This window comes from Heloderma suspectum, chromosome 12, assembly GCF_057233095.1.
Source record: "Heloderma suspectum isolate Gila_16-S chromosome 12, 16-S_ref, whole genome shotgun sequence".
In the NCBI taxonomy this organism is placed as follows: Eukaryota; Metazoa; Chordata; class Lepidosauria; order Squamata; family Helodermatidae; genus Heloderma; species Heloderma suspectum.
The window spans coordinates 33,568,929-33,852,670 of record NC_139469.1 but is presented as its reverse complement, the minus strand read 5'-3'; the positions used below and the strand labels follow the sequence as shown (position 1 = coordinate 33,852,670).

Sequence of the window (283,742 nt, the reverse complement as noted above, 5' to 3'; positions counted from 1 at the left end):
ATAAGTAAAATAAAATCTTCTTTGTCCTGCAAAGCTGCATCATGTGTTATCAGGAATAATTCTATTAAACCATGACATGCTCCTCTAAGCCTTGAGCCCCCGCTCCTGGAGATATTTGGCTGTGTCTTTGGATCAGTCATCCACACCCCACCCTAGAGCTGCTGCAAAATTATTCGCCCTCAGAGGAGGCTCCTCTGTAGAAGTCACAGCTCTGGCTCCTTCCAATCCAGCCACTGGCAGTGAGTAATTCTGCCCTGTCTTTGCCCTGGTTGGATCCGTCCCAGGATTGCAGCTTCACCCCACTCTTTTCCAAGGAACAGGCACAGCAGGGTGAGGGCTGTGGACCAAGCAGGCAGGCGCATGGCAAGAGCTCGGGGTCCAGCAAGGCCAAGCAGAGTCGAGCAAGGCCTGGTTTCTGGCGGTGGAGAGCGCCCTGGACAGCTCCACAAGGAGCGCCAACCGGAGACTGGGAGGAGCAAGGCTCAAAGGCGGCTTGGCAAGAGGCGGCCGGGACTGAGCCTTTGCTAAGCTGCAGCTCCGCCTGGGTGGCTCCCTCTGCCTCCGCTGAGAGAAGCCTCTTCAGTTCAAGGGGCCTAGCCTGCTTCAACAGCCGCTGACCCAACAGCACAGGTGAGATGGTGCTTCTGCTGGGGCTTCTGGGTAGAGCCCTCGGAGTCAGAAGACCGCAGCAAAAACAGAGCAGATTGGCCTTCTCCTGCACCAGATTATCTAGGGCAGTGAAGACACCCTGGGTTGGCCCTGAGGGCAGTTTTCTCTCCATCTCGGACACCTCCTCCCTGTCTCCCGAAGATGGCTGGGGGGGTTGGACTCTAAGGTCATGACATAATCACTGCCAAAGCAGAGATGCTGCAGGATTACCTGGCCTGGGAGGAAGCTGCCCATCGCAGTTGCGTGTGAGTCCCTGTTCTGGGTGTACATCCCTCCTATCACAGCACAGATCGCTACCTCATGCAGGAACAAATGTTGTAAGCTCCACTGAGGGCAGATAATTTTTGTATTCTGAAAGTACTCCTTGGGGGGGGGGAAATGAAATGCACCCCAATTATAATTCATAAAAGAAGTGTTCCTTAGCTATTTGGAATTTGAAAACAACCACAAAACACTCCAGAAGAGCTGCTTTTCAGTCCCTGCCCCCTTGATCTTTGGGGAGGGGGGAAGGGGTGTACTATTTTGCATATTAGTGCACATGTATGTAGCCTTTTTTACAAGAACCAGCAGTTGCTACAATTAAAACTATCACTGAAAGAAAGTCCTGCTTGTTACGATGTGCATACCTATTCTGTTGAAGGACATATAATTAATAAAGTCTAAGATAAATGTTTTGTATAATTATATTTTTCTCCGTAGAAAACAAAACATAAGTAAGTGTTATGTTTTATTCCAATGCAAATTGCATTTGGAAACATATTTTTAATGAGATTTGCATCTGTGCTTTAGACATGGTCACACCACCATGGTACTAACTGAAAGCACTAAATCTATTTCTAGCTGTAGACAGTTCCTGTGTCTCCTTTTTATAGCTACCATAGCAGAGAACCCCTTTTCACATAGGGAGGCATATCTGAATGGCAGCAGGGCAGTTATGATTTTATTTCCAACTTGGGGATATTTTGTCCTTCACCTAATATTAGCTAACGTCTTTATAAAATACTTGGACGAAAGAGTAGAGCAGATGCTCATCAAATTTTCAGATGACTGTGTGAGGTAGCTAATACCACAGAAGACAGAAACAGGATTCAAGATCATCTTGACAGGATGGAGAACTGAGCCAAAACAAACAAAATGAATTTCAACAGACATAAATATACAGCTCTGCATTTAGGTAGAATGAATTGCACAATTAGAGAATGCCTGATGCCTGGCTTGACAGCAGTACATGTGAAAAGGATCTATGGGTTTTAGTAGACCACAAGCTAAACATGCGCCAGCACTGTGATGCAGAGGCCAAAAAGGCTAATGCAATTCTGGGTTGCCTCAATAGACCTAAAAGTGTCAAGATCATCAGAAGTAATGGTACCACTCTATGCTGCTTTGGTCAGACCTCACCTGGAATACTGTGTCCAGTTCTGGGCACTGCAATTTAAGAAGGATATTAACAAACTGGAACATGTTCAAAGGAGGCCAAAGATTCTGAGGGACCTGGAAACCAAATCCTATGAGGAAAAGTTGAAGACATTGGGTATGTTTAGCCTGGACAAAAGATTATTGAGAAGCAATATGATCGCCATCTTCAAATATCTGAAGCTCTGTCACACAGATTATGGGACAAATTTGTTTTCCATTGCTCCAGAAGGTAGGACCCAAATCACTGGTTCAAATTACAATGGACTGCCTCTGACAAACTGTCCTTGGTTGGAAGTTTTGAGGCAGAGGCTGGGAAGCCACCTGATAGGGATGCTGCAGTAGCAGATTTCCCAGAGGGCTGGACTAGAAGACATTTGAGGTGTCCTCCAGCTCTATGACTCTTCTGATATCCATCCAAAACTGAGTTTGTGATTTCTCCTTATTAAGAATAAAAACCCTTTGAAAATGAGACCACCTAAACATACCATGAAGGAGCCCATAGTGGTATGCACACCACTGGTTGAAAAGCATGGTACTAGAGTTGTTGTTGTTGTTCAGTTGTTCAGTTGTGTCCGACTCTTTGTGACCCCATGGACCATAGCACGCCAGGCCTTCCTGTCCTGCGCTCTCTCCTGGAGCGTGCTCAACTCCATATTCATTGCATCGGTGATGCTATCTAGCCATCTCGTCCTCTGCCATCCCCTTCTCCTTTTGCCTTCAATCTTTCCCAGCATCAGGGTCTTTTCCAGGAAGTTTTCTCTTCACATTAGGTGGCCAAAATATTTGAGCTTCAGCTTCAGTATCTGTCCTTCCAATGAGCACTCAGGGGTGATTTCCTTTAGGATGGACTGATTTGACCTCCTTGCAGTCCAGGGGACTCGTAAGAGTCTTCTCCAGCACCACAGTTCAAAAGCATCAATTCTTCGGCGCTCAGCCTTCCTTATAGTCCAGCTCTCACAGCCATACGTTACTACTGGGAAAACCATAGCTTTGATTAGACGGACCTTTGTTGGCAAGGTGATGTCTCTGCTTCTTACTATGCTGTCTAGGTTTGCCATAGCTTTCCTCCCAAGGAGCAAGCGTCTTTGAATTTCATGGCTACAGTCACCGTCTGCAGTGATCTTGGAGCCCAAGAAAGTAAAATCTGTCACTGCTTTCATTTCTTCCCCTTCTATATGCCAGGAAGTGATGGGGCCAGATGCCATGATCTTTGTTTTTTTAATGTTGAGTTTTGAGCAATAACCTTGCTGGCATGTGAAATGAGCGCAATTGTACGGTAGTTTGAGCACTCTTTGGCATTGCCCTTCTTTGGAATTGGAATGTAAACTGACCTTTTCCAGTCTTGCGGCCATTGTTGAGTGTTCCAAATGTGTTGGCATATTGAGTGCAGCACTTTAACAGCATCATCTTTTAGGATTTTAAATAGCTCAGCTGGAATACTGTCATCACCACTAGCTTTGTTGTTAGTAATGCGGTACTAGAGTTAGGCCTGAGGAAACAAGCTCGGGAAAAGCTGCCCAGGCTGATATCAAGTTAGTTGTAGGCCACTCCGTTAGGGAGCCGTCCCTTACTGACACTGTGAGAAGGCAGGGCCAGTGCCAGACTCCAGTGTGCCCTTGGCATAGTGCCGCCAATGGGTGCCAAGCAGAAGCCACCCACCACCAAAGTGGTGGCACAGGAGTGAAGTACAGACTGCCCTGTGCTCTCATTGTCCATGCCCTCCCCCAGCCCCACAAATGCAGCATCTGATTAGTTCAGATTGCTGCTACCCAAGCTGTGAATTTTTTAAAAAGTTAAATGGGGTGCTTTCTTTTGCCAGCTGGCCGGCTGGGTGAAAAGGAAGAGGAGGAAGATGGCAGTGGCAGCTACAGCAGGATGGGCCCTTCACAGCCTCTGGGCCCTTGGCAGCTGCCCACCCATGCCAACCCTTGACACTGGGCCGGTGAGAAGGTTCCAAGTGCGTATTTTAGAGGGGGGGAACAGACCATGGATCTGCCCAATTTGCTCAACAGAGTGATCACTCTGACAAATAGCGGTGTGTGTGCATGTGTGTGTGAATGAGAGAGAGAGAGAGAGAGAGAAGATTCATTATAATGGTATATTTACAATCCCCCATTCAGTGGGTGACATCATTTGAGTTCTTGCGTAGTTTCACAGACAAGTGACACTTAAGATGGCCCATTATAGTCAGCCGCTGCTGTCTCATTTCATGCTAATTGCTCTTCCAAATGGGACTGGTGCGCTTTTGACATGAAAAACAGTTGCAAAAGTATAATTAATCTAGGGTGGAGATATTGGGGTGGGGGGTAATTACAACCATGGAGTGCTTTATGGAGTAATTACAACTAGCACATCCAGTCATTCATAATCACCGCCCCCGAACGCCATCCTCTTCACTCCAATTACCCCCAAAGCCCTGGACTGCCTTTCCTCTAGCTAGACACAGATATATAGGGGCCTCTGGAAGCATTTTCAAAGAGGGCAAATCTTATTTCGTATTTTGAAAATTTTTGAGTTGCTAAACTATTTGATATTTCCACACGGTGAGAAGAACTTTGTATCACGACCCCCTCATGTTCCTTAAAGCTGTCACTGATTGATCTTCACTTACTTAACACATTTATATCTACCTCCAAGAAATTCTGGAAAGCAGAGCTGCAGCGTCGTCATATTTTAGCCTCATAAGTCTATCCGGTAGAGCAGGCTAAGAGACAGTGAAGTACCCCCAAATGACCTTCATTGCTAAGCTAGGATTTGAACCCAGGACTATCTGGTCTAAACCCAACATTTTGCACAGCACTTAGTGATAATAATAAAATAATAATAGGAAGCCACACAGGTTCTACCCACTAGGCTAAATAATAGCAATGTGTTACATAACAAAATCTGTACAGAGAGACTGAGTTATAGAGCATTCAATAACTTTCCAGACCCATCTTTCCTATTTTACAGAGTGATGCCATTACATTAACACCAGTATCTTACCTAACAGCACACTCTTATACATGTCTTCTCAGAAGTAAGTCTAATCAAGTTCAAAGAGACGTGCTTACAACTAAGGGCGTATAGGATTGCAGCCTAAAAGACATTACCACCCTATATACTCCAATATACTTTTAGGCAGTTTAACCTCGTCTGGTTTTGATTCTCTCCTAGCTGCAGTTTTCTTATGCAACAATTTCATTTGCATGTATTGTATGTTGTTTCATATGGATGTTGACTTTCTATTAGTGTGTTTGATTGCATTTATTTGAATAAATTGACAGGTACTAATGAGTTTTGACAGTAGAGCTTCATTTGAACTGCAGTTCTACTCATGATTAGTCCTGGAGATTATTTGTAATGCCCTAGCTTCACCTTGGGTCATGAGATATAAAACTAAGAGCACCTCTGAGAATCTGCAGAATCAAACCCCTTTCTGATACGACCATCAACAATTTAAGCGCCACTTGCTTTCTAGGCTGGAAGCCTGAAGTCTTTTGTTCAGCAGCTTCTGTCTGCTGCACGTACATCTCTCTTGTCTCCTGGCTGCTTTTCATCATTTTCTTTTTTAAAACCTAGTCTCAGTTTGCCTTTGTGTGAAATGGATTTTTGCTGAAGCAAAAAATAAAAATGTGGATTCAAAAGAGTGCTTTTCTCTGTTGTTGTATAGAACAGTCCCCCACCCCCACCCCTCTTGCTTTATATTCATATCTTGAATTTTATTGCCTCAGTTTGCCTTTTCTGTGTAATGGGTTGCTGCTGAAGCAGAAAAATGTGGGTTCAAGGGAGTGCTTTTCTGTATTGTGTGTTTCATACAACACCTCGCCCCCTGACAACCCTCTGCTTTGCACACATGCTCTTAAACAGCAAGAAAAGAAAGCAAAGGGTAGGAATAAATGTTCACAGTTTCCACAATGGAGGGATGTAAACAGAGGGGTCCCCCAAGGATCTGTATTGGGATCAGTGCTTTTTAAAATGCTCATAAATAATAAGGGATTAGGGATGAGCAGTGAGATGACGAGATTTGCAGATACAAAATTATTTAAGGGCACAATCCTAAGGCCGCTAAACAGCGTCTAGACAGCCATAGGATTTTTCGGTTTATGGGAACTGAGCTTGGAGCTAGCGCTCCGAGCTTGGTTCCCAGAAATCTGACTGCCCTCCCCCTCCTCCAAGTAGGAGGCGTGGTTCATCCCTGGCTCTGCGGTTAGAAGAGCTGTGCGGAGCAGCCAAAAAGGAGGTGTTCCTGGGGCCGGGGTGGGGACTGTGGAAATCCTGGTACAACGCTTCCTATGCGCTGTCCGACCTCTCCTCCCCCCACTCCGAGGCGCCCTGGTTAGACAGCCGAAGTTGGCCATTGAACCACAAATGCAGGGTGGCCAGAGCGCGGAGGAGAAGATCCGCCTGGCTAAACCAAAAAGGGACAGTGCAAAGCTCCAAAAGGATCTCTTCAAACTGGAGGAATATAGTTAATTGTAAGCAAGTGTAAAGTGATGGCAAAAATTCCTAACTTCATATATATTGATATGGGGTATGAGCTGGTGGTGACTGACCAGGAAAGGGATCTTGGGGTTGTGGTGGATAGCTCGAAAAAAGCATTGATCCGGTGTGGTTGACTGTGAAAAAGGCAAAGTCCATGTTAGGCATAATTAGGAAAGGAATAAAAAATAGAACTGGTAATATTATAATGCCATATACAAATCTATGGTGTGAGCACACTTGAGATTACTGTGTATAGTTCTGGTCACTGCATCTCAAAAAGGATATTGTAGAGTTGGAACAGGTGCAGAAAAGGGCAACCAAAATAATCAAGGGGCTGGAGCAACTCCCCTATGAGGAAAGGTTACAACATCTGGGGATTTTTAGCTTAGAAAAATGGTGAGTAAGGACATGAAAGAGGTCTACAAAAGTATGTATGGTGTGGAGAATGTGGATAGGGAGACATTTTCCTCCCTCTCTCATAATACCAGCACCCAGTAGGGTCATCCCATGAAGCTGATTGGTGGGAGACTCAGGACAGACCAAAGGATGCCCTTCTTCACACAGCGCACAGTGAAACTGTGGAATTCACTTCCACAGGATGTAGCGATGGCCACCAACTTGGATGGCTTTAAAAGAGGGTTAGATAAATTCCTGGAGGAGAAGGCTATCAGTGGCTGCTAGTCCTGATGGCTATATGCCCCCTCCAGTATCAGAGGCAGTAAGCTTGTGTGCAACACTTGCTGGGGAACATGGGTGCGAGGGTGCTGTGGCACTCATGTCCTGCTTGTGGGCTTCCCATGAGCAGCTGGTCGGCCACTGTAGTTGTGGGAACAGAATGGTGAACTAGATGGCCCTTTGGCCTGATCCAGTACGACTCTTCCTGCGTCCTTCTGTTGAAGGTACTCCCCCTATTATGATCCCCCTCTTTGCACTGGTTTCCTGGGAGGAACAAATCGCGGTAAAACGACTTGACGCCTGCGATTCAGATACAGCTCAGTGCCTGAAGCGGGCGCTCTACGTAATTTCGAGTTCGCCGCTGGTCCACTCTGCCTCGCGAGCTCTATGGGCATAGCGAGGGGTCGCTCTAGGCTAGAATGAAAGAGACCCGAGCAGTCCCAGAGCGGTCCAGAGAAAATTCAATGGAATATAGAGATAAGAGATTTAAACGAACCCATAATCTGGATAGAGAACTTCCGGGTATGCACTAAAAGACATTTTAAAATTAGGAGTGAGGATCCCAAGTCTGAATTTGAAATCCGGCATTTTGGGGCCACTCTGCGTGTGGCCCTGAAAGAAAAGGAAGCAGAAAAGACAGGAGTCCACGCTTTTCCCCGTTTTTTCTGACGGAGGTCTTATTCCAAGTGGCTTTTTAAACATTTCAAAAACAGCAGATGCAAATTCCAGGGCTAAAAGGGTCCACTCCCCGCCCCCCCCCCTTGGCTTGGGTGGGCGGCGACTGAGAGAGGCCTGCAGAAACCTCGTCTGCTGGGGAAGCTGCAGGTGGGGGCTTAGGGCAGCCCTGCGGTGCTTTCTTTGCCCTTTTAGTTATTTTTATTTCACTATGTTGTTACATTTCTACCCCGGAGCCCAAGGTGGCGTACATGATCCCCCTCCTCTCCATTGTCCTCACAACAACCCTGTGAGGTAGGTTAGGCTGAGAGTCAAGGGCCTGGCCTGAAGTCGCCCAGTGAATGTCACGGCTGAGTGGGGACTTGATCTTCCAAATCCTAATCCAACACTCTAACCACTATGAAACTCTGCCTTCCTTGCTTTTAAGGGCACAATCCCATGCATATTTAGACAGGGAAAGTCCTACAACCCCCAGCATTCCCCCCTGGCTGGAGGGGGAATGCTGGGAGAGGCCTACAACCCCCAGCATTCCCCCCTGGCTGGAGGGGGAATGCTGGGAGTTGTAGGGCTTTTTTGGCACAAAAACATGCTTAGGATTGCGCCCTTAAGAGCAATGCACTGTTCACTTCGCAGGCAAGGAGTGGGGCTGCCCCCCATTTTTTCTACCCCCTCCTTTTTTTGACAAATGATTAAAGGACAGTGTACAATTTTGCCTTCATAAGGCCTGCAACCCAGGTGAACTGTCCCCCGACTGTTTCGGCGGCCCCGCAGACCTTGTAGGCGGGCTACGGGCCTGCCCAGGGCACGACACCAACCCCCCCCCCCTTCTTCATCGACGTTCTCTGCGGGCGGGCAAAGCAGCAGTTCAGAACCCGGAAGTGCCCCCCATGAGTCAGTCTACCGGTGAGGTCTATAGCGCGCCGGCGCCGGCCGCCCAGGCTCGGCCCCGCCCGGCGAGCGGCGGCGGCGGCGGCGCTCTAGGCCGCAGTCTTTGTGCGGGCGAGGGCGGTTGCTAGGCTGCGCTCGTGGCCTAGCAGGCCGCAGGGGCGGCGCGGCCGTCCAGCCCAGCCGAGCGAGCGGGCGCCATGGCGGCGTCCCCTCCGTCGGAGCCGCGCAGCGCGGACGGGCCGTGCAGCTGCGTGCTGTGCTGCGGCGAGCTGGAGGTGGTGGCGCTGGGCCGCTGCGAGCACCCCATCTGCTACCGCTGCTCCGTGCGGATGCGGGCGCTCTGCGGGGTGCGCTACTGCGCCGTCTGCCGGGAGGAGCTCGCCCAGGTGAGCGGCGGCCGGGCCGGGCCGGGCCGGGCCGCAGCCCGGAGGACGGGGCGGCGGGCCCGCGGCGCCGCCCGGAGCGGCCTTCCGGGCGCAGGGGCGCGGATCCATGCCCCCTGCGCGCCCGCCTCGCCTCGCGAGGCGGCCCTGCTGTCAGCGCCGCCAGGCTGCCCGCGCTCGAGCCGGCCTGCGCCCCTTTTGCTTATGCCCTTCCGCTTTGTTGTAACCCCGGCGTCGCTCCCGGCAGCTCAGGGCTGAGGGGACGTGGCGCTGCTTCTCTTTCTCTCCCCCCCGCCCTTTTACCCTTTTACCAACAGCCCTGTCAGGTCGGCCAAGGCGCAAAACAGCGGCTGACTGGGCCGCAAGGGCATCCGGACGGCTTCGTGGCTGTGTGGGAATTTAAGAGAGCCAAGGGCCTGGCCCCAAGTCACCCAGTGGATTTCATGGCCGAGTGGGGACCCAGATCCCCAGCGTGGTGTAGTGGCAGGAGCGTTGGACTAGGAGCTGGGAGATCCGGGTTCTAGTCCCCACTTGGCCATGGAAGCTCACTGGGTGACTTTGGGCCAGTCACAGACTCTCAGCCCAACCTACCTCACAGGGTTGTTGTTGTGGGGATAAAAGGGAGAGGAGGAGGATAATGTAAGCCGCCTTGAGTTCCTTGCAAGAGGAAAAAAGGCGGGGTATAAATGCAATAAATAAATAAATAATCCTAATCCGGCACTCTAACCGCTACGTAACTCCGCCTTCCTCGCTTCTTGGCCTTCTTAAATTCCGGTGTGGGAATTTAAGAAGCTGCGGCCTCTCAGCCCTTTCAGCGGTCTCTGGGCTGCTGTTAGCCATGACAGATGAGTGGAGCTTCCCAGGTTGAGGGCGCAAGCCTAGTTATGCTTAGACAGAAAAAAGCCCTGCAACTCCCAGCGTTCCCCAGCCGGCATGGGTGCATGAGGAATGCTGGGAGCTGTGGGACTTTTCTCTGTCTGAGCATGTCGAGGGTTGTGCTCTTAGCGGCCGTCTACTCCAGGGCGGCAGACCCCACCAACAAGGGGTGGGGCCTGCTTGCGACCTTCCTGGAGATACCTGCTGCTGTTGGAAATGGGTGGGTGGGTGAGATGGGATGGGCTCTCCTTTCGATCCAGGAAGGGGACTTCTCACAAGTGGTCAGGCTGCTTGTGGTAATAACTAGGTGCAACCTCCATGTTCAGACGCAGTCTATCTTTGAGTACCACTTTCTGGAGGAGGGAAACAGCAGGGAAGGACTTTGCTGGTGTGTTTTCTGGAAGCATCCAACTGGCCACAGGCCAGGGTGGATGAAAATGGATTATTATTTTTAATGGAATGTCTGGTTTTTAAGAAATGAAATCAGATTTTGTTCAAATAGGATTTTTATTGTTTTCCCACAAAAATCATAAAATACTAATTTTTCTCATTTAAAAATATTGTTACAATTAACTCTCATTATAAACATTCTGAAGCTATTCTTCCTGGACAGTTCTATACATGTCTACTCAGATATAAGTCCAATTGAATTCAGTAAAGCTTACTTCCAGGTAAATGGGCATAGGATTGCAGCCTCAGTCTCATAAAAATGAATTAGGGTGAAAAAGTCCTGGCTGAGGAATGCTGAGACTTATAGGATTTTTCTGTCTAAATTTGCATAGTATTGTGCCTTTAATGGCTCTGTCACAGTCACACACATCGGTAGGAAATTCAGTCAAACATGGACATTGGTTTTAGTTTTCCATCTCATGAAAATGGCTCTTCTACCCTAACCAGCAGCTCTTGTTTCTTGACAATTCTGGGGTTTTGGTTTCTGTTTCTCTGACAGGGGTGGAAAAAACACCACCAGCTGGATAGGGCTGTTGTTCTCCTGTCCTTATTTGGTGATAGAATTGGACCAAGTGAGGCCATTAAGACAAAGACAATATAGCAGGGTGGATAACAATCTGTGATTTTTTGAAAAAATCAGAAAAAATGAGTCTTAAAATTTAAATGGGATGTTCTTAAAATTTAAATGGTACTACATTTCTCTTAAATAATAACTAGGTTAACATAATCTGGATATAAGCATAATCTGGATAGAAGTCTTTTTTCTTTCTCTCTTTCTTTCCTCTCTTTCTTTCTCCTCTCTCCTGTACTTTTTCTCTCCTTAATAAAACCTCACCAAATAGTTGTGTTCCTGGGAACACAACTATTTGGACTTAGCAGTTGAAAATCAACAGAGACAGTGAGTTTTATAATGACAGAAACACTCTAATATATGTTGTTTGGTGAGCCCTGTTACCCTCATGACACAATCTAAGGGGCTATAGGCAAAATGCCATTCCTTTGCCTTCACTAGCTGAAAACAGTGTATTGGCCATTGCATAAGATTCATGGATTGATCCATGTACTGGAAAGAGAAAAGACCCATCCTTATAAATCCTGAGGGAAATTGGAGCGGCTCTCTTCCCCCGCCCTCCCACACATTTTGGAGAGGTCAGAGGGGCATATTGCTATGTTTTAACGTCTCATCTGTTTTAATGTTCACATTAAACTATGTGCTATGGTACTCTGGTTTGGAATTAAGTGCAGCTTATTCTTGTAAGAATCTTGTATTCTTCACCAACTGTTTTCCCTTCATTGGTTTGAAATGAGAGGTGATAAAGGCCAGTTAATTCAATTAAATAGAGTATTTGCTATACATACAGAGGTGGAGGTGCAGACTCATCCTGTTTGCTTAATCAACACCTTTTCATTCAAGACAAACTTCTCTGTGCAGTAAAGCCTGTTTGTTTTCTCATTCTTCTGGTGATGGTAACACCATAATTTTGAGTTTTAGTATGTCATGTCAGAGAAGGCTATGGAGTCTTAATGTATTGTCAGTTCCTCGCTTGCTGATGGAGATTTGGGGCAAGGTGGAGAGAGTGATCCCAGACTCCTGGGTACCTCAAAAGGGAAAGTTTTGTTGCCTTAGTGTTCCCCTGAATGCTTCCAGTAGACTTCAATAATATCTGGTGCCACATTTTGGTCAATCAAATTCAGCATTGGTTATGCCATGACAGTGGTTATCTTGATAGTGTACTGAGCCTTTTGGCGCCAGTAATCTTACTATGGAGCTGAATATTTGCACAGTTTGAACACTGAAATAAGATTGGTCTTCAAAAGAGATTCACTGTAGCCTTCCTCCAATATGCTCTGGTGAAAAGTTGGAAATCGTTTCACTTTCCAAGTACTTCTGCACAACAGCTCCCATCATCCATGACCATTGGTTATGCTAGCTGGGGCTGATGGGAATTGGAGTGCAACAATGTCTGGAGGGTCAAAAGTTCCTCCCTCTCTTGCTCTAGTGATAAGCAAATATATTAAGGATCTTTTGTATGGAAAATCACCTGTACAAATATTACTTGGAATCCTGAAATATCGGAACTGCCCCTTTAATCCTGGTGTCTCTGGGTTTCTTGGGTCTCCCAATGACAATGAATTTAATACAGAAGTGTGAACACAGGGGTGGTAAAAGCATCCAGTGGGTGTTCCAGCCAGAAACATCTTCTCTGAACACACCCATCAGGTGCATTGCTATTATTCAAACTCTTTAGAAACAAATGGCTGTTTTATTTGTCCTCCCTGGCTTCAGTCCAGTGACAAGTGACATCACTTCTGTTCAGAGTACAAGTGTGTTCAGAGTGTGTTTACTTGAAGATCAAAGTCCAATGAGATATGTTCTTGTTCTTCTTCTTGGAGTAAATCTGTTGTCACAGCCTGAGAAGGTGTTTACAAATTTCCATTCCCAAAATGAGATGCGCAACACAAAAGATATTGGCATGGCAAGACAGTTTGATATTATTAATATGTGCTGAGGAAGCAGATCCATAAAGCTGTTGATCAGGGAGAGTTGAGAGAGAGACCTGGTTCGCACATAACGCTAATCCATGGTTTATTTAACCTATAGGTTGTTGAATCCTGGGTTGTCATGATGTGCAAATGCAGCCATGCTAACAACCCATAATTTATTAAACACAAACAACCTAGAAAAAGAACCCATGGTTTATTGTTGGGTTGTGAACTCTGGGTTGTTAAACCATGGGTGGTTGTTGCATGTGAACCCAGAACTGTGGGTTGTTCATGGGTTGTTTCCCCAGGCTATGGAGGCAGCAGGCAAGAGTGGTCAAAATAACCAGCAGCTCTACATGCCAGTACTGCAGTGCCGCAATGGCTTTTGGGATACAGGTTGGGAGCAGGCAAAGGATGACGGAAACAACCCATGGATTGAGAAAACAAACCATGGTTTTTTCAATCATTGCCAGACAAACCCTGGGTAGGGCAACAAACCATGGGGTAAATAAACCATTAGTTTGCGTTAATGTGCAAACCAGGTCAGAGAGAGCACTCCACCCAGAGTATCCTTGCACACCACTGTTAAGCATTGACTTTCTTCATGTGTCCATTCATGAGTAGTGGCAGGGAGCTTCAGCATGTAAGACATCTGGGAGTGGGAAGAGAATGATACTATGTTTAGTCACAGAGTAAGAGTAAATCAATAAAATGCACCACAGTACTCACAATCTCTCTGGATCGGACAGTTTCCCATCTCTGCTACTGATGGGGGTACTCATTTTTAGCATCCATTTGTGGCTGTTGACAGAAACATAATAGCCCCGTCAAAACCTTTTTTTAAAGGAGCCATGGTAGATAGAGGTAAAGAGAACTAACAAGGAACAAGCAGGGGAAGGACAGAAATATATTTGGGCGCCTTTTAAAGGTGAAGTGGAAGGAACAGGATGCATGGATGGAACAGAGGCTGAAACCCCTTGCAGCGCTCTTTCCTAGAAGTAGTTGTGCCTCTGCTGTGCTTAATTCAAAGTCATCCTTATGAGATTTCATGCTCTAGTTTGCTTGCCTCCTTTTTGTTTGCACTGCAGTGTTATGCCACACCTGATGGTCTGACATGTTGGAAAGGCAGCTCCTGTCATCTCTCGGCTTCCTCTTTATTCAGGCTTATTAGTTGTTTTCTCTCCTGCCCTTTCTTAAGAGAGCGGAGAATGGCTCCCAGCTATCACAGGCATGCACTGACAAGTAGGGATGTACGAAAGTCACTTACCTTTTCGACGAGGTGACTTGCGGTGGGGGGGAGGTGCTCCGCACCTCCCCCCAAAATCCTTCTTCGGCTGGCTCCGCTCCGCGGAGATTCCGTGGAGCCACCGGCCGGGGCTGCCCACAGCCAGAAATCCGGCCGCTGGGCAACTTCCTTCCAGAAGAAGAAGAAAAAAAACGCATACGCAAATGGCAGCGGCTACGGTGGCCGCCATTTGCATTCTCTATTTTTCACCGATTTATCTTATGTAAATATTTAGATAAGATAAAACGGCGAAAAAAAGGGGAACGCAAATAGCATAGTGGGTGCTATTTGTCTTCCTTTATTTTTTGCCGTTCTAGCCTACGTAAATATTTACGTAAGCTAAATCGGCGAAAAATAGGGAATGCAAATGGCGGCTGCCGTAGCTGCCACCATTTGTGTACGCCATTTTTTGTTTTGATTGGCTTGCCGTGATAGGATACGTAAATACATACGTAGCCTATCACGGCAAAGACCAGGACGACAATGGTGGCCACAGCAGCCGGTCAAAAGACCACCTGCCGGACCCGCCGCCATCCGGAACATCCGCCCCACGTAAGCCTCGTCCTGGGGGGAATCCACGGGGGGGCAGGCCGTTCCGCCACGGATTTTGGGGGATCGAATGCCAGTGCATTCGGCCTCACTGAAATCTGTGGCGGAATTCTCTGCCATCCCTACTGACAAGTCTACTTGCCATGGAGAGTGTGGCACCATCCTCTGGCGAGTGTGATGAGTGGCTCTGCCTGGCTGGCCAAACAGCCCCCCACCCCGTTCAGCCTTTCCTGCTCTGGCTGCTGTCCTGCTGAAGCAGGAAAGCTCCAGCTATTCTCTTGCCAGTTTTTTTTTTATCAGGGAGGGAGGGAAGCTGGCAGGGGTGTGTGTTGCCTGATGCTGGGCAGGGGTGCGTGGGGCCAACCAAAGAATTGAAGGCCCCTCAACATAGGAGGCTGTTTTAGTCAGATGGTTTGACCTGATATACCTAGCCCATCCTTGTCTAGTCCGACTGGCAGTGGTTCTCCTGAGTGTTTCAGGCTGATGGTTAAATCCCATCCTTTTAATTGGACATGCCAGGGACTGAACCTTGTATTTGCAAAGCATGGCCTCTGCCACTGAACTACGCTCCCTGTCGTGGTGGCAGGCTGAGAGAGAGAGAGAGAGAGAGAGTGGCCTGCGGCCATTCAGTGACAGTGAATGGGGGTTTGAACCTGTAGGTTTCCCATATCTAGACCCAGCAATTTAGCCTCTGCATTGCATTGGCTTGGACTGGTGAGTCAGAAGGAGCAGAGTTCCCTAACTGGCACAGTTATTCTCTATATGCATGCAGCCCTGGTGCAGAGCTGGTGTGGTTCAGGTGGTACATAATGCTGATGATGAGATGGAAAGAAAGAATGGCTTTAGAAATATGTAAACCAGCTGAAACAAATCCAGGGACTTCATTAAAAGCTGAGATTTTGAAGATTCAGTATTTTTAGAGAAATGTCTGGCCTTCGTGTTTATGAAGGAAATCTGTGGACAGATTCTTTCATTGACTCTGAAACCAGTCCTTTGCATCTGTATCCCTGGGTTAGTGTACGTAACCATACATCTTGTTAATTCTTCTGGTCTTTTGACTGCTCTCCCCTCAGTAGCTGGGTTTGTTCCTGGGAGTTTCTCTCCCAGGAAGGCATTTCCACAGTCCTGTTGCATGACTGCTTTCTTTGGATTTTCCTCATGTCTGGTTAGGTGATGCATTCCATTTATTCTCGGAACAGTTTGTCACTAGCCAGAGGCACTTCCTTTTACATAACATTTAAATTACGGGGAAACAAAAGCTCTACTGAATGTGCTGGTCTCTAAGGGACCATGCAGAGGTTTTGGAAACCTCCTATGAAGTCCAGCTGGAATTGCTAGATCGTAACCTTGGTTTCTATCCTGTGAGCTCTTCAGTCCTTTAATATAGTGGAAGTGCGCTTGTGGTGGGTGAACAGCTTTGGCCAGAACGGTGGGGCGAGGAAGAACTCTGCTCTTGCTAATCCAGGTCACGCAGTGAGGTTGAAGAGAACGAGACTTTAAAGAGTGCCGTCTCTTTGGGACGGACTTGATTTATGTTTTGGTTTGAGCCTTTTCAATATGCTACTGTCCCACTGCAGTCATAAGGATAACATTCTGCTTGCTTTTAAAATAAAAGCTGAGCTTCTCAGAGTGCACATGGCTTAAATTACTCCTCTGGGTAGAACTGTTGTCTATATTTTACCTAGGTTTCTTTCCCACCCTATTCCAATAAGTCTTCTGTGTTTCCCTCTCTCTTACAAAATGTGAAGTAGGCTAGGCTGAGGAGGAGTGCATTAATCTGGGATTTGAATCTGGGTCCTCCACATCCAAACCCAACACTGTGTGTGTCTGTGTCCCCTGACCAGGACCCATCCCGTGGATGTTAGTTGTTCTGTCCATGGCACATCTCTGTATGCAGTTTCAGTCCTGGACGTGCCATGTCCTCTAACTCTCCTTCTTGTCCTGTATAGGTGGTCTTTGGGAGGAAGTTGGCATCCTTTTCTACGATACCCCTCAGCCAGTTACAGCATGAGAAGAAATATGACATCTATTTTACTGATGGAAAAGTTTATGCTCTCTATAGGTAACCCTTCTTTAGCTTACTCTCCTTGGGTAAATTGGCAGAGTGTCTGGTCAGAAAAGGAATCATGAATATGCTTTTAGTTATCTCATGCTTTTGGTTATCTCAGGATTAACAGTGGCGATATGGGGCTGCCTGAGCTATTTCCCGGAAGTATCAGCCTATGTGCTGAATGAATCAAGCCAGTGTTTACAAGCGGCCCTGTGAAAAAAAATCCATGGCAATACCTGATGAAATCTCAGAAACCAGAGTGGGAGTAAAGCAAGATTTCTGTGGTCAGGAGGCAGGTTTTCGGTTCCCACCCAGTAAGCAAGCAGATGCAGGATGACTTAGATAAAATAAGCATTTTAGCTCTTCTTTATGCAGAATTGTGTGTCTTTTTAAAAAAAGTGCAAAGTGTGCAGAGCATTGATACATTAGGGCGCAGTCCTCTTGATTGCGCCCTTGATGATAGGAAGCCCCCGAACTTGGAGGCTCTGATCATCCAATGCGGGGCGGGAGGAGCAGCAGAGGTGATCTTTGCCCCCTGTCCTCCCACCCTGCATTTTGCAGTACATGGACTTTTTTGCCCATCTAGCAACGGGGCTTTGGAGGGGGAAGGAAGGAGGCTAGAAGAGACTTGGGATAGCTGTTATTCGTATCCTGGCTTCTCTTGTCTACTCCCCTTCCTGCCCACCAAAACACCCCCTTTCCCCCCTGTCCAAGGTCACTTTTACTTGGTGGCTATGAGGGGGCAGGGGGGCAGATCTCCAATTCCCCCTTCCGAGGTTGCAGACTGTCTCTGACAGGTGGAGGGAATCCCTAATATCCAGTGGCCCCTCAGACAATGTCTAGGGGCCATAGGATTGCTCCCTTAACCTGTATAGTGCCTGTCTCCTCAAGCTAATGTTTTATTTATATTTATTTAATTTATTTCCTACCTTTCTACAAAAAAATTGGCACTCAAGACGGCTAATAATAAAAATCAAAATAAAATACAGCTCACACTCCAGGCACTTAGACAGTATAACAACATGCCTTAAAATCACTATGAAAGATTACAGTGCTTCCAAGGGGACAGAGGAACTAATATTGGGGAAGATACCCTACAGTGTGTGAACATTGTCCTCTGGCATCTCTTCCTCCCTAGGAAACTCTTGCAGCACGAATGCCCAGTATGCCTGGAGGCCAGGCCCTTTGCCACCATTGTGGACTTGGAGCAGCACATGAGGAAGCAGCATGAGCTTTTCTGCTGCAAACTCTGTGTGAAACATCTCAAGGCAAGTGGCTGGGAGTTCTCCAGGGCAAGGGAGTTGGGGCAGACTGGCGTCTTGGGAGCCCTCCTAAGCCAAGATGGTACATGACAGAAGTTAAGGACATGCTTTCTTGTGTTCCAGATCTTTACATATGAGCGCAAATGGTATTCACGTAAGGACCTTGCCCGGCACAGAATCCATGGGGATCCTGATGACACCTCTCACCGCGGCCATCCCCTGTGTAAATTTTGTGATGAGCGATATTTGGATAATGATGAGTTACTGAAACATCTGCGAAGAGACCACTATTTCTGTCACTTCTGCGATTCTGATGGAGCACAGGAATACTATAGGTTTGTGAACATGACAATCTGAGCCTGTGATGGGAATTTCCCTGTTGTTACTTGGTCTGGCTTGGTGCAATTGGCTTACCAAGAGGGTGAGACTCTATTCTCTTAGTAGACGGCCCACAGGATTCTCTTTTGGCTGTCCAAGCCTTGGGCACCTCTCCTATCATCGTGGTCCAATCACTTGTTTCTGCTGCTCACCTTGGGTGCTTGCACTCTGGCCCTGACATGATTTCCTCTGGTGGTGTATGTGCATCTGCTTGGGTTCATAAGAAAACACAGGTGTTCAGGACAGGAGTGTGGCAGTCTCTTGAGGCAGAAAGGGTGGAGGGGCAGAGCCAGCCCACCTCACTCCCATAGAAGAACCAGACAATGAAAAAAAAATCTGGTGTACATGTTACCCTCTTGATGAAGAGCCATGCGTAATCACACTTGTGCCTGTAGTCAGCTCCAGCTCCCCATATGAAAATATAGTCAGAAAGAGCCATAAGGTCCTTTCCAAGCATTTGCACTCTTCACAGCCAGCAGGGGTGGGTGAGGGAGAGCTGCCACATTGGGCACCTTCAGTGGCAGCAGCTAACTCGATTAGGTAGTAGTATCAGTGGCAACCAGGTAGAAAGTAATGTTGGTTTAGAGCAGGGATGGGCTGGCTTCAGTCTTGCACTGTCTGCCAATTTCTTACTAGAGTCTCCATGACTTGGCAAAATTACAGAGCAGGAGTGCTTGGTATCTCTGAGTAGTTACAGCATGACTGATCTGTGTTAAGTGATCCTGTGTATGTATTCTTGAAACGTCTTGTGGGTCAGACCCAGGTCCCCCTAGTTCTCTGCAAGAATCTCAGCAGCCAGCTGATGTTAGATGGTCTCTCAGAGACTGGCCAGGGGTCCACCTTCTGCCCACCCCAAATTTTGCAGTGTCTCTTTTCCTCTTCCTTTTTGCCGCCACAAACGCTTATGTATCAAACGGGATTCGCCAATGAGCGAATGTGCTCCCTCTCTGCTCCCACTGCAGCGATTATGAGTACCTCCGGGAACACTTCCGTGAGAAGCACTTCCTCTGTGAAGAAGGCCGGTGCAGCACCGAGCAGTTTACTCATGCGTTCCGCACTGAAATAGACTACAAAGCACACAAGACGGCTTGTCACAGCAAAAACCGGGCGGAGGCCAGGCAGAACCGGCAGATTGACCTTCAGTTCAATTACGCACCAAGGCATCAGCGGAGGAACGAGGGTGTGTTTGGGCTGGAAAGAACTGAGGACGGGAGGCAGGTTACTCTTCTGGCCGTGGGCTAGCTATTTTGTCTCTTAACCCCCCCCCCCCCAAAAAAAAAGCATTGCTTGAGGATAGGTTCCTTCTCAGCTGTAGGATTTTCATGTGACTTGAAAGGCACAGGCTGTGTATATTTTCTGGTAGCATAGGAGAAGCACAGAATGCAATGCTGGATGCAAAACGCAACCTTTTGAGCATCTTGGCTTTCTTTTTTAAAAGCTCAAGTTTAGAGCCCTTGACGGGCTTGATTAGTTTGGGAGATTTGCCTGATGAAATCCTGGAAGCTAGAGGCGTGACTGAAAAACATTTGGAGTAGTTGAAGTATGGGATTTCACTGCGCTCCCCAGAAAAAGCATGCAGATTGTCTTATTACAGGTGACAGAATTTAGCTTTCCTTTGTGAGGAACTTTTAAGAACTTTTTGACAGCACCACCATCGGTCTGTTTGGCCTTTCCTTGAGAGCCTTCAAGGGACCTGATGAGGCAGTTCACCGTGAGGAATGTGCAGTTCACCTCTGCCTTACCCTATGATATCCAATCCAACCCTGGTAGTGGTTGTTACTATACAGGGGAGAAAAGAACCATTTGAGGCTGACTGACCATGTGTCTTCATGTCCCAGGTGTTGTGAGTGGCGAAGACTATGAAGAGGTCGACAGATATCACAGGCAGGTGAGAGGAGGCAGGTCAGGTCTACGAGGAGGGCAACAAAACAGAAGAGGCAGCTGGAGATACAAGAGGTAAGGGACACGGCTTGCCTTTGGGTCTCTGTCTTGAGGGGCAGGAAGCTGGGAAACGGCACCTCACATGTGCTTAGCTTCAGAGTGCAATTAGAACTTCCTGCCATAATTAGGCCACTGCCACACCTAGAAAAAAACAAAGACTCAGACAGGAGAGTTCAGTGTAAAGGGGGCATGCTGAGAAAACTTTTCAGTTTATTGCTTGCAGAATCTATATTCTGCTTTCAAAGCAGCTTACAGCAAAAGTAGTTAAAGACTAATATACAAAATCATATCTTCTATAACCAATTCCATACATTAAACAACTTATTAATGTGCTTGCTTAAAAAGAAAACTTGTTTTAGCATGAAACCCTCTTCAAGCCATGGTTTCACATGCTGGTTTGTGGCCAATCCTCAGGCATGGTTTAGGTATGAAGGCAAATGATCCATGCCGAGTGTTATGGCTGTATGCGGCTTCTGCATTATGCAGTCTTTATCAGCAGGTGGCAGCACAAGGCCACTTTAGGTTTCCTTCTAGAGTAGGGATGGGTGAAAAATGCATTGGGTCTGCATTTTAGTGTGACCTAACCAAATTTGCACTTTCCAAACCAGAATGCACGATATTTGCAGTTTCCTGAATTTTGTGGTGTAGTTCACAAATTTAAAAATGCAGACAAAAATGCATATACTAAGGAAATGTGCTTGCAAAAAATGCATAGATTTAGAAAAGTGCATACCAAAATGCGTATTTTTAGATAAATTTGCATAAAAATATGCATTTTCGTGCACATTTTTAAAAAATGAATTTTCAGACTGATGCGGAAATGGGATGGAACAAACATGATGTAGGGAACATGTCAAAGAATCTTGTGGGTCCTTTAAGACAAACAAAGTTATTCTGACATAAGTGTTCATGGATTGTGGCCCGCTTCATCAGATGCATGGAATATTATGGAGAGTTTCAGGTTTTGATATGGTACGTGAGGGGGCGGGGGGAGAATTGCAAACAGTGAGGTCAGAAGGAAATTAAATGCAGAAAGTACTGACAGTGACAATCACATAGTGAACAGTAGCCTTTCTCAAAACAGTTGCTGCTGATAACATGAACCTGCTGGCATTAGATAAGCCAGTTAACAAACATCGCATGATAAAAATTATTTATCCTGATTCAAGCCTCTGGCAATAGAATTGAACCTGTTGACTTCTGTTGAACTCCACAGTCTCCCTCCCTCCCCTGCACTGGATATGTACTGAATGTAAACCTGAAACTATATGTAACACTCCATGTATCTAAGGAAGTGGACTATAGTCTGTGAAAACGCATGCTGGAATAAATTTGTTAGTCTTTAAGGTGCCACAGTACTGTGTTTTTTTCTGCAATAGACTAACAGGGCTCCCCTCTGGAAATAGGAAAAATGACAAACCGAGCAGAAGCAAATGTGGCAGATTAGCCCATCCCTTCACTAGAGATGCTGCATGTGCAGTCCAGACTTTGGCTAACACTTCCTTTTTCAACCTTCTGCATATTGTCTTAAAATTCAACAGAACTTGTTGCATGTCATCTACAAGAACAGTGTAGCATAATACTTCTTTGGTGGAGGATTAAGTGCAGGTTTCTACTGATGTTTCTACTGATGATACTTAAAGTACAAATAAGTGAGGTTGTTGGTAGCATAAGAACAGACCACTGACTAGGCACTGGTTGCTTTATGCTTTTTGGACCAATGACATGGTGGTGGATTTCAAATGTACATAGAACTGCAGAAATAACATTCCTAGTAAGTTGTTCCATATTTCTTTGGCCGCTGAGTTCTAGATATAAGACATCATAATAAACTTCCCCTTGGCTGAAGCACTGTTTGGCAGGAGGGTGTTGCAGAGGCTGTTACCACGTTGTTTGCAATGTTCTGGTTATGGGACACAAGGGCACCACTGCTTTTGTATGTTCTAGGGGTGACAACTGCCTCATCCTGGCACCTCAGGAGAAATAGACATTTTGCTTACCTTCAGATTCCTATTCTGGGTGGCGGCAGTCACTGTGCTGTGCTTTTTGGATCTCACAAATAAGTTGTATGCTTCAGAAAGCTAGACTCCCAGGGAAGTCTTCCTTAATTATTTCTCCTGAGTATTTGTGTTCCACTGTTTGTCATTTTAGTGAAGTCTAGTCCTTGGTGTCCTAGCAATTTACCAGTAGTGAAAAGGGGGTGCTGCCTCAGACTCCCTGCCCTCGGAGAATGACCCTCTTGCTCTCTCTGACTTGCCTTTGCTGTGCTGTTCAAAAACCCTGCAGGGAAGAAGAGGACCGAGACGTTGCTGCAGCTGTCAGGGCATCCATAGCTGCCAAAAGGCAAGAAGAGAAGAAACGAGGGGAGGACAAAGAGGACGGCACCCGTGCAAAAAAGGAAGACGTGAAAGACCCAGACTTGAATATCTCTAAGCGAGGACCAAAACCTCCCGGTGACGCACCAGGTGAGCTGCCTCTTTGCCTGGAAAGGCTGCAGTGGGCCTCAGTATAAGGCAGGTGGGCTCTCTGTGGGGACTTCTGCATAGGTGAAGAATGCTTGAGGAGTTCCAAAAGGGCCCTCTTAGTTAGTCCTACCTCTCTCTCCTTCCCAAGTTCCCAAGGAAGCCGTTCCAAAGGCTGTGTTAAGCCAAGATGACTTTCCTTCCATTGGCTCGCCAGCGATGGGCTCTGCGCAGAGGTGAGTATCTGATCTTCTAGAATGACAGAGTAGGAAAGTGGCAAAAGGCCACTTCAGAGCTGATGTGAGGCAAGTCTGTCCACCCAGTGGCCCTACGCAGAGGTGTGGCCAGGGCCCATCCACGCAGCCACCTCAAGGAAAAGGCCTTTGAGGTAGTTCTAGGCCATCCATCGAATCTCTAGTTGTGGGCATCCCTGATGAATCCACCCCTCCTCCTGGTTCCTCTGTCCAAAACAAAACCTGTTTCCACACTCAAATGGGCCATCCCTGAAGCATCAGAGAAAGCATTGGAAGGTAACTTTTGTGATGGTATTCTCTGTGCTTACTAAAGGGAAACGCCCTTATCTTCCGCCTGTAGCATTGTGGCTTTGGAGTTGACAGGTAAGTGGATTTTCAGCACTTGACCAATGCTGCTGCTTCCTCTTGCTGACAAGGAAAGAGCTCAGCCCCCTGGTTCTCAGGGTCGCCCTCAGGGACCTCAGTTGTTCCCACTCATCATCAAGATGTCTCCCAAACCTTCCTGCCCTCTTCCTCTAAGCCACCCCTCGCACTGGCCTTGGGCCCCTCCAGCAGTCGTCCTTGCACTTTGGTCTAGATTGCCTTCTCCCTTTAAAGCAGTCCCGTGTCCTCTTCCTCCCTTTTGGCTTGAGTTGCAGCTAAAAAAGCCTCTCCTCCCCACTGCCCTACTAGCAGCACAGGGTCCAGCATGAATTCCCCCCTCTCCCTTAGGACTCCCTGCATCTCCATCCATCACATTCAGTGAGGCATAAATGAAATGTTAAGAACCCATCAGTAGTTTGTGCTGTGAGTTGCTCTACATGGCATTCCTCTTGCAGCTTGTCCCAGCCGGTGTCAGTAAAACTCGATGAAGAGGACTTTCCCAGCCTCTCCTCCGCTCCCCCCGTGGTCAATTCTGCGATGTCCTTGGCATACACAGCCACAGCAAAAAAGTCAGCCTTTCAGGAGGAGGACTTCCCTGCCTTGGTGTCCAATGTCCGGCCAAACAGTAAGACGGTCTCGACCCTCACATCCGCATGGAGCTTCAGCTCCAGTAAAAACGTGGCCAGAGCCATTGCAGCCAGTAACCCCAATGCCAGCCAGCCAGCCAGGAAAGCAGCCCCCGCCCACAGCAGTAAAGGAAGCAAGAAGAACAGGGCCGTGCTTCCCAGCGATGAGCAGGACAGCGGTGGCGGCATGACCTCCCAGGAGATCCGCAGCACTCCAACGATGGTCGATGTGTCCTCTTTGCTGGCAGCCTCGAACTCTCAAACGTTTATTAAAGTGGGGAAGAAGAAGAAGGTTGGCGCTGATAAACACAGAGCGGCATCACCGCCGGCGCTGCAGGACCTCCCCCTCCCTGCCCCTTCTGTAGAGAAGGCACCAGACGCTGAGCACTCATCAGATGCCCTTGCCAGCGCTGCCGTGCCAGACAGAGCTGCAGCTGCTGTGAATGGTCACTCGGACAAATGCGATGCTTCCAAAGAACCACCTGGCCTTAAGAAGCCCCCGGTGGCTAGCCAGTCCCTGTTGCCTCAGGAAGACTTCCCAGCCCTCGGAAATTCCGGGCCAGCTCGAATGCCCCCACCCCCAGGTAAAAGCTGCAGACTTTCTTCTGGTGCTTAGTTCTTGAAAGACCCAGGTGGCAAAGGTATGTGTGAGAGCACTTGAGTGATGGCTGGTCAAATCTCTGAGGTTCTGGAGGAAGTTGAATAAGATCCAGGTGCAGGAAGTCGAGTTTCTCTGGGTTAGAGTCAGTTTTCTAGTGTGCCTCTGAGCATATGCAAAGGGCCCTACTATCTACAGTGGTTGGGGGACTTTTCTGGAAGGCCTGAATTTGACTGTTACTTTCTGCTAAAATATATTCAGATTCTGTGACCTGTATAAATTAAACGAATTGGGCAAATTTGCTGTTTCTTTTAATTAGCACTATTTATTTGGGTTTGGGTAGCAAAGGGGGAGGCAGTGTAGGAGCTATGCACAGTGGTTGAAGCCCTTCTCCCAATCTCTGGAAAATGGGGTTTTTCTTCCTGACACCGGCTCCAAGTAAGCATTGAAACTGGCGCTTGCGTAGCCTGGGTTTTGGACTCTGCAGCCCTGACTGAAGGGGGTTTTATTTTATGGTCATGTTTTTCTCCTACCCTCATGGCAGTTTTGGCCCCCGCTCCGAGTGGGCTCGCCACAGTCACTTCTGCCCATTTCTTGCCCTCTCTCGGCCCTGTCTGCACAGCTGCCTTGCGGGAGAGCCAAGACAAGTGGGCAGTACTGGTCCACCTCTCCCCTCTTGTTGCGGCTTCCATGCTCAGAGAAGGCTGGCAAGCTGGGAGCGGCACAGGGAGGAAGAGGTGCAGGGCAAGGAGAACAGCAAGGTCTCCGTGCAGGGGCCTCAGCAGACGCCTGGCAATTCTGATCCTGGGTCCGCAGGGTCATTCCAGTTCTGTCTGTGCAACAGCCCTGTGAGGCTTGTGACACCGAGAGATGGTGATTTGCCTAAGACCACCCATGTGCTTCGTGGCCGGGTCTAGATTTGGACCCAGGCCTTGCAAATCAAATGAAGCTTCCCTTAACACTGAGTCAGACCTTTGGCTCATCCAGCCAAGTGCCATCTACTCTGAGAACAGCTCTCCAAGATTTTTCCTGGCCCTGCTGCATGAGATCCTTTAGCTCGGATCAAACTGGGGCCCTTGCACATGGAAAGCCAGTGATCTACCTCTGAGCTGTGGGTCCCCTCACCTGACTCATTTTTACCACGTTGGTTAGTAAAAGTGAACTAGGCTCGCCTTGGGCATAGAAGGAGAGAGGTGGGGTGCCTGCGCCTTGCAAGGGAGCCATGACTGCGTGTAGCATTGATGTAGGATCTGACTTTTTGTTTCTCTCTCTCCATGGTTCAGGCTTCAATTCTGTGGCACTGCTAAATAGCCCCCCGCCTCCTCCAGGGCTGTCGGTGCCTCTAAGTAAGCCACCCCCTGGCTTCACTCCTATTCCACCCACCAGTATCTCCGAACCTGCCCCTGCTCCTGCGAAAGAGTAAGTGGATGACACTCTACGGTAGCTCTCGTGTGTGTATTGCTGTCTGTATTCTTTATGTCCGCCTTCCCCAACCTGGTGCCCTCCAGAAGTGTTGGACTGCAATTCCCATCAACTCCAGCCAGCCTGAGTGTGCTGGTTGGAGGTGACTGGGGGCTGTAATCCGACACATCTGGAGGGCACCAGGTTGGGGAAGGTTGTTCAAGAGTATGTAAGGGTAGGAGTTAGTCCCCACCCTACCTCCTATGTTTCTGCCCTCTGAAGAATGTGGGATTGAATGATCCAGGCATACCTGATACCCCACAGCAGAGGCTGGATAGAAAGAGGCAAGGCCAGAGCAGTGAATCATGCAGGGATGCAGCAGGTGGCCTTCTCTGTGAGTTGAATTAATTTGGTTCACTGGAGAAATTTTTTAAAATTGTAATTCTTTTCCCCCCCAGTAGAATAGCTGTTTCCCCATAGATTGCTAGTGTGCTCTGGGGCCAAGTTTAGGAATTACTGTGTTTGCGGCTAGCTGAATTAATGACAGTTTCAAAAGAGGCTCAAGGTGGCATCAGAGTGGTAGCCTTAGATAATCATCTGATGCCTCTTTGTGAGTATCCTCAACAGACACCTTTTCTTGAACACATCATTCAGGTATTTTTCCTCCCCGCTCAAAATAGGCCAAAACCTTATCAGGGACCCTACTTGATACTAGAAAATTTCCAGCAGCGGAACATCCAGCTAATCCAGTCAATCAAGGAATTTCTTCAAGATGATGAATCCCAATTCAACAAATTCAAGACATACTCGGGGCAGTTCAGGCAGGTGAGTAGCAGGGGGACTCCTTTGAAATGCTTGCCAGGTGGTCTTACTGGAACAGCCAATGGCTAAGGGCATGTCTTTTTATTAATTTCAGTCTGAAACTGTAGAACAAATGGTGGTTCTTCATGGTTGGGAAAAGTGAAGCTGAAAAGCAGTGACTTGTAACCACTGAAACCCCAAGTTTGAACATTCTCTCTGCTAGATGACACAGACCCTGTTAGGATGTAATAGCAGCATCTGGCAGCAATTTGTGGATTAATTAACCCATGATTTGCAGGGATGTGCACTGCACCGGAGCCGCTTCCTGTTTCCACTAACAACCCTCGAATGTTGCATTGGAGGGTTTTTAACTGTGACAACCAAGCCAAGGAACTTTGGGTTGTTTGTGGGTTAAGCAGCTCCATGTTAACCCAAGAACAAACCATGGGTTAATTTGGGGTTGCTTAACTCAAGAATAACCCCAAGTTCCTGGGTTGGGACATCACAGTAACAACCCTCCAACGTGGCATTCGAGGGCTGTTACTGGAAACAGGAAGTGGCTTGGGCAAAGTGGATGTCCCCACAATTCATGGATTAATTAACCAACTATTTGCCGCCAGACGCTGCCATTACATCCAAACAGGGCAACTGAGTCTAGCACAAGCTTTCTCCTATCTCTGTTCAAATTCAGCACAAAGTAAGCCCAGGTTCTGTGGTGAACTCTCTAAATCACATAGACAGGGGTAGGGGCCATAATTCAGTGGTTGAGCCCCTGCTTTGCATGCAGAAGGATCTGGGTTTGATCCCTGGCGTCTCCAGGTAGAGTCAAGAAAGACTCCTGCCTGAAACCCTGGAGAGCTGCTGCTGCCAGTCAGTGTCAACAGTACTGGGCTAGATGGATCTATGGTCTGACTCAATAGAAGGCAGCTTCCTGTGTTCCTATGATATGTTTTCTTATCTGGAGTGGGTTGGCCTAGTCAAGCTCAGATAGACGCCCTTATCACTAGCAAAATAAAACTGAGGGGGCAGTTGAATCCTCCCTTCCCCAAAGTGGCCTGAACTAGCACGTGTCCAACTATTCCAGCACCTGAGGAACAACAGGACCTGTGCAGTGGACACAAGGGATCGGGGGAGGGGGGGAATTCACGACTTCGCATCCCCACTCCCAACCCCTCCCCATTCTCTAGAGGGACACCCCTGGAAATCCCCCGCTATGTTTGTGCAGCAAATCCACAGGCCTGCGGAGTAGTCTCAGCAGGTGTGCGATGGGAGGAACATGGGATTCCAACCTTACGTTTGTCTCCTGATGCTAATGAGGGGATATGCAGAGGAGCCCTTTCGCTGCTGATCAGTGAAAGGGGGCCATGCTCGGGAGTGGCCCCCTGCCATTTTTTAACACACACACACACACACACCGGTTCCAAGACCATAACTAAGCCTGGCTGGTGGAAAACAGCCTGCGGGCATTTGTGGGGAGAATCAATGGGTGTGGGAAGCATCGATCCCTTCAGCCTGCCAATTCCGCCTTACAGATTCCTACACACGCACACACATTGCTGTTGCAAATGTGGGCTTGACAACACGTTTGCCAAGGGAATGTGTAGTTCCACCTCCATAAGCACCCCCAAAATAGAGTCTCATAGCTGTGTAGGAGTAAATTCTCCTAGGAAGGAGTTGACTGGCCTCCCACTGAGTCCTTGGGGATTTGACATTTTGCACCAGGAGCCTCAGCCTCATACTCCCCAGCGGCTCCTCGCCAGCACAGGCAGCACACAAGGCAGGAGCTGACGGAGAGACCAGGAGCCTCCCGCTCTACAGCTCTCTGCGTCTGGAAGACGGCAGAGCCTGGGCGGGGGGCTCTGTCCCAAAAGGGATAAAAGGCCCCTCAGTTGAGCTCAGGCCTTCTTGGAGCAAGCTCCTTGCTCCGACTCTCCAAGGGCCTGCAGCTCCAGTCTGACACCACCTCACTCTCTAAGCCAGCCTCCCCCAACCTGGTACCCCCCCAGATGTTTTGGACTTCCATCAGCCCCTGCCAGCATGGCCAATGGTCAGGAGTGCTGGGAGTTGTAGTCCAAAACATCTGGAGGGCACCAGGTTGGGGGAGGCTGGACTAAGCCAACCTGGGGTGTCTGTCACGCCTTGTGGTTGGGACAGTTCACAGTTGGACTTGCCTGGGCCAAGGATGGGTTTCTCTTTGGAATGCCGGGCCACTGTGTTCTCCTTCAGCGCGGGAGGTTATCCAGGAGTGGGTTCCTCCTCCCACTTCCTTTGCGGCAGGGCGATGCAAATGACTTCGTGCTTGGTCCCCCTCACTAGGAGGAGCTGTCGGTCCTGCCTGCCATGGAGCAACAGAGCTCTCGCTCCGAGTTTTGCTTTGTTGTTTGGGACATGGCAGTAGCTCAGCTGGAACATTTTAGGGGCTGCTGCCTCCCCCTTGTACCTGACTGTGCCGAAAAGCCCCTCTCGCCAATAATTGCCACACACCTAACCAGATGGCGCCTGGAGGAGGGCAGCCTTCATACCATGGTTGCCCCATTTGTGGAATGCCCAGTGCCTACTCCCTCCTTATTTTTAAAATACTATTTTAAAAAATTAGATGAGCTTGGTTTTAATCTGCTGTGCTTTATACCTTTTGCTGTTTTAATGTTGATTGTTTTGTTGCTTTAATGTTAGCTGCCTTGAGTACATTCCTGTTGAAGGGTGGGATGTAGTTTCTGAAATAACTCCATTTTCCTTTCCCTTCCTCCTATGGCTTAGTCTGTGAGCACAGGAAGGGAACTGGAGCAATAACTGTTTACCTGGGAGTTTAATCAGTCATGCCAGCCTCCCACTTGAAGGCCCCACCTGAACAGTGAGGGAGGCTTCTACCCCGTGCAAGTTCCATAAATTGGGGCCGGGGGGGTTCTTCATTTCTTTCCACTCCTCTACAATGGGGAAAGGTTTCAAGGGCATTCTGGCTAGGCAGGTCAAAGCCTGCATGCAAGGCTTTCATTGCCTGGTCTTATCTGAGCTCCCTGCCTTTTTCCCAGAGGGAAGCACAGCCTCTTGGGTGTCCACCTCTGCTTTTGTTCTGCAGTATAGCCAGGATACGTTCGCCTCTTCTAATGCTTTCTTCCTAAGGCATGTGCTTCAAGGAGTTGCTCACTTGTTGCAGCAAGCCACCCCGTCCAAAATGGCCATGCTGCTGACTTGCATCCCGCTTCTGAGCAGCCTCCATCCCTGAAGGAGAAAAAAAACAATGGCTGTATCATGAATGTTTATTTTCTCCAGTGCATTGAGATTATCCAGACCCACTCAATGCTTCTCTTGCTGCTGCAGTATAGATTGGGAGTTAATTGCTCAAGTTCTGGGAATGATCCTCTGTCTTATCTTTTCTCTCTCTTTCGCGTGCGTGCGTGTGTCAGGAGGGGCATGCTTATAATTCACAGAAGTTAAAAGTTAATGGTTTCTTTGGTTCCAAGTTCTGTTTTTGTTGTTCAGTTGCATTTTGTCTCCAAACGGGGGGGGGGGGGCTCCTCCCACTGGAAGGGGCTGAGCATGAGGCCCTTGCATAGCTCTGTCCCTGAAGCAGGGTGGCGGGGAGCGGCCTGCTCTGGGATGACATTCATTTATTCTCGAGAATTGAGCTTTCACGGGAAGTCCAGTGTTGGTTTTCTACAAGAGAAGTCCCTTCTTTGTACTAGGAGGTGGTTTGTGATCGAATACATCCGTGCCACTCTGCAAGGCTAATTGTTTTGCACTTTGGCTCGTTGTCTTGGTTTCGGTCTCCATCCCAGACCGTCAGCTTTGTGCGTGTGCATGGGTGAGCCTTCGTGCCGTCTCCCCAGTCTTCCATTTCTGACGGACCAATCTTCCTTCCTCGCCCCAGGGTCTGATTTCTGCGGCTCAGTATTACAGATGGTGCCAGGAGCTCCTGGGCGAGAACTTCGAGAGGATCTTCAGTGAGCTCCTGGCGCTGTTACCAGACACAGCCAAGCAGCAGGAACTGCTTGCTGCTCACCGTGACTTGAGGACCAAGTCAAGTCCCTCCCCTCCCTCCTCGGGCAAATCCAGGAAGAACAGGAAGATCGTCTGGCAGACAGAGTTGGGTTCTGCCTTTGACTGCCGCGTCTGCCCCACGTGCCAGCAGGTGCTGACGCAGCAGGACCTAGTTTCCCACAACGCCCTGCACCTGGAGGAGGACGAGTTCCCATCCTTGCAGGCCATTAGCCGGATCATCAGCTAGCTAGCTCTTCCAGGCGACCAATAAAGCCAGTCTCCATCTTAAAAATGTGCGCTTCTTGGACGGCAGGCTCTCTGCAGAGAGGAGAGCAGCTCGCTCTGCATGTGTGGGCCGAAGGGGGTCTCTGGAGGCTGGGGATGGAAGGTGTTGGCGGGTTAAGAGGTTACTGGATGATGGCAGCTGTGGCTCCTGTGAAAACCCGACAGTGTTTCAAAACAGGCCGGACTTGAAGGTTCACAGGAGATGCAGCTTAAGTTTACCACCACAGTCGGGGAATTGCCTAGTTTCTGATACTGACTAACACATTGTGGAAATGGGGTGGGGGTGGGTTGTTGGTTTTTAAATGGGAGGGCCACCATTCGACTGCCGAGAAACCATTGGACATGGCTCAAAAGCAAGCACCGTTAAGATGCCATTTGTATAGAGTGCAAAAGGTGGAAGGGAGCTGGGAATGCAGAGCTTGGCAAAGAAATGCTGTGGCAAGGGAGGGCCTTACTGTCTCCTCCCTGACCCAGCTCTTTGTGGTGCGGAGTTAGTTCCTTCTGTCAGCAGGAATGGGACCTCCTGAAGAACTGCACCTAGAATTCAAAGCTGCTCTTAAGCCTTTTTTGGCTCAGCTTATGTTTCTTGAAAGAAATCCCAGATGTTTTCTTCTGTTAGAACCGCATGTAGAAAAAAATAACATTCAGCACTTTTTCTTCTCACTGTAAATGTGCATTTCTACCCCAGTGGTGCGAGTTCAGTTATTTCCAGTGTTTTTGAGGAGTTTGTGTTGGCTTAGATCCACCAGCAGTTGGCTCATTAAATGCTGCTCCACGTTGACCATCCTATGCTGCCATCTGATGCCTCGAAGCGCAGACTCCTGCAGGTTTTACTGGAGGGGAGCAATAGGTGTGCTTGTCCTGGGCCCTTGTGGCAGCAATTTTGCAAGTGCTGTGGTATTGCCTGTTGGTATCAATAAACTATCCCCTGTTGCTGGGGGCAAGTTCCTTCTTCAAATTTTCTTGAGCAGAGTGAGTTTCCTCAGCAGCTCCACATGGAGCTCTCTGGGTGGGCACTTTGGTTCTGGCAAACTCTCACCGAGATCAGAGATGGTGCATAGCTTTTTTGTTAACGTGCAGGAGCAGAAGTTACAAATACTTCTGTCCTTTGGCAGCAAGTATTTCCAGTGCCTCCCTGTGCCCAAACACCCCCCACCCCACCCCCCGCATATAGGAATCTAACACATTGGGGGACAGATAGCTTAAAGCCCTTCTCATTTTGCAGGAAGTCCTATTTTGTAGGGTTGGGTATCTGTAAATCAGTCATACAGTTCCCCCTGCCTGTAGTCTGAACTGGAAGAGTACAGAAACCATTTGACCATTTGTGTAGAACTGGGTCTAAGTTAAGCTATTTACTTCCCTGGTTCCTTTAGACTACTATAATTGCTCAAGCCTTGATAGCAATGGTCCTTCAATTCCACCTTTCCAGCTAATCTAAAAATAACAAATGTCAACCTTTTAGACACTAAATAGCAGGGTTCTTTACTAATATCTACCTGCCCTTAAGTACAAAAATAATGTGCTCAGTTCAGCAGGAATTCTTGTGTATAAGCCCTGTTGAAATAAGGAGTTCTTGCACTATGATCCATCTCAGTGAGGCTTATGCAGGAGAACTTCCCAGAAGATTGTACCCACCAATCTTTCAGAAAAAGTTGCCTTACTTTTAGCCATGCATGCAGACATGACAAAGGATGTTTTAAATTATTGTTTCTAGATCTTCAGGTCTGTATTTCTCAGCAAAGCACGTGTTGAAGTTTTTTTGTCTTTAACGAAGTGCTTCTTGATTTAGAGCACTTCAGGGCTCTTCAGGCATTCCCCTCCATGCGTCGAGTGAATGCATGGAAGAGGAAGCAAGTCCTCGTCTGCTGGCCCTGCCCCTGCAGTTTGGGCTCCCACTGGCCCAAAGATACGAAAGCCTGTGCATACCCAGACCTTCCATGCCCCTGAGAATCCTGCAGGGTTGTGCATGGAGGCCCTTTCGCAGTTTCATCTACACAGTGGGCGCGGGGCTGGTGGGCTGTGGGGCAGCGCTCGCTGGCAGGCCCTGCTGCTGGGTGGGAATGTCCACCCCTCTTGTGTGGGTTCTCGTATGGCCAAAACCAGAATGCGCCACCAGATTTCCATACTGGTTCTGTGGGACATCTGCTGTGCCCAAGGCTCCCGTTTATTTTATTCATGGGCTTGTGAGTCCTTCTGTTGAAAATATTAGGGAGGCCTGTGAAGTGGAATGGCTGAGCACAACCAGCTGTACCCTGGAACTCCTCTGCACTCGTTTCTGCGTGAGCCTCCGCAGGCTTCCTGCCCAGGTCCCATCAGCGTGAATGAAAAAAAACAGGCAGCTGCCGTTTTGCAATGTCTTCCCGTTTTTGGTTGTTTAACGAGCAGTTACTGGTCCTCATGGAACATACAATTGACTCAGCCTTGCAAATAAGTTAGTGGCCCATGATACATGGGGCTGGTTTGCCTGGCACACTTGCATGTCTTGGCCACTTGTGGCTTAAAAGCGCCGACAGCTGTCATGCTTCCATGCCTGGTTGAGATTCCTAATTGCTACAGGTGAGCAGCTATTTATAAGCCTGCATTAGCTCTCAAATTACTTGGTGGTCTCCCTCCTAGCCCACCCCCTAATCATTTAGTAGAATATTAACAGGTTTCACACTATTCATTTTAAAATCTTTATTGGAAAATAAGTTGCAGTTGGTACACAGACAATTAAAGTAACACAATCACAGATTGGTGATTTGTCTTCCCAAAAGGTACATTTGTCTATAATTATATACATACAAAAGAACTGTAAACATTTAGAAAACTTATTTTCACACGGTCCACTTTTCAACCACAGTGCACACTGGATCACTAACAACTGCAACTTTTTGTTTTTGTAGCAGTCTGCTTTTTGAAGAGAGGTATATGCATGTTTGGTATCTTATTAAAAACTGTGAAAACAAAGTGAGGTTGAAATGCATATTGCAGCAAACTGCAGGTAGCCGGAAGGGAGGTTCTCTGTGCTAAAAGGAGCTCTCTGGCCGCTTTCTCCTCCTCCTCCTCCTCCTCGAAAGCTTTTCTCCCTCTTAGGTGGAAGCCTCTCTGCCTAGCCTTCCCTAACTTGATACTCTCCAGATGTGGGCTGGACATGATGGGAATTGTAGTTCAGCATATCTGGAGGGTACCAAGTTGGGGAAGGCTGCTCTATGCAGTTTATTAAAGGCTACTGAGTGAACCTTTAAGCAATATGAAGACCGGTTTCCCTGCCTATATGTTGCAGGAAAAGTTAAAAGGCAAAGGGGCTTTCATAAAGCAGCTCTGTATTGGAATGAAAGGGCGAAGGTGGAGTTGAGTTAACCTGTTTCTACTCCTGCAGCATAAAGAGTTGGCAAACATTAAATGATCAGCCTTGGCATTCTAGTTGGCAGTTTGAGGGTAGGGGTTGGCTGGGGCATGAGGAATAATCTCCTGGTAGAAAATAGCAGACTCATTGATGCAGGGAGATAGGAGGAGGTGCCCTTAATGCAGTTTAGTTCCAGCAGCTCTAAAGGAGAAGGGGCAAAATTGGATTAAACTGGACTGTTACTCCCTTGAGGTTATGATGGTAGCTACTGCATCAATCTCAACAAGCTCTGTACAAAGCTGAGAATGTATTTTATTTGGGGTGAGACTGGAGGGAATCCTGGTCGGGCTTTCCAGGCCACATCTCAGTGGCGGCTTTCTGTGTTTCTTGCAGAGCTCTGACATGCAGCCAGGAGCCAAGGACACATGTGCTGCTGCTAAGGCAGTACTGTGCCTCTGCCTGGCAACACAGTAAACCCACAGTGGGCTCCTTACAGGCTGAAGCAGGTGCGTGTTTGTCCTTCAATGACTGGGAGCACCTGGTCCTCAAGATCATGACTGCTGCCATTTATTTGTCTATACTGGGCAGTGTAGCTCTTTCTTCCTCAAGAGGGAGCCCCATTTTAGGCTCCTGGGATAAAACACGAAGCCAGAACCAGAGTGCTCTGCCTGTGTGCCGAGGGGCATTTCCATGGCTATACCAAAGTATCTGGTGCAGCAGGACTTAATGTACATCGGTTTGCATGACAAGGTGCTTGAGAAAACTAACCCAAACCAAGCCTCTTTTTTACATCAGTGATTTCCACACTGGCACTAGCCAGACCTCTTAGCAAGAACCGCATAGGTGCAATAGTGTTTTGCCAGGGTGCACACCTGTACAAAAGCAGCCGGCCCCACATTGTAACAATGGCTAATCACACCATCTAGCTTATGATGGTAGAAAGCAAAATGGGAGATGGAAATTAAGCACCATTGTCAAGAATGGGAAGGGTGTTGATACAAGCTAACAGGATAATACATGACTCATCAACAGCTCCTACCAATTACCTACCCCTAATCGGTAAGAATCTATTTGGCTTAGAGGCCCTAGCTCAGCGCATACTATTCCACCTGACAAGTTACCATTACATGATTAACTGCTGCCATAATGAACACACACAAACACTACTGAGAACACTTTATTAGAACCTCAAGCAATGGCTTTTTATTGCATGTTGGCGGCAGTGGGCCAAATCCAGTAAGCTGTTTTCCTAACTTGGCAAGTCTTTGCTACTGTTCAGGATGAATGCTTAAACACATTTTGTGTCCCTCCAAGCCAGCTGCAGTCCCCCAGCCACGACATGTGGCCAGCCAGATGCTCAAGAGATCTCCCCTTGCCATATCTGTGGCTGTAGAAAACAGGTCATTGTTTCTGAGTGAAGTGGCTTGCAGGACTCAGATTCCCTTCAACCAGCTCTCTGAATGGCTGCCAGATTGCCACACCATCACCAGGGCGCACTCACCTTTCTCCATTGCTTGTGACAGCCACTGTTTCCTTGTGAGGCTGTGCATAAGAACATGGCTGATGGGCCTTGTCGCCAGCAACTACTGCAAGCAATAGGATAGCTGATGGTTGTCAGGGCAACAACAGGGGTAGCCTGTCCATTGCTCACATTAACACTTCTTAGTACCATTTTTTTCTGAAGCAGGCAACCCCAGCTGCTCCTCCTTTTCACTGGATAAATGGCTGACTTAGGGTGCACTCGTATTGGGGTAGGTGGCCACCTCCAAACTCAAAGGAAACTGTCTATCCAATGCAGGGCAGGAGAAGGGTGGAGGGGATCATCCCCTCTGCATTTCAGCCACCCGGCATTTGCGGCTAGACAGTCGATTTCAGCTGTCTAGCTGCAGGAAGTTGGAGCAGGGGAAGCAGCTGCCAGACAACACCTTGGATGTGTCGTACCAGCACTTCCGAGTTCCTTGCCCTGGCACCCCCCCCCCCGGAACACCCCGTTTTTGCCGCTCCACAATCCTCTTCTGAGTGCGGGGCTGTTCCACGCTGCCTACGAGGCAGCGTGGGAGGAAATGGAGGTCGCTTCCCAGGAACCAACCTATCCTATGGCCATCTAGCCGCTGACTAGCGGCCATAGGAGTGCTCCCTCCCTCTCTCAAACGTGATGTGGGCCTTGTGAGATAGGCATATAAGCACTACGTCACAAAGGACCTTGAGAGGGGCTGTCCCCGGCCCCACTGTTCTGACACCTTGGACAGACGCGCCAAAGCCGAGGTGACGACTGCTGTTCCATGTGAAAAGGAAACGCTCATCGAGGTGCTGCTGTAAAACTACCTCTCCCGGTGCTACGGGGAAATGCAAGGTGAAGCCTGGGTGCGGGAGGTTCTGGTGGAGACATAAGATGGATACGTGGGCCTATTTTTGCTCAGAAAGAGGAGACAGTTCCCTGTAATTCTTCTGTGGTTATTCATTTTGACACCTGTGACCTCATCCCCGTCCGCGTGACCAAAATGAGCTTGAGTTACAAAAGAAGCACCATCAGTGTTCAGTTGATAACTCTCAGTTGTTGCCACATCTCATTTTGTTCGAAAATTGAAGCAACCACATGAGAATCAAGGGGGAAGTGTGGCTTCCCAAACTTGCGTATACATTATTGATTGTGTTCAAGACAGCGTGACACTTCTGGCCATACAAATTTGGCTTGACTGAAATGGCCTATATTTCTGCCAGCTGACAATATTACCTTCTTCCTTATCTAGCCCTAGCTGAGTTCATAGAGTGACCATATACATTTGCACAAAATGCCAGTCCCCCTTTGTATTAACAAAGCTGGTGTCTTTTCCCACTTTGAATAAACAGTGCATTCATAGAATAGAATCATAGAATAGTAGTAGGGTTGGAAGGGGGCTACAAGGCCATCGAGGCCAACCCCCTGCTCAGTGCAGGAATCCAAGTCAGAGCATCCCTGATAGGGCATTCTAAAAAGGTTTAGCTTTAGAGCATATAAGAATGAAATCCCTCATCAGAACAGCTGATATTTCTGCAGGAGTCCCTGACCTGGCCATGGAGGCAAATCCAGAGCAGTCCCTGAAGGCGAAGACTTCAAGGCTGGCTAATGCCCTGTGTTGTGACTGAACCAGAGATACGTCGCAATTGCCCATCCTGGTATAGGCTGGTTAGAACTAAGACTGCAAGCGGCTTCTTCTATGGGATAAGGGGACACTCTGCATTCCCAGAAGCCTTTCAATATTTAATTAATAGCTCTCTCACCAGGCACACCATTCGGGAATTGCTGATCTAGTCTGGAAAAGGAATTTGAGATAAGGGCCCTATGTTCTCTGTTGATAAAAATCCAGCCTTCCATGTTCCATCACTGCAGACTCCACTGAAAAATCTTTTATTTGACGGCTGTCAAGAAAGAGGCTGAATCCAGCGCTCAAGTATCCATCCGTGCTCAAATAATGGGGGAGGGGAGGTCTCTACCACTGATGAAATCCACAAGTCCTATCCCCTGTTTCCTCACATTTTACCCACATCACATTCTGCCCACAGCTGTCTAAAAACAGTAGCTAAGGAAAGGAGTCTCACAAAATGTAAGGTGGCTGGGCCACCCCATATAATATTTCATAGAATCATAGAACAGTAGGGTTGGAAGGGGCCTCTAAGACCACCGAGTCCAACCCCCTGCTCAATGCAGGAATCCAAGTCAGAGCATCCCTGACATATGGCTGTCCAGCCTCGTCTTGAATGCTTCCAGTGGGGGAGAGCCCCAATTCCTCCCTAGGGAATTGGTTCCATTGTCGTCTTGCTCTAACAGTGAAGAAGTTATTCTTGATGTTCAGCCGGAACCCGGCTTCCTGTAACATCAGCCCATTATTCCGTGTCCTGCACTGTGGGATGATGGAGAAGAGATCCTGGCCTTCCTCTCTGTGACAACCTTTCAAGTACTTGAAGAGCGCTATCCTATCTCCCCTCACTCTTCTCAAGCCTAAAGATGCCCAGTTCTTTCCGTCTCTCCTCACAGGGCTTTGTTTCCAGGCCCCTGATCATCTTTGTTTCCCTCTGAACCCTCTCCAGTTTGTCTGCATCCCTCTTAAAGCATGGTGCCCAAAACTGGACACAGTACTCCAGATGAGGCCTAACCAGGGCTGAGTAGAGGGGAACTAGTACTTCATGGGATTTGGAAGCTATACTTCTATTAATGCAGCCCAAAAGAGCATTTTCCTTTTTTGCAGCCACATCACATTGTTGGCTCATATTCAGCTTGTAATCTACAACAATTCCAAGATCCTTCTCGTTTACAGGATTGTTGAGCCAAGTATCCGCCATCTTGTAACTGCATTTGGTTTCTTTTTCCTAGGTGCAGAACTTGGCATTTATCCCTACTAAATTTCATTCTGTTGTTTTCTACCCAGTGCTCTAGCCTCTCAAGATCACTCTGAATTTTGTTTCTGACTTCCAGGGTATTAGCTATTCCACCCAATGTTGTGTCATCTGCACATTTGATAAGCATTCCCTGCACCTCCTCCTCCAAGTCATTCATAAAAATGTTGAAGAGCACTGGGCCCAGGACTGAGCCCTGCGGTATCCTGCTTGTTACCGCTCCCCAGTTTGAGAAGATCCCATTGATACACCCATTTCTCACATCCCATTTCTCACATTTGCTATGGTTTTGTACTGAATTGGTGTAACTTTTGTGCTACTGATTTGTTAGCCATCTTGAGCATGCCAATGAAAAGGTGTGCTATATAAATCAAATGGACTAACACACGCTTCCAACGTGAAGACCACAACGGAGGGAGGGCTGTCTGCCAAAGCTCTCTGGTTCTTGCTTACTACATCCTGTTAGAAACAAGATGTAAAGAAAACCTAACAGCTGACCCTAAGACTGAACTGAGTGAGCAATCCGGATAATCAGCTGTCATGCCTGTGCCGCTGGCAGAAGCAACTGCTGTGGGCAGCAGCTTCAGGTCCTCCTCAGGAACAAGGCAGATTTGGCCGTTGTGGCACAGTCAAGCAACTGTTGTGCCGTTCCGTTCATTTCAATGGGGCCTGTGCAGAAGAACGTCTCACTGAGCCATGTGAGGCTGCCGTTTTGCATTTTCTGCCTCAGGCGTCAAAGTGTCGGGTCAGTCCTGAGTTCTGGTTGACACAGCTTTGCACAAACCATTAAGCCAATTCCTTCGGTGTCCCTTCAAATTTGGGAAGGTTGGAAATGGGTTGAAAAGGAAGAGAATACATATGTAGGCATCAGGTGCATACATTCAAAATTGTAATATACAGCACATTAACACTACTGACCAAGACAGTTCTACCAGTCAGACAGAACATAATCTCTCTTCTTTTTTTTCCTTTTTACAGTTAATACAAGGATATTTTGGAATGGATTTTTTATAGTTAGAAAAAATACACTGTACTGAACAAACATTTATTTCACACGTACAATCAATTTAAAGGAACATTTAAACGTATTATCATTTTGTTTTTGTTTTGTTTTCTAAAATATTTAAACACAATTTTGTGTGCTGCTAAAATTCCAGTGTTCTCTCTAAGGAAAATATTGCTACAGTTCTACTTGTACCCTGTATTAAAATCATCGTCTATACAGGTGTAGACCCTTGCAGGTTTTTGGCCACAAGTCTGACCTGACCACATTGCACTATAAAATCTGAAACACTTGAGGCTGAAGTATGACAGCACCCAATTTAGCTGTCTCTGTGAAAATACTGTATATCAAACCACCAAATTTTGATGGTTTGCATATTGGATTGGGGCCCCTCTCTCTTGAGTGGGATTTCTGAGACCAAATCTCCCCAGAATTGCAGCTGAATGAGAGTTGGAGATTATCAATAGCCACTTAATTTGCTGTTAAGATCAACTGAAAAGGCAGCATAATTTCCACTCTCCGTTTTATATGAAGTCACCTACCCATCTTTCACAATTTAAATCATATTTAATTCTGTTCTCTACATAACCCTTAAGCAGCTCAGGTTCTTCAGGGGCACGCAGCCTTTTCCAACCGTTTCTGAGCTTTAATAGTCTTTCTGCTTCTGTTGCCTGCCACTATGAAACTTCTGTCTAAACTAGTAAAGTGGGGCAGGTCCCAGATATTATGATGCATGTTATGCCAGCGTGAATCACTTGAGAGTTTAAAAGGAAAAGCCTCACAACTAGACCCAGCAACTTAAAAGGGGGAGCAGGAGTAATAGTTGGTATCAATGACCAATAGTTGGTCATTGGTATCAAAAGAGGCCGCCAAATGGCTGCACACAAGTTAGTGGGCGCCATTTTGAGGAGGCAGCACTGTTGGAAATGGCCTGGCATTGAAGCCTCCACTCCTGCCTGTCACTTCAGCTGCTGCTTTCCAAATGGGCACATTTATTCCCTTCTCCTTCCCTCTTCCTGAAAGGTCCTTTTCTTGTGTGAGGGACGTGGAGGAACACCCCTCACAAGGATATGGCCAAGGGCTCACCAGCTACCAAGCCGTATTTTACATGGCACCTGAACTACCCCAGTGCTACATTTCCCACTGCTTGGAGGCTCTTACTGGTTGTCATCCTGATTGTTTTTCTGAAAGCAATGCTTTTGTTTAACCCTAAAGGCGTATAAAAACGGTTACGTACTGAAGCCATCTGCAAAACTCCACCTGTCATACCACAATTACCACAAAAGCTAATGTGTGCAGCATATATTCACTTATTTAGTACAGGAACTATATATGTACACACAAACACACGCTAAGGAAAACAACACAACCATGATTTTTGGCTTTAAATTTTGGCACATTCGTTTAAAACTAAGTTTTCTAGGGCAGTAAAGGAAAATAATACGCAGGATGAAGCGGAAGTTCCCTTGACTGAAGACCATGGGAACAATTTTCTGAGTTAGCCCTGGAAGCACGAGATAAAGCATCTACTTGTCAGGAGAGGGGTGGGGGGGTCTCTAACAGGCTGCCCTACTGCCAGCATTCATGTGCGCTTTCAGCAAAATGCCACATGAGCAAACATTCCTGGGGCCACTCACAAGATAAGAGTAGCAACCGTCCTGGAGTTTCATGCTTAGAGGGAACACTGTTGTTGCTTTAAATATAAAAAATATCCTTGGACAGGTAAGACGAGAACCAATACCACTGTATAGAATTCACTGCACCATTAGCTAAGAGTAAGTTTAACCCAGCACGTAACTTGCCACATTTAAAAAAAAGGTACTTTTGAATACATTTGCAACCAACCAGTTGAATATACTGTACTATAGAAGGGAAGCTGGCCCATTTCTCTGGGTTTTGTTCCCATTTGCTATACAACCTCACGGGGGCCGCCTGCCCTTCAATACGCCGGCACCTGGTAGCCTTTGGGACTGGTGTCCAAGGTCTCGGAGAATGGTGGGCTCTGATAGGTTTCTGTGCTCTCGACGCCGCTGCCCGTAGGGTAGCCTGGGTAGCCTGCATTGGGGTCGGTGGGAAACTGATCCGTGGCAAAGAGAGACATGTCAGTCCCCATTCGGTATCTTTGGAGGGCCTTTACAGTCAGAGCAACCTTTAATGGAAAAGAAAAGTTTCAGCGAATTTCCACCCTGGCAGCTGGAAATGAGAGGCTCAATAGAACCAGCCCACCAACCAAACTGATCAAAACAAAGGATCCATCTAGCCCAGGGGCAGGCAAATACGTTGGGCTGTGGCCACATTTGGCAATTTGAGAAACTATGCTGGGCACCATGACAAAATGGTTGCTGTGGGAAGCGTGGCAAAGAACTGAGTGCAAGGCAGAGGTGGAGTCAGCACCAGCACACTAAACAATTCTTTTGAACCCTCAGTTTTCAGCACCAACAGAAACCATTTTCACAGCAATCCCAACGGCTGGTAAGAAAATGTGTTATTATGTTTTAAGTGAGAGGGGTCAAGCACCCTGGTGGTGCCAAGAAACGGGTCTGGGGGAACATTGGTGCCTATAGGCATCATGTTGCCTACCCCTGATCTAGCCAGTATCTTATTCCTAACTGGTCAACCAGATGCTTCTAGGAAGTTTGTAAGTTAATGTAAGTAAGTTTGTAAGTCTGTAAGTTAATGGACTGGTATGAAGAACTCTCAGGAGTAAGATGCACATGGCTTGGATCTGACACACTGCTTTAGTGGAGAAGTGGCTGTCTTTACAGGCTTAGAAATCCCATTCACCACCTAACGATGACTGGCATCTCAAGAGCACGTTACAGGTGTACTAAGGAATACCTTCCACAAATGTAATAGCCTTTCTGGTTTTGATCGCTACCTTGCCCCAAACCAACAATTGCTATGACCTGGTTATCTTGCCCAGCTGACCCACAAAAAAGTAACCACCATTTCTCCTTCCCATCTCATTTCCTTTTTACCTTATTCTATCTGGTTCCTTATCTTTCCGCTTATCATCAGAACCAAAAATGCAGTAATTCCACAGGGGCCCATGACTGTAACAACAGGATGTGATTCAATTATTAGAAGCTTCTTCCTGATACTTATATACCATCCCAAAGGGATGTTATGTCTGTCAGAACTTTTAAAGCTTGTGTTCTGATTTCAGTCATAATTTTTCTCCATTTCTAATTGCTGAAGATCAGGCGTGGGCAGAAAGTAGATCAGGATCTACCAGTAGATCAATGGGTGATTTGCAGGAGATCAGCAAGGACTGACTCCTAACTGTCTAACAATGGCAACAACAACAAAACTTTGCCCGCTAAATTAGGTTGCTGAAAGAAACATTTGTGAGGAAATCAAGAGTGTGGATTTTTGCATGGAAGGCCTTGTGAGCTTGGTTCTGGTAATGCTCCCAAATTCCTGGGCTGCCCTGCATATGTGTACAGAGGCACCCCGTTCCTTCATTCTTAGCAGATGTCTGCCCGCCTGAGCCACTATTTCGCACCTGGCTCCTGTTGGTGAATCTCAGGGCTATGGTAAAAAACAAAGTAAATCTCCAAACCTGAGGTCTACCCACCCGGTTTAGTTAAAGAAAAATCTTAATAAAATCACTGATTTTTTTAAAGTGCTAAAAAGAAGTTCCTTCTCCTATCTTTCCTCAGCCGTTCAATGTCATTACATGACCCCAAATTCTGTTATTGTGAGAAAGGGAGGGAAATGTTATCCACTCTGTCATGCCAACCATAATTCTATAGGCCTCTATCAAGTCCCTGCTTAGTTGTCTCCCCCCGCACCCCCCGCAGCAACCATCCCAAATGTTTTAGGACTAACTTGGAAGGAACAAGGGGATGAGTCTACTGACCACCACCACCCCCTCGACACAAACCCTTTAGGGGTGGCAGAATCAGTGGGGGTCGAGGTTCTGTGAGTTCTACCTCAAAGATTGGTCTACCTTGTCCCCGTATGCAAGCTATCCCCTTTCTTTCCCAAATGGGAAAAGCGTGCATCTAAGTGTGCATTTTTAAAGTGCACGCCCGAATGCGTACTTCCCTCCATTGACACATAAAAATACCTATTATCTTTTTCAAAAAGTGCACTTCCAAAGTGCACATTTTCTTAACCAACACATTTTACGAATGCCGCTGCAAGCTTGGAATATGCATGCCTTACCTGGAATAAGCATGTTTTGCCCGAAATATCTGCTCATATTTAGGGGTGTGAACAGGGCAGGTTTTGACGTTAAACAAACTGAAACGAAATTCTCATAAAACCCTATCCCTGCCCTGCATAGGCCATATCCTGTAGCACAGTGGGACTCAGATCTCCGTCCTAGAACTGGTCCCAAAGAAATCCAGCTATTGTTGTTGTGTTTCTGTTTCTGTTGTTGTTGTGTTTTGTTTTTCTTTAAAAAAATGGGGGGGAGAACACCTGGGTTAAAATAAATGGAGCAAAGAATAAAAGGAACCTGGTGGTTGGAGTCTACTACCAGCCACCCAATCAAGGAGAAGACGAGGATGAAACTTTTGAAAAGCAAATAGCCAATGTTTCAAGGAAGCATGATGTAGTAGTAATGGGGGACTTCAATTTCCTCGATATTTGTTGGGAGACAAATTCTGCAAAACATGGCTCCTCCAAGAAATTCCTCACTTGCGTTGCTGATAACTTCCTCCTACAGAAAATGGAGGAAGGAACTAGAGGATCGGCTATCCTGGACTTGATCCGAACCAACAGAGATGACTTAGTGGGTAAAGTAGCAGTTACGGAACTCTGGGGGAAAGTGATCATGTTATACTGGAATTCTTGGTTCTAAAGGAAGCCAAAGCCGAGTGTAGCCAAACGCGTACCCTGGATTGTAGGAAAGCTGATTTTAATAAACTCAAAACAATGATAAGTAAGGTCCCATGGCAAGCGATGCTAACGAGAAAAGGAGTCCAAGATGGATGGGAGTTTTTAAAAAAGGAAATTCTCAAGGCACAATTACAAACAATTCCAACAAGAAAAAATGGTGGAAGACAACAGAAGAAGCCAATGTGGCTTCACAAAAAGCTTAGAGATGACCTGAAAACAAAAAAAAGGACACATATAAGAAGTGGAAGGAAGGCCAAGCTACAAAGGAAGAGTACGGGCAGGTAGCACAGGATTGCAGGGATGGCATCAGGAAGGCTAAAGCTGAGAACGAGCTGAGGTTAGCGAGGGATGCTAAAAGCAACAAAAAGATACGTGCATAGTAAAAGACAGAGGAAAGAAATGGTGATTCAACTATTAAATGAGGATGGCAAAATGGTAGCAGAAGACAAAGAAAAGGCAGAAGTGCTCAATTCCTACTTCGGCTCAGTCTCCTCCTGAAAGAGGGTCTATGATCCCCCTGGCAAAGGCGAAGTGTAGGCTGAAGGGGCAGGAATACAGCTTGAGATTGATAGGCATATGGTCAAGGAACACCTCATTACTTTGAAAGAGTTCAAATCTCCAGGGCCAGATGAACTACATCCTAGAGTCATAAAGGAACTGGCAGAAGATCTCTCAGAACCACTGTCTATTCTCTTTGAGAAATCATGGAGGACAGGGGAAGTGCCAGATGACTGGAGGAGGGCTAACGCTGTCCCTATCTTCAAAAAGGGCAAAAAGGAGGCATGTGGGAACTATGGAGCAGATGATAAAGCAATCCATCTGTAAGCACCTTGAAAACAATGCAGTGATGACTCAAAGTCAACATGGATCTGTCAAGAACAAATCCTGCCAGATGAATCTGATCTCAGTTTTTGATCAGGTCTCATTGATCAGCCCTTGTGGACTGTGGGAATGCTGTGGACATAATATACCTCGACTTTAGCAAAGCTTTCGACAAAGTGCCCCATGGTATCCTGATGAGCAAACTAGCTAAACGTGGGCTAGATGAAACAACGATCCGGTGGATCCACAGTTGCCTACAGAATCGGACTCCAAGAATGCTTCTCAAACTGGGGAGAGGAAATGAGTGGGGTACCGCAGGGCCCAGTCCTGGGCCCAGTGCTCTTCAACATTTTTATTAATGACATGGAGGAGGAGGTGCAGGGAATGCTGATCAAATTTGCAGAGGACACAAAATGGGGCGGGATAGCTAATACCTTGGAAGACAAACAAAATTCAAAGTGAACTTGATAGACTGGAGTGCTGGGCAGAAAACAACAGAATGACATTTAATAGGGATCAATGCCAAGTTCTGCACCTAGGAAAAAGAAACCGAATGCACAGTTACAAGACGGGCGATACTTGGCTCAACAATACTACAAGCAAGAAGGATCTTGGAATTGTTGTAGATCACAAGCTGAATATGGCCAAGGAACAGCCTTGGTCGCCTTAGTGGATGATATGAGGAGGGCTTTGGATAAGGGCAAATGCTCCTTCCTTGTTCTCCTCGACTTTTCAGAGGCTTTTGATACCATTGACCTCGGTATCCTCCTGGACCGCCTGGATAGGTTGAGCATTGGAGACACCGTATTATGGTGGTTCCGGTCCTTCCTCTCCGGCAAGTACCAGAGGATAGCACTGGGAGAGGAGGTTTCGGACCCGTGGCCGCTCACTTGTGGAGTGCCACAGGGTTCCATCCTCTCCCCGGTGCTATTTAACAACTGTGTAAAGCCGCTGGGGGTTATCATCAGGAGGTTTGGGGTGCGGTGTCATCAATATGTGGATGACACACAGCTCTACCTCTCATTCAAATTTTCACCAAGGTTGGCTGTAGAATCCCTGTCCAAATGTCTGGAGATGGTGAGTGGCTGGATGGGGAGAAATAAGCTGAAGCTGAACCCTGACAACACCGAGGTACTTTTGGTGGGGGACAAGAGGAGGCTGGGAGATGCTGACCTTGTGTTGAATGGGGTACAGCTACCCTTGAAAGACCAGGTCCACAGCCTGGGGGTCGTTTTGGACTCCCAGCTGTCCATGGAGGCTCAGGTGTCAGCTGTTAGCCGGACAGCACTGTACCAACTCCATCTGATGGAGATCCTTCCCGACCATCTGCTCCCATCGCATGCCCTTGTCTCCTCTCATCTAGACTACTTTAATGTGCTTTATGTGGGGTTACCCTTGAAGACAGTTTGGAAGCTGCAGCTGGTACAGAACACAGTGGCTCGCCTGATTAAAGGCAGCCACTGGCATGATCACATCACTCCGGTGCTGAAGGATTTGCATGGGTCACCAGTTGTTTTCCAGGCCAAATTCAAGGTGTTGGTTTTGACCTTTAAAACCCTATATGGTTCCAGCCCAGCCTATCTTAAGAAGCGCCTCCAGCAACACTAGACAGGCCGCTCAACAAGATCAGCCTTGGATGGCTTTCTCTCTAACCCATCAGCCAGGCTGTTGAGGACGAGGGAGAGGGCCTCTTCTGTGGTGGCCCCCGCTCTGTGGAACTCCCTCCCTAGGGAACTCTGCCATGCTCCCTCTTTAATGAGCTTCTGCCATGCATTAAAAACATGGTTGTTCAGGCAGGCATTTTGGGTGGGTTAGGGTATTTTTAGAAATATGATGTTTTACTGTAGAATTTTATTGTTTTAAAACTGTTGTATTGCTGTACATTGCCCAGAGAGGCCAGGTGACCGGCCAGATGGGCGATTAAGAAATTCATTCAATCAATCAATCAATCAATATGAGCCAACAATGTGATGCGGCTGCAAAAAAAGGCAAATGCTATTTTGGGCTGCATTAATAGAAGCATAGCTTCCAAATCACGTGAAGTATTAGTTCCCCTCTACTCAGCACGGGTTAGGCCTCATCTGGAGTAATGTGTCCAGTTCCAGGCACCGCATCTTAAGAAGGATACAGACAAGCTGGAGAGGGTTCAGAGGAGGGCAACGAAGATGATCAGGGGACTGGAAACAAGCCCTATGAGGACAGACTGAAAGGACTGGGCATGTTTAGCCTTGAGAAGAGAAGACTGAGGGGAGATATGATAGCGCTGTTCAAGTACTTGAAAGCCTGTCGCAGAGAGGAAGGCCAGGATCTCTTCCCGATCATCTCATAGTGCAGGACACGGAATAATGAGCTCAAGTGACAGGAAGCCAGATTTGGCTGAACATCAGGAAAAACTTCCTGACTGTTAGACAATGGAACCAATTACCTAAGGAGGTGGTGGGCTCTCCCACCCTGGAGGCATTCAAGATGAGGCTGGATGGCCATCTGTCAGGGATGCTTTGACTTGGATTCCTGCACTGAGCAGGGGGTTGGACTTGAAGGTTTTAGAGGCCCCTTCCAACCCTACTATTCTATGATTCTAAGGACAACATCTGCACCGAAAATATCTACAAAAGGAACTGTTTTGGATTTATACTTTAAAGACTAAATCTCCAGTTGACTTGAATGAGGATGGATAGTTATGTACTAAAACAAATAACTAACAATCGTGCTACTTTTTACCTTTGGCCATTGTGTAACTTATGAAAACTGGTGAAGTTTCTGTAACAACTGTCAGGTTTCCCAATCCCCTCTGCACACACGCTCAGGCAATCTGACCGGACACCCACATCAGTGAGATTTCTTTATTGCACGAAATCCCACAGCAAAAGCTTAATGGTTACACTCTTCAGAAATCATATAGCTAATGGTCAGTATCTATAGGCTCTATGTAATTCTAGAAAAGTCCAAAGCTAAACACTACTACCGTGACTGAGATCCTCATCAACATGGTTTCCCTGTTTTCATTCTCCATGGTTGTGAACACAAGGGAAGGGACTCTGGATTCCTGGGTACCTAACCCAGGCAATTCTTTCACGGGGTTCTAACGCTGGACATGGAAAGGGAATGATTCCTGGAATGAACCCATCAGGTAATCAAGGGATAACTTCTTGAAGGGCCTAAACAAACCACACCCATAGAGAACCCAACTTTGAATATTTTGTTGATAACTCCAGGCTACATGGTCAAGGCCTATCAAGATCAAAGGAAGGGCAAACCCAGACATGCAGGGAGTTCCGTGTCACTGCTTTTGCATTGGTAACTCCACACTGCATGTGTCCAGGCAGAGGAAAGTCCAAAAGTCGTAGATGAAACCCAGCCTGCCAGTATGCTGAGCTGACGACAAACAGCTGGGTGACCAGCCAGATGGGCGATTAATAAATTTAATAAACAAACAAACAGACATACACAACCCACAGCAATGAGAGTTCAAATCTATAAAAAGCCTCTAAGTACTTTCCATGGCAAGTCCTTAACAATCCAGCATTCCAGTCCATGTGCAGAGTGCCTCCAAAAGCCCAGACCATGATGGATCCAAACAGAGAAGGCTTCGGGCAATAAAGATGAGATGTTCCTAGCAAAGGGTCTTCACCTTTGCATCAGCTTAAAAGGAAAGGCGTGACTGTAGGACACCCCCTCCAGAACCCTTGACAGACAAGGGCCTTCAGCCTTTCAGCAAGGCCCCTGTCTGAACAGGGCGTCACTGCTCAGCCCTCCAGCAGTGTCGTTTCAACCTGGGCGACCCTTCTGCAAACTCCACCCCGCCTCTGTCAGGTTCTCACGGACAGCTTCCAGCCTCCCTGCCTGCCACGGCCAGACCAGCAGGCAGACAGGGGGTCGGGTGACTCCACTCTGGCTCTGTTCTGAGAACACTGACAACAGAGAAGCTCACACAGATTCTGACAGTCCAGAGGCTGAATAGGCCCAAACCCTTCCAGGCTAGTTCTACTCAAATCCCGGCTCTAACCTACACGGCCCCAACAACAACTTTCTGATTACAGGTCTTTCTGGGTGGGTGCCCTTTAAGTAACCAACTGTGGTTCTATCAGGCACCATCCTCCATGCCTGTGATTGCCCTAGCCTTCAAAGAAGGGATCTAAGCTTTCTCAGCTTTTGTGGACAGCTTGTAGGTTCCTGCAAGGGATATTTATATGTAGTTTTTACACATAGGATATTATCTATTTTAATGTTTTTGGAATTGTTGATTTTTCCTTTATGAATCTGCTTTCAGGACTACTGCGGCTCCTTGCCTTTTCCAGAACTAAATATTCATAGTGGAGCCAAAGGGCCCTTTTCAGTTTTTTACTATGCAGATGTAATATGTTCTGGCATGTATATGCACTGAGCCTGTTCAGATGTCGCACTTAAGCCATGATGGTGAGCATTTTTGAGCTAACCATGGTGGCTTAGCATGACATCAGACCCAACCATGGTGGTTTATTAACCACACACAAACCATGCTCTCTAACCACCTGCTGCAGGATGGTTAGCAGTTCTAACCATGGCTTAGCATGATGTCTGAACAGGCCCTGTGGTTAACAGAGCACTTCCATAGAGCTCTGTGGCAAAAGCATCCAAAAACGGCTATTACAGGAGCTGGGCTGCTGATGGCGGCCATTTTCTTCTTTCTTTCTGATTCCGTTACAAAAATAAGTAAAAATTAAATAAAAACATTGAAAAATTGAACAAAAATCACCATATTGCTAAAATGCGCATTTGCACACACCTTTTTACATACTAGACCATTTTTATATACTTTAGGTTGAGGAGCATTTGGTCATTTCTGGCAATGGTTATATTTTGGTATTGCAGGATATTATTGCAAAACTGAATTTTATTCTCTTCTATTGCCTGTGAATGTATGTTTGAAGTCTGTATAGATAAAATAATATCAGATTTTTTGGACATTTTTTATCTTCACCAGTGCTCTCATTCCAACTGGTTTGATATTTCTTGGTTTTGTGTTGGGATATATGTCCTGTCTGGTTGATTGGTAAGTTGGCTGCCCTACTCTCAGGCCTCTCCTTACAGCTCCCAAACCTCTTTCCTCAGGGCCAGACCAGATGCAACTGCCCCATTCACATATGAAGTACGTGCCAGGGTGGTGGAATAATTTTAACACAGAGGGAGGCATGCAGATAAAGAGAGCCCTGCCCTCCTCTCTTAACTCTCTGTGCTTCACTGGTTGAACTCCTTTTTCCTTCATCCTGGCTCTGCTAGAGGGAGCGAGGCAGGCTGGGAGAAAACTGCCTAGGGCATCCCACCGCAGGGAGGCAATGCAGAGGAAGGCTCAGCTCCCCACACCAGTGCCATTTGATGCTAAAAACTAATCCTTCCTCCTCCTACTTTATAAGCAAATGAGGCAGTCATGTGACTAATCAAATGGATGGCTGCTCTCATGCCTAATTTGATCAAGCCGTGACGAAATAAACTTGAGCAAATTCCTCACATTAAAAAAGGAAAATAAAGGGCTTTTCTACATGAGGCTTTTAACCTGCCACTTTACTGAGGCTTCTGCTTCCAGATTCTTTGTGGGATTAAGATCGGCTCCTTTACACGTGTTTTTTTCTGGGGGTTTTCTTTCTCTGACTTCCTATATGTTCCATTACACAACTAAGTGGTGCTGTGGTATAGCAGAATTGTGCAAATACATTGCCATTCACATGCCGCCATTCACAGAAATACCAGACTTTCATTAATGAAACCCCCCCTGCTATAATGGTTGCAAAGCATGGGAGAGGCCCTAGAGGACGTCATCTTCATGTAAAGCCCCTGCAAACTACCATGAGTCACAAGCACACAAGAAATGCCTCGTGTAGAAAGGGTCAAAGTCCCCGGGAAAAGTTGGAAACAGTGGGGCAAGGGTATGGTGGTGCACAGCAGAGAGGCTGAGCCAGGGAATAGGAGCTCCTCACACAATAATCCCAAATTCAGGAAAAATGCCGCATAAGACTGTGCAAGCTTAGAACGACTTGTGGACTTTTGGCTGGTCCTAATAAAAGTATTGCCAAACTGTATTTTGGATGTTTTCCCTGGATTTTGGAGTTCTTACTCATGGAGCAGCGCAGCCATCTTTGTTTTTCACACAGTCCTGTAGCCTATCGTGGCAACTTCCTCCCCTAGAAGCTAGTGGAGCCCTTCATGCATCACAGAGACACCAAACACTGAAACCTACCCAGGAGATGATGGAGAAGAACGAGAAGGCAATGGCTGCCCTGGCGGCATCCCCTCCTTGTCTCGCCCCTTGGCTGGACGGTGTCTGCTGCCACTGGTTGGTCAGGAAGCAGAAGGCTACAAACCACAGGAAGGACCAGAAGCCTGTAAAGCAGAACAACCCATCAGTGCCTTCAGGTTGCTTGTGATGTTGCTCTAACTCACCCTAGGCACGTCCCCAGAGCATCTGGAGTCACTGGGTTCTCCTTTTGCCCACCAGTTTGCCAACTGTTCCCCCCCCCCGGCCCCCGCTCTCTCCTGTGCCTTTAGCAGTGCCTTTTATTTGTATTTGTTACAATTATAATATTCTGTTTGTATCCTTATGTCATAAGTCGCTCTGGGTACAACAGTAAAAGAATGGCATATAATTAATTTTATTTATGATTATTAACAGCTCCATGACCTGCAGAAAATTGAGTAGAGGAAGCTTTTGCTGGCATGGAGATGCGACCCAGCCATCTCTTAAAGGCACAAGAGCCCTGCTAGGAAAAAAATGGCTGCAGCTCAGTGGCAGAACATCCGCTTTGGATACAGAAGGTTCCAGGTTCAATCCCCATCATCTTCAGTTAAGTAGGATCAGGTGGCAGGGTATGAGAAAGGCCTCTTTCTGCCCGAGACTCTGGAGAGTAGACAATACTGAGCTAGATGGATCCACGGCCTGACTCTGTTTACGGCTGTTTCACATTACCTTGCTTGTACAATACCACATCACCCTCCCGGGGACCATTAGCTGTCAAAGCTGCCTTTCCACTGGAAGTACTGGCACTTCATTTGGAGCTGGAGAGAACAAGACTGGATGAATGTGCACTCCAGCTTCAATAAAGCTGTCCAGCAACTTGGCTGTCCTGTGGATCCAGCGCACTGAAGTGACCGCAAAGCTAGGAAGAGCCCTTCGGAGCCAATGCCTCACCTGTTCCCAGCAGCTGCCCCTGCAAAGGATTCCAGCATGGAGGGGTGGGCTTTGCACTTCAGGGCTATACATGTAGGGCAAATGGATGCACTCAGCAAAATCAAATGGAAAATCTTTTTCTAGACATTTACTTCTTCAGGCCTCTGTGTGTGTGTGTGTGGGGGGGGTTGCAATGTCACACTTTGGAATGTTTGCCTCACCTGGCACCAGAACTTCTTAACTGGAGATGATGGGACTGAACCTGAGACCTTCTGCATGCAAAGCAGGCCCTCCGTCCCCATTTTGCAGCCCTTCCCTTAATATCATGTCAGGAAGAAGGCTCGGCTGAACCCTTCTTCCCCCCCTCACCCCACCCCACCCCACTGCACACAGGCTAGTTTCAAATGTACAAAGAATTTTCGTTTGGGTTTTCCTGTTTTCCCCCACGGCAGACTGAAGTGAAGCTGCCTGGAAAACCTTTTAACCAGTTGCTTCTGGTGTATAGCCTAATATACATTACATACAAGATGTTCTAGAATTTTGGCTCCTTAATGTATGAACGAGTCCTCTTTTAGCCCCTGCGCGTGTCAGGCTCAGCACAAAACAGAACAGAGATATCGCTTGTGGCACTTGTGAGGCTGGGCAACGGGGAGTGTCGCTTGGTTCTTTTCCAAAGAGCAGCTTCCCTTCCTACACCCCCCCCCCCCCGCTGCCAAGCGGGGATGGGTGGGTGTCCCAGCCAGATATATGATTTAGGAAGGAGGCTGTTTGGGGGCAAAGAAATTGTAATGTTTTAATGCTTATATTGCATTTGATTTGTGTATGTTAAAAAAAGAAAGAAAAGACATTTTAGGAGCCCCACTGCACATGCACAGGCATGACAGCTGGATCTTGTAGGCAGACAAGCCAGTTTTAATGCTGAGCAAGGGCTCGGCCCCAGAATGCACTATTCAGTGCCTATTCTCAGCCCTGGAAGAGGTTGCCACTGAGCATGTGCAGAGTGGTTTCACTTCACCATGGAATAAGTCTAGCTTGCCCCCCGCTCACATCCCCTGCCTGCTGCCCAAACGCTTCCTGCTCCCAGAAGCAGTTCCACCCACTCCCCCTTGCCTGTCCCCTGTACCTGGAACTCCCATCCAGGATGACCCTGTGATGAAGCCGCAAATCTGCACCTGCAGCTGATCTCGTCATGTCTGCCTTTCCCTTTCCTCTCTCTGTAGGAACCTGGGACCCTCGTATAAGCCAAGGGTCCGTGTTCCTCTCTTCCACTGTCAAAATTTAGAATGCAAGTTCATTGGGGCAGGGACCTGACCTTTTTGCTGATGTTACTCTGGATAGCACATCCATGCACATTGGCAGTGTTCAATAAATACATTGTTTATTGTATCTATACCCCACCTGCCTTCCATTGAACTTGAGTCCCAAGCACCCTCCCAACCAGGCACTGACCATCCAGGCACTGACCTGGCTCCAGCAAGATTGTTCTGTCATGGACAAGCTTCCAGGTTTGAAGCCTATTTAACAATTAACCATGGCAAAAAAGTATGTAACTGGCCATTCCCTTCCATTACTCACATTGCTATCCCTGTTCTCAGATGAGCTGTCCTAGCACCAGATTTCCTGCTATTGCAGGTGAAAAATGAGCATTGTTAAGAAGAGGCAGCAAAGCAGAGAGAATCCAAGGAAATCTTTTTGTGCCAGAAGAAAGTCCCTCTGGCTCAGGTGTAAAAGGACGTGTGATTCAGACTCTCCAGTGACCTTTATTTGGAGGCATTTAAGTAGCCTAACTAGATTTATAGTCTCCCCCAGAGTTGGACACTGTTGCAGGCTTGGTGCCCCAAACCTTGAAGGATATGAAGTCAACTTGACAGACTTTGATCCTGAGACTTGAAGGAGCGCTGCTATAAAACAAGGGTTTATAGGCCACAATTAAAAAAAAAAAACCCTGAAAAAATAGAGGGGTGAGGAAGCAAGCAAGGGAAACCCTTCCCTTATCTCCCATCTCTCCTCAGAATTCAGATGTAACAGAAGGGTTTCCCATGCCATTCCTGGCAAGGAAAACCCCAGAGATCAGAGGTAACGGAAGGGTTTCCATTGCAAGCACTTATCCCCAATCACTGGGGGCCCCCATTGGGAGTGACTGAGAGCTGGAGGTTGTGCACCCTTGGACTAAGGCAAGGCAGCATCATGTATTTCTCAGGAGCAACCATGGCTCAGTAGTACAGGAGATGCTTTGCATGCAGAAGGTCTAATTTCAACTCCTGGCATCTCCATCTAAAACAGGGATGGGCAACCTGTGGCCCTCCAGATGTTTTGGTCTAAGATTACCATGATCCCTCCCCATCGGCGATGCTGGATAGGGAGTTGATGGGAGTTGCAGACCAAAAAATCTGGAGGACCACAAGTTGCCCAGCCCTTATATAAAAGGACTTCAGAGGAAAAAACATTTGAGTCATCACTGAAAGCAGACGATGCTGGGTGGGCTAGCTGAACCAATGATCTGACCCAGAGTAAGACAGCTTGGCAAATGATGGACAGTCCAGGCATTTGCTCCACAGGTGGGGCAAAATAAGTAGATACCCAAGGAACCTTTTGGTACCATGGTATATTACTGGGAATCTAACACACATTATTTTAACAGTTTCAGTTGTTAAGACAGAGATGGAAAGCAGTTCAGTTCTTCTCATAACTACACAACAATTTCAATTTTCGGAACCCATCTAAATGAATCTTATCAAAGATTTGTCAAAACTACTGTCAAAAATGAAGGCTGCACAACACCCCTGGGCACCCGGTTCCAATGCTCCACCACTTCATTCATTATAAAAATTCTCCCAGCTGCCTGGCCTGGATTGTGTTGTTCTAAAGAGTTATAGAAGACAACCAGTCTCCACACTTGTTAAATGAACCCTCCATTTATTTGAAAACCATGTAACAAGAACTTCAAATACCTGCTTTTCCCAGGAGACCACCTGTGCTTCCAGTCAGGCAGTCAACCGGGATTGTGGGCAGCCGTCACACCAGCGTATCCTAAATTAGCCCTTCTGCCCTGCCTCACAGGACCTACCTGAGAAGCCAAGGTCCACAAGCACAACTCGCTTCCTGTCCTTCACGCTGCTGATCTGCTGGAAGTAGAGGTCGATCGCCAAAAAGAAGCCGCAGGCCAAGAATGCTATGAGGCCAACAGCGATTCCATAGTTGCAGGCACCCTCATTGCTGTTGTAGATGCATCGCAGCACCGGGGACTTGTCTGTGTTGACGTAACCCTCGTTGATGATGGAGCCAAACACAACGATGGAGAAGACCTGAGTGACGGATTGGGGGTGGGGGAGAAGGAACAATGTTCCACTGAAAGCCCATGTCTCGCAACAAGGGTCCCGTGTTCTGTGAGATGCCGGTTCCAGTCCTACCTCAAAATAATACACAATAGTTGGCAAAATACCCCCAAAGAGCAAAGAAAGATATGGGGATGGGTTGTCATAACATGAAAGGCTGTCCAAGTTTTTTAGCATAGAAAAAGAACTAGGACTAAAGGCGATAAATATAAGACACAGAAATATACAGAAACCTGCTGGGTACTCTGTCCCCCTGCCTTTGGCCACCATGCTTCTAGGACTAGGTCCTTTTTCTATCCAGTTTTTCATCTGTCAGTCTGCACTGGCTGTGCAGCTGCAATGTCCCAGAACGTTCACAAACTTTCTAAATTTTGAGTGGTAAACTGTTAGTAACAGGAGCCAGGTGCTTTCTCAGTGGGAAGGGCTGGGGAACATGTGGCCCTCTAGATATTCTTGGACTGCAACTCCCATCAGCCCTAGCCAGCATAGCCAATGGTGAGGGATGACAGGAATTGCAGTCCAATAATTTCTTGAGGGGCAACATGTTTCCCATCCCTGGCCTAAAGGTTGGGAGCTAAGGAACTGAGGAGAGATTTCCCGGGGGGGGGGAACCTCCAAAGAGAAAGGTTTCGTGGCGGTGGGAGAGGCTGTAGTGTAGGCTGTTGGCAGGGAGGGGAGGGGAGGGGTCGTAGGTAGAGAGAGTGAGAACAGGGAAGCGATATGGAGCAAGGAGGCCAGCGTCTGTGTGTGGAGAGGGGGATTCTGATTTAACATGCAAGCCTTTAGCTGAAGCTCCCTAACGCTTTGTAGAGCCTACCTTGCAAGCTACAGTTAGCAAGTAGGCAGCCTGGTTTTTCCTGCCCTCCTCCATTATTACTGCTCACAAGAAAATACAATCCGCCTCCGTGCACTTCATGGTTTTCTGCTATCGACTTCTCTGCCCTCCGTCATAATCTTGTTTGAGCAACGTTCTCAGATCCACTGAAGGATGCCCTGCTTGCCCGGCCCCACACAGGCCCCCCACATAGCCAGCTCTTGCCGCTGAATTTCTTGCGCCCAGAGACAACGATGGTGCAAGACAAAAGATCATGCAAAATGAGGAGGTTTCTGCCTAAGCCGTGGTAGCGAGAAGGTGAAACGTCAGCAATTCGCAGCAGGGCTTTCTGTTTTGTTTCAATCCCATTCATAAATACTGTGAAAACAGTTCTTTGCTTGTTGCTGCTGGAAATGCCAACAGCAATGTAAGGAAAACACACACGTTGCCAGAGAGGAGGTGCATTTGGGCAGCATGAGCAACTGAGAAGGGAAAGTGTCATCAGGTTATTCAGGCAATGGGTCAGGAGAGGGAAGGCATCCTTCCTCTCCCCGCCCACACCTCGGCTCCAAACATCCTCATCCTCCTCTCGGTGTTTCCAGGCATACTAAGAACGCAGGGCATCGGAAGCTGCCTTATCCTGAGTCAGCCCAGGAGTCCCCCTTGCCCAGTATTGTCAACACTGACCGGCAGCTGTGGCTCCACAGGGTTTCAGGCAGGACTCCTTCCTTGCCCCACCGGGAGATGCTGCCGGGATTGAATCTGGGGCCTTCTGCATGCCAAGCAGGTGTGCTATCCTTGGAGCTATGGCTCCTCCCTCATGACCTCTCAGAAGCGATTCTGTCGTTGGTGCATCTGCAAAACACTGGCTTATTCATCTGCTTACATTTTATCCCACTCCTCCTCCTCCAAGGAGTTCAGGGCAGCGTATATTCCTCCTGCTCCCATTTATCCTCACAACAGCCCTGCAAGGTAAATTAGGCTGAGAGACAGCGATTGGCACAAGGTCAGTGGAGACTTATGGCGGAGAAGGGTTTGAATCTGACACGTCTACCTGACTGCACAAAGGTCATTCATTCATTTATTTATTTATTTATTTATAATATTTCTTGGCCACCTTTCAGCACAGGAGGCCTTCCAAGGCGGCGTACAACAATGAAACTCACACAATAGAGAGCAGTGTGGCGATAAAAACAGCAACAGCAGCAAACATTCCAAAAACATAGCATCAAATAAAACCTGCAAAAAGCAACTGCAGCTCAAATATTTCGGCCACCTAACGCGAAGAGAAAACTCCCTGGAAAAGACCCTGATGCTGGGAAAGACGGAAGGCAAAAGGAGAAGGGGACGGCAGAGGATGAGATGGCTAGATAGCATCACCGATGCAATGCATATGAACTTGGGCACGCTCCGGGAGAGAGCGCAGGACAGGAAGGCCTGGCGTGCTGTAGTCCATGGGGTCACGAAGAGTCGGACATGACTTAACGACATAGAATTCTGCTAATACAAGGTGCTGTGGAAAACCAGAGGCTGGTTCACACCAACGGGGACATCACTGGATTTCACATCACTGGCAGCTGAATGTGTGAACCGACTCTATTGTGTTCACGGTCATCTCTGAATATTACCATCGTCAAGTGCAGCGCCGGCTCTAGGCTTCTGGGGGCCCTTGGGCAAGACACCCACAACGGGCCCCTTCCCTCCATAAGCCAACTTTCTCACCGCCCTTGTCCCCAGCTGCTACGGCTCCTCCTCATTTTCTCCTCATTGCTCTCACTTGCTTGCCTGACAGACAGAGACCTCTCGCTCAGGAGCAAGCACGCAGAGGCATCTCTTCCTCCTCGTTCTCACCACCTCCATTTTCTGCATCAGAGTGAGAGGCAGGTAAACAAGCAGGTTGCGAGGGTGAAGAGGAGAGATTCCAGGGGGCTCTCGTCAGCGGGCCTCTGCTCGGGTGTGGGCCCTCGGCAGATGCCCAGCTGCGCCAACTTTTGGAGCTGGCCCTGATCAAATGATGATCATTCACGTGCGAAACAGCCCTAAATCCGACATTACTGCTCATTCCTCTCACCCTAGAAAGCAGTATAATTTATTTGTTGTAATTACATCCCACCTTTGCTCCAAGGAGCTCAAGGTGGCTTACATGGGTCTTCCCAGACCTTTTGCCCTCACAACAACCCTTTGAAGTAGGCAGGGTAAGGAAGTGACCGGCCCAAGTTCATCTGGTGAGCTTTGTGGGGGAGTGAGGATTTGAACCCAGGTCTCCTCAGCCCTAGCTAGGCACGTTACACCACACTAGCTCGGTATTTAGATTTTAGCCTTCTCCAAAAGACCCAGTCAGTGCAGGTTACACCATGAAGGAACCTCCTCAACAGGAGATTCTAACCAGATTTGCCAGACTCTAACCTGGAGACTGAATGAGGCCCTGTTCAGACATTACCAGAGCACAACATGTGGTTTCACATACCCCTCACATGATCTCCACATCACGGTGGTTACCAGAGCACTGGGCTAACATCTGAACTAGGCTAGAGTAGAAATGGGTGAAAATTTTGCTTCAGTTTTGATCAGAATTTCCCAAAATTCGCAACATTCACCACAATTGGGACAAAAAGAACTTGCGATTTTAAAAACCTGAATGTGAGAGAAACTGAGACAGACAGATTCATCCAACCGTAGGCCTGAAGGGTGGTGCTTTAACAAGGTGGGAGAAAGGAGGTTATTTGTCTACCTGCTCTGATCTGCTAATGTAATGCTAATTTCTGCAACACTAACACCTTCTCTCCCAGCTGCCTGCATGGGATATAATCAACCCGAAGTTCTCCTGCAGAAGCTTAACTGAAATTAACAGGAGCTGCACAAGAGCGCTACTCTCGTGTTGTCTGTCAATCTGCCATCCTCAATGGTGCCCAAAATCTTCCACCTGATGTGGCCACCCCACTATGTCATGACATGCCCACCCCCTCGAGGTTATGTAGCAGAAAAGCAGGAAAGGAAATGCTCTTCCGTAGTGCTCCATTAATTCCGTGACAAAACCAAAAGTAGATACAGTGGATGTACAGCCGATTAACTGCCTCGTGTAGAAAAGCTCTAGGTGAGAATCCTAGTCTACTGGTGAAGACGAGCAAGGATTCCAGTCTATATCCTGAGTATGGAGCCAAAAAATGGTCATTACTCTGGTGCCAAAGAAAAGGTGGGGTCTATGATGAAAACTGGTGTGGTTGTTAATTCAACAGGAAGAGTTGAATTTGCATATGAATTTGCATGTGACAAGGGTGGAATGGCTGTGACATGGGAAGGTCTCTCACCAGCATCACCATTCAGATACCATGATGGCACGATGTAAATAATAAAATCATTCTAATGTCTGACGCTCTATCCAGACATATCTAAATAGCCAGGGAGGCCAAAAGTGCTCAAACCCCACTCCAAATGTATTTATTACATTTCAGTGCCGCCTAATAACCAAAGCTCTCTGCGTGGTTCACAAGAATTAAAATAATAAGATACAACATAAGATACAATATAAAAGTTTAATACTACAGTATAAAATAAAAATAATATTTATTTTTTACTAGCAGCACTGCAAAGATTTAATAAAACAGTAACAGATTTAAAACAACAGAAACTGATCGTCCTGGGTAAAAGAACAATAAATTACAGCTGGATTGCTTGTTTTAATTTTTAAATGTACTCATATTTATAACTATTCATTATTATAATTATTGCATGTAGAAAAATCAAAACTAATGACAGGACAAAATGACTGAAACCTAATCAAAGCAAATCATTACCATTAGAACTAGCAGGGGTTCATCAGTTGGGGCTTCTAACTGCAGTTAAACATTAAACTACTGCCAGTTAAGGGCATGGCCTACAGCTGAAGAAGCATGCCAAGCAGGAATTATAATAATTATGTTTAACATGTATACAATGCCAAAGTAACCTTTACAACAGTCCTGCCAGATAGGCCAGGTTTACTATCTCCATATTTCAGAGAGGGGCTAAGGCTGAGAGAGTGAATTGCCCCATGTTACGTATTGAGTTCAACACAGAGGTGAAATTAGGACTGGGCAAACCCTGACTCACAGCTCAGGTGCCAACCTTACCCCATCCCATCAGCTCTAGCAGTAAGAAACACTTTAGTGCCTGTGTAATTGCATCCAGCATTTTGTGTAAAAAAAAATATATATATCATACTCATTCTCAAGTGCCTAATATGGAAATGTGATTCCATCCCACGTTCAACAAGAAACACACGAGCAAGAACATAACTCAGTTATTAACTTTAAGTTACAAGATCTGGCGACCGGTTGGCCTCGGCTGAAGATGTTCAAAGACATGAGAGAAAATCAAAATTTGCAGCGCCAACATGATTACATGATAACATTTGATACACCCGGGTTACGATGGGTGCTGCACTTCCAACAATTTTGCAAAGCTTAATTCTTATCCTAAATTCTATATTTAATTTTTTTTAAATACCAATTATATGAATTCTCATTTTCTGCAGCAAAGATACTGCACTGGCTATACAGACAGACAAGGAACATCCATTTTCCCCTTAGAACTGTTGCTATCGAAGGGAAGACTGAGTGGAAACAATGCATGTCAATTTAGTGGCCATTGCACATCATCCATCGTAGGGAAAGGGCCTGGAAATAAAACTACCAATATCATAATGCCTTTATACAAATCTATGGTGCGACCATATAGAATATCGGAAGATTATTAACAATCTCCAGCTACCAATATTAAATGACATAACCTACTTGGAGCAAAACAGGCTATGATCAAGACATCCAGCCATTTCTACCGCTAAAGCTCTTCTAGAAGATGATTTCAATATCCACAACACGTGGAAACAACATTGGCTAGGAAACTGCCCTCCACAATGCCGAAGCTTGCCCTGCATCTTGGAAAAACCACCTGGTTTGACCAGCCCCGTGCAATATGGACAACCTTGAACCGAATTCGCATGGGTCATGGTAGATGTGCAGATGCCCTTTATAAATGGGGCAAAATAACATCATCAAATTGTGATTGTGGGGCTGAAAAACACACTATCCAACACATAGTGACAGAGTGTCAAAACTGAGCCTACAGTGGAGACTTTGCTGATTTCCTGGCTGTGACAACTGAAGTAAAAAACTGTATCTGTAACCTAGACATACGTTTGTAATATTCCTGTCTATATTTTATATTTTACATTTCATATTTATTATGCTCTATGTTTTTATTGTAACGCGATGTGAATCTGCCATACGATCGATCGATCAATCAATCAATAAATAAATATGGTGCGACCACACTTGGAATACTGTGTACAGTTCTGCCCACTGCATCGCAAAAAAGGTGCTGTAGAGCTTAAAAGGGTGCAGAAAGGGGGAACCAAAATGAGCTGGGGGCTGGTGTAACTCCCCCATTAGGGGAAGGTTAAGACATCTGGGGCTTTTTAGTAAAAGGCAAGTGTGGGGGACATGATACAGTATACAACGATGCATGGTGACGGATAGAGTGTTTTTCTTCCTCTCTCACAATACTGGAACCCAGGGTCATCCACTGAAGCTGACTGGCAGGAAATTCAGGGCAGATGAAAGCTAGTCCTTCTCCATGCAGGGCATATGCTGCCAAAATATATGGTAAGGACCACCTTGTCAGGAGCACCCTGGCGGCCTCTTTCAGTCTACTCCAATAGCTAGCTCAAGATACAGACAAAAGGATTCTTTTCAAGGCCTTAATCCTTTTACAACTTAATGACTCTTTCAGATGCTAATCACCAGCGACTAAGCAAGGAACAGCAGAGTAGCCTAAGCTCCAGGTTAGGCAGTTGGTCCCTGTTTGAAGGAGAATCACGGGAAGACCCTGAACTTATGGGCTAAGGAGAGTTCCTCCCTCTGTCCCTTGGGTCCTCGGGACATGGCCATTGCTTGCGCACCAAACAGGCGCTACGCCTCCTTTCCGCGCCCTCCAGCTGTCATCACTCCTGGCATCGGCGTCGAGCGTCCAGCAAGCCCCCCTCCTGCACTCCCTCGCTGCCAGGGACACTATCTCAGGAATGCTGGCAGGAGGAATCTCTGCCAGCTGCTGTGCCTGTGAGAGATGAGCGCTCCTCTCCCACGGATTGCTATTCCTCCTCAGAATCAGAACTGCTCTGGGGTTCTATCGGCTCAGTTTCCACCCTGACACACCTTCTTAGCGGAGGATAGGGCTATCAGTGGCTACAAGTCTGATGGTTATTTGCTGAGGGTTACATTCAGCGTGCCTCTGAATACCAGTTGCTCAGGGTTAGCAGTGGGAGGGGGTTCTTGTCCTCATGTTCTGCTTGGGGGATACCAGGTTGGGAGGCATCCTGATGGCCACTATAGAAAACATGATGCTGGACTACATACATCTCTGGTCTAATCCAGCAGTGTTCTTCTTTCATCCTTATGTTCACGAACCAAGGAGCCTTTGATGTTTTGGTTTGGTTGCCAGTACCAGGAAATACACAAACTGGGTTTTCTCAGGATGTGTAGGTGGCTTCTGGGGAGAGAGGTGGGGAGAGTGAGTTTTTGGACAAGTTGTGTGACATCTTTCTGGAGGCAAAGAAGCCATGTGTTGCAATATGTTAAGTCAGGGCCCCCCAACTTTTCTGAATCAGTGGACAGATTTGAAATCTTGAGATGGGCACTCTCACAAAATGGCTGCCACAGGAGTTCTTGCTCATTCATAAAACGGCTGCCATGGTGGGGATGGCCAGTCACAAAACATTCATTTCCCAGAAAGGAAATTGGGAGGCTAAAAGAAAAGCAACTTGCCCAAGAACCTAACCACAAGGCAGAGGGGTCTGAGCTCCAAAACACACAATCCCTCTGTTGAACCCAAATTAAGATAGCGTTGGAAGGCAGGACTTTGCTTTGCTGTATGGCACCCTCCCTTTTATTATTACTTTTTTTAATCTTAAGGAGGCCCTGCTATTAAATACTGTAGTAGAGACTTATGAAAAGCAGTCCCATGTGGCCACTGCATGCTGGATTCCAGGTCTACCAGCATTTGTGACTTGCACTGCCTGTACTTGCTGCTCTTTCCCTGCTGTTGCTTCTCAGCCAGAAATAAATGGATTTTTACACAGTCACCCTAATGGTGCAATTCCTTGCATGCATCCCTTACTTTCCCAAGCGCATACCCACCCCAAAAACTGGCTCACTCAAATCCAGTTCACTGACATGTAAAGTCCCTTTCCTTCAATGCCCCATTTTTATTCCTTACCTTATTCTCTCCCTCCAATCTGTTCCCACTGCCCATTTGGTTTCCATCACTTTGTCACAGGCAAAACATTGAAAACTAAAAACCTATTTGTTTCAAACTTAAAATTTCAGGAGTCCAATTTGTGCACCAGATTCAAGGATGGATAAACTCTGCCTGGATATAAACATCTGATACAGATGGTGAACAACAGGCCTATTCGTCCCACTCATCCAACCCATCCTATCTACATGGCAAAATGCAGAGGAAAAATAACATGGCTGGCATTTGCCTGATCTTGCTGCCCATCTGTTCACACGCTGGTCCTGCTTTTTTCCCCCACCAAGAAGCATCTTATACCAAACACAAAACCCCCAGAGAGAAACAACACCCGCGATCCTGTTTAAAACACAAAACAAACGCAAGCTGAGAGGGGGCACAGGAAGCATTTCATGTGTGGGGTGAACGGTCCGCTTTCACTATAAGTATTACACAGGACTAAGAAGGCCCAACACCCTCTTCACAAGGCAAACACCTCTGTTGCCCTGCCCAATGAGGGCCCATGGAATGTCCCAACTGCTTGAGACACAGAACACTAACAGAAATTGCAGCTGCTGCGAGCAAAGTGAAAGGCCAGTCTGGCTAAGAAAAACACACCGAGGGCCATAGCTCAGTGGCAAAGCACCAGGTTCGATCCCCAGCATCTCCAGGCAGGGCTAGGAAGGAATCCTGCCTGAAACCCTGGAGCGCTGCTGCCAGTCAGTGTCGACAATACTGGGCTAGATGGAACCATGGTTTGACTTAGTATAAGGCAGCTTCCTCTGTTCTTTGTTGTTCAGTTGTTCAGTCGTGTCCGACTCTTCGTGACCCCATGGACCATAGCACGCCAGGCCTTCCTGTCCTGCGCTCTCTCCCGGAGTGTGCTCAAGTTCATATTCATTGCATCGGTGATGCTATCTAGCCATCTCATCCTCTGTTGTCCCCTTCTCCTTTTGCCTTCAGTCTTTCCCAGCATCAGCGTCTTTTCCAGAGTAATGTCTACATGTTTGGGCAGAAAGGCAGTATGTGGGCAAGACAGGGATGGGGGGACACTCCCCCTGAAGGACCAGGTACGCAGTCCGGGAGCGCTCCTAGACACAGCGCTGTCTGTGGAGGTGCAGGTGGCATCGGCTGCCAGGAGTGCTTTTCACCAGCATAGACTGGTTTGGCAGCTGCGGCATTATTTAGACAAAGCTGACCTAGCCACCGTGACACATGTCTTGGTTACATTCAGGTTAGATTACTGCAATGCACTCTACATGGGGCTGCCCTTGGTGACGATTTGGAAACCGCAACTGGTACTGAATGCGGCAGCTAGAATGCTTGTGGGAATTAAGCATTCGGATCATACTGCTCCTATTCTGTATCATTTACATTAAGTTCCCAGGTCCAATTCAAGGGGCTGGATTTCGCCTGTAAAGCCCCAAATGGTTTGGGACCACGTTATCTGAAGGATCACCTACAACTGTATAAGCCTGCCCAACATCCAGATCAGCATCAGAGGCCCTTCTCTCTGGCCCACCAGCAAGAGCCACGAGGCTGGTACTAGGGAGAGGGCTTTCTCAGTGGTGGCCTCACACTTTTGGAACTCCCTGCCCAGGGAGATAGGTATGGCCTCGTCACTGCTGGCTTAAAAAGAACCCCTGAAGACACATGTATTCCTGTCTGCATTGGGTGCTTTAAAATCATTACCTACTGCTCTGTATGTCTGTGTTTAATTTGTATGCTCTTGTTTTTATAATATTGTAAGCCTCCTTGTGAGGGCAGTGCATGATGAAATAATAAACAAAGAAAGAAAGAAAGAAAGAAGCAAATGCTGGGAGGTCAGGGACCAGAGAGCCCATAATCCTGGGGTGGGGGGACTGGGTTCCATATTTATTTATTTCAAATGTTTTGTCTAGCTTGATGAGGTTCAGCCACATTGTAGCTCCTGTCATTTAAAATAAATTCTTATTTTATTTAAATAGTTAAGATTTAAAAAGGAAATTAGCTAAAATTTCATTTTATTTTGCAAATATGGATTGTAGAAAAAACAAATTGCAAAATGTTACCACCATTGCAAAAAAACAAAAAGCAGCACACCAGTTTGCAGAAGAGAGAATTTGTTGGGACTTTCCAGTTTTATGTCATTCCAGGAGGGCTTGTTATGCATACATTCAGATATCAAATGAACAATATGCTCAGGATACATCACCATCTAAAAAAGAAAAAGAAATCTATTGTGGTTGAAACTAAAGTTAAGGGCTGAATTACATGCTACCTTAAATATGTAACATGCAGCTGATCCTCAACATTTTATTCACCTTAGTGTTAAGGGCGTGGAATCCCAATTGGGACCACTATGTGTGGGTAGGGGAGGATTAAACCTTCACACCCAACTATGTTTTCCCAAAATCCTCCCCAGGGGGACCAAAATAAGGGAAGGAAACCCCTTCACTGGCACCAGTGCAAGATGTAAACCTCTTAATCCTGATTTTGTTGTTCAGTCGTTCAGTCGTGTCCGACTCTTCGTGACCCCATGGACCATAGCACGCCAGGCCTTCCTGTCCTGCGCTCTCTCCCGGAGCGTGCTCAAGTTCATATTCATTGCATCCGTGATGCTATCTAGCCATCTCATCCTCTGCCGTCCCCTTCTCCTTTTGCCTTCAGTCTTTCCCAGCATCAGGGTCTTTTCCAGGGAGTTTTCTCTTCGCATTAGGTGGCCAAAAATCCTGATTACATCCATTTAAACCAGTTCCTAACACAAAGAGAATGAGCTTGCCTCGAGCTAGGAATGACCACATGCTTTTATAGAATTGGCTAGCAGCAAGTATTTGCTTTGTACAAGCAGATTGTCTTAAGCCAGGGAAGCCTGGAGAAAGGGTCTGTTTTGGAAGTGCAATGAATGCACAACTCTATCCTTTCTTTACTAAGGATCTAGCAGTGTGCATTGCCTAGCCACAAACTGTTTGAACTTGCTACCTGCTATTAGGGATGTCAGAGAATTCCGCCACAGATCTCGGTGAGGCCGAATGCCAGTGCATTCGGCCCCCCGAAATCTGTGGCGGAACGGCCTGCCACCCCCCCGCCACCCCCGTGGATCCCCCCCGGGACGAAACTTACCTGGGGCAGATGTTCCGGGCAGCAGCAGCTCCGGCTTCGGCAGCGGTGGCTGGTTTTCCGACCGGCTGCCGCCGCCATTTGCAGTCTGGTCATTTGGGGTTGTTTTTTTTTTAGAGACGTGATAGGCTACGTAAAGACTTACGTAGCCTATCACATCCTGGTTTAAAAAAAATAAACAAAACGCGTATGCAAATGGTGGCGGCTATGGCCGCCGCCATTTGCGTTCCTTATTTTTCGCCATCTTAGCCTACGTATTTACGTAGGCTAAAACGGTGAATCAAAAAGGGACGCAAATAGCGCCCACTATGTTATTTGCGTTCCCCTTTATTTTCGCCGTAATAGTCTATGTAAATATTTACGTAGACTAAGACGGTGAAAAATAAGGAACGCAAATGGCGGTGGCCGTAGCCGCTGCCATTTGTGTATGCTGTTTTTTGTTGTTGTTTTTACCCAGCAGCCACCGCGGACGGAAATCCGGCTGCGGACGGCCCTGGCCTGGCTGGCTGCTCTGCGGAGCCGCCGCAGAGCAGAGCTGGCTGTCGAGGATTCCGGGGGGGAGGACCGGATCGCCTCCCCCCCCATCGAGGATTCTGGGGGGAGGGACGGAACGCCTCCCCCCCATGAACAGAATCCGCGAAAAAGTAAGTCACTTTCGTACATCCCTATCTGCTACTAGTAGCATGCTTTTTTGAGCCCTGTGGTAGAATTTATATTTGTCTAATTTGTGGCAAACAGTCTACAAGCGACTTCAGAAATAATCTACCTGGGTAGAAACTGGATGTGCAAAGTTCTTTGAGCATAATTTTCATCCACAACATCTACAGGCTACTAGAAAAGGAGTTAAACACAAGACAGCGGTAGAAACTGCTCTGGATTACTGAACAGATGAAACCAGCAGATGAAACCAAGAACTTTATACGATGTTTTATTATGTTTTATCTGTGGTTTGTAATTTTTGTGAACTGTTGTGAACTACCAAGAGAGCGTCAGCTATTGGGCAGTATAGAAATGAAAATAACAATAATAATAAATAGTTCCGTGTTTCCACCATCTCTCCTCTATAAGAATAATTCAGCTGTTCCTCCTGGCTCTCCTGGTGCAAGAAACTTGCTCATTTTGGAAAAGAAAACAGAGGGAGAGAAGGAAGGGATTGGTTGTGTGAAGGTCAGTCCTGATGGCTATTGTATACAGGTGACCTTCAAATGTTACATTAGTCACAGGAGAGGCACTTTTCCATGGGTTCATCCCACAGTGCTAGTGTTTTAACACTGATATTGGACAGGGCCCAATATCATGCTAGTCTCTCGCAAGGAATCAATACCTTGGAGTGCCAATACTACAGAAAAGACCTCACCCACATGGTTGCTTAGAAGGTAACATATGATCAGCAGCATCAAGTGGTAGAGCTTTTCCTAGACTGTACCACTTCAGACCACAGGGGTTAGGTGTGAACAATTGCTACATACCAGCAGCCAACAATCACCAGTAAATTGCATTGTTTGTGTGATGCTCTTTTGTCAGGAAAGCCTGAAGAGAAGCTTAACTTTGTTAATACAAACTTGTAGATAGCTACTGGCCTGGTTGCCTGGGGTGAGTAAGATCACCAGCAGGTGACAAGGTGCAGAAACTTCTGCATATTGGAAGGAAGTTCTTGGGTAGCTTTTCTTTCAGGTGATCAACGTGCCACAAATGACTGGCAACAAATAGGCTTGGCTAGACTAGTCAGAATTCGGGTGGTCTTGTTAATTTTTCCTGCACTTATCTCGAAGGTTGTTTTAAAGCCAAGCCAAATATCAAAGAGACATTTGACTGAGTCTTGCCTATAAAGGTCATTTCCTTGTTGCCACTGCTATTATTGAATAAAGTTTCTTAGTTCTGAAATTCATTAATTTATCTATTTAAAATATTTATAACTGCCTTTGCCAAGCTGTGTCTGAGGCACCTTTTCTTAGGAAAGGAAGATCTGGCCACAGAGATTCATGCCTTAATCACCTCTAATTGAATTACCATATTGCTAGGTGGGGTTGCCCTTGGAAAGCATTCAGAAACTACAGCTAGTGCAAAATGCAGCAGCTAGATTTTTGTCAGGTGTGTGTACTTTGTAAACCGCATTACACTAGTCTTAAAACAACTTCACTGGCTTCCAGTTTCGCTCTGGGCGCAATTCAAGGTGCTGGTTTTGACCTACAAAGCCCTAAATGGTTTGGGGCCAGGATATCTGTGGGACTCCCTTCTTTTATATGAACCTGCCTGTAACCGATGGTCATCATTGGAGGTCCTGTTATATATCCCACTACCTGAAGAGGCTAGGTTGGCAGGTACTCAAGACGTGGCCTTTTTGATTGCGGCACTTCTCCCGAAGGAGGCGAGATTGGCTCCCTGCGTGTTCTGCTTTAAATGGGCAGTAAGGGCTGCTCCGTTCTGGCAGGCTTTCAGTGTCTAATGCTTTGCCATTCTTTAATTTTAAGTCCGCTCGTACATTTCATGCTATGCTTTTGTTCCTTTGGTTCTATGTGAAGTTTTAACATCTTTACTGTACATCACCCCGAGTGCCTGCTAGACAGAGGGTGCAATTTTATACATCTAATGAATAAAAAATTAGAGTGAGCCCTCCTGAAACAGCATAAAACAAAACTGCAAAACACAATAAACCAATGAGAACAACGTGAAAGCAAAGATAAAATCAAAATTAAGAGCTAAAACTGAACAGTAATATACACACAACAGCCCCAATAGAATCCAAACTCAGATAAACAAGTGAGTCTTCGGGGCACCCAGAAGGCCTGTAATGCCGGGAGCTGTAACTTTTATATGGCAAACATATGACAAAAGTAAGCTCAAAACTACAATCACCTCCCTATATTATACAACAATCTGCTGAAAATAAATATAAACACCCAGATGCAGTGAAAAATGTATGTGTATTCATTCAAGCATCGTGAGAGACATTTTACACACGGACTATAGCTTGCTGCATGAAAGTTCCTTCTGTGCAAGAATGTAATCGCTCTTTCAACAACTGCCCTCAGGCACTACAGGAGAAGGCTGTCCCCTTCTCTCTTACAGGGTTTATATAAAGAAAGAAAAGCCCAAACCTACTCTAGATGAGAACAGCCTTCCCCAACCTGGTGCCTTCCAGATGTTGTAGACTACCACTTCCAGGATTCCTGGCCATTGGCCATGCAGGCAGGAGCTGACAGGAGTTGAAGTCCAAAACATCTGGGAGCACACCAGGTTGGGGAAAGCTAGATTAGAACTGCCACTTTTTCCTTTCAGCATCCTTTGGAAAGTGGAGAGTCTTCTGTTCCCATTCTTATACGCTGTGACTGCATGAATTAAGGAGCACAAAGGTCTTAAAGGATAAACTAATCTATGATAAGTGGTCTTGTGAATGCTCCCATGCATAGATGTATTTCCTGAAACAGACTGTACATGAGGTTATTCACATGCTTAAAGTGAAGCAGCGGCTTAATTGCTTTTGTTGATTCAGCTGTACATTTATGTTATGTCTTGCTTCATACACATATACACAGTAAGGAGTGAGCAGCTAAGATATGGAAGGAAGAGAAGGCGAGCCCCTCAAATTGGACTGAGTCCCTTGGACCACCTGTGGTCTATTCCTAATCTAATTCAAATGTCTATTTCCTCCTTTCCCACGCTGTTGAAACATAGGTTGTAAATTTCTCCTGGCAGAGACCTCTGGGTGTGTGCACTTATGCTGTAAAGCAGCATGTACGCTGATGATGCTGTATAACTACTAGAAAGCCAATGGTGGCATCGTGGTTAGACTGTTGGACCTAGACCAGGGAGGCCTGGGTTCAAATCTCTGCTCGGCCATCAAGCTCCCTTCATGATCTTGGACCAGGCACTATTTCTCAGCCTAACCTACCTCGCAGAATTGTTGAGGATAAAGGGGAGGGGGAGCAGAGTCCACATACACCATCCTCTGCTCTTGCGGGGGAGGGGGGAGTGGCATAAAAGTATTAAATAAATTATATTGTTAACACTTCACATTCCCTCTGGACTGAGGGAGACTTGCTGTGGCCTTTTGCCCTGGTTCAGAGATTCTCTCAAAATATATTGTCGATATGCTGGCCACCTCTGATTACTGATGGACTGTATTTATATTTAGATTCCTCATGAAATCAAATACCATCATGGAGCAAGCTTGACCCTTCACTCTCAGTATGGGTGATACAGAATTCTTATTTTTAAGAAACACTCAGACACGATTTGTCTTTTTACTACAAAAGTATCAGCCTAACAGCACTAAATGCAAAGGCTGGTGCATGCATAAATTCAAACATATAAAGCATTCAAGATCATTCTAAACAAGGGCTTTCAAGCAGAGTCAAGCACATTTGCTAGTTTGCAATGATGATCAGTATCAAGTTCACCTGGCTGATTCTACACGCAACATCTCGGGGAAGCTGATCCAAGAGGGTCGCTCCCGCTGTTGCGTGTTCCGAGTCTCCTTTACATACTTTCGGATACTATATCTTCAGACTATTTTTATTATAGGGGGTTGGACTCGATGGCCTTGTAGGCCCCTTCCAACCCTACTATTCTATGATTACTTTATGTTGCTTATCTAAACATTCTAAAGATGCATTTCTACCCTAAATCTTTGTACGTCTAAATCCGACTGCTGAATCTGAAAGCTTCTTATAAAGATAAATAACCGTAAAAACAGCTAAACACTTTAGCTGTCCTTGATATGTTATAGGTGTTTGTGACACAAAATATTTCCTTGATTGCATCCTGTCTTGTTTCCTTATTATACATCTGTTGCATTTTACGATCTGGGGTGAGCTGTCTGGTTACTTTATCTGATGGCCTACCTGACTTTGTTATGAAGCTAAGTGTTTCACAGCACCCTCTTTGCAATGCTAAGAGGAAGACTATAAATTTAACATGGGCCCCTCTTTGTTTGGATCCCTTATCAGTAAAGGGTGCCAATGATCCATCTCCGATGGGCTGGCATTGCTGTTTCTCATCTGGCAAACCTCGGAGATGAGACACCTTTATTACTCATGGATCAGGAGGCCAAGCTGTGTTGCATTAGCCACTGGAAACCCATTTTTAATTCCAGAATTCTCTTGCAGCATTTGATTGTAGAATTTCCTAATTGGACAGTGGGGGTTAGATGATGCAGATATGGAAGATCTGCCTGAGCTGTCACACTCCTGATGTGGCACGGGTTCAGCTCAAGATGACTTGGCTCCAGGACCAGCTTTCAGCCCCAGAACACATGAAAGTAGGTCAGAAGACACTTGCGCATGCTCCAAAGATGAACACTCCATTGGCCCCTTTCCAAATCCCATCATTCCTGTTCTTCAAGGATACAAAACAGGATACTTACCTTGCAAGTAAGTCCAGAAAGCTTACTAGCCCACAACAATATTTACTAGCTTAACTGTCCATGAGCAAAGAGCTCAATATGAGCTGTTAAGCCAGCAAAGGTCTGGGAGGAGGAAAGGAAAGGTTCCTCCCGTGCAAGCACCAGGTCATTACTGACCCCCAGAGGGACGCCGCTTGCACTGGCATTTTCATGGCAGACTATAGCGGGGTGGTTTGCCATTGCCTTCCCCAGTCGTGACTACCTTTCCACCAGCAAGCTGGGTCCTCATTTTACCAACCTCGGAAGAATGGAGGGCTGAGTCGACCTAAGCCGGCTACCCGAGACCCAGCTTCCACTGGGATCGAACTCAGGTCGTGGGGAGAGTTTTGGTTGCAGTACTGCCGCCTACCACTCTGCGCCACACGAGGCTCTCTGGGAGGAGACAGAAGGCTTATATATGTGGTCAGCAACTTTTCTCCCTGGGTCAGTGATTGCAGCTGGGGCTTCTCCCTCCTCCTGAGTAGACCCTGGGCAAATGGCTATTCTGGCGGCCAGGCAAGCACTCCCATGATGTCTCCGATTCTTCCCCCTGGTCCACCGTAACCTGGAGAGCCATGAGATGAGGGAGGAGAGTCGGGCAACAAGGCAGGGCATGGGATGGGGTCAAAGGGATTTTTTCGGGGACCAGGCAAGACATCCCTGTTGTGCTAGGGCTCCTCAGGCTGCCCTGCATCTTCTGTGTGAGTGGGGTTTGCTGTGGAATCCCAGTGCTCCTCTGAAGAGGCCAGGAGCCTGACACAGCTATATTAGTCATTTGGTGGTTGGACTCGATGGTCATATAGGCCCCTTCCAACCCTACTGTTCTATGATTTCTGGTACAACACATGGAGGGGGCAGCGGGAAGGACTGAGTCTTTCCCATTTTACAAACCTTGGTCACAAGTCAGACAATTCTTACTTCACCACAGGCAAGCAGGGTAAGTGGCTATTTGCAAGAGAGTCTATCAAACGTACTCCATCCTTCTCCAATGGAGAAATATCATCCATCTCCTCCTCAAGGCAAGCCATTTGCACAGATGGAACATTCCATCCAGCACTGATTTTTGAAAGAAGCTATTTCATTACCAACTATCAGGCCTGCCACCTCTTAATCCTCTGAGCCTCTGCTCTGTTTTAAGGCGGGAGAGCCTCAGAGTCTGACCATGTGCAAAGTGCCCATCTCTCACCACTGAGTCAACCAGTCCACCTTTTCTGGTCTTGGATTAGAAACCCAAGGACAGCCAAGAAATGGAACATACAGTTTGCCATTGTTCAAACGGAGATGTTGTGCCTGGAAGTTATGACCCCAGCTTGGAACTTCAAAGGTGTGGAGGCTGCCTGTAAAGCAAGGACAGGCCAACCATCAGTGATCTACAGCCAATCCTGGACAACGGCATTTCTCTCTCCCAGGCCTTGGTGGTAGACAAGCCCCTAAGCTAACACAGCTACTCACCAACAACAAGAGGATACACAATGGAGACACAAACACAGGGACAAAGGTGGGCAAGTTGTGTCTTTCCAGATGTTTTGGCCTTCAACTCCCAGCCAACAAAGCCAATGGTGAGGGATGATGGGAGCTGTAGGCCAAAACACCTGGAGGACCCCACATTGCCCAGCCCTGCATAACAGGCTCAGATGTCAACTCTGTCTCCATACCCACTGTGGCACTACTTCTTGCAGGACCTAATAATATCCACCACAACATCAGAGGCTCATCTTCCTGCTTCCCTTCCAAGGCAGCATATGCAGTCACCTGCCAAAAATGTCCTTCTGCCTTCTACATAGGTCAGACAGGACAAATCTGACATCAGGAAGGGCAACATTCAAAAACCAGGGGCAAGAGCACATTTCAGTCTCCCAGATCATCAGCTATGACACCTTCTTGCCACCTAAGTTGATGAACCAGTTGCCTTTTTAGTTTAGGACCCTCTTTTCTTGGGGAGGATTGCCAAAGCATGCAGTTGGGTATTTTTTAAAAATGCTGAATTCTTTCCAAGGAGCACCCAAGGGGGCATGCTCCAGGATTAAGGCTCTAAAATTTATTTGTTATGAAATTGTTGTAAACCACCCAGAGAGCTTTGGCTATGGGGAGGTATAGAAATGAAGTTGTTGTTGTTGTTGTTAACACTCTGATGTTGACCTGAAAATAGCCATTCTCCAAAAGCATCTTTTCAAAGGGAGACTCCAGTGTGAAATTGCTGAACTGGAACTTATGAAGAAGTTTTACTCGATCCACTTGGGCTTGAATCAAGATAATGGTAGCTTGTCCCACTACACGTGTTAATTAATTTAGGGTGCAATCCCATGCATATTTAGACAGAAAAAAAATCCTACAACTCCTAGCTTTCCCCAGCCAGCATGCTGGGAGTTGTAGGAATTTTTTCTGTCTAAACATGCATAGGATTGCGCCCTTAGTAATGCTAGGATGACTGTGTTATCATGAAATACTGCTTAAGCTTTGCATAGAATTGCCACAGACTTTTTTTTTTTTTTTTTTTGCATTTCATGACCATTTGACCCCACTGTTACATTTTTTTCCTCCTCACCTGCCAACGGAGGATAACACTTCAGGTATCTGATGAACTGGACACCAGCCCGTGAAAACCCATGCCATAGTAAGTCTCTTAGGCTGCAACGCTGGCTGGGAAATGCTGGGAGTTGTAGGCCTTTTCTCTGTCTAAACATGCATAGGATTGCGCCCTTACTCTTTAAGGTGCCACAAGCCTCTTCACTGTTTTTGTTGCTGCAGCTGGAGCTGGAGCTGTACCTGGGAGGCACTGCTTCAAGGGAGAGATGCTGTTCCAATGAAGGCATTTTTTTTCCTCATCTGCTCTGCCCATCCCCCTGCCTGGGTGGGGTGGGAGGCTGTAGATTATTCTAGCTCGCCTCTGGCACTGTTGCTGATGGGTTTTTGCTTTGGATACGTAGAATGTCTGTTTGGGCGGCGGGGGGGGGGGTTGTTTGTTTAGTTAAATAGTTGTGATATTTCTGCTTTAAACTTGTATTTCATGTATCGTTTGAATATTGTACTTGTATATTTTTGTGAGCAGCTTTGGGGCAGGGGGCTATCTGCTCATGTTATTTATTCTGTACATCAATGGTGCTGTCTAAATAAGGAGTATTAAATTCAAATGGAAGGCTGAATGCCCCACCCAGCAGACACCCTGGAGCCATCTGGGAAGTTATCTGCTCCTTTAAACGTACAGTATGAACATCACAAAAAAATTAGCCATACAAAGATTTGCTTTCCTGAATTGAGGAGACCCCAAGAGCAGCCCCCAACGCTAGCTCTAGTCTACAAACAAGGAATAGGTCAGTACCCGGGATCCCCTTGAAAGGCGTCGGCTGATGACGGCCTGCCACTAGCGCAAAATGTGTGTGGGGGGGTGCCATGTACAGCCACTGGGAACCCCTCCAGGCCCTATCAACACCCCTGATATTATACCAGAAGGGTGCACCCATCCTTTCCGCGCGCCCGCGCGCGCGCACGAGGCCTTGGAGAGATGCCGGGCTGACTTCGCGCCCCGCCCCGGTCCTTGGCCCATCTTTCTGTAGCCTTCCAGCTAGGCAGTTTTCCAACAGCGACCCCCCCCCCCGCTCGCCGTCGAAGCTGCCGTCATTTCTCGTCTCCAGGGACGGAGAAGCGAGGGAGCCAGCACCGCCGTGGTACCGCCCGGCCCTTCCCGGAACCAGGGCAGCGGCGCGGGCGCATCCAGCCGCTGGGGCTTCCACGCAGGCGGCGGCAGAAAACGCCTCCTGGCCCCAGGCTTTCGCCCGCGCGCGCAGCGTTCGTTTGCAAGTCAGAAAGGTCGGGCGGGGGCGAGCGCCCTCCGCCTCTTGCCCGCACGGCCCGGGGCGGGGGCAGGCAGGCAGCCGGGGACGCCCCCGAAGGCTCCCTCGCCCCGCTGGCGGCGGGGCGCGGGAGGGGAGGCCGCCCGGCCCAGGAGAGGGGCTGCTCTGGCCCCGGTCCCCAGCCCCCGCCCTCCCGGCGCGCGGCTTCCCCGCATCGCCATCCCCGCTGCTCCGAAAGCGGGCTTCCGGGGGGCGTCGCGTGGGCCCGGCCTAACGAGCCGGCGAGCGGCAACGGGCCCGTAGCGCGCGGCGCAGAACGGCCCGCCCCGTGCCTGTCCGCCGAGGCGAGGCGAGGCACGGCACGGCACGGCACGGCACGGCCGGCCTCTTGCGCGGCAGGCGGCCCGGCGCGCCCTCCTGCCCGGGCACCTGCGCTCCCCGCGGCGCCCCGCTCGCCCGCAGACCCGTGCCTCCGGGCCGGCCTTCGAAGGCGCCCGGCCCGGCCCGGCCCGCGCGCGAGGCGCCGGCGCCGCTCCTGCCTCACCCCAGCCAGCATCCTCAGGAGGGTCTGAGGCCGCTGGAGGAACTCCAGGGGCTCCACCGCCGCGCCTGCCCTGCCGGCTCCGAAGGAGGCGCCCTCCATCGCTCCTCCGCGGGCGCCCTCTCTGCGCCGCCGCTGCCCCGGCCGCCCGGCGAAGCTGCCGCGCCGCCGCCGCCGCACTGAAGAGCCGCGCCGAGCAGCGGGAGCCGGCGCCTGCCTCCGCTCGCAGCGCGCGCTCGCGCCAGCCTCGCCGGCGGCGGCGGCGGGCGGGGACGGGCAAGCGCGCGCCCCCGCCCGCCCGCCGGCCCGAGCGCCCTGCTCCCCCCCGCCTCGCGCGCAGCCCCGGCGCCCGCGGCCCCGCGCCCTGCTGCGGCCGCGGCCCCCTCACCGCCCCGTCGAGCGTGTGCCCCCCCCGTTCCCTAATGTCATGGACGGCTCCGCGCTTCTGCGAGCCAAGGGGGCGGCCAGAACCATGGGACAGGCAGGGGAGGCGAGCTTGGGAACGATGGCCATGATGGATGGTGGTGACGAGAAGGAAGGCGGCGAGGAGCGCCTTACTCCGGGAGGCGGGGGGGAAAGCAGGAATCGGGGCTCCGGGCGACTTCCCGGGAACGCGAAGGTGATAAGAAACGGGACGGCGCTCTTCGTGGAGTGTTTCTAATTCAAAGGCTGCCCGGCTGCCCTCCTGCCACCGCACCCGCCCAGAGAAAGCGGCCGCCCAAGGCAGCGCACGAAAGTGGCGCATGTTCCTGCCAGGGTGGGGCCTAGCATTAGGCGCAGTGATGGTGCATCGTGCAGATGATCTGGAGAGTCATGACAGAATTATTATTATTATTATTATTATTATTTTAATTGTTGTCCTCTAGGGAGAGGTGCTTGTGCTGTTTCCTGCCTCAGGTGCCAAAATAACTCCACCAGCCTTGGGCAGCATAGACCGTGATGGTGGAGTGCTTTGGCCAGACCCGACTCCACCGCATGCTCGCTTGCACGGCCGGCCCTACCGTTAGGCCAAGTGGTGTGGCTGCCTCAAGCAGCAGATTCCGGCCTCCCTGTCACCAGTGTTGAAGTAAGAGTCAACGGCCAGGCCTGGCGCTTTCTGAATGTGGAATGGGAGGGCGCCATCTTCACCTTCACCTCAGGCAGCAAAACAACTTGGGCTGTCCCTGCTTCACACCGTGGATCGCTCCTTTAGAGTTCTGATTGAAACCCAGAGCAGATTTACCACCCCACGGGTATCGGCGCCACCAGCCTCCACTGGGCAGGGCACAAGGACAATAGCTCTCTCCTGCTAGTGTTGCTCAGCAGCTGCTAACCCTGGAGGTAGCATATAGCCATCATCTGGACTAGTAGCCCTTGACAGCCTTCTCCTCCATGAATGTCTCTAATCTCCCTTTGAAGCCATCCAAGTTGGTGGCCGTCACATCTTGCGGTAGCAAATTCCATAGTTTGACTGTGCCGCTACATGAAGAAGTCTTTCCTTTCGTCTGTCCTCAGTCTCCCACCATTCAGCTTCACTGGATGATTCTGTGTTCATATAAAGCAGGGGAACCTCTGGCCCTCCTGGGGTCACAATCCGGCCCTCCTGGTTTCTCCAGATAGCCACACGCCCACACCCCCTTCCCCAGACCTCACCCCTTTCCCTCCAACTACCAATCCTTTGGTGGTTTGCAGCTTTTGTGCAGTTTTTTTCCTGATTCTAAAAGGTTGAAATGCTTCTCCTAAGGCTTAGCTATTGGCAGTAACAGTTTTAAGCTACAACATGCTAGTCTTTTTGTATTTTTGGCCCCAGCACCCTGAGAGCTTCTCCAAAATCAAATTTGGCCATCTGGCTGAAAGAGGTTCGCCTCCCCCACTCTCTCTCTCTCTCCCCCTCTCTCTCTCACACACACACACAGGCATCACAATATTGGCAGTTTTGTTTTCGATCCCTTTCCTAATGATCCCGAACTTGGAATTCATCTTTTTCACAGCTGCCACACACTGGGTTGATATTTTCATTGACCTACCCATCACAACGTCCACCACAATATCTCTTTCTTGGTCAGACACCATCAGTGCATATGTGAAGGTAGAATCTTTTGTACCTATGTGCATCACTTTACAATTACTTACAGGGTGTGCCATATGTACCTCCCCCCATGGGTGTTTTTGCTCTGAATGTGCCACCACACAGCAGCAGCAGCAGCAAAAAGACACACAGTAAGTGTGTGAGGAAATAAGGGGTGCAGGGAACACGCACCTTGTTTCCCAGCAGAATCATACTCCCAGAAGCCTCCCAGGAGCACAATTCTGCTTGCAAACAAGGCGCACACTCCCCACACATCTTGCTCTCTTGGACATTGCCCACCTCCGACGTACACCAAGCTGCATTTTATTACCCATTCTCCCAGCATGGAGAGATTCTTTTGGATCTCTTTGCAATCCATTCTCGTTTTTACCACCAGAATGATGTGATGTCATGCCTAGCGGGTTTAGCCTAAAACAGTACAACTAGCTAAAGTATAGACTCACTAAAAAGACCATTAAATATGTTTTAAAAGACATACACACAAACCACTCAAAAACACTTGCCAAAAACAGGCGGGTATTTCATCTATGTATATCAAGGGTTCCACAGATACTTCCTTCTTTCTTTTCCGCTGTCTCCAACTTATTTGCATGCTTCAGTTCATGCATTCAGTTGCAAAGTTGCCTCCCACGAAGGGTTTTGGGTTTTTTTTAATTATTATTTTGCATTTCTACATGTCAGTGCCCCTTTTTTTCTTTTCTTCTGCAGACCTTTCATTAGTAGCCTGCTGCTGCTTGCATTGCACTGGGTGGGGGGGGGGCAAGAAAGGTCCCTCAGGCCACTTTTAAGAAATCAGACTAATTTGGGGATATAGATGACAAAAAAGAGGGCAGCTGGACAGGTTCAGTGTAAAGGAGGAAAAGATTTTTTCATGGCATAGATTTCTGTTAAGGACTTTTCTTGCCTTTTGTTTGTTGCACAGAGGGTAGAGTTTCAAGACAGGTCGGAATATAAGAATAGCCCTGGGAAAGGCCCATCTTGTTGAGCAGCCTCTTCTCCATGGTGGCTGGCCAGATGTCCCTGGGAAGCCCACAAGCATGGCCTGAAACCATCCACCCTCTCCTGTTGTCTGTCTCCAGCAGGTGGGATGCCTTTGAACATGGTGGTTCCAACATAGCCATCCCAGCTAGTGGCTGTTGATAGACCTCTCCTCCTCCATGAATGTTGCTAAACCCCTAGGGTGGGATCTACTGGTAGGCAGTTCTGCAGGTGATTTGTAGTAGATCAGCAAGGGTTTCTGACTTTCAGTGTCTTGCCAACAGCAAGTGAAGGTACAAGTAAAAAAATCTGCCATTGCTGATGTTACATCAAGACCTAATGCCCAGGGGTGGTGAAAACAACTTTCAGCCAAACTGAATTTTGGAGAAGCTCTTGGCCACATTCCAGCGGTGGGTGGGACCACAGGCCAAGGGGCCAAAGGGGGAGGAGGGAAAAATACCCCACCCCCCAGCTCTTACTCTTGGTAACTAAGCCTCAAGAGAGGCATTTCAACACTTGAGAATGGGGAAAAAACTGTGCATAACCGCCAAACAAAACCATAAGTCAGGAAACCACCAAATTATTGACAGCCTTCTGGGGAACTTGGGCCTGAGTTCAGCACCCCTGTCTTTTTTTAACCACTTGTCTCTCAGCCTCTGTGATCCTCGCTTGCACAATATTAGCTTTAATTAATTGGCTTTGACCAGGTCCTGGTGCAGCTCTGCTGGCCAGTTTTGAAGTGTGGTGAACTGTAGTAACTCAGATGTAAATTTGAACTTTTATGCACAGTTCATCCCAGTGACTGGGTTTGCACAACATGCTAACCCGCACAAAGTGTTAAACCGTTGTTTGTTTGTTGAACCATGGGTTAGCCAAGGCATTTTCTGCAGGGTGGCTTGTTAACCATGCAGTGTGGCTTATTTTTCTTGAGCAAGCCACCTTGAGAACCCATGGTTTGTTGCTGGGTTGTTCAGGGTGGTTAACAAGCCACCCTGTGGAAAATGCCCTGGGTTCAGGCAACACGCTAACCCACAGTCCAACAAACAGCCCACAGTTCAACAATAATCCACACTCAACAACTGAGTGTGTGTTAGCATGTTGTGTGAACAGCACTGCCGTGAGTGTAGTAGCTAACTGACCACCATTTTGCACCTAGATTCCAGAAGTCCTGTCTTCTGTTATTATTTATTTGTGTCATTTATCTCACATCATAAGGGTGCATGGCGCTTTGCGGAGCACAAGAGGATAGATCCCTGCCCCTAGGGGAAACGACAGGAGAAGGAAACGGAGGCAGGTGTAAACAGATAAATACTTGAGGTTGTTTCAGTTGAATGTGTTACAGGCTGCTAGTTACAGGCTCCGTCACCGTCAGACAAGGAATAAAGTATATCCTGCAAACATGGACAACTGCCCACGTCTGATAAGCTGCTAGCCGCTGCCCTGTCTTGGACTTACATTATGCTGGGACATTCTCCTCATCGTTTATCTCCCGGGCTGAAATTGAGGGGCATGTCTCCATTTAAAAGTAGGATGAGAGAGAGGGGAGAGAATAACTAGGAAGCAAATATACACAGAAATGGCGGGGGGGGGGGAATAAATTCCTGATGGCTGGGCACCAGATATTTTGAGTACCTAGGCAAGCAAACTTGCTCTTGGGACTTACCCTTTACTCTGGTAGTACCAATCACAGACAGGGCACTGTACAAAATCCAGAAGTCATCTGGTCTCCTTCCCAAAGGGCTTACCATTGTGGAGGGCTGGAGCTCACTGGCCAGGCCCCTGCCTTCCATGCATTAGGCCCCAGGTTCAATCCCTGGCAATTCCAGGGAGGGTGTGAAAAAGACCTGCCTGAAAAAAACCCTGCCAATCAATGTCAACGGTACTGGGCTACATGGACCAGGGATCTGACTCAGTGGGCCTATTCACACGCGCACGGGGGAGGGTGGTTAGGGGAATTACGGGAGGGGGATAGCAGAACCGCTACATGTGGGCCCATCAGACAACCGGGAACCATGTGGCACCGCATGGTTCCGCCAACCACCCCCCCTCCGTAGTTACCAGGCGAACTTAACCGAGTGAGTTGCTCGCATCCAGACACCCTCTGGATGCGAACAGGCTCCCGGCAGCCACGCCATTGTCCAGAATGGCTGCACAACCATCGAGAAAGTCGGCAGCAGCTAGACCATCACCCACAGTAGCGGATGCTGTAGGTGGCAGACTCTGTGGTCGCAGCCTGGAGGTCCTCCAGAGCCCGTTTAAGCCACCAGGAAGCCCACCATGCATAACGATAAGCCACCCCAGAGCCCCTTAACCCTTTGCAGGGGGTGGTTACCTGGATGGCTTAGTAACCATGCGAAACGTGGCTTTCTCCCCTCACACAACACGCTAAGCCACTGTGCTTACAGGAAATGCCCCAACCACCATGGCTTAGCGTGACGTCTGAACAGGCCCAGGATAAGGCAACTTCCAATGTTCTGTGATTTGCGTTAGGTGGACAAGGCAAGGGTGGGGTGGAGAAAAAGGCACCAAGGGCTGGCGCATAATCAGTGGGAATGAGGAGAGTAAGGCTGGGAGTGGAGGAGGAGACAGGGAAGGTGGTGTGGAAGAAATAGATGTTTGTTTGCTTCCTAATTTAACTCAAAAGCTGGGCTAGCATAGTGGGTATGAGACTGAGCTGTGACTCAGAGAGTCTTTTGTTCAAATCTCGCCTCTCTCATAGACTATCAGGGCGGCCTTATGTAAGCCACTGCTCCACCCTTTTGTCTCTCTCAGCCACCAGTCCCCAATCTATAATATGAGTTCATAATAGTACTGAACTACCTTGTAGGGTTGTTGTAAGAATCACAACAACTTTGGCTGAAGTGCTTTGCATACTTAAAAAAGCATTATATACATACTAAGAATTAATATTCATTGTTTATATGACACAGCCTCTGCTGTTCACACAGCACTCAGAGCAGCTGACAAAACAGATTTCAAACACCAGCTTATAAACCACTATGAAAATCATGACACATCTACAATGAAACAGCCTGTGGTGAGTTTTTTTTTTTTTAATGCAATTAAAAACAGTGCAGTCATTAAAAATAACAAAGATCAGCTTGTAGGAGAGCTTTCTGGGAAAGCCAGGTTTTATTGTTGGAAAATCAGTCCAGAGGGGGCCTGATGCATCTCACAGGTGAGGGAGAGAATATAAGAGGAGGGATTTAAAGAGGAAAGAAGCAGCTAGGTGGGTGGAGAGGGAGAGTTTATTCCATGGATAGGGAAGAGTAGGGGCAGCAGGAAAAGAGGCTGCAGACTGAAGAGTTTATGCCAGGCAGATGGAGCAAGAAAGGCTGTAAAGTGCCGGTAAGGCCTGGAGGAGCACTAGGGGCTTATGGTCCTAAGCCACCCTACAAAGCAGCAAGGAGGAAGTATCGTAGGGGTCAGCAACTGGCCAGCCCTGGAGGGAAGAAGGATCTCTAGGAGGGAGGGAGCTGTGGCCGTGGCCCTGGGCTGCAGCCCACCAACCTCTCTAGCTCTTGCTTCTCCTGAACAATCTCCCCAAAGCATTTCATTGCTCATGTTATCATGATCCCGGTCACGCTCTCTCACCAAGAATGTAACCCATGACCAAGAAACTATGAAAGATCTAAATGACATCGGCCACAAAATGTCAGGTGTCAACTAGCATTTGTTGAGAGCTTGTGGTAGTGAGGACTTCCCTGTGGAGTGTCGCAATTGGGAAGTGAGAATCTTGTTTGCAGGAAATGAGAACATAGTTTTGCTCCACTCCAGACAGGCAGAGCAACTGCTAGGCTTTTATTGTTCTCTCCACACTACTTGTTCCCCACCACCAAGGGAAGATAATAAAATTGTCTTTTCCATTCATGAGCAACTGCCACCCTTTCTCCTTAGCGGTGTATTCAAGATTGCTAATGGAAATTAGCCGCACGCGCGCGCACCCTATACACAGAGGTTAAGGGTGTATAAGGCAATCCTATACATGTTTAGAGAGAAAAATGTCCTACAATTCCCAGCATCCCCCAGCCAGCCATGCTCACTGGGGCATGCTGGGAGTTGTAGGACTTTTTCCTGTCTAAACGTGCACAGGATTGTGCCCTGATATTGCTAGAAAGGATGGGTAATGGCTGTCCTAAAGTCCTGTCCTCTAATATCATCAGTAGTGAAGGCAAAGCACTTTGCACATGCTCAGAAGGAAGCACACCGAGTCCTGGATAACTTAGCCCTGCTCACCTTTATTTAAGACACATAAGGTGCTACTGTAGGATAGTGGCTTAGAGCCAGAGTTATTAACTAGAAAGTCTCCAGTTTGAATCTCAGCTCTGCCCCCACCCCACACCCTTTCAATGTATGATTATAGAAGGATGCTAATGCACACCAGTGATCTTGAGGACAGAATGAACAGAGGGCAGTTATTCCAGGTGTCTCCTTAACCAGGGATATAGGACATGGCAATGTGGATGTAGCACGAAATGCTGGATGAAAAGGAATCCCCTCCATTTCAAGCTGCCGTTCTGCACCAGTTCTCGCCCCTCCCTTCCCTTGCATGATGATGATTTTCGTTCCATAGATACTGATGCCATGACAACTATGACATCATTTCTCTGCTCAGGACTGGGAGGACAGACAGACACGCACACACGTACACCGTTCCCCAGAATTACGGTTATCAGAGCTCTTTTAAGACTGTCTCCTACTGTTCTCCCGTGCTGTAGATTACCCTTCTGCAACAAAACACATGAGGTGTCTCAACTCACCACATGCACAGCTCATAAATACCACATATTTGGGGACCAGTTGATATACAAGATGTACACCCTGCCCATTTCTATGGAGAAAGGAAATAAATTAGTTCCTCCTCCTCCTCTAATAGTCTGCCCCTTTGGAGTTCTTCTACTGTCTTCCCCTTTTTTCGTGGGGTATGTGTGGACTGGGGAGCTGGAAAAAGGTCACTTTAAAGATTTGCTATGATGCATTTGTGGTTTTTTTTCTCAAATACAGGTGAGTCATAGTCTCACTGCATCTATTTCTGATTTCTAGAGAGAAAGACGGGATTTAAAGTTCCCTTCCTCAGTGTCACCTGACACCCACCAGCATAACGCTAAGAAAGAAAGACAGAAAGAGACAGAAGGATGTAACATCCATCTGCTGCAGTGGTAGGTAACTGGCAGCCCCCAGATTGATCTGGACCCTAAGGGAGCAATCCTGTGGCCGCTAGTCAGCCGCTAGATGGCCATAGAATACGTTGGTTCCCGGAGAACCGACTTCCCCCGCTCCCCCCGCACTGCCTTGTAGGCAGTCCGTAATGGCCCCGCGCTCCATGCTCAGAAGAGGAGCGCAGAGAGGGGGAAACGGGGCGTTACGGGGCAGGGAAGGTGGAAACGCCAGGACGACGCATCCCATGTATCGTCCGTTAGCCGCCTCCCCCACTCTGCCTTCCCACAGCAAGACAGCTGATTTTGCTGACAGGTGACAGCTGTCTAGCTGCAAATGCAGGACGGCTGAAGCGTCTAGGGGACAATCCCTTCCGTGCGTCTCCTGCCCTGCATTGGATGGTTCAGAGAGAGCTGCCTATCCCCATAGGATTGTGCCCTAAAGAAGTTTATTTATCTGTCATTCCCAGCCACCCATTGGCCCTATTAAATTTTAATCAAGAAGTATTTAAAAAATAATAAATTGTGCCAGTTTATAAAATATTATTGGATTGAGCTGATAATCTAAAGCAAAGGGAAGGCCAAATGTAAAGTTTAAAAGTTTGCTAAAGGTGCTCCCAGATTAGAAGACTAGCATAGCCCTTGAGAATACAGATTTCGGCCTTCCCTGGCTGGTCCCATGAATGCAGCATGGAGGAGTCATTCCCAACTCTGGCAAGAAAGGAACAAGATGAAATAAGAAATGTTTTAGGTATCTGTGTGAAAATCAGTTGCCTTCAGCTTGAACTGCATTAGGTTTTGTTTTGAATAGATTGCCAGTTGTGAAAATAATCCTTAAATATCTAGGTGAGACTCAGTTGATGTTTTAAAATGGATGTATGTGAAAAGATTCTGGAAAAACTGGTAGAGAACAATGATGTATGTACAAGTGATTGTGACTGGGAATGCATTTGCCACTGGGTCCCTGTGGCCAGAAGGATCTTTCGCAGCTGAACAGAAGAGAGAATTTTAGCAGGTGCAGCTTCTTCTACCTGTTGCACTGTAATGGGAGAAGCTTCATCTGCTAGTCTCCCTTTTGGACAGCTTTTAAAGAACAAAAAAGCTATGCCCCTTATGGTATCTGGAGACCTAAAGTGGCACAGTTAAACCAAAGAGGGATTGTTTGTACAAGGGTGACACATTTATTGCAATCGGAGAAGTGCTACTTCTTACCTCTGTTCAGAGTGTTGCTAGTTAAATAACAAGAGAATCTGGCCAGATAAGGGGTTTCCCTTGTCAGAGAAACAGGAGCCAAGTGGCTCAGGACTGTCCTGCAAATACCTAAGGCATAGCTTCTCTCTGGCCTTTCTCCTACAGCAGGGGTGAGGAACCTCAGGCCCGGGAGCCAAATGTGGCCTGGGGCCCCCAATCTGGCCTTCCAGGGTTCCAGGATGACCACGCCTCCTTTGCCCCAACTACTGATCATTTGGTGCATTCCTGGCTTGTGTGCATTTTCCCCACATTCTCAATGGTTGAATATAGGTGTGAAGGTTTGAGGCCTACAGAGGCAAGGAAAATGGTCAGGCCTAGAAGCCTGGAATTTTGTGTTGGGAGAGGGTGTCTCTGAGAGTAGTAGCTTCATTTCCCTGGTTAAGTTTCAGTTTGAGTTCCCTGGTTAAGTTTCATTCCCTCAGGTCTGAAACAGTACTTTTGGTTTTGAGGGAGGAGGGTATAAAAAGAGTCAGAAAGACCAGAGCAATAAAAGCAGAGTTAGGGAGACCAGAGCCTGAAAAGGAAGCAGGAAGAAGCAGCCTGGAGAAGTCTAAGTACAGCTAAGGTAAAGGAACTTGCATTTTGCAACTGTTATTTTCTCTTAATGCCTTTTGTATCACTCAGCTCTATTGTGTAAATACCTTTAGTTGTTATTTGCTTCCTTTAATTTACCAGTAAACTGTTGTGGTTAAACCTTGTGTCTAGAGTGTCATTCACCCCACATCTACAATCTAAACCCCACATTATTGGAAAGGGGAAGGTAAAAGAAGGAAGGTGGGATTCTGAAGGAGGCAAGAGATCCTTAAGAAGTTGCTCAGGAGGTCCGAGTCATAAGGGGAACCCTGACAATAGGCGTCTCCAAAGGCCCACTTGCTGGCAGTAAGAGCTGCAAGCTGCAATATGCTGGTATGTTTGGCCCCACCCCTTTTGCCCCACCCCTTTTGCCCCACCCATCACTGCCATGGGGGCCCTGAGAGCATCTCCAAAATTGAATGTAGACTTTGGGCAGAGGTTCCCCATCCCTGTCCTATAGTATGAGGAACCTGTATACTGGTTTAAACCCTACCCAACTTGAACCATTTCTAGTAGGGCCTCCTACCCAGGGAACCAATGCTGTTCCCAAATAAATGTCACCATGCACTGGGGGAAGGTAATGGAGAGCATAGCCGCCATTATTGGTGAACATCTGATATTTTGGTTTCACTTAATGCCACCGCTGGCCAAACACTGGACTGTTTCCTTGCAAGAGCAGACAGAGACAGTGCTCGGTGCAACTCCTTAAACTGGATGGGTGATTGTTGTCCCAGTGGCTATATTATCTCTCCTGGCAAGTGAATCAGGGCCACTACTTAAGAAGCTGCGTTATACTGAGTCAAACCATTGGTCTGACTTCCTCAGCATTGTCTACTAAACTGACTGGCAGCAGTTCTCAAGGGTTTCCGCAAAAACTCTTTCCCAATTCCATCTGGAGATGCCAGAGACTGAACCTGGGACCTTTTGCATATAAACTATGTGCCCTATCATGGCACTAAAGCCCTTCCTCAACTATAGGGGACAGATCATAGCTCCTGATAGAGCACATGCTTTGCATGCAGACAGTCCCAGGTTCAATCCGCAGCCATCTCAAGTCCAAAGGATCAGTGGAGCACCTAGATATACAGGTATTACACCTGTGTTAAAAGAACTGCACTGGCTGCCAATTAGCTACAGAGCCATGTTCAAGGTTTTGCTGTTGACATACAAAGCCCTAAACGCCTCGGGACCAGGATACCTAGTCTACCATCTTCCCTTATACTTACTCAGTTGACCTCTGAGATCTGAGGAGGCCCTGCTGGTCGTTCTGTGGCCAATGCAATGTCACCAGGTAATGACTGAATGTAAGGGGGCCTTCTTAGCAGTGGCACCTACCCTTTGGAACACGTGTGATTCCAGAGGCCAAAATGGTGGCAAGTTTTAAACACCTCTTCCAAACACCTATTCACACAGGCTTTCCCTGGCGTGTGCGGGACTCTGTGACCACACTGTATTATTGTTATAATATGTTTTTAAATGTTATTAATTATTTTAAATTACTTATTATGTTTATCTCATTTCTATATTTTATGTTGTATTTTAATGTAAACCACCTAGGGATTTTAACATGCTAAGCAGTATAAAAGTATTATAAATAATAAATGTGATGTGAAAGACCTCTCTGATGCCAGTCAGAGTGGAGAAAGCCAAGTTAGATAGACAAATAGTCTAGCCTGTATGTGGCAGCTTCCTATGTGAGTAGAGCTGGGGTGTATGAAATGGAGGCAGTGGAGGCTGGTGGCTCCAATGTTAATGGGGCGGTGAATCCGCTCCGGGTTTCAGTCAGAACCAATCAGAACTCTAAAAGAGCCATCCAAGGTGCTCCACAGATGTTGTTCCACTACAACTCCCATCAACCCTAGCCAGCATAGCTAATGTTGAGGAATGATGGGAACTGCTGTGCAACATCTAGAGGAACACAAGTTGACCATCCCTGATCTAGAGGCCTGAGTTCCAGTCCCAATGTCTTATTTTTTCCTTACAGAACTTGTTGCTGCCAAGATTCCCCAAAGGTAAGCACTGCCTTGAAGAGGCCATAGCTAGATTTCCCAGGGGTGAGACTCAAACACAAATCTGATTCCCACTGCTTTATTCTTTCTTGCCAGGCTACCAGGCAGCTTGCAGCATTATTCCGTGAGCTTTTTGTTGCGGTCCATACGGCCCCCTTTCCTCTCCCTCGAAAAACGCTTGTTCTCACAGACACCAATACACATGTACGGTACTGAACATTGGCATGTGCGCTGCTGCAGGACTTGAACCTGTGGGGTCTATACGTGGGTCTCTGAAGTACTGGCACTACGGCATGGGCTGGTAGTTGGGACTGGAATGGCACCCCTCCCTTCTCTGCCTCTGTCAGAATGGTTGTTTACAAGTTGCTGCTGCTAGCTGTGTTCGGGCTGCCAAAGGATTCAAACCCCCGATTGCAGGACGCCCTTCAGCTTGTCGCCACAGGTTGCGATTGCTGTACTCCTTTGTTGTCGTTCAGTCGTTCAGTCATGTCCGACTCTTCGTGACCCCATGGACCATAGCACGCCAGGCCTTCCTGTCCTGCGCTCTCTCCCAGAGTGTGCTCAAGTTCATATTCATTGCATCGGTGATGCTATCTAGCCATCTCATTCTCTGCCGTCCCCTTCTCCTTTTGCCTTCAGTCTTTCCCAGCATCAGAGTCTTTTCCAGAGAGTTTTCTCTTCGCATTAGGTGGCCAAAATATTGGAGCTTCAGCTTCAGTATCTGTCCTTCCAATGAGCAGTCAGGGTTGCTTTCCTTTAGGATGGACTGATTTGACCTCCTTGCAGTCCAGGGCACTCGTAAGAGTCTTCTCCAGCACCACAGTTCGAAAGCATCGATTCTTCGGCGCTCAGCCTTCCTTATAGTCCAGCTCTCACAGCCATACATTACTACTGGGAAAACCATAGCTTTGATTATGCAGACCTTTGTCGGCAAGGTGATGTCTCTACTTCTTACTATGCTGTCTAGGTTGGCCATAGCTTTCCTCCCAAGGAGCAAGCGTCTTTTACTTTCATGGCTACAGTCACCATCTGCGGTGATCTTGGAGCCCAAGAAAATAAAATCTGTCACTGCTTCCATTTCTTCACCTTCTATATGCCAGGAAGTGATGGGGCCAGATGCCATGATCTTCGTTTTTTTAATGTTGAGTTTCAAACCAGCTTTTGCACTCTCCTCTTTCACCCTCAACAAGAGGCTCTTGAGATCCTCTTCGCATTCTGCCATTAGGGTGGTATCATCTGCGTATCTGAGGTTGTTGATCATTCTCCCAGCAATCTTAATTCCGACCTGTGATTCATCCAACCCAGCGTTTCTCATGATATACTCTGCATATAAGTTAAATAAGCAGGGCGACAATATGCAGCCTTGTCATACTCCTTTCCCAATCGGTTGTTCCATGTCTGGTTCTTACTGTTGCTTCTTGACCCTCGTACAGGTTTCTCAGGAGACAGGTAAGGTGGTCTGGTACCCCCATCTTTTTAAGAACAGTTTAAAACAATACAATTCCACCTTAAAGCATCATTTAACCCACCCCAAATGCCTGCCTAAACAACCACGTTTTTAATGCGTGGCAGAAGCTTATTAAAGAGGGGGCATGGCAGAGTTCCCTAGCGAGGGAGTTCCACCTTCTTAATGAGCTTGGACCGGCATTTTAAAATTTACTATTAAGCTCAGAATTGTTTGAGCTTCTGAGCATGCACAGTCTAAATCTAAACATTATTTCTACACATGCACCAAGTTGGTTGGATTAAACCTTTTCTTGCTTACTGTAAGCTGTGATAATGTCACATCTCTCTTTCACTCTCATTGTATCGTATTTGGATCGTCGTTATTCATACAGTACTTTCTTTTATTTTGTTTGCCAAGTAAACATGTACTTTATTTACTGTTACTGGTGGGTGGAATGTTTTTGTGAGAGGCCATACATAAACAACCGATCAACAAAGGGGTACAAAATGTGGTGACACATGATGTCATGAAAACAGGAGGTGAGCATCCAAAGTAAATCACAACGAAGAGAAACAGGTTCTCAGGATGCAAAAACATTTACTGTAGGAAGCTCAACACGTTTCGACCTTTTTCTTATGTTTAGGCCTTCTTCAGAGGGTAGAGAAAAAAGTCTGCAGAATTTTTTCTCTACCCCCTGAAGCCCTAAAAATAAGAAAAAGGCCGAAACTCATTGGGCTTCCTACAGTACTTTTTTTTTTTGCATCCTGAGAACTTGACACATGATGTCATGACACACTACACATTTCCAAACTACAGCTCCCAAGATGCACTTTGATATTGCGCATGCGCAAAAGCTCATTTTCGCACATCAAGAGTTCATTTTAAGGGAGAACTCTTGTCCAAGCTTACACGTGTGAGTTCATTATTATCCTAAGAAATAAGAAATTCATCCAGGGTAAGTTTGCTCGTCACTAATTATAAGTCCCCCTTGCCTGGTGGCTGCAGTGGTGGTGGACTTGCCAGGGACACAGGACTGGTGGCATTTCTACAGTCACTTGTTTCTGCTAGGGTTTTGTGTGTGTGAGGTTGCTGTTTGCTGCTTGGAATGCTAGGGTTAACACTGGTGTAGCAGCTGCTTGTATAGCAGGATCATGGGATTTGCCTGTCTATAGTGGGCTATCACTATGACAATGCTGCCTTGCTCATTCTGTGCATCCCCTCCTACCACCAGCTCCATTTGGTCCCTGGTGCCAGAGTTTAAAAAATTCTGAGCAGCTGAAAAACTCATAACATTCCATAATACAGCCTGCTGCAACTTGCTGCCCTCTAGATGTGTCAGACTACAATTCCCATCATCCCCAGCCAGCATTGGCTAGGGAGGTCTCACCTTAGAAGATCAAAGCCAGAACTTGCACATCCAACAGCGACAGGCTTCAAAGACTGTAACCTGAGCTGACCTCAGGTTCTCTTGTGGCAAGTTCATCGGGGCGGGGGGGGGGGGGGGATTGGCAAAGCTGCTATCTTCCTGGAAACATGTTTTAATCTGATACCTTACTCATCTCTCTACATAAATCATAAAATATTACTGAAGCTGGCTTGCAGATAGATGATATGACTCTCTCAAAGGCTACTGGGACCTGTAACACTGGCAAACAATTTTTTTTAATGGAGGAATGGAGAATGAAATACTTACTTTTATTATTTGGTCATCACACAAGAAATAAATACGTTTTGAGACAGTCTTTACAATTGCCTTCATCTAGCGCATTCAAACGATTCACGTTCTTTACCAATGAAATGCCTAACAAGAGCAACTTGACTTTTTAAAATTCAGGGTACAAAATGTTACGTTGTTCCTTCATCAAAAATCCATTTGGCTTTAGCAATACAGCCATACAGAGCGGCCGGGTCCTTGCCTAGGGACTATGAATGCAAATTTAAAGGCACCAAGCAAGGCTACAGCCGGTGAGCCTCCAGTGTCATTCTCTTGCTAACCTTTTATCCTCCTGCTGTAACTAGCTGGATTGTAAAATTTGACTCATAGTACATGGAGGAGAAAGGCAGTCCACTTAGGAACTGCGCTTTCTCTTGGTGCCTGGGAGTATTTCAAGGTACATGTACCATCTCCAATCCAGGACTTGGCAACCCTAAGCCCATAAGACTTTTAGTCTAGACTTGGCATACTATCTTAGCTTGGAAACAAAAAGACCTAAAACAAAAACACAAGAGCAGCAAGGTGAATTATATGGAGCACAAGAAATTTTCTGCCTGTGCTTATAAGCTTCCTGGTCACTGAAGAGTTAATTATTCGGGCCGGGGGGTGGGGGGGATGCAGTCATGCGCACTGCCTAAGACACTGTTTCTACAAAAATGTACATGTGGGGTATGGGCAAAACCTTATGGCAGAGCTTTGATGTGGGCAGTTTTCCATGGTCCTCTCTGCATTGTAAGGCTGCACACACAATGCATTCACCAATGTTAGTAAATGGGGAAGCCCCTTTGCTTGCACAAAGCTAACTGCATGAATGGATTGGGCCTCAGCAAACCATTAGAAATCTCTGTAAAAATAAATGCAATAAACATACCCATATAAACTCAAGTTTTGCTAGTAAGATGGTCAAGAGCCACATGTTTATTTCCAGTGAGGCAACGCACTCAATCCTCTTTTATATGAGGCTGTTAAAATAACTCATGAAATGAACAAATCAAAAGTGAAAGCGGGAGACAGACCTATGAATCTAGGACCATAGTTAACAAACCAGAGTATCAAACCATGGTTTGATAGTCAACAACTAGTTAATTTGTCTGGTAATTAATTTTTCAAACCAGTTTCCCACATTTGGACAAAATGGAAATTGCTTGTTACAAACTTCAAATGGAAGCGTCATTCTCCCTTCACAGAGGAAGGTGGGGACACACAAGCCCAAAGTTTGCCATAGCTTGTGCATGTAAACAAGAAACCATGGTTACATCTGAATCCGGCCAATGGCTTTATGTAATTACATAAGTGAAAAGTTATCTGAATTGTGCCCAGTTAAACCTAAATTTATACTGATGCAATACAATCTAAAGCTCAGAATTTCCTGTAGCAGTAGGGGAAAGATTTTACCCCATGCATAGTGTATGCATGGCCCAAGATCTTTTCCCATCTATCTCCCAGTTCATCAACCTCCTGCTTTATTGCCAGTGTCACTGCTAATGACTGGCTGCAGCCAGCCTACACCACAAGGATTCTCACTTGACATAAAGGTTCACCTCCAACCCGACATGCTCACAGCACATCTGTTCCCTATTAGACTCTCTCACAGACCTTTGGCACACGAAGTTCTGGTAGGTAAAAGAACAAAACCCTGGTAGGTAAAAAGAAACCCTGCTTGAAAAGGAAGCTCAGTGAACCTTCCAATGCTGTGGGACTAATATAAAGTTCATGAATTCTCATTCCTAGGAGTGATACCTATCATGACCTGCATAATTGAATTTTCCCTGTGCTTATTTCATGCTTTGATTTGCATGGTCCTCTTCTCTGGTCTGGCCAGAGAGAGGGAAATGCTACTGATAACTTCTACTGCCTGCGGCTGAAATGAAAGACCTGAATTTGCACGCTAATGATTTTACCTTCCAAGCTTTGGGAGCATCCTGGGGAGCAAGAGAATCCTGGAGAAATGTCAGCAGGAACAGCTCCAGAGTGGTTAACTTTATGTTGCACTCGCTTTGAAATAATTAAAAGCGCATTCCAGATTACAAGGATAAGGGAAGAAAACAGGTATGAAGAACAGTGTGGTGAACACAGAGAGAAGCAATCAAATGAAAGCAAAAAGATACCAGGGCGGGGGGGAAAGTCACAGGCACCTGCATATACGATATCCAGAAAGTATGTTCAGTCCAATACAGGGGCTAGAGAAATGGTTCTTCCAAAAATTGCCTAGGTTTTCAAGGCAGCACTTGCGCACAACCAGGAGGCAGAAACGTTTCTCACAGTATCACAAGAACTACAGAGACTTGTTCATTATCACATTTTCCAAAACCAGAAACAGACAGGACCCATAAAGTAACTCCCAGACCCTGCCCCTGTCACATCAAATCCAGTACAAAGGCACAGTTGCATGTCTCAGCAAAGGTCCATCCCAGATGTGATTTTGATAGTTTTTTAATCATGTTGGACAACCTTCCTAATCACAGGACCCATCTTTCCAACCATCCCGCCAACGTTCGTCTATAAGAGAACAGTCAAATTCAGGCTTCCCCAGCTTCTTATTCACCTCGTTGTGAATCCGGCAAAACCACTGTGTCAGGTTACGCCTGTTGCTGGCATCAGGTTTATTTCTTTGTATTCTGTGGATGAGGAAAAACCAAAAAGAGCCTGATGCCATTTTGTATTTTCAGCCCATTTCTTCCTATGGCTGGGAAGGCAGGAGAGTTCTTGCTTCTTTTTTCCTCCCTCTTCCCACCCAACCCTGAACCTGCTTTTTGTAATATCTTTGCTGATAGAGAGATCTGGAGATCGCAAACATTTGCACACATTTTCTGTGTCCTTTCAGTGGGCCTAATAAAGGATTAATATATGCTAATATGGATTTTGGAACAGGTGTGAAATTAGTTTTCATTTGTATCGCATATACATTCCTGGGATGTGGGAATGTCTGGCAGCACCACTACACCCAAGAGAGCAGTCTTCAAACTTACTGGGGGCATTGCCAACAAACCAGAGGGGAGAGCTAGTTTAAGGTTAGAGCTTATTTTTCCAATCTTATGCTTAACAGAAATATTCTTGTGAAACTAGACACTACCTTCTACAAGCGAGGCATGTGAGCTATTTGACAAATAGCTCAGAAAAAGATGTATTTGGCTGGTTCACTTTTTATTTGGCTGGGCAAATGTATAAACTACTTGTAGATACAGATCCTGATATAACTAATCAAGTAGTTTTATTCACTGTGGCTGCTAAAAAAACGACTAGAGCAAAGGTCCTTGAGCACATGGTGAATTGATCTAATTGGCTTATTCAACTGGGTTTTTTTTTTCTTTTTTGTATGTGACTGTCTCTCTTTTCTGGTAAAATAGTAAGAACCTATGGTTATATGCAATAAAATCGACTGACTGCTTTTTAAAAAAAAATCTGTGTGACAATCAATTTGCTCTGAAATATACCAGTTTATCATCCAGTGCAACTCTGCTCTCTAGTGGATATGATACAGTAGTGTCTTTTATTTTATACTAGTGAGATGTAAATACATTCCACTATCCTGATGTACCCAAACTTTGACATCTTGATGCTTCTGGCACAGGAACAACTGCTACAACAAGAGGGACCAAGGCCAACCTTTCATTTGTCATTCCTGCTGTGGTCACCCAGCATCAAATATTAGCAGCAGATGGTTGAGGCAGCCCTCCATTTTCTACTGGATCACTAGGATCATCAAAAGACTCTTATGAGCACACTAATGAAAAGGTGGGACAAACAATAAATAATTAAATTAAAGTAGCCAGCTGCTCATACAAGAGCATTCTTGGCCCACTGGAATCTCTCTGCCAATGACAAAACAGGCTGGCAATTGGCTGAATGTGACTCCTGCCCCTAGTATGAACTACATAAATCCATGAGTAGCCAAGTTCTCCACTGTAGGCTGGTTAAAAGTGACCCTCACTCTGTTTGAAGAGTAGGCTCAGTATCTGGGATTCTTTCTGACCTTATAGTTCTATGTTTTCCTTGAACCCAAATCACCCTAAAGGCACAACCCTACGCATGTTTAAAAGAAAAAAACCCTACAGCTCCCAGTATTCTCCAGCTCGCATGGCTGGTTGGGGAATGCTGGGAATTGCAGGACTTTTTCCCATCTAAACAAGCATAGGATTGTTCCCTAACTTACATTAACTTGTGTAGCTACAGCAAAGGGTGAACAGCTATATCAGAAAGCTAACAATTTGGCCAAATATGTTATGGAACAGATATAAATGACAACACCAATAGAAGTTATCATTCCAAAATGTGTAGTTCCATAGAAAGTGGTTTCTATGCAATTCCAAAAGATAGGAGATACAAAGTAGTTAATATTATTTCTTTGACAGGAACAACTCAGGTTGGTGAAGGAGTAGCAAGCTTTTGAGTTTCACAGAATTTGTTATCAACCACAACAAGAAGTTAGCAGAATCTCAGTTACAGATGCCTGCTCATTGTGTGTAGGTAGAAAACAAAACAAAAAAGTGGTACTGGGTATATAATTCAGCTTTCTGAGAATCTCAGGATCAGCACACTTCTAGCCTCATGCATAGGTTTGAAAGCATGTGGGCAAACGCATAATATTTCCGAAGCCAGAGGTGTGGCTGAACAAACTTTTCATAGGACTGAGGACAAAGTTTTAGTAACCTGCATTGCTCCATGTCTCTCCCCTTGAAAAGCAAAACCTGAGTAGATTATGCGGAAGAGTAAGCCTGGCAGAATTATGCAAAGCAAAAGACATTATGGAAATCTGCTTAATTTGCATAATGTAAACCAGTCACAGAACTGGGCTTTTCTTGGTGCTGAATTTGGATCACCTTGTTGCAGAATTTAGATTTCTTTTATTGCAGAATACACACAGTCATGGACATGCTCAACAAACAACTCACCTGTCTCTCATATCTTCTGCACATTCTTCACAAGGGAAAACCTTGGAAAATAAGTGGATGAACTGTATCATTTCTTGTTGCTCGATTTTAGTGGGCCGGTCAGGGTAATATGCTGCCATTGTGTGAAGAAAAGACCACGAATGTCTCCCTAATTGTTCTCTGTCTAGAGGGCAATCTGGAGGAAACTCTTTCTCTTTGATTTCTGTTTCCTGGGTTGGAAAAATGTGAGCTCATGAGCAAGAAGCGAGAGAAAGCATGCAAACCACCTGCACCTTGTGACCCTATACAAAGTAACCGGGCTACTGTACCCTACAGGGCAGAAAATACATCCTTGTTCCTAGATGCCAGTAGGAAGTTCCACAGCTCCCTATGGATACACATAACAGACACACATGCTGCAGCAGCACAGTAAAGAAACAGTTCCCACATGCGCGCGCACACATCCTCCTGCTCCATAAACCTTTATCGCATCTCCAGTGCCCCTAAAAACAGAAATAACTCACTACCTTAAATCTCCATAGACTTCTACAAAAACCTTAGAAGAGAGCCACTGCATCTAAACTCTACATGGCTGCATGGGGGGGAGAATATTTCTGCCCCGCACTGCGCTCAGTGGCGTAACGATTAGACTGTACAGATGTGTCATGAGACCGTACTGAACGGGAGAGGGGGACGGCGCACTTGGCTTGCCCTACACCACCTCCCCCCAACCCTTGTAGCCAGGGCCGACGCTGCTACCCCCCGCCCCCCGCCGCGCTTCACAGGGCCCGCGAGCGAAGTGCGTCTCTCCCTCCCCTTCCTGAACGGACTGTCACCTCCGCCCCACTGAGCCATGTGGGGCAGATATAGCCCCCCTCCCTTTTCAGGCATTGGACAGAGACCTCGCCCCATTCCTGGCCCCACAGGAGGCCTCTTCCCCTGCCCCTTCCCAGCTCCACGCAGCCTTCCCAAGCCGTTTCACCGCCCCTCGCCTCCTCCTGGGCTCCCCGCGGCCACGCCGCTCCTCTCCCCGAAAGGAGAGCCCCGGCCCGCCCCGGCCATCACCGAGCCCGCCTGCTTCTTTTGGTCCCGCATCCAGCTCCTGAAATCCGTACAGGCCCGACAGGGCGGCGGCGGCGGCGGCTTCTTCGTGTCGGCGGCCGGCGGGGGCTGCCCCTCCGCGGACTCCCTGGGCGGTGGGAAGGGGAAGGGGAAAGCGGGGGCCGGCCGGCTCCGGCTCGGGCTCGGGCTGGGCGCCGCCATCTTGGGGGCGCAAGGCATGCTGGGGCCTCCGCGGAGCCCGCCTGGGCCGCCCTAGGCGAGCACGAGGGCCTCGTTGCCATGACAACGGCAGCAGGCCGCTTCAGGGGCCTTTGGCCGCAGTAACTGTGCTACTCTTTAGCTGGCACAAGACTCTCTTGTTTTTAAATAATAAAGGAGTGAATGGAAGTTAGGTGGAAGTTAGAATGGAAGTTAGAACTTGAGATGGAAGACTAGAATGGAACTAGAATGGAAGTTAGAACTTGAGCCAGGGCTCCCAGTGGTTCAGCCCCTGAACCTGGCGTTCAAAAACCAACACGCACACGTAGGCCAAGCTACCTAACAAACAACCTGTCAGGGGTGAATAAAAACAACAAGGGAATCCTGCGAGACCTTCGGAGACTATCCAGTGCTGGCTCCAGGTTCTGAGGAGGGGGCTCAGTGGCTGCCCCTCCCTGAGCGGGCCAGCCCGCTCCTCCATGCTGTCACTGCTGCCCATTCGCTTGCCCGTCTGGAGCCCAGCCCTCACCGCTGGCCAGAAGGAGAGAATGCGGCATGTGGAGGCTGCGGCTTGTACACTTGGGGAGGGCAGGCCCTTGTTCGGACAAGGAGGAGCACAAGCAGGGTGGGGGAGACTTCTGGGGCCCCTGCTGGGGGGCAGCGTGGGCCTGGAGAGGCGGCCCCCGATGCCAGCCTGCGATTTAACACATCTACTATGGCAGAATGTCCATGGGTACAGAGGGGGGGTGTGAGTGTGAAAACAGTGGGGCTGAAAGGCCCTGGAGTGTAAATGGTTGCAGTAACCTTGTGCAAAAATGCTTATTTCAAAGGCCTGTAATTCATTTCTTTTCCACTGCTTGTAATATTTTCACCTGTTCTCGTGATAGATAAAATTAGGTATATTACCCAGAATCCCATACTTATAACCATTAACCCGCCGTCGAACGCTCGCCCCAAGTCCTCTGAATAAACTCTTTTCATTCCCAGAGGACGCTATCTTAATTGCTTTTGAAATTTTAAAATATATCCTGCTTTAATTACTCGGTCATCCTTCTGTCATGTCTGGGGGATGTGAGAGTGTTTGTGTGTGTGGTTTCTCTTACGGGGAAGGCCATAAGGATCGGGAGGGAGATGTGGGAAAATTTCCATCGAGACAGGAAAACATAGCAAGAAAGGATGTGAGATGGGAAGGGGGCTCTGGAAAAAATGGTGCAAAAGATGCTGCTGCAACAACAAGATGCACCATGCATAACAAGATGTGCCATGCGGCCTTGAAAGAGAAGCGCCAGAAAGTTGTCACAACTGCTTGGAACTGCCCTTGGCTAAGTGTGAACACAGGCACCTTCCAAGAGATTGAGTGTGAGACCCAAAGGAAGCCCCCCTTCTCCTGGAAAGTATAAAAGGCTGAGGAACCAGTAGCAACTTGGAGGAACAGCAGACCCTGGGGCCAAGTGCACACTTAGAACTCCCCATTTGCCTGGCCAGCATAGGTAGAGTGTTTGTAAGTATGAATGGGTAGCTAACTGTTGCTAACTGTTGCTACTGCATTTCCCTTCGGGTTTGGGCAGCATCCCATCCCATCTGCTGTCTTGGTAATAAAACTTTAAATTTGTAGCCTTGGTGTGCTCTTTTCATATCCAGCCTTATAAGGTCCCGGGAATCCCAGCCTGATTAACTGAGATGCATCTCACAGGGAAGTCTCTCAGGCGCAGGGGTGTGTCATCTCACCTGGAGTGGTCCAAAACCTATTTTGGGGTATAAATCCTCAGCTTCTTATTCCTCAGTTCAGCCACTACAAGTGGGTTGCACAGAATGCTAGCGCCTCTCAAAGGGGACAATCTCCCAGTCAGGAAGGTGTATATGATATGGGAATCAAAGCTTCTTCTGGATGAAAGGGGGCTGTAAACTTTCATTTACAACGTTGTAATTTACAACTTTGTCTGTAAACTTATTCAGACTGCTCATGCAGCTCTGCATGGTGTTGATCTAGGACCCAACTTCAGTCTTGTCTAAGTCAGGGTACTTCCAGGCAGAGGGCTCGTAGCACTAACAATCCAGAAGCAATTTTTCCGTGATAAGGAAAAAGACAGGCGGGAAAACATGGGAGAGTTACAAGTGGAAGACTAGGACTTTTGGACTCTATGAATTCTGTGAATGAAGCAGGGCAATGGCACAATAAAAGCCTTGTCTCAAAGCAGCCCCAGAGAAAGTTACAGCTGGTGAAATATACCTAAGCCCACTAATTTAAGTAGGCTTAGACATGCTGAACTGCTTAGAGCCAAACTGCTAGTCCTGCTTAAATCTCACTGAAATCAATGGGACAACATGATTAACTTAAGTCCCATTAATTTTCCACTTGCTTTCTCTAGGATAGAACTCAGATAGGATCAGAGTGACCAGTTCAAGAGAGCAGTCCCTGGTGAGAAGCGTTGAAGGGCAATTAACTTACACACACACACACAGGAGGGCTTTGAGGGGTCAAAGGCTGCAGGGTGTGTGTGTGTGGCTTCAGGCGGGTGTCATGACCCTGAGGTCTGGTAGCAACCCATACACAGGCACAGAAGCCAAGGGTCCAGTGGGGCTGACTTAGGAGGCATGAGCTCAAGCCCCATAACTGAGCCAAAGACCCCAGAACCTGAGATGTCTCTACTACCCCCAGGTCTGAGACCTCTGAGCCTGGACCCCCTGAGACTGCGTCCCCCCAAATCCAAGTCCATCAAGAGGCTGGCACACTTGCCTCCAAGGGCCTCGCGCTCCACCAGCTGGAGCAGCAAGCCTAGCATGAGTTCATGGGGAGATGCTGTATTGTTAGGCTTCAAGTCAGGGGGCTTCGTCTTTAAGGCCCTGCAAAGGGACAGAGCCTGTGAGGTGCACTAAGGCTCAGAGAGCATAAAAGGGCTTGGTCAAGACAGAGCACCTGCTGTTGGAACACGTAGTCTGTTCTCTGGGCTTCGTTTGGGGGCAGAGGAGGAGGTGTCCTGAAGGACCTCCTTTATTTCCAGGAATGCTCATTTTGCCTGCATCCTGCTCTTCTACCCCAGACTGCTTGCTGGGTTTGCACCCTGCTGACTTATTTATTTACAATATCTTTACCCTGCTGTTCAGCCAAAAAAGGCTCCCCAGAGCAGTTTTACAAAGATTGATAACGAGACAGTTCGTGGGCTCTGTTTTATTAGGACAGAACAGCAGGTTTGTTTGAGCCAAAGACAACTCTGAGGGGTAGTGGGCATTCCCCCAAAATATTTCCTCTTACCCCATTTGTTCCCCAGTGTTCAATCATAGTATATTAAGGTATCTATAGCATAGATTACATCCGTGCTTGCCTAATAATGGTCTTCACGCACAGTAATTCTCAAGTTGCGCCTGTCTTGGACCCTGGCACAGTACTTGTAAAAAATCAAGCACACGGAGGAAAGAGGCAAAGAAAACTGGTGAAAAGGTGTCAGAGGAGAAAAAAGTGTTGAACGGGATAGTGCATTGGCTTGGACAAGGGAGCCCTGAGTTCAAGTTCCCTCTCAGCCATGAAGCTAACTGGGTGGCCTTAGACAAATCTTTCAGTACAGCCTACCTCACGAAGTTGTGGGAAAGAACACAGTATGGCATCCTGAGCTGCTTGGAGGATGAGAAAGCGTACAGACAAAGGGCTCCTTCACACCGGGCTTTTATCCTGTGATTGAGATGGCTCCTTCACAGAAGTTTGCGGGCTTTTTACATGGCACCGTGACCCTGCTGCACTAAATGCCCTTTGTTCCGTTTTTAAATAAATCACAGATAAGGAGCTATCAAATTACCCCGTTGTGTTCTGCTTCAGTTTCCTCCGTGAAAAGAGTTAAAGTGGCAAGGAGCGAAGTCAATGAAAGATAATGGAAGACCCAGAGATGGGGAGGGGGAGGGGGGGAAGGGGTGGGGGAAAAGGAAGCACGTAAAAAAGGGAGTCGTTCAGATCCTGCATTTAACATGGAAGCAGAAAGCCCCGTTTTAGATGCCGGATTTTAGTCTGGTGTAGAGATGCACATAATAAAGGAATGCCAACAGAAACGAGAAGACAACCAGGGGCCAATCTACATGGATGATTTAGTGCGAAGCACATCACAGTTGCTCATGACACATGACGCTGCTACCAATCCACAGCAACCCCGCAGCTTCCTTCCGGAAGTGGCGCATTTTTGGAAAGTCCTTTTAGTGCGTCTTTTTTCCTTAAATGTGGCCCCAGCATGGTGCTGCTGCAGTTTGCCCTGTCCCCTGCATTAAATCCTGGGCGCGCCCCTGTGACCTGGCAGTGACGTGGTCAAGGGGTGGGGCTGCCCCTTCCCCCCACATTCCCTTTGCGCATTCTGTTTTGCCTATATCATTTCACTCTATATGAAATAAATATTAATTCTGCGCTTCATAGTTTGAATTTCAAACTATAAAAATAGGCAGCTCCTCCACTCAACTAAAAATAAAATTCTTTTAAAAAAGTGTTTTTTTCCCTGTCTCTGCCATTTTCCAATAATAGTAATAATACATCACCAAATGTAAGCAAGGATCTTCTGCTGCTTTTTCTTGTGTATAGCCAAATTTCTCTGTACATCCTGCTGTGCCTTACAGCACTGTCTGCTGGAACAATTATAATACTAGTAATTATTTTAATTCCTGTTTACTATATGACTATATAATCATAAAATAGCAAGCCTAATTAGACCGAGAGTAATGTCCCCTTACTAGTGCTGCAAGCTGCAATCTATTTATTCTGGAGGAAATCCATTAAAATCATTGAACTCTATTTTCATGCACAAACTCCTCTGCCTGCAAGTAATGATGGGATTGGCATGAATGGGTTTATTCTGGAGTACATAATTTCTGGATGGGTTTAATATTAATCAGATTAAAACAATAGCAACAACGACATGATCTCAATCCCTCTGCTGAGTGTTACAAAGTGCCATGGTTCACAGTGAACAAAAGCCTTATTGGGCAGCAAAAACAAAGAGTCTTTGTTGTTTTTGCTGCATCAGGCTAACCCGGGGACCCCTCTGGAAGTGCCCGGGCAGCGCCACGACCCTCCCACTCCTCATCTAATCGAAGGGCAGAGCAATTCATTTTTCCACCTCTGAACTGAAGAAAAAAAGCTTGTGATCCGAAGTATCCAGGCTGTGTCCTGCATGAAAAGCACAGGGGGTTTTCCCTTTTGCAAAACAGAATAACCTGTTAATGATACCTGACAGCCTCTAGCCACAGGGCCCTCCTCAGAGGGCCCATTGCCAATATCTCTGACTCACTGGCTCTGAGGGAGAGCCACTGCTGCCACCCCCACTTGCCTGTGAGTGTCTGGCCTCTCCCTCCCTGCTAAGCCCGATCCCCACCAGCATCCAGAGGGGAGAGGACCGGCACCAGCTGTGACTGCTGCTCCTTCTTGCCCACACAGGGGAACGAGGTGATGGCAGAAAGGCAACGCAGCCGCTGTCTCCTGCTTTCTCTTCCGAGACAGTGGGTTGGACAAGGGGGACGAAGAGGGGAGCCCCCAACACTGTTGAGGAATGCGGGGGGGGCATCAGAACTCATCTTGCCCCTCAAAACAACAGCAGCACCTGGAGCTGGCCCTGCCTCTAGCCCAGCCTGCTCAGTTTTTGTGGTGCCGTTCGGACGTTATGGACTACAACTCCCATCAGCCCCAGTCAGCATGGCCATGGTGGGGGTTGTGGTCCAAAACATCTGGAGGGCATCAGTTTGGGGAAGGCTGGTCTAGCTCAGGGGTGGGCGGAAGGTAGATCTTCAGATATTTTGGACATCAGCTCTCAGCATTCCTGACCATTGGGCCATGCTAGCGGGGGCTTACGGAAGCTGAAGTCAACACATCTGGAGATCTACCTTCTGCCCAACCCTGCTCTCACTTATTGCTTACCTCTCTTTCTGTTTTCTTTGGATGCTTCCTTTTCTTGTAATGCCTGTAGGTTTTTTTCTTGACTAGACTACCAAAGGTAGATGGCGAAAACATTGGATACATTATTTCTGGTGGCGGTACCCTGCGTCTGTAGCTTCTCCTGGGTTTTGCCTTGCTCCTTGTGAAGTAGGGTGAAACGTGAGGGAGTCTGCAAGTGGGTCTAGCCACAGAAGGATTGGGAGGGATGGGAAACAACTTCTTGTCTAAGGCCTTCTTCTTCACCCAATAGAACACCAACATCAAATGCCTCTTTTTCTTCTTGCTTTTGTCTTCTGCTGACATCATCCTACTCTTAGATGGATGGGGCATGGTGAAGGGTTTTGAAGACCTGATGACCAAGAAGGCTTTGAAGTAGAAAACAATTTCCTCTACAGCAATAGAGGAAATTCCCAGTAAGTGACACCAAATCCAAGCAAATATTAAACCTAGTCCTGGGGTGTTAATTGTTCCAGTAATGACCAAACTCTGTTAGGGAAATAATTCTCCAGAGAGTGTAAAATCTTGATGTGGCCCTTATAACAGTCTGGAGCTGCTCTCTGCTCTTGCTGCGGCAACCCAGGGCACCGTCATGCTGAAACGGGCTATGTCATAATGGGTCTCTGAGGCTTAATAAGCAGTCTGTGAGCATGAAAATGCTCTCTGGGTTCAACAATGAAGCCTCAGGCGGAAATATGTTATTTGAAAGTAAGTTTCCACTTATTATGTAAACATAGGAGTGGTTTTTATTTTAAATTTTACTGTATTCAGTTGTAAGCCAATTTGGATACCATAGAAAAGCAGAATATAAATAATTAACAGACGTGAACTGTATAGCTAAGACAGAGAGGGCAAGTGGCATTCCACCACTACAAAACCTGAACATTCTAATCTAAATGTTAATAAAATCCAAAAGATTTCTCCAGCTGTAAAATGGCAACACAGGCTGCAACACGGAGGCACTTGTCTTGATTCTTGAGACCAGGGATCTAGGAAACTCTGTACTTTTCTTAACAAGTCCCTTATCAGGGTGATCCGATTCTGGAGAGACACTATATAATCCAGTTTAGGGTTTGTTTATGGTGGGAAATTTTATTTATGGCCAACTTTCACACCTCTAAAACTGCCTCTCCTTATTTTTCATTGCCCCTCAATATTGTTTAGAGAACAAATACTTTTAATTGGTGGCAAACCAATGATCCTTCCGATGCAAAGGAAGATGAAAATAGGCCACGAGCTTATCGTAGGTCTTGCGAGAGGAGGAGAGGTGAACTTCTGAGAGTGTGGGATCTTGCAATGAGCTAGTGCAGGGCAGTGCTGAAGCTTTTATTTTTCCTCTTTTTCAAACTCTTTCCCCTGCATTGTTTTCCTTATTAAAATCACTTCCCCAAAGCTGCTACTTGCGCCATGGGCAAAACATTCAGCTTTATACCTGCCCTTCTAGGCAAATAGCAGCTTGAAGGGGAAACAGTGAATTTAACTGGGAAAACTGCATGTGGGGGGACAGTTTAATCCCCCTCCTTCCCTCCCATGCTGCAGCCCCAGTCCAATTCAGGCCTTTCCAGAGCTACTATTCACACTCTAAATACTGTGAAAGATCCTATTAGTCCCATGTCACATCTCATTTGGATCTTTATCCAGCTGGTCAATACAGCTCTGGGCCAGACTGCTCTGAGGGCTGTTTCCTAACATTGCTTTTGCTGGATTTGAGAAGACTATACAATGGTAAAGGAATGCTTTATATGTACAGATAGGAGGAGTGTGCACCTCAGTTTGTGCTCTGGAGGACAATGCTTGTAAAACTTGAACAGCGGGGAGGAAGGATCCCAAAGGAAAATCTGTTTCTGTATTGTGTTCTAGAGTAAAACAACTATTTCAAAATGCATGCGGACAACTCATTACAATATCGTTTAAGGTGACTAGACGCAAAGGAGGATGGTGACCGTGTCACTTTAATAACTGTGTAGAAGACAGGGAGTTTTGGCAAGCACAGCGTTTCCCACTCCTGCAGTACAATGACATGAGACTGTGCATCTGTCAACAGCTCCTGCACAACTATGGGCATCTCTCCACCAGCCTAAAATCCTGCATTTCAAAGGGGTCTTTCTGCTTTCATTTTAAGTGCAGGATCATAACGACTCCCTTTTTCACACGCTTCCTTCCCCCCTCCCTTTCCCCCCTCCCTCTCCCCATATCTGAGTATTCTATTGACTTTCTTCACATGGAGCTTTTATCCTGCGATTGAGATGGCTCCTTCACGGAAGTTTGCAGGCTCTTTACATGACACCGTGATCTTCCAAGGCATCTCCTGCACTAAATGCCCTTTGTTCCATTTTTTAAATAGTAACAGATAATGAGCTATCAGATTACCCCATTGTGTTCCGCTTGAATTCCCTCCGTGAAAACAGGACACCCGGGAAGAAGAGGAGCAAGATCAATGAAAGATATGGAAGAGCCAGATACAGGGAGATGGACAGGGAAAGGGGAAAAGGAAGCAAGTGAAAAAGGGAGCCGTTGGATTCCTGCATTTAAAATGGCAGCAGGAGGCCCCATTTTAAATGCAGGATTTTATGCTGGTGTAGAGATGCCCTGAATCTTTCATTGATCTCGCTCCTCTTCTTGCCACTTTTACTTTTTTCACAGAGGAAAAACCCTATGAGCGGTGTAGGAGAGTTGTATCCTCCCATCATCTGGTGGCCCAATAGTGCCGCTGATGAGGAGGGGTGAAGTGCCCATAGATTGCACTCCCTGTGCTGTGCGTCCTCCCCGCACATGGAGGCTGAAGAGAGGGAAAAAACATTGTTGCCAGTGGGGTTTTTCTCTCTTTCTTTAGCCCCATGGGGATGAATTTAAAGAACAAAAGTGGTTGAGTGGAAAGATTTAACACCCCCGCCCCGGTGCCTGGTGAGTCCAGATCCAAACCGAGGCCCTCCAGGCTTGCACTAGAGTAAATGAAAACATTAGGATCACCTACATGCTATGCATGTAACTTAGTGTGTTATTTAGCCTTCAGTGTTTCTTCTTTCACCTATCGGGAGGTCTTTTTGCAGAAGACAAAAATTAAGTACCTCAAAAATTAGATGCATGATTTCTTTTCTCCTCTGATCCAAAACGAACTGAATTGCATCCAGCGGTTCCACTTATCCTTGCCCCCATTTTTCGGCTTTTCTTGCAAATGCTGCTTGTGTTTTTTTTCCAGCTACTGACTATGCGGAAAAGTAATCTAACTGGAAGAAAGGGAATTTCCAGGGGGACTGTAAAGACCAGGCTTACGGTAAGGGTGGCATGTTTGGGTGGTGATGGTGGCCATGGGTGCTCTCCGGTAAGATCTCGTGCTGTGACTCCTCTTCAGGCTTTGCTTCCTGGTGCTAGGATGTTTGACAAGGGTGGGGATGCTTTGAAGTGGAATGACTGAAGACAGGCTGACATGTGAGAGCCGAACTGGATGTGACAGCAGCAGATCTCAGACCTGGATGTGCCCCACCCCCAATTCAGCGGTGGAATTCTAACTCATGAGGGCCTCCCCCACCCCACCCCAATGATAAGAGGCCACCGCTATCCATCAGCCATAATCCAGCCATTGCAATGTGCCCCAACCACAAAACTAGAAATATGTGCCCTGAGCCACGTCTATTTTGGCGCATAATTTGGTCCAGAATGCTGCAGCCAGACTGTTGACTGGGGCCAGTTACAGGGAGCATGCGACTCCCTTGTTATAAGAGCTTCACTGGCTACTAGTTGGTTTCTGGGAGCAATTTGAAGTGCTCCTTATGACCTATAAAGCCCTATACAGCTTGGGACCAGGCAACCTGAAAGACTGCCTTCTCCCATGGGAGCCTGCCAGATATTAAAATCTTTGGGTGGGGCTCTTCTCTCTGTCCTGGTGCCAGGGGCGTCGTTAAAGATGGGCCTACCTGGGCACAGGCCCCAGATCTTTTTGAGCTGTGCCCCAGATCTTTTGAGCTGTCCTATTTGCCATTTTGTTTTTACATTTTCCCATTGATTTGCATTGGAAAACAAAATCGGCCATAACATTTTTAGTTTGTATGATAAATACATGAAATTTGGAGGCTTGGAAGCCCCCATGGAGATGATTGAATATGCCAAATTTCAGGCAGTGAGGTCCTGTGGTAGTCACAGGTAAAATTTCCTATTTTCAAGACACTCTGTCAAAGCAAAGAGCTATAATTTTTTTTGTGCTTCCATGTACGTGCATGGAATTTGGGGACCTGTCAGCCCCCATAGAGATGACTGAGCCTGCCTAATTTCAGACAGTTAGGCCTAGTGACTTTTGTGCTAGCCACAGGTAACATTTGCTTTTTCCAATAAAATCTGTCAAAAGTAAAGAACTATAATTTCTTTGTGCTTCCACATAAATTCATGGAATTTGGGGCCACTATGGAGCTGACTGAACCTACCAAATTTCAGAAAGTTAGGTCCAGTGCCTTTTGTGCTAGCCATGCGTAAATTTTCCTTTTCTCAAAGTCTAAAACAAAAAGTAAAAACTGTCAAATCACCCAGGGGATTAGAGATCCTAATTAGAAGGTGTTGAAGGTGACCATTAGGAGGTCACTATCCCTAATCTCTGGTGTAGGTTTTTGTTTTGTTTTATTTTGAGGTGCAAAAGAACTCTTTCCCCCTACTTTTCTTTTCTGTTCTTACATGCCTACTGTTGGGAGCTTGTCTGCAATGAAATTTTGAAGAGTGAGAAGGAAGGGAAGAAAGTGTTAGGGTTGGATCGAAGCCCATAGAGCCCCAAAGCAGTTCTGATTCTGAGGAAGAGATAGAAACCGTGGGAGAGGAACCTGCGTGCTGTTCAGAGGCGCTGCCGGAGGGAGAGCCCCTCCCTGCTCACATTCCTGAGAGTGGTAGCAACCCTGGCAGGCAGGGGGAGGGACAACTGGTGCTTCGGGACGCTAGGCAATGGTGCAGGGACAAGTGGGAGATGGAGGGTGCCGAGAGAAGGAATCCAAGTCAGAGCATCCCTGACAGATGGCTCATCTTGAACACCTCCAGTGTGGGAGACCCCACCACCTCCCTAGGTCATTGGTTCCATCGTCGTATTGCTCTAACAGTCAGGAATTTTTTCCTGATTTCCAGCTGGAATCTGGCTGCCTGTCACTTGAGCCCATTATTCTATGTCTTGCACTCTGGGATGATCAAGAAGAGATCCTGGCCTTCCTCTCTGTGCCAACCTTTCAAGTACTTGAAGAGCGCTATCATATCTCCCCTCAGTCTTCTCTTCTCAAGGCTAAACATGCCCCGTTCTTTCAGTCTCTCCTCATAGGGCTTTGTTTCCAGTCCTCTGATCATCTTTGTTGCCCTCCTCTGAACCCTCTCCAGTTTGTTTGCATCCTTCTTAAAGTGTGGTGCCCAGAACTGAACACAGTACTCCAGATGAGGCCTAAGCAGTGCTGAGTAGAGGGGAACTAGTACTTCCCGGGATTTGGAAGCTATGCTTCTATTAATGCAGCCCAAAATAGCATTGGCCTTTTTTGCAGCCACATCACATTGTTGGCTCATATTCAGCTTGTGATCGACAACAATTCCAAGATCCTTCTCGCTTGTAGTGTTGTTGAGCCACGTATCCCCCATCTTGTAACTGTGCATTTGGTTTCTTTTTCCTAGGTGCAGAACTTGGCATTGATCCCTATTAAATGTCATTCTGTTGTTTTCTGCCCAGCGTTCCAGTCTATCCAGATCACTTTGAATTTTGTTTCTGTCTTCCAAAGTATTAGCTATCCCGCCCAATTTTGTGTCATCTGCAAATCTGATCAGCATTCCCTCCAACTTCTTTCTCCCCCTCCACTTTAATTTCTCCTAAATAGCTGTAGGACTCAAATTATTCCAAAAGGAGGGTTAGGACTATGTGGCATCATGGTCAAGGAACTGCTAAGGCTTTTAAACAGGTTCTACAGTTTTATAAAAAGCTAGAAAAAGCCCTCCACCACCTCACTTCATAAAGTTACTTTAACTATGTGCAACCTTGCAAACCCTGCACAGCCTCCTAAATTCCTCTGAAGTACCACCTCTCTGAAAGGAGCCACTTGGCTTAGGGAATTCTCTCTAACCCGCACCCCCACGCACATTTCCAATCACCATTCTTCTTTTCTTCTTCCCTCCCCTATCCTGTTCTTTCTTTCTCGTCTTTATTCCACCCAGAGCATATCTTGTGGAATTCTTAAAGAGAATTCTCTTCGGCAGGCAAGAGAAGTTCTGAACAGTATTTGACTTTACACAAACAGACAACAGGGCTGTTTTTTCTCCTTCTCCTCACTCAAGCCTTTGAGAAAAGTGGGTTCACATGGTTGCAGAGAAACAAATCTGCGGCTGTTTTGTTTGTCAGTTGCCATTATCCAGCAATAGGAAGGGCTCTAGCTCAGTGGTCGCGCACATGCTTGGCATGCAGAAAGTCCCAGGTTCAATCCCCAGGATCTCTGGGTAGGGCTACGAAAGAATCCTGCGTGAAACTTTGGAGAGCTGCTGCTGCCAGTCAGTGTCAACAATTCTACATGGACTAGGGTCTGACTCAGTATAAGGCAGCTTCCAATGTTCCTATGATCCAAAAGCTTTAATTTTTTTTTTTAAGGAATCTTTGGTTTGGTTTTTAAGTGGAGGGGAGATAAGTATTGCTAATTTATGCAATCCTATGTATGCCTACTGAGAAGTCCCATTATGTTTAATGAGGCTTCCTCTCAGGAAAGTGTGCATAGGATTCCAACACAAGTTACTTTTGCAGGGAGGTTTGCACCTTGATGTTCTGCATGTTTACTCAGAAATAAGTCCTGAGTTGTGAGCATGGTACTGCAAGCTTAATACAGTCCTTGTTGTTGTTCAGTCATTCAGTCGTGTACGACTCTTCGTGACCCCATGGACCACAGCACGCCAGGCCTTCCTGTCCTGCGCTCTCTCCCGGAGCGTGCTCAAGTCCATATTCATTGCATCAGTGATGCTATCTAGCCATCTCATCCTCTGTTGTCCCTTCTCCTTTTCCCTTCAATCTTTCCCAGCATCAGGGTCTTTTCCAGGAAGTGTTCTCTTCGCATTAGGTGGCCAAAATATTTGAGCTTCAGTATCTGTCCTTCCAATGAGCAGTCAGGGTTGATTTCCTTTAGGATGGACTGACTTGACCTCCTTGCAGTCCAGGGGACTCTTCTCAGTCTTCTCCAGCACCACAGTTCGAAAGCATCAATTCTTTGGCGCTCAGCCTTCCTTATAGTCCAGCTCTCACAGCCATACGTTGCTACTGGGAAAACCATAGCTTTGATTAGACGGACCTTTGTCGGCAAGGTGATGTCTCTGCTTCTTACTATGCTGTCTAGGTGTGCCATAGCTTTCCTCCCCAGGAGCAAGCGTCTTTTAATTTCATGGCTACAGTCACCGTCTGCGGTGATCTTGGAGCCTAAGAAAGTAATATCTGTCACTGCTTCCATTTCTTCCCCTTCCATACGCCAGGAAGTGATGGGGCCAGATGCCATGATCTTCGTTTTTTTAATGTTGAGTTTCAAACCAGCAATACAGTCCTTACCCAACTCCATCTAATGAATTGACCACCCTTTCCACTCAGTCCTATACATGTTTTGTCATTTGTGGGTTTGGGGTTTTTTGCATGAACTCTAGGTTCAGTGGTGAGGGAAAGGCACTTAGTACATGCTCAGAGTTTCTCCATAACTTAGCCCTAGTTTTAAAAATAGACTTATTGGCTGAATCCTGGTGAAGTCTTGGCACAAATGAAGTTATGGGGAGGAAGATACAATGACAGCTTGTGCATAACAAGGAGGAGGTAGAGAGCAGTTGCACAAAACAAGACATGTATTTTTATGAAGAGTTGCTGGAGGATGGTAGGATGAGGGGGGATGGTTGCATGGAGGGGTATAGAATTGGTAGGGGGAGAATGTAAGTGCTCAGTGGTGAAAGAAAAACATTCTGCACATGCTCAGAGGCACTCTATATTTAAAGAACATAAGAAGAGCCATGCTGCATCAGACCAAGGTCCATCTAGTCCAGCATTCTGTTCACACAGTGACCAACCAGATGCACATAGGAAAGCCACAAGCAGGACATGAGTTCAATAGCACCTTCCTACCCATGTCCCCCTGCTGCTGACACTACTGAAATTAAAATAAATTCTAGTAATTCTAAATTAGAATGCATCCTGATGCTGGGAAAGACTGAAGGCAAAAGGAGAAGGGGACGGCAAGGATGAGATGGCTAGATAGCATCACCGATGCATAGCGGAGGACAGGAAGGCCTGGCGTGCTGTGGTCCATGGGGTCACGAAGAGTCAGACATGACTTAACGACTGAACAATACCATATCCTTCAGAAACTTTGCAGGTTTCTTGCCTGGGGGGCACCTCTAATGACCTGTGCATTTCCATACAAGTTTACCCAAAAATATTGGGGAAGGGGTGAGTGGAAGGGAAAGCAAATCACTCCCTACCCCAAATTGGAGAACTCCCCTTCCACATGAACTGCTGCACCTATCTTTCTTAACTTTGCTGGTTTCTTACCTAGGGACAACTGTAGGCTGTCTGTAACTTTCAGAGCAATGGTCCACAAGGAACATAGGGAGATAAGTATGTCCTCTTTTGGAGACCTCAAAATGTCAAGGCCACCCTTGCACAAAACCCTTGTGGCTAGCATTCTGAAATTTGGCAGACATGATCTCCTCTGATGGGGCAATGAATCCTGAAATTTTTATCCAATTCTTCCAAGGAATTAAAACGTTATTGGCAGTTCCTTTTAAAAGAAAATCAAAATATGAACCCTGCACCTAGTTTTCTGACATTGGGCAGGTGTAATCCCCTTCTAGGGGGCTACTATGCCTGGAATTACATCCAGTTCTGACCAAGAGAAAAAAGTTACAGGTTTTTTTCCTAATTTCCCATGGTAGTCAACAGGAAGCATAAAGACTCATTTTTCCAAACCTTGACTCAGGTTTGGTGCTGAGCTGAAATGGTCTGACTACAAATTGGCCCGAGCAGAAGTGGGATGTTTTCCAAAACGCTGAATCGGGGTCTGAGTTGAAGTGGGGTGGGGGGTCAGTGCACGCTTCTTATGTATGTATGTAATCTATACACACATACAAGCACACTGCATGCACACACCACACACACACACACACACATATTAGACATGCGCTTAGACATATATGCAAATTTGTGTTATGGGCCTGTGCCCCGGATCTTGTAAGAACCTAGCAACGCCCCTGCCTGGTGCCATCACAGGCATGTTTGGTGGGAACAGGAAAGAGGGCCTTCTCAGTGGCCGCTTCCAGGCTCTGGAACTCCCTGCCAAGGGAGGCAAGGTTGACTCCTTCTCCGCTGTCCTTCCATTGGCAGGCAAAGGCATTTTTATTCAAGCAGACCTTCAGTATGTAAGCTGGTGTGTTGGGTAGGCTGATATTTTTATTCTATTATTGTGTGTTGTAACTGTGTGTTTAAGGGAATGATCCTATCTAGATAGGCAGCTGCCTCTGAACTCAGAGGCAACCACCTATCCAAAGCAAGGCAGGAGAAGCATAGGGGGATCATTCTCTCTGTGCCTTTCCTGCCCTGCTTTTTCTGTTAGACAGCTGTTTTGGCCAAGTGGGAGAGGAGGCTGCTGTATGTCATACAGGCCGATCCACTCTCCCCAGCCCGGAACACCCCCAGCCCCGCCCCTTTTCAGCCACTCCGTGCTCCTCTTCCGAGCACAGAGGATGGGGCTTCTCCGTGCTCCCTCCGAGGCAGTGCAGATGTGGGGGGAGGTTGGTTTTCTGGGAACTGACCTCGGAGAGTAGACTCCGAGGTCGGTTCCCAGAAAACAGCATATTCTATGGCCATCTAGCCACTGTCTAGCGGCCATAGGATTGCTCCCTTAATGTATTTGTTTTATTGTTTTAACCAAATGTTTATTTTAATCTTTTTAGTTCCTATGATGGTTAGCTGCCTTGAGTGCCATTTTCTTGGTGGAAAGGCAGGGTACAAATCCAATCAATCAGTCAATAGAGAGTTGGAGAACGTAGAGAAACTCAGGAGCTCTGGAAAGACTGACATTGAGAAACCTCCAAGAGCCTGATCAGCAGTGGGTTTTGCCAGAAGTCCATTCTGACAATGGAGAGAGGGGTTGCCAGCCAAGACCTCACACCCCACCTCCCCCAAAGTGACCTGCTGCCAAAACCCAGGGTTTGAGCAACAGCTGGAAGGAAACCTTTTCCAAGAAACTGTGGTGTTTCAAAGGACTTTCCTTTTACTCTTGTGAGTAAACCAAGGAACTCCTAGGGGGCTGACCCCTGGCTTACACGGGGTACTTGGTCCCAGAAAGAACACCTGTCTCCGAGTTGCCACTAACTGAGTGGTAATGAGATTCTACTGGGCCGCGGTGGCTTAGTGGTTAAGACGCTGAACTGCAGACTGGAAGGTCGGCAGGTCAGCAGTTCGAGACCCGAGTGCTGCGTGACGGAGTGAGCTCCCGTCTTCAGTCCCAGCTCCTGCCAACCTAGCAGTTTGAAAGCAAGAAATTGCAAGTAGATAAACAGGCACCGCCTCGGCGGGAAAGGTGACAGCGTTCCGTGCACTCGGTGTTCAGTCCTGCCGGCCACATGACCACGGAAGCGTCTTCGGACAGCGCTGGCTCTTCGGCTTAGAAACGGGGATGAGCACCGCACCCTAGAGTCGGACACGACTGGTTGGGGACACCTTTACCTTTACCTTTTTTAACGAGATTCTGCTTGCCCTTAACTTTCTCTTGGGGTAGCCCCTTCTCCTGGAGTAGAATCAAACAGAAAATTATAAAGTTTAACACTTTTCTTAAAAGACAAAAGATTATCTATCTTAGCATTAATATCATTGAAAAGACCGTATATTAACTGAGCTGTTTTTGAGACCAAACAAAACCGGTCAGCCAAAATATTTCCAAGATCAAGGGCAGAATCCACAACATCAGGTTTACCAGCAGGGCCTCCTAAAAGAGGTGGCCCTGTATGTCAAGCTCATGCAAAGGTGTCTCTTCTATATTTGGGCAATCAAAACTGTTAGACACTGGTATTGCATACTCTCTGGTGCTTGAGCAAGTATTAGTCAGAGCAAAAAAATAATAAATTTTAAGTTGTTTAGGGTCAGGAGATGGGAGCAAAGCTGAAGGGTTTCTGGCTCGCTTTCTGGGACCCACTGTAGAAGACTATAAGTTCCCAGATTCCCTGCCACCACCATCTGGTTGTCTCCACAGTCCGGGCACTCCTAGCCTGGGCGTTGTCTCTGGCTATTACTAACTATGTACTACACGACCACCAGCTTCTTTCTTTCTCCTTTCCTCTCTTCTTGCTGTCCTCCAAAAACTGCCAGCCACCTTCTTATTGTACACCATCTTTAGAGGTTTAGCTTCTTAGTCCCTTCTTTACCTTTACAGACCCTTCATCAAGGCAAGTGCAACAACTGGGCTTGGGTGCAAAGAGATCATAAACAGTTCACTAGATGCTGAAATTCAAAGAGCCACCAAGCCGCAAACAGCGGCAAACAGCAAACAGCTCGCAGAGCTCAGTTAACTCAAGTCCACAATAAGCAGGTGACGGTATCAGCCACAGAAACGCTCAAGGCCTCCTGCTGTTATAATTGCCCTGTTTTCGCATTATCTTCTCAGATAACAGTAATTTCTACCTTCCAAAAAAAAACAACTTGCAAGATCCGAGGCCAAAGCTGAAGACTACGCGTAGGGTTCCTAGAAAAAATTAAAACAATTTAAAACCTGGAAGCACCTGAGCTCTTTGAAACTGCATGGCTGCCGTCTTTCCTCCCTCTCTTAGCCAAAGTGTTTACTCAAATTAACAGTACAGGTATATTCCCAGTCGGTTGGAAACAGAGTACTGTTGTCCCAGTATACAAGAAGGGTGATAAGCAGGATCCTAATAATGATCAACCAATAATTATCAACCGATTGGACAGTGACTCTAAGCTATATTGTAAAATGTTATTAAACAAGCTGGAGGATTGGGAGTCTTCTAACGGTATTATCAATTCTGAACAGGCTGCTTTCTGTTCAGAAAAGAAAGTACTATTGATCATTGCCTGACTCTTTATTTTGTAGCCCAGCAAAGCATTGCAGGACCTACAAAACGTCTTCATGTTGCCTTTGTTGACTTAGCTGCGGCTTTGACTCAATTGATAGAGAGCAGTTGTGGCATAAAGTGGCCAACATTAATACTGATAAATGTTTTTGATTAAGGAACTCTGTTCCAATACACCGCCAGAGTAAGAGTGGGAGTTCATTAACTGAACTCATCCCCACCAACAGAGGGGTTAAACAAGGGTGTCTTTTGGCTCTACTAGTTTTTAATTTATATTTGAAAGATATAGTTTTAAAATTATCTGGGCCGGAATGTTTTCCTCCTGGAATTGGGTCAAAAAAAGTTTATATTCTCTGATATGCTAACAATATGATTTTATGATCACTCACTCGTATAGGTTTAAGTAGGCTATTGTCTAAGCTTAGTGAATATTGCACTAAAGAAAGGTTAAATATTAATTATGCTAAAACAAAGTTGATGGTGTTTGAAAAGAGACGTTCTCACTTCCGATGGTCCACTGATGGCCATCAGATTGGTCTGTGCCAGGAATTTAAATATCTTGGCATTCATTTTACGAAAATCTTTCCTGGAAAGCTGATGCAGAAGCAAACTAAGGTAACAGCCTTAAGAACTATTGGAGCCATACTTAAATTTTATTGTACTGCAGGAGGCGGTTTAGTTGACCCAGCTCTGGATATTTTTCAGAGTTAGGTAATTGCCCAAGTTTTATATGGGGCTGCAGTTTGGGGTTGGGATGACCCAGCGTCCACTTGGAGGCCCTTCAAAATAGATTTCTCTGAAAACTTTTAATTTTGCCTCCTGGCACTCCCACTGCCTTGGTTCAGGCAGAGGTTGGAGCTCATATCCACTGTGCCTTGATTAATTACTGGAGAACTCTAAAAGAATCTTCTGTCTGGGTTTTGCCTAAATTATGTTATGAACAGCTGTTAAATGGTAACTTCTGGAGCTTAAGATAATATAATTTACTACAATCCTGTTTCACCTCCATTGATGAATTTTCTACTTTGAATTCAAAAGAGAGATTTCGTGAATGTATCTTTGGTCACAGTGTTTCCCTGGACAGACAGGCTATTAATAATTCAAAATTTTCAAAATGGTACTGGTTCTACAAATATGACCACCAAAGAGCTGCCTATGTGACAAAGCTTACTTTTCCAAAACTTAGGCAAGCTTTTACTGGTCTTCGTTTTCAAACTATGCCAACAGCAATGATTGACAGCAGATATTCTCAAATTCCTCTGGCTCAACGTTTATGTCTTTGTGATGCTGCAGAGATTGAAGATCTACCACATTATTTGCTGTCCTGCCCTTTATACTCTGAACCAAGGTCTAAATTTCTGGGTTTTATTTTGTCTTATCTGTACTGTAACACTGTTCCAGAGAAGATTTTCTATCTTTTGTCTGATACAGATCCCACCATAATGCACAAGGTCTCTCTCTTTGCTTTGGCAGCATCAAAAATTCGTGTAAAATGCATTTCTGACAATGCAGTTGACTGTTTGGGGGATGCCTTGTTTTAATGGTCTTTTAGCTGTTTCAATTCTCAGATCATAATTATTCATTTAAATGTGGAAGTAGTATATTTTAAATGAATTTAAATGAGTTTTAAATAGTATACTGTGAATATATTTTAGTTTTAACCATTTTAGATTTTGTCCCGATGTTGTATCTGCCCTAATATGTTTTAGTTGTTTACTTGTTTGGTATATGTGAATGGCCTATGGCCCACTACTAAATAAATGGAATGGACTAAGTGATGGGCTGGATGAAGGCTAATAAACTGAAGCTGAATCCTAGCAAGATGGAAGCCCTCTGGGTAGGGCTGTTCATTGCTGGGAAATCTGGTTCTTTTTTGGCTCAACAGAGTTCTGCAACATGCACGACTCACTTTGCGTCTGCGAGCCAAGCTGCGGGCTGTTCCCAAACTCTGGGAACTTTTCTGTACATTGGGGGGGGGGGGTTCCTGCAATTTGACAAAATTATGGCTGAATTTGTGCAAATTACTCAAATTCAGCTGTAATTTGCACAAATCTCAGAACCTCCCCAAATGCTCAAAATTCCCAGAAAATCCAAGAACTGGCCCAACTGCAGATCAAGTTGAGCACTGCAGCAGGAACCGAAACAAAGTCTGGGGGCCAAGCCAAGTAAAACATGTTGAACGCCACCCCCGAAACAGATTTCTCCGACATCCCTAACCTGTTGGTGAGTGTTTCCCAAGTCCGGGAGGTAGGCTCATTGCCCCTTGTAGACAGTGTTGCACTCCCTCTGAAAGATCAGGTTCGTAGCCTGGGGGTGCTCCTAGATTCATCACTGTCACTGGAGGCCCAAGTGGCCATGGTGGCTCAGAGTGCCTTCTACCAGCTTCAGCTGGTTTGCTAGCTACGGCCTCTCCTGGACAGGAATAGCTTGGCCATAGTGATCCAGGTGCTAGTAACCTCAAGACTGGATTACTGCAATGTGCTCTATATGGGGCTGCCCTCAAGGCTGCTCTGGAAGCTGAAGCTAATGCAGAATGCTGTGTTTCAGCACACAGCACTTTTGCTGAAAAAACTGCACTGGCTGCCTATTTGCTACCAGGCCAGGTTCAAGATTTTGGTACTAGTGTATAAAGCCCTAAACAACTTGACACCAGGATACCTGAAAGACCACCTTCTCTCCTATCAACCTGCCCAGTCACTGAGGTCATCAGAGGGCACGCTCCTAGTGGTTCTGCATGGACCTATGGCCTGACTGTAGACCACCCGGAGAATAGCCTTCAGTGTGGTGGCCCCCCTTCTGTGGAACTCCCTGCCACTGGAGGTCAGGCAGGCATCAACACTGTGTTGTTTTCAGCACCTCCTGAAAATATCCTTATTTCAAGAAGCCTTCCTTGATCGACCAGCCAGTTTTAATTAGTATTCTATTTTTAAAAACAAACAACATTTAATATGGTGTTTTATTCTTTTTATTTTTTTTATTGTTCACTGCTTCGGAATCTGTTTAGATGTAGTGCAGACTGAGCAGTATATAAATGTTGTAAATAAGTAAGTATATTAATTATATTAATATTTAATAGTAAATGTAGCGGTTCTCAAATGCTCTGCATACGAGGAATTCTGCATTCACATCTCCCTATCTGCTGAGGAATCTCTGAGATCTGCCAGTGTTTACAGGTGAACTGGGATCTACTCTATCACCCCAATACTGCCAGAGTGTTCAAACAGCATCAAAGCAAACCTGTATGGCAAAGACACGCCAAGCCCCAGTGGAGGCTGGTGGCTCCAATGTCAGTGGAGCAGTAGGTCTGCTCCAGGTTTCAGTAAGAACCAGTCAGAACTCTGAAGGAGCTAACCAAGATGCTGGCTTCACAGGCAACCACCCTTTCCTCACCACTTGCTACTGGGAGGTGTACTTCTTCTGAACATAGAGGCACTGTCTAGTTATCACAACCAATAGCTTTTGTAGGTATTTAAAAATGGCAGTATTGTCAGCAAAGCCCTTTAGGGTCTCATGGAACCTCAAAGCCAACGTAAGAACATACTGGAAGCAGCATCTAGTCATCAGGACTAGTAGCCATCAGTAGCCTTCTCCTCCAGGAATTTGTCTAACCCCCTTTTAAACCTGTCCCAATTGGCGGCTATCACTACATCTTGCGGTAGCGAATTCCATAGTTTATGTGCTGTGTGAAAAAGCAAGAGGCCGTCATTAACTCAGACGCTGGTTCCCTAGATTACAGGGTGAGGTTATAATGCTCAGAAGGGTGTAACGGGAGCCTTTGATGAACCCCCGTAAAGAAAGAAGCCTTATGCCAGTGCCTGCCAAACAGGGGATTCTGCTGTCTTAAATAAAGACCTGGCTTTTCTATTAATTTGGATCACATACATTCTAGCTATTAGGAGCCATTTCTAAACGCAATAGTGCTGGGCTCCAGCTTTCTTCCCTGTCATTCCTTGCAGCCTTTCCCTCCCCCTCTCAGTCCTTAGGTCCACGGCTGGCTGGTTGTGATGATGGAAAGGCACTTTGGACATGCTCAGACAGAGGCATTTTCTATAATTACTCTGCATATTTCACAGCTGAGCCCTGTCTGTAGCCTCTGCTATTCAAATGTATAAAATAATGCATGCAGGAAACAAAGGAAGTTTGCACTCAAGCCTGTGCAGTTCCAACACAACATAAAATAACTGGTGCACGAGGTGTCTTTCTCTTATAGAGTTCTCTAGAATTGCTTTGTTTGGTAGCATTCAGTGCTAGAGCCAAGTCTCTGATGCCCGTGGAGGGGAGAGGGGAAGGTGTGAGCTAAACCTAAAAAAAATAAGGGATTTTCCCTGTAACACCCCAACCCGAGCTGGATGTTGATCAAGGGTGCTCCCGTGCAAGGCTTTTCTTGAGCAATCGCCCTGCCTCATTCACGGAACTTTGTGGGGGGTCCAGACATCTTAATTAGAGCCTCGCGTGGCGCAGAGTGGCAGGCGGCAGTACTGCAACCGAAACTCTCCCCACGACCTGAGTTCGATCCCAGCGGAAGCCGGGTCTCGGGTAGCCAGCTCAGGTCGACTCAGCCCTCCATCCTTCCGAGGTCGGTAAAATGAGGACCCAGCTTGCTGGGGGAAAGGTAGTCACGACTGGGGAAGGCAATGGCAAACCACCCTGCTACAGTTTGCCAGGAAAATGCCAGCGCAAGCGGCGTCCCTCTAGGGGTCAGTAATGACCCGGTGCTTGCACAGGAGGAACCTTTCCTTTCCAGACATCTTAATTAATCTGTAGCCCTCCCATGTTTTCCCACCCCTGCTTCTGTCTTCTTTCCACAAAAGAATCTGCTTAGGGGGAAGAGGTGGATTAGCTGCGCACTGTCTTTTGACTGATAGTGCTAGGAGTTCTCCGTCTGGAAGCACCCCTCGTGTTTGCCAGGCCTCGGAGAAAACTGGCCGGGAGAAGGCTTGCAGGAGAACAGGGCTCATTCCCACTTCTGTTCCTGCTTCTGATCCTTCCCTCTCCCTTATTTTTGCCTTAGGGGCATGCCCTGTGAATTCAGGCTCTCTCAAAGACTCTGAAAATCCAGAGCCCTGTCTTCATGGGTGATTTGCTGTGGATTGGGACCATTTGGAGGTCCTTTGTGGCCCATGACATCATGGCCAGTCTGCAGCCACCCTGGAGTTTACCTGTGGAGAAGCTGCATTTTTGCAGAGTACTTTTACTCCCTTGTTTTTCTTTAATTCGGCTCCCCCGTGGTTCAGCTGCTGTGTGCCTCTCCCTCCCCTTTACATTTGGGATGAATGGGCGTTCCTAGGGGTATGTCTTTCACCTGGCGTCTTTCACCTCAGTAACCTAGGTAATGAGAATACGTTGCCCTCCTTTCCAGCTCGCCAAAGCACTAGAGTGCCCTTCCGTGCCTTCAGAACTGCGCTGGACTTCCTTTTCGCCAGGGGGAGTAACCAGCCCCCATTTCCCATCCCATCCCCCTTGAGAACTGTGATGATGCGCTTCTCTGATGCTTGTGTGACCTTGCCTCTTCTCTGCATGGAGGGAAAGGGTTAGCTGGAGCCGTCTCCCTCTGCTAGCGCTGCTGCCGCCTTTGCTGGCCGCCTCCTCTCCTCCCTCATAGAATAGTATAGAATCATAGAATAGTAGGGTTGGAAGGGGCCTACAAGGCCATCGAGTCCAACCCCTCGCCTGCATTCTTTAGTTTTCACTGTATCGCCTTATCGATACAGCAAAATACAGGGTGTTTCAAAAAGATGGACCCGATTTGAAATCGCTATATGTCTGCAACCATGAACCGCCCATGAATGAAACTCTTACCACTTGAAAGGGTGGGGCATAGAGTTTCAAATGATTACCGCTAGATGCCTCTTTCAGCGCACAAACAACCCCTAGCCACAGTCATTCACAAGATGGCGACCCCGCAACACAAGGCGTTCTGCGTTCTGCAGTTCAGCAAGACTGAATCCGTGATTGAGTCTGTTTCCCGCCTCCCAGCTGAGCAGAGCAGAGCAGAGCAAGCTGCTCCAGCTGGTCCAGGGACTACAGAAGCAGGCAAGCTCCCAGAGAGCGAGCGAACAGAGCGAGCGGACAGGGGGAGCAAACAGGAGTTGGCCAGGGGAGTTGCAGTGGTAGAAGAGACAAAGGAGACAAAGGAGACAGAGTGTCAAGGGCTCCTTGGAGGCCTCTCTCAGTCTAATCCAGTAGCCAAGTCCAGACACAGACAAAGGAATTCCTTTCAAAGCTTTATTCTTCTTTTACAACTTAACAACTATACCGATTGCAACTAGATCTGAGCAGCACAGTACCTATGCCCTAAGTTGGAACAGTTGGTCCCCGTTTGAAAGGGAATTACTGGCAGGTCCCTGAACTTAAGGACTAGGGAGAGTCCCTCCCCGTTTCCCTTGGAGCCTCTGGGCGCAGCCGTTGTTTGCGCGCCAACCTGGCACTACGCCTCCTTTCCGCGCCCTCCATCTGGCGCCGCTCTCTGCGTCTGCGTCGCGCATCCACCAATTCTGCTATCTGTGCTTGGTCACTCCCTGGACTGCTAACTAAACTAGGAATGCTGGTGGGAGGAATCTCCGTCAGCTGTTGGTCCTGGGAAAGAGGAGCGCGCTCCTCTCCCAGGAGCGACTGCTCTTCCTCAGAATCAGAACTACTCTGGGATTCTATGGGCTCAGTGTCCACCCTGACATCGAGGCTAAGAGGTAAGTGGGCTGCAGGAAGCCCAGGGGGCTGCCCTTTATCCTTCTGATTGGCTGTGAGCTCACCAGGTGCTTCTGAGAGCTCCAACTGGATTGGGGGTGTGTGGCCTGAGTACTCCCAGCAGCTGAGTGGGCGGGAAGCTTCAGTCTGTTTCCAGCCTCCCAGCTGAGCAGAGCAGAGTAAGCTGCTCCAGCTGGTCCAGGGACTACAGAAGCAAGCAAGCTCCCAGAGAGAGAGCGAACAGGGGGGGCAAACAGGAGTTGGCCAGGGGAGTTCGGCAGGGGAGGTCAAGGGGGAGACCCCTAACATTTTTTTTCATTGTTTATTTTATTTTTTAACTAACTTTTTTCCATTTATTTGTCTTGTAACACACACTTTCACACAAGTGGGACTCTGCTTTTAACCTCTACTGAGTAGAGGAGCAGGCACAGGCTAGTCTAGAACAATCACAAAGCTAGACACAAAAAGGGGAAAGAGGCAATGGAAGGACAGGACTCTCCAGTGGTGGTGACCTGCAAGGTGTGTGCAGTGTTTGTTTTCTTGCCTGAGAACAACATGGCCTACACCTGCAACAAGTGCAAGTTGATCACGCTGCGGGAAGAAAAAGTAAGTGGACTGGAGCAGCGACTGTGGACCTTCCGAGGAATAAGAGAACACGAAGAGTTCTTGGACAGAATGGGGGAACTACAGCAGCAAAGGGAAGACCAGAAGCTTGAAGGGCAACAGCAAGCTGAGGCAGTGGGAAATGCTGAGGTGAAGAAAAATAGAGTAAAGGATACTCTGTGGAAAAGGGTGACAGTTAGGAGAAGAAGAACTAGATGCCACTCTGCACCAGTGGAAGCAGTGGAGCTGTGGAACTGATTCCAGGTACTTGCTAATGAGACCGGAGGACAGCCTGCAGAGGAAGAATCACAGGGGAACCTACATGAGAGTGAGCAAGAGGCTGAAGATCAGTCAAACAGAGGCAATGAAACCCAGGCCTACAACAACAAGAAGAGAAGAGTGGTAGTAGTGGGAGACTCCTTGCTGCGTGGGATCGAGACCCAAGTATGTCGTGAAGACCCATGGACTCGCCAGGTATGTTGTCTCCCGGGAGGACGAATTAGAGACGTGACTGAAAGGTTGCCTGCACTCATAAAGCCCACTGACAGGTATCCCTTTCTTCTCATCCACGTGGGAACAAATGATACCGCCAAGCGGAGCTATGAAGAAATCACGTCAGACTTTGAAGCTTTGGGAAGGAAACTCAAGAACTTTGGGGCCCAGATAGTTTTCTCATCCATCCTTCCAGTAGTTAGAAGAGGGATAGAAAGGGAACGAAAAATACTCTGGGTGAATGACTGGCTACGAAGGTGGTGCCGACGAGAGAGATCTGGATTCTGGAACCACGGGCTATACTTCCTGGAAGATGGGCTGTTGGCAAGGGACGGGTTGTACCTCACAAAGGCTGGGAAGAATGTGTTTGGCCACAGCATGAAGAACTTCATCAGGAGGGCTTTAAACTGAATCCTACGGGGAAGGGAGATGTAATGTTGGGGGTAACAATGGACGTAGGCACATGCACTGCAATGGAGGGAACAGCTCTGATAGCGCCCAATAATAGTCTTCAGAAACATGTAGGAAGAAAGCCAGACCATGAAGCACATGGTCTTCGATGTCTATATATGAATGCCCAGAGTGTGGGAAACAAACAGAACGAACTTGAACTCTTAATACAGGAGGGAAATTATGACTTGATAGGTATAACTGAGACTTGGTGGGATGACTCTCATGACTGGAATACAGCAATTGAAGGATATAACTTGTTCAAAAAGAACAGGAGGAACAGAAAGGGAGGTGGGGTTGCACTGTATGTGAAAAATACATATCTCTGCACAGAAATACAGGCGGATGAGCTTGGTAGCCCCATCGAGAGCATCTGGATCAAAATAAATGGAACAAAGAATAAAAGGAACCTGGTGGTCGGAGTCTACTACCGGCCCCCCAACCAAGGAGAAGACGAGGATGAAACTTTTGAAAAGCAAATAGCCAACGTTTTAAGGAAGGATGATGTAGTAGTAATGGGGGACTTCAATTTCCCCAATATTTTTTGGGAGACAAATTCTGCAAAACATGGCCCCTCCAGGAAATTCCTGACTTGTGTGGCAGATAACTTCCTCCTACAGAAAGTAGAGGAAGGAACTAGAGGATCGGCTATCCTTGACTTGATCCTAACCAACAGACATGACTTAGTGGATAAAGTAGCAGTTACAGGAACTCGGGGGGAAAGTGACCATGTTGCACTTGAGTTCTTGGTTCTAAGGGAAGCAAAAGCCGAGTGTAGTCAAACACGTACCCTGCATTTTAGGAAAGCTGATTTTAATAAACTCAGAACAATGATCAGTAAGGTCCCATGGCAAGCGATGCTAACGAGAAAAGGAGTCCAAGATGGGTGGGAGCTTTTAAAAAAGGAAATTCTCAAGGCACAATCACAAACAATTCCAACAAGAAGAAAAGGTGGAAGACAACAGAAGAAGCCAATGTGGCTTCACATAAAGCTTAGGGATGACCTGAAAACAAAAAAGGACACATATAGGAAGTGGAAAGAAGGCCAAGTAACAAAGGAAGAGTACAGGCAGGTAGCACAGGATTGCAGGGATGGTGACAGGAAGGCTAAAGCTGAGAATGAGCTGAGATTAGCGAGGGATGCTAAAAACAACAAAAAGGCTTTCTTCAGCTACGTGCACAGTAAAAGCCAGAGGAAAGAAATGGTTGTTCAGCTATTAAATAAGGATGGCAAAACGATAACAGATGACAAAGAAAAGGCAGAGGTGCTCAGTTCCTGCTTTGGCTCAGTCTTCTCCCAAAAGAGGGTCTACGACCCCCCTGGCAAAGGCGAAGTCCAGGCTGAAGGGGCAGGATTGCAGCTTGAGATCAATAAGCGTATGGTCAAGGAACACCTAATTACTCTGAATGAGTTCAAATCTCCAGGGCCAGATGAACTGCATCCTAGAGTAATAAAGGAACCGGCAGAAGAACTCTCAGAACCGCTATCTATTCTGTTTGAGAAATCATGGAGGACGGGGGAAGTGCCAGATGACTGGAGGAGGGCCAATGTTGTCCCTATCTTCAAAAAGGGTAAAAAGGAGGAACCTGGGAACTACAGAGTAGTCAGTCTGACATCAATCCCAGGGAAAATTCTGCAGCAGATCATAAAGCAATCCATCTGGAAGCACCTTGACAACAATGCCGTGATTACTCGAAGCCAACGTGGATTTGTCAAAAACAAGTCCTGCCAGACGAATCTGATCTCATTTTTTGATCAAGTAACCTCCCTTGTAGACCGTGGGAATGCTGTAGACATCATATTACTCGACTTCAGCAAAGCTTTCGACAAAGTGCCCCATGATATCCTGATGAGCAAACTAGCTCAAAGTGGGCTAGATGAAACAACAATCCGGTGGATCCACAGTTGGCTACAGAATCGGACTCAAAGAGTGCTTATCGATGGGACCTTCTCCAACTGGGAAGAGGTAACGAGTGGGGTACCGCAGGGCTCGGTCCTGGGCCCAGTGCTCTTCAACATGTTTATTAATGACTTGGAGGAGGAGCTGCAGGGAATGCTGATCAAATTTGCAGATGACACAAAATTGGGCGGGATAGCTAATACTTTGGAAGACAAACAAAATTCAAAGTGATCTAGATAGACTGGAGCGCTGGGCAGAAAACAACAGAATGACATTTAATAGGGATCAATGCCAAGTTCTGCACCTAGGAAAAAGAAACCAAAGGCACAGTTACAAAATGGGGATACGTGGCTCAACAATACTACAAGCGAGAAAGATCTTGGAATTGTTGTCGATCACAAGCTGAATATGAGCCAACAATGTGATGTGGCTGCAAAAAAGGAAAATGCTATTTTGGGCTGCATTTGGGCTGCATAGTTTCCAAATGCCGGGAAGTACTAGTTCCCCTCTACTCAGCACTGCTTAGGCCTCATCTGGAGTACTGTGTCCAGTTCTGGGCACCACACTTTAAGAAGGATGCAGACAAACTGGAGAGGGTTCAGAGGAGGGCAACAAAGATGATCAGAGGACTGGAAACAAAGCCCTATGAAGAGAGATTGAAAGAACTGGGCATGTTTAGCCTTGAGAAGAGAAGACTGAGGGGAGATAGGATAGCACTCTTCAAGTACTTGAAAGGCTGTCGCAGAGAGGAAGGCCAGGATCTCTTCTTGATCATCCCAGAGTTCAGGACATGGAATAATGGGCTCAAGTTGCAGGAAGCCAGATTCCAGCTGAACATCAGGAAAAATGTCCTGACTGTTAGAGCACTACGACAATGGAACCAATTCCCTAGGGAGGTGGGGTGCTCTCCCACACTGGAGGCGTTCAAGACGAGGCTGGACAGCCATCTGTCAGGGATGCTCTGACTTGGATTCCTGCATTGAGCAGGGGGCTGGACTCGATGGCCTTGTAGGCCCCTTCCAACCCTACTATTCTATGATTCTATGTGATTGCGGTGCAGCGTGCGTTTCAATGGCGTTTTGGCATTGATCCACCAATGCCAAACAGCATTTGTTATTGGTACGAACAATTTGAGGAAACAGGCAGTTTATGTAAGGGGAAGAGCACAGGGTGACATTTTCTAAATGACATACTGCCTCAACGTTGGATGGGCCGCACGGGGCCCCAAGACTTGGCGCTACACTCTTGGCCCCCAAGATCTCCAGACATTACACCCTGCGACTTTTTCTTGTGGGGATACGTCAAAGAACGTGTTTTTGTGCCACCACTAGCGACTAATCTGGATGACCTCAAAAACAGAGTCACGGCAGCGGTGACTTCAGTGGAAGAAGACACTCTGAGAGGCGTTTGGGGCGAATTCAACTATCGTCTCGATATTGTCCGTACAGTAGGTGGAGGGCACATAGAGCATTCATACAATGGTTAGTAAAACTTGATAACTCATTAAACCGTTTGTAAGTTTTGGTGCAATTGTAACATGTTGCCATCGTGAAATGTACTGCTTTGAAATTGGGTCCCTCATTTTGAAACACCCTGTAGTGGGGCTGCAGGCTCCCCCTCCTCTGGCCGCCTCCTCTCGCTAGATAGCTAGTACTTGAAACAGCACAGCTCTGATTGTCTCAGTGGGACAGATGCTACAGATTCCCAATGGGGGGAAAGCAGGCAACAGAGGCTGCAGACTGAGAATGGGTGAAGCCGCTAGATTGCTGTATTTAGTCCCTGGAAAAGGAGAAATGGGGTGGGAATAACTCCCTGTGTGTTGACTCGAATGGGGCAAAACTGTGCTGTGGGGTGCTCTCATGGGGAGCCTTCAGATGTTGTCAGGGATAATAATGTTGTAGCCAGGTTGGGCGGGGGGAGGAGCCTGGACAGGGGCAGAAAACAAGCCTCTCTCATTGGTTGAGCAGCACCTGCCGGGTTGATGACATTCAGTTCTACTCTCCCAACCCAACCCAGAAGTATGTTCCTTTTGAGCACTGTGTGACCCGTGAAAAGTGGATTTTTAATGTACGGTACACTTGGCTTTTCTTGCTTCATGTGTCCCTGACAGACCAAAGATGATTCCATCAAAATCTGGAAAATACTCCAGTCCGCTTCTCATTCTGTTGTCATGAAGATCCCTGCCAGGCGTTGAATGTTCATGCGCGTTTGAAGGGCACCATGTTGGGGAAGGCTGCTCTAGAAGTTAGAACTGTGCAGGTGTGGCTGCACCTCATCTGTAGTGCACATCCAAGTCAACGCATGAGGCCCTTGAACATGTTGGCAGCAGGTATACAATTTGTTACCTGTCAGCTGCACAGAGGTATTTTGAACTGTTGATGATTTCTTGTAGGGCAATCCTGCTTTTTTTAGTACATATTTAACTAAAGGAGCCAGCACTCTCTTCACTTTTAAATCAGCAGAGAACAGGAAGAACAGTCAGCTACAGCAAGCAGTGAACCCCTTTCCACAAGATGTGATACTGGAGGCTGAAGGAGTGATCCTTCCTATGACAGTAGCATCTCCAGTCCTCCTCCGCAAAATGTTGCTGTGCAGCAAGCAATTGGGACCTCTAGACCAGGGGCCGACAAGCACTGGATTTCCGCTTCAGTCCTCTGAAACACAACAGGCATAGTGAGTAGGGATGTACGAAATACTTACCTCCAGGTTCTGGGGGGCATCTGCGGGGGGGGGGAGGCAATCCATCCCTCCCCCCAGAATCCTCCCTGGCTGGCTCCGCTCTGCACTGAGTCTGCGGAGCCGCCAGCCAGGCCCATCCGCAGCTGGACTTCCATCCGCTGCTGGGCTGTGGCCGCAAATGGTTTCCAGTGTAGGGGACGCCATTTGCATCCCTGTTTTAGCCCTGATAGGCTACATAAATATTTACAAATTTAAATATTTTAATATATTAAAATATATATGTGCCGTTTGCAGTCGCAGACCGGCACAGCGGATGGCAGCAGACGGACCGGACTGGCCAGTGGCAGGTAGGGTCTGTCCCGGGGGGATTTCGGGGGGTGGCGGGGGGGTAGTTCGTTCCGCCATGGACTCCGGGGGACTCATTGGAGTCCATGGCAGATTTCTCTGCCATCCCTAGTAGCGAGCCAGTGCCAGAGCTGTCTTATTGCCTCTCCAAGGAAACTTTTGTTCATTTTTATAGGAGATAACCATCACTACCTATATAGGAAGGTTTTGTTGTTGTATAATTCCACCAAATGGCTAGGATATAAGGCAACTAGCAAAAGTTTAGTCAGAAGGGTGTTTTCACAAGGAAATAAGATAAGGAGTTACTGCAGCCAAAAGTGGAGTTAAGGAGAGCAGAATGTGTATTGAAATATGAGGAAATCAGGACGTGGAAATCCATGTCCCGGAATATTGTAAATGTTTTTTTATCTTTCAACTACATTGATGTGGACCTTTGACCATGGATGTTTCTACAACTATCTGTTTATAACTATAAACTCAGGGTGCTTCCAGATGGAGGACTCTTAGCACCCCCAATCAAAAGGCATTGGGCACCTATCCCAGCTTTTCCTCTTTAACAGATTTTTTGTGGAAAGAAAAAAAAAGATGGGAGAAGCAGTAGGGAAACACAGGAGGATCAAAAGTGAAAGATGATGCTATTAAGACACCACACCACATCGTGTGAATAAGGCCAATTGCACCATAAAAGCCTAATGTGGAAGCACCCACAACGATGGGACATACCTACCAACTGCCTCAGGGATAATATTCCTGCAGTTCTTCAGTTAAAACCAAATGCTACTTACTTTGAAGCAGGTCTGTGATGGGATGTCTTATGATCCATGAAGGGGGGCTTCCACCAGGTGGGTCCAGCTTCAGCCTTACAGTATAGTTGTTGATCCCCACAATATCATCACCCCGCCAGGACTCAGGCACAGAGGGAGAGGAGCAGCCAGTCGAATCAGCAGACGTGGCCGGTACAGGGCGGGGGGCAAGGAAGGTTGTCTCAAAGCAGCAACCAGTCTTCAGTACTTTCTTACCCTCCCGCAACACCAACACTCAGGGTCTTCAGGCGGCAGATTTGGCCTACAGGACAGGATCCTCTTCGGACTGCAGCTCCAACCTGAAGAGAGTTGAGAGCTGGCCTTCCAGCCTGAATACTGTCAGCTGACTCTCCAAGCCAGTTGGAACATAGCAGGCGCGATACAGCCGTTGCCGCCAAGTCAGTTCATTAGTCTGAGCAGCTTGTTTTGAGTGTGAGGGCTTTGGCTACTCTCTTGCCACCTTTTCCTGGCCTCAGACTGCCTGCCCGCCTACCCTAGACCTCGCTTCTGGCCCCTCCGACCCTACAGTCTGGCCACCATTTTGCATCCTCCACAATGCCTCAGTCCTAGCATCATTCCAGAGCATTATGGGAAGAAAATGGCAGCCGCTACAAAAAATGGCGGAAAATATTAGGAGAAAGTTCTGCAGCAAGCCACCTTCTTTTTCTAAGGGGGTGAGAAAAATAAAAATCTGAAAGATATTTTGTTTAGAAAAATGTCTTCTGAGAAATTTCCGTTCAGCTCTAGCTGTAACAGGTTTCGAACTTGATGGCACATGGGTGACCATCAGGTCAGCCTCTGCCCTCTCTGCATTGCTCTGTTTCTACACTTAACAGACATAAATTTCTCCCAGAAATGTATTTCCCCATGATGCGTCTCATTTTTAGGCCCCCAGTTAATTCTTTTGCTTTCTTGTCCTACAATAAAACTGGAAGTGATCAGACAATTAGAGTTGCCAAGTCTGGAAAGAGAAACATCCTGACATGGGGAGCCAGGCATGGTAGATGAGGAGTCGGACCTGTTGGATCAGTGGGCAAAGCCTCCATGAAACATCGTGTGCTTTATTAACGTCGTGTATTTGGCTCTTGTGTGCACTAACACTTCGTTTGCCAGCCATCAAGCAGTACTGTCTAGCCAGGGACAGGGAATGTGTGGTCCTCCAGATGTTGTTGGACTGCAATTCCCATCAGCCCTAGCCATCATAGCCAATGGTGAGAGATGATGGGAGTTGTAGGCCAACATCAGGAGGGCCACATGATCCCCATCCCTGGCATACACATTGGTCCCAAGACAGGTTAACACATTACCAAGTGGGATCAGGTGGATTTTCTGCTCTTCTCTCTCCAATATACTCCTCTTCCAGCCTCACCTGGCTGCTCCCTTAAACGGTTCTGCCCATTCTTCCTTGTAGCATCATGTCTGGGACATCCTGCCAGCATGGTGCCAGTTCCTGCTTTTCCTTCAAATCCTGCTCTCAGTCCTCTGTCTGAAGGCCTCATTCTTCATCCCCAACAGAAATGACCCCGATCTGCTTGTCCCCGCGCTTGTTCGTGTTCACAGCAAACTGCCTTCTTTTTTTTGCATATACTATAAAGCACTATGTACACCAGTGGCACACTATAAATTTTTGTTCTGGTTTTATACCGCAGTTTTAAACTTTTAAAGTTTTATGATGTTGTATTTTATGGTTTTAACTGTTGTGAAGCACCCAGAGAGCTTCAGATACCAAGTGGTATAGAAATGTAATAAATAAATAATGTTTACTATCATTTTTTCTTATTTTATACTGCACCAGAGGGTGCCTGGGAGAATGCTTGTATTTCATGCCCTGCCTCTTCCAGGGTAAAGGGACCCACCTGAGAGAGTCCCCCGGATCTTGGAGCTAGCCTTGCAACAGCCCAGGGAAGCATTGATGAAGCTAGCCTAGCATCTTATCCTTGCCATTGGCCTCTTTCATGCCTGACTCACTCTTTGCTCAGCTACGAATTCTTGAAAGGTTGCCACTTCCTTATGTTCTGTTAATAAATCAATAATGCTACGTGCGTTGCCATAAGAAACGTCAGTCTGATCATAATTGAGGTAAGTCTGAAGTCCATCAGTGTTGTGGTTTGGTGATTCCAAAGAGTGCCGATATGCATTGTGGTTCTACACATATTTATTTTCTTCCTGGAAATTGCTTTCGTTACAATGTTTGCTTGGGACAGATTCTGGATTGTTGCTGCTTAAGTCATCAAAGAGAATGACAGAGAATTGCTTGAGCGGGAAGGAATGCAAATTTTCGAGGGGAAAGAGCAAGTGTAATTCCCTTAAAATGGAACACAGGGTAGCATCCATGGACTCGGAAATTCCATTTGGGCTCTCAACATAGTGAGAAGAGAAAGCCAAAAGTGTGATGACAAAAACCCATTTCTTGTGCTGCCTATTTGTCACAATAATATCCACTTATGTTTCTACTGTATGGATGCTAACAGAGATGTTAATTCTTTACCCCATTATTTTACCCTGGCTGCTTTCTGCCAGACTTGCCTCCGTTTATGCATCTGATTTAGAAATATAGTGCTGAACTTTCAACCACGTTAGCTGGTACCTGCTTATTTTTGCTGTGTTCTGCTTAAAACACAAATGGGCAGCCTCGGAGACCTGCACACCCGACTGCAGATGTCCAAGCTGCTATTGCCCTCACCGTCAAATTCACCCACCCACCTGTGCCGCTGTGATTTTTTGGGGAGGAGACAGTGCGTGAGGCAGCGCCGGCCCTATTATTAAGCAGAGTGAGACAGTCACTTCAGGCAGCAGATGCTAGGAGGTGGCAGCAAGGTGTTGGAAGAGAGAGCTGTGTGACCCACAGCCTGCCCTGCAATCCCCTAAACTAGCCATGGTCCTTAGATTGCAGATAGAAACATATACTGATCCCTTGATCTATCTACCCTAGTATTGTCGACCCTGACTGGCAGCAATGGTTCTCGAGGGTTTCAGGCAGGAATTTTCCCAGCCGTACCTGGAGATGCTGTCGGGGGTTGAACAAAACAGGGGTTCTACCTCTGAGCTACAACCCATCCCCAGTATTGAAGTAAGGTTCAACTGCCAGTCATTGGCTTTTGTGCATGGAATGGGAGGCTGGTCTTTTTTTTAATAGGGAGGCTGGTGTGTTGCAAAGCAATGTGGCGGCCTTGAGCATCGTATTTTTTTCCAAGAATGCCTCTGGTGGGTGGAGCTGAGCACTTCTTTTGAAGAGCCCAACGCCACCCATAAAAAAGAAAAAGCAGGCCGAAGGCAACAGGTAGCATCTTGGATTGCTAGAGGTGGGGGAAGCATCTCGGAGGGCTAGAGGAGTTGGCAGGAAGAAAGGGGGGATGTTTCCTGTGCTCTCTAGGTCTGTTTTGCCTGTATTTTGTCTGTCTGTTTTGGGTATGGTGTGTTTTAGCTAGCTTGTTGGTTTATTTTGGTGTTTTGCCTGGTTTTGTGAGGGTGCACGTCTGTGTCGGAGCAGAAACCTGTGGTTTAGAAGAGTGGGTTTGCGTTTTAAAGCTCAGCCCCCACCTCTGCCTTGTACTTAGGTTCCTGGGCATGTTACTAATTAGGCTTCCCAGTTGGCTTTGGGAAGCGGGTGTTTTGTGACTGGCCATGCCTACCATGGCAGCCATTTTGTGAAAGGGTAAACCCCCCCTGCCCCCAGTGGCAGGCATTTTGGGAGAGCACCCACCGCACTCTCTAAAAATTCCAGATGTGCTCACAGGCCCCAAACATTTGGAGACATCTAGTGCCAATCTAACTGATCTTGAGGGCAGGCCAGCAAATAAGGCCTCTGCCATTGATCTTAGGGGATGGGAAGCTTCATATGGGTGCAGGTGGTCCTTCAAATAACCTAGTCCCAAACTGTTTCTTCAAAGGCCAAAACCAGCACTTTCAAGTCTTGCATAGCTGTAAATATTTAGGACTTTAAAGGCTCACACCAGATGCATATTATGGCCTGCTTAAGTGCTTTCTGTTTTTGTGTTTCTCATATGTTTACAAGTCATACAGCATTACAAGGAAGCAATATAGCGTGGCTTCACTTCACCTGGCACTCTGGATTGCAATTACAAATGCACATAAATGTTGTTGCTGAACTGCATGCTAATAAAACAATAATACGAACGTTTGGGTTAGAAGCGCATTAACAAATGCTGCAACTTGGCCTTCACTATGTTTTGTTTTCAAGTTGGTAATTCCCCTCCCTGCCATAGATCTTGATAGGCTTTTATGACTGAATTCATCAACGCAGGAGGTGCCACTGAAGCAGGGGTGTTGCACCAAAATCTGTCCTGCCTGGGGTCCCAATCCAGGCTTAGTTACTGGCAGCAAGTGCTGTAAACTAACATATTCTGGCATCTTGGCCCCGCCCCTTTTGCATTCAGCCCCACCACCACCACCCAGAGCTTCTTCAGAATTGAATTTGGTCCTCAAATGGGTTTCAACACCTCTGCACTAAAGAGATACATTATTTGCTTGTGACTGAAGGTTTGACATTTACATAATTTCAAGAATTGAAACAATTTTGTATGAAATTTCTCCCACATGTTTTTCAACCATTCCCATTCAATTTAATAGAAGAGAAATTGCTTTCGAAAAGAAATTCAGTGGTGAAGAAATTTCAGATAAATTCTCATGAGTTGGGGTTGGGTTTCTTGGGCTTACCTTGCTTAGGGGGTGGCTAAGAAGTGAGCACAAGTGTCCCGTTTTTCATTGTACAAGCATCGCTTCAGCCGCCCGTAGCCTCCTCAGCTTCCCACACTTCAATTAAAGCCCAATCTAAGGCACCATGAGGTAATTCCTCCCAATGGGCTTTTTCAGATCAGGACATGCAGGCAGCCTGGGAGGCTCGCTGTGATTAGGTAAACTCAAAATCACCACAAAAATAAATGATAAAAGATCCTGAATGAGGCAGAACAAGACAAGCCTCTTTTATGGGGGGAGAAAACTTTCAGGAAACTGCAGGGCAGATTTTGGCAAAGCACTAACTCCACTGCATCCCTGGAGCTGGACACCCCGCTTCCCCCACCTGCGTTGCAGTGGCGGCTAGCCTGCCAAGACAGTTGATGCTGTTGCATGACGAAAACTCCCAAAACACTTAACAAAAAAGAAAGAAGCTGTCCCTGCCAATGGGGAGCCCCACCTGTGAGAAACTGTTGAGAATTTCTCCTTCCTCTGGAGAAATTCGCTGAATTTATCTCCCAAATTTCTCTGTCCACAAGTAAGGTGAAGAGTTTCAAGGGGCCATTTGCACACAGCTCTAGTTTAAACTGTTTCTGCATTGTGGTATGAATGTAACTGTTATACCTATAATAGCAGAATAATAGTGCTATTATTCTGCTGAGTTCCTCACTATGGAACAAAGCTAATATAGAACTCCCAGGGCCAATTAAAATATTTGTGACATGAACGGCCCTATAATTTTATTATATTGCCAGAGGTTCAAATGCAAGGCTTGCTTCTTCCAGAATGGCTCCATGTCAGAATTCACCCCATGTGTAAAGCCAGCACATATAAAGGTGGGTGCATGCTCTCTGAAGTGTAAGCTTTTACATGTGGGCTGGAATATCCCTATGGGATGCTTTCAAAGGAGCAACCAACCATTTAAAATCCCAGTTGAATTAGAAGGATTAGCACATCAGAAGATGATCAGCTGAGCTGGTTTTCAATCCTTCTCAAAGGGCATTTTCTCATCAGTGGACTCTGCTCTTCCAAAACTCTTAACCCAACCTATTGAACTTACCATGTATTTTGTTCCAAAAAAACAATTAGATATAATTCATGGGAATATATCTTATCAGTGGTGCCCTGCCACAATAGTTATGGAATACACCCTCATTCATATAACAGTCGCACATTTTTATTATTTATTTATTTATTTATTTCATTGTATTTCCATACCGCCCAATAGCCGAAGCTCTTGGGCGGTATAGCAAGGTGTTGGATGTGCCATATATCTTGCTCTGTGCTCCTAAGTTAGCCTGCTGCCTTCAGGTGCAGTGAAGGATGGTGTTGTCCCATCATCAGTGCTGAAGACAGGTTCATCTGCCAGTCTTATGGGACGGGAGGGGACACCCTCTTGTTCTTCGCCTCAGGCAGCCAAATGTCTTGGGGTAGCCCTGACTACAGGTTACAGAACAGTCAATAATATCTGTACTTAGCCCTGCAGTGATTTTTTCTGATGCCTGAGATAAAGGCTGTTTTGACCAGGGCTGGATGATAAAACAGGCTAACAAAGGCCTGGCTGAGGGCTCATGATTTTCATAGTACACTGCTGGTTTATTGTTGTTTATTCGGTCAGTCGCTTCCGACTCTTTGTGACTTCATGAGCCAGCCCACGCCAGAGCTTCCTGTCGGCTGTCGCCACCCCCAGCTCCCCCGAGGCCGAGTCCTTCACCTCCAGAATATCATCCATCCACCTTACCCTTGGTCGGCCCCTCTTCCTTTGGCCTTCCACTTCCCCTAGCATCAGCATCTTCTCCAGGGTATCCTGTCTTCTCATGATGTGGCCAAAGTACTTTATTTATTTATTATTAAATTTATTAATCGCCCATCTGGCTGGTCACCCAGCCACTCTGGGCGATGTACAACATACAATAAAAACAGTTTAAAACAATAAAATTCTACAATAAAAACATTTTCTAAAATACCCTAACCCACCCCAAATGCCTGCCTGAACAACAACGTTTTTAGTGCACGATGGAAGCTCATTAAAGAGGGGGCATGACAGAGTTCCCTAGGGAGGGAGTTCCACAAAGTGGGGGCCACCACAGAAAAGGCCCTCTCCCTCGACCCCACCAGTCTAGCTGTCCTGGCTGATGGGACAGAGAGAAGGCCATCCAAGGCTGATCTTGTTAAGCGGCCTGTCTGGTGCTGCTGGAGGTGCTCCTTAAGATAGGCTGGGCCGGAACCATATAGGGTTTGAAAGGTCAAAACCAACACCTTGAATTTGGCCTGGAAAACAACTGGTAACCAGTGCAACTCCTTCAGCACTGGAGTGATGTGATCTTGCCGGTGGCTGCCTTTAATCAGGTGAGCCACCGCGTTCTGTACCAGCTGCAGTTTCCGAACCATCTTCAAGGGTAACCCCACGTAGAGCGCATTACAGTAGTCTAAACGAGAGGAGACCAGGGCATGTACTACCGATGGGAGCAGATGGTCGGGAAGGAAGGGGCGCAGCCGCCGTATCAGATGGAGTTGATACAGCGCTGTCCGGCTCACAGCTGACACCTGAGCCTCCATGGACAGCTGGGAGTCCAAAATGACCCCCAGGCTGCGGACCTGGTCTTTCAAGGGTAGCCGTACCCCATTCAACACCAGGTCAACATCCCCCAGCCTCCTCTTGTCTCCCACCAAAAGTACCTCGGTCTTGTCAGGGTTCAGCTTCAGCCTATTCCTCCCCATCCAGCCACTCACCATCTCCAGACATTTGGACAGGGATTCTACGGCCAACCTTGGTGAAGATTTGAACGAGAGGTAGAGCCGCGTGTCATCCGCATATTGATGACACTGCACCCCAAACCTCCTGATGATAGCCCCCAGCGGCTTCACATAGATGTTAAATAGCATCGGGGAGAGGATGGAACCCTGTGGCACCCCACAAGTAAGTGGCCACGGGTCCGAAACCTCCTCTCCCAGTGCTACCCTCTGGTACCTGCCGGAGAGGAAGGACCGGAACCACCGCAATATGGTATCCCCAATGCCCAACCCCTCCAGGCGGTCCAGGAGGATACCGTGGTCAATGGTATCAAAAGCCGCTGAGAGGTCGAGGAGAACAAGGAAGGAGCATTCACCCCTATCCAGAGCCCTCCTCCTATCATCCACCAAGGCGACCAAGGCCGTTTCTGTCCCATGCCCAGGCCTGAAGCCCGACTGAAATGGGTCTAGATAATCAGTTTCTTCCAAGTGTGCCTTCAACTGCACCGCCACCACCCGCTCAATCACCTTGCCCAAAAATGGCAGATTTGAGACTGGGCGAAAGTTGTTCAAAACTTGAGGATCCAAGGAGGGCTTCTTTAAGAGCGGTCTTATCACTGCCTCCTTGAGGGCTGATGGCATCACTCCCTCCTCAAGGGAGGCGTTCACCACCGCCTTGATCCCCTCAAAACTTCAGTTTTGCCTTTCATATCATTCCCTCAAGTGAGCAGTCTGGCTTTATTTCCTGGAGTATGGACTGGTTTGATCTTCTTGCAGTCCAAGGCACTCTCAGAATTTTCCTCCAGCACCACAGTTCAAAAGCATCTATCTTCCTTCACTCAGCCTTCCTTATGGTCCAGCTCTCGCAGCCATAGGTTACTGCGGGGAATACCATTGCTTTATCTATGCAGACACTGCTGGTGCAGGCTATTAATTTTCCCCTAAAAATTAATTGATAAAGGGGGCCTTTCCAGCAGCCCAACTACCCTCAAGACCATATCTAGAAGGATTCCAAACCTGACCTGAGGCTAAAGCTGAAAAATGTGACATCCAGCACAGAAGCTTGCTTGCCAAAACAGGCACATCCACCACATTAGAAAGGGAAATCTACAGTTATTAAAATATACTCTGTGTATGCGCTTTGATTTGTAGACCAAAAAATGTGTATTAAGTGAGAGACCCCCAGCAATTTCCAAGTGACCCACGTGCGCGCGCGTGCGCACACACGCACACATATAATTTGAGAGCCACTGCCCCAGCTTTCAGTATCTGTTTTGCTTACAAGTCTTTAAGCAGCAGATCATATGTGGAAGTAAGTAGGCATACTAAAAGGCCAAAGATCCCTCCCAAGAAAATCTTGGTCAGGCTCCCAAGGCTGCACACCCAGTGTGGGCTAATTCCAAGTAGAAATGCTCATCCCTCTCTCTCTGCCTTCCAGATACTCTCACTAGTCTCTGCCCTACTTGCTCAACAGGAAACTTTCACCTTCATGAGGGTTGTTTCCCTCTACAGTGGAGCCCTTCAGCAATGCTGAAGCGTTACTGCTATTCCACAAATAGCTGGAAGTGGGATCATAGCTGTTATTCCACACCACACCCAATATAGAACTTTATCCCAATTACCATCCTGTAAAGCTCATTCCCATTTCATGTTGTTGTTCAGTCATTAAGTTGTGTCCCACTCTTCGTGACCCCATGGACCACAGCACGCCAGGCCTTCCTGTCCTCCGCTCTCTCCCGGAGTGTGCTCAAGTCCATGTTCATTGCATCGGTGATGCTATCTAGCCATCTCGTCCTCTGCCGTCCCCTTCTCCTTTTGCCTTCAGTCTTTCCCAGCATCAGGGTCTTTTCCAGGGAGTTTTCTCTTCGCATTAGGTGGCCAAAATATTTGAGCTTCAGCTTCAGTATCTGTCCTTCCAATGAGCAGTCAGGGTTGATTTCCTTTAGGATGGACTGATTTGACCTCCTGGCAGTCCAGGGGACTCATAAGAATCTTCTCCAGCACCACAGTTCAAAAGCATCAATTCTTCGGCGCTCAGCCTTCCTTATAGTCCAGCTCTCACAGCCGTACGTTACTACCCCATTTCATAGGGAACTGTTTACTATGCCATCCACAGCAAGCATCCCACGTTGAATGTTTGCTCGTTTTTATTTGGGTTTGGTGTTATTACCCCCATTGTATCCTGGGCCCCATCTACACAAGCCATTTGCTCTGGGGCCATTGCGATTTGAGGTCCTTCAGGACATATGACGCAGTTACCACTTACGCAGTTAGCCTAACCGTGGTTTTCACCTGGAAAATGTGGATTTCCAAAGATGCATTTTGCTGCGATGTTTCTGGTTTGCTGTGGGTTTCCCGCAGTTGTGAGCTGTCTGTCCCTTCCCCAAACTGACTTTGCAGTTTGTGGTGGGCGTGTGGTAGGCGTGCCTACTGCTGGTGACACTCTGTGACACCCCTTCCCCGTTCCTCCAGGGCTGCGCAGTTACAGAGACACGAGGAAGCGTGCTTTTTTCTTCAACCACACTTTCGCATACCTTCACAGCTTTATTCCTTCGCATAACTGCTTTGGAGTCAGTGGCCAAAGGCTGGGGGGTCTTGGGGGAGCAGAAGGTCCAGGACCAACTTTGCTCCAGCCACCGTTTTGTAGGCACATACCTCTCAAGGGCACATGCCTTGGCAAACCATTGCAAGAGTCTCAGGCTGGAGAACTGCCAAACGAGGAACAGACAGACACAAAAGAACCCCTAAAATAGAACACAGCCACTAAACCCCAAAGGGTCGCACCCCCACTGTCACATGCCTGCGTGGCTGCTCATTTAAATGTAATGGTTAAAAAAAGGGCAGCGCGACTGCTGAGGTTTACTTTGCTTCAACAGCTATGTGCCATGGCACAGCAGATTTTCCCGTTGGAGAAGTCCACAGTAAAATGTGCATGTACCGCAGCAGAAGCTAATTCACAGCTGCAATTCTACACAGTTATGACAGAGTGGAGATTGAAACCAGTGCCGTGTAGATGGCCCCTTATAGCGTGGCACCTCCAACCCCCTTTTCCTCCAAAATCTGGCCTCTTGTGGTTGCATGCTTCATTTAGAGTGAGGTATGCATGGGTTGTTGCTGGGCTGGCAAGAGGAGGAGGAAGGAAATGTGCTCCACCCTTTCAAGCAAGGCAAGGAAAATTCATGTAATTTTGTCACAGGGATCAAGCTAGCCAACTCACAGTATTCTGAACTTTGAGGTTGGTGGGGTTAACTGAACCACCGAGGTCTCCAGTTTGGCCCCCAGCACCTTGATCACATCCCTCACGATGATACTGATACATTTTCTGGCTGAGGAAGTAGCTGGCCTTAGCATAGCAGTGAGACTGACTTAGTCATGACCATTTAAACTCATTCCGTTTAAATGTGCTGTGCTGACTACTCCATAGTATCTTGCTGGGCACTTGCTGGGAGCTGCTGTCAAAGCGAAGTGTGTCCACACCAGAGCGCCTTGTTTAGTTTGTTTCCACTTTCCACATCTGAAGTACTGTGTCCAGTTCTGGGTACTACATTTGGGCTGGTGAGGCGTCTGGAAACAAGGTCCTATGAGGAATGGTTGAAAGGGCTGGGGCATGTTTAGCATGGCAATGAGAAGATTAAGGGGGGAGACATGATCGCAGCCTTTCAACCTCTGAAGGGTCTCGGCATGCCAAACATGGAGTAGACTTGTTTTCTGTTGCTCCAAAGGGCAGGACTAGAACCAACGGATGGGAACTGTAGGGAAGCAGGTTTCAGCTAAGTATTGGGAGAAACAGTAAGAGCAATTCTACCGTGGAACAGACTACCTCCGGGGGTGGTGGGTTCTCTGTTGCTGGAGGTATTTAAGGAGAGGCTAGGTGGTCATCGGTCAGGGATGCTGAAATTACATCCTGCATTGTAGATCCTGCATTGAGCAGGGGGCTGGATTAATGTAGGAGAAATAATTTATGAATAATAAATCTGATTACACAGACTTCTTGTTCTCTTGACAGGCTCCTACTTGCTTTCTGTATCTGGGTCCATAGAGATGTGTTTTTTCTGATGCTGAGAAGGACTCAGTCATTTTACACTCAGCATATTTACTTTATAAACAGATGCTCACAGACTATATTTTAAACATTTATTAGAAACAAGCAAGTGTATTTAAGACAATTATGCAAAGAAATTGATACCATGGTATTTGTTGGTTACAACAGGAAAAGAAAACAAGACAAAGCACAGTGCTTACATTACCAATACAGATTTCTGCTAGCGGAGATTACCCTTGCAAGGCAGCAATCTCACCCAGTACCTTCCCTTTACTTTTATAGTTTTACACTTGAACATGGCACATGATGTAATTGGTTACTGTACTCTTTAATTCCACCTCTTCATATTTACTCATATTTAATGAGATCATCTTTTTCTTTGTACAGCTCTGTAGAAATTTCCCAACTTGGTGGTTTTGGCCTCTCTGACACATGGAGCTTATCGAGCAAGGGTTTTTCTCCTAAAGTTCCCTTTTCCCCAAGTCAGGCTTCCTGTCAGTAATAGGTCAAAAGCAAACTTTGGTTCAGACAGCCATTTTAGCTATGCCTCTTTGATATGCCTGAAATTACTATTGCCTTAAAACTGCCGACACATCACACCACCCCCGCCCCCACCTCAATGCCAGAAAATCAAAGACTTTGTTCTGAGACCCCGTCCAACATTAAAATTCTATGATTCATTTATTCCCCGTTGTCTGTGTTGTGCACGTCAGGCTGCTCTTTGTGTGACAGAATGTATGGATTCCAGCTGCACTAAACGAATGGAAGTGTTTACGTACACTGGTGCCAAATACTTGTCCTCCATCTCGAGATGTAGTCAGGGCTGCAGCCATGAGGGAGCCTATGGGGTTCCTCTGCTGCATGGCAGCCCTGCCGTGCAGCAGGCTACAAAGGCTTCCTTCAGGCGGCACCATGAAAGGGCCATGGGGCAGGAATTGCTGTCTTGAACAGCACATCGAGCCATTTAATGTAGATGTTGGCTGAATATGAGCCAACAATGTGATGTGGCTGCAAAAAAGGCAACTGCTATTTTGGGCTGCATTAATAGAAGCATCGCTTCCAAATCCTGGGAAGTACTAGTCCCCCTCTACTCTGCACTGGTTAGGCCTCATCTGGAGTATTGTGGCCAGTTCTGGGCACCACACTTTAAGAAGGATGCAGACAAGCTGGAGAGGGTTCAGAGGAGGGCAACGAAGATGATCAGAGGACTGGAAACAAAGCCCTATGAAGAGAGATTGAAAGAACTGGGCATGTTTAGCCTTGAGAAGAGAAGACTGATAGGATAGGATAGGATAGCACTCTTCAAGATAGGATAGGATAGCACTCTTCAAGTACTTGAAAGGCTGTCACAGAGAAGAAGGCCAGGATCTCTTCTTGATCATCCCAGAGTTCAGGACATGGAATAATGGGCTCAAGTTGCAGGAAGCCAGATTCCGGCTGAACATCGGGAAAAATGTCCTGACTGTTAGAGCACTACGACAATGGAACCAATTCCCTAGGGAGGTGGGGTGCTCTCCCACACTGGAGGCATTCAAGACAAGGCTGGACAGCCATCTGTCAGGGATGCTCTGACTTGGATTCCTGCACTGAGCAGGGGCTGGGCTCGATGGCCTTGTAGGCCCCTTCCAACCCCGCTATTCTATAATTCTAATTAAGTCATTACATTTTTATCCCACCCTTCCCCCAAGTGGCTCAGGGAGGTCTACATGATTCTCCCCCTGCTGTGTCCTCACAACAGCTCTGTGAGGTAGGCTAGGCTCAATGGCCCAGAGTCACCCAGTGATCTTCATGGCTGATTTGAACTGGGGTCTCACCTGCTCCTAATCTGACACTCTGACTCAGCTTTCCCCAACCTGGTGCTCACTTTTAAAAGTGTTGGCCCTCGCAGAGGGCAAAGGTGAGGCACAATGTGGGCTCCTCTTCCCGCCCCAAAATGTCTTGGGTCAGCAACCCTCAAGCATGTACTTGCAATGAGATGCACCAAGATGAACTTGCAATGGGCTGGGCTGAGCATCTGTCATTTTTAGCAAAAAAATCTGAGCAGGATTCGTTGCCAAGTATCTGGAGAGAGGAGGAAGCTGAGTTTTAGCAATGGCTAGGAAAAGCTGGCCCCTCCTTCTCCGCTGCCCTTAAATACCTCACCTGCAGGAAACAGGTGCTTCAAAGTGACTCTGCTGTGCACCTGCAAGCAAGGCAGGATGAGCAGCATCAGGTTCCCAGTGGAGGTGAAAGCTGTGGGCTTGCTAAAGCATGGAAAACAGAAGGTATTTCGGTTGCGCTCCTTTGCTTGCACAGTAATTTGAGGGCTGCATTTGGCAAGTGTCAGAACTCCTTGGGGACAGCTTTTATAGCATTTTTAAAAAGTAATCTTAACTTATAACTTTTTTTTATTAATTTCCATTTATAAACAATTGCTGCAAAACAATTCAAAGTAAGACCACAAACAGAAAGTAACCCATTACAATACTTTGAATTAGTTTGAAGTATGCGTCATCTTAATTCTTCCAGCACTACTATCTGGATCTGTGCATCTTTATTATTGACGTAAACTATGAACAAGAAGGTTCAACAGCTAAAATGACAGAGATAAAACTCCAGGACAAATAGCAAGTGACTTATTCGCTTCTTTGTCAACTAGAAAAAACTTTTTCTGCAGACAGTTTTGTCCTGCATTGACTCACAGAGGCTTGTATTGGTTGCTGGTTAGTGTGAGTCAGTGCAAAACTGAAGTCAATTTAATCTAGGACTGCCTAGCATTGCCTGTTTCGCCACTGGCATGGCAGAAGAATTTAATCTTCAGAACGTAATCCTTCACTCATCTGTAACAGGGCCTCTCAAGCTAATGTGTGGATTGGAATTTAGCCATATAGCAGATTTTGCTCTTCTCCGGATGCTTGTAGTTTAAATATGCCACATATTTAAGATAAAATATTCCTTTAAATATGTATTAAAATGTTCAGTTAAAAGTATTTTGGGACTAATTAAAAACTGCAAGCTAATGCAGAAACAGAATGGAACAGAACTATGGGTAAAAACATTCAAAAGTGAAATGGGTTGGAAATAGATTTGTCCATTCCCGGTTAATTGGCTAATACATGACTAGCAGAGGTGGAGTATCATCTTCCAGTGTGTAAGGCTGGGCAAAAGAGTTCACAATGTGCTCTTTATTTTATTTTTTAAATTCTTGATGTATAGAAGATAAATTACTGATCTGATTAAAAGACAAAGAAAACATAACTTTAATAAAACAGAGTGTAACTTTAAAACTACACACATGGACGGACTCTCAAACTGAATTGAAGAACTGTATCTTCTTATTTTGTTTTGCCTCAGTGGTCAATGGTTTGTGAACTTCAGCAAGATAGCTGCATTCCAGTGTAAAATGCATGCTTGCTGGATTCATTATTTATCTTCTTCCTATAAAAGGTGCATCTCTTAATCAACAAAAATGGCATCTTTTGGAGGGTGGCATAGCCTGCACACGCTCAAAGGCACTTTGCCCATAGGTGTCTAGAAAAAAAAAATCCCCTCTGCATATGCTTAGAGGGGAGCTCAAAGACACTTTGCTTGAGCTGCCCTAATTTTGGAAAACCAAAGTTGGTACCCAATTCTGAAAACCTCTGGAAACGGACCTAGGTGTGGTAGAAACCCATGTTGGTGGAGCCCAACCTTAGCCCACTTCATGCCCTCCAGAAGTTTTGGACTTCAGTCCCTGATCAGTGCCAACCAGCACGGCCAATGCTCAGGAATGCTGAGAGTTGTAGTCCCAACCATCTGGAGGGCACTAGATCAGGGAAGGCTGGCATAGCGCAACCTCGGCCGCTGTGCAGAGGCAGAGGACCCTTCTCCAGCACCAGGCACAGGCAGAAACCCCGAGGCAAATGCAGGTCCTTGCGGCTTCCATTGTTCTTCTTGCTGGCTTTGTCCCTTTGCACAAACAGTGACTGAGGAGTGTTCCTAGGAGAGTTTATTCACCTGACTGGTGTGTGTGTGTGGGGGTGTTGAGTGAGTGTGCTTGGTATTTCCGGGGGTGGGGGGAGTATTTCTTGCCCAACTGCCCAGATTTCTGGTGCACTCCTCCCATGATTTGGGGTGCTGTTAAGGGCGGCAGAGCGAGACAGACAGACCCGGCCTGTTACTGCAGTGGGGCTTGCGTGGAATGACTTTCCAGGGGATTGTGTCCCCGGTGAAGTAGCATGAGGGGCAGTTACTATCTCAGGTTTCTGCCGCAGGCACTGAATGCCTTGAGATATTCTAGGGCAACCTTCTCCGACCCGTGCTGGCTGGGGATGATAGCGATTGACACATCTGGAAGGCACTAGCTTGGGGGAGGATGGGCTAAGGTATGAAAGTGAGAAAAATGCTTGAAGTCCCTTCAATTCTATGAAACAATTACACGAGGGAAGACTGTTCTAGTAGCAAAACCTTCAGAATTATCGGTTGCATATGAGACAGGGGCATTGCTCGCCCTGGGCCCAGGGCCCGGATCTATTTCCCAGAGCCAGTGGAAGGTTTTTTCCTTAGCTTAATTGCCATGCAGGGAAAGTTTTCAAGGGGGACTGCAACCGGAGAGGGGGGACTTAACTCTCCTCTCCACACATGCCTATGACCCATCCACCCAAATCTCCCCACTGCCTGGCAATGAAGCTGAGAAAAAAAAATTCCATTGGTTTGGGATGTGACTTTATTGAAGAATTTGAGTTTTAGATGAGAAATAAATCGGCTGGCTTTGCATCCTGTAAAATTTAAATAAATCCTAGAATTTTTATAAATTTACATATATTGATGGCAATTAGTATGTGCAGATTTTATGCAGATTTGTGCCCCATGGGCCTGGCCCCTGAATCCCAGTGCCTAGCAATGCCCTTGCCAGACACAGAGCTTATGTGGGAAAGATGCTAACTTTCCTGCAGCCACACCAAGCCAAATGCTTCCAATCCCATTCCATCTCAGGAACTAAGCAAGCCCAGGCTAAAACTTGGCTGGGAAGCCAATGTGCTCTTACATTTGGATGTATTTCATCCTTTTTATTGCTGTTGGCTGCACTATTTCTGGCTGAAAAGCAGGATATAAATTTAATAAAGCAAGCAAGCTCCTGCCTGAACCGTGTATTCTGCTCACCTTTTTCAGATCTGCATGCTTTCTGTGTCCTGGTCAGATCAGAACAACATCCTCATCTACAGGGCATTTGAAGAATTTAAGAAACTCCATGTAAGTTTGATTTTGAACGAATGGATTTGTAGCCAGAGAGTTGTTCTAGTTCACACCCAATAATTTATCAGCCTCTTTCCTGCTGAGAAGCAACAGCGGTGTGACTAATTTGTCTCTCATTTTGTTCATCATTTAGAAAGAACTGAAGAGAAAATTCCCCATTGAAAGTGGTCTGTTGAAGAAGTCTGAACGGACCATCCCGCGTTTTCGAGGTAAAAGGGCGATGGAGGCCTTTCTCAGATCTGATTGGACTGGTGAAATCTGTTGTTTGCGACCGCTTCCGCTCCCATCAGCACAGAAAGCTTTACTGCAGGGGTGTCAAACCTCTTTTAGTAGGAGGGCTGCGTTCTGTTTCGGAGCTTTTGGCGGGGGGGGGGCACATTTCAGTGGTGGGAGGGGCTAACTGCAAAATGAGGCGGGGCCAAAACACCAGCCTATTTTAGCTTAAAGATTTTATGACCAGTAACTAAGCCTCAGAGAGGCATTTCAACCTTTTAGAATGAGAAAAGACAGCATGGAAGCTGGAAACCACCAGGCATCCCTGCTCTATGGCATAGACACAGTGCCCACACATAATTTCTCTGAGCCTTCGTTTAAACTCCTGATATTTCTGAACCACCACCACATCACCACAGAGGTGGGCAAATCTGGGCAGTGTGCGGGACAATCCCTCCACCTGCCAACCACCCCGAGGGCTGCACTCTTGCGGCTGCACCACCAAAATTGGCCGAGAAACCACTATGGAGGCTTCCTAAGCACAAATTTGCCCTTAGGGAGCCTCTGCAGCGGCAGCAGTGCAGGCCAAACGCAGCTCGCAGGCTGCACATTGCCCACCCCGATATCGATTTACAGATCGGGGACACAAGCATGCAGAAATGTCTTCAAGCACGACCTATAATTTAGCCTCAATTTTTTCCTCATGTAATGGGCTTGCAGACTGTGCCACCCCCCAACCCGGAACTCCAGGGCCTGGTGAAGTACAGCTATCTCCCCCATCCCACCCTATACTTGGACCTTCTGCAGACACACCTGAATACTCTTTACAGCACCCCCATACATTGCAGTCTTGAAAATGTGCCCTGTGAAGGACATGGGTTGGGGGGAGGCTCTGCCACAGAATAGCTTTCCTTCACAGCTTTTTGCCACTGTTTGTTCCTTTAAAGATGCCAAAGTGATGCTGAGGAAAAACCAGACGTTGAGCAGGTGCATGGAGAGTCTGAAATTGCTAGAGGTCTACTGCCAGGAGCTGCTGAAGACCCAGCCCAAAATCACCCAGGGGGAAGATGTGATCCAGTTTTTTGGAGCACAGAGCCAAGACCTGAGCCCTTCATTTCCAGAAAACAGGTACTGACGTTTGTGAAAGGAGATTTTTAGTGTCAGCAAAAAAGCACGCACCGTAGGAGGCTCAATTCAGACATTAAACTATGGCTCAAACTTCCAAATGGTACAACTGCTTGGAAGCCATTTGCCTGCTTTCATTTTCCCACCTGCTCAACGCTCCTGTCTCTGTGGTCCAGAGGCACAGCAACGGCCCTAACTCTCCTTGTCAATTCAGGCCAACCTTTAGTTAGCATAAACCACTATTTGCAAACCCATCGCTTGGCTTCTTCTGACTCCAGCTTGCCTGCCAGACACAAACCATAGCCTGCCAATTCTAATCTCACGCCAAAGTGTAATTACGTTCTTTGAAGCCTCTTTGGAGGCGATGTCTGAATTGAGCCTTATTTGTTGTGCTGATTTTACCTTCAGTGTCCTCTGCCACCCCCTGCAGCATCATCGTTTTGCCTTCTGAAATGGGAGACAGGAAAGAAGACATACCCAGACCCTCCAGCCCAACCATTACACAGCCTGTTGTATCCCAGATGTACAGTTGCGTTGAAGCCTTTGAAACCAACGACACAAAGAACAGGCCCTTTAAAGCCATCAAAGGGGAAAGGCTGGGAGTTCTCATGAAGGACAAGACAGGTATGGATCACAGCAGTGCTGCGTCCGTCAACAACCCGTCACCTCTGCTGCAGTATGTATGTGTGTGTGTGGGGGGGAGCAGGTGGAGGTTTGAGCTACGAATCTGGGAAGACCCTGGTTCAAATCTCTCTTCTGCTATGAACTCACTGGGTGGCCTTAGATAAGCTGGTTTCTGTCAGCCTCAGTCCCTCATCTGCATTATAGGACTAAGAATGCTCACTACCTTGCAGGGTTGTTGTGAGGATTACAAGGTCAGTCAAATACCTTAAACTGCTGAGTGTTATCACCACCACCTATGCTGGGAGGAGCTGTTCCAGGAGGGCTTGGCTGTTGGCTTAAGAGACTCTTCACTGAGGTGATATAGTGTAGTAGGGAGATGGCATAGGCTGGAGAGAAGTCCCTGGTTCAAATCTCACCCCAGCCTGAGCTCATTGGGCACCCTTAAACAAGCCCCCCACCCTGATCTGCAATACGGTGAGAACAGTAGGTCTATCCTGCAACACATTTGTACGGGATGAGAAGCGCTTAACCCTTCAAATGTACGCTATAAATGTGCCAGACACGATTGTTTACTATGACCTACCCATACGCAGGGGGGCTGTTCTGCCTTATGGGGGCTGCAGAGCGAGGCTTACACTGAATCACTTCTCCTCAACAAGCGTTTCAGCCTTCAAAGCAGGTTTAAGGACAAACATGGCTCCTTAAAGCAGTAACACAGCGCCCTTGGGCAGCGCTCCCGCGGATCTAGCTGCTCACCCCTTGCACCTTCCATGCTCTCTTGTCTGCAGGCTGGTGGCTGGTGGAAAACTACAGGAAGCAAATTGCCTGGTTCCCAGCTCCATACCTGGAGGAGAACGAGGAGGCACTCAGCGCCAGGGAGCCCAGCGAGGAAGGTGACTCCAGCTCTCTCTCCTAGGTGCACACACGCATACCTCGCCCAGCTTGGCCTGCTCTGCCAGGCTGCCAGGTAGAGGCCTTGACCGGGAGATATCCCGGATGGGACGCATGCTGGAGCCCTTCCCCAGATGCAGCCCCCGCTTTCAGACACAGTGTGAACGCGCCCTATGCCGCTCCACTGAGGCCGCTGCTCTCTGGTAAGCAGCTGTGCTCTAAGGCAGCCTTCCCCAGCCTGGTGCCCTCCAGATGTGTTGGACTGCAACTCCCACCACCCCCATGGCCGACGGTGCAGTGGAGACCATACCGGTTTAAGGCCCGCTTAGAGACAAAGCCTGCCTTGCACCAGTCGCTGTCTTGGGCAGTGGCCGTCGCTCAGCGGCAGAGCAGCTGCTTTCCTACAGGGGGTCCCGGGTCCAGGCCCTGGGGGCCCCCGTCCAAAAGGGATCAGGCAACAGACCTCTCTGCCCAAGACCCTGGGGAGGGCCAGTCACAGGGCACCACAGGAGGGCAGCTGGGCAAACAGTTTGTCCCAGTATAAGGCAGCTTCCGACTGCAAGCGCCCCACCCGGATCCATTTCCACGGTCACCGAGCAAGACGCTGCCAGTCAGCGCAAGCAATGCTGGGCGAGCCAGAGGGGCCAGAGCCCAGCTTGGACGAAGGCAGCTTCACGTGTCACTATCGCCTTCCCTGCTGGTAGAGCAGAACGTCCCAGGGAGTGGGTGGTGAGCCAGGACGAAGGGACAACTCCTTCCCCGCTTTCCTTTCAGGGATGCTGTATTTCCTCACACGGGCCTACGAGGCCAGGGAACCGGATGAGCTCTCCGTGAAGGTTGGTGTTGTGGTGGAGGTGCTTGAGAAATCGGACAATGGCTGGTGGCTTGCCTGGTAAGTCAGCGGCAGGTGGAAGGTTGCACCTGGCGCACTGGTGGCTAGGGAGGGGCAACTCTGCCAAGCTCGGGTTCACGCAGGTTCTACTTTTAAGGTCATTCCGTTCTGTTTCTGCATTGCATTGCAATTTTTTTTAGCCTACACAAAAATGCATATGGATTTTTGTACACTTGCAAATGTAGCCATTTTTACAAGTATTTTTCCTATTAAAATTTTAGTGTGTAATATTTTTCAAAATATGTGCATTTTTGCATGCACTTTTTCAAATGTATACATTTGTGTGCATACTTCTAAATTTACGAACTTCGTTGCCAACTTCGGAAAAGTACGGAGTCTAACTACATTCCGGTTCATATTTAGGCTTTAAAAGTGCAGATTTGTTAAGTTTACGCTAACATGTGAACTGAATGAATTTCTCACCCATCCCTCCTGGTAGGCCACTGGCCAAGTCTTGGTGATGCCCACGTAGCACCTACTGGTCATAGCACCACATACATCTACATCCGCCGCTGCAACCTCAGGCTCACTTAGTATAGACAAGCCAGGCCATGGCGTCTTAAGAGATCCCGGGCATGTGTTCCGCGGCTTGAGAGTACAGTGGGTGCAACCAGAGGGATTCGAGGAGAGAAATGAAGCAGGCCACCCAGGACTGAAGTTGGCTCACCCCTGCCATAAGGAGCGCCTAAGCTTTAGGGAGCCCCTTTCTCCTTTCCACACGAGAAGGCGCTCTACAGGGATGGGTTAGGAGCACTCCCTTCCCCCACCACCCCCTTCTGGCGAATTCCTCTTTATGGACCAGCAGCCACATAATTTACACCCACTGAAGGGACTGGCTTTTCTTGGGAGAGAGTTTGGTGCAGATATTTCCCACCCCTACGTGCACACACTTGTGGGGTTTAATAAAATAAACAGACTAGACTCAATTCCTGTATCAAACATGGAATGAATTCTCGCGGGGGGGGGGGGGGGGGTTAGGCTCTCAGCTGGATGCCGTTCGCCTGGCCCAGCCTGGTGCTCCTGTTATTTTGGGTCACATTAAAAATACGACTTTCATGTGACATATTTTTGCATTTTCGGTCTTCCAGGTACAATGGAAATGCTGGGTATGTCCCCTCCATGTTCCTCCAGCCTTACCAAAACCCGCACAGCAGATTCCTGGCTCTTGCCAATAGCAGCCTGTGCATCTCCACCCCAAACCTCTCTGAAGCTCATGGTCTCTTGAGCAAGAGTTCCCCAGCCCAGCAGAAAGGCTCCCATGGGAAGGCAGCCCAGGCTCAGGCGAGAGAAGGGAAAGGCCCTCTCCAGGGGAGAACCAGATCCCTCTCTCTGAGCTCGGCTGTGGCCATGCCAAGCTCCAGCCTGGCAGCTGAGAAGGAGCCCCTGTCTGACAACTCGGGGAACGGGAGCGAACAGGCATTCTACTGGCCCCAGAATCCTGCAGGCACCGACCCCCACACAGAGACTCTCCAGTATACCTTGAGGCAAGACAGCCCCTCCCTGCCCCTGGAGAGCATGCAACGGAGCGATTCTGGCTTCAGCGAGGAGCCTCTAGGCTGCTCGGATCATCCGCTTCATTCCTCCAATTCCGAGCCCACCCCTGACAGCCCGACGGTGCCCCCGCGCCCCTCACCGCATGAAATCCTCCAGAGGTGCACCACCCTAACCAAGAGAGCCATGCAAAGGGCTCTGCCCAGGGCCAGCCCCACAGCCTGCCATTAAATGGCATCGTAGAGCAAACAGGACACAAACAAGACTGCTTTGTTGGCTGGGCCCTGGAGAGCTTCTGCAGAAAAACACTCATTAGGGTCCATGTATGGTCAGGACTGAGCCTGATGCAAGAGGGCAGGTGCCTCTCCAGGTACGGAGGGCCTGGCCAAAGAGGCGAAATAGAAGCGACTCTCCAAGCCTCTGATTGAGAGGTTCTCTCTGTACAGGATCATCTGGGGTTTTGCACAGAAGCTTAATGCAGAAAGCACCATCCTCTTTTAGGGTGTATTTCCCCATGCTCCCCCGTAAGATAGCCCAGGAGCTGGGTCACTCTGAATCAGAAGCTGATTAACTTAACTGGAGTGGACAAAGAATTTTCATCCTGATCAGAACACCAACAACTGGAATTCCTCTCCTCAGTAGCATGCGATTTGACTCGCTTATTAGAGTTGTCTCAACATCTTTGCTTTGCAAGGACCTCCTCTGTGGTGCACGTGTTCTTTGCTTGGGGCAGGCTTAACAGGGTGAAGTTTGGACAGATACAACTTCTGTCTGACAAACCCCCCCCCCAAAAAAAAAGCAGGGGGCAGCCTAGATGGTGTTTTGGTCCCTTCTGACTCGGCTCCTACGCCTCACGAAGTTTCTGCGACCTGCAGGAGTACCAGCATTCTTCAGTGTGGCTGAAGTGTTTTGGTAACCAAGTCTAAGATGGTATGGAGGAAGGGGAAGACTCCTTAACTGGGATTTATTTGGTTCATTTTAACTGGTTGGGCTTCGATGCTGTTAATATGATGTTATGTTTCCAGACATGCTCCCCTTGCACCTGTTAATTAATTATCCTGCCCTGGCTTGCAAGTTCTTTGGACGGCACCCTCCCTGCACGCCCACACCGCTACGCCAAGGCTGCAATCCTAAACATGCTGTCTGGGCAGTAGGTCCTCTGGAGTGCTGTAGGGGTTCCTCGCAGGTAAACACACACAGGATTGTGTGGTACATTTTGTTCTGTGATCTGCTGATCGATAACTTTAAAAAAAAAATCCCTCCAATTACAGCGAATGACCCTCTTCTAACAAACACAGTATGTTATTGCTATCACTGTACATGTATACACAATATGTAAGTTAATATATTTACACTTGCTGTGTTAAGTTGAAGGTACTTTGGTGTGCATCCAAATAAATCTTTCTAGTCAGCCCCAGAGACATTCTTATACTGTGAACGCCATGCCAGCGTGGAGTGTGGACCTCTTACTTATCTCCATCCGCCAAGATATGGGGAGGGAGGAGCCGGTGAGCCAAAGTTCCCCTGTGATCCTCCCTTGAGCTGGGTTTGCCTCACACAGACCCAAGCATGCAGCACCCACAGGCCTCTTGGCCACCCCAAGGCTCATTGTGAGGGCAAATGGGCCTCAGCTCCTCAGAGGCTCCCTAAAATCTTCCCCCCACCCCCGCTGCCAGCACGGGTTTGGTCACGCCATCCTCTTCTGGGCAATAGCCACAGACTTTCCCTCTCGGGTCAGCCTAGTTTGACTAGCTGTGCCTGTCATGGCTGTACACCCCAATCCTCACCATTTCATGGTGGGGCTGCAGAGCTCTGCCGGATCAGTCTGCATCTACGCTGGGGCAGGGGTCTTCTCTCGCAGCCCCACAGCAAGCCTCATGCAGTAGCGAGCAGGTGGAGGGGAGATTGCCTGGGAGGCCCCTGTCAGCTGGTCCATGTTTACAAGGCAGCAAGCAGGAAATTCACATAATTCAGCCTTCCCCAGCCTGGTGCCTGCCAGATGTGCTGGGCCGCAACTCCCATCATTCCTAGCTAACTTGCAGCCCAGCACATCTGGAGGGCACCAAGCTGGGGAAGGCTGGCATAAATGACCACAGCCTGCTCTTACAGAGGACACACTGGTGGAACTCAGAATGGAGTTTGCTTCATCCTGAGAATTCAGCGTGCGAAGTACAATTTTTCAAAAGAGGTGGTGCTGGACATCTCTTCCAGGAGATAAGGAGCGTGTGCCTTTGTAAAAATAAAGAACACATTTATTTTACAAATACTTTAAAACATGCTGCTCATAGGAATGCCAACCTGTGTTCACAAATCAAGGGCTGCAGGGTAGATGATCTTCCATCTCGGCTGCCGCTACCACCCAACTCCAGTCATGTATCCATCTCCTCATCCCATTTGGACCCATCAGCCAACCTCATGTTTTGCCACATGAAATCAAGGAACGTGGAGGCTTGCAGTAACCGGCCAAGCCTCTGGAAGTGGCGTTCTGCCAAGAGAAAACCCCAAGAATGAGAGCAGAACAGCACATGTGAACGCAGCAGCTCCATGCCCTCCCTCTCCTGTAAGCCCAAGCTTAGCACTCCCGATCTTCCTTTGGCTGCGCACAGCCACAGGGGACTGTCGCGCTGCAGCACCCTCGGCTCACCCTGAGAGGCTGGGCCAGGCCAGCACCATGGGCGAACCAAGTGTGCACTCTGGGACGCTTCCCAGGGTCCTCTGGAAGATGCAGAAGTTCCTTGACAGATACACTGACAAGGAGACAAGGACCCCCTAAAGCCAGGAACTTCAAAACCCATGGCTTGAGTTGAAGGGGGAGAAAATTGTTGAAGAGGTGGGGATGGGCCTTTGGAGTCTTGTCAGGGGGGGACATCAATTAACTGCACATCCAAAGTAACAGTTGCAATGAAGTAGATCGCTGCCGATTCTCCAGAAACATGGTGAGTTGGCAATCATTATTTGAGCCAATGCCTGGGAATTCCCCTTTCTTTGGGAGAGCAAGAAAAAAGCACAGGCCAGGGGAAAGGCTTCTTCCTCCTCCAAGTGGAGACAGGAGATCCTGGCTCGAGCTTTCTTCAGGCCAGTAGTAGTGACCAACTGACAAAAGAAAGAGATCTCCTAGAGGCCCTCGATCCTTGCCTTCAAGCAGAGGGGTGTTGAAGAGCTGCCCTATTTCCCCTCCGTGATGACTGCATGCTTCCAGGAACTGGAGCCTTCAGCTGCCAAGCTCACTGGGTGACCTCAGGCCTGCCACACTCTCTCAGGCTGACCGACCTCACAAGATGGCTGTGAGGATATGATGGGGGAAGGAAGAACCATGTATGCCGCCTTGTGTTCCTTGGAAGAAAGATGAGGTACAAATGGAATTAAACCAACTCGATGAGGCCTGGGGCCCCTGCGGCGGGGGAAAGAACATCAGAGGGTGGGAAAGACACCTGCCTGTGTAAGGGAGGAGGGACTCCACGGCTGCTTTGATGCCTTCGTACTGCAGGAGGGATTCCGGCGTTTCATGCCTGAGGAGGGCTCCAACCACCGCCTGGGCCTCGTGGCAGTTCCGCGAGTTGGTGTTCCAAGTGACAGAGAACTTTAGCAAGGCCTCTAGAAGGGGAGACGTGTTAGGAATGAGGGCAAGTTACAGACAGGCTGGCACCCTGGATCCACATCTTGACCTGTGAGGGTTGCTAGACCTGGCACGGAGCTTGCCTGCGTCTTTCAAGGAAGGGAAGCCAATACACCTGCCAGTGGTCTGAGACCAACCAAAGGAAACACAGCATACAGTGCCAGACCAAACTGCGCAACACACTGCCACAGGATGCGGTCACTCTTTGGGTAGCTGTCTTAGTATGTTACGAGACACACACACGCATGTATTCACATACAAAGTCTTGTGGCACTTTAACCCCTCCATTGATAATCGGGGTCAAATGTACCCTTGACAGTGCTAAAAAAAATCCACAACGCTTTTCTACAAGTCTTCTACACCTCCTTGCCCCATGTAATCCTCACCTATGGTAAGCACTGAATTGCCATGTGAAATGTCAGTCCTGCCTGCCAAATCTAGTGGAAAATCATTGTGTTTATTCTGATAGCTTTTGAGGTTAGGAAAGGAAAGGAAAGGTTCCTCCTGTGCAAGCACCGGGTCATTACTGACCCCTAGAGGGACGCCTGCTTATGCTGGTGTTTAAACATGCACATGCTAAGGGTCAAAGTGACCCTGCAAAATGGCATTAAGTACTTCACTCTTCATGTTTATAGGAAAGACCAGAATATGTTGTGTCCATTTCTTTTGAGAAAGGAGCATACAGGGTGAAAATACACTGGCGATTTTAACAAAAGATTAATTTCTCACTTGCTCACAAACTGTTTTAGGGATGCCAACATTTACAAAAGCCCTTTATAAACCTGCAGGTTTAAAATGGGTTGTTTTCATCATAGCTTTGTGCAGAGTTCAGGTTGAGCAATACTCAATTCTGGTTTTGCAGTCATTTTTATTTTAATTTCAGTGGCAAATGTTTACCCTAGGTGGCCAAATTTAATGGCAACTCTCAGTCACATACGGTTTAGATAACCCCTTTCCTCTGTTTACCAAAAGACGGTTGCCAATTATGTTGTTGAGGACTGCATATTGATAACCAGCCCAAATCAACGGTGATGTGGAGACTGCAATCCTATTCCCACTTCTCTGGGAGTAAGCCCCACACTGCATTTCACAGGACTTACTTCAGAGTATATATGTACAGGATTTTGCTGTAGTTGTCTTTTCTTCGATGTATAAAGATGCAGCAATCTCAGACAATAAATCCAAGGATGAAATCATACAACAACAGGTGATATAGGCCCCTGTCACCAGATGGTCTCTGCACACACTTCTAAATGAAGGATCTAATAGTGGCCAGGTGTGCCCTCCCGCCACCCCTGCCATCGTAGCAGACATTGCCCACTGCCTATATTGTTTGACAGCTGAACAACCCACGATGAAGCAAGCATCCCAAAAGATATACCTGTGCCCAAGTTGGTTAACCCCTGGATTGAGCCTAGGGCCATAGCCAGCTTGCCTGGGATGCTGAGAGAGACAAACTCCAAACTGGAAGGACCTGCTAGTGCCGACACCAGAAAAAGGGGCAGGTGTCATATCTGGGGTTGAAACCAGGGCAGAATGGCTGCAGCAACGCGCTCCATGCAACTGTTTTGTCTGTCCGACTCAAGCAGCTGTAAAATGTGGAATTGTGCATAGGCTCAGGTTGCAAGTCCTGTGAGATTTCTTGCTGTTATGGGTCAGCCTTCCCTAGCTTGATGCCCTCCAGATGTTTTGGACTTCAACTCCCATCAGCCCCAGCAAGCATGGCCAATGGTCAGGGATTCTGGGCATTGCAGTCCACAACATCTAGAGGGCACCAGGTTGGAGAAGGCTGTTTTAGATCATTCACAGCTCGTTGCTATTATTGCACTGTTCTACTTATGTAACTATTATAATTATGTTATATGTATGTTAATGGGTTGGAGGACGGGGAAGCAAAGATCACCTCCACCGTGCCTCCTGCCTCGCATAGGATGATCATAAGCCTCAGAGTTCAGAGTCTTACGATCATCAAGGGTGCAATCAATAGGATTGTGCCCTTAGTTATTTCTTGCATTTATATGCTGCCTTTTTGTCGAGGCAGCCAAGGCAGTTTGCAACTTTCAACTACCAGAACAAGCAAACACTGTTCAATGTTTTGTAGAGTTCTCTCAGGAACCGGAGGCACAAGCTGCCCGGGCTTCTTCATGTCTGTCCTCCCCAGGGCACACAGGTCTTAAGTAACCCCGCAGAGGTTGCGGAAGGAAGTTTCCCAAATTGCTTTTCCACCTATGGGGGGAAAATAAGGGTCTGCTTCTTCTCCCCCTCCCCCACGGGTAGAAAAGTAGTCTGTGGTAATGGTGGATTTTAATCAGAAAAATGTTGGGAGGGGAAAGGCTTAAGCAGCCACCGCCCTCACCAGTCTGCTGTTCAAACTGCCAGCTTCCCTGTGGCTGCTCTGAATTAAAAAGAAGAGAGAAGTTGGAAACAGGCACCTGCTGTATAATGTCTAGTCTGGCCCTTTGGTGCACTCACGCGCACGCGCGTTGAGAGGATCTCTCATCAAGATGCCAACTAACCTTTCTGGTCTTTCCGCAGCTTCACGATGTTCTTTTCCAAGTCCTCTTTTCCATTGGTCTCCTTAAGAATGGCTAAGAGAGATACAAAATAGCCAAACAATTTTAATTTCGGGGGGGATGGGAACGGTTCGTGAAGCCTAGGTCCATCCTGATCCCTTGCTTCACCTTTAAGAACACAGGCAATGAGTCACACACCGAGCTGAAGTCTGGGGGAAATGTTTCACAGGGGTAGGGCTGGATGAGCTGGGGAAGGTTCTGTCAGCACACCAAGGCTGCAAATTCTTGTGCACATACTAGGGAGTAAGCCTAACTGAACACAGCCATTTAATTCTGAGTATGCAAGCAGAAGACTGTATTGTAAATCTGACTTTCTATCCCTTGATATTCTTATATGCTTCTCCCCATAAGCAGGAAATCCCACGGTGCAAGAAGTGTTCACCATCAGAGCTGGAAATTTGGGTGGGTGGTGAGTGGGAGAATTCTAAACCACCCTGTACTAACAAAAGTGAGCTTGCAAAAATTCAAAATTTCCATCCACCCAAATCAAACCAAGCACAATTTAGCAAACTGCTGATAGTGACAGAGGCTGCAATTTCAGGCACACACCTAATTTCTTTTTAAGACTGATAGACCACCCTTCAGCAAAGTTTTCAGAGTGGTTTACAGCAACAAGATAATAAAAAATATACTAACAGCATCTTTAAAAAACCAACATTCATAAATCCGGAAGAATAAAATCATCTCTGCCTGGCCCCAGAAAGCTAACAACTGCCGCTTGTTTGGGAGTCAGCCCATGGGACTCAGCAACGTGTGCGATGTGCACAGGTCCGGGCTGCCAGCCACAGAGTAGGACTTGGTGGTTTCTTCAAGACCCAGCCCAGGCTAAGGGGAGCTACCTTGGACGTTCTGTCTTAGCAAAGTCTTACCCTTGACAACGGTCAGCACCGTGTGAGGCCAGCCCAAGGAGACTGCCAAGCCCAATGCTTCCAGGTACTGCTTCGCGTGCAGCAAGTTGGACAGCTCCTGCTCCCTGAGAACACAAAGCAAGAATCAGAGGGCGCTGGCTCACTGCTGGCATGCAACAAGGGTGAGCGTCTACCTCTTAGGACTGCATGGCAGGCAGTAAACATGGTCGCCTGCTGCAGGCAGCCCAGGCGGGCTGCGTTTGGACGACCGGAGAGGGAAGAGAAGCAGCCGCGGCTTCTTTTCCCCGCCCGTCTTCTGCTGCGCGTGTCACTGCCACTCGCGTAACTATCCGCGCCAACACACAGGCTGCTGTGTTGTTCGACCCTGGCGCAGTGCATGGCAGGGGTGGCTTCTTACCCGCCCCACAACAAGTCATGGCTTGTAGGGTAGGTGGCAAGCCACCCGCACCAGGTTCGGACAACACGGCAAACCGCACAGCGTTGTGGGTAATTATGCAAATAGCGGTCGCACGTGCGGGGCAGTGAAAGAAGCCACGGTGGCTTCTTTCCCCCACAATTGTCCGAACACGGTCACAGTGTCTGAGAGGAGTGTCTTTCCCCCAGGTCTCACAGTGGGATCGCCTCCATTCTCACATGGTGCCCCTTCCTCTTTCATAAGCACCACTTAGCCTTCCCTTCTACTGGTGCCTTTCTTTCAAGTTAGACTGAAAAATACACACACTCATCCATACCCCACTTTTGCCATGAAGGCCAGCAATTTGGGGGCCAGATGAATCACTGAGGGAGGGTAGCCTTGCCCCCAGGGCTGCAATAGCAGACTGCCTACTGTAAGCCATCCGGACAGGGAGGAGTGTCTTTTCTGGGTCGTCTACAGGACCAGGCACACTGTCAGTATCATTTACATTTCAATACAAGCACAACTGTTGTCCACTCAAAACCACGCCAAAACGGCACAGGCTTTCAAAGAGGCACTCACCTGTGGGGAGCAAGAATAGCCTCCAGGTGAGCAGATGTTTTTGGGAACTGGGAGAGTGTTTTATCTACCTGTCTAAATTTTCAGGCTGATGAAGTGCCACAAATGCAAATGACTTCACATTCATACGTTCTGGACAGGCAAAGTAGTAAAAAGTTTCACGCAGTCTAATAACTTTTGAAGTCTCATCTGCAAAGCTGTAGTCACATTCCTGTTTACCATGGCTATAAAGTTTAATCAGTTAAGGGTACAATCCTGTGCATGTTTAGACTGAAAAAATTCCTTTAACCCCCAGCACTCCCCAGTAAGCTATGCTGGCTGGGGAATGCTGGGAGTTGTAAGACTTTTTTCTGTCTAAACATGCATAGGATTGCCCCTTAATTGGCTAAATTGTCAATTAGAAAGAAAACCTTTTCAGTACCTAAGGGGATGTCCCCACTGTTAGAAGCATTCCCCACACAGGAAGGATGCCTCTTCCAACACTAGGTCTCCTCCACAAGCATAAATCTAAAAATAAAGAGTTCTTGCTTCAGAACCATTTTACCCATATGCAAATTGATCTAATTAATATGAAAACTCTTATCACTGATGGTCTAAAATTTCTTTAATTGGCCGATAACCCATATATATGGGTTATGCGCGTGTGTGTGTTTTAATCCTGCCCTTCCTTCAAGGAGCTCAGTGAGGCATGCATGGCTTGTCTCCTCCCATGTTATCCTCAACGTTGTGAGGTAGGTTTGGCTGAAAGATTGCCCAGAGTGAGCTTCACGTGCTGGACTGTAACTCCCATCAGAGTTATAGCCCATCCTACCTTGGGGGCGCCCGGTTGCTGAAGACTGCTCTAACCGGCTCACTACACTGGCTTTTGAATTTATATAAAGTGTGTGCGATCCCATTTGTGGGAGCGAGGGAAACCTTGGGGGGATGTTGTGCAGAATTCACCTCCCCCCACCCCGCCCCCGAGCATCTTCCACCCAACTGCAGACGCTGCGGAGAGACACTCACTTCAGGATCTGCTCCTCCTGCTTTGCTTGCTCCTCTTCAAGCTCTATTTTGGTGACATCCTTTTAACATACAAGAACACAGAAACACAAAAAGAAAAACAGCCAAATGGAGTGGTTGATGCCTTGGAAAAACATCTGGACCATATGGGATCCTGTCTGATTCTTTAGAACCAAATCAGCAGCCAACCCCAGAACACAGTAATGTTTTAAATGTTACTCCCTACCCCATCCAACAACTAAAATGTACACAGTCACATTAATCCATGCTAATTAAACATATGCATTCAAGTCACTATAATTTACAGTTTATTCTGGGTGCAGAATATAATTTGTTTTTGAGAAAGAATGTTTAGATTTTATTATTTTACAGACCTAACAGGGAACTGGAGAGGTGAATGATTTTATGCACCTATTTGATAGCTTCAGAAATGAAGCTAATCTATGGGAGAGCTGATGTACGTGTGTGTGTAGCCTCAGATAATGCTCCAGGGAGGGGCTGTGTGTGGCCCGGTGGTAGAGCCCCTGCTTTGCATGCAGAAGATCCCAGGTTCAATCCCTGGCAGCATCTCCAAGTAGGCCTGGAAAAATGCCACCCTGAAACCCTGGACAGCCATCGCTGCTGGTTAGTGTCAACAACACGGGGCTAGATAGACCCAGGGTCTGACTCTGTATAAGGCAGCTTCCTATGTTCCTAAACCCCTTTCCCTCCATCCACTGCACCAGGGGGGTAAGTGTCAGGAACCGTGGAGAATGAGCACTGTTGCTCACAGAGACCATTCAGAAGACGGACCTTGACTCAACCTGCTGGCCCCATAGGGACTGCTGGAGGTGCAGCGCCCCGAGCAAGCACGTGCCCAGAGGGCTTTGCTTTGACCCCTTTGGCAGAAGCGGCTAGACACTAGACCAGATACTCTAGCATGACAAGCTAAGAGCAAGGCAACACGAAAAGATGCTAAAAACCTTTCCCACTGATTAGTGCACCATCGGCTGTTCACTCCGCTTTTAGAAGGCAAAAGTACCCACTTCTGATGTAAGACTTAACTGAAGGCTTCTGTAGCAAAGTGTATTTGTTGGAAAAATTTAACACAGCAATTGAATTATATGTTGTATTAGCTGAGGAAGCCTTCCAAGATGGAAACAGGATCTAGTTACGGACTAACCTGCTTCATCACTTAGTGAGCTTGTTTGCCTGAGAGGAACGTTTTTTCTTATTCTTGGACATGGGATTTCCTTCTTCACTTGCAAACTAGCTTGTTCCTGAACCTGTCAGTTAATTCATGTAACTAATGCACTCTCCAATTCCTACTTAGGATGTATTTGTTCTTTACACATAAACTAGTTTTGGGTTGGATCCAGATTTCGCTCCTGCCAGTGGAGAGGAGAGGTGACCTTTGTCAGTTCCCCTCCCCCTTCAGCCCCCAGTACCACCTCCCACAATGTTCTGGAGGGTTTGTGTGGGTGCTGAAGGAAGGGGGGATATTACCAAAACTTCCACCCTTCTTCTGTTTTTAGATGCGACTAAAGTGTTTGATCATGTAGAATGGCCCTATCTATTTCAAGTGATGAACACCTTCTATATCAGGGATGAGGAATGTGTGGCCCACCAGAAGTTGGACCGCAACTCCCATCATCCTTCCCATTGGCCACGTTGGCTAGGGCTGATGGGAGTTGCAGTCCAACAGCATATGGAGGGCCCCATGTGCTCCACCTCTGTTCTATATGCAGATTGAAGGCATCCAATGACTTGAATAAAAATTACATTTGCTACTCCAGTGACAAAAATGTCCATTAAGAACAACCTTACTTACATTAAAATACAGAAGAGTGCAAAGGTCTCTCTATGGGGAATGATACCATACTTTCTTTGGTGCTCCCTTAATAACCAGAAATCCAAGAATTTTTTTGTTTAATTAATACCTATGACCTGGTTTGCACGATCACAATGGGTTAAATAAGCTATGGTGGCTTGTTTAAATCGTGGCAGGTGGTGGGTGCCATTTGCCTAATTGCCCACCTTGGGCATGGCTTGTCATGTTGTCTGAACCTGGGCAGCATGGTTTGTTGTAGGGGGAGACGACCCTCAATCCAACAACAGCTCAAGGGTTAATTGAGAGTTGTTTCCCCCACCAACAAGCCATGCTGCCCAGGTTTGGATAACATGACAAGCCGCGCCTGAGGGGGTGATTAGGCCAATGGTGCATGGAATGCACTGTGGTTTAAACAAGCCACCATGACTTATTTAACCCACAGTGATCGTGTGAACCAGCCCTATGAGTTAGTATTGAGCCACAACATCAACAACGGGAAATCTGAGGCAAATATTTTGAACATAACAGCACTAGAACAAGTACAAATTTTTAATCAATCAGGCCTGAAATTTACTAATCGCTCTGTTAGGTGCCTCAGTGTGAAAGTGTTGGCTAATTAGGAACAGCTTGCAAAACTAAAGTATGGTAGATTTTTGAATGATGTTAAAAAGGATGTAGATAGATGGTCGCATTTAAAAAAAGCATGTCATGCTTAAAATGGTTGTTCTCCCACAACCTTTATTTATGTTTTCACCTGTATTTGTGGATTATAGGGTGGTGAAGAGCTGGAAGAAAACTGCTACCTCCCATTGAAAGATCAGGTGAGATGGGTGTACCAAGAGCTATCTAGATGTGTGGACCAAGTGCAGGTGACCTCAATAGCCAGGAGTACCTTTCACCAGCTTAAGCTGGTTCACCAAAAGGGACACTGTCTGGAGGAAGCAGCCCTGGACTCAGTAATACATGCGCTGGTTATATCCAGACTAGACTACTGCAAATGCTATTGTTGTTGTTTGTTATTAATGCATCGCTTCCCACCTCAAAAAGCAGTCTTGAAGTGATTTAGGTATACAAATACAGAAATCCATAAAAAAACCCAAAATCAATATAAACCATATATCTACATAGGGTTGCCTTTAAAGACAGTCCCAAAGCTTCAGTGCAAAATTCAGCTGACAGAATGGTTGGGGAGGCTGGGTGGTTTGATCACATCACACCCATTTTGCATCAGTTGCACTGGTTATCCAGTTGTTTCCAGGCTCAATTTAAAGTGCAGCCACTAACTTTGAAAGCCTAGAGTGGTCTTAGACCAAGCAAGCTGAAGGACCACCTGCACTCATAGGAACCTCACCAGGCCCTAAGAACTGGGAGCCCTGCTCTCTAGCCCACCATGAAGGTTGGCAGGACCATGAGCACAGCTTTTTCAGTGGGGGCCCCACATCTGTGGAAGTCCCTCCCCTGAGAATTCTGCTCGGATCTTCTCTTCTGGCCTTTAAGCAGCCCCTAAATACTTTTTCATTCTACCAAGTTTTTATTGATCTTATTAATGGTCCTTTATATATGTTTTTAATCCAATGTTTTAATTATGTTTGTTCCAACTGTTTTGTTTTTAACATTTTAATTGTAAGTCATCTTGTGAGGGCTTGCCTTAAACAAAAGGGGCCGAAAAAGATAAAATAAATACAAGCTGCACATCGTTACTAGATTATTATAGTTTCCAAGGAATAAATCTGAAAAAATCATTAGAAAAAGGACTGATAGCAACACCACTGGATCCCTTACATTGGCTTGAAAAAAAATGTCTTGAAAATACTGAAATAAAAATTAATCCCATTGTAATGATAAAAACCTTGGCTTAAACCCTCACTGTTGGCGTGCATTATTAAACAAAATAAAAATAACATTTGGAGTGTTTCTTCAGTGGGAAAGGCTTACTTTTTAATAGACTGAAAGACCTATTTCAGACAACAGAGTATATTTCTCCAAGAGCAGATAAACATGATTGCAGAGGAGTGGCATAAACACCCTCTGGGCCAGGGAGATGGGAATTTGCACCCAAGAAGTCATGGGGAGAAAATCCAGGAAATAATTAGATAGTTTAAAGCTTGTTCATCTTTGAGAGAGTCCCAATAAAAAGTAACATACAGGTGGTCCGTGACCCAATAAAACCTTCCAGGTAAACATATTCAGGTGTTCAAGATGTACAGTTCAAAACACAGACTTATATTTAGCGGTCCTTCCCAAAGGTGTATGTTTTTCTGATAAGAGGCTCGGTTAATCTGTCAAGTGATAAACAAGAGGCTAACGAAGGGGCCTTGTCCCTTGCTTTGCATTTAGAAGGTCCCAGGTTCAATCCCTGGCAGCCTCTCCAATTAAAAGCTTCTGGTAGCAGGTGATGGAAAAAACTCTCCTTTGTCAGAGCTACTAGCAGTCAACACAAACGATGCAGGTCTGGGTGGACCAATTATCTGACGGAGCATAAAACAAGTTCATATGGATTTTGATATTTTACTCTAAATTACTTAGAAGGTGATCCTCATAGGGCACACAAGAGAGCATTTGTGAATCTTCTTGCCTAGCAAAAAACAGTGGCTCAGCGATGGGAACCTGTCGCTGTACCTGCTGTAATGAAATGGCTGTCAAAAGGTGCTTGAAATGGCACAAATTGATAGTTCACTGAAGAAATGGACAAGTAAGATCGACCAACTTTGTTCAGAAATGGCACCCTTTTATTAGATTAGAATGACACAGGAAGGGCGAATCTTTTTGTGTGTCTGTGAAGGCTACTAGGCTGTTGTAAAGTGTACTAGCGCGATGCAAGAAAGATAACGAAGAAAAGCAAGAAAAGGAAACTAAAGAGGAAGAAGCAAGTACCCCAGGCTATCAATATGATCTTTACATCAGGCAAACGTGAGCCCTGTACCTTCCACAGCACGACACGGGAATCGCTGGAGCCTGTCACCACCAGGGTATCTTTCTTGTTGGAGTGCAGGCCCCATACTTTGTCATCATGGCCATCTAAGGTCTTCACGCATTCGCTGTTCTTAATCGTCCAGAGTTTCAGGAGACCATCAGAGCCACTTTGGGGGAAGGGTGAGAGGAAGCAAGAGAAGAATGGACCTGGGTTTAACTCACTGTATTATCCTGCCCACTCAAGACAGGTTACAGCAGCCGTCCCCAAACTGGTGCCCTCCAGACGCATAAAGGGAGTTGCAGTCCAACACCGCACCAGGAGGACAGCAGTATGGGGCGGCTGGCTGACAGGGCCATATTAAAACAACACAAGCGGGGAGGAGCGGTTGTGACGGCACCCCAGAGTGCGATTTGAAGAAGCCAGGGCAACACACTCTCTCAGGCAGCAGGAATGGGAGGCTGTGGAAACCCTCCGACCAGGAGTCGACTTTTTGATAGCCTTCCCCAGGTCCCAACTTTCCCCCAACCACCCATCATTTGGTGGTTTCCCGGCCTTTGCGTAGTGCTTTCCCCACCCTAAAATGCTTCTCCTAACACTTAGTTCCTGGCAGCAAGACCTTCAAGCTAAAATCTGCTGGAAATGGAATTCGTCCCTCGGGCTGAAAGCAGTTCTGCACTCCTGACATACCTGCTAAGCACTTGTCCCCCTTGGCTCACGAAGATAATCTTCAACACAGAGGCGTCGTGACCTTCAAACGTCTGGTGAGGGAAGGGAGGGGGGAAGCCAGGATGAACACATGGAAGCATGCTGGGCTAGCTATAAGTGTCACTTTTTCTGGAACTGAGTGTGTCTACATATCTGCGCCAGAGAAGCCTTGTCCAGACTTGCTTTACAAGAGGCTGAGTGATCAGCCCTGAACTGGTGGGGAAAGGTGGCATAAAAATACCCATCCAGAAGTACCCAGCAAACCACCTACTCCTTTTGCATTCAAGCTCCTTATTTTACCCCTTTAATTTTTATTCTTTAGGCAGCAGCTGAATCTGACAAACAGAGCAGAGCACACCGGGTGGTGGTGATGGGGCGGGGCTTGGAAAGGGCTCCTCACTTCCTAGGCGCTCAGAAGCAGTGAAGAATCTGCATTCCCTGCTGTCCCTGCCTTGGAAATTAGAGGGGGCAAAGAAATGAAGAGGAAAACAGAGAAGAAAAAGGTCTACTCTGAAGCAAAGTCCAGGAACACGGATCAGTCCTGCTCTCCTGTAGAAAGCAGAGCCAATGACTGGGAGGTTTCCTTCTCTCCCAGAAAGACATACAGGGTCCCCCCCACCTTCGGCTCCACCTTCTATGAAAGAGGAGTTAACTCTTTGCTGTCTGCTGCACCTCCCCATTGGCAGAGAAAGGAGTTGTCAACTAAGAGACTCACGTTCCATTTTAGCCAGAGGCTACACTGATAGACTCACCCAGCCTGCCCAACTTTAGACCCTTTTTTCTTGCTAAGCATGGAAGCCTGGAGATTCTTGTCAAGCCACTTTTGGGTTTGTTTAAAAATGTATCTTTTTTAAATTCACAAATGAATATCCGTTTGCATAGGCAGGGAATTCTCTTATTATGTAGAAGCTGCTACTTATTTTGGGGTGGGCCCCACTTCACTTCCAAACTGAAAGGCACTCAACCACATGAGTTCACTGTTAGAGGGAATGAGGGTGAATGCCACCAGTTATCTGGAATTTCAGAGAACCAAGCCTTCTTATTCATATAGTTTAAAACTCAGGGATCCTGCAGTTTTCTAGAAGAAACAAAGAAACAAACCATCTAGCGTTCAGGACTGCTGGAAAACACACACACACACACACACACACACACACACACACGGATAGTTTCTGATAAAAGCTAAAAATCAGAAGATGAGATGGGGTTTCTGGTTGTCAAGATATCTTCGCTCTACACATCTCCCTGCCTCTCCTCAGAGGCCATCCCTGAATTTTCTGCCCCAACACACCTTTTGCTAAACTATAAGCCTCTTACACATAAGAAAAGGTATTTTTAACTATGTAATCTAGGGCATGAACTTGAGTACGCTCCGGGAGAGAGCGGACGACAGGAAGGCCTCGCATGCTATGGTCCATGGGGTCACGAAGAGCCGGACACGACTTAACGACTGAACAACCATCTAGGATGGAGAAAGTAGAAGCTCCAAGGTCTCTGTCCCACGAATAAGAATCACTATGTGTTAAGATCACCCAACGGGGTACCTTCAGACAGCTGAAATCTTGCAGATCCCAGATTTTCACAGTGCCATCTGCTGAAGAGGTGGCCAAGACCTGGTCCACAGGTGAGAACTGCACACACCAGATGCCCCGTTTGTGTCCATAGAAGACTCCCAGCAGCACACAATCATTAGAGCTCCACAGCTTGGCAGTCTTGTCCTGGGATCCCGTCGCAACCAGCTTGTCATTGGGAGAAACAGCTACACTGTTAATGTCCTAAACAAAGATGGGAGAGAACAGTTAAGTGTCTCGGTTCTCTTGTAAGTCACAGCAGAGGAAAGCAGTGAAGGAAACTATCTGACGTCCTACACCAGCCTCCCCCAACCTAGCGCCCTCAAGATGTTTTGCACTTCCGCTCCAACCAGCATGGCCAATGGTCAGGAATTCTGGGAATTGTAGCCGCAAACACCTGAAAGGCATCTGGCTGGGGAAGGCTGTTCTACATGTTTAATAACAACAAAAGCTAGAGAACTCTCTCTCTTATTATTGGTTTTCATATTTGTATACATCTGCTAGATTGTCCCCCCAAAACCTCTCCATAACAGCACAATTTGCATGGTAACTCAATTTTGACCCAGCGCAGATACAATGTTGCCAGTCTCCTGAGCACAAGTGTGCCATGGACTCACGTGCTTCCTCCTCCTGCCATTTTTTGGGAAATCTAACCACAGCAGGTATTATGGCTGTTCCAGTATTAATGCTAACCATGGTTAACTTTAACCAAGGTTAGCAAGCCCAGCTTCTAACGCTGCTTCCAAGTGTAGTTTTCCTTTTATTATTAACGTTTATCTGGAAAGTAGTTTTTTAAACATACAAGAGGTTTAAATCATCATATCCTTTTCCCCGTGACCCAAAATATGCAATGTCTGATTTGAAACTAACCAGGGTTGGGGTTACCATGGGTGCAGACACAGCACTGCACTAAAATTATCCCAGAAAAGGGATGGGAAAATTCACACACCAAAGGGAAGGACTGAGCCTGTGGCACAAACCTGATCTCCTAATCATGATCACAAAGTTAGAAATGTTATTCCTGCTCCAGGTATCTACATTGTCCACTTTGAAACTGATAGTCCATAGATGTGACAAAAACCAGGGGATCATCAAGATATGGACTAACGCCACCGTTTTTTGTTTTGCTTTCCTCAACACCCAGCCTAACGAAGACTTCTGTATCGAGTCAAAGCTCACACCCTTCCAAAAAGCATGAACTTCAGGGGCTCACTCTCTTTGTGCCCCTGAGGTCTGTATATGGTGATGGCTGGGGGCCTGGGGACTGCACGTGCGCACACTGCGGTGGGGTGGGGTAAACTTCACCCCCTCCAAGCAATGCTGCACAAGACTGCTGGGGTGGGAGATTGATTCAGGGTTACTGAGGGAGGGGGAGGCTAAAGCCTACGTTCCTTCCAGCAAACCCATCAGGCCTGGCTGTTTCCACGCCACCATTAGCAGTGCGAAAGTAGAGACCCCGACCAGAGCCCAGGGGGGCGGAAGATTCGGCAACAGGGGCATGGGAGCTACACAACAGGCATCCAGGGGCCACATGAGGCCTGCAGGTTTCTGCACCCCGATCTACCTGATATGCATTTCCAAAGTTCTGCTAGGTGGATAATAAGTCTGGCAAGCCCCAAAACACATCTTTCCAAATTCTATTACTGCTCTACCTTGTCATGAGCCTTCTCTGTCAGCTGGGGCTGAAGAATTTCAATTTTGTCTGGTTTTCCATTGCTTGGCTTTCGGGCGCCTGGATTTCCATCGGCTGGAGTCAAGGTGGCTGGATTTCCCACGGCTGGATTTCCATTGGCTGGACTTCCAGCACCTGGCTTTGGGGTGTCTAGATTTCCAGCAGCTGGATTTCCATTGACTGGATTTCCGTTGGATGAATTTCTGTTCGCTGGCTTTTCAATGCCTGGCTTTTCCTTGAAAAGCAGGGAGTCCGGGAGATACCACACTTTGATCGTAAGATCTTGGCTGGCCGTGACCACAAAGGTCTCTCTCATCCTAGGGAGAAGGGTGAGGCCAGAGAGAAGAAGAGCGATCAAGATTAAAAGGAAGGTCAGAAACAACAGAGCAAAAAACTAATAGTTCAACCTGTATAGAGAATGAAACACTTTTGAAATCATCATCATCATATATACTAATAGCAAACTCAGGTACACTCAGTTGTAATGGCTACATAAACAAAACGGGGCCCCTGAGAAAGAAGAGGGAGGTATCAGCATGATCAGGGGAACCCCAAGGTTTCCAGAAGTAGGAAAGAACTTTAGAAAAATCTTTACGGGTTAGGACAGCGAGGACAGAGTAAGCTCAACGGCTACGGAACGCTAACACACTGCACATTGCCGGGGGGCAGGGAGGGAAAATGGAATGGAGTTACTTGAAAGAAGGCACCCTGAACTCCATTCCACACTGCAACAATTTCTTGCAGGTCCTACTTGTTATCGCTGACAGGAGATTCTATCCCTTCCCTTCTTTTTTTTTAAAATAACTTAACAGCACATTTATAATTATTCCCCTTGCCAGCTGTAGACCTGGCTGCTATTCTTTACATGAAGTAAAAATGAAGACGCACAGGTTCTGGATGTCAAAGGGGAGCCAAGGCAACACAAATAACTTCTCAAGCTTTCTAGCACTGGTTATTGTCCATGTCCTGACACCAACTGAAAGACGTGTCGCTGCAAAATTAAGAAATCTGGTCCTCCAATTTTCTACCATTTTTCTTTCATTTGCCTTCAAAAGCAAGGAGCCCCAAATCATGCGGTGTAACCCACAGCACTTGAAAGGAAGGTTTCAGGTCTACCATGTCTGTAGACCAGGTCTGTCCAACATATGACCCAAAGGTTGACTGCAGCCCCCTCCTCCCTGGAATTCCATCCAATATTCATTTGCAGGAACGTTTAAGGCCCAGCCAAGTCCATCCAAAGTAGAGCTGGGGGTGGGGGAAGGACTGCCTCACTATGCCTACACTGCTCTTCCTGGGTTTGGAGGTATGCAATGGTGTGGATGACACCTTTTCCAGCTTATTGCAGGCAGGCAGCCGTGTAGCACAGCTCAGCCGCATCACCCAATGGACAAGCTGCTGGAAGAATGAAAACATTGTGTGCTCTTGCCACCCAACTCGGCAAAGAGTATGAAATACAAAAAAAAAAAGAGTGTGAAGAGACTGAACACAAAGCCCCCTCTCCACACACCCATAGAGGCACAGAGACCTGTGAAGTGGAGAAAGACAGGGAGACGCTAATGCTGATGCAGACAAGGAGAAAAGAGTTTATGCTAAGGGATATAGAGAGACCGAGAGAGCAAGGAGCTGCTATGGGGTACACAGTGAGAAAGAAGAAGTCAATAGAAAGGATTAAAGGTTGTGGAATGCCCTCGCCTGGGTTCTACATCATGGTCTTTTTGGAACCAGGTGAAGATCTTTTTATTTTTTGTTATTCCATTTGTTTTTAAATGTGTGTTCTTGTGTTTTTAGATCTTTCCCCGCTGGAGGTTTTTACTCTGGTTTTATTGTGGTTTAAACTTTTAAAGATTTTATATTACGTTCTATCATGTTGTATTTCACATGAACTGCCCAGAAAGCTTTGGCCATTGGGGTGTATAGAAATGTAATAAATAACTAATAAAATAAAGGTACGGCTGGGCATGTGTCCTGTCAAAATAAGATCTGTTCAACTGGCCAGTTGTGAAGGAGCGCTGGAAATAATCGCAACCCTCTTGCAAGGTAGGACAGGCCGATACCGGTCCCCAAAAGACACCCAGTACCTGCCCTCCCAGGCCAGGAGGCACTGAAATTAGCACTGTTATGCAGATGGAATCACACCAACCTTAAGTTGGATGAACGTTTATTAAGGGAAAAGGGGTAGAGGGAAAGAGAAGAATGGAGGTAGTAAATTGTACAGAGAGGTACAAAGTTGAAATATCTGAAGAAGAAACCTTGATACATAGAGAGCCTTTTAATCGCACATGCAAGCAAAATAACAAACGTTGGCTAACCTATCCTTGTACATACTGAAGCAAGAGCCTCCTGGGAGAGAGTCCATCCATCAAGCCAGGTCCAAAACCCAGCATAACAAAGGCAGACAAACACACCTCTGTCTCGGCTCCTTTTAAGGCTCAGCCCTGGCAACCCAGGGCAGATTTCCCCCAGCAAATCCCCAACCCAATTCTTGGGTCCCCCACTCTCACCTTAGGAGGAGGTAGGATCCTCCCACCAAACCCAGCTGTTATTACTTTCCCAGTTAACAAAGACTGAGCCTGGCCCTGAGCGGCAGGGCCGAGGCGCTCCCCAGATAACACACTCCCAGGTGGTTGCATCAGATGTGAAAGGAAGGCCTAGCTTCATGGTGGAAAGGCAAGCCAATATTCTTGACACCAGTCAAATATTGGACAAATAATTACTTAAAATTGTTAACTTTATTAGAACAAAGAAGATGTTGGCTTTTCCCAGCTCCATAATTTAATGTCTCACTAGCAGCAACATCTCAGGTGTTTTATTTCAGCTAGGGATGTATGAAAACCCCTTACCTCGAGTCCGTGGGGGGTCCGCGGGGGGGGGGGGGGGGCAATCCGTGTCCCCCCCCAGAATCCTCGCTGACTGGCTCCGGCCACTGGGATGCAAATGGCGTCCGGCGCAGCGGACGCCATTTGCGTCCCTTTTCTTTGCCATGATATGCTACGTAAAGATTTACGTAGCCTATCACAGCAAAGAGCAGGGACGCAAATGGCATAGCGGACGCCATTTGTGTCCCTGTTCTTTGCCGTGATAGGCTACATAAATCTTTACGTAGCCTATCACGGCAAAGAGAAGGGACGTAAATGGCGTCCGCTACACCGGACGCCATTTTCTTCCACAGGACGTCAGCAGACGGACCGGACCGGCCGGTGGCAGGTAGGATCTGTTCCGGGGCAACTTCACAGGGTGGCGGAGGTGGGTGGTCTGTTCCACCACGGACTGCGAGGGGCCAGATTCTTTAGAATCTGGCCTCATTGGAGTCCGTGGCAGAATTCTCTAACATCCCTAATTTCAGCCCATGCTCTCGGTTCTTTCAACAGCTACTGTTTTTAGAGATCTGAGCCCAGTCCCTCACAGGAATTTTATAAATCAGAGTAAGATCATAGGGAGAGGAGCTCCCTTCCTCCCTCAGCAACCAAGATGGAGACACAGCAGGCCTAGGGCAGAGACCTTTGCCACTAAAGACAGGGGTAATTAAGGCAGAGCAATGCCTCTGCCTCACTAACACAGAAAAGTGTAGAGATCTGGTTAAAAATAGTATTTTTTAGTTATGAAGTTATCAAAAATATACTTTATATGTTATGTGAAACTTTTCAAGAAAAATGTAGAGAAAAATAGTAGGGTTTCCACTTGTCTGTTTTCTTTTGTTCTAATATAATGATTTAATTTAGCTGTCACTGTTAGGCCCCACATTTTATCACACCAATCTTTCACAGAAAGGAGTTTTGAGATCTCCAGTTCTTCACATACAATATCCCAGCAGCAAACATATAATACACTAATTTTTTATGCTCTTGAACTGATCCCTCAATAAAGTTCAAAATAAAAAAATCTGGCTCCAAAAGGATTTCTAGGCTAAAGTCTTTCCTATAAATGTCATTCTTCTCTGGTATTTTTGAGTTAAGGAACATTTCTGCCAGAGAGAAAAATAATCTCCAGCTTTGTTTTTACACTTCCAAAAATTAGGGAAGTTAGTTTGTTTATAAAACTGGTGTAAAATTATAACCTGATGGTATTTAACGATTTTCTCTCAATGTCATGTTCAAGGAGAAATAGTAATTTTCCTCCAAATATTTCCCAATTTCCACTAGGATATTTTCACCTCTCTCCTGTGCCCATTTGATTATATAGACCTGGTTTGCAAATAACAACCCATAGTTTAAACAACCCATGGGTTTTCATGCCCAAGCGGGAGAGAGACATGCTGCCTCCTGTGCGCCCACCACTTCTGCTTTTGAACAACCACCTCTGATCAGCTCATTCATAGGTTATCAGTGTGACGTCCAAACCTGCATACTTTGGGGTGTTCATGGGTTAAACAACCCAAAGTTAGCCCACAATTCGTTCCTAGGTTAAGTTTGGGTTGTTTAACCCACAAATAACCCAAAGTGTCTGGGTTTGGACATCAGACTAACAACTTACAAATGGGGCATTTATAGGTTGTTTCTGCAAACCGGAAGGGGGTCATACATGGCGCCCATTCCCCCAATCTGCCATCAAATGCCATTGTTATGTACAAACAGCCCCATAATTTTTTTACCTGGTTAAGCTCAGCATCATAGTTTAGAAATCATTTATAAAGCTTTGACAGTAAAACTTTGTCCTTAATATTTTTTTTCCTTCAAATTCTGTTTGGTCTCTTACATTCTGATTTTCCCATTAATTCAGTGAAACAGGATCTAATTTGAAAGCTTTCAAACCAAGGTGGATCCCTATCATTTATTCTTCCTTTAATTTCAGTGTATAATATATTTTGAGACAGCAAGTCTTTCTAATGAAACTGGGTATTTTCTTTCCAAATTCTAAAAACTGGTTTACTATTTACTTCCAGATCTTCTATTGTTGGAGATATGTTTGGACTTACCATTTATATTTATCCCATGCCTTCAACCAATTTGAAATGTAAAAATTCGTCTTCACACACTGGCTGAACTAGATCTGCGAAAGGAGCTTTAATCAAAGCTTTTTCTAGGTTTAGCCCATGGTTACAAATTGGATTCTTTTAAAAACCTGCACCAATACAATAATAAAAGGCCTTGATTCCTGTTATTTCTCTGTGATGGCACACGGCAAAACCTCTACATTTCCAGCCCTGCCGAAGAGTGATGGTGAATGTTTGCATAGTATGTAAGCTGCATACGAGGCCCCAGACCCAACCATGCAAGATGGAGGAGACATTCCGAAGCAAAGCAGAGTACCAAAGAGTTCCACCCCACTGAACCTGCTTTATGGTTGAAGAAAGAGTCCTAGCACAAACATAGCCATAGTTCACAGGAGACTGGTTTCTATCAAAAAAATGCAAGGAAGTGTTGTTGGGGGTGGGCTTCCATTACCTGGAGCAGGAGAGGGCGCCCACTGCATGCGTATGGCCCAACCCTTTGGCTACACAGAAGACATCACCATCTACTGGCATCAGCCAAACGCGGAAGGTTCTATCCTAGAAACAGAAGAGGTTGATGACTGTGGCTGTTTTTTAAATATCAGCGAAGCCTTGGGAAGGCCATGGTGCCCCATACTGTGGTCAGGACCCATCATAAAAGAAAGCTGCCAACACAAGTCCTCAGTGTAATCCCCTGTCCACAATACACCTACCCACCCACCCCTAAGTGAACCCAGCCTTCAGACACCAACCTCACAGCCTTTTTGGCTGGCTGGCTGCCTGCCATGGCATCCTCCAATGTCATTTAGCACTGCCTCACCCTCGCTCCTCTCTCCCCACTGCACCAGCAAAATCACTGCTCCATTGTTTCCAAGCTAGAAACCCTTTTCCATGGATCGTCTGAAGGGTCCTACCAGCTGCTCTCCCACCACCTAGACCTCTTGCCCATGCCAGTGCCTTGCTGAGGCAAAGAGGGAGGCAAGTCTCACATATGTCTCAGCCCCACCCTCCCTGAGAGACTTCCCCTTAAGACATGGTTCAGAACAGCAAGCGTAGTCACTCACAATACACAAAGACACACAAAACCAGGAACAGGAAGTCCCTTTAAAGATGGGACGTTAATTCCTGCTGGAGCTGGTTGTTCAACAGATGGCAACAACTTGCCACCTGTCCTCTGAGATGGGGTGAGCTTGGAACAGAAGAAGGCCAAGCATTGTGCCAGCTCTTGCATGTGCATATGGGGTTGGGTGGGGGAAGAAGGACGTTAAGGTTGGAAGGTGCATCAATTCAAAATGCCCTTCCACATTCAAAGCATATCTGCCCTCAGGACAGATCAAAGGAAGTCCTTCTTCACATAGCACAACTTGGATGGCTTTCAAAGGGAGTTAGACAAATTCCTGAAGGAGAAGGCTATCAATGGCTACTAGTTCCGATGGCTGTATGCTACCTCCAGTATCAGAGGCAGTACTCCTATGTACACCAGTGGCTGGGGAACATGGGCGGGAGGGCGCTGTTGCACTCATGTCCTGCTTGTAGGCTTCCCACAGGCAGCTGGTTGGCCACTCTGAGAACAGAGTTCTGGACTAGATGCATCTCTGGTCTGATCCAGCACAGCTGTCCTTATATTCTTAAATTATGCTCCCATATATCTTGCAATGAATTAAACAATAAAACTGATCCCAATTGGGAAGTACCTTTGCACTGCTAGCAAACAGCCTCCCTTTTCGGAAGACATCCAAGGCAAGGACAATGTCTGCAAAAAAGAGGGCAGCGGTGATGTGGTGCAGCCACACAGAATCAACAATCAACTGAAGAAAAAAACAGCCTGCAACTGGATATCATTTGATTATGTATGATGTATGTCTATACTTAGCCTTCCAGCAATCATTTCATATGCAGGTCTGGTGCTCTAGCACAGGAACGAGGAACTTATTTTGGTCTGGGGGCCAGATGACAACAAAAGGAGGAGGGTCTGCCCCAAAGCTTCACCCCCTTTATTCACATCATCTTCCCTCACCTATTTCGCCTTTCCCTGTGCAGACAGAGGAACAGAGGGTTCTTGGAGGAGCAGCTCCTTCATGTGCTGCTCACTGTCCCAACCTGGGGTGCAAGCAAAGTGCCACTCAACTGGTGCTCCCCTTGAAGGGGAATCCCCAATGCCACCTCCAATTAGTGATGGAAAAATGGCTTTTTCCACAGAGAGGGGGCGGGGCCACAGGTTCCCCATGGCTGCTCTAGAACAGGAGTGAGGAACCTGTGGCCTGCAAACTCGTATCGGCCTCAGCTACCCTGTCCAGTTATCAGAGATTATGGGAACTGTAATCCAACACTCACTGCGCTGTTGAGAAGTCATGGAATGTTCACAAATATTTCTCTAACTACTAAAGAGGAATATGTCAGCAATAACATGACACATGGGGCAGTTTCTGGAAGAAAAGAACAAGGTCAGCCAGAGCCTTGAGTACAGGAGAAGCTGTGCGCTGCTAGCACAAAGGAAGTGGGCGTGTAATGGAGCTTGGGCAAGAGCAATGTAGGGCAGGCAGCCCATAGAAAAGGGGGGGGGAGAATATTTCACATATAAATTAGCCAGCCAAGTTTTGATTGCAGGTCTGCAGCATTTTTTATTTCCTGTGACCATGAGCTCTCATCTTGATAACCTGGTTAATCCTCCTCTGTGCCTCACAAGTCAGTCTGTCTGTCTGTCTGTCACATTGCCAGGGTCCATCTGGTCATGAAACAGTTGCCTGTGAGAACTCACACCACATGATTTACAAGATTGCTTGCTTCTTACAGGGAAGTCTCACCATAAGGAAGAAATCTTTGAAATTCCCCCATGCTTATACGTATACAGAAGTATGTCTATACATGGTGACTCCATTTAAAAACATGCCACGTTGTGTTCTCATGACTCCCAACAGACTTCCAGCGGCCTAATTATTTTAAGTATTGATATGCTGCCCTTAAGTTTGCAACACTTATAGAGTAGCTAAAACTACCATAGTAAAAAACACTCACCCAAGAATAAAAACAGATCAAAGCAGTAAAACAAGCCATAAAAAATTAATTTAAAACAGTTTAAGTGATGTGTTGGAAAGTCTAGGCCAGCCTTCTCCAGCCTGTCGCGCTCCAGACGTGTTGGACTACAACTCCCATCATTCCCAGCCAGCATGCTGGGGAGCGCTGGCCTAGGCAAATGAGATGATCGTCACCTGGTACTGAAAAAGTCTCGGCCAAGCCTCCCCGAGGATGGCATTCCCTACGTAGGGCAGCACAGGGCCCGCCCTACGGTGTCAACCCACTCACCCTAACAGGCAGCAGGAGTGTGGGGAAACTCCAAGGGCCCCTGCAGATGATCAGACAGTTCAGGAAGGCTCACGAGGGTGGAGGCAGTCTTTCTGATAGTGAGTCCCAAGCCATTTAGAGCTTTAAAGAGGCAAGCATCAACATTTTGAGCTGTGCCCTGAAATGGCTTAGCAGCCCGTGCAAGTGGCAGGACATGTTCTCTCTGCCTGGTCGCAGGTAGCGACCCAGCAGCTGTATTATTTTGCACCGGCTGAAGTCCCAAAGGAGCCTTCCAGGACAGTTCCACACAACGGATTGCAACAGTCCAACTCGGAAAGTGCAGGACCCTCCTGCCACCTACCTGAATGGCCATACAGGATCTGGCAATTAGAGGAGGCCAACTCAAAGACCTTGAGCTGGGGGCTGTTCGTGGCCACAACAATGTGCGTGTCCTTTGGGCCCAGGAACCTGACATCCAAAACTTCTCCATTGTAACCTGAAAACTGGAGGGGGAGAGAACGTCGACAAAACAACTTTTTGAGGGAACTGATGTTGCACACGCTGGGCAAGAGGACAGGGAGTCAGTTGCTCTGGCTCTGAGAAGTGGACCTGAGCACAATTCCCAGTCTAGGTGGAGACTGGGGAGGTATCTCCAGCTCCATCACCCTGGAACCCCTGCATTGCACCCTCCTCCTTTGCTTTGCTTACTTGGGCCAACGCCAAGATTGGATACCTGCTTCCTGAGCTCAAGCGTCTGTGCGTCATACAGGCAGATGTTGCGGTCGGCATTCACAGCGAGAATCTGACTTTTCGTTGGCACCAGCGCACAGTGGACAAGGCTGCTAAGTCCAGCCTCGTCCTCCACTCTGAATGATGCTGAATGGCTGGGCAGCAACTGGCTGTGCACACAAACAGCCGAGGATGCGTCCCACACCCGGAGGATCCCTAATGCATGGCACACAGATCACTCATCAAACACCTTGTACAGCTGGGCAAGACTCCCCTCCAGGGAACGGGGCTTTATCTTTCCCTCCCTTTTTAAACAGAAAATTGCCAACAGCCTCCCCTCTTTCAAGGCTTTGGTAGAAGTCATCCCTTCACATCAACAATCTAAACCCTGTGCGATAAAGGAAGGCCATCTGTACACAACCAGATTCACTTCGATTTAAGACAGAAGAACAGCACCGTAGCAGATTAACAGGCACATAATGCAGTGTTTGCCTTCTGTGCATGTATGGGATCTGGTGCAGAATATAGTAGCCTCAGAATCTGTGCGTGGGTGGGGTGAGGGTGTATATATGAGGGGCCAGGTAGCCCCCTCATAGGAGACACCAGTTCCAAGGCTTCAGGGCTAGAGAAAAAAAAACCTTTGCAGGTAGAGCAATGCTTTCCAACCCACACTCTGGTTTGTGCTCTGCACGATTTTATAAAAATTTGGTATGCAGTGTAGCAGCCTATGAATCCTGGCTTTTGTTTACCAAAAAAAGGGTGGGCAAGTTTCTAGGCCTTATGATTTAAAAATATAATGGAAGACCTATGTATTTCCAGTGGTATGGTGCCCGTGCAGCTCATGTCCCCAATCCGATGGATAGCATTCTCTGACCACAGTAATTTCTTACCTCTAATCTCCAGTTTTCAGCAGGCACGAGTCCCCAAATACAGACTACCTTTCTTAACAGCAAAAAGGAGGAAGAAGGCAATGCCTGCTCTCTCCTAAGGCTTTTGTCTCTGGTGGTTGCATGGGAAGAACATTCAAGGTGTTTCACTCACCTTTGCTGCCTGCAGTGAGAAAATGAGTGCCTGATTTCTTCACTCCCACATTTGAAAAATCCCCTTCTTCTGGTAACAAGACCACAGATTCGATGCTCTAAGATGGATAAAGTCAGTGAGAAGAATGGAGACGAGCAAAGTATTTAGGAATGTTCAGCAAATGTGATGCATATGCAAGATGGATGCCATGGCGGGATTTATACTAAAAGACACAAGCTGAATTAAGTCCCGGGGGCGTGGGGTGTGTGTGATCAGAACCATCTGCCTTACTTCTGCACAAACATGCATGCTCCACAAGGAATATTATGTTCAGTGAAGTCACGCAAGAGGATCCTGGAGTTCTCCTCTGCTCTACCTCTCTTGGTAGGAAACAGTCCTCCTCACGGTGGCGGGTGCATGCATTCTGAGAGGGTTGGGGCAGATGCAAGTGTCCTGAAGCAGGGGTATGGATTTCATTTCTTAAACATTGTCAGCGTCCTCCTTCAGGCCAGGCCTACATAGTGACCAGGTCTGGATGATATGCTACGGCTTGCCATCTGTTATTTAACTCACGACATGCTGTGGAGCCCGCAGACACCAAGCTGAATATACAACCCCCACATGTGAAGGTTATATAACCTAGAAGAGACTACGGGTTATATGAGGGTTGTTTAATCCTCACATAACCCACGCTCACTGGGCACGCATGACACGACAACCCAAGATGAGCTTGCAAAAATGGCAGCCAAACACAGCTTCAACCTCACTGTGGGTCAAATAACCCATGGTAGGCTGTTGTGTCATGCAAAAAACAGCTCCGCTACCTTGAATGTCATGGTTAGCTCCTTCTCTACAGTTGTTCTCATGCTGATCTCATGTCCTGCTGTTGTCACTACTGCAGTGTGGCTCAAAATGCTGTCATACCAGCAAGGCCACAGAAGAACTCAGGGGGCCAAAGTTCCAGATGTTCCCGACAGCAGAGGAGTGGTCCAGCAAAGGAGTCATGGACAGCATGGCAGGATAAGGTCTTCCTTCGGCAGTGGCCAGGCCCCAAACAAACAACTCTGTACACAACATGTTCCCAGGATACTGATTTGGAACATGTGAGAAGTCTACCTCCTTCCTCAGGACTGGGGCCCTTCCACTCAAATATGCCCCGGTCTCTGCTCTTAGGGGGACAATCTTGGAAGGTCAGGATGCACCAGCTCTCCTGAAGCTGCAGGCTCCTCTCAGGTGGCTGTTTCAGGAGGGAGGGGCTGTCAGTGTCCACCGACTCCCCTTGAACCTTGTGGGCACTAGAACGAGTGATTAGATCCTCTTCTTCTTCCCAAGAGAAAGTTGGTGGGGAAAGTTGGTCAGGAACTTCTTTTGCTTGTGTGATTTGGGTGAGTTACATGCATACATACATAGAATCATAGAATAGTAGGGTTGGAAAGGGCCTACAAGGCCATTGAGTCCAACCCCCTGCTCAATGCAGGAATCCAAGTCAGAGCATCCCTGACAGATGGCTGTCCAGCCTCATCTTGAACGCCTCCAATGTGGGAGAGCCCACCACCTCCCCAGGTAATTGGTTCCATTGGCGTATTGCTCTAACAGTCAGGAAGTTTTTCCTGATGTTCAGCCAGAATCTGGCTTCCTGTCACTTGAGCCCATTATTCCATGTCCTGCACTCTGGGATGATCAAGAAGAGATCCTGGCCTTCTTCTCTGTGACAACCTTTCAAGTACTTGAAGAGCACTATCCTATCTCCCCTCACTCTTCTCTTCTCAAGGCTAAACATGCCCAGTTCTTTCAGTCTCTCTTCATAGGGCTTTGTTTCCAGTCCTCTGATCATCTTTGTTGCCCTCCTCAGAACCCTCTCCAGTTTGTCTGCATCCTTCTTAAAGTGTGGTGCCCAGAACTGGACACAGTACTCCAGATGAGGCCTAACCATTGCTGAGTAGAGGGGAACTAGTCCTTCCCGGGATTTGGAAGCTATGCTTCTATTAATGCAGCCCAAAATAGCATTTGCCTGTTTTGCAGCCACATCACATTGTTGGCTCATATTCAGCTTGTGATCGACAACAATTCCAAGATCCTTCTCGCTTGTAGTGTTGTTGAGCCACGTATCCCCCATCTTGTCACTGTGCATTTGGTTTCTTTTTCCTAGGTGCAGAACTTGGCATTGATCCCTATTAAATGTCATTGTTTTCTGCCTAGCGCTCCAGTCTATCCAGATCACCTTGAATTTTGTTTCTGTCTTCCAAAGTATTAGCTATCCCGCCCAATTTTGTGTCATCTGCAAATCTGATCAGCATTCCCTGCACCTTCTCCTCCAAGTCATTAATAAAAATGTTGAAGAGTACTGGGCTCAGGACTGAGCCCTGCGGTACCCCACTCGTTACCTCTCCCCAGTTTGAGAAGGTCCCATTGATAAGCACTCTTTGAGTCCAATTCTGTAGCCAACTGTGGATCCACCGGATCGTTGTTTCATCTAGCCCACTTTGAGCTAGTTTGCTCATCAGGATATTATGGGGCACTTTGTCGAAAGCTTTGCTGAAGTCGAGGTATATGATGTCTACAGCATTCCCACGGTCCACAAGGGAGGTTACCTGATCAAAAAATGACATCAGCTTTGTCTGGCAGGATTTGTTCTTGACAATTCCATGTTGGCTTCGAGTAATCACGGCATTGTTTTCAAGGTGCTTCCAGATGGATTGCTTTATAATCTGCTCCAGAATTTTCCCTGGGATTGATGTCAGACTGACTGGTCTGTAGTTCCCAGGTTCCTCCTTCTTACCCTTTTTGAAGACAGGGACCACATTAGCCCTCCTCCAGTCATCTGGCACTTCCCCCATCCTCCATGATTTCTCAAAGAGAATAGACAGCGGTTCTGAGAATTCTTCTGCCAGTTCCTTTATTACTCTAGGATGCAGTTCATACATACAGGCTACAGAGATGGCAGCGACTGCATCACTCAAAGGCGCATGTAAACCATGCCTAGTTATGAATAGTAAAACAGTTAAGACTCTGGTGATAAACTGAGTGAACTGTTTGCATGAATTCAGGCTGGTATTTGAAGGGGAAACAAAAATTAAAACTGTGAGAAGTTCCCCTGAGGCACCAAGAAACCATGCTCATCTCCCAAGACATTTTGGCTCCATGCAAGAAAGGAGAACATCGTGTGCATGCTCTCTGGCGGCCCAGCCTCTCCTCTCCTTCTCACAGCACAGACCCCTTCTGGGCCAGGAAGGCACGAAAAGCAGCCTCACCTCATAGACGGAGATAGTGCCCTTGGGTGCTCTCGTGTTCAGGTCCCAGACAGTGCAGATTTTATCACGGCCGGAGCTGCAATGAAACACAGGGTCACCATCAGCATTTTGCAACCCAAAAATCCTGGTGCAATTAGGGTTTCTATTACTGCCTTGAAAGCCGTTACCGTGAGATTAGGGACTACTGCAGTGCCCATTTGACAGGTGAAGAAGCTCAAAGACAGGCTGACTGGAGTTGGATCTGGGTTCAAGTCTCTTATGAGGATATAGGCAAGAAATTTTGTACCAGCTTTACACCCATAGGGGCATGCCGAGGTAAAAAATAACGCTCCCTTTTTTGTTTTTAAAGCCTCGGTTTTTTAAAACTTTTGTTTAATTGCATTCATTTCATTTGTTTTCAATTTTGCACCAATTTCAGTGGTGCCTACCTGGTCTCTACAGTGTGAAATTTGCAGTTTTTGTACTATTCCTTCATGGTATCATCCCTGTCAAATTTCAGGCAGATTTGACAAAATTAAGGGGAAATTAAAAAAAAAAAACATGCCCAAACTTTTTTTATTTTTCACCTTCGTTTCAACATTAAAACATACATAAAATGAAAGGGGCACGTGTGTTTTGTTTGTCATTCATTTTCAGATCAATGCATACCCCCACCCCTGGTTCCCCATCTGAAAAAAATGGAAACAAGCACAGTGACCTACTTTAGAGCTCTCACAAGGGCATAAACCACATTAAAAGCGAGAAGCACTTTCAGATTTGGAGCACAATAAGTGATGAATAGTAGGAGGCCCTGCCCTGACTCGCAGGAGGGAAAGAGAAGATGCAAGGAACCTCTTCTAGGTTCTCACCTGATGAGCGTCTCATTGTTTGGAGAGAACGCCAAAGAGGTAACGGAGCTGAAGTGGTTTTCCAGCTGGCCAATGCACTGGCTGGACTTCAGGTCCCAAACCCGGATGATGTTGTCCATGGAGGAGGAGAAGAGCTGCAGCTGAGAGGTATCTGGATGGAACTGGACAAGGCTAGGCAAAGAGACAGACCGGAAGCATGGAAGGGCTTAGTAAAAAAAAAAGGCTGGCGCAAACTAGCCAGCATTCCTTTCCGTTTACCTGCTGCATACTGTCTGAAGTGGCTTGACAAATAGAAAGGCACAATGATTCAACTGATGCCTTCTATTCAAGGCCCACAGTTTGCAGTGCATTGTTTGCAATGACTCAAAGGAATTAGCGGGATGTTGAAGACGCAACTGCCTGATCTACACCACTTTTAGTAAGCAGAACAGGAAGGCAAGATGAATCCTCACCCTGAACTGGAACAAGGCCCACTCACGAGTAAGTGAATTTGCTGACATTCATCCCCTGTGACTCCCACCTCTCCCTCCCCTGTTCTTCGTCCACTGTCGAAATTTAGACTGTAAGCGCTCTGAGGGAAAGGAATCTGATCTTTTGCTTGTGTAACGCTATAAAGTGCCAGATGGTTATGACAGAGTATTCCTTTTCTGAGGTGTAGGCTTAAACCCTGATCTGAAGCCTCCCTTTCAGCCACTAGTTCAACACCAGTTCATTTAAGTCAGGGGTGGGCAGAAAGTAGATCTCCAGCTGTTTTGATCTCCAACATCCCTGACTACTGGCCATGCTGGCAGGAGTTTCTGGAAGTTGGTCCAAAACTTCTGAAGATCTACTTTCTGCCCACCACTGCCTTGAGTGACCGATAATGAAGCAAAGAGCTGCCAGTGGTATTTGACCATGTTCTTGTATACAGGAATTCCAGACAATTTGCTAACTCTAAATGGGCAATAGGAAAGACATAAGGCCTACAATTCTGGTTCAGCTCCTTCTGGGTTGGAGTACTGAAGCTGGTGAACACTGTATTTAGGAAAATATCTACCAATCTTTCAGCCACCGAAGCAGCTTCCAGATTAAAACCACATTAATACTGTCAAAATGAGATAAAAACAAATAGGTCATTTAAATAATTAAAACAGCAACACGAGAAAAGCATAAAATAACTGAGCCAGTTTAAAAATACATGACTTTTAGTATCTGGGGGTTAACATAAGATCACAGTCCTATTTGCCTCCCTCCTACAGAGTGTCACCCGGTAATAAGTCGCATGGGCTGAAGAGTGGGTTGAAAGAACTGCTTCCTTACTGGACAACCCCCGACGAGCCTTTCAGATTGTGCGTGGAGTACTGCCTGGGAATGTCCCAGACCTTTATGGTGCTATCACAGCCACCTGGAAGAAAGAGGGGAAAGAGAAGTGAGCCACCCAGATAAAGCTGGCCAAGCGCTGGGAAGCCTGAACTTGCAGGCCAGTTCTAGCTGCCGAGGGACACCCAGAGGAGGGGGCTCCCGTCCCTTCAGCCCCACAGACCCTTGGAGAGATGCCCCCTCATTAACAGGCAGGAGCATGCGCTGATCCAAGCCATTTCAGAGACACGCACACAAAACGCGCACGAGCGGGCCATACCTGTGGCTAACAAAGTGGAGGATGAGTCAAACGCCATGCTGGCCACAGGTGCTGTATGCACGGCCTTCCATGTCCGTGTGCACTTATTCGCTGGCCAGTCCCACTGCTTCAGCAGTAGTGCTTGGCTTGCTGTCACAAGAACCTAACACAAGAAAAAAAAACACCAGGAAATTTAGGGGAAGTGTGAGAAGTGGGCTGCCTAATCAGTATAAACTCACAATGCCCTAAAATCAGGGATAGCCAACTGTATTACAGGGGTCACTCTATTCTCTATATAGCAGCCTGGGGGCTTTTGCCACATAAACTGATCCCCTTCGGAGTGGTCACGCTCCATAATGAAGTTCATGCCATGTAATAATACAAGGATCATAGTTATGGCGTATGTTGTGGTCAGGCACAGAGTTCTACAAAGATTACATACACACCTCTTCTTCTTAGTTATGTAACATTAAAGCACAGAATCTTCATTTTCTTACAACTTGGAAACATGTTTCTTTTCCTTGTGAAAAAAATGTTTATGAAAGTAACTGTGGGCATTTTAGCCACACCCTAATTAAAATTAGGAAGCCTATTGTGGGGTGCAGCTCCCATTAATTTCAATGGGGCACATGCAGGACAAGCAAGATGCTGCATTCAATCCTTTGCAGCTTTTAAACTGTTTGATCCCATCCACCATCACACACTGCCCCTAGATGACCCTCTGGGTCCCTTCCTTGCTCTGGGATTCCCATTTGGCAAAGCTACAGTCTTGATCACCTACTTCGTCATCATTGCTGAGAGCAAACGCTGTAATTTCCGCTTCATCATCCTAAGAAGAAAAAACAGAGGCAGGAAAACAGCCATTAGATGATTTGTATATACCAGTTGCTCTGTATACTCCTTGATGCAAGTAATTCCTCGACACTACTTCAGCAGCACAGAAAGAAGCCTTTTCATAACTCTGACCCACCCCATAATACTTTTTAACTGGAATCTACAAGTGATCCATTAATAAGTGAGCATATATAATTTCAATGGCAAAACAGTAGGATGCTTCATACTAATTACAACAACTTCTTCAGGTAGGCCAATATTCTTTCTCCCATACTGCTGGTGGCTGAGAAAGCGGCAGCATGCCTGCGGCTACCTACAATGTTCATGGCCGAGGCAAAACTTGAAACAGGGGCCCCCTGGTTCACAAAGCTACCTTTTAGCTTCTATGCTACATTCTACTCAGAAACAAGAGTAGCTCTTCTGGGGATTGGGATGGATGTGTTTGAAAAACCATCAATGGAGTAGACATCACTTGAAAGTCCTCTCAAGAAGAAACATTCAGGGCTGGGGAGGCGGACAGGGAGAGAAAAGAATTTTTCAGTCTTATTACCTGTTCGATACTGTGGACAAGATCTCCGCTTGCTACGTCCACTATGCTAACCTTGCTCCCACAAGCACAAAACATATATTCCCCATCTTGGCTTATCTGAGAAAGAAACACATGAGAGTAGAGCAGGCTTTTTGGCACATCATAGCAACACGTAGTAGAAACACAGCACTAAAGGGAAATGGGACTTCAGTGTTACCTGAATTGGTCCTCCTTTGTAGAAAGGTTCTATTGTCCTGAACAAGGAATAGCTAAAAAGAGAATCAGAGAAACACCAACAGCAAATTGAGAGGGAGCACACTTTGCTTCAGCTCAGCCAAATTAATGCCTCCAAATCAATTCTACAAGAGCAGTGAAAGTCTTCTCCCTGATCCTAAAGGCTTACATGCTAAGAGAAGACACACAGGGCTCAAACCTGTGTGGACAATGTCCCATACATTATCCATGCCCCCCTTGCCCAAGCCACTTGTGATAACTTAGCGGAGAAGGACAAGCACTCTGGGTGCATTCCAGGATTCTTCTTTGCTACATATATTTCAGCACGTCTACCCTGCTACTCTATGGAAAATATTCAGTGTGGCAAAGAATATAATGAATAAAAAAGCAGAAGCCCATTTTAACAATCCTGGAGTTGGAAGGGACCTTGGAGATAAGAACATAAGAAGAGCCTTGCTGGATCAGACCAAGGGTCCATCTAGTCCAGCATTCTGCTCACACAGTGACCAACCAGCTGCCTGTGGGAAGCCCACAAGCAGGACATGAGTCTCACAGCACCCCCCTGCCCATGTTCCCCAGCAACTGGTATACTGCCTCTGATACTGGAAGTAGCATATAGCCATCAGGACTAGTAGCTATTGACAGATTTATCCTCCATGAATTTGTCCAATACCCTTTTAAAGTCATCCAGAGTGGTGGCCATCACTACACCCTGTGGAAGTGAATTTCATAGTTTAATTATGTGCTGTGTGAAGAAGTTCTTCCTTTTATCTGTCCTGAATCTTCCACCAATCAGTTTCATGGGGTGACCCCAAGTTCTAGCATTATGAGAGCGGGAGAAAAATGACTCCTGTCCACATTCTCCACACCATGAATAATTTTGGACACCTCTATCATGTCGCCCCTTACTTGTCTTTTTTCCATGCTAAACAATCCCAGCTGTTGTAACCCTCTCTCATAGGAGAGTTGCCCCATCTAGTCCAACCCTTTGCTCAATGCAGGCTCTGCAGTGCAGGATGCAATTCAGCATCCCTGGGAGATGGCCATCCAGCCCCTTACTCAAATGCCTCCAGTGAAAGAGAACTTCCCACCTCCAGAGGTCATCTGTTTCACTGCTGAACAGCCCTCACTGTTAGGAAGTTTCTCCTGAAGTTTATTCTTCTCTTCTCCAGGCTAAACATACCCAACTAAATATATTCCACGCTAAACAAGAACCTAAAAGCCTGTCAAAAGAGCCTGTTAGATGGTCGTCGAAAGGCCAGCAGCAATGAGGCCAAGCAGATGTCTTCTGGCACCACCACCAAGAAGGCCATGTCCCTCATGCTCATCTGCCATACTCCAGAAGGCAGGGGAACATAGCACACAGCCTCAGCCCTTCATCTTAAGAATCTGGCTGCAGGGAGCATAATATAGGTGGGGGCATTTCTCAAGAAATATTGCACATTCTGCACTAACAGGAATCACACACTACCCCATTAATTCCCCACCTCACCACATAAAACTCCTTGTTACAAACTCCTACCTGAAAATATCCAGGGGCTGATTGTGACCCGACAAAGATGGATTTCCCTCTAAAAGTCACAAACGCATGGGACAACATGCAGAGACACCTTCTCCTGTCTTATCCTGTGAAACTTTTAGCACAGCCCCCTAGTCCCCATACCCCACTGGAATGAGCCTTAAGTATGTCACATGTGCTTCCCCAGCGACCATTACCCTCCTCTGTCGTCTCCCCTGTGCAGAGCTTTAGACTGTGAGCCCCTCGGAGCAGGAGCCTCTCCTCTTGTATCCTGCAAAGCGCCACGCGCATTTCTTTCATTTAATGCATTTACATCCCCCCTTTCCTCCAAGGGTGGCTAGACGGCTCTTCTTGCCCGTCCATTTGACATGAGGCGGAGAGCAAGGGCGAGAATAACCAGCCCACGTACACCCACGGAGCTTCAGGGCGGGGGCGGGATTCGAGCCGGGGCACTCTAGCTGCTCCTGGACCCGCTGGAGCAGGCCCCCGGTTCCGCCCGGCGCCAGGAGAAGGAGACGCGGCAGCCTCGCCGTCTCCCGCTCAGCGGCGCCGCTCTTCTGAAGGAAAGGCGGCGCCTCCAGGAGGCGCCCCGGCAACCCGCCCTAAGCAGGGCTCCCTCGGAAAGGCACTCGGCATATGCTCAGAGGCACTCTCGCCTGCGATTATGACGCCACGCGCCCAAGGGCGCGCCACAAGAGCGGGGAAGGCCGAGCGAGGGCGGCGCGCGCGACGAGCAACCGATCCCAGCCCCGCCCCGCCCCGCCCCGCCCAAGAGGCGACGTCGCCATGGCGACAGCGCGCCCCGCCGCCGCGGAAGCCCGGCACCCGCCCCCGGCACGACCTCCCCGCCCCCGGCCTTCCTCACTTGGTTTTGAAGCTCGTCGAGGAGCTCGGAGCCGCCATGTTCTGACCCCGGCGCGGCTCCTCTCCCTGCTCCGCCCCCCGCTTTGGCCGCCCGACACGCGCTTCCGGCAGCGACACAGTTTACTTCCGGCGTGTCAGGCGAACAGAGAGATAGGAAAAAGTAGAGTAGCACACCCGGTTCTCCGGAGGGATCACTTCCTGGTCCACATTTATTTATTCTATCTATCTATCTATCTATCTATCTATCTATCTATCTATCTATCTATCTATCTATCTAATTTATCAATCGCCCATCTGGTCGGTCACCCAGCCACTCTGGGCGATGTACAAAGTTTATAATAAAACAGTTTAAAACAATAAAATTCTACAATAAAAACATTTTCTAAAATACCCTAACCCACCCCAAATGCCTGCCTGAACAACCACGTTTTTAAAGCGCGGCGGAAGCTCATTAAAGAGGGGGCATGGCGGAGTTCCCTAGGGAGGGAGTTCCACAGAGTGGGGGCCACTGCAGAGAAGGCCCTCTCCCTCATCCTCACCAGCCTAACTGTCCTGGCTGATGGGACAGAGTGAAGGCCATCTGAGGCTGATCTTGTTACGCGGCCTGTCTGGTGTTGCTGGAGGCGCTCCTTGAGATAGGCTGGGCCAGAACCGTATAGGGTTTTAAAGGTCAAAACCAACACCTCGAATTTGGCCTGGAAAACAACCAGCCTTTTAAGGCCTTTCCTCCTCCAGGGGGGGAAATAGGAGCTGCCCGTGGAATAAAAAAGACCCTTTCGACATGTGCGTGTTCCCCCTGCCCGTGGCTTGTTGTGGCACTTTCAAGACCAGCCTTCCCCAACCTGGCGCACTCCAGATGTGTTGAACGACAACTCCCATCATCCCCAGCCAGGTTGGGGAAGGCTGTTCAAGACCCAACAGATTTCTTACAGCAGAAGAGAAGGTGGAGTAGATCCCGCTTGGCCAGACCCTAGTCCACAAACACTTTTGCTACCAGATTAATAAGATTAATACTATTAATAATATTAATATTTCTGTATTACATTACTATTCCACCCAATAGTCGAAGCTCTCTGGATGGTATTTAATAATATTATTAATAACATTATTAAATAGCAATATTGTTGATAATTTTTTATTCATTCAGTCACTTCTGACTTTTCATAACTTCATGGACCAGCCCACGCCAGAGCTTCCTGTCGGCCGTCACCGCCCCCAGCTCCCCCAAGGTCGAGTCCGTCACCTCCAGAATACCATCCATATTGTTGATAATACTCCCCATTTATATGGGGGTGAGCCCCATCGATGTGATTTGGAATTACTGAGTAAATGTGTTAGTCTTCCAAGTGCCACGCCAAGTCTCTCTGTTGCTTTCAGCCGCTTGCACATCGCCAAAAAAAGGAAATACATCACCAGTGAAGAGGGCACAGAGTTGCATCAAATCTGTATATATTAATCTATATGTATAGATGCAAATTTAGTAAGAATTACTACAATTTAAGTAGAAATATCTCGCCACAGTGGGGAAGACTGTGATTCGGCAACCTCTGTGCCTGCTTCATCCGCTGATCCGGTGCTAACAGCTGAAGGGCAACTTCATGGGCCCTGGGCTATCTCTTCTTAGGGTTCTTTCTCTTTGACCTAGACTTGGATTGGACAGCCCTTCAAATAGAGTACTGTCCTCTGTAAGTAGGTTAAGTGGCAACTCAAACAGGGGCTAACTCTCTGATTGTTTCTGCCCATAGAAAACTACGGAGAAATCCAGGAGTTGAGTGTACCTGTGAAACAGCACAAGGGTCTCTCCCTACCCCCACAAACAGGTAGCAGCCAAGACAGCAGATACCATGCTCTTTCTAAATTGGGTCTTATTTTGTGTGGAAAAAAGGTTCTTTCCCTAGTTGTCACATAAAAGTAGAAAATACACTGAGAAGAGGCTCCCCTGCAGATCCTAAGACATGGGCAGGCTGGTATAGGGAGTGGTGTTCCTTTCGGAATATGAGTCCCAAGCAGTTTAGGGCTTTAAAGGGAAGCACCAGCATCAGAAATTGAGCCCTGAGCCAAATGGGCAACCAGTGCGGCTCCCGTAGAATGGGTGTCACGTAGCTGCATCCATTAACATTCTAGTACCTGCAGTCTGCATTAGTTGAAGCTTCTGGTCATCTTCAAGAGCAGCCGCATGTACAACACATTACAGTAGTCCAATCAGGTTACCAGAGCATGGACTACCATGTCCAGACTATCCTTATCCAGGCACAGGTGTAACTGGCAAACTTCCAAAGCTGGTAAAAAGCACTCTGAGCCACTAAGTCCATCTGGGCCTCCACTGATAAATCTGGATCTTACCCCCAAGCTACACACTTGTTCTTTCAGGGGGACCCTATCTAGGGCAACAGGCCACACACCCATTTCCTAGACATGAGAAACACCTACCTACAGGTCCTCCATCTTGCCAGGATTCAGCTTCAGTTTATTGGCCCTCATCCAGACCATTACAGAGCCCAGACACCAGTTCAGCACCTGCACAGCCTCTCCGGACTCAGATGACAAGAAGAAATACACCTGAGTGTCATCAGCATATTGATGGCCCCTGAGGACTTCATCTAATGGTTTCATATAGGTATTACAGACCATCAGGAATAAGATGGAGCCTTGTGGGACTCCACAGCACAAGCACCACAGAGTTTACCAGTATCCCCCCAACGCTATGTTCTGAAACTGACCCAGCAGACAAGAAAACCCCTGTAAAGGGATCCTGCTTGTCCTCAACACTAGTCACCTTAGCTATGTTAAGTGTGGGCAGATGACACCCTCACCACCCTTTGTTCTTGGATCCATCAGGTATTCAGCCTCTGGCTGCCTTCACAAGTCCAGTGAAGCTCTACAATAGAAACATAGGAAGCTGCCTTATACCGAGCCCAGTATCGCCTGCAGACTGGCAGCAGCTCTCCAGGGTTTCAGGCCAGATTCTTTCCAAGTCCTACCTGGAAATGTCAGGGATTGAACCTGGGAACTTCTCCATGCAAAACATGTACTCTGCTATTGAACTACAGCTCCTCATGAAGGTGCCTGTCTCAGAAGTGGCTCAAAGTATTGGATTTAAAACACAAGAGTCTTGCAGCACCTTAGAGGGAACAATCTTATGTGGAGAGGCAACCGCTTCCGAACTCGGAGGTAACCACCGATCCAGTGCACGGTGGAAGGAGCACGGAGGGGATCCTCTCCTCCGCGCTACAGCCACCTTGAGTTTGCAGCTAGACAGCTTATTGCACATGTCTTATTTCACATGCTTATTGCACATGCTTATTGCGGCTGTCTAGCCGCAGGACATCAGAGCGCAGGGTGGGGAGGCCAGACAACACATCGGAGCTGTCGTACCGACACTTTGACACTCCCTGTGCCCGGGATGCCCCCTTTTGCCCCATGCTGCTCTTACAAGCACTAGAGCATGAGGCTCATCTGAGCCGCCTACAGGATGGCGGGAGAGGGGAGGCAACTCTCTGGGAACTGACCTTGGAGCATAGGCTCTGAGGTCGATTCCCGGAAACCGATCAATGCTATAGGACTGGGCCCGAAGTAAGAAGTAGTACTTGCACTCTCAGCCACAGCCACCACCTTACACAGAGGAGAGCTGGATGCAAGAGTCAACAGGAGTTTAAACACAGTGCTATATCCTCCAGAAGGATTGACAGTTGTAGTAACTGGGAGCACCCCTATCTTGTCTAGGAAAGGAAAAGTTCCTCCTGTGCAAGCACCGTGCCATTACTGGCCCCCAGAGGGACGCCGCTTGCGCTGGCATTTTCATGGCAGACTATAGCGGGGTGGTTTGCCATTGCCTTCCCCAGTCGTGATTACCTTTCCCCCAGCAAGCTGGGTCCCCATTTTACCGACCTCGGAATGATGGAAGGCTGTCAACCTGAGCCGGCTACCCAAGACCCGGCTTCCACTGGGATCGAACTCAGTGGGGAGTTTCGGTTGCAATACTGCCGCCTACCACTTTGTGCCACACGAGGCTTGTCTAGAATCAGATTCAATTTATTTGTTCCTATCCAATCCATCTATGCCACCTACAGGCACGGATTCAGTACTTCAACAACCTCCTGGAATTAGATGGAGATCTGAGTTGGGTGTTACTGATGATACTAGAGTCCAACTCCCCAGGCAATCTCTCCCAGTGGCTTCATGCAGATGTTAAACACCGCATGGGGATCCCTGTGGAAGACCAGAGCCCAGTAACCAAGGAATCGAACATCACCACAGATGCCCCTCCCAGAAAGGACTGGAACCTCTGCAAAACAGTACTCCCAAGTCCCATCCTAGCCAGGCAACCTGGGTCAATGATACTGAAAGCTGCTGAGAAAGCCAGCAGAAGCAACACAAAATGTACTCACCCTGTTCCATTCCCAGCATGCAGGAAGACATAGATTCACCTTTCCCTTCCAGCTATGATCCCAACAAACCCCCACCCCTTAAAAATAGGCTCATTACAAATGGCTTTTTTCAAAGCCTCATAGCTGTGCCACAGGGGGCGTTGTGTGCAATTTTTGTCAAGATCACAGCAGGGGATTACCTCCCTTCCCCATACACTGCAATCCCCAAAAGAATTCCCAATCCCAGTTATTAAATAAAAAACAGAACTTCCTTCAGCACATGTAGTTTATTACTAGGGATGTACAAAAGTCACTTACCTTTTCGCAGCTTGGATTCGCGGTGGGGGGGAGGCGCTCTGTCCCTCCCCCTGGAATCCTCCCTGGGCCAGCTCTGCTCTGTGGAGCCGCCGGCCAGGGCCGAACGCAGCCGGAGTTCTGGCCAGGGCCGTCTACTGTGGCCATTTGCATCCTGCCAGGCTGCCGTGATAGGCTACGTAAGTATTTACGTAGCCTATCACAGCAAAGAGCAGGGAAGCAAACGGCGGCCGCTATGCCATTTGCGCTGCTGCTCTTTCCGTGATAGGCTACGTAAATACTTATGTAGCCTATCACAGCAGCCTGGCAGGACGCAAATGGCAGCTGCAGCAGCTGGCCAAGAGAACAGCTGCCAGAACATCCACCCCAGGTAAGCTTGGCCCCGGGGGGATTCCGTGGGGTGGGAGGCCATTCTGCCACGGGTTTCGGGGGGCCGAATGCCAGTGCATTCGGCCTCACTGAAATCCATGGCGGAATTCTCCGCCATCCCTAATTATTACTCAAGAGAATTAAGTCTCATTAAGATAAGTGGACTTGCCTCTACATAAATATGCAGGAACAGTCAACAGAATCTGGAAGAGTAGTCCCTTTAAAATGTAGCTGCAGTTTTATATCTAACTGCTAAAAATCCTGCAATATATTCACTGTATTTGTTGGATTTTATTGATAGAAAGCTCACCCTGCTTCTCCTTCTTATTCAGAAACCCCAAGCGATCAATAAAACTGAATTACACATAACATGAAAACAATTTTTATTATGTTTACATCTTGCGACTTAAAGCTAGACAGATTATACAGCTGTAACAGTTACATCTGCTGTCTTCCTGTTGAAGACACTCAAGAAGTATGCATTGTCCTATACCATTGGTTCAAAAAGAACTTTGTACAACCAAATGGTGAATCTTCTCCAGTCTGAAGCTTTTGCTCTTGGCTACTGTGGCACTTTCCAACTCTCCTCTTTCACAGTGATACGTACATACATTTTTTACGATACTGCAGCATGAAACTCTTCAAGATGTACACATCCTCAGAGATCCTGAAGGAGAAACAGATGTTAGCATCCTGAGCTCTGGCTTGCAGTCCTCCAGGTAGTAGAGGACACAGTGCCTGCGGCATTACGTGGCTCCTTTCCCTTCATGTGACATATAGGAGCATGGGTTTTATTGCCCACACTTTGTACTTATGAGCAATAAGCTTAATGTTCCCTTTGCTGTGGGCACTGTTATCTCACCCAAGGCCACTGAAGGAAGCCAGGGATGATTTTCAGACAGTGCCCTAAAACTTGTGGACATAGCACGGAACGTAAAGCCCCACAATACAAACACTCCCTCTGGGTTTTTTTTAGCACCTGAGAGCCACAGTGCTCATGAAATGGGGAACTAAAGACCCAAATCCAGCTCAGCTCCAACTCCAAGACTAACCCCAGAGCATCTCTCTCACATGCAAACTAAGATATAGGCAGAGTTCTTAATGAAGTGACATAGGCTCTGGCAGAAATTGACCCTATGACCAGACAAACAGAACTGAGAAGTTGAAGTACACAAGGAAAGGACAGCAGCAGGGAGAACTCTGCCCGTATCTGAAAATGTGGGGCAGCATAATAAGATACAGGGATCAGCCAAAGGCAGCTGCTGTTCATAGGAGGAGGGCACTCATGCGCCTGTTGGCTGTCTGGCTTCATGCAGTGGGCAGCACCAGAAATAAAAGTGGCTGGATCCACCATTTTCTCTTTCTGCCACTCCTTTTCGCCTCTCCTTTTTTGCCACCCCCTTTTCTCTCTCTTCCTCCCCCTGCAGCAGGAAGAGATAGGTTGCTTTTGCCAGAGGTCTGAAATGACTTTTGAAACAAGGCCAAGAGCTGCAGGTTGCCACCCCTGGTCAAATGCAAAATCCCCCTAGCACCTGGGGACACTCAGAACATTCGCTTTGTGCCCAAAAGCTGGTGCTAAAGTTCTGCTTTTGATTCTCTTATCCAAAATGGAGTCACAGGGAAGACCACAACAGATCAGAGCATCTTCTCGGTAGCCACTACAGTTGTAACTCCCATGAGCCCCATTTCAGACATTGCACAACTTGCTACCCTCCAAATGTTTTGGATGACAACTTCCACAGTCCTGACCATCTGGCAGGGGCAGATGGGAGTTGCAGTCCAACACATCTCTCCATGCTCTGCACACAGAGATCTACATGGAATGGGACGCAGCACTACAAACCTACACGCTGTTACTTGGAAGCTCAGCTCAGCTCTTATTCAGAATAAAGATGCCCAGAATTAGGACGCAAGGAAGCACATGGCAGAACCTTACACGTGGCCAAAAGGCAGGCCAAGCAACTACAAACCCCAGAATCCCCTGCCCAGCAGTCCTATATACCCAAAGAGCGTATCACTTTAGTGCATATCAGGTCATGTAGCTCTGAATACACTACTGCTATCTCCCCCAACTTGGCACCTTCCAGATGTGTTGGACTATAGCGTCCATAACTCCCAACCGATTATGGTGATTGGGGATGATGGGAGTTGTGGTTTAACACATCCGGAGGGCGCCGGGTTGGGGAAGGCCGTACTACAGCCTATGAAATACCTACTCAACGTTAAATGCAGTCAGGGTTGCCTTCTTAAAATAAGTTATGCTATATACCCCTCACTCTCCTTACCTCCCGGCTGCTGGGCGGGAACAGACTCCTCGCCTGCTTCCGTCGGGCCTTTTATAAACTTGGCGTTTTAACCCATGCTCGATCCAGGGTTCCCGCCTCCAGCATAGCACATAACAAGCCTTCCCACGCCTGCGCATTCGCGCGGATTAACGGAGCGGGGAGGAGGAACGTGCCCATCGCGGGATGCGGGCGCAGCTCTCGCGAGATGTGCGGTGCGTAAATAGCGGCCGCCGCGCGGTTTCGGTCTTCTAGTCTAGAACACGTAAGTGGTTGCGGGTTGTGTTTTTGGCGGCGGTAGGGGGGCTGTGGGAATCCGCCGCCATCGGCTGTGTGCGGCCCCGGGGCTGGTGCAGATCGACCACGGCGGGCTCGGGACGGGTCTCCGTCTCCTGGGAAGGAGGGGATTTCTTTCGTTTTCTGCGCCTCCGCTAAGGCTGGGCGGGCCCGGGCCCGAGGCCTGTTTCATGCCGGCAGCACAATCCAGACCGGAAGCGTGTTCTTGGGGCTGTACCACCTCGGAGCGCATATGGGGGTCGGCGTGTCAACACACACACACACACACACACACACACACACACGGGCTCGCTTGTATAGAAGTGTAGCAGGCCAGGAAAGCTAATTCTTTCTGTGAGGCACCATTGAAGAGCATAAATCGCCTCCAGCAGCCTGAAGTGGTACAGTCCTGGCAGTGTATGGTCGATGCTGCTGTAGGAATGAATTGGGCCCTCGTATCCGGCGATAAGAGACAAGAAAAGGCCTGGTTTTAGGGGAGAGGTTGACAAGAACAGTGGGGAAGTTTCAGCCCTGGGGTACTTAGGGAATGGAATGAGCAGAGGGCATGGTGGCGTCCCTGCTGGGATGGGATTTGCCCCTAGTAGGGGTGGAGGTGTGGTGGGGAAACGGACCATTAAGGGAGAACAGGGCTTAGAGGATGAAATGAGCGTGGTTCAGTTTGTAGCAGGACTGTGGCATCCGTCACATTTAACATTAATGCTGCACTCCTAATTGTGCAAACCGGTTTCTATAGCTGAATTAGAGATGTGAAAGCCCGGGAAAAACCCGGAGAGCCCGTTCTTCTGAGGACTGTTTTTGATTTTTTCTGAAAAATCGAACAGCATTGGATTATGAAATACTTTCTTTTAGAATTTAGGACAAAGTATTCATATATTGTTACCCACCCTTTACTCCCCCCCAAAGTAATGTCTAAAACTATGTAATAACACTTTTATAGGAAGACTAGAGATGTAAAATGTCTGGAAATAATGAAGCCATGGGGAAAAGTATTGTTTTAATCCTCTTTGTAGTATTCCCAGTATAATTGGTTCTTTCATTTCTTTTTAAAATTATTGATCTAAAGTATATTTTACTGATAGACATTTATGCTCATTTCCCAACATGTGAGCGGTGCTACCATTGTGCATTCTTGACGGTAAATGTGTGTTCTTGACAGCTTGGGTTTTGTATAGATTCCTGTGTTTCTGATGCTGTAGCACTCATTTAACGTAGTTCTAATCAGACAATAATTACACATTTACTAACTGAGCATACTTTTAAAAGTTTTAAAATACGATAATTTTATGAGCAAACTAAGTCATACATAAAGTAACTTTAGGAGCATAAAGTTCCTCAACCTGGTGTGCTCCGGATGTTTTGGACGACAGTGCCCAGCATTCCTGACTGTTGGCCATGCTGCCTGAGGCTGATGGGAGCTGAAGTCTGAAACCTCTGGAGGGCACCAGGTTGGGGAAGGCTGCCTTAAAGCAACAAGGTGGCTTTAGATCTGTAAAGAGCGCTAAAAAAAATAAGTTGCTTATTTTTCAATTTTTCCAAAATTTCAGGTTTTTCCAGCAAAAAATGTTTTTTTTCCCCATGGCCTCAAAATTTCTGGAAATTTTACGTCTCTAGGGGGTGGTGGTGTTGTGGGGAAATTAAACTTGAGGGGAGAACAGGGCTTGGTGGTGAAATAAGCATAGTTCAGTTTGTAGTAGGACTGTGGCATCCATCACATTTAATACTAGTTCTCTTTCATTTCTAATTGTGCAAACTGGTTTGTGTGGTTGAATTCTATGGATTTTACTTGGAAATAAGTCCTATCGAGTTAGTTGGGCTGTTCTCTGGGGTATGTATAGAAGCGCTCTCTTGCTATAGTGTTTCAAGAAATGAAATCCCCTGATGATGCCTACTAAAGATTGCTTAAAGTAGGGTTGCTTTCCTTTAGTTACACTTTTGTGATCCTGGCTTGGGTGAGAGGTGCCCCCCCTTTTTTCCAATGTAAAAATACAGGGTGTGGTGAATTTAACATTCTGGCAATTAAGGGACCATGGAATGGTAACTATCAAAGGAGCTGGAAGAATTCTTAGGTACCAAGGACCTACTATTTTGGCATTGGTGCCTGAAAATTTTGATAATTTTCTAATACTGCCCAGAAATAGTGCCTATAACTTCTTAATGCGGGCTCCTAAAATATAATTTGGCATGTAACAACACCCTTAAAAGTATTTTTCCTGCCTCTCACAATCTGATTCAGTTAATCCAGGATGCAAATGTGGTTCTACTTGATGCTCAAGAATGGAAAGTTTCTTCAAAGGTTTCATTCTGCTGCCATTGTCCTAATGTCACTAAAGTTGCAAATGCCCTGTGTTACAGCAAATGGCGGACGACGCCGGTGCTGCAGGAGGAGCAGGGGCAGGAGGAGGGGCAGGGGCAGGAGGAGGCGGCGCAGCAGCAGGGGCTGCGAGGGGCGGCTTTCGAGGAGGCTTTGGCAGTGGAATCCGTGGCCGTGGACGGGGCCGTGGTAGAGGCCGTGGACGAGGACGCGGAGCCAGAGGAGGCAAAGCAGAAGACAAAGAAGTGAGCAGAATTACACTTTTGTTGTAATGTGTGTATCTTTAGGGCATAATCCTCAGCGGAGGGCTTTCCATGGCTTTACTAAAGCGATTGCCAAATGGAATCTTTCCTAACTAGATGTGCTCCAAGGGCTGGCAGTAGCTGACTATTAATAAGTGAATGGCCTTATGACTCAGTCAAGCCATTATTCCCATTTTATAGGTGAATAAGTCAAGGCTCAGAATGGCTTGCCTGTCCCAATGAGTGTACGCTTGAGCTAGGATTTCAAGCCAGTCCAAAATCCACTGTGCTCCAGTAGAGGCCAAGAGGATCTTAGTTATTTTAATTCACTTCCTTATTTTTATGAAGATGTGAAAATTGAAGTAGCGCTGGCAAAGTAAGGCTTGAGTCTACCCATGCAGAAAAAATGTGTAGTAGAATGGGCCATACTCCCAGAAAGCAGATGGGCAAATGCCATATTTGCATGTTGTCCTACATTTAGAAAACAAAACAGCACGAAACTCCCTGAAAGTAGAAAATGAGCACAGCTGAGAGAAGGCTAGACAAGAACCATTCTCTCTGATACCCTTTTTTTGAAGTGGAGGAACTATTTGCAACTTGTGTTACTATTATTTTGCTGGGAGTGTAATCTAGGCTTCAGATGATGATGCTTCTGTATGTGAAGGATAGGTTACAGTTGAATGTTTGGGTGGCTTGAACTGATAAGCTTCTGTTTTTACAGTGGATTCCGGTCACCAAACTTGGTCGCCTGGTGAAGGACATGAAAATCAAGTCTCTGGAAGAGATTTACCTTTTCTCCCTTCCAATCAAGGTATTGCTCTAGGAGCTCTGGAGGGTTTCTTAGAATGGATTGTTTTCCATTAGGGCTTACTGTGAATTACATTGAGAGCTACAAATACAATTATGAGAGGGGGGCATTGTAGAAGTTTATGAAATGATGCATGGCGGAGAAAAGGTGGAGAGAACTTTTCCTCCACTTGTACTAGAGCCTGGGGTCATCCAATGAAACTAAAAGCGGATTCAGGGGGAACAAAAGGAAGGACTTCTTAGTGCAGTGTATAATTCATGGAGCTCCCTGTCACGAGATGTGGTGATGGCCATGGACTTAGGTGGTTTTAAAGAGGGATTACACAGATTTGTGGAGGAGGAGGAGAAATACCAATGGCTTATGTCTTGAGGGCTATTTGGAATCTCCACGTTCAGCAGCAGTATATGCCACTGAAGAGGAGCGGCTTGGGAGCCACAATGGGAGACGGTGGTAGCTGTTATGCCTGGTTTGTGGGCACCCATTGAGAAGCATCTGGTTGGCCACTCTGGGGAACAGGATGCTGGACAAGATGGACCATTGCTATGATCCAGCAGGGTTCTTTCTATGTTACCTTATGCTCTGTAATTGACACCGGCAGTGGCTGATCAGTAAACACTAACCTTGCAGGAGTCTGAAATCATTGACTTTTTCCTGGGCTCCTCTCTGAAGGATGAGGTTTTGAAGATCATGCCTGTTCAGAAACAAACCCGTGCCGGTCAGCGCACCAGGTTCAAGGTAACCTTTTGTCTCCGTTATTCCAGAAACAATCTTCCTTATGTATTCTGGCTGGCCTCTTTGTATCTTGACCAGTGTTGAGCGACCTCTACAGCAGGATTTCCCCCAAAATCTGATACCTGAGGGGCACGTTCACTGTGGACCTGGCTTATTTGTTAGAGTGTGGAAGGTTAAGATTTTGACTTTCCCTTGGAGGAAGTCACTCCCTTGTGTTTCTGCATAACGTAGTCATCTGGGCAAGCCTCGTAGCCCAGAAGAGTGGCTCATGTAGAGATGCAATGGGTTGCCTTTTCTAAGATTGGCTAATCTCATCCTGTCTCACCAGAGTCTCACCTTGGTGCAGAAAGGCAGGACAATTGCCAGTCTCACATTTGAGGCTAATTGGCAAGAGGCAAGGCCAGAACAGTTAATCCTGCAGGGACGCATGGCCTTATCTGGCAGGTGTGACTATTGGCCTCGCAGGAGCCTTTAAGTTACTCAGTTTCTCACAGCATATGGACAGGTCTTTTCTGATGCCATGGTGAAATCACTGCTGTAGAGTAAGCTGTGTTTGGTACTACGGGTCACATGGGGAACTTTGTCCCACTTAATAGGTACCACAACTTCTAGAGAAATGTTTCCAGTTTCTAAACTACTGAGTTGTCATTGAAGACGTCACATAAGTAACATGATTAGGAGGAATGCGTGCTGTCAGGGGTTTTATGCTATGGCAAAGGGATATTTGCATTTCAGCTGCACAACTGATGGCACTTGTTTTCCTTTTAGGCCTTTGTTGCCATTGGTGACTATAACGGCCATGTTGGTCTCGGGGTCAAATGCTCCAAAGAAGTTGCCACAGCAATTCGCGGGGCCATCATCTTGGCAAAGCTGTCCATTGTGCCAGTGAGGCGAGGCTACTGGGGTAACAAGATCGGCAAGCCCCACACTGTACCATGCAAGGTAACATCCACATTCTCTGAAACTGATACTTGGACTTCAAATCAGATGTTGAACTGTGCTGTCTGCAGTAAAATGTGTGTGTGGGCTACTCAGCATGCTCGTTTGTTTGGTTTAGGTAACAGGACGGTGTGGGTCTGTCCTGGTTCGTCTCATCCCTGCACCACGTGGTACTGGAATTGTGTCTGCCCCAGTTCCCAAGAAACTACTGATGATGGCTGGTATCGATGACTGTTACACCTCAGCAAGGGGTTGCACAGCCACCTTGGGCAACTTTGGTATGTGTCTATGCCCCTGTAGCCAGTTGGCCCTGTCTCAAGAAGTGACAGGACAGTGCCATGGACTGCATGCTAGTCTTGCAAATAATTCAGTGTGACACCCCTCCCCTGCTACTTTTTGCCTGTGCTCATCCCCCTATGATGCTTGAAGGAGCAGTGCCCCAGATGCGGCCTTCATGGTGCAGTCCTGAGCTCTGTGTCTCCTAGCCTTCAGTATTAGAAAGGTGAATTAGAGCTCTATCCTTTGAGCAGGGTAGGTGGGGTTGAGGTGTGTCTTGGTTGGAGGGTAGTTTTACATTCAGCAATGCATTGTGATCCTGCATTATACCCCTCCCCTGTGTTTTTGCAAGCTTAGTGGCCTATGCTCCAGGTATCAGGCTTGCAGGAGCCACGTTTTCTTTACAAGAATGTTGAGGGCTACCAGTAAAATGGGGGCTGGTTGACTTTATACAGCCTAGGAATGTTTTTAGCATCTTGCGCAGTCCTTGCATGGAAATCCACTGGTTTTCCTCGAGTTTTCTTGACTGCCCAGAGAACTGCCAGTCAACCCTGATCTTTACCTCTATCGTAAAGGATAGTACAAGTCCTTCTGATCCTGCTTCCTCTGTTTGCTGTGCCTAAGTTGGGGACAGAACTGAGCACTTGCCATGCACCATGATGCTATATAGTGGCCAGGTTCTCACAGAACTATTAACCATGGGTTATTTAACCGATGGGTAGTCAGGGCTGCATGGGGACAAGCATGCTGCCTCCTGACCACTCACCACATCTGCTTTCCAGTTTAGAAAACAACCCAGGACATGATATGCAAACCCGGAACTCTGCGTTGAGGGAGAAACACCAGTTCTAACCAATTGTTGTGTGATCAAAACTGGATGGTTTCTCTCAATGACCCAGAGTTCTGGGTTCGCATGTCATGGAGCACAACCCAGGAACAGGGTATTCCTGGATTGTTTTCTAAACCAGAAATGGAAGCTGTCAGGAAAGAGAGTGCTTGCTCCCATGAGACCCCAATGTGGGTAAAACATGGTTAGTCATGTGCAAACCAGGTCAATGTCTAAGAAACTTGTTTTTCAGATTGACCTAAGTACATGCTTCCCCGATAATTTAATTGGCTTTTCCATCTGTGTCCATCACATGATTTTAAAGAAATCATATAGATAAAAGTTGTTCTGCAGATTGTTGAATGGGTTTTTTAAAATAAATAAAATGGCCCTAATCTTGGCTGTATTCTGTAGCATATATAGCAAGTGCTGCCTTTTGGGATGTGCTCTGTTAAACTCTCTCAGCTCTGCCCAGTTACACCTGACTCTAGTGGTGCAACTGTCGTTTTTCGAGAGGGATAGCGAATGGGTTCATACTTGCACGGCAGTGAGACAGTGAAATGGTCTTCCTGTTCCTTATCAGACCCAACAGGGTTTAATATATGGACACGTATATATTAAAGACAGCAAATTGCTATTTGCCCAGTAACAGCAATTGGTTTTGGTACCTTTTGTTTAACCTCTTGGACCATGGTGATCTATGACCTTTTTTCTAGCCAAGGCCACCTTTGATGCCATCTCCAAGACCTACAGTTACCTGACTCCTGACCTCTGGAAAGAGACTGTGTTCACCAAATCTCCTTATCAGGTAAGGAAAGAGTGGCATTGAGGGTTGAAGCATAAATTCAAGATGATCTTTGGGAATTGGCTTTATCATTTGGTTCTACCCTTGCCAAAGGCTATGGGGGATATACTATTTTATATTGTCCAAATGTGCCAGCTTAATCATTAATCTGCCTTTGAGTCTCTCCCCCTACCAGTCTGCATTTCCTTTAAATGCATGGGGGAGTATATTCAATGGAATACAACCTGCACCAAAACCTAGCTGAAATTTTGCAGGGCTGATTGCTTTGAAATGACTGCCTAGGATAATGGACTGTCTCGGAGACCATGTGATACTTTATACAGAATGCTCAGATTTTCTTCTCTTTTCTTCAGGAGTTCACTGATCATCTGGCAAAGACCCACGCTGCCAGAGTGTCTGTGCAGAGAACCCAGGCAGCTGCTGTGGCAACTACCTAAAAGAATCTGTACGTTAAATAAAGTGACATGACCAAGTCTGATTTCTAAACTGGTTTAACAGATGCTGTATGTTATTCGTTGAATGGGCTACTTAAATTGATGCCAGGGTATCAATGCCTTCAGAGGAAATTTATCTTTATGGAGTGGACAATATAGTTTGGAGCTGTTGTACAAAAGTATATGTGGTTTATTAGCCTTAAAGGTTTTTTTAAGTGTGGGTGCAGAATTGTCCATTGCAGTGAATACAAACAATTAACTACTAGTTTCTTGCTGGATCATATAAAAAGGCCAGTAAGTACAGTATTCTGCTTCAACAATGATCTGCCAGATGTATCTGGAAGTTAACAAGCAGGACATAATACTAATAACCTGCATGCTTTGTCCCCCTGTATCTGTTAGATAACACTAAAACCTAGGAGTTCCAGTTCCAGCTGTCCTAGCAAATGGTTGTTAGATGCAGTCTATGAATTTGTCTAATCTTTTAAAAGCCATATGCATTAGTGGCAATTGCCCTCACATGGTGCTAATTCCAAAACTTAAGTCCTTGTGTATGTGGTATTCATTACAGTCTCACTTCAGAGGATATGAACTTTTGGTTGTTTGGGAGTAACAGGCTTCAGACTGCACAGAACTTTTACTAGACAAATATCCACTAGAGTCAGATGCACAATGGTGGTGGAGGGAGAAAATTGCTTAGTGTGCCTTGGAAGACCAGACTGGGATGACAAACAAGTGCACAATTCTTACAGAGCAGGGACTTAATAGCCTAATAGTGGGCATCTGGCATTTGGACTGGACAATAAAACATCCAGTGACTTAACAGTAGGGTATAGTCTACCTCTCTTATCAACCCCTGCTCTATGCCAGCTGTTCTCTTGCTTTTCATAGATCACTTGTTGCAGAGGCTGAAACTGCACAATTCATATTTTGGGAACCGGATTTCCCCTTTTGAATGTGATGGAGGTCTCTGTCCTTGAGACTAAAAACTATTCTGCAGATCACCAGTGGCCATGGACCAGTTTAGGAACCTCTGCTCCAGGGGTGGGAACCTGTGGCCCTCCGGCTATTAAGACTTCAACCCCAACCATGGCTGACAGTCAGGGATGGGAGTTGCAGTCCAACAGCATCTGGTAGGGTCATAGGTGCACTACTGCTGTTCAGAAAACATATCTGTTATGCCTGGCATTGCTTTTCCAACCTAAAAGGTTCCAGTGCCCTGATCAATTATCCTATGTGTCTTGGGTAATTAGAGGCAGTATTATAAAACACAGCTCCATATGGCTACAGTGGGGAGTTTACTGGCAAAAGGCCAGAACATTCCCCACACTTAGCAAGTGCCTCCAATTATGCTAGCTTACTGGATCCTGTTTGGGAGGAAGGGGGATTCAAAAACCAAGATCCGATCCTCTGTGCTCTTACAGAAGATCTGCTACCACAAGGGTTTAAGATGTCATGCAAGTGGCTGTGTTCCTTTAGAATGCACTTTAACTAGCAACCACCACCCAAAACAGCAAATATTAATGCCTTCAAAAGCATCATTGTAATTTCTCATTAGGTTCCCATTTATCCTACATGTGTATACATGAAAGAGATCATATTATAGATTTATTTTTTTCAACAGTTGAATTTAGGTCTGCCTTGCAGATTTAACAGTTTTCAGAGAACAGCACAAGGGCTGTCATTTAGTTTGCCATCAGTATGCAATGAATAACCACACATTTCAGATGTTTGAAATTCAATCCTAAACTGTAATGCTTAGTTTTGTGCCCCAGCTGCTGCCTGGGCCTTCCTTTCTGCAATCATCCGATGCTTCTGCTTCATTAAGCACTTGCGAGCAGTTCCATAGGCGCCCAGGTCACCATCTAAGATGATAATAGAAGACATGAATAAGCTTTAGTAAGGGCATCAGGAAGGTTGGGCACCACAGCAAGAGCTGCACACACCAAGCAGGTACACTTTTCATCATAAAGTTAAACCCAAATAAGCTCTCTACTTATCACTAATTTTGTACAGTTAAATGTTATGTTAAGTAAATGATTAAGGCTTGCCACCATTAAGAGCAAGTTCCACTGTCACCATGGAGACACTTAGTCCCACAAAAATGTATACTTGCCTCATCTTTTACCCAGAGGGGACAGGTTGGGTCTTGACTGATGCCATGCTGAGCTTGGAAGATACCAACAGCAGACACACCCAAGGCCTTGGGGGGGGGGGGGGGCTCTGCCTTAAAGCCACTTGGAAAATAGACACCTTGCTGCTTTCCGAGGCTCAATGCAAAGGCTGGGTGAAGGAACTTGCCAGGAAAGAAAACTCACTGATGAGAACATCACAAATGTTCCCAGCAATCCCTATAGGGGGGTCTTCAAGACAGCTTCCCAATCCTGCCATTTGAGAGCAAGCTTGGTTCATATCTAGAACTGTGGGAACCGCTAGGTGGGCCACCACTCCTACTGCAAAAGAAAAGCAACATCAGGTGGACTCACATCTGTCCTGATAAGCCTTGGCCACCTCTGTAAACTGCTGTAGCTCGCCTGCACAGTTCTGAACGTAGCTACTTCCTTGCTGCTGCTTGCAAGCACCTAATCTGTCCTGGACTATTTTCACAATTTCCTGATCGACTTTGCTGTGAAATCAAAATGGGGGAAGAAGAGAGAGACACAAACACCTTAAGACTGCCACAATACATACATTTAGCTGGGTCCCTAAACAGCAATGTTGTACTGGGGTTGGGGTAAACAACATTAAGTGTAGTGTGGAACAGCAAAAAAACCACCCCACCAAATATACAGATAGTCTGATGCTTAATAAGCACCACTGACACCCTCAAATGCCTCCATTGGCTTCCAGTCTGCTCTTGGATCCTGCACAAGTTTCTCATCTTTACCTTTAAAACCCTCCATAGCGTTGCTCCTCATCCATTCTTATATCCTGACACATCCCTTCCTGTGCTTTCACTCCTCCAGCTCCACCACCCACAGCCATCCACAGCTCTCCTGTTCTCTGAATCAACTCCATCCTTTCTCCCTTATGCCTAGAACTGCATCCCAGAACATCTCTACTTACTTCACCTTTTCCATGAAGCCTTTGGAGCAACCCACTAGGCCCCATAGCCCCCTGTAACTAAACAGAAGTATTTGTACTTGCAATAACAGCATATTCTTTCCATTAAGCCTCATCTCCATTCTGGCTACACCTTTCCGCTGTTTCTCTTATGTCTGTTTTTAATATCGTAAGCCAAATCTGTTCTTGGTAAAGTACTATGTCCACCGGAGTTCCCTAACATGGTGTCCTCCAGACATGTTGGATTATAATTCCCAGCATTCCTGACCACTGGCCATGGTGGCTGGGGCTGCTGGAAGTCGCAGTTCACATCTGGAGGGTGCATCAAGTTAGGGAAGGCTGATGTTCTCAGATTTTGCTATATAAATAAATTCAGCGCTCTGCATTCACTGGGCAGAATATTGGAAGATGGGAATAGGAGGATTTACAGATCAACTGGCAGAATAATGTCAGCATGTTTTTCCTTATTTCTAAATACATCGGTTAGACTTGCTTTTGAAAAAAAAACAACTGAAAATAATAATGGAAGGATCATAGGATCTCCTTATGGGACTTCTTCCTTTCCCCCCACTCAAACGATGACCTTGGAATCAGCTTAAGAGAAAGTCACAGCCCTAAACTAGTCAGAGAACCTGGTTCCTTTCAGGTCTTGGGAAATTTCAAACTTTGCATCTTCTAGTGACAAGTTGTGACAATTTTCTAACTGATCTATCATGAATACCCAACACAATCCAGAGATGCAGGATTATTCCTGGAAGCAGTTCCACCACTAAATCAGCTACCCAATGACTAGGGAAAGCAAGAATAGTCTCTTGGTTCTCTCCATTGCATTCCCCATGTTGTCTCCACCACTGTCCACTGTTTCACATAGCAGAGACCTGAGGATACACAACTGTAAAGCACTATGTACTCTATGGTGCTATACAAACAACAATTCCCACTTTTTAACTGAGAATACTGCTGCAAGCCATTTAAGCATGACAAGATAGTAGATAATACCCCACCCCCTCGAACCTCCACAGAACATCAGTTGGCAAGAGAAGAGAAGTGCAGAAAGACATAGACATACTAATCTCTTCTCCACTGCAACTCCGCTTCATAGAAGCACATAAAGTCATCCTCCAAGCATTCCGTAAGGTCTGGCACACGGCGGAATTTCTGGTGATAATAATAAAATCTGTTCTTTGCATGCTGCTTCTCGATCCATTCTGCAGAAGTGAAACATTCAGACACCTTCAAGATACATGCTGGAGAGGTCTTTTACGCAGTGAGAACAAATGGGTAGGTTCAACTAGCATGGGAAAAACCAAGGTTCTCGTTAAAGGATGATGATTCCTGCTGCCTTAAGACAGCTTGTTTTACTCATTAAAAAAAATAATCTTCTAAAATCAAAACTATGTAATGCTTTGATTGCTGGAACAGATAACAGCACAATACATCAGCTTTTCGCCCAGTTTTGCGTAAGGGGAAGCACCAAGGGAGCACTCAAAAGTGTAATATAACCCCTTCCAATCTATCTTCCCATTAACCCTTTTGAGCCTACCTCCCTTGCCCCATTTTGTCAAACTCTAGTCCAGCCCTCCCCAGCCTAGAATGCCCTCCTGGTGTTGTGGACTACAACTCCCATCAGCCCCAGCTAGAATGATGGCAATGATGGAAACCGTAGTCCAAAGGGCACCAGGTTGGGAAGACGGTGGCAGGAGTCCTTCTACCAGGGAAGGGGAACATGCGGCCCTCCAGATGCTGAACTGGAACTCCCATCAGCCCTTGCCAGCGTAGTCAAGGGTGAGGGCTGATGGGGGTTGCAGTCCAACAACGTCTGCCCCGCCCCTTTAGCCCCGCCCTCACATCCTCGCCCACATTCTGCCCCCCCTTTCCGTCCCCTCCCTGTGGCTCCGCCCCTCTCACCCCTCCAGGCAGTGACCGGCCTGTCAACCGTGTAGTTAAAGATCTTCTCGAACAGGTCAACCGGGTTGGGGATGGTCGTCTGAGGGTTTGGCGCCGGAGTGCGGCGCGGCGGCCCGCGGTACACGTCCGGGTCCGGCTTCTCAGGCATCGCCGCAGCAGCAGCAGCAGCCCGCGCGAACAAACAGGAGGACAAAATGGCGGCCCCCGGCCAGAGGGACCGGGTCGGGGCAGAAACGAAGCGCGCGTGCGCAGCCGATGGCGACGGAAGCGTTGCATGATGGGATAGGCGCGGCGTTTAAAGACCATTCTCTACGGGTTTCCCCACAAAGGCCTCTAGGGGGCGGAAGACGCGTGCGCAGTAGTAATCCCCACGCGGTGTTTATTAGTGTTGTTTAATGCACCGGGGAATTCTGGGGGACGTAGTATTTGATGCTGCGGCCTGTGAGGCCAGTTTGTTACCCGCCCTTGGCCCAGCCTGAGGGAAGAAGGGAAGCGCCCGCTTCCCGTCCCCCAGGCCAGGGGAAGCGCCCGCGGCCCTGTTGGAGCGGCAGCCCTAGGAGCGGCCTGCGTGCCGTTCGGACACACTCGTGTCCTTGTCATATTTCACACTCCCTTTAGATGGGCATCGGTCACTTTTCCGACCCTTGTGGGCATGATCCACTTTCAGGAGGCAAAAGCTCAGGGCGCAAAGCCCCCTGGGGCTCGAAAGTGCTTCGCTTCGCCTTAGTTGCGCCCTTAATTTCCTCGCGCTTTTTTAAGATCAAAAAAGAGACTCGCCGCAGCCCACGGCCGGATGATACATACAAAAGCAATACGTACAAAAGAGGCCTGTCGCCCAATTCAAAAAACAAGTGAATTGGATGAGGTTTTGTTGTTTTCTTTTTATGATTTACGTACTTCATTTCCATACTGCCTTGTAGCCGAAGCTCTCGGGGCGGATCACAATCGGATTAATCAGTTAACTGATTAAATTCTCACACATTTGGCAGTGTGGTATAGCGGTTAGAACGTTGAACTAGGACTGGGGAAATCCAAGGCTCCTGAGTGACTCTGGGCTAGTCATTCTTTCAGCCTGACATACCTCACACCCACTTGGCGTGTCGGCTGGGAACCAACTTCACCTGCCCTGCAGCTTCTCCCACTGGGGAGAGGACACAGGGCAGGCAAAGCTGAGCTAGCGGCACAAGGAATGAGAAGCAGGAGTGAAGCACACTTGTCCAGCGCTAGCAGGAGCTCCTGCATAGAATCGGAATAGGAGGGTTGGAAGGGGCCGACACGGCCATCGAGTCCAACCCCCTGCTCAATGCAGGAATCCAAGTCAGAGCATCCCTGACAGGCGGCTGTCCAGCCTCGTCTTGAACGCCTCCAGCGTGGGAGAGCCCACCGCCTCCCCAGGTAATTGGGTCCATTGTCGTATTGCTCTAACAGTCAGCAAGTTTTTCCTGATGTTCAGCCAGAATCTGGCTTCCTGTCACTTGAGCCCATGATTCTGTGTCCTGCACTCTGGGATGATCAAGAAGAGATCCTGGCCTTCCTCTCTGTGACAACCTTTCAAGTACTTGAAGAGCACTATCCTATCTCCCCTCAGTCTTCTCTTCTTAAGGCTAAACATGCCCAGTTATTTCAGCCTCTCTTCATAGGGCCTTGTTTCCAGTCCCCTGATCATCTTTGTTGCCCTCCTCTGAACCCTCTCCAGTTTGTCTGCATCCTTCTTAAAGTGTGGTGCCCAGAACTGGACACAGTACTCCAGATGAGGCCTAACCAGTGCAGAGTAGAGGGGAACTAGTACTTCCCAGGATTTGGAAGCTATGCTTCTCTTAATGCAGCCCAAAACAGCATTTGCCTGTTTTGCAGCCACATCACATTGTTGGCTCATATTCAGCTTGTGATCGACAACAATTCCAAGATCCTTCTCACTTGTTGAGCCACGTATCCCCCATCTTGTAACTGTGCCTTTGGTTTCTTTTTCCTAGGTGCAGAACTTGGCATTGATCCCTATTAAATGTCATTCTGTTGTTTTCTGCCCAGCGCTCCAGTCTATCCAGATCACTTTGAATTTTGTTTCTGTCTTCCAAAGTATTAGCTATCCCGCCCAATTTTGTGTCATCTGCAAATTTGATCAGCATTCCCTGCACCACCTCCTCCAAGTCATTAATAAAATGACAAGCACAGAACAAGTGTGCAGCTGCCACTCCCCCAGAGGGATCTCCTTGTTATCTCCAATCTGTGATTGGCGATAACAAGGGGATTTCTCACACACACACACACACACACACACACAAATCCCTCAGTAGCCTCCAGGCTAAGGAGTGGGGCTTGGGGAGAGGGCCCACAAATGAAGCCAAGCTTCCATGGGCTGAATGGGCAACCTCTGTGGGTCAGGTTAAGCCCATGGTGGAAGGTAGCCCATCCATGCCATACACCTTACTCTGACATGTTACTTCAAAATAATAGTTACACCTTTGTCTGTGATACTTTTTTTTTGGTTCTAGCCAACAACCCCCAGCTGGCAACAAAGGGCAGAACTTTTTCCCTTTCCTTTGTCCATACATAGATGGCGATTGCATATGATCATGCTCACGTTTTTCAGGAGGTGGGGGCTGGTGGTAAACTGAGACCCCCGCTTCAGAAATGACCTTTCGTCTCCATCCAACTGCTGGTGGTGTCAGACCCCTGTCAGCTTGCCCGAGTATGAAATGAATATAGCATCAGAATGAAGCCAGCTGCTAAATTTATGTCTTGGGGGCTGAGAAACATCTTTGGTATTAGGCAACCAAGGCACTTGCTGGTAGCCTCTTTCTCTGCTGTCAGCTGGGGCTGAAGACGTCTGATCATGGTACTGACTTGCCGTAGGCCATGTCTATCTTTTTTGGTGGGTGCTGGGCTGATGGTACAGAAACAAGAGCCACTAGGGTGTTTTCTGATGGGGGATCCATCTGGACACCAACTTCCTGTGCTTCGGTGTTGGCAATTTAGCAGACAAACTGCATACTCTCCAACATTTCACAGAGGCTGTCTGGTGTACTTTTAAGGCCCCTCTCCAAGGACCACCGCTCTGCTTCCATTTGCTGTTCGTTTACCCTGCAGTCCCTTGTCCTGAAATTTGGGCCAAAGTAGATGTGATGCTAAACGTGTCATTTGCTGTGTCTGTTTTGTTAATTAATGGCAGGTGCAGGGGGCAATTTTTGTCAGGATCATGATGCATGGTTAATCCTTTCTTTCCCCACAACAGCTGCTATTAGCCAATAGGAACTTCCCTCCCGGGGCTAATAATGGTAGTGTGTGTGTGTATGTTGTGTGTGTGTGATTGCTATCAGAACAGTAATGAAAGATTAAAAACAATCGCCACATACAAAACTTTGGGAGGGGGGCTGCACCTGCTAGTAATCATATTTTTTAAAAAGCAAGCTACAACAGCAGTTTAGTGTCATGTCATGTTTGGTGTAAAGGTATGCTAGGAAAAATGTAATTGTTCAGTAGTATCTTATCAACTGAGTCCAAGTGAACCTGCTCAGCTGTACGTGGTCCCTTAGCATTCTTGTGTGTGGATTTACATATGTACGCACTGGAGAAAGATCCATCTCTCTGCCTTTTCCACTCAAGTTTAACTTCTAAAGATGGGGCATGGGAGGTTGAAACCTGAAGGATGGTGACTCACCATCTTTCAGGTTTCAGCCTCTCACACCCGGTCTTTAGAAGTTAAATTTTGACTGGAAAAAGCACACTAATGAAGTTTTTGAAAGGCTTCTCCGAAATCTTCCCAAAGATAAAAAATGGGACAGTGATATATTAGGGAGAAATAGCAGATAATCCAGACCAAGCATGGTAAAATAAAAATTTAATGCAACATGACATAACATAAATAAAGATAGTGGAAACGTATGTATATATGAAGCTCCGCAATATTCCTTCCAAAGCAAGGACTGCATTTAGTATCTCTGCCTTTAATGTGCACATTAAAAGAGTAAAGAAACCAATAATGTCACAACAGGCTCAAATTGGGGGATATATACATTTGTGTTATTTACTCTTTGAAAGAGGGTTATCAAGAGTAGAGATATGGTACGCCTGCCTCTTTCTGGAAAAAACACAGTAATAAAATACAGTGACCACTGGAATAACACCATTGAGTTTAACTGGCCCTAGATTTAGAGGCCTGAGGCAGAAAATCCAAATGACACCCTTCTAGTTAAGTGGCATATGAAGCTGCCTTGTTTGTCTGTTTGATACCAGTTTAAAAAAATGAAAAACCCTGCAATAAAACCATCACAAGGATAAAAATAGGTAAAAATAACTAAAAGTATCTTAAATACCATTAAAAGCACAAGAGTACAGGACAGACTTCACCTGGTGTCTAAAAGATCAAAGAGATGGCACCAGGCTACCATGTCTAGGAAGAGAGTTCCGCAGTTTGGGTGCCACCACAGAGAAGGCTGTCTTTCCAGAAGCCACCCACCTGGCCTCTGAAGAGGGAGGAGAACGGGCTCCAGTGAAGGTATTAATGGATGGGCAGGCTCATGTAGGAGAAAATGGTGGTTCAAATACTTGGGTCCCTGACTGTTTAGGGCTTTAAAGGCCAATGCCATTAGTTTGAATTGAGCTTGGAAACAAAGTTAAGATCTTGTAGCACTGGCATAATATATAAATGATGGTCAGTACCATTTAGCTATCTGACCGCCACATTCTGCCCCCGTTGTCACTTCTGAACACTTAGCACATATATAACACCTTCCAGTAATCTAGCCCGGGTGTTACTACAGCATGTACCCAGGCCCAAAGGTGGGCAAGGAGAAGGACCTCTGTTGCTGTTCTGAAGTACAGGCAGGCTGATATGGGTGAAGGCGGTCCGTCAAGTAAGTTGGCCTCAAACCATTTAAGGCTTTAAAGGTCAAAGCACCACTTTAAATTGGGCTCGGAAACGCATTGGTAACCAGTGCAGCTGGCACAGTATAGGCGATATATGATCTGACTGCCGCACCCTCACCAACACTTGGGTAGCCGCATTCTCAACCAGCTGAAGTTTCTGAACTGTCTTTAAAGGCAGCCCCATGTACAGAGCATTGCAGTTGTCTAGCATGGACATCGCTAGTACATGGATAACCGAAGCAAGGTCTATCCTTTCTAGATAGGGCTGCAGATGACCTGCACTCCTGGACACCACACCCATCTGAGATTCCCCAGTTAGTGCAGAGTTCAGGAGGACTCCCAGACTATGTACTTGGTCTTTTAAGGGGGGTACAACCCCATCTAAGACCAATTGTAAATGTCCATCCAGAATAGTTAGTTTCTCAACCCATAGTACCTCCATCTTGTCTTGATTAAGTCTCATCATGTTCTCCCTCATCTAGTCCATTACTGACTCCAAAAACCTGTTCAATACACCCAGGGCTACACCGGAATTCGGTGAAAAGAAAGTCAGAATATGTCATTCACATATTGTTCGTACCCAGTGCCAACATTCCAGACCTCTCCCAGCTGTTTCATCTAGATCGTCCTTCCCCAACCTGGTGGTCTTCAGATGTTAAACAGCATTAGGAACATAATAGACCCTACAGAGCTGTATAGCACAAGAGGAATGGTTCCAAATTACAGCCCCTCAGCACCACCTTCTGGAATGTACTCTCCAGACTGAAGTGGAACCACTGAATAATAATACCCCTCCCCACCACCACCACCCCATCCCAGCCAGGTGATCTAGGAGGGATACCATGGTTGATGGTATCAAAAGCTGCAGACAGCTCCAGGAGACTTGGAACAGATGTACCGCCCCAATCATTTTCCTGGCATAGGTCACAAGGACATAAGAAGAGCTGCACTGGATCAGACCAAAGGCCTGTCTAGTTCAGTATTCTGTTCCCATGGTGGCCAGCCAGATGCCTGTGGGAAACCCGCAAGCAGGACATGGGCACAATAGAACCCTCCCACTCATGTTCCATCCCCAGCAACTGGTATCGAGGGTGCTTCCAGACAGACAGGTCTTAGCGCAACTAGTTAGGAGGCCTGGTGCAACTACTCCACCTTTTCTTCAGTATGGAAAAAGATGGAAGAAGAGGCAGACAAGTAGAAGACGCTGACGCTAAGACACACACACCCCTCCCCAATAAAATTCCGTGAATGAGGCAGGGTAATGGCATGAGAAAAGCCTTGTCTGGAAGCACCTTGAGAGGCATGCTGCCTTTTGATACTGGAGGTAGGATCACCATCATCATGATGAGTGGGCCATGATGGCCTTACCCTCCATGAATATCTGTATTCCCCCATTAGAACTATCCATGTTGGTGGCCATCACTCGCCACATCTTCCTTATACCCGGCCATCATGTTCTATTGATGACTCTGCCCGGCAGTCTCTCTCTCTCTTGGCATTTCTACACCAGCCTAAAACCCTGCATTTAAAACAGGGCTTTCTGCTCCTGTTTTAAATGCAGGATCACAACAACTCCCTTTTTAACCTGCTTCCTTTCCCCCCTCCCCTTTCCCCCTCCTTCTCCCCGTATCTGAGTCTTCCATTATCTTTCATTGATCTCACTCCTCTTCTTGCCGCTTTTCCTCTTTTCATGGAGGGAACTCAAGCGGAACACAGTGGGGTAATTTGATAGCTCATTATCTGCGATCTATTTAAAAACAGAACAGAGGGCATTTGTGCAGGAGATGCCTTGGATGGTCATGGCATCATGTAAAGAGCCCACAAAGTTCCGTGAGGGAGCAATCTCAATTGCAGGATAAAAGCTCCGTGTGAAGAAAGCCTCCCTCTCTCTCTCTCTCGCTCTCTCGCTCTCTGGGCTCCTTCAAGGGGAGTTGCTCCAGCCCCTTGATCATTTCAGTTGTCCTTTTCTGAACCTTTTCAGACCCTATAATATCCTTTTGTAGGTGCTGTATGACCAGAACTGTACACAGTATTCAAAGTGTGGGATCTTTTGCATCAAAAGCATATGCTCTATCATCAAGCTATATGGATCCGTCCTTACACAAGCACAGTTCCACCCCAGCTGGACCTGTGGTTTGACTCAATATACAGCAGCTTGATATGTATCTTAAACATATGTAGCTGCCTTGTACCGAGTCACCCCATTGATCCAGCTGGGCCAAAGCAGACTTCTTTGACTGGCAATTGGTTGCCAAACTCCAATGCAAAGACATGTCCTTCCCAGCCCTGAGACCTTCTGCATGAGTTCTACCACCGAGATATGGCCCTTCCCATAAGGAGCATAGGAGGTTCTTGGTAAACAAGAGTCTTTGGAGGAGCAAAGAAATCACTGATCTCTCCTTTTTATGCCCTTTCCAGTCCCATCGCAAGTTTTCGGCCCCGAGGCATGGCCACCTGGGCTTCCTTCCTCACAAGAGGAGCCGCCGTCACCGAGGGAAGGTGAAGACATGGCCCAAAGATGACCCTAGCAAACCTGTCCACCTGACGGCTTTTTTGGGCTATAAAGCTGGCATGACTCACATCCTGCGGGAAATTCACAGGCCAGGGCTAAGTATGTTTTGGATGTATTGATGTGCATTTCCCCAAGGGGAGCTGAGCCTGTTGATGGAGACGGGAAACTAAGGGACTTGAGATGGGCATTTCCACCATGGTCAATTTGCAGAAATTGGAAGGGCACCTGCTTTTCATCATGCCAAAGATCTCAGGTTCAATCCCTGGCATCTCCATTTAAAAGGATTCAGGTATCTCAAAGGTGATGTGAAAGAAGACTGCCTGAGATTCTAGAAAGCTGCTTGCAAACAGAGTAAGCAGAGGAGGGCTAGATCAGGGGTGCAGAGCCTCTTTCAGCCTGATGGCCACATCCCATTCCCGAGAAGCTCTCAGGGGCAGCATTCCAGCGGTGGGCGTGGCTGAAGGCATAATGGACAGGGCCAAAACTCCCGATATACCAACATATCTTAGTTTAAAGCTCTCGCTGCCAGCAACCAAACCTTAGGAGAGGTATTTTGACTTTTTAGAATGGAGAACAAACTGCACAAAAGCCGGGAAACCACTGAATGGTCGGTGGTTGGGGGAAAGGGGGCGGGGCCAGGGAAGGGGCGAGGCCTTCTGGGGAACCTCAGAGGGACGGGTTTGGCTCCTGGGCCTGAACTTTTACACACCTGGGCTAGATGGACCAATGTTCTGACTCGGCATCAGGCACCTTCTTATGTTTGTATGAACCATCCCACCACACAGTCTGCCCCCGGAGGCCCTTTTGATAATGGCAAATTAAGCAGTTTCCACGCACAAAAATGCTGTGTTGAAATGTATTTGTCTATTTGTGTTTGTTACTGCTTTAATTTAACAGTTTCTGGCTCTCTGCTGCAGGGGTTCCCAAGGTGGCACCCATGGGCACCACGGCGTCCGTGGGGACCTCCAACACTGCATGCGAAGCTCTCCACTCCCTTCCCCCTTTGGAGATCTAATTTTAATTAAAAAATTGAAAAAAGTTAGGGTGCCAGGTTCTCTTCCCTACCTGCCGCTGATCAGAGAGCAGGAAGAGATGGAAAGAGTTGCTTCCTGGTCCCACTCAATCTTTTTCTGTCCACACAGAGCTTTCCCCTTTGCCCTCTCTCTGTCTCCCTATTCTCCCCCTTTCTTCATTATTTCTCTCCCTTCCCTGTCCCTAGCCTTGCTCTTTCTCTCCCTTCATAGCCCCTAACCTTGCTCTTTCTCTCCCCACACCCTTTTATCTCACTGTTTCTCTCCCCTCCTAGTCTTTAGCCTCGCTCTTTCTCTCCCCTCTACCCCTTTGCCTTGCAATTTCCCCCTCCCTCTCAGCCTGTAGCCTCGCTGTTTCTCTCCTCACCACCTTTTTTGATAGTCAGGCCCCCATGGCAGCCATTATGTAACTAGCCACATCCTCCATAGGAGCCATTTTGTGGTGGTGCCCACAGCAAATGTGCCCAAGGGTCTGAAAAGGTTGGGGGCCTCTGCTCTACTGTATGCTGTTTAATCTGTACACCGTTCTTTTAAAAAAGCAGGAGTTCAGGGTTTTCAAAATCTGACATAAAAGCTCTGTCAGGAACACAATTAGTCTCACCAGTGAATAATCCTAGGGAGCACTATGTCCTTTTGTGTAATGCATTTGGTGCTAAGTTTGTTTCTTTTGCCTCCCTTTCATTTTCAGAGGTTTCTAAGAGGGAGGAGGTAGAAGCTGTCACCATCATAGAGACGCCGGCTTTGGTGCTTGTCGGAGTGGTGGGCTACATCGAGACGCCCAGGGGGCTGAGAAATTTCAAGACCATCTTTGCAGAACACATCAGTGACGAATGTAGAAGACGCTTCTACAAGAACTGGTGAGAGATTGAGGGTGAAGCAGAGGATGGCTGCCACTTTACGAATGTCCAATCTGCCACCACAGTGTCCGTCTGGAGAAAGGTTCTCTAGCTGGTGGTTATAGAGGCTACATGGCCTGCCTGCCATGTCTTGGAGAGCTGGATGAACAATCAGGCCCTGTGAATTATGGGCACACAGCACACACACTCCTCCCCAAAGCAAAATACTTGATACTGATGTGGCCCAAAGGGATTTGGTGGTGGTGATGCGCCCTCTGGCCAACATTGCCTCCATATTTGAGCCCCCTGGGCTGTTACATACAAACAAGGGTGGAAAATAATGAACAGATTTTTTAAAAAGAGTGATATGCTCCTTGCTGCTTTTCAGTGCTGGCCGAGCAAATCTATTCCAGCCTGATGCTCTCCAGATGTTTTGGACTTCTACTGACATCAGTCCCAGCTAGCATGGCCAATAGTCGGGAATGCTGGGAGTTGTAGTCTGGAGGGCACCTGGTTGGGAAGCGGTGCTATACTGCAATTGTGCTGGGGTGGCGTGGGGAGAGATGCTGCTGCTGTGCCGGCCATATCCTACATGTGCTCGCCGGGAGGGAAGGGAAATCACGCCAGTCAGAAAATAAACACTGCCAAGGCCCACCAGTCAGGGGCTATGCCAGCAGGGTTGGCGTCAGCACCTGGCATTGCTGGGCAGTTGCCATGGTCCCAGCACCCTGGCAGCTCCTACCGCGGATGCCGGCCTGTGTGATAAGTAATTAGAATCTGTTTAAAGTAATTAGAATCTGTTTTAATCTTCTGTGAATGTACAGCCCGCCTTAAGCTCTGCTTTCATGGATGGTTAATGTGTTACTGCCCTTTTAAGTCAAAACCAAAGGGATATGTGGGGATAGATGCAGGCTCCAGGGCATTCAAACAGGAGTTCCAGGACTGTGGTACTTTGTGGAACTGTTGAAGTTGTACTTCTGGATCAATAAAAGTTTGATTTGCTTGGCTCTCCCTGGACCGGCAGGTAAGATTTGGCTAGCTGGGCAGGAGGGTTTGCTGAAAGGAACTTACTGAAAGGACCTGAGAGACAAACCAACAAACCTGTCCAGCAGCCTTCCCCAGGCAGGGGGCTGAGTCCCCTTGCGCTTCTCACAACCACCATTTTTGAGCACAACACACAAAAGGGGGGAGGGAAAGAAAGAAAGAAAGAAAGAAAGAAAGAAAGAAAGAAAGAAAGAAAGAAAGAAAGAAAGGGCACATTAGACTGCATTGTCTTAGCTCCTTTGGCAAGAGGACACACAGCCCTCCTCAAGACAAGGGTTCAAGACCTGCCAAGAGACAAAAATAAACCCTTTACCAAGCCTCCTTGGACTCAGGATAGAAATGAAATAAGTAATAAACGAAATAAATAAAAAGGACTGGCCAGATAAAAAGGTTTTCACCTAGTGCCAGAAAGAAAGTAAAGACAGCACCAGGCAAACCCCGCTGGGAAGAGAATTCCAGAGGTCGGCTGCCACAACGGGGAAGGGCCTGTCTGCAGTCACCACTTCCAATGGCGGGACGACAGTGAGCAGGGCGTGGAGGCTGATCCCAGGGGCTGAGCAGGTTCATGTGGGAGCCGGTTGTCCTTCCGGTATCCTGGTCGCAAGACACTGGCTTGAGTTTCAAGGCTGTGAGTGTGTTTATTTCAAGATGATTTATGTGCACTTGTTTGCTAATTGTTTGTTTGTTTGTTTGTTTGTTTATTATTTTCATCCCACCCCTCAGCCAAAAAAGGATCCTGGAGCAGCTTATAATCAATCAGCAAAAAAGACAGTCCCTGCCCACAGGCTTACAAACTTAAAAGACAAGACACACAAGGAAAAAGGCACAGGGAGGGAAGAGAAAAAAATCAAGAAGGCTGTCAGCAGGGCTGGCGGAATTGCCTTGCTTCCCCTCTCATCTCCTTGGGAGCGGGGGGGGGGGGGGAGTCCAAACAGAGCAGACCCTGATGTTCCCTTTGCCTGCTCCTGCCTCTCTCACTGCTTCTTCTTTCCCACAGGGCAGCTGATGTCAGTTAAAGCTTGGCGGGCAGCGGGGATGTTGGAAATGCACAATGCTTTGAGGGACCCTTGGATGCATTGGCCTGCTGCTCACGATGGAAATGGCCTCTTCTTTTCAGGCACAAGAGCAAGAAGAAGGCATTTACCAAGTACTGCAAAAAATGGCAGGATGAGGCTGGGAAGAAGCAGCTGGAGAAAGATTTTGCAGCCATGAAGAAGTACTGCAAGATCATCCGCGTCATTGTGCACACCCAGGTAAACACTTCTCCTAAGTCTTTGCGAGTGGACGGGAAAAAAATGCTGGCCCTTGGCTGGCCAAACTCTCACAGGGTTTGGATACAGTGCTTCCAAAACCAGGAACATTTGGGAGTTGAAATAGAGGCTGCCTGGTTTGTTTAACAATCATTCTGTCTCCCCAAGGAATCCTGGGAGCAAAAGAATTGTAACAGGATTCTTAGCCCTCTTGCCAAACAACAGTTCCCAGAATCCTTTGGGGGAAGCCATGAGAATCAAACGGGTCCAAAACCAAGTCAGGTTTGTCATATAGTTATGGAATACCCTCCGAAACATATTCACCTGGCAGCTGCTTGATTATCTTTTAGGTGGCAGATGAAAGCTATAATCTTTTAGTGCAGCCTTCTGCAACCTGGGCCCCTCCAGATATGTTGGACCACAACTCCCATCATCCCCAGCCAGGATAGGGGCCACATTGGCGGGGAATGATGGGAGTTGCCGTCCAAGACATCTGGAGGGCACCAGGTTGGGGAAGGCTATTCTGAGGCATCACAGCAACTGGGCCACATTTTGGAAGGGAACCTCCAAAAAGAGAGGCAGAGGGAGCCAGAATGGCAATGCACGGGGGCAGGGGGGGGGACTCAGCCAGCCCCCATGTATTCCAGTGGAGAGCTGTCCTTTTCTAGCTTTCCATTTGCAGGTGTTGTCTCCGCTTTAGGTGCGCTCCTGGGGGCCCTTGCCTTCCATTCTGCAAAGACTGTCGTTGGAACAGGCCTGAGGACCTCCCTCATCTTGCTTTTGACCTCCAGGCGTCATGAGTACCTCTGAGCACAGGCAGAGTAGCCCTGGGCTGGTTTTTAATTTCTAGAAGGCTGTCTGGCTTAACTAGTTCCTCTGAGCACAGACTAGAGGGTGTCTATATCTCATTACTGCTGGTTTTGATTCCCAGAAGGCTGGCTGGGGAAGCTAGAGCCTCTGAGCACATACAGAATGCTGGCTTTGTTCTCCAGAAGGCTACTTAGGGTTTTCCATGGCTGCTTTTCATCACCAGAAGGCTGGCTGCAGTAACTAGTACTTCCGCATACAGACAGAATAGCCCTCTGCTGGTGGAGATTCCCCGAAGGCCGGCTGGGATCGCTATTTCCTCTGAGCACATACAGAGTGTGGCAGCGAAGTTCCCTAGTTCTGTGGCCAGGTGATGGGGCTCATGCAGGCAGGCCAGACTCCAGCACACACGCCCCCGCCCCATGCTAGCATTTCAGCACTGGGCACTCGCCGTTGTGTGACCCCTGAGGGGTAGTGAAACGCTGACCTCCTTGGCTGCAGATGAAGCTCCTGCCGATGCGCCAGAAGAAGGCCCACATCATGGAGATTCAGCTGAATGGGGGCACCGTGGCAGACAAGGTGGACTGGGCCCGCGAGAAGCTGGAGAAGCAGCTTGCTGTGCACACCGTCTTCAGCCAGAATGAGATGATCGATGTCATTGGCGTCACCAAGGGGCGCGGGATGAAAGGTAGGAAGAGGCCGGGCGGGCCTGCGGCACGAACCGTGGCCCTATGGGCTTGGGGCCGCTACTGGCACAGCATTGACCAGGGCGGGGACAGGGTGAGAGCAAGGAGTCGAATGAGGCACGCTGCCAAAGGCAAAAAAAGGCTGCCCAGGACCTTTTGGAAAGCACGTCTCCAGGCCTCGCTGGTGCTGAGAGCGTCTTCCCCCACCTGGCGCCCTCCAGACGGGTGGGACTGCGACTCCCATCGTTCCCAGCCAGCATGGCCCCTGGAGTCCAATGCAGCCAGGGATCCCAGGTGGGGGAAGGCGGATCTGGGCCGCTTCTTCTGTCCGTGGCAGGAGCGCTCCTGGTCCACCTCTGTAACCGTGGGACCTTCTTTGCGCAGGAGTGACGAGCCGGTTTCACGCCAAGAAGCTCCCGCGGAAAACCCACAAAGGGCTGCGCAAGGTCGCCTGCATCGGGGCCTGGCATCCTGCCCGGGTGGGCTACTCCATCGCCCGGGCCGGCCAGAAGGGCTACCACCACCGCACAGAACTCAACAAGAAAGTAGGGTGCCCTCCCTGCCCCCCTCCGCAGCATCCTTCCTGCTCTTTGGAGCGCCGTCAAAAGGGGCTTGAGCCTAAACAGCAAAACTGCCCCCCAGCTCCAGGTGTTGGCGGGGAGGGGCCCCCTGGCCAGGTCCGTCCGGCAGAGCCAGGGTGTCTCTGAGAGCTGCAGAGGGAGGGCGTGACGAGGCCACGGCCCTTGTTCTTTGGGGGTAGCCTTCTCGCCCATCCCCACTTGCTCACCAGGAAGAGGGGCTCGGGCATCAACCACCTCAACCAAGCCAGTGCCAAGAATCCCCAACAGGTGACTGGTCCTCATTGTTGCAAGACGCCCCTAGGCCAGAGCTGGGCAACCTCAGCCCATGGGCGAAAGCTGGACCTCCTGGGGCCCAAATCCAGTAAGAGCTTTAAACTACAATATGCTGGTTATCTTTGGTATTTTGACCTCCCCTTTTGCCTCCCCCCGCATCGCTGGAATGTGGCCCCCCAGAGCTTTTCCAAAACAGAATTCAGCCCTCAGGCTGAAAAAGGTTCCCCAGCCTTCTCTAGGCAGTTTCTTTGAACAGCTTGGAGTGAATCTGCGATGCTGTTGTGTACAAACAGAAATGCCGGCAGCACTTCCCAGAAAGCAGGTCCCTGGCAGCAGGAGGGGGTTGTAGGCATCCTTTGCTGAGACTGACCCTGACCCCCAAGTTAACATCACGATTTCCCTGGTCTTCGGTGTGCCTGGGTCACGCCCACCACCTATGCCTCGCCTGTTTCCCTTAGATTTACCGCATTGGCCGTGGGGTCCACGTAGAAGACGGCAAAGTGTCGAAGAACAACGCGTCCACCAATTACGACACGACTGAGAAAACCATCACACCCCTGGTAAGAGAACAAAAGGGCTGGGTGGGAGGGGCGGCGCAGGATCCGGGCCTGGCTTTGTAGGCCGTTGCAACCTGCTGTTGAATCTGTCGCGTGCCGTCTACAGAATCGCTCCCACTGACTTCTGTTGCCCCTGGGATGGTGGCTGTGAGATTGGGGCTCAGCAGTCCATGACCTGGGAATCACTGGGCCTGAGGCTAAGAACCTGAGCGGCTGTGGTGGCCTGTGTCCACTCAGGCCTCATCGCAGCTGTTGGCCCTCCTGGCTGGGGAGGATGGGAGTTGCAGTCCAACACATCTGGAGGGCGTCTGGTTGGGGAAGGCCTCCTTATCTGGTCAAAAGAGCAGGAGCTCTGGCCTGCATTCTCTTGCCTTTCTGCCCACAGGGTGGATTCCCTCAGTACGGAGAAGTCAGCAATGATTTCGTGATGGTGAAAGGTTGCGTGGTGGGCACCAAGAAGCGGGTGCTCACCCTCAGGAAGGTGAGGCCCTCATCAGAGGCACGGGGCTGTGAGGGGACGTGGCCTCCTGGCTTGATGGGCCCAAGGGAGGGTGACAGTGTTGGAGGGTGGCCCACACCACTTGCCCAGTCTAGGGCTTCTCCACGCCAGGCTTTATATCCTGCAACTTTGCTGGGGCTTCTGCTTCCATATTCTTTGCGGGATTAAGATCACCCCTTTTCCCTCACTTCCGCTTTTTCCCTCCCAGGCAGTTCCTTTATCTGCAGACGCTATATGTTCCATTATACAGCCACTAGATGGTGCTGTGTTATAGCACCACTTCCTATTTTCAAGGGGGGGAAATCAACTCACGATATTTAAATAGCTAATTATCTGCAATCTTTAAAAAATGGATAAAGGTCAGAAAGCACAGAAGAGGTCCTGGAGCTTGATGATGTCATATAAAGCAGCAGTCCCCAACCTTTTTGGGACCAGGGACCGGTCCGTGGAAGACAGTTTTTCCACGGACTGGGGGGGGAGGGGACTGGGCCGCAGTAGGGGTGTGGGAACCCCCCTTACCTTGGGTCTGCGGGGGGGGGCGATCTGTTCCCCCCCCTCGGAATCCTCATCGGCCCTGGACTTGCTGCGGAGCTGCCAGCCGGCTCCGGCCGGGGGAGGACTTCCAGCCGCTGGGACGCAAATGGCGTCCACATAGCGGATGCCATTTACATCCCCATTCTTTGCAGTAATAGGCTATTACTGCAAAGAACAGGGCCGGAGCCGGCTGGCAGCTCCACAGACTTGCCGTGGAGCGGAGCCGGCCAGGGCCGGCAAGGATTCCAGGGCAGGGGGGAGGGATGGATCGCCTCCCACCCTCCACAGACCCAAGGTAAGGGGGGGTTCCCACACCCCTACTGCAGCCTGGTCCCTAACAGGCCACGGACCGTTACCGGTCCGCGGCCCGGGGGTTGGAGACCCCTGATATAAAGGACCTGTAAACTTCCCTGAGTAGCCAATCTTGACTGCAGGAAAAAAGCCCCATGTGGAGAAGCCCTAAGCCTGTGAGGCCACTTGGCAATGGGTGTTCTGGTCTTGAGGGAGCAGGCAGGTTGAGCTAGCAGCTGAGCACCCACGCTCTCCTGGGTTTTGAGGGCTGGAGTACCACAGTGGCTAAGAGACTGAACCCTTGAATCTTGTGTCTGGCATGAACTCATGAGGTGGCCTTAGCAACCCACTCTCTCTAGGCCTGAGCAATATAGGGATAATAATAGTGGCCCACCTTACAGGGCTGTCGTATTACCATAACAAGATAAGGTATGTAAAGTACTATATAAATAGCATTTCATATAAATGCTTCTTGTACGCTGCCTTGAACTCTTTAGAGGAAAGGCAGGATACCTGTTTCAATAACAGCAACGATAAATTATCATCATCCTGGCATGGTTGTCTTTCAGTCAGCATGGGGTTGGCCGGTGGTCTGGATGGAGCTCAGGCTTTGCACATTAAAGGCCTGCCTACATTACAAACATCCATTGTTTTTATGCCACTTTAATGGACATGGCTTCTCCCAAGGAATTCTGGGAACTGTAACTTTGTGGGGATGTTGATAATTTTCTGTTCTAGTTCCTTAGCCGCCTCTCCCTGAGAACTACAATCACGAGGGCTCCCTGAGGAGAGGGAACAGTAATTAAGCCCATTTTAGATAAGCCCTCAGTGCTCCACAGATAATTCATTGTGAAACCCCCTGCGTGTGGGTTCCCGGTGGGCAGCTGCTTGGCCCCTGTGTGAACAGAATGCAGGACTAGATGGACCCCCGACCTGATGCAGCAGGGCTCTTCTTAAGTGATGTGTTGCCGCTTCCCCTTGTCCTTGTCTCTTAATTTAAGCACCCCCTTTTCCCCACTCCAGTCCCTTCTGGTGCACACAAGCCGGAGGGCCCTGGAGCCCATTGAGCTGAAATTCATTGACACCACGTCCAAGTTTGGCCACGGCCGTTTCCAGACCGCCCAAGAGAAACGAGCGTTCATGGTGAGTGGTGTCCTGTTAGCTGCCAAGTATGATACAGGCAAAAACCCTTTGGGAAGGGAATATAACCGAATACGACTTTGGGGGAGGGGTGCGTGTGTCAAGCAATATTTTGGGAGGTTGTGAAGGAAATGGCCAAACAAAATGTCCACATCTTCGCATATTTGTCCTTATAACATAAAATGATACGTAACACTTTTTTAAAGAATTCATTGACGCCACATGTGCTTGACAGTAGCATCCGTTGTCTGTCAGCAGTTAATTTGGATGTTTTTCTAGATGCTGGCCTTTGCCGCCACAGGTGTCATCTGTGCAAATGTGCATATTATCTCTCTCTCAGGTTCCAGGAGACTGATGCACAGATGTTCAGTCTGCTCCCGTAATGACCGCACCCAAGTCCTCTCCCTGTTTACTCTTATGAGTATCTGCGTTGAAGCTGCAATTCTAAACACACTTGCTAGGGACTTCCAGAGCAATCCTCACGGGAGAGGAGTGAAGTGGTGGGCGACCCCGCACTTCCAAAGACCAAAGGATCAGGGGGCGGGGAGGCAGCCAGTTTCTTTTTCTCTTGGTGGTTTATTTTGTAAAACCCTCCACTGATTTCTACAGGGGGTGAGGAGATTAACTAGACCAGCTGCAGGCTAGCGTAGTTGAGGGACTCAGTCCTGGGGTTTCTCAGGTGAACAAAAGGGCTTCGGATCCCATGAGTGCAGGGCCGCCTCTGACTCACCCCTGCCCTTTTCCTGGAATGTCCTGTTCCACTGGTACCTTCACTGCCATCCTAACCCCCTCCAGGCAGCGGATCTGGGGTTAGGATGGCGCCGACTCCTATTGAACACAGCAAGACTTACTCTGAGTAAACAAGCATAGGATTGCACTGCGTGGGTCCCATCCATAACCAGCTGAAATCTTTTTTTGCCAGCAACCTTTTGCTGTTGTATTTATTCTCAGTGGTTTTCTCCATCCCTCTCAGGTTTCTTAACAGAGAACTCCTTTGTAATTTCTAAGTAAGAAAGTGCTGGATCTGCACATATTGTTAAAAGGGGAAATGCTGCTTTCCTCCACTTTTGCCACCAACAAGCTGACTTTGTGACATGATTCCACTTCTGAAATTATCATGCAGAAGCAGCCCAATGTCTTATTCTCCCATAATCTAAAATTATCTAATTTATTATTTAAATATCTTGGATCCTGAATAACAAGTACAAATGGTGAGATATCAGGTGATGTTTTTTTCTCTTTCTCCAGTTTTTCCAAATTGTGTGTAGGATTCATTTTCTTGCCCATTAGGTTCAACTGTTCTTTTATAGGCGTGCCTCAACAGTATTAACACCAGTTTTTGCTCTCAACAAGACCTTCGCACGCTTCAGGGATGGAACCAGTAAACTAGCCAACCAACCTGGGCAGCTTCATGGCACATCTGCATGCTGCATGCCGCTAGCCCTCTTGTTGTCGCACTTATCTGAAGTGTCTTGGGTTGGGCACGTACCTCCTTGCTTGCCCAAACAAACGCATCGGAGCCAGTGTGGTGCAGTGCTGAGCAATTGGTACTAGGGAGGCCTAGGCTCAAATCCCCCTCAGCCAGAACTTTGGGCCAGACACTCTCTCTCATCCTCACAACAACCCTGTGAGGTAGGTGAGGCTAAAATTGTTCCCCAGCAACTGGTTTTCAGAGGTAGACTGAACACCTCTGAATCTGGAAGCTCCATCTATCCTTCCCCAGTGTGTTGCCCTCCAGATGTGTTGGACTACAACTCCCACAGTCCTCAGCCAGCATTGATAGACCTCTCCTCCTCCTCCTCCTCCTCCTCCTCCTCCATATTTTGTCTAATCCCCTTTTAAAACCATCTAAGCTAGCCGCCAAAGCCGTCTCTTGCATTGTGCAATTGTATGAAGAAGTCCTTCTTTTTGTCTGCCCTGAATCTCCCACTGTTCAGCTTCATTGGATGACCTCAGGTTCCCAAATTGTGAGAGAGGTTTTTCTCCGTGTGCACTTTCTTTGTGCTGTGCATCATTTGATACACCTCTATCCTGTCCCCGCTTGCTTGCCTTTTTCCTAAGCTAAGGAATCCCAAGCGTTGTAACCTTCCCTTGTAGGGGAGTTGCTCCACTCCTGGATCATTTTGCTTGCCTTGTTCTGCATCTTCTCCTGCTCTTCAGTATCCTTTTTGAGATACTGAGTCGCTCTTTCACATACTCCTAGGGACGGGAGCCATTTGGGGGTTTAAGAATGAAGGTGTATCTCCTGTTTTAATTCAGAAGAAAACAGGGCCTCAGCTATGGGACATATTTGGGCCATGAACCTGGGGGCAGGGACCTCCAGCCCATGGGCCAATGTGGACCTCCAGGACTCTTTCTCAGGCCAGGCCCCATTTCCCCAGGCCACACCCGCTCGCTGGCCCCACTCCAGCTTATTGCTATTATTTGCTCCATCCACTTGTTCTGTCCCCCAACTACAAAGTTGATGGAGGAAACCTGGGATGAATGGCGGAAGTGTGTGTGTGTTTGGTTGCATACTGAACAAAGGTAAGAGTCACATCTGTGAGCATCTCTAGACCAGCCTAAAATCCTGCATTTAAAACGGGGATTTCTGCTTCCGTTTTACATGCAGGATCACGACGACTCCCTTTTTCACCCACTTCCTTTCCCCCCTCCCCTTTCCCCCTCCTTCTCCCCCATATCTTTCATTGATCTCGCTCCCCTTCTTGCTGCTTTTCCTCTTTTCATGGAGGGAACTCAAGCAGAACACAATGGGGCGATTTCATAGCTCATTATCTGCAATCTATTTAAAAACGGAACAGAGGGCATTTAGTGCAGGAGATGCCTTGGAGGTTCACGGCATCATGTAAAGAGCCCGCAAACATCCGTGAAGGAGCCATCTCAATCGCAGGATAAAAGCTCCATGTGAAGGAGCCCTGTAAGTCTGCTCCCTTCTGGCCCTGACCTTGGACATTGCTGGGATGCATCCCCTAACAGGTTTCAACAGAGGTAATGCACACCTAGGCAGGAAAAAGCCAAGTTCCCCACCACTGCTATACACCAAGTGAAGATACTCCCTGAGGTCTTGTCCTGTTCTCTTTTGCACTCTCAGCCACCTCAGCCAGATCTACACCTTGTGTCATACCATTGCTATCCCATCATGGTAACGCTATATGCCTCTTGTGCATGTATACCTCATAGGACTCACAATGACATTTGTTGCAGTATTTTGGATAACGTGGAATAAAAAACAGGAACTAACATTACAAGATGATTGAAGGTGTAATGTGCCCCAACAGTTATCAGTGGACGTCGATACCACTATAAAGCAGTAGTGTAGATCTAGCCCTAGACAATACAAGGGAGATATGAAAACATTCTACCCCTGGCGTTTCCACCCCCCAGAAAAGCAGCTACAGTAGGCAGCAAGTTTTGGTGGAGGAGTGGAGCGGGGAGCGGCTGCTTAGTCCTTTCCCCTGTTCAGAATTGCCCCCGCTCAGAATTGCCCTCCCTAAGCTGCTTTTCTCCCCACAGGGAAAAGATGTGAGAAACCTGTACATCCCAAGCACGCCCCAGAATGGGAAAGTAGTGTGTAGGGTGGGGCTTTTGAGCAGAAAAGCAGCAGGATGGCAAAGGGTTGATTAGTCCTCTGTCCTCCCGCACTCTCGACTGCAGCCTTGGAGTCTGTCAGTTTTAAAAAACACATTGGCAGATTGCTCATGTATCTCTTGCATATCTTCTGGTGTGGTCCTTATTCTCTGGGGCTGGCACAGTAATTGTCAGGCTGCTAGGAGAAGGGTGTTCTCCTGCCACAGACATGATGCTCTGATGGGAGTTAGGGTCATCAGTGCAATTACATTTCCATGCAATCTTTCCCTTGCCTTTAGGCCAGTATGTTTTCCTGGAGCAGTAGCTAATTGGGCCCTTTGATTGCCCCACTAGGCTTTTCTTGCCAAATTGCTGGAGTTGTGGGAGTCCATTATCCTCCCCATTCCTTAGCCCCATCTACATGAGCCATTTGCCCGGTGCCGCTTCGAAGGGAAGATCTTCGCGACAGATGATGCAGTTGCCGCTTTGCAGCCCAATCATGGCTTCCATGGAGAAATCCGGATCTTCTCAGAGTCCATTTGCTGCAATGTTGTCACTTGCTTCGGGTTCACTGCGGGGGGGTGAGCTGTCTGTCCCTTTCTCGGATTGACATCGCAGCATCGTTAGTGATGGCGTCACTACGTGAGGCCCTTTTGCCCCTCCCCGTTCCTCCTCCACAGCTCCACAGTTACAGGGGCATGAAGAAGCGGGCTGGTGGAAGCCGCGCCGATTTGTGGATGGGAAAGTAGCCTGGGGCGGGGGAAGAGCCAAGGGGCAAACATGTCTACCAGGAAGTAAGTCATTGCCTTCAGTGCCACGTCGCTGCCTCTCACTTTAAGTAGCCGAGCTTGAGCGTGGAGACGTGCAGCTACAAAGGAACGCAGCTGAGAAACGCTGGATGCCGGTGGATTCACAGCTGCGAAGCTCAGGAAGGGCGGGCCCAGGCGGATGGTCTTCATAAACATGTACTCAGAAACACTTCATGCGCTCAGCGCCGGCTCAGTCTCCAGAGGCGGCGGCTGCCTGCCTGCCTGCCGCAGAAATGTGTGTGTGCATGTGGGGTATGTGGGCTATGTGGGGTTTGCCATGAATGTCTACTCATAAGGAGTTTCCAGCTCGGGACATCCGCATTTAGCCCTCCCATCTACTGCCCCAGTTGTTAATTCACAGCGCTAATACTGTGCAGCTCCTATGGAGCGAACAGTGAAATGAGTGCCATGTAGATGCGGCCCTTGTGACAAAGGAAGCCCCCCAGGGAAGGGCAACTTCGTACTGCTGCTGATAAGCAGGGAAGGTGAGGGCTCCTTCACACCGGGCTTTTATCCTGCGATTGAGATTACCCCTTCACGGAAGTTTGCGGGCGCTTTACATGACGCCATGACCCTGCCGTGACCCTCCAAGGCGTCTCCTGCACTAAATGCCTTTTGTTCTGTTTGTAAATGGATTGCAGATAATGAGCTTTCAGATTACCCCATTGTGTTCCGCTTGAGTTTCCTCTGTTAAAAGAGTTGCAGTGGCAAGAAGAGGAGCGAGATCAGTGACAGATAATGGAAGACTCGGAGACGGGGAGAAGGAGGGGGGGAAGGGGAGGGGGGGAAGGAAACGTGTGTAAAGGGAGTCAGTTGTGATCCTGCATTTAAAACGGGAGCAGAGAGCCGTGTTTTAAATGCAGGATTTTTGGCTGGTGTAAAAATGCCCTGAGAGTCCAGTACTCAGTGAGCAATCTCACTCCTCTGTGGGGGAAAACAAGTGGTGTTTTAGAAGAGATGCTTAGATTGACACGCTGGCCCAGTTTGCACATTCACAGCTGGGGAAATAAGCCACAGTGGCTCATTTCCCCTGCCACGTGGGCCGGTCGTGTGCCGGGGTGAGCATAATTACCCTCATCAGCATGCTTTGTCATGTCATGCAGAACTGGCCAGCAAGCCACCCCAGAACCCTACCACAGCCCACAGCCCAGTTCGCATGTAATGTGAAGCCACCATGGGTGAATTTCCCACCAGGGCTTTTTGTTGCGGAAGCGGCCACCATTTTGAATATCCGGGGCATGGCAGGGGCACATCGTAGCTTCTCGTTATATGTGAACGCAGTGAGGATGGCACATTGGGGTGGTTGACAAGCCACCTGCAAGCCTAAAACAGCCCATGGTTTCTGGGTGGCTTGTTAATCACCCCAACACCCCGCCCTTGCCGGGCTCACATGTAAGGAGAAGCTACGGTGTGCCGCCGCCGCACACGGAATATTCCAAATGGCGGCCTCTTCCGCAGCAAGGAGCCCCACAGGGAGATTCACCCATGGTGGCTTCTTGTTACATGCGAACCAGGTCCATGGGTTCTGGGTGGCTTGTTAATCGCAGCAACAAGCCACCCTGGCTGGGTTTGCACAACGCAACAAGCTGCGCTGCCGAGGGTAATTATGCTAATTCCCCGGCAGATGCAAGTTGGTTAACAAGCCACCATGGCTTTTGAACCACCTTGCAGTCGTGTCAGCCGGGTTGCTCTCTGCCTAATATATCCTTATAATGCACTGGTGGGAAATCCCTTTCAGCCCAAGGGCCAAATTGAATTTTGGAGAAGCTCTTGGGCACTGGATTCCAGTGGTGGGCACTGGGCAGGTCCAAAAGGCCAAGGCAAAGAGGGTGGGACCAATATACACAAAATGCTTGCTTATTTTAGCTTAAAGTTCCAGAACTAAGTCTTAGGAGAGGCATTTTGACCTTTTAGAATGGGGAAAAAATGGCACAAAAGCCAGGAAACCACCAAAGGATAGGTTGCCTGGGGGAAAGGGGCGTGGCCTTCTGGGGAAACCTGGGAGAGCTGGATTGGCCTCCAGGCCTGATGTTCCCCACCCTGCTATAATGTTTTGCATTCATAAATTCAGCTCTCTTGTTCCGCCTCTCCCACACTCAAGATTTCAAGCAGGACTCTGTAAAGCTGCAAAAGATGCAAAAAGGGGGAACAAGCTGAAGGCATTTGGGGCTTTTTAGTTGAGAGGCAAAAAAGATTCCTAAGTGGGGCAAGATAAACGTTTGCAAATGTATTAGTATGGAGAGAGTAGACAAAGGACATATTCTTCCTTTCTGATAATACCAGAATCCAGGGTCACCCAGCAAAACTGGTTTGGAGAAGATTTGGAAGGTCTTACCCTAAAAGTTGGCTTATAAAACCTTTAAACAATTAAGGATGCAATCCTATGCATGTAAACATGCATAGGATTGCACCCTAAACAAATGAAAGCCCTTCTTTAGGCAGCAGTAAACAGAATGTATGAAATTATCTATCACAAAATGTTTTGATGGCCTCTGGATCAAAGGGCCTAAAAATGATGAGCTCAATTAAAAGAGGAGCAGCTGATCACCATGGTAATGAAAGGGAAGCTTTGGAGGCAGGTTGTCTCTGAATGCAAGACATTCGGGATGAACAAGGGCGGAGGGCGGTTGCCTTTGTGCCCTGCGTGCGGGCCTCCTGGCATCTGGCTGAGCAGTGTTGGACTAGATGGGCCCGCTTTGGTCCAATGCTGCACGCTGGGCTCTTCTCATGTTCACCTTCTCCTCCTCAATGATTTTCAGCTGAGAGAAGGTAATAGAAGGTAAATTGTTCCCATAGTACAATGTAAATTTGAGAGCTTGTGTGACTTTTCGTGTTGGGAGAAAGCTGCTCAAATGGCTCTTTCCTCTATGAAGTGGGGCTGGGAAAACCACAGAAAGGCAACTTGAGAACGAAGGCTTCAGTGCCTTTATATCAGCAGGCAGTAGACCAGGTCGCCTTTTCTTCTCAAACCTGTTTGCATCATTACAAGCCCCTAGATCTGATTGACAAGCGAGCGCCATGCATTCTGTCTTGCCGATTCCATAGGCTGCCTAACAACCAACTTTCTGTAGTCACGTTTGTTGGAACCTAAGGCCAGTTCTGCAGCAGTCAGGATAACCAGCTGCCCTTCAATGCTCAGGTACCTCACGCTCCTTGTGGAGACAAAATGGCAAAAGACTAAGGCACGCCTTTCCATATAACCTGTGTAAGCACCGGATGTGAATTGCCATTTCTTGTATGAACGCCACCTGAAGATTTTGGCCATTTCTGTCTGCTTCTGTTTCAGGGCCTACAGAAGAAGCACCTGCTGAAAGGGAAGGTGGAAACCCAGGAGGAGCTGTAAAGGGCTTCTCTTAAGAGGACACCTCAGAGTTCCAGCCCGGCCCAAAATTGTTCCTGTGCTGGGCATTTGCCAGCAGTAATATGCTGAGACAAACCTGGCTCTTGGTGTTCTGTTCTTGAAATGGGACCGTCCTCACCAATCAGCCTCTCAAGGCTTCCAGTACTTTGCATTTATAGCAACACCTGACAAAGGGAAGTGGACACATATTTGGCCAAGAGTCCCTCAGAGGTCTATTTTAATCTCAGGCGTTTACAGGGGACGGAAGCGTATAGAGGAGCAGCCCATCTACATCTGACGCTGGCTTTGGCCAAATCCTTATGTCTTCGCCTAGTTAAAATGAGCTCTTCCCAGTAAGTGAACAAGCCAGCCCCTGGCCCCTGCTGCTTTTAGACCTTTGGACTGCTTTTGGTCAGGTTGTTTTCATCCAAGCTTGTCCCAAGTAATGTTATTGGGAATTAGCATGCATTTTCAAGGTCCACACCTAGAACTCTTGTGCAAGTTTTGAAATAAAAATAAAAATGGCGAGCTCCTAGATTGAAGTGTAACTTCTTGCTTCCTGAATGATAAAGAGATCTTCAGGAAGTCAGCTGCACATCAGAGTCAGAGTTTGCAGAGTATATATTTAGCAGAAATACCAAGTCATAAAAAGGTTGTCCTAAAATTTAGTTTGATTGAAAATGTTAAAATACTAACACTGGGTGCTTCCAGCCAAGCCTTTTATTGCACCATCACCTTGCCTCATTCACAGAATTTTACAGGGTATGGGGTATCTAGACAACGTCCTTCTCCACTCCTGTGTTTTCTTACCATTTCTTCCATCTTTTTCCTTACTGCAGAAAATCTGTTAAGGAGGAAAAGACAGAATAGCTGCATGACGTATTTTGATTGGAAGTGCTAGGAGTAGTACCCATCCCAAAATAGACAGAGCTGTCCAGTTATTAAAGGAAGAGGATATTTGTGCATAAGGTTCAACAGACATGAACTGACATTTACACTACACATGTTTATATGGGCACAACCAGTTTAAACTAGCTTTATGCCCATGTAGCTGCCCTGGCTCCCAGTGAGAACTCTAGTTCTATGTCAAGGTTAGAGATCTTGGATAAAGAATCCTTACTAACTGCACACAAGAAGACATTTTGGGGGAGGAAGCTGTGACAGTTAAATTAGTTTCAAAGTGGTTTAACTCTGTAAGGTAAGTTATACTCTAGGGTGGAAGAGAGACTTGGTTGACCCAGCTCTGCACCTCAGGATTCTATGGCAGATGATACCAAAGCAACACTCTTTTTGAAACAGAAGGAACAGCAAATGCAAACACACTCCTGGGATTGACGCAAACCTTTATTTTCCCTCCCCTCTCCACCATTTCTGGTTCTTTCTGACTTACATGTTATCCAAGGTTTGCAAAACCCTTTGGTTAGAAGTGACCAGTTCATTGTCGCTAACTTGCCCATAGCGATTGCTTTGTTAAAATGTTTTATTGCAAGGAAGATAAAATAGTCCCACAGCAGCCCACTTCAGGCTGCAGTGCAAGTGGTCGCGTCAGATGGCTGGCCCAGCTTCCCTTGGCCTGTGAGATGGCCCTGCTGTGCCACGCCAGGGTTTAGAGACAGGGGTACAGGAATGTGGCCGGGTTCAAGGCAGGCAGCGGAGGGATGTACTTAAGGGAGAAAGGGAGCACACAGCCTTCGCCTGCCTCTCTTTCAGCAGAGCACAGAAGGGCTGCTTTCTATCATGGGCAGTTTGGATCTTTGGCACTCGGGTAACAGGGCCAGGCCTGCCTACACAATCCATACCTGCCTTGTGTCCTCCAGCACGGCAGTCTCGCAGCCATCAGTAACATGCTTCCAAAGGGCAGGCTGTCGCATCGGTGGAAGCCCCCCGAAGACGGTCATGAAATTGGCTACAGCCTCCAACTACAGTGGCAAGCCCTCGGCCTCAGACATTCCCAGGGTCAAAGTAGATGTGATTTTAAGTCCTAAATGTTCCAGTGCTGTAGTCAGGGCTGGACATGATTCTTCTTGAACAGCAGCTGTGTGTGTGTGGGGGGTGTTTTGATATGGATCAGGTCCAGGGGGTGTGGGGGGAGGGGTTTAACCCTTTCCCTCCATGCCATTTTTCTGTCAAAAATCCACCCACCGACACAACCAAACGTCGCTGTTTGCCTTGACTTTTAAAAGTTGGGTAATATTCTTTACTTGCCCTTCAGTGTGCAGTCCCCAGTTTGGTCAGAGGCAGACCAATTTAAAGAAGGGGTGTGGAACCTCTTCCGGCCCAAGAACCGAATTCAGTTTCAGAGAAAGGCCCAGGTGCCGCATTCCAGGAAAAGGGACAAGGGACAGGGGCCCAAAATATCAAAAACACCAGCTCAACACTCTTCCGGCCAGTAACGAAGCCTCAGAAGAGGCATTTCAGCCTTTTAGAATGGGGGGAAAAACACACAACATAAGCCGGGAAACCATCAAACAATGCTTAGGAGAAAGGGCAGAGAAAAGGGCATGGCCATCTGTGGAACCCTTGGGGGCTGCATTTGGCCCTCAGGCCTGAGTTGTCCCACCCCTGATTCAGAGGCTCGGATTCCAATCCTCCAAGTTGCTCCTTCACGTCATGAGCCCCAGTAGGAGGCAGAGCTCATGCAGAGCAAATAATTGTATTACGTTCTGTAGGGAATGCCATATCTCACTGCACACCTGCCAAGGGGGAAATACCCTTTCTGTTAACTCTGGCAGCTTTCTGTCCTCAGGGCTGGAAGTAGCAAGGGAAAGAGCTGAGCCGCTTGAAGGCTCAGGGTTCAAATCTCAGTACTGGTCTCCACCCTCCACTACAAGACTGGGTGGAAGCAGCCGTACTTCACTCTACTTGGAAGAAAGCAAGTTTCTCTCTGTGTCACTTCCAGTCCTCAGCCAGAACCTGTTGAGCTTTTTTGATGCTTCTGGCACTTAAACGATGCTTAACAGTGATGTTATTTGCAAAGACAGGATCTGGAGAGAGAACTCTGAATAGTCAAATGGGTTCTGAGTCTCTCCTGCTTTCTTCACAGCAAAGGTGGCAGTATGACACCAGTTCTTGCTTGTACTGGTAGAATCTGGTGCCTGTTGAGTAGAAAGATGAGTTTCAACTACTGGGAAGATCTCCTCCTTGCCAAATGTCTCCTGCATGGAGGAATATCCAAAGGGAAATTCCTTTGTCCGAGAGCAGGCTGTGAACAGCTGAAGACGTGAGCCAGTAGAGCAGAGACCAGCAGTAGAAATCAAGGGTGGCATTTGGTTTTCAGGCCCAGGTTCTCTCATGGCTGTCAAGTGTCTTGAGCTGGCCAAGTCACTGGTCCTCAATGATCCTTTGCATCCTCTCCTGGGAAATCCTTCCAGAGTCCCTCTGGGGGGAGCTGGGATTCCAAACCAGAATGCATGAGGGGTAAGATGAGGTCATCCATATTTGGCATCACTAAAATTTTCTGGGGGAGGGGGGAAAGGAGAGCAGATTAAAAACAAACCACCAAGTTGTCTGCAAACCCAGGCATTCCCAAAAATGTGTGAGGGCTAAACATGGGGACAGAGACGGGCAGCACAAGCTGGCCCAGTGCCCCTGTGCCCCTGTGCCCCTCGGGCCCCATCCATGTATTCCCTGACCCCTGCATTGAGCAAGCAGGTCTGGATGGAGGTTCTGCTTGTACTCAGCTGAACGGGAGCAGAACCCTGCTTCAGACCTCACTACTGGGGAATGGGGGTGGGGGCCCCAGGGTGCATGTGGACAGGGCCGGCATCAAGCTAGGCATGGGTGGGCACCTGCCGAGGGCTCACGCTCCAGCAGGGGCCCAGTGACCCAAGCCCCCTGGAACTGACCCTCCTCTCCACCACCACCACCTGCTTGTCTGCCTGCCTGTCGCTCCGGCCCAGGCAATGGCGGTGGTGAGAAGGAGGAGCGGGAGATGCTGCGGCCTCCCAGCTCCCTGGATCTCTGCCTGCCAAGCCAGCATGTGGCAGCCATGCGGAGAAAGAGGAGGAGGGGCAAGAGCAGCTGGTGACGATGGGGGCAAGGAGGTAGGCTCCCTGAGGAAGGAGGGCCCTTGGGGAAGCCATGCCCAAGGGCCGTCAAACGCCTGGAATTGGCGCTCGGGGATGCTAGGGATGGGGCCAGCGTGTGAAGCCCTGCCCCCACTTTGAGCCCTCACACTTCTTTTGGAACACCTGAAGAGGGCTGAACGTCTTCAGAAGGCTCAGGGTGTCAAGGTGGTCTCCGAAATGGGGACAGGGCAAGTGGCCTGCTGAGGGCAGGTCCATGCTCCCTGAAGAGGCCAGAGGTCATTGCCTAAACCTAAATGATGGGGGAAACGCACCGCGTAATGACATCAGGACGCTGTCAGGATGCCCCTGTTGCCCGCTGACTTCTCCAACAGCCAGAATCAACACTCAGGCAAAAGGGCTGCTTCCCAAGGCTTTAATTCCATTTATCCTAATGAGGCATACAGATGCTAATTGCTTGAGACTCAGAGGAACTACAAAGGAACAGCCATCTAGGGGTTTCTAAGGGTTAGGACGGCAGTTGAACTCCGTTTGGGAAAAACGTGGCAACTCTCTGAACTTAAGGGGTGGGAGGGGAAGATCTCCCCTCTCCCATGATGCTTCTGGGCGCAGCTGTTGACGTTGAGCCAATCGGGCTGAGCGCCGAAGCTCGGCCCCTGCGATCTCTCGCTTGTGCCTGCGTCTGCGCCTTGCATCTAAAAGTTCAGATTGCCCCTCCCTTTCCACGCCTGGTTCACTGTCGCTCCCAGGGATGTGAGAAGGGAGGGGCTCCCCCTCCAGCTGCGCCTCTGAAGTCTGAGAGAGTTCCTCCCCCATAAGTTTCTCTCCTCCTCAGAATCAGAGCTGCTTTGGGACTCTATGGACTCAGCTCCAACCCTGACAGACACAGGATCGGCTGTACTACCAGTTCTGGGGGTGAGACAGTGAGACCCCTTCCACCAGCCTGGCTGGAACCAGCTGCCATTTGGCTTCTGCCCTCCAAGAGCCATCCCTAGCATCTAGTAGTCACTGGGACCAGAGCTCCATGGTGCAGAAAGTCCCTGGTTCCTCCCATAGCATCTCCAGCTGAATGAGTCTCATGCAGCAAGGCTGAGAAAGGCTGGGAAAGGCCTCTTCTTGAGGCCACAGAGGGTAGATGGTACTGGGTTATACAGACCAACGATCTGACACGGTATAAGGCAGCTTCATGTGTTGCTATGTAGGCATGGAATGTCTCTACAGATGGAGGCTCAGGGCCGTGGCTCAGTGGCAGAGCACCCTCTTTGTAAACAGGAGGTCCCAGGTTCAATCCCTGGCACCTCCAGCCTAGAATCCTGCCTGAAACCCTGCACAGCTGCTGCCAGTCAGTGAGGGTGATGCCAAGCTAGACGGACCAATGGCCAGACTTGGGAGATGGCGTGCAGCAGAGGTGAACAACCTTTTCTGTCCCGAGGGCTGCATTGGGTGGTCTGCTGGGGTGCCAGGAGCCACACACATACATGCACTCATTCACACTCAGACATGCACATGCACTCACACGCAGACACACACACTCAATCACATCCCCCCGCCACATAGATGCACTCTTCCCCCACATGCACTCACAGGCACACACAAACTCCCCGCCCCCCGACAGGGCTTTCCCTTGCTAGCACAACCAAGGGAAATAACGTCCTTATCTCTGATATCCTAGGAGAGAGCGAAGATAAGAGAAGGGCTTCCCTTGCTAGCACGAGAAATCCCAGGTTTTCCTGAGCTAACCCTCGTGCCAGCAAGGGGAACTGGGCAGGGTCCCCACAGCCCTGCAGAATGCACTGGCAGCAGCCCACGGTGCTGGCACGAGCCCTGCAGAATGTGCCCCTGCTTTGCAGCTCCTCTGGCTAACAGCCATAGACAGCGGTACCCCCCAGCCATTTGCCTCGTCCCCTTTTAAAAGCTGCCTAAGCCAATGGGCCATCACCACATCTTGTGGCAATGGATGACATTATCAGCTGGGTCCCACTCCCTCTTTGAGCCCAGATGACCTATTTCTGGGTTCTTCTCCGTCCCTTCATAACCCATATCCAGCTACTGGCGGGCAGGTACCTGGAATTCATGCTGCAGCTTCTTCTCAATCCATTCAGTGACATGAATGAAAGTGACCTCCCGTTCTCCTAGCTTTGGGCGGACCTTCAGGTCCAGCTGTGGTGGGATCCGGAAGCTGTACCTGGCACAGGGAGGCAAGAGCAATCATTGCTGACCTTTCTTGCAGGAACCATGGCCACGTGCCCACTCCTGCAATATGCACCACCTTGAGGCATTAGTTTTCTACCAGATATGAGAAGTTCTGAAGTAGGCTGTAGTCCATACCGCTCGGTTCTGCCCTGCTTGCCCCCGTGCTTCTCCTTTCACGACGGAGGACAGTAGCTGGAGAGGGTTTCCCCAGCATAACAGGATCGCAGCCCCCACCCTTTCTCGTCTGAACAGCTAGAGAGGATGAGCAGAGAGGGAGCAGGATAGTGCGACAGACATCTGCAGGATCGTGAGCTCTGGCTCTTTTTACATCCCCAGCCCCAGCTATAGATAGGCGCCTGGAGCGCACAAAGAAAATGGTGAGGGGTCAGCTGTGGCAGCCTTTGCGCACGCTCGCTGCGCAGGTCATCTGCTTACCCGTAAAGGTTCCGCACAGACCCCAGCGGCCTGAAAAATGAAACGGCGTTGGGGCTCAGACTTGCCACCTGCGTCACCTCCCCTCAGGTGGAAACACTGCTGATTACACCCTGGACCAAATCCCGCTTTGTGAGAGGGGATGCTGAAGCACGGCCCAAAGGCAGCTTCGGGGGCGGGGAACACAGAACTGGCGTGGGAATGAGGGGGGAAATTATTCGCCTCAAAATATGGAGCCCCCTCGCGGTGACATGCAGGCACAGCAAGGGTTTTAGGCAAAGAAAATGACGCTCTTTCACACAGCGCATAACCAGTCCATGGGACTCCATTGCCACAGAATGCTAGGTGGCAAGCAGCGTAAGGTGACTTTAAGAAAAGATGAATGGAATACTTGGGTGACATAAGAGAAAGATGCACGGCCACCATGATTAAAAGGAGGCAGGGGGGTGTTTCCATGAGCGATTTACTCCCAACTGGCTGTGCGTGGTGGTCATTGGGGATACATGATGTCAGGGCCATCCTGCAGCCAACCCGAGCTTATCGCAGAAAAACCGGTTCTCCTGAGACTGGTTGTAGTCCAACTTTTCCTCTTTACTTCGGCTCGGCTACGCTGCTGTTGGGGGGGGTGTCATTTCCTGCACTTGCTTCGGTATCATAGTCCTGCCCATGGGTGGGCGTGTCACCCTGTCTATGTGGGTGTGTCTCTCACCTGGCTGTGACCTCACTGACCCTGGTCAGGGGGTGTTTCCCCCAACCCTTTCCCTCCCTCTTTTCTGGAAGTTTCACCGCCATTTTGGAGCTGGATGCCGAGGGACCAACATAAAAAAAATTTGAAATAAAGCGCAAGTTCACTAGTGCGCATTAGTGTGCTATTATGGGCAAGCAAGTACTCCCACTACAGCCTGAATCTCAGGTTTATCTCTGATAAACAGTCGGTTCCCCAGAACTTGGGTGCCTAGCATCCACGTGGGGAGGTTCCATGCCTAATATTCCTTTTTCAATTTTTTTTTTCAAACCCTGTTGGCCTTAAATGCAGCTGCAGACCCACAAAATGAGGCTGCAAGCATCACAGTCAAGTTCTTATTACACGCTAATATGCTAACATGAAATAGCGCTTTAGTGATCTATCATGACCGTGAAAGAACTACTCCCTGTTCTTCAGGGAGCCCCTTCCAATGGGACAAGGCGCTTACGAATCCCGCCCTGTATTCACTTTGTTTGAATTTATCTTGCGTGTATACGAAGCCCTGGGACCCCAAAACTAAGATTTCATTGCTCTAGGTCCAGATGGAGAGCTCCTCACACAAACGCTCAGAAGGCACAGTGCAACGATGTTGTCTTTTTCTCCTTAGTGGATTTTCCGTGCTAAGAAAGAAATTGGAAGAAGTGGTGGGGAAATATGGGAGGGTTATAAGCAGAAGATGATGTAAAAGACGTCTGGACCATCCATAAAATTCCACGAATGAGGCAGAGCAATGGTGTGGTAAAAGCCTTGTCTGGGGATTCACACAGGAGGGCTATAGCACCATTGTGCCCTGCTTGCGAACTGAGGCCTGCAGTCAGTTGCTCACTGTTGGAGCCAAGAGTACCAAACTAGCTGGACAATGGTCTGAGCTAAGCCTCCCCTTTGCCCTACACTCACTGGCCACCCTACAGAGCCCATCCAAGCAGGTCTGCTCTGTTCCACTCTACCTCCTGGTCTCTTACCAGATCCGATCCGTTGGGGGCGGGGGGATGTTCAGAGTCAAGGTGCCTGTCAATTCTTGGACCTCCACAGTCAACAGCAATGGTGTGTTGGAGACTTCCTCTATCTTCTTCTTAATAAACTCATTCTCAGTGGCCTTCTGGAAGTATTTGGACTTGGCAATCTTGTCCACAAAGCGCAAGATCTTCCGACTGGTGCTGTTGCCACTAACATGGCTACGAGAAGGGAGGATAGGGGTCAGCCTCAGCCCCAAAATAGTGTGTGCCTGTGGGACATGCCCAAGTAAAGGCATGTTTATCGTGCAACTGTAAGTGGCTGAAATGAGTGTGGGTTTGAGTCATCAGCTGTTTGCTGGGAATGAGACTGCATTAACCCAGTTCAGCCTAGCTACATGTTGCAAACCAACCCCTTGAACCCAATAACAGCAGCTTCTCATAAGCTCAAGCTAGGATAATCGGCTTAGGGGTGGGGGAATGGGGCCTCACAATCCATGAGGCCCCCCAGTAACTCCTACAAATCCTTCGATGGGAGCTGTGATAACCCTGAGACCTCTAGACTGAGGAGTCCAAATCAGTACAGCAGCCACTGAAGCCTGTTCTCTCTTCTAAAGGGGGTCCCCATTGGAGAAGGCACAAAGAGCAGCTCGAGGTTGCTCAAGGCATCTGCAGGGCCTGGCTCCAAGCCCTTTCAGGCCCTTGCAGTCTCACTTGAGGGGTTCTGGGAAGCCTCCAGCCTTGCTTGGGTATAAAAGGACTCGGTTGGGACTTGGGTTTTGTTGGGTTAACTTTCTGTTGTACCTGTGAATGTCATGGACCCTGAAGCTTCCTAGATGGGCTAGTTCTCAACTCATTTCCTGCTGCTAATCGTCTTCCATTCTAGGTTGGTTTCCCCAGACCTTGCTCTGCATGCTGTCTGTTCTCAGCCTGGTTGGAACAGGGCATTGGGCAGTATCCTATATGGCTGCTGCACTCCTGCTCATTCTGTTGTGCCAGTGGGACCCACCACTAACACAATGAGGGGTAAGCAAAGGAACCAGAAATTAGTGGAAACACTTGCTTCTGGATTGGGACAGATCAGTGGAGCTCCCTTCTGCAAGTTCTGCTGACCTCCCCTGTTCTGGAAACAAGCGTTTCTGCTCATTTCCAGTTCCTTTATGAAGTGCGAAACTCCCCATTGCATTAGCGGTGGATCCTGTTGGCAGGCAGGTAGCATAGGATACTGCCCTTGTGCTGAACTCCCATTTTGCCATATCAGTTTGGTTGTGTGAACTGGCAGGCTCATGCCAAGAACAACTGTGTACAGCAAGGGAGGGGAAGGTACTCGGTTCTTGAGTCTACTTTCTTAAAGCAATCTTAGCAAAAGCTTTAAGAATTTAAGTGTGTGTGTAGCTAATAATTATAAAAGAGGATGTCTATGTGTCTGTCTATCCTCCAGTGCCATAGCTCCAAGACTCTGAAACCTAGACATATGAAACTTGGCATGCATACCAAGGGGACCCCTAGGAGGGTTATTTGGTGTTTTAAATGCGTTAATTTTAATGTGTCTGTGTGCTTGAATCCTGTGGTACCACTTGGTGGCAGACCCTCCCTAGCCAGCCCATATCTTTGCAGTCAGGACAGGGGCTTGAAGCAATGCGACTGACTACGTGCCGTCTTGATCCTGACCCTTCATGTGAGGCTGTGCAAGTCTTGGATCAGTGCCTAGACTCAGTGATGGGCTGGATCAGGGGCAATTAACTGAGGCTAAAACCTCACAAAACAGAGACCCTGTGGGTGAGTGGTTCCCGAGACTGGGAGAAAGATTTATTGCCTATTCTGGATGGGGCTGCACTCCCTCTGAAAGATCACCATAGTCCGGGGGTACCCCACGGCAGCTTGGAGTGCCTTCTACCAGCTTTGGCTGGTATGCCAGCTATGGGCTTTGCTGGACAGGGATGGCTTGGCCACAGTAGTACAGGTACTAGTAATCTCAAGACTGGATTACTGCAATGCACTCTGTGTGGGGCTGCCCTTCAGGCTGGTCCGGAAGCTGCAGCTAGAGCAGAACGCAGCAGCTCGGCTGTTGTCGGGGGCTGCCCCTTTTCAGCATGTATCACCTTTGCCAAGGGAACTGCGCTGGCTGCCTATTTGCTGCTGGGTCAGGTTTAAGTTTTTGTTATTAGTGTATAAAGCCCTACACTTGGGAGAAGGATATTTGAGAGCACACCTTCTCCCTTACCAGCCTGCCTGGTCACCGAGGTCCGGGTGGTCCCGCATGGACCTGTGGTCCATTTGGAGTCCACTCAGAGTAGAGGTGTTACTGGCTCCCTCTCTGTGGAGCTCCCTGCCTGTTTACGCCAGGCAGGCACCGACGTTGTTTTGTTTTCAGCGCATGCTAAAGACATTTTTATTTAAACAAGCGTTCCCTGACTGACCAGCCATGGCTTTATTGACATCTGATTTTAAATACTTTAATTTTATATTTTGATTCTTTCTTTCTTTCATTCTTTCTTTCTGTTGTTCACTGCTCAGGAATCTAGAGTGGCATATAAATCATGCAAATAAATAAGTACGTCTGAAGCTGGAGGGAGTGGTCCAAGGGACAGAGAGCCCCCTCCCCGCTTCTGGAGGCAGCTCCTCACCGGGGCTGTGCCTAGGGTGCCGGGGGCATGCTTTCATCCAGACCGGGCAGGCACAATGGCCTCGCTCAAAGGCTTCGCTGTGTCAGACCAAGGGCTGTTCCAACCTGCGTTGCAGCTGTGCATGTGTGTGCATTTGAAAGTGTGTGCTGGGCTGGTGGAATGTACCAGGAGAACAGTGCCGTCTAATGCCTGACCACAAGGCAGCACTGTCCACTTGCCAGCCCGAGCCTGAACGCAAACATGGAGCAATGCACAATGGGAAAGTGCTGGCAGAGCAACACGGCTCCGAGTGACTCCGAGCGAGCCAAGGCACAAACCGAAACAGGCAGAGCGTGTGCATCCTGGGCCGGCCTTGCTATGGACTATGTGCAGCAGTTATTTGGGGCAGAAGCTGCCAGAGGGGGCAACATTTCCCTGTCTCTATCCCCCTCCCTGCCCTCCCCACTCCCAGCTTTGTGTGTGATTTCTTCTATTTTAAAATCAGAGCAGGGGAGAAGTGTCAGGCCCACACCCAGAGCAAAGGTCTGCCAGCACACGCGGCTGCCTCCAAGGCCCCTGTCCGTGTCCCAGAGGGTGCTGGTCAAAATTCTCAGGTCACCTCAGGGGCACTCCTAGGCCCCAAGGGACTGCTGGGCCAGCCCTTGGGGTGAGGAAGGGCGCGGCCGGCCAGCATGAGAGCGCGCAGGAGCCCCACCGCCCGGAATCGGGCTGAGCAACAGAGAGAAGCTGGCTTCAGGGGCATATCTACAGGATACACTCCCATCAGTGTGATGCCCTTCTCTGGAATCCTAGCAAAGGCGGTCTGGCTGAGAGCCCCCCCTCCCCACCCCCGAAGAGATTTTCAGCCTGACCCGCACAGAAAAGAACGGCGGTTCCCATTGCTCTGGTGAAGAAGGCATTATGATTAAAGCCATTTAAGGCCGGAGTGCAGACATCCTTAGAGCAAATGAGGCCAAACCCACAGTGCAGGCTGGGGGCGCCGATGTCCGTGGGGCGGTGAATGCGCTCCGGGTTTCAGTCAGAACCAGTCAGAACTCTAAAGGAGCTCGCCAAGGTGCTTTCGCACCTTGGCGAGCTCCTTTAGAGTTCTGACTGGTTCTGACTGAAACCCAGAGCGCATTCACCGCCCCACGGACATCGGCGCCCCAGCCTCCGCTGCAAACTCCTCAGAACAGACGCGAAGAGACGCCACGCTGCCTCTCGCAGGCTTCACCCTTCAGCTCCAGGAGGGGGGTTCCTTTCTCCTGAGGTCCCCGAGGGCTCCACGGCAGGGGTGTCCTCCTCATCGGAGGAGCCGGCGCTGGAGGACTCCGCATCACTGTCAGCCAACAGGACTGAGCGGGGCTTCGCACTGTCAGGGGAGAGAGAGACAGACAGAGAGACAGAGAGGTGACCCTAAGCAACAGAAGCGCACTGCACGGTCCAAGGAAGCCGATCTGCCCTTGCACGGTGTCTGCACGTCAGGAACTGCCTGTGTTATTTAAGTCCCTTACCCTGGGATTCAGAAGGTGACCATGACTTACATCCGGGATGAGATCAAGACGGATTGCCAGCAGTCAGGAGGAAAGGGCTAAAGAGCTCTCAACCAGGGTAACGGTCAAGTCAGCAAGCAGGCCTGCATGAGGAGCAGCGGCATTCCTGCCTCGCAGAACATCCGTGGCCACTGCGTTCGAGTGAGGGAGCAAATGTCTTTCTTCTTTCTACCCACCTGCCCAGATCAATTTTCCCAGGTCAAGTTTTTGTACTTTCTATACTAGCTGCTGGAGAGAGAAAGAGAAGGCACTTGAAAAACGTGGCCGGTGCGCTTACATCTTGCTGGATTCAGGGCTCTGCATTGACCCTGCCTTGGGATTTGCCTTGCCCGCCACTGCTGCTGCTCATCCTCCAACCTGGGATGACGGATAAATGGAAAGGGATGCGCACTTTCACTCAGACTCGGTGGATATTTTAGGAGGGAGGGGATGCTTTCAAATGGAGGGGTCCTAGCACTATCAAGCAACAGACATTGTGCAGCTATTTCATCTTTCCTTCCTTAACAGATTTTCTGTGGTAACAAAAAAAAGACAGAAGCGGCAGCAGGAAAATACAGCCGGGGGCCCCTGAGTGCTTGCCCAGACGACCGGCCAGGGTGCGGCACGTGGGAGCTCCCTTCTGACAAGCTGGGCAAGAGAGGGCTGTCCTCAGTGTGGCGGCTGGCAGCCCAGGAACAGGGAAGCAGAATGAAGATACAAACTTCCCAGGAGGGGACCCTCCCTGCCTTGTGCCCAGACATTTAAGCCTGAGACACAGAGGCAGGGGAGCCCGTCCTCTTCTCCAGGGCTGTGATGCCTCCTAAAAGGCATGGCAAAAAATACAACTGAGGCTGAGAGAGAGCAGCTTGCCTGTGACCACTTAGTGAGTTTGCAGCAGGACTGAGATTCAAGTGAGGAACTTCCTGACCGATAGCTCAGTCGTTTAGCCACACACACCAGCTCGCATAATACCTGGCCAGTATAGATCAACCTAACACGATACAGATTTCCAGTTAAGTTCCAAGCAGTGAGTAGGAACGAATAAAAGTGTATTCAGAGCAGATAACTCAAGCTGGTGAACTCTGCCACAGAAAAGTATTGTTAAGAAATTAAACATCGGGAAGATATTCTAGAAAACAAGTATTCCATTTTACAGATGACTCTCCCAGAGTGGGCTGAATTTCTGCCTGTCTGGAAGTTCTCAGAGGCAACGAGAAGTCAACTCTGCACGCATGGACTGATTGATGCACTTGGCAGCTGCAGAGGGGCCTTACCCTTCCACGCCATTGTCTGCCTTTCCATTCTCCTCTCCCAGGGTTTCTTTGCCTAGTTTGTACAAGTTCATTTTTGTCTCCAGGGTCATCTGCAGGGATCCATTGTAGGTCACTTCCATGTCCACCCAAAGCCCTGCAGAGCAGAGAAGAGGTCAAAAGGTGGCTATTGACAAACAGTGGGGTGCACGGCTGCTGGGGTTCTTGGATGCGCCCTGGCCAGAATCAGTGCCAGGGAGAACCGTTTATCAGACCAGCAGACACACTATTCGATCGGAAACTGGGAGGGAGGGAGGGAGGAGATCAGCTTGGGCTGATGAGCCATAGTAGCACAGGGATGGAGCTTGTGCTCCGCGTGCATAGGTTCCATCCCTAACGTCTCTGGTTAAAGCTCTAAAGTAGCAGAGCTGAGAAAACGTCTGGAGATCTCTTCTCATCACAAATGGCCACCAGTAGGCTTCAGTAGATGAGTCACTGGTTCAACTCAGATGAAGGCAGCGCTTACCTAGGGGTCAATTCACATATTAGATGTCCACTCAAGATTTTGTTTTAAACATATGAATGCCACAAACACGTGTTCGCACGCTCACACATCACTTATTAGGGGGCGCGAACTGGCTGCGAATCCCTGTTCGGTATACACTCAGTGGCAAATCCGGGCTTGTACCTGCATACTAGGTGAAAGGCCCATGTTTTGCTTCCATATGTGCAGCACAAGGCCTCCAGCTCCTACCTTCTTCTTTAGCCAGCCACCCTTCCAGCCACTCCCAGTCGCAGGAGAGGGCCCAGTGCTCAGAGGCAACCACGTGCTTAGCATGCATAAAGTCCCAGGGTCGGCCCTCAACATCTCCAGCTGAATGGATCTTAAATAGCAGGGGCAGGAAAAGACCTTCCTTTCCTGAGGCTTTGGAGAGCCGCTACCAGAGCAGATCGCTCTGGACTAGATGACCAACGGTCTCACTCAGAATAAGGCAGTCTCACAGGTGCTCTGCATACAGGCCCTACCCTGGAGGGAGGTGGCGAATGTCAGTTCCTCGCATGTCATCCCAGCTTACCTCGGTTATCAATGGTTGGGCTGGAAGCACTGAGTACATGCGGGATAGAAGTCCCCATGTCCAGTTCGGTGAGTGTGAGCTCATTCATAAAGTATGGCAACTGGGTTGGATCAAACAACAGAGAAGAAAAACAAACAAAGCTGGTAATGAAAGGCAAAGGGCTTCACCACACCAGGCTTTTTATCCTGTACCTTTACCGCCCATTCTTCTTCTGGATTCTTTGTGGGATTTAAATCGGTTCTTTACATAGCTGGTTTTTCTTTTACTGCATAATGCTACCTGCTATTTACACTGGTGGGTGGAGCCTGGTGGGATGCTATCGGATGTCAGCAGCATTGTACGCCCCCTGTCCACCCCTCTGGGGCAGCCCCTACCCCCTCTCAGCATGCACCTTTCCATTTCAACTTCCTTGCTCCCCTTTTCACTTCCGCTGCCTCCAATCCCTCCCTCAGCAAGTTCTATTTACAATCCACAGTACTTTCGCAACTTCAGAAGTCTGCTCTCCCCCACTCCCATGTGTGCAGGTTAGTATTGTCCTTGTAAAAGCAAGCAGCAACACCTTTCTTGTTTGAGTATACGCTGAGGCTTTCTTCACATGGAGCTTTTATCCTGTGATTGATATGGCTCCTTCACGGAAGTTTGCGGGCTCTTCACATGATGCCGTGATCATCCAAGGCGTCTCCTGCACTAAATGCCCTTTGTTCCATTTCTAAGTAGGGTGCAGATAATGAGCTATCAAATTACCCCACTGTGTTCTGCTTGAGTTCCCTCCATGAAAAAGGAAAAGCAGCAAGAAGAGGAGCGAGATCCATGAAAGATATGGAAGAGCCAGATATGGGGAGAAGGAGGGGGAAAGGGGAGCGGGGAGAGGAAGCATGTGAAAAAGGGAGTCATGATCCTACATTTAAAATGGAAGCGGAAAGCCCTGTTTAAAATGCAGGATTTTAGGCTGGTGTAGAGATGCCCTGGGAGAGGGGACTGAGTGGAAGGGGGCTGCATGTGCTCACGTTTGCCTGTATCACGTAGGGGCCACTGCAAGCTCCCCTCACTGCTCATCTGCTTAGGCATCCCTGAGACGTGGAGCTGAGCATGGCTTGGCTCCATTTCACTCCTGTCCCTGACATGTGGCCAGTTTGCTCACTCGCCAGGAAGCAGCAGCTGCAGAGCAGAGTGGAGCACTGGCTCTGACCCCATTGTAAAGCACTGCTGGGGCCCCCAGGGAAAATGTTGGGGGAGGAAGCGGTGGGCATAGGTAGGTGGGTGGATCAGTGGTGGAGGTGGGAGCAGGCAAGGAGAAATGGAGAAGGAGGCAGCTGCAGCCCTGGATGGGGAGGAGGAGAAGGCGGGGAAAACTCCCACCACTTCCTCACTGCTGACGTCATACCCACACATAGCAGATCTAGGCACAATGGCAGCAGTACATGGGCAGGCAATCGCAGTGTCATTGTGCAACTGCAGGAAATACCGCATTTTCCCCTTTTGGAAATAACATGGGGAAACAGGGGAAGATGCAGGACAGCTGCTGCAGGACGATGTCGTGTAAACCACGTGGAAAATACTGTGACTGAAGAATGACGATTGCAACAGCAGCAGTAGCAGCGGCAGCGGCAGCGGCAGCGGCAGCAACAACCCCGTGTAAAGAAGCCAAAAATGACATTTGCTGTTTAGTCATTATTCATTAGAAACAATAGTCATCTTTGCTGGAGGCAGTGAGACCCCAGCATACGGAACTAGCTACAGCCCCATTCATCCCTCCTCAGGAGGGATGGGCAAGTGGGGCAAACAGCTGTCGGATTTATTCCACTGCACTCGCTGCTGCCTATTAGCAACTCGGCGGGTGGGGGTAGCTGGGAACCACATAGGCTGCGCTTAGGTGAGAGCACCCTAGGGCGGTCTGCGCTCAGGTCTCCTCAAGCCCAGAGAGGGGGCGGGTTCTGCGGGCAGCATGAAGCCTCTGGATTGGCCAAGTCCAGTATAAATATGGTGGACACGCATGGTGCAGCACTAGGGCTGGCGATCCTTGGGCCGATCTGGGTACCTCTCGGCCTAGCCCAGCTTGCAGGCTGTGGTGAGGATAAAGTGGGTGGTGGAGAACCTGAGCTCCTGGCGGAAAGGTGGGATGGAAATGTAATCAAGGGAGCGTTTGGAGGCCGGCCTGCTGGCCTTGCCTGGTCAGCAGAGCTGGCTCTTCAGCCTGGGGAGCCACGGCCAGGCAATAATGAACCAGATGGACTAGTGATCTGACCTGGTATAAGACCATTTCCTATGTAGCTCAGCGGCAGAGCCCCCCTTTGCACGCAGAAAGTCCCAGGTTCGATCCCCGGCAGCATCTCCAGGTAGGGCCGGAAAGACTCCTGCCTGAAACCCTGGGGAGCCGCTGCTGCCGGTCAATGAAGCAGACACTACTGAGCTAGACAGGGGCTGGGCCAATTCCTGGAGGAGCAGGCTATCAATGGCTACTGTGCTACCTTCAGTATCAGAGGCAGTGAGCACCACTGCCAGCTGCTGGGGAACATGGCCGGGAGGGCGCTGATGTGCTTGTGTCCTGCTTGAGGGCTTCCTGTGGGCAGCTGGTTGGCCCCTCTGTGAACAGAATGCTGGACGAGATGGACCCGGCCTTGGCCTGATCCAGCAGGGGTCTTCTGAAGTTCTTAAATGGGCCAAGGGCCTGACTTGGTATAAGGCAGCTTCCGATGTTCATACGGCAGCTTGCCCCCAGCAGTGCAGCTGGGGCTGGACTTTGGGGCTGCGATCCAGGGTCCCAGGGGCCTCCAAATTACCACCCAGAGAGCAGCAGGTGCTGGGGGCAGTGGTGCCTGGGCTGGCAAACTCCCTTTTATTCTTGTAGTCACAGCAGTGCTCTGACTGAAGTGAGTTTAAAATGTGAAACTGCACATCTTCAGAGTATTTCTTTCTTTTATCAAGGCTGGCAAACATTTTTTGTTGCTTTGTCATAATGTATCAGGCATGTAGAAGCATGGGCTGGTAAAGCATGGGCCGGTGGTGTGGAGGACAGAAGTGTTACTTGTGTGCTTCACAAATGAACTAACACACATTACTCACTGAAGACACCCCAGCTGTACCCATCAAGTCCAGGGTTTAAAATTGCCTGGCTGCATTGCTGCTTGCCCCAGAGTATTTTCCCCCAGGGAGAAAGAGCTTGCTGTGAGTTTGCTTGCATTTTCTTGCTTTGGCTGGGAGCCTGGGGCCAATGACACTTGGGTAGATGAGTCGCCTTCCAGGACAGCAGGTCAGGGTGGACTTCTGACACCAGGAAGCAGCCTGGGCCAGTTCTGCCCATAAGAAACAGAACTACAGAGGAAAATGGGTGGCACCTATTTCTCACCTTGATTCTGCCCAATTTCTTCTGAATCTTGTTTGAAACTTGGCCTGCCCAATATTTTTCCCTGAGGAAGTCCCAAAACATTCGCCCAAGCACTGCATTGACCCAAGCCGTGCGAGTTTCACTAGTGACATTTGCATCCCCGAGGAACTGAAAACAAAACAAAACAAAAGGGATTGCTCAGCGAAGCTCAATGGCTCTTCAGGTGTAAATAGGATCACCCAGTAGCAGCGCTGACTCCAGGAGTCAATCTACATGGACAGGGGTTTTGAGGCAGTTCCATTTAAATGCGGATTTTCATGAAATCGGATTAGCTCCTCCCAGGGCAGCCAGTATTGCAATATATACATTTAAAAATTCCATTTGCATGGGGCAGACAAGTAGAACTGAACATCGGCAGAGGGTGGGTGTGGGGAAGCGAGGAGGCTTGCTTTCTCCTCCTCTCCCCCCCACTCCCCCGCGAAGCTTTTAAATCCGCAAGGCTCTGCATACCTTTCCACACGTAGCAGCCTTGCTGTGCTGCCCCCCTCCCCACACAGTGAATAGTCCAAGGGGCAGGCAGCGACTGAGCGCAGGGCCAAAACAGCGTCCTTTCAAAGCAGCAGGGCTGATTCCCACCCCCAAGGCAATGCGTGACTTCTGGGCAGACACAAGCCCCCGCCCCATGCAACGCTTCCCTTCCGCCAATCACGCCACTTCCACCAGCCTGCGCTGAAGCCAGCTGAGATCACACACCGCAAACTGCACTGAAGCCGCTGTGACTGGAAAACCCGCCACAAAGACAGTTTAAAAAAAAAAAGGATTTCGGGCAAGAAACACCACATTAGCTACGGGGAGGGGTGTGTGTCATCTGACATGATCAACTTGGGGGCGGAACAGAACCAGAGTAAAAGCTCAGTCTAGATGACCCCAGGTTTGAGGGGCCCTGGGAAAAGTTCCTTTAGTGCCCACCATGGGCAGTGGTGTAGTGGAGGCAGGGCTCGCAGGGATGCAGCCCTGGCACGTTTTCATTAGCAGGGACTCTGATGTCATCTGCCACCCCCCTCAGAATTCCCTGTTCCCTCTGAGCTTAGCTGCGATCCTCACTATAGCTGTAGGGGAATGAATGTTCAAAGCAACAGTGTATTGTTCCATGTTGGAATGCAACGTATTTGGGATGACTTGGTTTGGAATGGGCAATTAAGACCTCTTCGCTTTACCAAAGATGTGCTCCTGGTGGAGATGAAAACTCCTAGAACTGGTTTGTTGATATGGATCAACACAGCTGCCTGAAATTTTTGGACTGCCCTTGGAGACTGTCACAATGAGCTCCTGCATTTCCAAATTTACCACTATACTACTGTGTGTGTGTGTGTGTGTGTGTGTGGTTCAATCCAACTGGGAGTGTGGACATTTCTGTTGGAGAGGGACGGGGGGAGATATAATGAAGGAGCTTAGGGAAGGCTAATGGGCAATGTTGAGGCGCTAAGGGAGTGTGCAAGGGGGCTGTTTAAATGAGAAGGGATCTGTCCATGAGGGCTGAGTTGAGAGGGTGAAGCTTCCATAGAGTATCATATTTTGAAAATCTAAAATGTATGTGTTTGAATGAGTGGGTGAAAAAGATTTTAACACCCCTGCATTTTATCTCAGACGTCCAATGGAAATACCACAGCCTTTCTCACAGCTGCACTGTTTTTGGATCCCAGCTGACGGCTGTATATCTTACAAGGTGGTACAATCTTAGAAGGGGGCAGGGCTGTGAGGGGGCAGGGCTGTGGCTGCCACGAAGGGACCCTGCACTCCTGCTTTTGCCACTACGCTACTGCTGATGGGAAATCAAAGGTCAGATGGGAAATTAAAAGGGATGCTAGATCCAGCTGCCTGCTTTTCGGAATGCTGGGCCAGAAAAAATGGACTGAAGGCAGGGCAGGCACCAGCAAAGAGCCAGGCCAGGATACTGGGTTGCCCAAGACTGCCAGTTACTATGGACATAAGTAGACATCAGACACAAATGTGCATAACAAAATCCCAATGGTCTTTTTTTTTTTTTAAAGAGAAAAGCCACTTAGGGAAGAGGCAATTTGGAGTGGAGAAGAAGGTGGGGGGACAGGATGGTGTGTGTGTGTGTTTAGCCTTTTGCCCCCTGGCAGGGAACGCTGAAGGCCTCCCTTGGTGTTTTGGTTTCCTGGCTGGCTCAAGTGTTTCTCACCTTTTTTGGCGTCGGGCTTCCTGCTGGACTGGGGCAGGGACTCTCGGACAGGCTGGAGCCATTCAGTTTTGGGACTATTTGGGACATGTATGTGTTGTAATCCAAGAGGAGCTTCTCTCGGACATTGAGAAAAAGGTCCTTGGGCTTGACCACAGAAAGGAGGTCTTCTGTGCTGCCCCTGCTGCTGCTGTGCGTTTCCTTTCCAGATGGGCTGAGCTGGTTTAAACCTAGCAAGAGAAAGAGGGGGAGATTAGATGGTTGCTGTCTTGGATTATCTGGTAAGAATAAGTGGGAGGAACAGAAATAAGCAGGGCTCTTGGCAATTCACAATTTTGGCAGTTTCCAAGTGGCCACCCTATTCTCCTTGTCAACAATAATCTGAAAATTCTGAAAACAACCCAATTGAAACGGAGAGCAATGAGCAACAAATCATGGGTGGAACTCTTCCACAGCAAACACTACTTCTAGTTATAAATAACACAGGCATGACCTCAAGAGCAAACAAGGGAGAAGACGGAGGAGGGAAGAAGAGGCTGAAGTGGGCCCAAATATGAAGTTGTTTATCAGTTTTGTTTCAATTTCCAAGGCCTCTGAGCAGTGAGGCACAGCGAAAGCTTGATAGGGGTAGTTCAACCACCCCACTAATCACCGGATTCAAAGGCAGAAAAAGGTGGAGCAGGCTTCTGTTCCCTCCTGACTTAACAAGGGCAGCTCATCTTCCAAACTTTCACATGAGATTTGAGGAGTCGAAAATGCAAACCCCTATAAAGCTTTGACCTGGATCTTCTATCTGAACTTGCCTCTTGACAAGTAATTGACTCAGGTGGGGAAAAATTGCTTTTCTGGATGGAAAACCTTGGTTATGCTGGTGCAGAATATTTATGTGTTAGAAAAAGGAGACTCCATAACCATTGGCGTCTCAAGTTACGTAAGAGCCCGAGTGGCGGGAAAATATAGGCGGAGCAAAAAGGGAATCATACTGACGCACTCATGACTAACGGCTTGGTAAGCTGATAGTGACTGTTTATTGGATATTAACTTAGTGAGCCGATGTACTAACTGTTTCATTGGTTACTGGTGAGAACAATAGAAGCGATATGATATAAAAGGCTTTTGCACACGTGTCTCGGGGTCCAGACTGCTCTGCACCCGTTTTGCAAAACGTTCAATAAAATAGTGTTGGATCCACTGCTGCCTGCCTGGCATTCTTTTCTTCTAAACCGAAAGCAAGGACTTTTTATCTAACAATTTGGTGCCGTGACTCGGATCCTGCTTCGGGGCGCGTCCCCTTCGCGCTGAGCCGAGGGGCCGCGGAGGAGAAGTGGCCACAGGCGGTTGTTTTATACTGCCTTCTCCTCACGACGGTGGCGGCAGAAGTGCCTGGGGACCAACGCCAGAGGAAGAGGGAGACGTGATCACTCCTTTTAGGCACCGGCAGTGGATCAATAAAGCAGCTGGACGCAGCTGCGGGCGGGACAGAAGAGGCTTTTGGGGTAAGTGAAACAGCTTACATCAGGGGATAAACGCGGGACGGTGGTGTGTTTGTGATTGTGTGAGACGCCTATGGGCGAAGCGAGTGAGGAGCCCCGATCTGCATTTCCTTACCCCGGAGACGGGCTAGGTCAGAGGAGGGCGAAGCGCAAGAATTGCTGACTGAAATTCCCACCGTCATGGGCGGGTCCCAATCTAAGTCTGCGAAGAAGTCCCATACGCCCTTGGAGTGTTGTTTGCGCAATTGGTCACATTTTAAGCAGGATTATGGAACTAAGATGACAAAGGATCGTCTTGTCTTTTTTTGCACCCGGGAATGGCCAATATTAGAACCCAAATGGCCACCCGAGGGGTCTTTTGACCCAACCTTGGTATCTGATGTGCGAACAATAGTAGCACAGAGGGGAAGTTGGGACCAGTTCCCTTATATTGATTCGTGGGCAACTTGTGTGCCCCTTGGCGGCAGGCCTGCTCCGTGGGTTGTTAAATGCATGTCCCTTGCCCTTCCCATGGTGGTCAAAAGGAAACCACCAAAAGAAGGACCACCCAGGGTCGTGGCCACGGCACCGGAGGACCTACTGCTTCCTCCTCCCTACGGGACAGCCGTCGCAGGGCGCTCGTTGCAACCACCACCCTCTCCTGAGGGGCCCACCCAGCGGTTAGATGCCCCCGAGAAGGACCCCTCTCATGAAATAGTACCGGAGGACCCCACCCCTCTAGTTGAACGCCAGGACACTCTCCAAGATCGTCTATATTCCCTAGAGGAAAAATTGGAGGTCCTACAGAGAGAGGCAAAAGGGGGACCTAACTACAACCTGCGAAAGGACCCCCAACCACCGGTGAAGTTCACCTTCCCCATCAGAGAAGTCCCCGACCCTACCGCCCAACATCCTCAAGGGACGATGTTTGTTTATGTCCCATTCACAACATCTGATTTGTATAATTGGAAACAATTTAACCCCTCCTTTGAAGAGGATCCCGGGCCACTCCTGTCTCTGATGGAGAATGTGAGGCTTACTCACAACCCCACATGGGACGATACACAAATGCTATTGAACACCTGTTTTCTCAGCCAAAAGCCAACCATCCTTGCAGGGGCACGAGCCAAGTATAGGGAGGAAAATCCCCAAGCAACTGAGGAGGAGACGGTGGAGGTTCTGCCCACAGGGCGACCCAATTGGGGGGTGGCCACAGCGGCACATAGACGCTTACATGCTGACTATTTTCGACTCATTTTAGCAGGCATGAAGCAAGCCGCGAGAAGGGCCCCCAATTTGCAAAAAGTCCTGACTCTAAAGCAAGACAAAAACGAACCTCCTGCTGTGTTCCTCCAAAGGCTGAGGGAAGCCTTCGCTAAATATACTGACATTGACTTGAATGATCCAAATAATTTAAGGATCCTCACGACTCAGTTCGTGGGAAATAGCTGCCAGGACATCAGAAAGAAGTTGCAAAAAGTTGAAGGAGGGTTGGCAGCTGACTTAGGAGTTTTAGTTGAAGTAGCTCAAAAGGTTTATGAGAGGCGAGAAGAAGAAGAAGGAAAAGAAAAAGACAAGAGGCAGGCCAAGCTCCTTGCTGCGGTTCTTAAACCTGACAAGGAGGGAGCTAGGAAGGGGAGGAAAGGGGGAAGGAAAGGATCTCCCCTGGGGAAAGATCAATGTGCCTTTTGTAAGAAAATGGGGCACTGGAAGCGTGACTGTGAGGCTTTGAAGCAGAAAGAGAGAGGGGAAAATACGGGAGAAGCGCAGAGAGTTCTGTATGAACAGGAAAGAGATTAGGACAGACCGGGGCCCGGCCCCCTCTTAGCCGTCTCTGAGGCAAGACGGGACCCCATGGTCAAAATAAAGGTTGGGGGCCACTCCTACAAAGCCCTTGTGGACACAGGGGCCGCCCTGTCCGTCCTCCCCCTCAGTGAGCCCCCAACGGGAGGTGGGGGGTTCACCACCATAATGGGGGTCGAGGGAAGGGCAACTCAAGTGCCCCTCTCTCGTCCCCTGTTCACCAAGGTTGGGAAAACACACCTAGAACATGCATTTGTCTGTACCCCCTCCTGTCCGGTGGCATTGCTAGGGAGGGACTTATTGACTAAACTCCAAATTGAGATTGCTTTTACTCCTGACGGAAGGATGGAGATACGGCTCCCTAAACAGCAGAGTAGTAACTACCAAATGGCCCTTTTGAAGGTTGCAGAAGAATCCATCCCAGAGGCCACCGAGGACTGGAGCTTAATAGAAAACAGAGTCAACCCTCTAGCTTGGGCCGGGATTGGAGGGGCCTCTCGTGCCAAGTCGGCAGCACCATACAAAATTCCCCTCAAGGAGGGAGCAAGGCCTGTTCATGTGAAACAGTATCCCCTTTCCCGCCAAGGAAAGGAGGGCCTACAACCAGTAATAACAAAGCTCCAAGAAGAAGGCCGGCTCATTCAGATAATGTCTCCCTATAACACGCCCATCATCGCTGTGCCAAAAAGGGGAGGGGGGGGCAAGGGCTACCGCTTAGTGCAAGACCTCCGGCTCATTAATCAGCAGATCGAGGCCCCCCATCCTGTGGTCCCCAACCCACACACCCTCCTTGTAGGAATTCCGGAAGAGCACGCCTGGTTCACTGTCATAGACCTAAAAGACGCCTTTTTCAGCATCCCCCTCCACCCTGATTCAAGGCCTTTGTTCGCCTTTGAATGGGAAAGCCGGGGGGGGGGGGTCAAAAGTTCAATTAGCATGGACAGTCATCCCTCAGGGGCTGAATCTCTCACCGGTGGTCTTTGGCCAGCAGCTCCAAAAGGATCTCGAACCCTGGGTCCAGCAGCACTCAGAGGTGCATCTCCTCCAGTACTGTGACGACCTCCTGATTTCAGCCAAGGCCAAGAATGCGTGCCTGAGTGGGACGGTTTCCCTCCTCAACTATCTAGCGGGGGGGGGGGGTATAAAGTGTCAAAAGAAAAAGTACAGTTGGCCCAACCAACTGTAAAATTCCTAGGCTACCACATAACTAAGGGGACTCGGAGCCTAGGGCAAGAAAGAGTTGAAGTCATCCGTGACACTCCTGTCCCTAAGTCCCCCCGCGAATTGAGGGCCTACCTGGGGCTGACCGGATTCTGCCGACTATGGATAGCAAACTATGGGGAGACAGCGCGGCCGCTGTATGAGGCGCTGCAGAAAGATAGACTGGATAAATGGAAATGGACTAAGGAAATGAATAAGTCTTTTCTCAGTCTTAAAGCTGCTCTTGTGTCACCACCTGCTCTAGCCATACCAAATCCCAGCTGGCCATTTAGACTCTATGTGCATGAAAATAAGGGCATAGCTTCGGGAGTGCTTTGCCAGCGAAAAGGGCCCTCTTGGAGACCAGTGGGATATTACTCCAAGGTCCTAGATGTCGTAGCGCGAGGATGGCCAAGTTGCCTGAGGGCAGTAGCGGCAACGGCTCTGGTTTGCGCTGAAGCGGAGAAATTGACGATGGGAGGACCCATTGAAATTTGGGTGCCGCATGGAGTGCCACAAATTTTGGGATCAGGAGGAGGAAGCAAATTTCTCAACCCAGCCCGGCATTCCCGATATGAAATAGGTTTACTAACAAACGAAAACCTCACTTTTAAGGCTTGCTCCAGCTTTAATATCGCCACACTGCTGCCAACATTACTGGGCACAAACGGATCAGGACTCCCAGATCATGACTGCCTTGAAGTATTAGACCTGGACACCAAAGGCCGACCGGACCTTGAGGATGAACCAATAGAGGGAGACAGAGATCTGTTTGTAGATGGATCTAGCTATATGCTGGATGGAAGGCGCTACACAGGCGCGGCTGTCGTTACTCTAGAGGAGAGTGTGTGTGAGGAAAGGCTGCCTCCTCATTTCTCCGCCCAATCCGCTGAACTGGTAGCCCTGACAAGAGCCCTGCAAGCCAGCAAGGGAAAGCGAGTAAATATTTATACCGATAGCAAAAATGCCTTCGCCGTTGTGCATGCTCATGGGCAACTGTGGAAAGAGAGGGGATTCCTTACAGCAAACGGATCTCCAGTGGCTAATGGCGGCCTAATAGTGGATCTTCTGGATGCCCTCCAGCTACCCTCACAAGTAGCTGTTGTCCACGTCCGAGCCCATGGGAAAGAAAAAGAGGAAAAATGGAGACAGGGAAATCAGAAGGCAGATGAGGCCGCAAAAAGAGCAGCCAGAGAGGGAATCCAAGGAACATTCCTCATTCTACCCAAAAGAAAAGAGCGCCCCACATACTCCCCTGCTGAGTTACGAATGGCACAAGAAAACGGAATAAGTCCCTGTGATGACGGATGGATCCAGATGACAGATGGAAGACTGCTTCTTCCACAGACCCTGCAGAGGGTTGTTCTAGAGCAAGTTCACCATTCTCTTGGACACCCTGGAGCATCAGCCATGATCGACTATTGCAAGAGGCTGTTTGTCTCCCCTGGCTTAACTGTATGCACCCACCGACTAGCCGCAACCTGTGAAGTTTGCCAGAAAACCAACCCTCCCAGGGCACCCCCTCCTCCAAAAGGAGGGCAACCATGGGCCTACTATCCTTTCCAGAGGGCGCAGATTGATTTTGCTGAGATGCCACCATGTAGGGGTTACAGGTATTTGCTTGTAATAGTATGTCAAATGACAGGGTGGGTAGAGGCGTTTCCATGTAGGAACTGCCAAGCTAAAACTGTTGTTGCTAAATTGTTACAGGAGGTGGTGCCCCGGTTCTCCCTGCCCGAAGTTATAGAGTCCGATCAGGGCTCACATTTCACCTCAGTTATTACACGGGGGCTGGCACAAGCTCTGGGAATAGAGTGGCATTTACATTGCCCCTGGAGGCCCCAGGCAAGTGGACAGGTTGAAAGAATCAATCGGATCCTCAAGGAGACTTTAACCAAACTCCAACGAGCGGTGAAGCTCACTTGGGTTGAGGCTCTGCCAATAGCTTTAACGAAGCTTCGAAGGATGCCAAGAAAGGACATAAAATTGTCCCCCTTTGAACTGATGTTTGGGTTCCCGCCTCGGGTACACTGCGGAAGGAGGGAGGAAGTCAAGTGGGAGGTGGGTGATCAGATGCTAAGGGATCAGTTGACTTCTCTACAGTCTGTTCTTTCACAGCTACGAGCTTATTCCGTTCCGTTTCAGAGACTGCTGTTAGATGCACCTATCCATCTCTTCCAGACGGGAGACGAGGTGTTGCTGAAAAAGTGGAATAAAGAAGCTTTAAAGGAAGGGTGGGAGGGGCCTTATTTGGTGGGACCAACCAGCCACTCGTGTGTAAAGCTTGTGGGTTCTAGTAAATGGACACATTGCAGCCGGATAAAGCCATTTAAGCGACCCTCGCTTCCTTCTGTCACTTGGAAAGAACAGGAGGACACAGGCAACGGTCCTTTGCTCCCTGGCACCCCTCTGGAAGCTGCCAAGGACACAGGCGAAGAAGCCATCCAGGAGCCACAATCGCCTGTAATATACAAGTCACAACATCTGGGAAAAGCTCGGGTTCGAATTACAAAAAACTTGTAATATGAAGCAAGTATTGTGGGTGGTGTTGGTAATGTTGGTTAAAGAAATATTAACGTGGATGGTGATACCTCAAGGACTTGGGCTTGACAGCTTTAAGATAAAACCCCGAAATGTCACACCAACACCCCTCAGACCACTTCTGGTACAGATCCCTGAGAAAGAGAGGCGTCCCTGGAGAACCAGGTTAGGGATCCCAATAACAGAGGAAACTGATAATGTGTGGTTAGAGTGGATAAAGTATACAGCCAAGTCTTTAAATAAGTCTGACTGTTTTGTTTGTGCCACAGGGAGATCTGTGGCAAAGGTGCTGCCCTTTCCACTGGGATGGGACACTCCTTCCCTCCTCACCTGCGTGATCCGTTTGTTCCAACACCCTGATGCATGGGGAGAGGAGGAATGCCAAACCCTCAATAAATTATACCCCCCACTCAAATCAAAGGATCGTGTCAGACCTTCCACAGTCTTCCTGCAAAGAAGAAACCATACCGGATGCATACACCGAAACCTTGCAGACACAGAGGGGCGTATAGGGAACCTGACGAGTAAAGTAAGATGTGTTAATTCTACCCGCTTTAGGAATAATTCCCTTTCAATCCCACGAGCTGATCTCTGGTGGTATTGTGGTGGCCTAGAGTTGTATGAGGTATTGCCCTCCAATTGGTCCGGAGCTTGTGGGTTAGTTCAGTTGGCAGTCCCCTTTTCAATTGCATACCATCCAGCAGAGAAGACTGGCCAACCCCGGCAGAAACGATCAGTAACCCCTTTTGATGATCAAATATATATTGACTCCATAGGAGTACCAAGGGGAGTGCCAGATGAGTTCAAAGGAAGAAATCAAATTTCTGCAGGATTTGAATCTACCCTGTTTTGGTGGGTGACCATTAACAAAAATGTAGATTGGATCAATTACGTTTATTATAATCAGCAGAGGTTTATAAACTATACTCGAGATGCTGTAAAAGGATTGGCTGAGCAGCTAGATGCCACCAGCCAAATGGCTTGGGAAAATCGGCGTGTTCTTGATATGATGTTAGCAGAAAAAGGAGGGGTTTGTGTCATGCTAGGTGGACGGTGTTGCACCTTCATCCCTAACAACACTGCCCCAGATGGCACGGTAACAAGGGCTTTGCAGGGTCTCACCGCCTTGTCTGAAGAATTAGCCGAGAATTCAGGGATTAACAACCCCGTGACTGACTGGTTGGAGAGATGGTTTGGAAAATGGAAACACCTAGCAGCCTCAATCCTTATTTCGCTTGTAGTGATGATAGGAGTTTTAGTGTTATTTGGTTGTTGCATTATCCCCTGCGCTAGAGGCTTATCCCAGCGGTTAATTGAAACCGCTCTGTCAAAACAGATGCTCTTGCTTTATTGTGCTGATAAAGAAACTCCGTTTTAAATGCTTTAAGACGTGAATAAAGACTTAAAGGAGGGAATTGTTAGAAAAAGGAGACTCCATAACCATTGGCGTCTCAAGTTACGTAAGAGCCCGAGTGGCGGGAAAATATAGGCGGAGCAAAAAGGGAATCATACTGACGCACTCATGACTAACGGCTTGGTAAGCTGATAGTGACTGTTTATTGGATATTAACTTAGTGAGCCGATGTACTAACTGTTTCATTGGTTACTGGTGAGAACAATAGAAGCGATATGATATAAAAGGCTTTTGCACACGTGTCTCGGGGTCCAGACTGCTCTGCACCCATTTTGCAAAACGTTCAATAAAATAGTGTTGGATCCACTGCTGCCTGCCTGGCATTCTTTTCTTCTAAACCGAAAGCAAGGACTTTTTATCTAACATATGTTTTTAGCACACACATCCCAGGAAATAGGAGAATCAAGGAGCTGCTGAAATGATTCAGGCCAACAGTTTTATGTTGTGAACCACCCAGACAGGTTCAGCTACTGGTATAAAAATGTAATAAATAAAACAGGAAAGAAAGAAAGAAAGAAAGAAAGAAAGAAAGAAAGAAAGAAAGAAAGAAAGAAAGAAAGAAATCCACAGGACTGGGTGTCTGTAATCATTAAGTTCATACAACATAAAAAGGGCCAAGCTAGATGAGACACCATTAATCTGCAGTTGCATGAATGGCTTTTAAAAAGTATATAGCAAGTGCTAGTGCCCAGTCTAGACTGGGGGCCATAGTGGGGTAGTGGTAATGGGACTTTAACCCTTTGCTTCCTGCTGTGGACCTGATCCAGATAGGGGCTCTGCAGCTGCTATTAGTGATTAAAGAAAAGCTCCCATACATGCCCACAGAAGCTTTTCTTCCAATGAAAACAGCAGGTGCAGCCCCCCAACGTGGATTAGGACTGCACTGAAAGCAAATGGTTAAAGCTCCCCTGACCCCCCACGCAGGTCCTGATCCGGACTGGGCTTCTCCCCCGTAATTTACTTTTTAAAGAGGGAGCAGGAAGCAATTCTAGAAAGAGATTCAACCAGATTCCAGACTTTAGTGTCAAAAGGGACAAGGAGACATCATGGTGCTATTGATAATCAAATTACTTCCTCACAGTGGCAAGCTCACTTCTCCGCCTTGTTTAGACAATCTGTTGTGGGGATCAGAGGAGATCCCGTTCATGGCAGGGATTCCTTGTCTTTTCCTGCCCTGATTGGGAACCAGTAACCTGGGATGCAGTGCATGATTTGATTGCCTCCCTGCCTCCTAAAAAGGCCCCTGGAGAGGATATGCTCCCTGGTGAATTGTTTAGATCTAACTCTACTTGGTGGTGCCCAATTCTTGCTAAAATGTTTACTTACATAAACCAGCATGGAAAAATTCCCCAGGGCTGGGAAGTGAGCATTGTTGTTCCTATTCACAAGAGAGGCTCTAAAGCAGACCCAAATAATTTAGACCAATCAGTTTGCTTAATGTTGTTTCAAAATTATATACTAAATATCTTTTACGCAAATTAGAGTCATGGGCTGCTGAAAACTTGATTTTAGCTGAAGAACAGGTGGGGTTTGCAATGGGGAAATCTACAGCAGACCAGTGTTTTGTTCTCCATCACCTAATACAGAAATATTCTCAGCATGACGGAAAAGAGCCATTTGTTACTTTTGTGGATTTTACTTCAGCCTTTGACCTTGTAGATAGCTTTTTCCACAAACGATCTCTATCTGCCACAAACACTGATAGAAGGCTGTTTCTTTTAATCCAAATGCTCCACTCCGACACTACTCTTAGAGTTAGGCTTGGGGCGAATGGATTGTTATCAGAAAGCATTCCAACTGATAAAGGGGTGCATCAGGCATGTCTATTGGCCCCTTTTCTTTTTAATTTTTATATCAACAGCATTGTACAAGAACTGAGTGATTTGGAATGCCTTCCAGCCTCTATTCAGGATGTTAAACTCTCAGTTCTCCTATATGCGGATGACATCACAATGATCCTCCACTACATTAATTGGAATATGAAGGCCCTTGAGAAAGTTGAGTACATTTTGCACAAGAGAGCATTTGTCTATTAATTATGCTAAGACTAAAACTGTAGTATTTGGGAAGAAAAAGAAAACTCATATGTGGAAGCTGGACAATGAATCCATTGAACAAATAAACAACTTTAGATATTTGGGCGTTAACTTCAATGCCCAACTTTCATGGAGACAACATCTAGATGTAATTAATCATCCCAGTCTACTCAATCCCTCCTTCAGTTCTCTAGATCACAAGGGGGAAGCTTGGTTGCCCCTACAGTTGAGATATTTCAGAAGAAGGTAGTTTCACAACTGACGTATGGGGCAGAGGTATAGGGATACACGAATGCCTCTGTTTTTGAGGTGGTTCAGAACTCTTTCATGAGATCCCTCTTAACTGTCCGCCGGGGTACACCCAGGGCACTTCTAAGGGTAGAAGTGGGCCTGATTTCAGTTAAAACATCTATTTACACTGTTCTTGCTTTATATCGGCTCAAGCTGACCCATATGAGTGACTCCCACCTTCCAAAAAAATGCTTCCAAGAGCAACTTCAGACCCCATCCCAAAAGTCTTGGGTAAACCTGACCAGACCTATATTGCAAGCTTATGGAATTGATACTGAGTCCTTTCCTTCTTTTGCTTCTGACAGAGTAAAGCAGATGCTTAAAGAAAAAAAATATTTTTATTTTAAGCGGATGGATTTGGTTTGTTGTTGTTGTTCAGTCGTTCAGTCGTGTCCGACTCTTCGTGACCCCATGGACCATAGCACGCCAGGCCTTCCTGTCCTGCGCTCTCTCCCGGAGCGTGCTCAAGTTCATATTCATTGCATCCGTGATGCTATCTAGCCATCTCATCCTCTGCCGTCCCATTCTCCTTTTGCCTTCAGTCTTTCCCAGCATCAGGGTCTTTTCCAGGGAGTTTTCTCTTCGCATTAGGTGGCCAAAATATTGGAGCTTCAGCTTCATTATCTGTCCTTCCAATGAGCACTCAGGGTTGATTTCCTTTAGGATGGACTGATTTGACCTCCTTGCAGTCCAGGGGACTCGTAAGAGTCTTCTCCAGCACCACAGTTCGAAAGCATCAATTCTTCGGCGCTCAGCCTTCCTTATAGTCCAGCTCTCACAGCCATACGTTGCTACTGGGAAAACCATAGCTTTGATTATGCGGACCTTTGTCGGCAAGGTGATGTCTCTGCTTCTTACTGTGCTGTCTAGGTTGGCCATAGCTTTCCTCCCAAGGAGCAAGCGTCTTTTAATTTCATGGCTACAGCCACCGTCTGCGGTGATCTTGGAGCCCAAGAAAGTAAAATCTGTCACTGCTTCCATTTCTTCCCCTTCTATATGCCAGGAAGTGATGGGGCCAGATGCCATGATCTTCGTTTTTTTAATGTTGAGTTTCAAACCAGCTTTTGCACTCTCCTCTTTCACCCTCAACAAGAGGCTCTTGAGATCCTCTTCGCTTTCTGCCATTAGGGTGGTATCGTCTGCATATCGGAGGTTGTTGATAATTCTCCCAGCAATCTTAATTCCGACCTCTGATTCATCCAACCCGGCATTTCTCATGATGTACTCTGCATATAAGTTAAATAAGCAGGGTGACAATATGCAGCCTTGTCGTACTCCTTTCCCAATTTTGAACCAATCGGTTGTTCCATGTCTGCTTCTTACTGTTGCTTCTTGACCCTCGTACAGGTTTCTCAGGAGACAGGTAAGGTGGTCTGGTACTCCCATCACTTTAAGAATTTGCCACAGTTTGTTGTGATCCACACAATCAAAGGCTTTAGCGTAGTCAATGAAGCAGAAATAGACGTTTTTCTGGAATTCTCTTGCTTTCTCCATGATGCAGCGAATGTTGGCGATTTGATCTCTAGTTCCTCTGCCTCTTCTAAACCCAGCTTGTACTTCCGGTAGTTCTCGGTTCGCATACTGCTGAAGCCTAGCTTGTAGGATTTTGAGCATCACCTTGCTGGCATGTGAAATGAGTGCAATTGTGCGGTAGTTTGAACACTCTTTGGCGTTGCCCTTCTTTGGAAATGGAATGTAAACTGACCTTTTCCAGTCTTGTGGCCACTGTTGAGTGTTGCAGATTTGTTGGCATATTGAATGCAGCACTTTAACAGCATCATCTTTTAGGATTTTAAATAGCTCGGCTGGAATACTGTCATCTCCGCTAGCTTTGTTGTTACTAATGCTTCCTAAGGCCCACTTGACTTCACTCTCTAGGATGTCCGGCTCAAGTTCAGTGACCCCACTATCATGGCTATCAGGGACATTCAGATCTTTCCAGTATAGTTCTTCTGTGTATTCTTGCCACCTCTTCTTAATCTCATCTGCTTCTGTTAGGTCCCTGCCTTCTTTGTCCTTTATCATGCCCGTCTTTGCACAAAACGTTCCCTTGAGATCTCCAATTTTCTTGAAGAGATCTCTAGTCTTTCCCATTCTGTTGTTTTCCTCGATTTCTTTGCATTGTTCATTTAAGAAGGCCTTCTTGTCTCTCCTTGCTATTCTCTGGAACTCTGCATTCAGTTGGGTATATCTTCCCCTTTCTCCCTTGCTTTTCGCTTCCCTTCTTTCGTGAGCTACTTGTAAAGCCTCATCAGACAGCCACTTGGCTTTCTTGCATTTCTTTTTCTTTGGGATGGATTGAGTTGCTGCCTCCTGAACAATGTTACGGACCTCCGTCCATAGTTCCTCAGGCACTCTGTCTATCAGGTCTAATCCCTGAAATCTATTCCTCACCTCCACTGTATATTCATCAGGGATATGATTTAGGTCATACCTGAACGGTTTAGTGGTTTTCCCGACGTTCTTCAATTTAAGCCGAAATTTTGCAAGAAGCAGCTCATGATCTGAGCCACGGTCAGCTCCAGGTCTTGTTTTTACTGACTGTATGGAGCTTCTCCATCTTTGGCTGCAAAGGACATAATCAATCTGATTTCGATATTGACCATCTGGTGACGTCCATGTGTAGAGTCGCCTCTTGTGCTGTTGGAAAAGAGTGTTTGCTATGATCAGCATGTTCTCTTGGCAAAACTCTATTAGCTTTTGTCCTGCTTCATTTTGTACACCAAGGCCATGCCTGCCTGTTATCCCGGTGATTTCTTGACTTCCTACTTTAGCATTCCAATCCCCTATGATGAAGAGGACATCTTTTTTTGGTGTTAGTTCTAGAAGGTGTTGTAGGTCTTCATAGAACCGATCAACCTCAGCTTCTTCGGCCTCAGTGGTTGGGGCATAGACTTGAATTACTGTGATGTTGAATGGTTTGCCTTGGATTCGTACTGAGATCATTCTATAATTTTTAAGATTGTACCCCAGGACTGCTTTTCCCACCCTTTTGTTGACTATGAGTGCTACTCCATTTCTTCTAAGGGATTCTTGCCCACAATAGTAGATATGATGGTCACCTGAATTAAATTCGCCCATGCCTGTCCATTTTAGTTCGCTGATTCCCAAAATGTCGATGTTCAATCTTGCCATCTCATGTTTGACCACCTCCAGCTTACCTTGATTCATTGATCTGACATTCCAGGTTCCTAAACAATATTGTTCTTTACAGCATCGGATTTTCTTTTCACCGCCAGACACATCCACAGCTGAGTGTCCTTTCGGCTTTGGCCCAGCCGCTTCACTCTTTCTGGCACTACTTGGAAATACCCTCTGCTCTTCCCCAGTAGCATATTGGACACCTTCCGACCTGAGGGGCTCATCTTCCGGCGTCATATCTTTTAGCCTTGTGATACGTTCCATGGGGTTTTCTTGGCAAGAATACTGGAGTGGGTTGCCATTTCCTTCTCCAGTGGACCACATTTTGTCAGAACTCTCTGCCATGACCTGTCCGTCTTGGGTGGCCCTGCACGGCATAGCTTATGGCTTCACTGAGTTACGCAAGCCCCTTCGCCACAACAAGGCAATCTCACAAATGCCTTATTCTTGCTGGTACCCATTATATATGATGTCATTTGGTCTGGAGAGTTACTTTACAACTCTAACTGTGCCCCACTTAAGGAAATCATTTACAGCATTGTGTCTACAGTGCATGCCCTCTGCCTTCCTGGAGGGAAGATCTGACAATACCCCAGTCCATCAGAGACTCTGTATCTGCAGGTCTGGGGAGGTTGAGGATGCCTCTCATTACTTCCTAAGATGTCCTCTCTACAGCCGTCCTAGGCATACATTTCTTGCCATCATTCTCCAGTGCCTCTCAAATGGACCGCCCTCGGAACAGATATGTGCTCTTCTTTCTGGCACTGATGCTTTCACCACTGCCCTAGAAGCAAAATTTGCCTTGGCAGCAAGGAAAATGCAGGCCAAAGCCCAAACAGCCTCCTAGTGGGGATGATTCTGTTGGATGTGTGAATTTATGTATATACAAATATGTGACTGTACTGTACATTTTTTTTCCTTTTTTTTAACTTACATTGTGGTGGCCTATGGCTTTAAGCAATAAAGTATCTATAATAATACTTCTTAAAAGCTGCTCATGCACTTGCTAATTGTGTGAGCACCAGTGTTTGCTCTGCGACCATCTCACATGTTTTGGCCCAAAGCTAAAGTTAAAATGCACCAGAAAGACACTGGAGCTTAATATGCCCCTTTACCTGACCGGAACTCACCTCGATTAGTAGTGTGAGGTTCGCAACTTTCTGCCTGGGAGGCCATCATGAGATGTTGGAACCATTCCTCTTTATCCCTTCCTGTTCTGCCAAAGAGGTAAAGTGTCCTTTCCTGGAGCTCAGCCAGATGCTTTAGCGGGGTCTCCTGGCTTGGTGCCTGCCTCTTCTTTGCACCCTTCTGTGTTGGAGAGTCCATGTCTTGGTCGCCAGACACTTTGCTACTCACTTCAACTTGCTCTGGGAAGAGAATGCAGATGGGGTATTTCTTGTTCCACATCCTCTTCCGGGCCAGCCTGAGTGGGAACAGGAAGACCTGGAATATCAACAGATGAGGTAAAGCCAGAAGAGAATGCAAGCCATGGTGGAGACTGTATATTCTTCAGTGGTGAGGCTGCACTGATATATCCTCCAGGGGCAGGGTACCCAACCGTTTTGGCCTGAGGGCCACATCAGGCACCTGCTGGGGGCCACACATGTGCACGCACGCACACATGCACAAACACACATGCGCGCACACACACTCAAGAGCCAGTGTGGTGTAGGGGCAAGAGTGTTGGACTAGGAGCTGGGAGATCCAGGTTCTAGTCCCCGCTCGGCCATGGAAGCTCACTGGGTGACTTTGGGCCAGTCACAGACTCTCAGCCCAACCCACCTCACAGGGTTGTTGTTGTGAGGATAAAATGAAGAGGAGGAGGATAATGTATGCTGCCTTGGGTTCCTTGCAAGAGGAAAAAAGGCGGGGTATAAATGCAATAAATAAAATAAAAATAAAATAAATTCATACACTCATATACATGAATGTACTCTCTCATTCACACACACTCACACAGTCTAGGTGATGAATTAGGAAGAGTTTGTTTCAAGAAGCTAGTATGACAGCTTTATAAACTACAGCCAAATGTGCAGTGTTCTGCCAGTGTGAATGGAAGTGCTTCTTCTAATTCAAATAGCAGGCACGGGGTACCTAGTCTAGATTGTGACCACAATGAGGGGGCAAAAGGTTAAAGTCCCTTTCACCCGTTCCACCAGGGTCCAGATCTGACCCCCTCACACATCTTTGGTGCCTGGTAATTACTTTTATAAAGCCATTCACACAGTTGCTAACTGAGCAATGTTTTGTTCAGTTTGGTCCTAACTTTCTAGCCCCCATGGCAGCAATAAAAGGTATGGAAATATTATAGCAAAATGCTAAATTATTAGAAACAAGAAAACATGTTGCAGATACACAAAATTGGGCGGGATAGCTAATACTTTGGAAGACAGAAACAAAATTCAAAGTGATCTGGATAGACTGGAGTGCTGGGCAGAAAACAACAGAATGACATTTAATAGGGATCAATGCCAAGTTCTGCACCTAGGAAAAAGAAACCTTTTTTCAGCACAGTTACAAGATGGGGGATACGTGGCTCAACAACACTACAAGCGAGAAGGATCTTGGAATTGTTGTCAATCACAAGCTGAATATGAGCCAACAATGTTATGTGGCTGCAAAAAAGGCAAATGCTCTTTTGGGCTGCATTCATAGAAGCATAGCTTCCAAATCCCGGGAAGTACTAGTTCCCCTCTACTCTGCACTGGTTAGGCCTCATCTGGAGTACTGTGTCCAGTTCTGGGCACCACACTTTAAGAAGGATGCAGACAACCTGGAGAGGGTTCAGAGGAGGGCAACAAAGATGATCAGGGGACTGGAAACAAAGCCCAGTGAAGAGAGACTGAAATAACTGGGCATGTTTAGCCTTAAGAAGAGAAGACCGAGGGGAGATAGAATAGCGCTCTTCAAGTCCTTGACAGGTTGTCACAGAGAGGAAGGCCCGGATCTCTTCTCGATCATCCCAGGATGCAGGACATGGAAGAATGGGCTCAAGCAACAGGAAGCCAGATTCCGCCTGAACATCAGGAAAAACTTCCTGACTGTTAGAGCAATATGACAGTGGAACCAATGACCTGGGGAGGTGGCGGGCTCTCCCACGCTGGAGGTGTTCAAGACGAGGCTGGACAGCCATCCGTCAGGGATGCTCTGACTTGGATTCCTGCATTGAGCAGGGGGTTGAACTCGATGGCCTTGTAGGCCCCTTCCAACCCTACTATTCTATGATTCTATGTAAAACAATGCCTAGTTTTATTATTTTTTGGCTAGAATTATTTTTACATCTACATATGACCATTTTCTCAAGTACCTCATATTTGCAGGTAGTTATATTTCTGAATGAGAATGTTGTAGTGCAGCATTTGGGGTTGGGCATCTGCCTTGTTCATTTGTTGGATATGCAAACTGTGTGTAACTCACTTGCTCAGCCTCCATCCCCTGCGTTTGCCAGCGCGGCCCACTCTTGAGAACGAGTTACTCATGGTTTAAACTTGCCCGCCTGGGTCTTACCTTTGCGCCACTCATGTTATAATGTCGTTGATTCACAAAAGCCACGTCAAAGATCTCTTCCTCAAAGGTGGCCTGCCGGGGGATGTTGTTCTTGGGGTAGGAGAGCTTCATGCTGGAGTCTTCCAAGGTCACAAGCACGGAATGGGTAAGAGATGGGTGGTAGACCTCAGGATCATAGGAATGCATTTCATTCATCCACCCCTGAAAAGAAACAACTCTCTTTAGAGTGAGACAGTTAGCAGCATCTATGTGGCATAAAATCATAGGTTATATCCAATGTCAGTCTTAACCTAAGTCATTCATTGTAGTGTGTATACTCTATGTAGGACTAACATGGGATACAACCCCGGGATGTGTGTGTGGACGATCACGGGGGCAAAAGAAGCCATCGTGGCTTCTCCCTCTGCCCCAGCGTGTGCTGCACACGAGACCGTCATTTGCATGATTACCTGCACTGCAGCGCAGGTTGCTGCGTCATCCGAACCCGGCACACAGCGCAGCGGGGGCGGCTCCGTCCTCACCCTTCAAGTCGTGGGTTGTAGGGTGGGTATGAAGCCAGCGCCGCTGCACCGTGCACCGGGTCTGGATGACACAGCAACCTGCGCTGCAGCGCAGATAATCATGCAAATTACAAATGCGAATGACGGTCTCGTGCGCAGCATACGCCAGGGCAGAGGGAGAAACCGCAATGGCTTCTTTTATCCCCGTGGTTGTCCGAACTCAGACTATGTGTTTTTCTTAGGGCTGTCACCCTAAGATTAACCTTGGTTGATTGATCAACTTAGTAAAGTAAAGCAACTGATTATTTACATCGACATAGATTTGCATCTGACTAAAATAAGAGTTTTGGAGGGAAAGCAACCTTTGTTTTCAGATTGCGCATAGAAAAGCTCAGTGGGACAGGGGTGGGACAGGTGAGTGCAATTCCACTGCCCCTGCATCCTGAAGAGGACTTGTCACTGTGTTTATGAGGTGTTATTATCTCACATAATAATGTGGAAAAATGTATCTATAATGAACAAGGCAATGTTGGGAAGCCTGGAATGCTGCAGTCTGCGAGGCTGTGTGCCGCAGCAGGAGGCCTCAACCTTAGTTGCTTAGCAACAATTATTTCTGTATGTTAGTAAGCCGGAACCTCTTTGAAGCTAAAGATGGGCGAGCTCTCCCAAGCTCGCCTCGGATTAATTTGGGAAATTATCCGAGTTCTTCCCAAAACGTTGGAAAGACTCGGGTAATTTTTCAGAGTGAATTCGAAGGCTTGGAAAAATCACCTGATCATCTCAGCCACACCGTTTAAAACACACCTTCCCTCCTTCCCTTTCGTTGGCAACAATGACAGCAACAGCAGCCAAGTCTGTGTTGAGAGGAAGGAGGTTTCTGCCCCTTTCCTCCCTGATGCGTTGAAGCAACGGCACATTGAGGTACACGGGAGAGCATGAATAATGTACTTCTCTTGAGGGCTGCTGCTGCAGTTGCATGGAAGAGGCGTGCCGCTTCGCCGAGGCAATTCAGCTTCCTTGCCACAAGTGAAACAACGTCCTGCCTAGGGTTTCCAATCGGCCAGAAAAAAATTGGTTTAGCAGTTACTTTTTAGACGCTGGGTCAGTTACCAGAATTGTATGTGTTAAAGCAAGAAAAGTAGGCTGCCGCCAGAATTTTTCAAGTAAAGCCAGATACTCTGCCCTCCCCCTAAACGTCAGCAGAAAAATGTTTATTTAGTGCGCGTGCTTGAAGTGCACATCCTGTGCTAAGGCATCCCATGCTAAGGCATCAGGTCAGTGAGCTAAGTGCCAGAGCACCGCTCCACATACTACAGCATGTGAAACTGCAGCATGCATACGGAGGACCCCCGTAGCTGAAGGAGGCAGAGCCTGGATGAAAAAGGAGCAAATGGTGACAGAATCACATGGCGCTGTGTGGCAGAACCTGTGGAGATTGCTCTCACCCCCACTTTGGTGTGCAACTCCTCTAACCCATGCTGGAACCCAAGTGCAGGCTTAGCCATCCATGCTCACCAGCACTAGACAGCTGTGGCTGTTCACTCCACTTCCTGAACCAGGATTTTGCAAAGATCTGCCTGCTGCTGCACCCTACATTCCCCGCTGTTGCCCCCCCACTACCAGATTCTTTGAAACCAAAAGTTGACAGCCCTAATCATGTCTCCTTTTTCATTTTTGTTTCTACTTATAAATTGCTAGGGGGACCTGATAGCAGAATACATTTAGATGCCCCTTCCTCACTTCAGAGTTAGAGAATCACTGCTTTACACCCTGGGTACTTCTACACAATGTTGGCTTTCATGACGCCACCTGTTTTTTCCCACTGCTTCTTCCGCCTTCTTTCTTAACACAGAAAATCCATTAAGGAGAAAAAGATGGAGCAGCTGCACAAATGCCTTCTGGCTACTAGTGCTGGGAGCCCTCCATCTGAAAGCACCCCCTGTTGCCCTGAATTACCTAAATCCAACAGCATGTATAATCAGAACTACTGTGTTTTTATTTAAACTAGGAGAGTTTAAATGCAGATGTTTGCAAACAATTTAAACAGGACTCTTTGTTTCAGCATTTTGCTTCAAATTGGTTCCAGTGGGAAATCCGTCACACCTCCTACCTTAAGCATGTTGGGTTCTCGTGGCTGCTCTGATGGCAGCTTGTCCCGAGGTGTCTGCATTTTCTGTGGAGACAGGGAATGCTTTGGCACCAGGAGCAGAATAATCAGAAAGCCCAACATGAACCCACATGCCAAGCCAAGGCAGAGGCCTGAGACGTAAGGAGGCAAAGGTAGTACAAAGTAGTTATAGGCCAAGATAGCGATGCAGGCAAGGACTTTACATGGCACTCTGCTACAAGGCTTGGTGGGACGGAGGACATCCAGGGACCGGAGTGTCTGCACTTCCTCTATGCCACCACTCTTGTCCTGAGCCACCTCCACCACCTGGATGACATCCCCATAGGAGCAAATTTCATACTGGCAGTTCAAGCAGGGCCCCCACTTCTGCTCCATGGGAAAACATTCTTCCACTTGCCCCCTCCTAGATGACAGGCCTGAAATGGCTCCATGCTGGTCAGTCTCATGATTGGGGAACTCAGTCTTGGCCTCCAAGATGGTGGACTCCTTGCTGTGGCTAGAAGAGGAATCATGGGCATGGTTGCCAGAAAGGGATGCTTTGTGTTTTGGCGAAGTGTTATTCTCATCTCCCATGATTTTGCTGAGCCTACTAAGGGGTTCCTGCATGGCCTCTGAAAACCGCCTTTTGGTATCCTCAAACTTGGCTTCCTGGGCCTTGAAGAAGCTGCCCTTGCTTTCTGAAGGGGAAATGTTGGGAGAGGAGGGAGCCGTCCTGGAATCGCCATTTTTGCTCTTTGGTTGGGTGATCTGCCGCCACCGGTGGACATTGAGCTTGGAATCAGATTTTGACTGGGTCACCTCAGGCTCCAGGCGGGAAATCTCAGTGGAAATGGATTTGACCAAGCTTAACAGAGGTTGGGGCTTGAGAGAGGAGCCACCACGTGCCTCGATTTCGGTTGAGAGGGACTTCACTAGGTTGATTAATGGTTTGGGGCCTTGAGGGTTTACAAGTCCAGTTGATTTCTGAGGTGGGAAACTGAGTGAGCTGGAAATGGGGAGAGGAGGCAAGAAACCTGTTTCAGGTGGTGATGGGAGAGGGGATTGCACCTGGAAAGTGGACTCTCCTTGGGGTACTTCCTGTTTCCTGATACCTTCACACAGAGAAAAGTTATCTGGTGAGCCAGGAACTCCTTCTTCTTCATCATCATCTAAGGCAAAGATCAGTTCGTTGCCATGTACACCTTCCCAGTCGTCTTCTTTTCTGGAACTACCTAGGTGATTGGCTAAAATTTGGGAGCTAGTAGGAGCATCTCCCTGCTGAGGATATGGTTGGGCAGAAGATCTTGCTGTAGAAGGACCTGAAGCAATTCGAGAGTGGTCAGCCATCTTTCACATCCTCACAGATGCTGATCCTACAAGAGTGAGAGAAAGGTATAGATTCAGAATGACACTGACTGCCAAACAAAGGCCCATGGAACAGAAGGATATGTCCAGCCTCAAAGAACCTTATGGAAGCAAAGTTATCCAGCTCCATAAAGCTTTGAATATTACACTACATACACAATGACCATGTTTGGATGATTGCAGGAGCGAAATAACCCATTGTTGGTTCTTTCCCTGCCCCCATGCATGCCAGTCACACAGCCGTGATTTACATAGCTGCCCGCGATGCCGCACCTGGTGTGGGTTGCAGTAGGGGTAGCTTCGTACCCACCCTGCAACCAATGCAGTAGGGGTTGTGGGATGGGTATGAAGTCAGCTCCTCTGTGCTGTATACCAGGTTCAGATGAAAGGCAACCTGCACTGTATCACGGGTAATTATGTAAATCGCGGTCGCATGACTGGTGCACACAGGTGCAGGGAAAAAAACAATGGTGGGTTCTTTCGTGCCCGCAATCATCCGAGCATGGCCAATATCATCATACCCATATGCCTTGTGGGTATATGTAGTGGATTACCTGCATTGGGAGCGGGCTGGACTGGATGATCTTTGAGATCCCTTGTAATTCTACAATTCTACGAGCATCTCTACACCAGCCTAAAATCCTGCATTTAAAATGGGGCTTTCTGCTTCCGTTTTATTTATTTATTTTATTTATTTATTAAATTTATTAATCGCCCATCTGACTGGTCACCCAGCCACTCTGGGCGATGTACAACCCACCATAAAACAATTTAAAACAATAAAATTTTACCATAATTTTTTTTTTTAAATACCCTAACCCACCCCAAATGCCTGCCTGAACAACCACATTTTTAATGCACGACGGAAGCTCATTAAAGAGGGGGCATGATGGAGTTCCCTAGGGAGGGAGTTCCACAGAGTGGGGGCCACCACAGAGAAGGCTTTAAATGCAGGATCACAACGGACTCCCTTTACATGTGCTTCCTTTCCCCCCTCCCCCTCCCCTCCCCCTCCCCTCTCCTTCTCCCCCTTATCTGAGTCCAGGTCCTCTTCTTGCGGCTTTTCCTTTTTCACGGAGGGAACTCAAGTGGAACACAACAGGGTAATTTGTTAGCTCATTATCTCCAATCTATTTAAAAACGGAATAAACATCATTTAGCGTAGGAGGTGCCTTGGAGGTTAAGGGCCCCGCAAACTTCCATGAATGAGCAATCTCAATAGCAGGATAAAAGCTCCATGTGAAGAAGTCCTACATGCTTATACCTGCTTTACGTCATTTTTATGGCCTGCCCCCCAAAACAGGGAATTGTAGTTTGGTGAGGGTGCTTCTTCACGAACCTACTGGTTCCAGGGTTCCACATAGAAAGAGACTGCTAAACCAGTCTAAGGCTGTGGTGTAGACAGGCCCACAAAATGGAACCTCTTGGATCTCCAAAATACCCCTTGTTTTTGAAATGATGAACAAGGCTTTTAGTGTGCAAACATGCAGTTTTCGGGGGGGGGGGAATGATATTGTCTTCAATTTGTAGCCCTCCCATGTTTTCCCAATGCTTCTATCTTTTTTCTTACTAGAAAAAAATCCAGTAGGGCTGAAATAATGGAATAGTTGCACAATGCCTTATGATTATTTGTGCTAGGCGCTCTCTGTCTGGAAGCTCTTAGAGTGGCAATTCAAGCACTATTCCGTATTTTCCTTCCCTTTCCCATCTGTATTAATTAATCCACTAAGTCTAAATCAATGATGCCACATATCAAAATAAAACACTTCATGTTTCATTAATCTTTACAGCAACATGATATATCACAAGCATTTGGGATTAATGGAAACAAATCTTATTCTTTCATAACCTAATGAAATCACAGCGTTTTGAGTTCACTGTTTTGGTCTGTTGGTTTTTTGTTCACTTTGTGGACTTGTGTTTTTAACAGACTTTAGCTTAAGCAAGAATGACCCATGCATTGTCACATTAATTTTAGATCCCTGGAGGTGTTTAAAAATACAACAAATTCAAAATAGGTTGTGCTGGAAGGAGATCTCTGGTAAGAGTTCTATTGGTAATTTTTTAAAAACTACATTATGTATTCTGATGTTCTGACTTTTAGCAGTATCACCAGGGCCATGTGTATGTTGCAGTTCTACATGAGTGTAGAAAAAGTACTCAATGTTTACTGGGTACAAAATTCACCTTCCTCTGAATCTCATCTTTCATTTATTTAAAAAAAAGTAAATTTCTAGCCTGTTGGAATCTGAGAAGCCAAAAAGGTGACTAAAGAAGATTTATAGTGGTCAGAGAGCATGGATTCAGTAACCTACACACCCCTTTGCCCTCCCCATTAGTGGAACTGGAATTAAAAAATGCAAAATAGTAAGTAAGTAAATAAATAGATAGATAGCACAATAAGTTATGCAAAAGATGAGAAATCATGCAGTTGTACTTCATTCACACAAGTTCTGTAGTCCTGATTCAGATATCACAACGAACCCAGGGTTTAAAAAAAAATGGGAATGAACACACATGCTAGTGCATGCTACCCGATCACTCTTGCTGCAAGCAGAAGAAGCTTTTTTCTTCCCCCAAATAAGTCAGAGTTGGAATGGAGCATCCCTGCATTGCTCTGATATGTGAGCCAGGAACTCTGGCTTGTTTCTCCTCTGTCATGTCAGAGCTGGAATGGAGAGTCCCTGTGCTGTTTAGCCACACCCACTTGCAGTGGGAGCCATTGGGCAGTGGGCTCCAGAACACGGCTACGCTCACAACAACCCAGGGTTGAAAAAAAACCCTGTGTTGTTGTAATGTGGGGCTTTTCTTCATGAGGCTTTTAACCCACACTGTTACCGAGGCTTCTGCTTTCAGATTCTTTGCAGGATTGAGCTCGGCTGCTTTACACATGTTTTTCCCCAAGGTTTTTCTTTTTCTGCCTTTCTATATGTTCCATTATACAAGCACTAGGCACCGTGGTATAGCGGAATTTCACAATTGTGAAGGCTCAATAAAGCAATTCGGAAAAAAATACCACACTTTCCTTGTTAGGAAAAAAAAATATGATAAGGGTTGCAAAGCATGGGAGCTGCCCTGGAGGATTACAACGTCATGTAAAGGACCCGCAAAGAACCATGAGTGAGCAATCATGAACGTACAATAAAAGCATCATGTAGAAAAGCTCATGAGAACCAAGCCATGGGCTACCTGATTTTGCTTTTCTGCACATAAATTGATTATCTTGGTGCAGAATTTTAAAACATAGAGTACAGCTCAAATTATTCCTGTGTCTCAGTGTTTATTTATGAATATATTAATATAGTATTAATAAATATTATTTAATAATATTAATATATTCATGGTACTAATGGGAACGTTCCTCCCATTGCAAATAGCAGGTGCAGGGAGTTGGGCAATTCCAGTTGGGACCAAGGCTTAACGCTCCCCTTGCCACCCCCATGCTGGCATCCTGATCCAGCTCAGTCCCCCGCCCCCCCGTAATAGCAAATTACGTGACAAACGTCCTATCTAGTCTGGCCCTCAGGTGGCCCTGAGATTCCTCATCCCATCACCGGAGCCCTGGCAGTGTTTATTGTATGCGAGGCAACTCATAATTACTCGGAGTCCCAGCAACTCTGGCCTGCTCGTCTTCTTTGAACAATAAGGGACTTGTGTCCCAGGAAAGGTGAGCAGCCCCAGTACCTATAACGAATGGAGAAGTTCCAGCAACACTGGCTTTTGACGCAGCTTTTGGAATGAAACGCACACACCATTTTCAAGAGTGGGTCTGAATTTGGGGCTTCCTCTTCCAAGCACTCTGCAGACACGAATTAATCAGAGGTGATGTTGCTGTTGGCTCAACTGCATTTATAAACTCACACGCATTCACATTCCTTGCATTTTCCTGAGCAAAACGGTGACCCCAAACTATCCAGGGCTCTATAAAGCAATGTCCCCCATTGGGGTGTAGTTTGCTTCTGTCTCCCCCTGGAAACCAGTTTAAATAGCCTTGTTCGGTCTTTTATTTCCCCTGACAAAGTCGACAATAATTAGCATAGATATGATGCATGTTGTGTGCGATGAACTTCACACTAGTTTCATATCTGACAAGATGTCCACCAGCCCATAGGAATGGGGATGGAGTTGCTCTGCTGGTTGTTGCTTAAGTCTTTTGCCCATATTATTTTTTGATCCACTGCTCCTGCCCCTGTTAAGCATGGCTTGTTAAACCTATTAAGTCCTTCCAAAAATATTCTAACAGTGCAATCTTACTCAGATGAAAGCCCCATTGAGTTCAGTGGGATGTGGTATTCCCAGGTAATAATGTTTAGGATTGCAGCCTAAATGTGGTAGTTGATGGATAGGCAGATCAGTCTGAGATGAGAGCGAGGAGTGGGAAATGGCTGGTGACATCCCAAAAGCTCCCTAAAGCTTGAGAAGGTCATGATAAGCCTCTATACCATCCTGATTCCACCCCTACACGCATACGTGTATTGAATTGCAACTCCCCTAATTCCCAGCCAGGATGGTCATGTGTCTGGGAACGATGGAAGTTGTAGTTTAACATATTTGGGAGAGACCAGGTTGGGGAAGGCTGCCCTGTATAGTTCCTTAGGGGGAAAGAATATTTGAAGAGACTCTCGCTTTCCCTCTCCCCAAATCAAAGATTGTAGGTACTCCAAACACAGTCTATTCACTTCCCCCTACCTCTCAGCTTTCAGACTTCTGTCCTATCACTCTCTGCAAAAAAGGAAAGAAGGAAAATGACTGTTTCCAGCCTACAGTTTATATGGGCTCAGCATTTCTCTCTGCTGTCAATCACTGTCACCCTGCATTGTGTGGTTTCTAAGCATTCCAAAAGCAGCCTCCATCTCCTGAGAGATTATTAACTTACTGAAAGCCCAATCAATAGAACAATAATGATGGTCCAGATTTAGAAAGCTCATTCCACCCAGAAGGTACCCACACAGCAATTTGTAGGAGCCACTGAAAAAATTCCACCAGAGGGATGTGTACAACAGCCCTCTGGTATTATGGCAACATGGAGAGGAAAATCGGTTAGAAGAGGACACCAGAGTCATCCAGCAATGTTTTAGGCTATTCATATTGCTGGTTTTGTAGATTTTAAGGCCAGACCTTCTGTCCAAAGTTCCCAAGTTTAACCTGGTTGGTAACACATTAGGAGTTTCTCTACACTGACACTTTTTGTCCTGCAATTTTACCAGGGCTTCTGTTCCTGGATTCTTGGCGGCAAGATCGACCCTTTTCATGAGCTTTCCTCCCCTCCCCGCCCCGCCCCCATTTTTCTACGAGATCTGTTATTATACAGCAGCACGTCCTCCTTCCACATGCAAATTCAGACTGATTGAAAGTGGTTCTTTTTGTTAGCTCATTATTTCCGTTTCAAATTAAGCAGCGGAAATGCTCAGAAAACACTCGAAAGGCGCTGGAGGTCGACGACGTCATGTAAAGGACCCACAAACGTCCGTGAGTCAGCAATCTCAATCACAGAATAAAAGCCCCATGTGGAGAAGCCCTAAGTCCTAAAATTCAACTCATGCCTTCCTACGCCAGCTCCAGAGAAAAGGGGAAAGGGGTGGGACTAGTAATTCCACACCCATCCTACTCTTGTTAGAACTTCTTGCGCTTTAAAGTACCCAGGCATTTACAATGTACCCAGTTAATTCAGGGCATAATTTGATCCAAGACTCAAAAATTCTCAGTCTTGGGATTTATTTCAGCCCTAGGACCTGAGCAGCAATAATAAAGAAGCATTGAAATTGCAGAAGTTTCTCCTTCAGCAACTAGAAAAGTTATCAAACATTCCATGACATTGCAGCAGCTCGAAATGTTATGAAACATTCCATGACATCACAGCAGCTAATGGCTGGCTGGGCAGAGGGACAAGGGCTCCCAGCAAACCAGCAGGCTTGGAGCCTATACAGTAGCAGATGGCCCATTCAATAATAGGCTTTCACCCTTCCTGTCCTCGCTCTTCATTACTACCGGCCCATCTCCACTGCAAACACTGCAAATCATGCCTGCTGTGCAGCAAATCGGGCTGCTGGCAAGATTGGTCCACTTGTGCTGTGAACTGGACACAGTAGGGGTGGGGATGGATGGAAGCTCAACTGAAGAGCAGATAGTGGGGAGATGGGAGAAGAACTCCCTGCCCTTCATCTCTTCAACTAAACAGACACGGTTGTGCCAGGGACCAGTTGGGGGGGGGGGCAGCAACTAGTGCCAGCTCCAGGTTTTGGAGAGCCCTTGGTCAAGACACCCTCCATGGCCCCCCTCCCTTAGTGAGTCTACCTTCCCACCGCCGTAGTCAGCAGCTGCTCTTGCCCCTCCTCCTCTTTCTCATCATGGCTCCCATTTGCTTGCAGGGTGGGCATAGAGCCAGTGCGCAAGTGGGCAGCAGCATCACCTGCCCTTCCTCCTCACCGCCGCCGCCATTGTCTGGGCTGGAACGAGAAGCAGCTGAACGAGAAGCAGGCGGGATGCAATGGGGAAGAGGAGGCACATCTCCAGGAGCCCTTGCCAGTGGGCCTTTGTGGGGGGGGTCCTCGACAGGTGCCCCACCATGCCTGCTCTTGATGCCTGTCTTGGCAGCAACCCAAATAAGTTATTAGAAGGAGGCACTGCGGCTGCTACACCTGTTATTAGGTTGAACACTCAGCACAGGATGCCTAGCAAAGGCTGTGAGCAGGTGGTAGGAGGTCTGTTCTGGACTCATTCTGATTTTCTTACTTACAATGGGCTTTTTATTCCTAGGTAAACCACTGACAGTTCCTCTGTTGTTTGCATTTGATATAAGATACCTGACCGAAAACCTCACAACTGACCATTTCGGGAGCCCCGTGTTTCTTGCTTACAGCTCATTAGGTTCTTTGGTTACAGGTTGTTCACATCAAGCACAGGGGTTTTCCTTTGCTTTGAAGGGATTTATGAATGGTAGCTGAAAGGGTCAGGAATTCCTCATCTAATTATCTTCAACTTGCATCCTTGCTGAAAGCTAATTGGTGCCATTATTAATTCTGCAATGGAAAAACTCTTCTCATTGCCTCTTTGATTAAGCTTAAAACTGGTTTAATGGACATTACTTTCCCTCCACTCCCCAAGGAATCATGGGAATTGTAGTCCTGTGAAATAGCTTGGTACAATCCTGTCCTCAGCTGCCTCTGATGATGACTGACCTGGGACTGAGAGGTCTCAAAGCCTTGAAGCTGACCAGAAAATCTTGTCATATAATGTGCATGTGAGGAACCACAGCTCAGTGGTGAGAGCCTCTGCTTCGCATATAGAGGGTCCCAGGTTCGATTGCTGGAATCTCCAGGTAGGGCTAGGAAAGAATCCTGCTTGAAACCCTGAAGAGCTGCTGCCGGTCAGTGTTGACAATCCTGGCCTAGATGGACCAATGGTCTGTCTCAGCGGTAAGGCAGCTCCCTATGTTTCTAAACATGTTATACTTAAAAGTGAAAACTTAACCTTGCCAGCTGCAGCATGTGAAATGACACATTTACTTGAATGTGTACTTATGTCAATCTACATCGCTTCTCCCAGCTCACAGCACTATCCTATGCATATCTACTCAGAAGACAATTGGTGTTACTTTACAGGTAAGTGTGTCTAGGATCGCTGCCTCCAAGATTTAGCTTCTAGCAGCCCAGGGAACAAATTTGGTGAATGGCAGCTCTCGTGCAGGTGTTGTGCACACTGACATCATTTTTAAAAGGCATAGCCCAAATTCAAAAGAGGGACAGCAATTTACTAGGAATGGGGTCCAGCAAATTGGGGCTGCCTCTGGTAAATATGGACAGCTGGAGTATTTGAGATAAAACAAAATAGAGTGATGTCATTATCATTAATTCTGAAAATTTATCAGGTTAGAATTCAGCGGTCATAGAGCTTGCTTGGCATTGTGCTCCAGCCACTACGCACTGGGGCCATGGCTCAGCGGCAGAGCGTGTGCTTAGTGTGAGAAGGTACCTAGTTCGATTT

General features: G+C 47.8%; 9 protein-coding genes and 2 non-coding genes across 17 annotated transcripts; 5 read left to right on the top strand and 6 right to left on the bottom strand.

Moving 5' to 3' along the window:
- The first annotated feature begins 8,894 nt into the window (after nt 1-8,894).
- On the top strand, nt 8,895-34,154 carry ZNF598 (zinc finger protein 598, E3 ubiquitin ligase). The gene is made up of 12 exons (XM_084819014.1): nt 8,895-9,173; nt 16,764-16,876; nt 18,003-18,132; nt 18,250-18,461; nt 19,467-19,684; nt 20,343-20,460; nt 22,732-22,910; nt 23,059-23,143; nt 23,980-24,734; nt 26,032-26,167; nt 26,830-26,974; nt 30,819-34,154. The coding sequence occupies exons 1-12, from the start codon at nt 8,985-8,987 to the stop codon at nt 31,173-31,175; spliced, it is 2,637 nt and encodes an 878-aa protein (XP_084675140.1). The 5' UTR covers nt 8,895-8,984; the 3' UTR covers nt 31,176-34,154.
- A 5,640-nt stretch (nt 34,155-39,794) lies between these two features.
- On the bottom strand, nt 39,795-77,144 carry SYNGR3 (synaptogyrin 3). The gene is made up of 4 exons (XM_084819015.1): nt 76,962-77,144; nt 55,797-56,034; nt 51,803-51,945; nt 39,795-42,067 (listed from the first exon to the last, which is right to left on the bottom strand). The coding sequence occupies exons 1-4, from the start codon at nt 77,058-77,060 to the stop codon at nt 41,858-41,860; spliced, it is 690 nt and encodes a 229-aa protein (XP_084675141.1). The 5' UTR covers nt 77,061-77,144; the 3' UTR covers nt 39,795-41,857.
- A 13,703-nt stretch (nt 77,145-90,847) lies between these two features.
- On the bottom strand, nt 90,848-98,315 carry GFER (growth factor, augmenter of liver regeneration). 3 transcript variants are annotated; one of them, XM_084819012.1, is made up of 4 exons: nt 98,091-98,315; nt 97,047-97,255; nt 95,761-95,847; nt 94,548-94,772 (listed from the first exon to the last, which is right to left on the bottom strand). In XM_084819012.1, the coding sequence occupies exons 1-3, from the start codon at nt 98,304-98,306 to the stop codon at nt 95,796-95,798; spliced, it is 477 nt and encodes a 158-aa protein (XP_084675138.1). In that variant the 5' UTR covers nt 98,307-98,315; the 3' UTR covers nt 94,548-94,772; nt 95,761-95,795. The 3 variants fall into 3 exon arrangements, 2 of the variants coding, with proteins under 2 accessions (XP_084675137.1, XP_084675138.1); XR_014785619.1 differs by having other exon boundaries at nt 94,579-94,772; nt 95,693-95,847; XM_084819011.1 differs by lacking the exon at nt 95,761-95,847 and having other exon boundaries at nt 90,848-94,772.
- Nucleotides 98,316-143,813: 45,498 nt separating this feature from the next.
- On the top strand, nt 143,814-153,548 carry NOXO1 (NADPH oxidase organizer 1). Its single transcript, XM_084819018.1, has 8 exons — nt 143,814-143,920; nt 146,787-146,867; nt 147,004-147,079; nt 148,031-148,211; nt 148,639-148,832; nt 149,621-149,725; nt 150,498-150,615; nt 151,704-153,548. Exons 1-8 carry the CDS (start codon nt 143,855-143,857, stop codon nt 152,335-152,337), a joined length of 1,455 nt encoding a protein of 484 aa, XP_084675144.1. The 5' UTR covers nt 143,814-143,854; the 3' UTR covers nt 152,338-153,548.
- TBL3 (transducin beta like 3) lies at nt 153,312-189,525 on the bottom strand. Of its 4 annotated transcripts, XR_014785621.1 has the most exons (23): nt 189,447-189,525; nt 187,046-187,097; nt 186,850-186,945; nt 186,247-186,294; nt 185,487-185,628; nt 185,168-185,252; nt 183,869-184,039; nt 183,021-183,096; nt 179,791-179,887; nt 178,754-178,965; nt 178,382-178,523; nt 176,433-176,491; nt 175,193-175,296; nt 169,792-170,128; nt 168,113-168,343; nt 166,551-166,621; nt 165,873-166,029; nt 161,143-161,201; nt 159,165-159,268; nt 158,239-158,310; nt 155,542-155,700; nt 155,242-155,439; nt 153,312-154,591 (listed from the first exon to the last, which is right to left on the bottom strand). XR_014785621.1 is itself a non-coding variant. In XM_084819016.1 (22 exons), exons 1-22 carry the CDS (start codon nt 189,482-189,484, stop codon nt 154,476-154,478), a joined length of 2,628 nt encoding a protein of 875 aa, XP_084675142.1. In that variant the 5' UTR covers nt 189,485-189,525; the 3' UTR covers nt 154,315-154,475. The 4 variants fall into 4 exon arrangements, 2 of the variants coding, with proteins under 2 accessions (XP_084675142.1, XP_084675143.1); XM_084819016.1 differs by lacking the exon at nt 155,242-155,439 and having other exon boundaries at nt 154,315-154,591; XR_014785620.1 differs by having other exon boundaries at nt 154,342-154,591; nt 155,242-155,700.
- Nucleotides 189,526-195,268: 5,743 nt separating this feature from the next.
- On the bottom strand, nt 195,269-195,399 carry LOC146336792 (small nucleolar RNA ACA64). Its single transcript, XR_014785657.1, has one exon. It is a non-coding gene; the product is annotated as a small nucleolar RNA ACA64 (small nucleolar RNA).
- Nucleotides 195,400-196,983: 1,584 nt separating this feature from the next.
- Nucleotides 196,984-204,500, top strand: RPS2 (ribosomal protein S2). The gene is made up of 8 exons (XM_084819009.1): nt 196,984-197,043; nt 199,428-199,631; nt 200,350-200,439; nt 201,064-201,171; nt 201,937-202,110; nt 202,226-202,385; nt 203,926-204,017; nt 204,368-204,500. The coding sequence occupies exons 2-8, from the start codon at nt 199,431-199,433 to the stop codon at nt 204,449-204,451; spliced, it is 909 nt and encodes a 302-aa protein (XP_084675135.1). The 5' UTR covers nt 196,984-197,043; nt 199,428-199,430; the 3' UTR covers nt 204,452-204,500.
- On the top strand, nt 203,665-203,803 carry LOC146336791 (small nucleolar RNA SNORA64/SNORA10 family). The gene has a single exon (XR_014785656.1). It is a non-coding gene; the product is annotated as a small nucleolar RNA SNORA64/SNORA10 family (small nucleolar RNA).
- On the bottom strand, nt 203,934-209,648 carry NDUFB10 (NADH:ubiquinone oxidoreductase subunit B10). Its single transcript, XM_084819010.1, has 4 exons — nt 209,420-209,648; nt 208,581-208,719; nt 206,935-207,074; nt 203,934-206,313 (listed from the first exon to the last, which is right to left on the bottom strand). The coding sequence occupies exons 1-4, from the start codon at nt 209,565-209,567 to the stop codon at nt 206,207-206,209; spliced, it is 534 nt and encodes a 177-aa protein (XP_084675136.1). The 5' UTR covers nt 209,568-209,648; the 3' UTR covers nt 203,934-206,206.
- A 190-nt stretch (nt 209,649-209,838) lies between these two features.
- On the top strand, nt 209,839-234,576 carry RPL3L (ribosomal protein L3 like). 2 transcript variants are annotated; one of them, XM_084819007.1, is made up of 10 exons: nt 209,839-210,814; nt 216,704-216,896; nt 218,517-218,685; nt 220,826-220,961; nt 222,267-222,453; nt 222,836-222,996; nt 223,764-223,865; nt 224,248-224,343; nt 226,210-226,329; nt 233,989-234,576. In XM_084819007.1, exons 2-10 carry the CDS (start codon nt 216,857-216,859, stop codon nt 234,043-234,045), a joined length of 1,068 nt encoding a protein of 355 aa, XP_084675133.1. In that variant the 5' UTR covers nt 209,839-210,814; nt 216,704-216,856; the 3' UTR covers nt 234,046-234,576. The 2 variants fall into 2 exon arrangements, with proteins under 2 accessions (XP_084675133.1, XP_084675134.1); XM_084819008.1 differs by lacking the exon at nt 209,839-210,814 and having other exon boundaries at nt 216,698-216,896.
- A 798-nt stretch (nt 234,577-235,374) lies between these two features.
- LOC146336787 (testis-expressed protein 2-like) lies at nt 235,375-275,762 on the bottom strand. Its single transcript, XM_084819006.1, has 11 exons — nt 274,398-275,762; nt 271,788-271,988; nt 269,411-269,723; nt 254,386-254,612; nt 252,201-252,347; nt 248,855-248,954; nt 247,803-247,935; nt 246,231-246,368; nt 242,400-242,612; nt 240,132-240,252; nt 235,375-237,499 (listed from the first exon to the last, which is right to left on the bottom strand). Exons 1-11 carry the CDS (start codon nt 275,739-275,741, stop codon nt 237,374-237,376), a joined length of 3,063 nt encoding a protein of 1,020 aa, XP_084675132.1. The 5' UTR covers nt 275,742-275,762; the 3' UTR covers nt 235,375-237,373.
- Between the last annotated feature and the right edge of the window lie 7,980 nt (nt 275,763-283,742).

Excerpts from the sequence above, each read along its gene's own strand:
- ZNF598 (XM_084819014.1), top strand. The coding sequence starts at position 8,985 with ATGGCGGCGTCCCCTCCGTCGGAGCCGCGCAGCGCGGACGGGCCGTGC. Across the intron at positions 18,133-18,249 it reads TCTGTGTGAAACATCTCAAG|ATCTTTACATATGAGCGCAA; the intron begins GCAAGTGGCTGG and ends CTTGTGTTCCAG. Across the intron at positions 20,461-22,731 it reads GGCAGCTGGAGATACAAGAG|GGAAGAAGAGGACCGAGACG; the intron begins GTAAGGGACACG and ends AAAACCCTGCAG.
- SYNGR3 (XM_084819015.1), bottom strand. The coding sequence starts at position 77,060 with ATGGAGGGCGCCTCCTTCGGAGCCGGCAGGGCAGGCGCGGCGGTGGAG. Across the intron at positions 56,035-76,961 it reads TCCTGAGGATGCTGGCTGGG|GTCTTCTCCATCGTTGTGTT; the intron begins GTGAGGCAGGAG and ends TCCGTCACTCAG. Across the intron at positions 51,946-55,796 it reads TGTGGACCTTGGCTTCTCAG|GCTTCTGGTCCTTCCTGTGG; the intron begins GTAGGTCCTGTG and ends TCTGCTTTACAG.
- GFER (XM_084819011.1), bottom strand. The coding sequence starts at position 98,306 with ATGCCTTGCGCCCCCAAGATGGCGGCGCCCAGCCCGAGCCCGAGCCGG. Across the intron at positions 97,256-98,090 it reads AAAAGAAGCAGGCGGGCTCG|GAAACAGAAATCAAAGAGAA; the intron begins GTGATGGCCGGG and ends TTTCCAACCCAG. Across the intron at positions 94,773-97,046 it reads GCAGAAGATATGAGAGACAG|AATACAAAGAAATAAACCTG; the intron begins GTGAGTTGTTTG and ends CCTCATCCACAG.
- NOXO1 (XM_084819018.1), top strand. The coding sequence starts at position 143,855 with ATGAGCAGCATCAGGTTCCCAGTGGAGGTGAAAGCTGTGGGCTTGCTA. Across the intron at positions 146,868-147,003 it reads AAGAATTTAAGAAACTCCAT|AAAGAACTGAAGAGAAAATT; the intron begins GTAAGTTTGATT and ends TTCATCATTTAG. Across the intron at positions 148,212-148,638 it reads CCTTCATTTCCAGAAAACAG|CATCATCGTTTTGCCTTCTG; the intron begins GTACTGACGTTT and ends CACCCCCTGCAG.
- TBL3 (XM_084819016.1), bottom strand. The coding sequence starts at position 189,484 with ATGGCGGCTCCGAGCTCCTCGACGAGCTTCAAAACCAA. Across the intron at positions 186,295-186,849 it reads TTGTCCACAGTATCGAACAG|GATGATGAAGCGGAAATTAC; the intron begins GTAATAAGACTG and ends TTTTCTTCTTAG. Across the intron at positions 178,966-179,790 it reads TCTCACTGCAGGCAGCAAAG|GGATCCTCCGGGTGTGGGAC; the intron begins GTGAGTGAAACA and ends GCCATGCATTAG.
- RPS2 (XM_084819009.1), top strand. The coding sequence starts at position 199,431 with ATGGCGGACGACGCCGGTGCTGCAGGAGGAGCAGGGGCAGGAGGAGGG. Across the intron at positions 201,172-201,936 it reads GTCAGCGCACCAGGTTCAAG|GCCTTTGTTGCCATTGGTGA; the intron begins GTAACCTTTTGT and ends TTTTCCTTTTAG. Across the intron at positions 202,111-202,225 it reads CCCACACTGTACCATGCAAG|GTAACAGGACGGTGTGGGTC; the intron begins GTAACATCCACA and ends TGTTTGGTTTAG.
- NDUFB10 (XM_084819010.1), bottom strand. The coding sequence starts at position 209,567 with ATGCCTGAGAAGCCGGACCCGGACGTGTACCGCGGGCCGCCGCGCCGC. Across the intron at positions 208,720-209,419 it reads GCCGGTCACTGCCTGGAGGG|AATGGATCGAGAAGCAGCAT; the intron begins GTGAGAGGGGCG and ends TCACTTCTGCAG. Across the intron at positions 206,314-206,934 it reads CAAGGCTTATCAGGACAGAT|ATGGTGACCTGGGCGCCTAT; the intron begins GTGAGTCCACCT and ends TTATCATCTTAG.
- RPL3L (XM_084819007.1), top strand. The coding sequence starts at position 216,857 with ATGACTCACATCCTGCGGGAAATTCACAGGCCAGGGCTAA. Across the intron at positions 223,866-224,247 it reads AGAAAACCATCACACCCCTG|GGTGGATTCCCTCAGTACGG; the intron begins GTAAGAGAACAA and ends TTCTGCCCACAG. Across the intron at positions 226,330-233,988 it reads AAGAGAAACGAGCGTTCATG|GGCCTACAGAAGAAGCACCT; the intron begins GTGAGTGGTGTC and ends CTTCTGTTTCAG.
- LOC146336787 (XM_084819006.1), bottom strand. The coding sequence starts at position 275,741 with ATGGCTGACCACTCTCGAATTGCTTCAGGTCCTTCTACAGCAAGATCT. Across the intron at positions 254,613-269,410 it reads ACCTCACACTACTAATCGAG|GTTTAAACCAGCTCAGCCCA; the intron begins GTGAGTTCCGGT and ends TTCTCTTGCTAG. Across the intron at positions 246,369-247,802 it reads GCAGACAATGGCGTGGAAGG|TGCGAAGCCCCGCTCAGTCC; the intron begins GTAAGGCCCCTC and ends CTCCCCTGACAG.